General features: G+C 42.6%; 4 protein-coding genes and 4 long non-coding RNA genes across 14 annotated transcripts; 3 read left to right on the top strand and 5 right to left on the bottom strand.

Moving 5' to 3' along the window:
* Positions 1-51,360: 51,360 nt before the first annotated feature.
* PDP1 (pyruvate dehydrogenase phosphatase catalytic subunit 1) lies at positions 51,361-60,004 on the bottom strand. 5 transcript variants are annotated; one of them, XM_082236177.1, is made up of 3 exons: positions 59,813-60,004; positions 56,833-56,867; positions 51,361-55,286 (listed from the first exon to the last, which is right to left on the bottom strand). In XM_082236177.1, exons 2-3 carry the CDS (start codon positions 56,861-56,863, stop codon positions 53,632-53,634), a joined length of 1,686 nt encoding a protein of 561 aa, XP_082092303.1. In that variant the 5' UTR covers positions 56,864-56,867; positions 59,813-60,004; the 3' UTR covers positions 51,361-53,631. The 5 variants fall into 5 exon arrangements, with proteins under 5 accessions (XP_082092303.1, XP_082092302.1, XP_082092304.1 ...); XM_082236176.1 differs by lacking the exon at positions 59,813-60,004 and adding an exon at positions 59,300-59,449; XM_082236178.1 differs by lacking the exon at positions 56,833-56,867 and having other exon boundaries at positions 59,813-60,002.
* A 13,360-nt stretch (positions 60,005-73,364) lies between these two features.
* On the bottom strand, positions 73,365-106,513 carry TMEM67 (transmembrane protein 67; the record flags this gene model as incomplete). Of its 3 annotated transcripts, none has more annotated exons than XM_082233638.1 (28): positions 73,365-73,596; positions 76,033-76,175; positions 77,721-77,823; positions 78,363-78,467; positions 80,015-80,131; positions 80,749-80,865; positions 81,446-81,526; positions 82,612-82,752; positions 83,562-83,701; positions 84,594-84,693; positions 86,336-86,422; positions 86,814-86,912; positions 88,722-88,820; positions 88,930-88,986; positions 90,919-91,024; positions 91,487-91,610; positions 93,032-93,191; positions 94,862-94,927; positions 95,906-95,992; positions 97,441-97,549; positions 98,029-98,183; positions 98,505-98,567; positions 99,685-99,759; positions 100,710-100,779; positions 102,656-102,755; positions 103,889-103,982; positions 104,098-104,186; positions 106,288-106,513. In XM_082233638.1, 28 exons carry the CDS (start codon positions 106,511-106,513, stop codon positions 73,516-73,518), a joined length of 2,994 nt encoding a protein of 997 aa, XP_082089764.1. In that variant the 3' UTR covers positions 73,365-73,515. The 3 variants fall into 3 exon arrangements, with proteins under 3 accessions (XP_082089764.1, XP_082089765.1, XP_082089766.1); XM_082233639.1 differs by lacking the exon at positions 106,288-106,513 and adding an exon at positions 105,240-105,441; XM_082233640.1 differs by lacking the exon at positions 73,365-73,596 and having other exon boundaries at positions 76,055-76,194.
* A 619-nt stretch (positions 106,514-107,132) lies between these two features.
* On the top strand, positions 107,133-112,682 carry RBM12B (RNA binding motif protein 12B). Its single transcript, XM_082233645.1, has 2 exons — positions 107,133-111,001; positions 111,041-112,682. Exons 1-2 carry the CDS (start codon positions 110,076-110,078, stop codon positions 112,365-112,367), a joined length of 2,253 nt encoding a protein of 750 aa, XP_082089771.1. The 5' UTR covers positions 107,133-110,075; the 3' UTR covers positions 112,368-112,682.
* A 523-nt stretch (positions 112,683-113,205) lies between these two features.
* LOC309538326 lies at positions 113,206-113,887 on the bottom strand. The gene is made up of 2 exons (XR_014222167.1): positions 113,776-113,887; positions 113,206-113,731 (listed from the first exon to the last, which is right to left on the bottom strand). It is a non-coding gene; the product is annotated as an uncharacterized lncRNA (long non-coding RNA).
* Positions 113,888-114,493: 606 nt separating this feature from the next.
* On the top strand, positions 114,494-117,663 carry LOC309538325. Its single transcript, XR_014222166.1, has 2 exons — positions 114,494-114,632; positions 117,527-117,663. It is a non-coding gene; the product is annotated as an uncharacterized lncRNA (long non-coding RNA).
* Positions 116,582-129,538, bottom strand: CIBAR1 (CBY1 interacting BAR domain containing 1). The gene is made up of 8 exons (XM_082233699.1): positions 129,397-129,538; positions 127,597-127,831; positions 125,685-125,753; positions 124,746-124,847; positions 121,293-121,397; positions 119,355-119,468; positions 117,513-117,632; positions 116,582-116,801 (listed from the first exon to the last, which is right to left on the bottom strand). The coding sequence occupies exons 1-8, from the start codon at positions 129,426-129,428 to the stop codon at positions 116,727-116,729; spliced, it is 852 nt and encodes a 283-aa protein (XP_082089825.1). The 5' UTR covers positions 129,429-129,538; the 3' UTR covers positions 116,582-116,726.
* Positions 129,539-157,792: 28,254 nt separating this feature from the next.
* On the bottom strand, positions 157,793-182,979 carry LOC309538330. Its single transcript, XR_014222172.1, has 5 exons — positions 182,861-182,979; positions 169,088-169,268; positions 163,130-163,208; positions 162,217-162,321; positions 157,793-158,000 (listed from the first exon to the last, which is right to left on the bottom strand). It is a non-coding gene; the product is annotated as an uncharacterized lncRNA (long non-coding RNA).
* An 83,434-nt stretch (positions 182,980-266,413) lies between these two features.
* On the top strand, positions 266,414-269,203 carry LOC309538329. The gene is made up of 2 exons (XR_014222171.1): positions 266,414-267,362; positions 268,102-269,203. It is a non-coding gene; the product is annotated as an uncharacterized lncRNA (long non-coding RNA).
* The last annotated feature ends 10,033 nt before the right edge of the window (positions 269,204-279,236 follow it).

Genomic DNA, 279,236 nt, shown 5'->3' with positions numbered 1-279,236 from the left:
ACTCCCAGAGACCTTCCACTACAGGGAGCAGGTCTAAGTGCTGTGGACTCACAACTTAGAGCTGTGAGCACCAAACTCAGTTCCAAAAGTCAGCAGAGCACAGCAGAGTATGAACCACACGAAGTATAACTTCTTTTATTCTCTACAGCTACTGCATAAACTAACTAAAGACTAATCGGAGACGCTGGACTGCATGAGTGTTACAGCTGCTTGAGCAGTCACCTTACCTATATACAGATAACACTCAGACTCTCACAGGCTGGAGCGGAAGAAGCGATGAGCAAAATCCGCCCCCTCCTTTCTGAAATATTGTCAGCAGATTCTTGCAATGGGAGGGGTGAAACATCCTCATGGGATGCTTCAAGGCCTAAATATGGTACCAGTCCCTGGCACTTGGAGAAAAGAAATGCCTGTCCACCACATTACAGGAGGGGAGAGTGCTCCTGTGCTCAAATCCTGCTTGCTGGATTCCCACAGGCATCTGATCGTCCACTGTGAGAACAGGATCCTGGGCTAGATGGGGCCATTGGTCTGGTCCAACAGGTTTTTCCTATGTTCTTACATCAGATAGTTGGAGAAGTACTGCTCTAGAGGACTGTACTTCCATTCTTGCAATTTTTTCTACTAATTCATTTGAAAGCTCATTTCTTTTTAGCAACCCACTCACGGTCTATGACAATGCATCTCTCGGCTAGCTTTTAAACCATTCAGAAGGTGTTGGTTGTTTTCACGGTCACAGACGGAGCTTAACAAAATTATCTGCTTTCTGTCCTGTACTCATTGCCAGATCCGTCTTACCGTCTAGCCTGATATCTTTTATTTCCCACAGCTGTCATTATTGTTTCACGTCAGCAATTATGAGCAGCACCAGAAAATCCTCAAACCACCCCCTAAATAAACCCCATAGTTCTTTCCAAGTGCCTGAAAGTCCCTTATTCATATAAATATTATCAAAGAATTGCAGACTCCAAAGGAGACACAAAAGAATGTTGTCTCAGAGAGAATTAAAACAAGGGAGAAAATTAAAGTTAGGAAATTTAAAGCCTAGTTGGAAAGCTACAAGACTGGGGCTATTCACTTTTATTTAAGAGTTGAGATTTACCTATTAAACAGATGGGCTTACTTCTGAGTAAACATGATAGGTTATCCCATTTCAAAATGGGCTGAACCTTGTGAACAAGTTATAGCAATCCTTGTCACCGAGATTACCTGATACTCAAATGATTATTATCAGCTTATGGTAACATGGAGTTGGGCTTCCAGTGTTGTGGAATGCTCTCCCTGCTGAAATATGACAAGTCCCATCAGTACTGGCATTCTGCTGGCTCTTGAAGACATGCCTGTTTAGACCATGGGATAAATCAGCCTCATATAACCAACATGCTTAAGTCTAATTAATGCATGAAAGGGTTAAGACCATAGAGTAAGCTGTCCTGCCAGGCTTAGCTAGGTCACTCCTCACCTTGGGAGGAAGGGTTATCAAACTTATTGTTCTCTCAATTCCACCATATGAACCCTACCAGTAAGGAGGTCTAAGCTGGATACTCTAAGCTTAGACCACGTGGCTTAAGCAAACCATTTTTGTGTTTGTACACAAATAATTTAAAAACATTTACCATTTTGGAACTTAAGTTATACTGCCTGTCTTTTCTTGCTGCTGTATGGAAAAGCACATGAAACCAAACCATTCTTAACCTACCAAATGTGTATTCCCATTCTATGCAAAGAGAAGTGGGGAACTTTGGAAGCAACTCAGAAGGGAATATTTTATAAGTCTAAGAGCTACCACACTTTATTTTACTGCATGTTTTGTGATTTGGGGCTCTCTCACCAAAGAGTACTTGCTCTAAACCTGGATTTAGGCACACACAGCATTCTCCTTTTATTTTACCATATCTATTTTTCTTTTAAGCAAAATTTACCAACATAGACACAAATTACCCTGATCTTCTGACTTGAACTTCCTGTTTTAATTGCTGTTTTAATTCTTAGGACTTTTAATGGGTATTTTTATTGTATGTTTTAATTGTGGATGATTATTTTAATGTTTGATTAAATTGTTTTACTGTGCATTTTAATTATGTATGGCTGTATTTCTATAATTGACTTTATACTTGTAAACTGCTTCGAAGTCAACTTGGCAAGGATGGAATATATAAATTAAACAACAACAATATTGCTGGCTCAAGGAGCATCCCCAGACATTCCCTTAGAATTCTTCCCTGCAGAAAGTGATGTGGATGGACTAGAATAACCCACTTTCTGTTCTTGTGTAGGAACGGTCTGCCAGGGATGGGGCAGATAATAAGTAACCAAACAATTAAACCCTGTGTTGCAAACAATTATCAGTAATATCCAAGGCAACACGATGACCAAGTACAACGATGTGATGCCAATATAAACTCTTTATATAATCTACACAGAACATTGAACAGTATGAAATATATGAAATATGCACTCTCTGCAAAACCAAATAAACAGAAATCTTATAAATTTCTGAAAATCATTGGTTCTTTCAGAGACTTGCATAGTCTACAAAGACTTTCAGAGACTTATAAGACTTATGTTTATTTGGTTCTATGTTTTCAAGAGAATCCATCAAGAGTGCATATTTTGTGATTTCCAAAGATTTATAAGATTTCTGTTTATTTGTTTTTTCAGAGAGAGCATATTTCATATATTTCATACTGTTCAAGCTTCTGTATAGATTATATAAAGAGTTTATATTGACACTGCATTGTTGTACTTGGTCATTATGTTTCCTTGGATATTACTGAGGGATGAGGCAGAGGCAGTTGTCAGAAGTGAGTCAGGAGCCAAGGTGTCAAGAAACGACAGGGAACGAAACCCAGAACTGGAGTCACAGGAAAAAAGCAGAAATACCTTGTTGTTTAAGCCATGGTCCCAACCCTAATAGGAAGCCTTTAAATATAGCCCTTTCTGCCCAGGTGAGGGTCAGGGGGAGGATCAGTGGCTAGCCTTGGTGGCAGGACCAGTCCACAAACCGAGAGAATTTCACTCTTAAGAAGATGCTCCTGATCAATCATCTCTCAAGGCACACAAATATCAAAGTTCCTGGTTTCATCCCTAGCAACTCCTGATGTACTCTGTCTCTCCTTTCCTGTTCAGGCAGCCTCCAGAAAGTCTTCAAAACAGTAATGAAATCTAAGCCCAGCTTCCTTGAAATCTGTGAGGAAGCCATGACTTCAAGAAGAAAGGGCTTCTGTTCTGTGCTCATAAGCCCTAAGAAGGAACGGTCCTCTATATTACGGAGCTACAATTCTAAGTCTTTCCCTGAAGATGCCACATCGTTTAACCTGTTCAATGTTTTAATTTCATAATGTAGGTGAATCCTGAGGCCCATCCACCCACAACCGTTACCATTGTCTCTAACTGGATGTATAAAAGCACCTTGAAGCATTTTTCAAAATGCTGACTGGTTCCTATTAATAGGGAATTGACTAGTATTCTATTGATGACCTGTCAGTGTATTTGGGGTTAATATTTATCGTGTGACACTAAGATGTGCAAACCAAACTGCAAAACGTGAATAAAGGCTTCATGGAGAGAGGTATAAGGAGGAATTAAGGACCTTCATGGCCCCATCTTCTCTGTCATTCCACCCTCAGATAAGAAGGATTGCTTTGTTTATACATCTAGCTCCGTTTTTGAAACTAAAGTTTGGCTAAAGCTGTAAACTCCAAAGGAAACAGGAGACTGTTGCTTTTTCAAAATCTCTTCTAATGTAAACGCTTCTGCTTGCAAAAATCTGATGAAATGTTGCTTTTTAAAACAAACTGTCAAATGCTTGGCAAATGCTGCAAGGACATTTAAATACAGCAAGCATCCTTAGCAATTTGCTGGTGGGGAGGAATCCCTGACGCATTCAGTATTTAGGGCTGGGTTCTCGCATAAGAAAAGTCCCACTAGATCAGGCCAAAGGCATCCTGTTCTCACAGTTGGGAGAAGCCATTGCTTTCCCCCAAAGAATTCTGGGAGCTGTAGGATGCTGAGAGTTCTTAGGCGGTCCTTATTCCCCTCCCAGGGGTCACAATTCTCAGAGTGGCTTAATCATCAAGCCCTCTTGATGATTGATGATATGGTACTCTGAAAATTGTGGCTCTGTGATCATTTTCATCCCTGGAAAAGATCTCAGACCTGAGAGCTTAGACTATCACCAGCAGTCAGAGTAGCAGACTAGAGCAGGGGTCACCAACCTAAGGCCCGGGGGCCGGATCCGGCCCAATCGCCTTCGGATGGTTCGGGAATCAGCGTGTTTTTACATGAGTAGAAGGTGTCCTTTTATTTAAAATGCATCTCTGGGTTATTTGTGGGGCATAGGAATTTGTTCATTCCCCCCCCAAAAAATATAGTCTGGCCCCCCCACAAGGTCTGAGGGATGGTGGACCGGCCCACGGCTGAAAAAGGTTGCTGACCCCTGGACTAGAGGGACCAGGAGTCTGCTGCAGCATAAGGCTGCTGCACATATTAAACAGCCATGTTTCAGATGTGGTCTGTTGCACTATTCTACAAACTGACATCACGGGCAAAGGACCAATCCTGCCCAGCTGGTTAGGGCAATATGAGCTTACAAGTTTTGGCATCAGAAAACATTTTGAACAGCTTCATGCTTCTATCTTTACATCTGTTTTTCTCTTGCTTTTGGATGTCACTCTTGGAACATCAAAGGGAGCCTCACAAGAGCCAATGAGAAATCGTTGGACTGCTAATTTAATATATTCTGTTTCTGGCTGGATTTACTTAAGGAAATGAACGCAGGACTTATAAAACAGGAAGAGTTTTGAATTGGATGATGCACAGCAGTGATTCATTTGTGCTCCCTGAAATGTAAAAGAAACCTTCTGGACTTCATAATCATTATTGCTGGTGAATACCAACGCAAAATGATGAAGGGCATTTTCACCGACCCCCCCTCCCCCTTTCCCGAATGAAACTTTTATTATAACAGCACACATAATCGCAAGGGACATATCCTTGCCAGCTTTCTGTCTTCCTGGCAACTGAAAATTCACTCTCTGGAGTTGCAGCAGCAATGGACACCGAGCAAAATGTGCTGTGCCAGTCAAAAGGGTACATACCACATGGTGTGTGACAGTGAAACATGACCAGACTTAAGAACAAAATTAGATTCCTGCTGGATCAAGCCAGTGGCCCATTTGGTCCATCATCCTGCTCTCACAGTGGCCAAGCAGAGGCCTGTGGGAAACTTCAAAGCTTAACAGCACTCTCCCCAATTGTCAATCACAGCAAGTGGTATTCAGAAGCATACTTCCCCTGACTGTATAGATGGGACATAACTATCATAGCCAGTAAGGTAAAGGTAAAGGGACCCCTGACCATTAGGTCCGGTCGTGGCTGACTCTGGGGTTGTGGCGCTCATCTTGCTTTATTGGCCGAGGGAACCGGCGTACAGCTTCCGGGTCATGTGGCCAGCATGACTGAGCCGCTTCTGGCAAACCAGAGCAGCGCACGGAAACGCCGTTTACCTTCCCGCTGGAGCGGCACCTATTTATCTACTTGCACTTTGACGTGCTTTCAAACTGCTAGGTTGGCAGGAGCAGGGACCGAGCAACGGGAGCTCACCCCGTTGCGGGGATTCGAACTGCCGACCTTCTGATCGGCAAGTCCTAGGCTCTGTGGTTTAACCCACAGCGCCACCCACGTCCCAATCATAGCCAGTAGCCACCAGAAATGGCTCACCAGGTGGGGTGTGCAGCAGCTATGCTAGCTTTCCAACAGGTCGGTCACAGAGCAATTTTTGATTTCTGTCTGAATCCAAGAATGTTGCTATGGGAGAAGCAAGACAATTTTGGGAAATGGATGGAGTATGCATGCACATTCAACTGCCTAATGGTGTCTGTGTCACCCAGGAGATTGCAACTGCAGAGATAAGAAGAGAAGAGTCATTCTGTCATCCAGAGAGGTCACTTCCTGGTTTGCATGGAGAAGCCGTTTTCAACAGAGCCCAGCAACAGAAGCGCACAGGTGTATTAAGGTAGCATCAGGGGTTGAAATGTTGCACCCCTAACCGTTTTGCGCAGGAGGCAACCACCCCTGAGGCCTCCCAATGCTACACCACTGGGTTTTTTGTGGGGAAAGCATTGTGGCCAAAAAAAGTGGCTCACAACAGCACCCACCAAAGAGGGTGAGCGAACCTCTGCAGTTGTACCTGCAGTGATAGTTGGCAACATGACTAACAGACAAAATGATTCCTCCCTTTAGGAGTTCCTGAGGAACCCTTAGTCAGTTCAGAGCACAGCTTGAAAACTACTGCTCTCTCATACCACCTTTAACACTCCCTAAATAATATACTGCCTTTCTCTGCCCTACAGAAGAACAATGAATCGAGGAAATGTCTTTAAGCTACTTGACTCCTTTATTTAAACATTTCTCTACAGGAATCCCATAACCAGCAAAGGTTCTACCTGTACTCCTCATGGCTTCTGTCCTTAAGCAAAACCCCCATATTTTGGAGTTTTCCTACTGGTACAATTCCCAGTAACTGGTCTGAAGGAGGGTCATCAGGAATAAAACTAAGAGATCATTTTTGTTGGAAGTTTAGCTAGTTCGGAAACAACTACTGAAAAAGCAGACTGGGAAGTTGGAGGACATTTTTCCACATATCATCTAAGAGGTTAGAACATGTCAATCTTTTTTGCTTTATAGAAAATTGTGGTTTTGCAACTACCCATATTTTTGCATAGAGCTGACTAAAAATTTAATAAAGGGATCCTTAGATTATCAGTCATACAAATGCCTGCAGAATGTATATTCACGTCATAGCACATTTATTTTATTAATCCCCTTCCATTTATCATGGTGGGGGAGGGGAAGAAACATCACTAGCAAAATGTTAACAAAAATATGACAAAGTGCTAGTTATATAAGAGGCAAAAATAATTTTCAAAACCCTACACAGAATGCTTTTCTTTCCAAATTATAATTTACAGTCTGAATGGATTATATATCACAAAGAGATAGTATAATCCAGAGCAGGTCTGTTTTCCCCCTGCCAAATAAAAAGCTTTCAGTTGTGGCTGAAAAGGTCATTGGTCTAGAATTGTTGTTCATACTCTACAGAAATGTGCTGTTTCTCGTCTCTTACATAATCTCTGGAATGCTTGAAAACATATTAAAATGATAGCTATTGTCTGCTTTTAAGAACAGCAGAAAGAAATAAGACTGGACCATTTCTGTTCTTAAAAGAAATCTTACTGGCAAAAAAAATAAAAAAAATGTTGACTTGGAAAGTAACAACAACCCTCGTTTGTCCAAAATATAGTCTCCTATTGAACTGAGGTCCCATAGAAATCAATGGGGCAAGTTAGTCATGACACTCATGTCCCTTTGGTTTCAATGGGAACTAGGTTCAGCTAACTTCCTGTCTGGATCCAAGCCATATTCAATATATGAAATTGTTTGCATATTTTTGTCATTACCAGATACAAGTTGTGTTAGACCAAACGATGACATTTCAAATTAGCTTGAAGACAGTTGCTGGTATCTGTGGATGAAGACGTATTTTTACGTGTGTTAAAATGTCAATGTTAGACAGGTGCCATCTCTGTTGTCTTTTTGGTGCCTCCTGAAGACAAGCCCAAGTTGAGATCTTTCCCAGTCTACATCAACACTGGAAATGTATTTAAGATGTTTTTATTGCTTCATTTGTTGTTTGCCACCCTGTGCTCTCTTGAGAGAAAGGGCAGGATATAAATGCTAGCCTTATTATTAAGAATAAACTCAGACCATGGAACGTCTTCTGGGCATTCTGGCAGAAGAAGCCCTCAGAGATTGGGGTGGGATGTAGAGAGGAACTGATGTTTGAGGTACCACCTCATTCGTCCTCCCTCAAGTTTCCCCACATACTCTGGGACCACTCATGTAGGCCGACAAACAACACCTCAAACTGTATCTAGAAGGCAGCAGGAAGCCAGTGCAGATACGGAGGCATTTGCATAATACTGTCCCCCTGATGTTCTGCCCTTTCAAAATGTTATATTGCACTGTTTGAACAGATGATATCCTCAGACTTTATATTCCAGCAAGAGGAAGTTTGCTTACCTCGTGGGTTTATTCATATTCTTCCCCCCTTGGGTCATACAAGATCATTCTCATTAGCATTGTTCTGATCTCAGATAATTCTGGGAATGATCCCAAGTTTTAGCTTGCTGACAAAATTTACCAGCTCCATTTAATATCCAAAAATGTGGGCATGCTGAGCACAAGTTCTGCTCACCAAAGATTTATATGTCAGACAAGGTAAGAGTCTTGCCAGGATGCTGTCAGGCAAAGTCCTTGAGAAAGATTTCCAAGTACCATGGGGGTGGGGTGCAAATCTGGGAAATACTTAACCACTGTCTTTATTGTGAACATGTCAATATTGCCTTAAAGCAGAAGTGGGAAACCTCAGGTTGGGAGACCAAACAGGGTCCTTCAGACTGCTCTTTCCAGACCTTGGGACCATCGTGGGTGTGCTCCTTTTTCTCCAGGCCACAGCCCTCACTGGCCATGCTCCACACCCTCCTCAAGCACTTTTGCCTGGCTGGCATGTGTCCTTGAACTGTGAACATGCCTTTTGCTTGTCTCGATGGAGGATGGAGAGATCTGCAAGTGTAAGGCATTTAACATACTTAGGGCTGCTTCTGAAGACTGTTCTTCAGCTGGTGCAAAATTTGGCAGCCCAGTTGCTCACTGGGGCAAGACAGTTTGAGCATATTACACCGATCCTGGTCAGATTGCATTGGCTGCCAATTAGTTTCCAATTAAAAGTACTGGCTTTGATCTATAAAGTTTTAAATACAGTGGTACCTCGGGTTACATACGCTTCAGGTTACATATGCTTCAGGTTACACACTCCGCTAACCCAGAAATAGTGCTTCAGGATAAGAACAGAAATTGGGTTCTGGCGGCGCGGCAGCAGCAGGAGGCCCCATTAGATAAAGTGGTGCTTCAGATTAAGAACAGTTTCAGGTTAAGAACAGACCTCCGGAATGAATTAAGTACTTAACCCGAGGTACCACTGTACCTCTGGACTGCAATACTTCAAAGTCTGCCTCTCTCCATATGAACCTACCTGGACCCTGAGAACATCCTCTGAGGCCCTTCTTCAGGTGCCTCCTCCACGAGAGATCTGGAGGGTGGCAACACGAGAACGGCCTTTTCTGCAGTGGCTCCCCATTTGTGGAATGCTCTCCTCAGGGAGGTTTGGCAGCTGCCTTCATTATACACCTTTAGGTGCCAGGCAAGAACATTCGTCTTGAAGCAGGCCTTTGGCTGATTCACATCCAACACCCTTTTAAAATTTGTTTTGGGGGGGAATTATTGGTTTGTTGTTCTTATTTTTACTATGCGTTTTGTGGTTTTTATATTGTAATTTTATGTTGTGAACCATCATGAGGTCTGCGGATGAAGGGGACACACAATTTTAATAAATAATAATAACGAATAACATGGAAAGAGGCCACAAAAACATAACCTTGCCTCACTTTGGCAGACCAGGCAACTGCTCAGATAAGCAGAGACATATCCCAGGTGATCTGTTGGTGGAAGGAAGCAGAGTGGATTTCAGTGGAGAGGAAGAATGGCTGTGGCGCTAAAGAGGGCAGGGATGCTCCTCAAATGGTCCATGGTGGCTTCCATATGCTGTTGGACTCCAACTTCCATCTGCCCCGGCATGGCCAGTGGTCAAGGACAAAGGGAGTTGTAGTCCAGCAACATCTGGAAGGAACCACTTCACTTATCCTTCATTGACACCTGTCTATCCGGTCCCAACAGAAGGCACCTTAATGTGGTTTTAGATTTTTAAGTAGGGATGTGTGTTGACCCTACCAAGGGGCACAGTGTGGCATCTGCCACAGGCAATGAGGGGTTGGTGTGTGAACCATATGACTAGTCCTCTGGTCCCTAAGCTAGCCTGTTGTCTTCAGGTGGGGTGGAGGACACTTATACACTGCCCCCCAGTGTATAAGTAAGGTTCAGCTTCCGGTCTGGTAGGCTTTTAAAGATGCACTGGAGAGAGGAGTCATTTTGCCCTTCAACACAGGCCATATAATGTCTTGGGCTGGCTCCGAGTGTCTGTCACAGCTCATCGCCAGAGATTTCTGGATCTTACACAGAGGTGTGTGAATTGCTGCACTGACCTCATGTGAACAAATTCTATTCATTTATTCCATTTTTAGATCTATCTTTTAGCTCACAGGGGGGTTCACGTGCTGTTCACAAAGCCATAATAAAAAAAACAGCTTAATGACCAACATAATAAAGCATTCATCCCAAACCAACCAATGAAAAAAACAAACCAGACCAAAATAATTAAGAGTCAGCAGTAAAGTTTTCAGCCTGAATCTAGCAGCGGGCAATAAAAATGCAGGACATCATCTGTCCTCCTCCCATGCAATTAATAATGTTTTGTGGGATACATAAAAGGGGATTCCAGGGTAGATGCAGCAACATCCTGTCTCCATCTGTCACATGTGTTCTTGATATCATGCTGTCACCTTTAAGGACTATCTCAACAAAGTGGCTGGGGATGCTTTGAGCTGCTTGCCTCAATGCACCCCAAGTACGGGTGTAATGTGAATCACATGAAAGGAGCCACTCATCTTTCACTAATAGTGACTTCTTCCCCTGCCACTCTGGCAGCAGTGGCTCATGGGACACTCTTGTGGAGGCTGCTAGCATCTGCTGTTGAGCACCATTATACATAAGGGTTGTGTGCTGATGCCCCAATGGAAGGGGGTCATTAGGTGCAGGAGCGGAGGAAGGGGTGGGGGAGTGGTGCGCCCCGGGTGTCACCACTGAGGGGGGGGGTGACAAAATGTCATGCGGCACTTACAGCTGGGCCTGCAGCACGCCCAAGCCACGTGTCTCTTTTCAAAATATAGTCCGGCCCCCCACAAGGTCTGAAGGACAGTGGACCGGCCCCCTGATGAAAAAGTTTGCTGACCCCTGACCAGCATCCTGTTCTCACAGTGGCCAGCCAGAGAAGTGCAGAAGCACTGGGCAAGAGATGTAGGACATAATATAATGTTGGAGGATTGGGAGAGGTTATGGAAGAAAGGGGTTAAGTTTACTGCATGTACGATGTTAAAGGAAAACATTGTGAAAATGATGTATAGGTGGTATTTAACCCCAATAAAGCTAGCAAATATTTACCACAACAGTGATAATCTTTGCTGGAAATGTAAAGAAAAAGAAGGCACGTTCTTTCATATGTGGTGGACCTGCCCCAAGGTGAAGGACTTCTGGGAGAAGATTTAGAATGAATTGAAAAACATGTTGAGATATATATTTATTAAGAAACCAGAGGCCTTTCTTCTTGGGATAAAAGGTCTGGAATTGCCCAAGAAAGATGTTAAATTATTTTTGTATGCCACGACGGCTGCTCGAATTTTATTAGCTAAGAATTGGAAAATACAAGAATTACCAACTGTGGAAGATTGGTAGTTGAAGATGATGGACTTCTCGGAGCTAGCTGACCTGACTGGAAGAATCCACGACCAGAAAGAAGAGGAACATCAAGAAGACTATTTGAATAAATATTGTAATATAAAAAATTAGAAATCACTTGAAAGTACCAAATAGGCCTAGGATTAAAATAGGATTTATTAAATAAATGAGGTTTAGAAAGTAAGAAAAGTGAATAAACTACATAATAACTGGAAATATTTTGGTTTAAGAATGATATTGGAAAGCTGTTACATACAGATACAAGGAAATTCAGAAGGGAGGGAATAGAGGAAGTCAACTAACATGTAAATAAGTATGGGCTTTTAAAGGATTAAGTTCGCTTTTACTGTTTATTTCTTTTATGGTGGTGGATTGTACTGTTTTCCTTTTTGATGCACTTTTTTCTCTTTCTTTCTTTCTTTCTTTCTTTCTTTCTTTCTTTCTTTCTTTCTTTCTTTCTTTTTGTGTTTATGTTCTGGTATGTGCTATAATTGTGGAAAACTCAATAATTTATTTATTTTTAAAAGAGAAGTGCAGAAGCAGGACTCAAGCACGGGAGCACGCTGCCTTCCTGTGGTTTCCACCAACTGGTATTCAAAATGGGATACAAACTGGGGGCCTCTTGGAGGAAAGCAGGTGCTCTGCCACTGAGCCAGGGGCTCTTTCCAGAATTAGAAAGATTGCAAGGCGGAGAATAATGCAGCACTTTGCCCCCTAAATGTTGTCCTTTACCCTGACTGGGTGACCCTCAGGTGATAAGCAACTGCACCATTGGCTCTGCTCATTCAATCCTCGGCTACAAGCAATGTCAGAATGGTATTCAGGTGGGGACACAGGGAAATGCTTCAATACTGCCACCATTAACAGATGACTTTCCCACCAAGTCCTTTTAAGATTTCACTGTGAAATGGTGAGAAGTGTAAACGAGATACTCATCTGACTTCAGTGAAGACTTTCTACCACTTTTCGTGCTTGGCAATTCTTAATTTAGGATTAACCTCTATACCAATGAAGTAATGCCATGCACTGAGGTGGCTGAGTGCTGGATTGCACCACTCCAGACCGTATGTGGGGGAGGTGTCATATATTTGAATTCTCCTCCTCTTAATTAATTTAAAAAAACCCATTGCCTGCATCTAGTAAACTAGCACTTCAGACTGTAAGCTGAAAAGGTGTCATGTATTTGAACGCGCCTCACAATCGGAGCAGTCGCAGGCAAGTGTTTCCCAATTGGTGTTTATACTACATTTTTAAAAAAATTGCCTTGAGACAGTCTTTAAACCTCTTTTGTTGACCACCAGCATTACGCTTTCTATTTTTAAGTTCGGAATAGAGTAGTTGCTTTGGAAGACAATAATCAGACATCTGCACAACATGACCAGTCCAACGAAGTTAATGTTGAAGAATCATTGCTTCAACACTGGTGATCTTTGCTTCTTGTCCCCAATGTAGAAGGACGTGTGGATCCAGAATTGGCCTCCAAAGTCACTTACAGACTCATTGTTAAAACTGTGTTCATGGAAGACAATCTTACTCAGCTATGAGTGATTCCCAAAGAGAAGAAGAAGAGAGCATAAATAGAAATAATACTTTCCTGCGGCTCAGACTGTGGGAGCGGTGCTATGCACCTGAATGCTCCTCATGTTAATATAATGATAGTCATTATTGATAGTTCCCTGCAGTTAGTACATTAGCACTTTGGGGAAAAGATTTGGCAAAGCCATCTCCCTGATAAACTAGCATAGTCCATAAAGGGAGCTTTTTACATGGCAAACATCTTCAAAAACAGGACACCCCAGTTTCAGCCTGGGGTGAAATGTTGTGTGATCCAACATTTTGCTACCTCCGTCAATTATTAGCCAATAGCTTTTATGAGAGGAAGTAGGGATGAGGGAGAAAGAGAAGCATCCTGCGTCAACGAAAACAGTTATCAGAAGGCAAATTCAGTCCTGTGGGTTGTTAATGAAGTGCGAATGACAGAGCTGCTTGTTTTGGAAACCCGACTTCTGGCGTAGAAGTCACAGCTGGGAACGATAACCAGGCCGTAAACTAGAATAAATGCCAGAATTTCTAAAGGACGTTCATATCAAATTTCCCATTTGCTCTCGGTTGTCTGCAGCTAGAAGAGTCTGGGCAACGGTTTTGTCAGTGAACCTGGGGACGCTCCCATGCAAACTCTTCCTCTTGCTTGCCTACCAAAATAAGGTTGGTCAGTGGAGGAAACAGACGTAGGATGAAGAAAAGGGAGCCAAGTGGCTCGTGGCAGCTGGGCCCTATAAAAGGGAATTAAGGAGCACAATTGAGAGTTCAGGAGAGCAAGGCGTGCTGGATTTGGAGCACTTTTGGCACTGTCGTGGAGGACTGGTGCCTTCTGAGCGAACAGTTGTCTGAGTTCCCCAGCCAGGCTCAAAGACAACTCTCTCTCCAGAACACAAACAAAAGTCCTGGCACTCAAACCTTTGGAGCCAGTTTTCTATTACACTGTTAAATATCATTACTGCTCTTCTGTAATGTGTTTCTGTACCTGGTTTTTGCAAGCTGTGTAGGCAAAATCTGAATCCATTCTCCAGCAGGAAAGACTTGCTGTGTTTATATACCTTTAAAGCACACTCAAAGCACATTTGTTCCCTCAAAGAATTCTGGGCATGGTAGTTTACCCCTCACTGAGTTACAATTCCCAGCAACACTTAATAAACTGCAGTGCCCAGAATTCTTTGAGGGAAAGAACGTGCTGTGAATGTGTATCAAATCACAGTGTGTATATAGTCTTAGGACAGGGATAGGAAGCGTGAGGCCCTCCAGGTATTGTTGGATATCTATGGATTGTGGCTAATGTCATGTGTTCTAGGCCTCAAACACCAGTGGTGGGAATGCTCTGGAGTAAGCACCACAATGTGTAAAACGGCCCAAGGTGGCCAGGTCTCGTCATTTCAATGGGTCTACTCTGAGTAGGCCTAGCACTGGATACAACCGTCTGCCTGAGATCCTGGGGGGGGGGGGCATTGCTTAGTTCAGCTATGGAATTTGTTCCCACAGGAAGTGGCGATGGCCATCAACTTGGATGGTTTTAAGAACTAGACAAATTCAAGGAGGTTAGCGGTATCAGGCACTGCTGCCCATGAAGGCTATGCTCTGCCTCCATATTTGTATGGCAGTAATAATTCTGAAGGGACGCGGGTGGTGCTGTGGGTTAAACCACAGAGCCTAGGACTTGCCGATCAGAAGGTCGGCGGTTCAAAGCTCCCGTTGCTCGGTCCCTGCTCCTGCCAACCTAGCAGTTCAAAAACACCTCAAAGTGCAAGTAGATAAATAGGTACCGCTCCGGCGGGAAGGTAAACGGAGTTTCCGTGCGTTGCTCTGGTTCGCCAGAAGCAGCTTAGTCATACTGGCCACATGACCCGGAAGCTGTACGCCGGCTCCCTCGGCCAATAAAGTGAGATGAGCGCTGCAACCACAGAGAGGCCACGACTGGACCTAATGGTCAAGGGTCCCTTTACCTTTACCTTTTAATAATTCTGAATACCACTTGCTGGAAGGCGCAAGGGAAGAGTGCTTATGTGCTGTTTGCAGGCATCCCACAAGCCAATGGGAGAACAAGATGCTGGACTAAGTGGGTCATTGGCCCGATCCACCAGGCTCTTCTTATATCCTGCTCCCATTCAGAGATGGTGATATTGGGCTAGATGGGGAAACAATCTGACTTGGGAGAAGGGTCACTCTCCCTACAACAGGTGATATCAACGACCCCCTTATTTCTTTGTCTGTGTTCACTGTTGGCTTTTCTGTCAGCAGATGCTTCTGCACAGCTTCCAGGTTTCCCTCAATTTTCCGGGACATAGCCAGCCATCTCGGCTGTTGGAAACAGTGGAAACCACTGAAACTAAGAAAAGCTCAACCAGTGGCATAGCGTGGGTTGTCAGCACCCGGGGCAAGGCAAGTAATTTGCGCCCCCTAACCCGTGGATTTGCGCCCCCTAACCCGTGGATTTGCGCCCCCTAACCCGTGGATTTGCGCACCCTAACCCTAACCCTCAGATGTTGCGCCCGGTGCGGCCGGCCCCCCCTGCACCCCCCACGCTACGCCACTGAGCTCAACCACTTTGTCAAAAGAAAAGCTTTTCTGTCCAGATTTTCACTTTTTGAAATATGCCAACCTGAATCTGCAGCAGAACAGGCTGTTCACCCATAGGTGCCAACTCGGAAGAACTCGGAACAACATATTGCCCCCCTCCCCCCCTTGGTAGGGAAGTGGCTGCCCAAGAGGGGGAGGGAGGACCCAATTTACAGAAAATATTGGGGGGCCTGTCCCCCCTAAATATTTTTTTGGGAGCTGAAGGGACCCATAGAGTTGGCACCTATGTGCTCACCTGTGAACTATTTTGGATGAAAGCTGTTGGGCCCTTTGGAAACAACATGTGCTGGGTAGGGAGAGGAGTAGAAGACAACAAGGTCTTGGCTTCCGATTCTGGCCTTGATGTATGCTAAGTCAGGCCCCTCAAGTGCTGCCTGGTTGTGCATAAATCAGCAGACAGAAAGCACAGAGTGGTACGATGAGCTGCAGTTCAAAAGATGAGCAGACAAGTTTCTCAAGGTGCACAGGAACGCATGACCTTGCTGAGGCAGGTCTGGGAAGATAAAAGCATGTCTTTGGTTGCATCTTGCCTTCTGCTGCACACAATTTCACACACTGAAATCTCTTGTTAACCATTGTTTTGGAACTGTTGCCTGGAAACCGCAAGGGTCTGGCTTCAACCAGGCCAGTTAATTTGACATTAAACCTTAAAAACACCAGATGCACGCCAGTGTTGAGACAGGATTCCTAGATGGAAACCATAGCATTGGTAGACAGCGGCATTAAATTGAGGCTGAAGGCACAAACACTTTGGCATGTTGTCCTCCCTAACCACTTTTTTATTGCACACTGGCAAAGACCCAAGCATCATTAAAAGCAAGTGTTGATGCTTTATATGTACAAATACATTTGCAAGTCGCCATGTGTAGTCAGAACTAGAAATCTCCCCACAGCTGGAGGGATCTAGGGACATGACAAAGGCAATGAACAATATGATGGGTGGATAATTTGCCCTCTCGGATAGACCTATTCCCATCATATAAAGCATAATTGGGTGTGCTGCAGATTCTGTTACGTGCAAAGCAGAGCAGCTGGTGATCAGGCTACAAAGTATTTTTTTCAGTTTAAGCCGAAACAAAGCCCTACAACAGAAGTAAATTCTGAAATTGAAATGGACTTTGAATGGGCTTTGAAATGTGTGTGCTCATTTCTGCATTACTATTGATCTACTAAATCAGCAGCTGCTGCCAAAATAATGTCGCACGCCACCCCAATTTCCGACCGGTGCAAGATTCCAGGGGTTCCAGGCGCTCATCCAGGGTTCGTGCTTCCTTTTGGAATGAGACACAGTGGCAACTGTGGTGTCTTTATGATATGTGGCTTATTTACACAATCATAGACAACCTGAGCCAGCAATGGAGGGGGTAACAGCATTAACAAGACAGTCTTGCTTCTCCCATAGCCACAACCCTTGATGCCAACATAAATTAGGCATGGTGCTCTCTCTCTCTCTGCCTGTCTTTCCAGCATGTAGCTTTTGCTTCTAGCATCTAGCTCACATAATATTTATTCTGGCCTTTTGTCTTTCTAACTACCTGCGAGTTGAGGGAGAGACACCCATATGCCCTCTCGCACAGATCCACTTCCTTTGTTCCCCTTAATGCCCCATCACCTCATGGAGAAGCTAGCTGGGCTATTTCAAGAATTAGAATGGGGCTGAGGCATTCAGCCTATCCCCAGCCCCACAACTCATGACACTTAGCATGTGAATTTCAGCATAAGACTCATATGCTTTGGAACCCAAGTGCAGAATGAGAACCCATTAAATCCTGAGATTCTAGGCAATGACTTCTATAGGAGTTGCAAGCATCCTGTCATGCTACCCATTAAACTCCTCAGATGCTAAAACCATTGTCCACACTCCATGTTTCAAGACTAATTATATTTATTATTCTAAATACAACTGCAGTCATATTTTGAATATGTGTTATTTTGCAGCTTCTTGCTTCACTCTGTAAACACTGTATTTCATATTCACATGAGCAAAAACAGTGAATATATGTTGGCTTATTTTTCTGCTAGAACTGACTACGATTCATTACTCGAGACATTTTGAAAAGCAGTTTTGAGCCAGTGTTTGTTCCCCTCATTCTTTTTTCTTTTTAGCATTAGACCTTTCTTTCTTTTTTAAATGATATTTATTGAAATTTTAAAATTACAAAGAAAAAAAGAAGGAAAAAACAAGGAAAAGAGAAAAAGAAAGACAACAATAGATAAAAGTAACAATTAAACAATACAAATCAATAGAAACCAAAATCAAAAACAAAAAACAAAACACACAATACAACACAGTCAAAAAACAAAGATATACAGCAAATTTAAAAACAAATCCAACATTCCCAAATCCTTAACTTTCATTAACTTATTTCATCGACCTCCTCACACCTCTCTTTTTTGTATTCTAGTTGTTAATTATCTCAGCAAATCCTTTCCATCTTTCACAATATTCTGTCATTAAATTACCTTAATCTATTTTAACCTTATCTTACCATAAAAAACCCTAAAACCTAAAACTTAAATCTTACTTATACCAAATTCTTTTAACCATATCATATTCTTACATAATTCTTTTTAACATTTCTGCTAAAGCCAAATAATTTCATTCCAACATTTTTCTAATACTCGTTAATTTTACGATACTTTTCTAAATAAAATTTTAAAACTTTATTCCAATCTTCATCCATCGTCTCTTCTCCTGGTCTCGGGTTTTGTCAGTCCTTTCTGTCCCATCCATCTAGTCCAGGGGTCTGCAACCTTTAAGACAAAAAGAGCCACTTGGACCCGTTTCCGAAGGGGGGAAAAACTGGGAGCCGCAAAACCCGTCATTATAAAAATAACTTTTTTCTCGCTTTTTTATTATTTCTTTGTTTGACCCCTCAGAATTACTCCTCCTCATAGAAATAAACGTTAAATTAACAAGTTACCTTTTTTGTGTGTGTATTCTTCACTCCCCCCTTCAAAACAGTGACCAGCGTACATGCCCCCTTTCAATGCAGTGACCAGCGTACATCCCACTTACAATGTAGCGGGCGGGCGGGTGGGAAGGTGACGTCGGGACGGTGCGTGACTAATGTACGCACCGCCCCCATGCGACGTCACAGCCAGTACAGTGCCCGCCACAGTGGGGAGTGTCGGGGCGCACAATGCGCCTCCTCCCCCCGCTAGTATCCACCCCGGAGCCGCGGCAAAGGTGTAAAAGAGCCACATGCGGCTCCGGAGCCGCGGGTTGCAGACCCCTGATCTAGTCCATCAACCTGGTGACCTTATATCCGAGGCTCTTAGGTCTTTTCCATGTCCCTTCCGCAGGTCTTCTTCATGTTTATACCTGTACTTTACTTTGTCTTCTGCTCCTTTCACTCTGGGAGACTCCAACTTGACAATATTTTTGTCCCTTCTCGACAAGTCAGCCCCTTTTCCATAGTCAACACTGAAATCCATGTGATACTTAAAGGCATGTTTCAAGGCCCCTCCAAAATTAGGGGCCCCCACAGCTCCGAGCTCCCCCCAGCCTAAAGCCAGACTTGAAAAGTCAAAACATCTCTGCATAGGGGGGTCCATCCAGCTCCCCATCTCCAAGCCAAGCAGAACTCCATCTCTCCAAGTCTGACTCTTTCCAGGTTCATTCATCAAGTCCAACGACTCATGTTCCTGCTGGGCCACAGCTCCCTCCATCTCTGCCACCCGAGGTCCAGCAACAGCCTCTTCCCTCATCTCATCTGTCAAAGGGCATTCCTGGATTAATTCCTGAGTGGGTTCTATATAGGTACCCACTGCCTGTCCAAAATTTCCTATCGCAGCTGTCATCAAATCCATTTTCTCATGTAACTGTTCCAATAAAGCACTTGTCTTGCAAAAGGCAAGCACCAAAGCCTCTGAGCACATTCTTATTCAAGGTCGAAGTCTGGTCCCACGATCTTTAATCTTTTACAGCTGCAAAACTCCCCAGTTCAACTTTCAAAACAGTTTCACAAGCTCCCTCTAGGGGAAGCAATTTCTATTTGTATCCGTCTTTTTTTCTCCTCTTTTTTAAAAAAAGGCAGATTTAGCAACAAAGTTTTCCTTTTTCAGATATTTTGTCAATATTTTGTTCCTTTTAAAAGCGAAAGCAAACAATGGAATCAATATGATTCTATTCTTTTAACTATCTGTCAAAACGTTTGTCCATAGTCAATGAACTTCTCCAAAACGTCTGTCTTGACACCCCGCTTCCAGGTTCAAGACGGTGGAAAATTACCTTTCTTTACTCTCTCTTCTGCAGGTTTAAACAGTCTAAAAAAGGTTCCCCCCTCTTCTCCTGCTTCCAAGGGGGGTTCAGTAATTTTAAATGATGAAAATTTAGTTGTTTACAAACGACTTTCTGAACTCTAGCTTGCCGTGTCTTTGCTTCAATCTATCTACAAAAAGCGGAAGGCGGACTTCCTGTTTAGACCTTCCCGCTTTCGGTGCCTAATTAAAAAATTTTCACAGTCCAATTTTCCGTTCTACTCACGGGCAGTTGTTTGAAATCCAATTGTCCACAGGAAAAAGTCAGCGCTCTCCGGCAACAGCAATGCGGCTTCACTCCGTGAAAGAAGCACCGCGCCACTCACCCCACGTCGCTCCGGATCCCCAAAACAGGGTTTCCCCGTGAGTGGAGGGGGCGCAAAGGTGCCAGCCGAATCCCACATCCACAGGCTTCTCCCGCCTGTGGTTTTTGATGGGTCTCCACCTCGCCGTGGCGGTTCAGACCCTGTTTTCCACGGAACGGGTTCCTCCCGATCGGAGGAAATCCGCCATTGCCAGAGGCGCCAACCCAGAAGTCTCAGCATTAGACCTTTCAGCTTATACTACTACTTTTTAATATACTTTTATCTTCTTTCTGTTGGGTTTCTTTAGTTCTCCAACCACCCAACTCCTTCCAAAGCAGAAATAATCTCTTGAGGATTTGTTGGTTTGTTTTGGCTCGGCACTAAATTAACATTTATTCTCTGTTTCCATGCTGCCTCTGCAGGCAGCTAGTGCACAGGAGACATGACAGCTACCAATTACCACTCACCAGTCAAAGCAGTGGGCAGGTTTTGCAACCTGGTGTGGGCTTCCTAAGCCTGGATGACACCCCGTTTGGCTTGGTGGCCGTCACCCCGCCCCCTCCCCAGCTAACCAATCGGCTGCTGGCTGGGGGGCGGAGCGAGGGCCAGGTAGGGCAGGCTCCAGCTGACTTCTCTCCAGTCAGTCTTTGGAGTGTCACCAACCATCCCTCCCTCTAATGTGGTTTTCCTGCAGGCTAACCTTTCCTTCCTAAGTCTGTGGGCGTTGCTACGGTCACACAATGGTTGATGTTTCCCAGAGCCGGGAAGGAGTTTCCCCTGCTCTGCAGGTTTTGCCTTCTCCATAGCAATTGTCACAACTTTGGCGGTTTTAGGCCTTGGATGGTATCCTATAGTTTCTCTTCAGAATGGGGGGTAGCATTATTATGCACCCCTATGTGGCGGCGTTTGCAGGGCCTGTTAAAGGGTTGATTGCCGGAGTCACGGGCCCTGAGCGGCAGCGTAAGGTCAAACTCCCAACATTGGTGAAGTGGGGGCCCCGCTGTGTAAATTCACATTTTGTAGTCTGCCCTGCGTATCCTCAGACAAAAATGGGGCTGAGATGGATGCCGTCCAATGGCTAAGCCAAGGTTTCCTACATCTGAAATCAAAAAAGTTGTGGTCTATTTTAATCCCATACATTGTTATCGTGTTATTTATGGGCTGGCTCCCAGGCCGAGGGGTTAGCGCATGGGCTCGCCAAATATGTGGCCTGGCCCACTGCAATTTTCCAATGGCATATTTAATTAGGTAGCATCTCTTCATCTCAGTCATATGTAATAAGCTAACAGTTTGTGGAGACAAGAACCTGCTCCATTATGCAATGTAATAAATAATCGCAAAAATAAAACACATAAATAAAAGCAGTTTGTGTTAAGAGAAAAGGTATGGGGAGGAGATCAAAATACCCTTTTACTATGCCCCCAAGGCCTTGATCACAGCTAGTTATTTGAATCCAACTCAAGCATATAAATTAAGGCTCCCTTTATGCTAAAATGGTTAGAATTTGCCGCTCTCAAAAATGGAATTATAAAGGTAAATTTAATCAATGCTGTACAAACAAAATAAGATAGCTAAAATAAAAATAAAAATGCAAAACCCAAACCCAACTACCTCTTGATACATAAAAGCAAGATGACATGATTTCTGTAATCTTGCACTGGCTTTCAATTTCGCCTCAGAAGGCAATAACTTGCCATGGAAAATATGAACCATTGGAATGCAGTTGTAATTCCAACATTGACCTCAGAGCAATATGTTTCAGATAAGGATGCAATGAACAGAACACTTTGGGGATTACTTTAAGAAGATTAGAATAGTTAAAATCACAAGTTGCTAGGCTTTTACCTGTAATGGTAAAAAAAATAAAATTCTCCCCATGATATTTTTGACAACAGATTTATGGTCAATTTTAGACTGAGGAAGATAACTGCTCCCCACTCCATCCCTAACACTTCCCCATTCTATTACAACAGGAAAACTTGTCGGAATATTATTAACTTTTGTGACAGCAATATATCAACTTTATGGATAATGGGCTAAATTTAGTGTTTAAATCACATTATCTTTTTGAAGATAAATATGTTATTGCTTGGAGAAGCCAGTATCTGAGGGGATTCTCTTTCTTTTAATGATAGTAAAATTCCTAGAATCTGTCTGGCACATAGAAGTCTTGTTAGGAAAGCAGTGATTCTTCTGAAGAGATTACAAGGGAAGCATTTCTTACTAGTAACAGAGAGTTTTCTGATGACCTTTCATAGACTGTGGTTACTTGTGAGATGTAAGGCTTTCCCTTCTGACAGCAGTGTGTACAACAGCCCCAGTCATCCCCAATATGGTGACATGTGTTTTATTTCTATTTAAATTATAGAAATATTTTCTAAATTTGCACACACACATCCTCACGCCCTAGTACAGCTTTAAGCGCATAGACTTCTCTCCCTGCTTGAACCCAAAGCAAAACAACTTCAATTGGCTCACAGTCTTCCTGTTTATTCACAAAGGCTCACCAAGTATATTTCTTCCATGTTCTGGAAACACAACATCAACCTTGGTAACAGTTTTGTTGACACAGTGGGGGCAGGGGAATTAGACCATGGGTAGGCAAACTAAGGCCCAGGGGCCAGATCCGGCCCTACTGCCTTATAAATCCTGCCTATAGACGGTCCAGGAACCAGCGTGTTTTTACATGAGTAGAATATGTCCTTTTATTTAAAATGCATCCCTGGGTAATTTGTGGGGCCTGCCTGGTGTTTTTACATGAGTAGAATGTGTGCTTTTATTTAAAATGCATCTCTGGGTTATTTGTGGGGCATAGGAATTCATTCATGCCCCCCCCAAATATAGTCCAGCCCCCCACAAGGTCTGAGGACAGTGAACTGGCCCCTCTGCTGAAAAAGTTTGCTGACCCCTGAATTAGACTTTTTCTTTTGGTTGTTCCAAGAAACCTGAATTCTAAAATCCTCTTAGTTGGTGGGGAAGTAGAACAAGCTGTACATCGCTATCTGCAAGTTGAAAATATTTGCTAACACCCACCGCGAAAACAAATGATAGGTTAGAGTTAACATCAGCCAGTAATAGGCAACCTGTTATAAAAATTTATCAGCCTAGGCACAAAATTCTGCTTTAGCTGCTGAGAGGAAGCAGGCAAGGAGCAATTTGAGTTTGCTCACCAGGCTGCTAAGCAGTTTTGCCAATCAGTTGATCAAAACCCACACCACCTTTTGGTGTGCCAATGACACATTTCAAAGACGACTCATGTCAATTCCAGCCTTATAACCCATCCAGCCAAGTGGAGCTCCCCCACCAAGATGGTGGCTTGTCAAGCGATAAATAAATCTTTGGGATTTTCTGATTGCCTGCAATGGCCAAAAAAACAACAACCAGGAGGGCTTCACAGGCTATAAACTGTGGTTGCTGGAAGGCAATTGGCTCAGCAGATCACAAGTTGTGGAATTTGTTTTAGAAAGAAAAATGTTTGTTGATGGTGATGGGCTTTATTGCTTTAGAATACAGGTGTGGTTTTTATATAAGGGTGTAATAAAAATTAATGAAGTTTTCACACATGACTCTTAGAAGCATCTTATGCTGTTTCCGTGAATGCTGATCAGGTGGGACTACATAAGAAGAGAGACAATTTATCTGATTAATTATTACATTTGCACCCCAACTTTCTTCCAAGGAGTTGAAGGTGGCATGCATGCTTCTCCCCCATTTTCATCTTCACAGCAGCCATGCAAGGTAAGCTATTTGTCTGTCTGTTTGTCTGTCTGTCTGTCTATATGTTTGTCTATCAATCATCTATCTCTATCTCTACTTTTAAATGTTTGATGTTTTCATATGTTCTGATGTATGCTGTGAGCCACCCATAGTGGCTGGGGAAGCCCAGCCAGATGGGCAGGATATAAATAATAAAATTATTATTATTATTATTATTATTATTATTATTATTATTATTATTATCATCATCATTATCTATCTATAATCTATTTATCTATCTTTCAAACATGTTACAGAAGGGAGGATTATTGGTTTGTTTTCTTATTTTTATTTTGTGTTTTTTTATATTTTATAATTTTATGTTGTGAACTGCCCTGAGATCTATGGGTGTAGGCTGGTAGCCAAATTTAACAAACAAACAAACAAACAAACAAACATCTCCTGCCTCCCCCCCCCCCGGGGATTGGGAATCTACTGTTCTTACTATAGCAGGCTTTCCCCATCCCTGCTCTAAACACTGAGCCACACTGCCTCTACCAGCTCATAAATGCAACTTTCAGGCTTCGAAAAAGAAAGGCTGGGTTTTCAGACTAGATTTTACTATAAGGTAACGAATAACCCAGCTCCGCAGAGTTTATGCATTTGATCATTTCTCATAATAACACCCAATGGCAGAAGGTCCATCATGCAACAAGCTCCAAGGCACTGACTTAAAAGGGCATTGGCAAGTAAGTCGCTTTTGATTTAGTGGCTTGTCCACTTTAAAACTGTTATGAGCTAGTTAAAAAAAACAACCCGCAGCATCCTGCGGAGTCTAAACAATGCCTCCGTTGCCAAAAAAAACTCCTGCTTCTATTAGATATGGGTACTTTTACGCCACACTCTTAAGCATGTTTACTTGGAACAGAAGTAAGCCCATTGAATCCTGTGGAGCTTATCCCTAGATACATGGGCTTGGAATTGCAGCCTTAAGGGCTCTGACATCTGAGGCTGCATGCTTCTTACCAGAGCTAAAACATTTATTTATTTATAACAATTAATTGTTTCTGTGTCTGCAAAGACAGTCCACTTGGAAGTTGTTTAAAACAGTTTTAAACAGTTTTCATGTTGTAACCTGTCCTGGTACCTTATAGGGAAGGATGGGTAATTAATAAGAATAAGAATAAGAATAAGAATAAGAATAATACATAAGCAAGAAAGATAACTTTCTTTGATAACCTCCCCCCCGCCCCAATTTTTTTTATTCATTTTATAACACAAATAAAGAACACAAACAGAAAAACAAACAATACAAATTCTTGTCATATCCTTATTTTTCTAAACATTGTTAAGTGGGCTTCTCCAAATCCCACCCACCCCTGGTTTAAGCAATGGACCTCCATCTATGCTCAACCTATATATCTGCAAATAAATGCAAACAGAAATGCACTCTCAGACCACATTGCCCTGCCGCCAGCGCCCACAATGGAAACACTTCCTCACCAACCACCTCCTCACCTGATGTGAGAAAGGGATCTACAGGCATAAAAGAGCTCTGCATGTGTACGTCAGTATTTTGCATGTACCCCAATCTCTGAGTGGCAAGAGGTGTGTGTGTGTGTGTGTTCCAGCACATATCTAGGGTTCGGTTTCCTTGGAATTAAGGTCAGTGGAGACTGTGGTGTCTTGAGAATATATGGAAGATATACAGTGGTGCCTCGCAAGACGAAATTAATCCGTTCCGCGAATCTCTTCGTCTGGCGGTTTTTTCGTCTTGCGAAGCACGGCTATTAGCGGCTTAGCGGCTATTAACGGCTTAGCGGCTTTAAGAAAAAGGAAACAAACTCGCAAGAACTCGCAAGACGTTTCGTCTTGCGAAGCAAGCCCATAGGGAAATTCGTCTTGCGGAACGACTCAAAAAATGGAAAACTCTTTCGTCTAGCGAGTTTTTCGTCTTGCGAGGCATCCGTCTTGCGGGGCACCACTGTACACCCTGAGCATAAGATGGAGAGCCTCACACCATCAACACTCCAATAGACCTTGCTTCCCCATTAGGTGTCCATGGAAGACATCTGAAGACAGCCCTGTTTAGAGAAGCTTTTAATGTTTAACAGACCATTGTATTTTAATATTTTGTTGGAAGCCGCCCAGAGTGGCTGGGGAAACCCAGCCAGATGGGCGGGGTATAAATAAATAAATCTATTATTATTATTATTATTATTATTATTATTATTATTATTATTGCCAGTGATTTGGGTTCAGTACAGAACAAGATAAGCCTCTGTGTCTCCAGCATCAGCCAAACCTGCACACACAGCTCTGGCTATTGTTCTTCTACCTCACAAAATATTATCTTAACAAAGCAACAGGTTTGATTTCCTCTTACAGAGTCTACCCTCATTTACACAGGATCACAGGTCTGGAAGGGATCTACGTGTATCATCCAGACTGACCCCCCAAAAAAATTTACAACAGGGCAAATGCACAGATAGTAAATAAACATTTCTGTTGTGGGCACTGGTGGTAGAGTGAAGTGCTCTTGGCCTATGTGAGTAATGAGGGAGGGGGGCAGGGATAGTCCGTGTGCCCCCAAATGTTCTTTCAACACTTGGGGTTGGGTTTCTGCAGGGCTCCATTCTTAAACTTCACCCCAGGACAGTGGCGTTCCTGTCATGTGTTTCTTTAGTACACAAAAGCCAGCCATTATTCATTATTCTGAAGTTTACGTTTCAAGTATTAGGAGGCAGTGATCTCACTGCAATAAAAAACCGAAACCTATATATTACAGACCAGCAAGGACCACCACAGCCCTCAAGTATGCATTCAGCCAAGCTGCATTGCTAAGAGATGACATGTTCCCCAGTTAGCAATCCTTAGCCAGTCGCTTTTCTCCTGGTTTTTAAAATGTTATCTTTATTTATTATTATTTTAACCCAGGGTAGTTTCCCTGCTATAAACATAGAGCATACACCAATCAAAGCTAGACCCCAAGGAGAAAAGCAGTGGGAAAAACTCCAAACACATGTTGTGACAGGACTTCGCAAACACTCTGGGTGCGATGGTGGATGCCAACAAATTCTTTGAAGAAGAGGGTTTACTTTCAAAGCAGTCCTTTCCCCTGTCTTAGGGCTGAGTCTCATCGCTACTCAGCACACAGCTGGTTTTCGTTTTGTTCTTGCTCAGCCTAGATTGCAGGGTTCACATGGCCAGAGGAATCTGATCTTTCTTTCTTTTAATATACAGTGGTACCTTTGGTTATGAACTTAATTCATTCCAGAGATCTGTTCTTAACCTGAAACCGTTCTTAACCACTTTAGCTAATGGGGCCTCCCTCCGCCGCGTGATTTCTGTTCTCATCCTGAGGTAAAGTTCTTAACACGAGGTACTACTTCTGGGTTAGTGGGGTCTGCCCGAAGTGTTTGTAACCCGAGATGTTTGTAAGCCGAGGTACCACTGTAATATTTTTATTGATTTTGCAATAATATACATTAAGTGAACACAAAATGAAAACATACAATGAGGAAATGTAAACACCCCCTCCCTTGTCCACTCAGCAGAAGCCAAGTATGGTAGATATTCTTGTTCATATTCTATTGTACAATCATTAATTGTGCTTGTTGACTGTCCATTTTTGCCATTCCTTCAATGGGTGTCTTGTGTATCATATCCTCACAGTCTCCATCTCAGTACAGGCCAACCAAAAAGTGACAAATTGCAATGATGGGACAATATCTTCTGCATATGCCTTGAAAAGTGAGCAAAATAGACTTCCGGGTTGGCGCGATCTGGAAATGGCGGATTCCCTCCGAGCTCCGGAGGGAATCGGCTCAGCGGTGGATGGGTCTTTGCCGTGCCGGCGACACGGGGACCCTTAAAAACCGCAGGCGCGGAAGCCTGCGGACTGAAGACTCGGCGGGTGCCTTAAGCGCCCCCCCTGATTCGCGAAGAGCCTTTTTAAAGGCTACGGAGGGGATACGGGGGACGGCGCGGCACTGAGAGTCGATCGCTACCGCCGCTGAGCGAAGCCGCGAGCCATAACTGGAGAGCGCTGACGTCCTTCCTTGAAATTTGGACTGAAAAAAAGAACCCGTGAGTAATCTGGAACTGAACTTTAAAAATTTTACCTTCTGAATTTGAGACGACCGGGGGGTGTGCTAAAAGGAAGTCCCCACCCCCCCCTTGTAGACGATCCAGAGCAACGATATAAGAGCTAAGCTGGAGTGCCTACCCTGTAAAGGGTGAGTTTTAAAAAGACAGTAACTTCCAAGATTTGGAAAGGCAAATTTGAGCAGGAGAGTGGAGTGTTGGAAGAGACTTTGTTTTGTTGTAAACAACCCTCCCTCCCGGGCCCGGGAGCGACCTGCTTTGGAGCCTGTTTAGAGGAGCAGAATTTGACAGCTGTCAAAGCTGTCAAATGGACTGTTAACAGTGGAAAAATTGCTATTTAAGATCTCTCCGGATTAAAAGGAGTTACAATTGAATCAAAATTGTTGGAAACAAAGAAACAATAACAGGACAGAGGATTGTTGGAGAAAAGAACATTAAGTAACCAGATTCCCTCTAGGGGGAATTCTGTGGAATTACAATGGCTGTGGGTGGAAAGATACTGAGAGAAATCGAAAGGATGTTTTCACTGGTGGGAACCTTACAGGAGCAGACTACAGCTATGAGTAAACAACTGATGACCTTGAATTCTGAAACAAGTAGTTCTGCTGAATGTAATGAGGACTTGAGTGAGAAAGAACCCACAGCTGAATTCGAAATAATAAACAAAGAAGAGGAGAAGACAAAACAAGAAAGAGAACAAGTTAAGTGGGAAAATACTAACCAGAAGCCGACATTTGGAGAACACAAGCAAGGAGACTATTGGATTAAATCCATTTTAAGCCTACGAAAGATATAGAAGACGAAAGTGGAGGCCCCGGGAGTTTATGGAATTCAGGAACTTGAAATAAAGAAGTATAATTGGGGCCTCCACATAGACTTTGATTTTGATTATCATCAAGACTCAGGCCTTGTGGAAATTCTTCAGCAGTTGTTTCTAAATATGGGAAGAGACTATGGACTGATTGGATTGATTGTGAAGGAACTCTTTCGAGACTCGATGACCGACAAAAAGGACTACCAACAAAACCGGCGGAGAGGGACTGAAAGAGATTTGAGAGCCTCGGATGTGCGGAATCCAGGCTAAAAAATGTTATTTTGGACATGTCTTGGGAAAGGACGCAAACCGGGGATGGGAGGGAGGGAAGCATTTAAATTCAAACAACACTCAAGACCAGGGGGTTTAGTTAATAAGAAAATTATTCAAGAAAAAATGAGAAATCGAAGGAAGAGAATTGGGGTCCAACTTAGGGAAAATTTATTTTTGTTTTTCTTTATAAAAGGATTAATATTAAGATGGAAAAGGAAATGCCAACTTGCTGACATAAATTTGGGAATAGGGAGGCAAGGGTGGGGGTGGGGGGAAGTCAAGGACTAGGGTTAGAAAATAAGATGTTAGGAAATTGTACATGTTCGTCGTCTTTTATGTTTGTTTTGGTGTTCTGTGTTTTGTTTTTGTCTATATAAAATGTGAAAACCCAATAAAAATTTAAAAAAAAAAAAAATGAAAAGTGAGCAAAATATATCCATTCCAGAGAAAAGGGCTGCCATGGAAGCAACCCTGGTGACTTTCCAAAGCAATCTAATGAGCTTCATGGCCAAGTTTGGATTTGAACCAAGCATTTCCCCAGTCCATATATCCAACTCTCTGTTCATAACTTTTTGCTATGGACTTAATCAATGAACAAAGAGAGAAGACCCCCTAACCCCCGCCCCCATCATTATTTTTCAATTTGGAAAGATTCAGGAAGAAGGCTTGGCAAACGTAAGCAGGGTAACAGCTCCAGACAGATGGCAGGCCAGGATAAAATGGAACAAATTAATCTCTGGGGCAGTGGCAGTTCTTTGATTTTTCTTACACTGCAGAAAAATGCTTAGATTGGCTACATTCCAGGCCAGCAACTAAGCAACACTTTGAACAAGCCATCCAGAAAGAGTTGATATGAATATGTGTATCTCCTGCAGGCAAACAACCATTCTACTGGGAGTCTCACTGAAGTTAGACTCAGGGACTTAATTCTGATTAGATTCAGGGTTAGGGTCCATATAAAAGAAGGGTAGCAAATTTCTAGAGGCAGGGACAGTAAAACCAGGAAGAAAGAAAAATTGTGATTGAGACAAAGCAGGAAATATGACATGGTATGTTTGAAAGCAATCAAACCAGATCAGCACTCAAATTATTTGGTAAGGTGAACCGCCCTGGGCCTAAAATCTCTAGATGGAGGAGAAGATGCCTTTTAAAATACTGCTGGTGTGTGTTGCTGGGGTTGTCATTCTTTAACTGTGAGCGCTTCTAGGTGTTTTGAAACAAGGGACTTGTGAAGTAAAATCTGGATGGAGGAAGTGGGTACATCTTGCCTCTAGTACACACATACGTCAGCGCATGCATATAAACATTTACGGTACATGCCATTTAGTAGCCAGGCAGTCCTGTCATATACTGCAGTGAGTTTTAATATGGAGGAGCTATAGCTAAGCAGCAGATTTCATGCTATGCACAAAGAAGGTCTCCAGTAAGGGCTGGGAAAGACCCGTCTCTTCACAGGGGAGAGCTACTGCCAGTCAGTGTCTGGTCCAACCTAGTTTAAGGCAGCTTCCAATGTTCCTATTCTGAGCTGGTTAACGGTTTATAGGACGATGCTGCTTTTCTGGTGTGTCTCTAACCCAGGCACTTTCTTTGCATTTAAATAAGGGTAGGTAACACAAGCGTGGACTAAATAGAGTGAAGAGCGGGCAGAGAAAAGTGTTAATTAATGCATAATAGTGGGACAGTTGTGTGTTCGTGTGAGCTGGCAGTGAGCTGTGGCGTGAAAACGGAGGGCCTTGTTTTTGTCTGTGAAACCCCGATGACCGTGGGATGAGTGTGTATACACTGTGGAGGAAGCCTGTTTTATACCTCCATCTGCTCTCTGAAACAACTGTCTCCGGGCCTTACAACATGATTGATTACAGAGCATCTGAAGTTGTAACCACCGCTGTGGAACTAGTCATACTGCTTATGCGTTTGTTTGGCTTTTGCCCTCTGCCGGCTTATGTGATATTTTATTTTCCTTTGTGGCAGGCCTACGCCTCTTGTGATCCCCAAGATAAACGTAGCCCAGCAGCCAGGGAGGGGGGCCTGCCAGTAGCTTGATGAGCCCCCCTCATCTTTACAGTTCCAGGAAGCAAAAACTGGTTGACTGGTCTTCTAGGAGGCCACCGGACATGCTTGGTGGGCTGCATGCAGCTCGGTAGGTCATTAATTGCTCGACATAGCAAGCTGAAAGGAACTAATCATGTTTACAGAGCTCAATGGGCCATCCTATCTGGTATAAATAAACGTCCTGCCACAGACAAACTCATTATTAATTGTTCTGCACTTCAAATGAAATTGTTTGCTGATCAGATTATGCCTCTCGCCTGGATCTTCTCAACAGCAAAGCTGCTGAGTTTCTTCTCTCTGGCTGGTCACATGCTGCCCTCTACCTGTTTCCCCCCTCCTGATTCAAGGTGCTTTTGTTGTTGCTGTTTGTAGGATAATTTCACAACAGATGTAGTGTACACATAGGGGAAAACTCTCCTCATGGTATCCCAGCCTGTGTAAATGCATAATATATGCATTTAAACACAGACACACACACGTTTGATTATTTCATGCCTCCTGCCATAGCTGTCAACCTTCCCTTTTTTTGTGGGAAATTCCCTTATTTCAGCGCCGTTTCCCGCTGCTTCCTGCTGCTATCCCGGATTGTTAGATATCCTGTAGACTGTCTCCGCGACAGGTGAGGCTGATTTTCGAGGCTGCTGATCCCTTATTTTCAAATCTGAAAGTTGACAGCTATGCCTCCTGTTAAAATGGAACAGATAAAGTGTGACCCTTATTTTAGATCAAAAAGCAAAAAAGCCGGTGGTTTGATGAAAATGTTGCCTCTTCTACCAGTCTGTGAATAATTCAGCCATTTCTCCCAAAGACAGAAATCTGGAAATGAACCAGCAACTTACAATGTCTGTCGGTTTAACACCACTGAGTTCCCTGGAAAGGCATTCTGCGGCAATATGCAACTAATTACACCAGGCATAGGCAAACTCGGCCCTCCAGATGTTTTGGAACAACTCCCATCATCCCTAGCTGACAGGACGAGTTGTCAGGGATGATGGGAGTTGTAGTCCCAAAACATGGAGGGGAGAGTTTTCCTTTGTCTGAATTACACAGAAGAATGCAGTTAACTGATCTGTTTTTAATAGAAAAAAAGCAGCAAGTAGCTTTATTATGATCAGTGCAAAGTCACAAGTAGTGAGCAAGCTTTTGTGTTCACCCAAACTCTTCTTCAGGCTAAATGTTAAAAAGAGTTTTGGGGGACTCAAACACTTGCTAATTTGTGGCTGTTTAGTTGTTTTTAAAATAGGTTTTGTCCTCTCAGTTATGACTCCCACCCCAGCACGTAAAACCCTGAGACATTAAAAAGTCACTCTATCCCACAGTTACCCTTTGTGCTGTCACCCAATGCCCTTACATCAGCGTTCACTGTTCTTTGCCGATGACGTTGGCATCCCTGCGCATTTCTTCAGTTTGTGCAAGAGCAAAGCAAGCAATGGCTTGGTCTGTTGAGCTTAGCTACCTGGCAGTTCAGCTCCACCTGCTGGTTTATTGAATAAATGACAAGCGGTTGTTTATACAGTAATCTGCTATTCCAATGATAACAGTCCTAGAAATCAATCGATCCAGAGAGTCACAAGCTATGAACATCCAGAAGGGTGGAAAGGGAAAACTGGATGAGTGAGAGAGAAGAGGCTTTGGAAAGAAAATGAACTTTAAGGTCTACAAACATTTTGGAGTTGCAAATAATCTACCTTTACATTAATATGCCTAACAAGGGAATAATAAATCGAATCATAGAATTGTAGCATTGGAAGGGACCCCACGGGTAATCTAGTCCAACCCCCTGTGATCCATCCAAGGAAGGCGAGTCCACCACATTCAGAGGGAGTCCCGTTCCACTGTTGAAGAGCACTTACTGTCAGAAAGTTCTTCCTGAAGTTTGACTGGAATTCCCTTTCACGTAACTTGAAGCCATTGGTTTAGGGAAGCTTTTAATGTTTGATGCATTACTGTATTTTAATATTGTGTTGGGAGCCGCCCAGAGTGGCTGGGGTATAAATAAATTATTATTATTATTATTCAGGTCCTAGCCTCCGGAGCAGGAGAAAACAAGCTTGCTGCATCTTCCGTGTGGCAGCCCTTCAGATATTTGCAGATGGCTATCATATCGCTTCTCAGTCTCCTCTTTTCCAGGCTAAACCGACCCAACTAGATGGAGAGGCATCTGATACCAACCTTGTTGACTTCTTGTCACTTGCATCTCTTTGCCCAAGGCCGTGTGTGTGTGTGTGTGTGTGTGTGTGTGTGTTTGAGAACTGTCATAATTACCTCAGTTCAAATCTGTCTCCTGTTGCTGGTTGACCTTAGGTATTTTAAGAATGCTTTGTGATCTATTAGATGTAGTTTTCAGTCAGCTTCTTTTGGATTACCACCCTGGGACCAGTTGATGAACTGGAACGTTAGAAAGAACACTAACAAACAAGATGTGGCTAAGCTGGTACTTCTGCATTTGCTCATTTTGATAAGTAGGTTTAAGGACCTCTGCCCCAAAGTCCTGCCCTGAAGAGCCTTCCAGTGGATCAGGCCAAAGGCCCATCTAGTCCAGCTTCCTGATCTCACAATGGTCAATCAGATGCCAATGGGAAGCCGGCGAGTGAGACCTGAGCTCAACAGGCCTCTGCCTACTTGTGATTCCTAGCTTTCTGCCTTCTACAGTAAATCAGGAGTGATGGGAGTTACAATTCAGCAGAATCTGGAAGGCCACAAGTTCACCATCCTAATACAGTGGTACCTCGGGTTAAGTACTTAATTCATTCTGGAGGTCTGTTCTTAACCTGAAACTGTTCTTAACCCGAAGCACCACTTTAGCTAATGGGGCCAGGCCTCCTCCTGCTGCCACGCCGCCGGAGCACGATTTTTGTTCTCATCCTGAAGCAAAGTTCTTAATCTGAAGCACTATTTCTGGGTTAGTGGAGTCTGTAACCTGAAGCGTATGTAACCTGAAGCGTATGTAACCCGAGGTACCACTGTATAAAATAATGTTATAAATAAATACAGTATTTCCCCCTTTTTTATTCATTCTTTTATTTATATCTTATACATTTATTTACAGTTTATACATTCTTTTTTTAAAAAATCCCACAAAGTAATTTTCATAAATAAGAATAAAAATGTGCACCCCAACACCGAGACCATTCCATTGTAACTATCCAACCTCCCAAAATTTCAACACTTCTTGCGATGGTTTGACCCTTTTCCGTTTTAACAGTACAAATTCTACAAACACTCTCCATATCTCCTCAAAATCATTTCTCCTGCATATTCAATCTTACCTTAATGTTAATTTATCATTAATTGCTATACCTCACACCTCTTTATACCATTCTTCCATTTTATATTCTGCTTGCCCCTTCCACTTCCTAGCTATAATAAATCGTGCAGCTGTCAATAAATTTGTGAGCAAGTCCTTCATAGCCTGTGAAGCTTCCACCCCATCGTAAATAATGCTTCCTCTGGACTTTTGGTCAGCCTTTACCCAGTGATTTCTGTTATCTCCTAAATACAATAAATTTAAGGGCTGGGTTGTTTCCACGGAGTCTCCAAATGTTCAAGCGAATTCTAGAGCTGTGCGAGGAACCGCCAAGAGCACCTCTTTCTCCTCCGCTCTTTAAACATTGTCAATACATAATCTGACACAAAGGGTGTTTGTTTGATGCAGCGGCGTAGCGTGGGTTGTCAGCACCTGGGGCAAGGCAAGTAATTTGCGCCCCCTAACCCGGGGCAAGGCAAGTAATTTGCGCCCCCTAACCCGTGGATTTGCGCCCCCTAACCCTACAAATCTATGCCTATGAATGATGGTCCCTCTATCTCTCTCTTTCTCATATTCCAATTGATTCCCATTTCCGCCGATCGATCCCCGAAGCTCTCACCCAGCGAAATTCGTGCGTAATTACGCTTCGCCATCCCTAATCCTGCCGCTTCCACCAGGAAATCATGACGGTGCGTTTCTCCTCTCCAAACTTTCCCTGGCCCTTTGCCGGCCGGTGCAGCCCTTTTGGCTACGAGCTCCCCTCCTTCTCTGCCCGCTTTCGACCCCACCTCCCCGTCCAGCCTCCCTACCTCCTGAAAAAAGGCGCCGGCGCCAAGCAGGACACCCCCGCGGCCATCGGAGAGAGGCGGGGCCGAGGGAGGCAAGCCAATGGGCGAGGCGGGGGTAGGTGGCCACGGGGGCAGGCGCTGCCGCAGTCCTCGGGTGGGCAAGGTAGGAGCAGGCAGAGGCTGGCCGGCCGCTCTGACAATAGGGGCGGGCTGAGGGCACAACGGGGCTGGGCCCTCTGGACTTGCGCCCCCCCAGATGTTGCGCCCAGTGCGGCCGGCACCCCTGGCACCCCCCCACGCTACGCCACTGGTTTGATGCATTAACACATTCCTCCACAGACTGACAATATTTGGAATGACTATTTTAGGCACTTGTATCATTCATGTCTTATATCATTCATGCCAATGCAAGGAGAGCAATAATCCAAAAAGCCGGCAGGTTTATTTGCTCATGTCTGTTTCTATGGTGATGTTGCTAGGCAGCATTGCGACACCTCACTCATGATCCTGGCTTGCTGGGGAAGAAGGTGGTTCATACATGCAGTTAGGGGGCTTGTTTTCACGCTTTGCTTCAGTAAGAACCCACAAGTGCGCTTTTCAGTGACATGGTATCCAGACACCCGTTCGCAAGAGCAAGGTGTGCTTCATTCCATATCTCCAGTACAGGGGAAAGCACAACATCAACAAAACAAAGCAACAGATCAAACGCACAAGTGTGACGATGTCCCCAGATTGCCTCTCTTTGAAATTTGCTGCCCTCGCCTCCTCTTTTCAACTGCTGTCAAATGACAGGTGCCACCTACGCCGATGGTACCAATTTATCTGGAAGAATATAAAACGTTGCAGTCTTATCACCAGATTCCATTTTATTTTGCATTGAGCGTCTGCAGCAGAAATCCCTCTGCTTTAGCAAATGCAGCTTCTTCTAGCATTGGGTCTCTTCCAGGACCGGATTTAGGTTTGATGAGGCCCTAAGCTACTGAAGGCAATGGGGCCCTTTATATGTCCAGCTGTCCTTTGTCAACAACAAATTGTCACTGTTTTTTGTGTTGAATATATGCTATGTGGTAATTTATGGGCCCAATAGGTATCTAAAGCCATTTGCACATGTTGCCACGCAGCCAGTCCACGCAGAATGTAGGCATCCTAGATATAGAAAGGAGCAAACCAGTGATATTTTAGCGAGCAGGTTAGCAGGCGCCATTACTTACATCATAGGAGCCTACACAACACAAAATACTGTTGCTATATGTAGGTTTTATTTTGTTTTTTATCTTATATTTTGGAAATGTACATCAGGTTTTATTTCCTTTAAATGGGGGGGGGGGGGGAGAGTGGGGCCCTAAGCTATAGTTTGTTGAGCTTATACGTAAATCCGGCACTGGTCTCTTCCAACATTAGTGTGCACTCAGTTGTGATGATTTGTATAACGCCAGGTTTAGGATTTCAGTGCTCAGGGATGTAAGCTGAGAGGGGGAGTTCCCGATGGGCAGTGGGTGATCACATGGTCTGAAGGAAAAATTGTGGCATTTTAAAAACACAGTTTGGAAAGGGTGGGCATAACACCATTTTGGCACTGGCTAGTGGAGGCTGCCCTGAGAGATCGGGAGCCATGACTGCTGCTTTGGCCCCAAGTTTGCTGAAGCTATGGGAGGGGCAATGAAAGACACTATTGGGGTATAATGTTCTGCACCCCCTCCATTACAGACTTCCAAGTGTAAATATGCGTTAATAAACCATATTTCTTAAAGACACTAGCCCCTGCTGTGACTCGATCTTCCCAATGGAAATACAACCCTGAAAAATGCTTGGAACCCAACCCGCTGGAAGTTTGTGCATCGCTTGGTAGAGATTGGCGTGCAGCCTTCATAACATTATTGCCAGCTCTGCTGTCCAGGATTTCAAACAAGCGTCTCTCCCAGTTGTACCCGGAGACGTTGCAGGATAGAACATGGGGCCTTTTGCCTGCAAAGCAGGTGCTTTAACACCGAGTCATGAAAGCGAAATAAGAAGTCATACCAAAAGAAATATGAAACTTCATGGCACAAAGGGGATAAATGGCGGCTCTGCTACAGGCTAGGGGATGAGCTCTGTGTGCCTCATGAACAGGGAAGCAGCAGGAATGTTATGCTGGAGTGGAAACCTCTTGCAGGAAATACAGAGTTAAGCCACTTGCATGGTTGCAGCAAACATGGCGAACAAACTGAGTCTCTCAGTGGAGGAAGCACTGGAGGAATAGTGGAGACGAGAGACCACAAAGCGGTTGTCAGTATCCATGTTTAAACTGGCCCTAAACATTATGCTCTCATTACCCCCTTAATACTCTTTCTCTAACCATTTCTTTCCACCAGAGGGAGCCATATATGCAAAATGAATAAAGAAATCAGTATTGTTTTCAGTGGTACCATCCTCTTTAGGATGTTTCCAGATGATCTGTGCACTGAGTATGCATCCTGATTTGTTTACAAGGAGATTAGATGAGGTGGACTATTTAATGGGCATCCAGTCTGATTTATTTTCGGGGAGGTTAGATGATGTTGCATCAAAGCAAGCACCATCCCACCTTTTCCATTGCATCTACCCATCACTTTCCTTAGCACAAGAAGTCCAGCCTTTCAGGGAAGCAGGTTTGTTGTGCAAGGCCTCCCAATCACACTTAATCATGCAGCCTGAATTTGCCCATACCTGCCTGAATTCCACCTGAAAATAGTGACACTCTGGAAGTGCTCTTTGTTGTTGTTGTTGTTGTTTAGTCGTTTATTCGGGTCCGACTCTTCATGACCCCATGGACCAGAGCACGCCAGGCACTCCTGTTTTCCACTGCCTCCCACAGTTTGGTCAAACTCATGCTGGTAGCTTCGAGAACACTGTCCAACCATCTTGTCCTCTGTCGTCCCCTTCTCCTTGTGCCCTCCATCTTTCCCAACACCAGGGTCTTTTCCAGGGAGTCTTCTCTTCTCATGAGGTGGCCAAAGTATTGGAGCCTCAGCTTCAGGATCTGTCCTTCCAGTGAGCACTCAGGGCTGATTTCCTTCAGAATGGAGAGGTTTGATCTTCTTGCAGTCCATGGGACTCTCAAGAGTCTCCTCCAGCACCATAATTCAAAAGCATCAATTCTTCGGCGATCAGCCTTCTTTATGGTCCAGCTCTCACTTCCATACATCACTACTGGGAAAACCATAGGACCTATACGGAAAAACTATACGGACCTTTGTTGGCAAGGTGATGTCTCTGCTTTTTAAGATGCTGTCTAGGGAAGTGCTCTTACTTACAGCAAACACACATTCTCTAAGCGTGGATCCTTACATAGCCAGAATGCTGCTATCCATTCAAAGGAGGGAGGGGCCCCATCCCCCCCAAAACTCCCAACAATTCAGTGAGAACTGAGTATGCTCAGCCGTCCTGGAATGTGGACTTTTTGAGGCAAGGAAGCATGGAAATGCAGGCAGGGGGAGTGTAATGTAATGTAATGGCATATCCTGGAAAAAGGTTTGGCTGGCTGGCCGGCTCAAACTACGAACACTGTAACAGTCTGTTGCAGATCCCTCTTGTATTTATCAGAATGCACATGAATAAATTGCCATTGTGCTGCCTGAGTTGTTATTTTTTAAACCAGCTAAATCCTTTGTTTTCTAAAGATGTGTTTCTTCCTTACATTATCTCAATTTTCTAATTATGTAGAGAACAGATGTTTTATGGGCAGAAATAAGCATACTGGAGAAGGGGACATCAAAGCCAAACCAGCTTTGATCAAGAATCAAAATGAAATGAAGAAGCAAGGCAATTATTATAATATTGCCTGCCTGGTCTTCCTCTTCAACTCAATTAACTGTTTTGCCTATCACATTTGCTGACATTGGCCAGAAATCAAGATGAAATTAGCTGTGTTTGACTCTTCTTGTTACTGCAGCATAAACACTGAAGGAGACCAGCAGAGATCAGTTAGAAAACCTTAAAGTCTAACCGCCCTTTCCTCTGTGCAGTAGGCCCTCGTATAAATACATCATAACCCCTCTCCATCTAAATTTCAAGACTTGTTTTGCAGCCCTTCACATGCACATACCTGGAATTAAGTCCTGTTAAGCAAAGTGGGATTTACTTCCCAATAAACATACATAGCATTGCACTGCACAACTGCACTCTTAGGCATGTTCACTCAGGAGTAAACTCCATTGAATTTAGCAGGATTTGCTTCTGAGTGAATGTGCGCTATGCATTCAAAGCAGCATGAAACCACTTTAAATAGTTGTGGCTTCCCCCAGAGAATCCTGGTAACTGTAGTTCCTTCAGGGCACTGAGAGTTGTTATGAGACGCCTTCTTCCCTCACAGAGCTACAATTTCCAGAGTAGTTTAAAAAGCAGTCCTTCTTCTCAGGGAACTCTGGAGACTGTAGCTCCGTGAGGGAAAAAGGATTCTCTTTAACAACTCTCAGACCCTTAACAAACGCCCTGCAAGCAAATTGGGATGAATGCTCATCATCATCATCATCATCATCATCAAAGCAGAGTGAAAATTCTACAGGACGTGCACAGATTGAAAACAAAGCATTACAGTACATCCTCCCTAAAACATTTGCAGGTGCAAAACGTACTGCAAGCGGTATCGTCAGGAGGGACCCATAGTTTTGTAGGCTTTGTAGAAGGAAAAGCAGGATGAATGCTGAATAAACTGTTGACATTATTTATTTGGAAGAGTTTGCCAGGCCAAACCTGTGTGAAAGTGCTGATAGTTCCTTACAGAACAGGACTCTGTCAAGCTAGGTTACTTCCTCAGAGCAAAACTTTGGCAAGTCAGCAGCCACGACCATCCTCTCTGCCAGAGGGATTTGCTTCAGGGTAACCTGGATAGATATATCAGCAGTAGATGACTACATTCGCCAGTCTAGATTGATTTGCATTGTAAAAATGAAGGAAATATTTCCCCAGGAAGTAATTACCACTGGTGTTTCCCCAATAACACTGTGTAGCAAAGATTGTTTTTTCCACCAACACAGTGGACATTTCATAATGAGCCCTGCAAACGCGCCAGCCAGCTAAGGGAAGTTTTGCCTCTTTTTGTTTTGCTCCCTATACTGTTGTCACCTTGAGGGCTCACATTTGCTCCACTCTGGTCACAAAACGGGTTTTGCTTCCTCTGAGGGGTTTGTTTTCTGCCACTGAACTCTCTTGCCCTCTCTGGTGTGTACTGCAATGTACAGTTATTTTCCCCAAAGTTAGCTGATCCTTATCAGTTTGGCAAGTCAGAGGGGGAGAAGCACTTTCTCCCAATCCCTGCTATTTTCAGAGCTTGTTAAATTTTAGCTACTATTTGTTTATTGCAGTTCTAGAATACGTTTTTCTATGAAGAGCTGGAAGTGGGGACACATGGTTGCCCCCCACCTCATTCACCACCACCACCACCCCACAACATTCCTGTGAGTTAGGTTAGGTTGAGAGACAGTGACTGGCCCAAGGTCAACCGGTGAGCTTCATGGCTGAGTGGGGATTTGAACCCATGGCCTCCCAGGTCTTAGTCCACCACTCTAACCCAGTGGTTCTCAAAGGGTGTGGCATGTCACACTGGTGTGGAAGGAGAGGATCACAAATAAGGTGAGAATATTCAAGGACAATCAAAGAAACATTTAAACCTTTCAGCATAGCATAGTATAGTCTGAAAATAAATTATTTTGGAAATACAACCAGAAACAGTACCCACACCTCCCTTCAAGAGCATTGGCTATTACAGTATTCTACAGCTCTCTACAACATATTGTTGTGAACAGGGATTTTCACCTCTGACAAATATGAAAGGTCAGAAAAGAGAAAGGCTTCTTTGTGTTGATGAGGAGATGAGTGTTTGACTCAGACCTAAAATAAATGAGATTACTTGACAAAAGTAAGTGAGGCTCTCTCATTGAGTTTGTATACAGTTGTACCTCGGGTTACATACACTTCAGGTTACACACTCCACTAAGCCAGAAATAGTGCTTCAGGTTAAGAACTTTGCTTCAGGATAAGAACAGAAATCGGGCAGCAGGAGGCCTCATTAGCTAAAGTGGTGCTTAAGGTTAAGAAGAGTTTCAGGTTAAGAACAGACCTTCAGAACGAATTAAGTACTTAACCCGAGTTATCACTGTACATACTTTAAGCTATACAGTTGTACGCTGGAAGTCAAACGGAATCCGTTCCAAAAGTCCATTCAACTTCTGAAAACATTTGAAAACCAAGGCATGGCTTCCAATTTGCCGCAGAAAGTTCCTGCAGCTAATCAGAAGCTGCGTCGGACATTCGGGTTTCAAAGAATATTTGCAAACTGGAACATTCACTTCCGGGTTTGCGGCATTCGGGAGCCAAAATGTTTGACTCGCAAGGTGTTTGACTTCCAAGGTATGACTGTATATGGAAGAGGCTTGTTTATCATTATATTATGATTCATGTTCTTATGTAGCTGCATTGTTTTATACTTTCTGGGTGTCCCATGATTATATTATAAAGCAGTTGTGTTCTGTGTTCTAAATCAAGCACTGCTAGGAGCTGTTTATTTTTTCTTTCCAATGTATTTCTTATCAATAAAACATTTCATGTGGGGTGAGCAAATTTTTATTCTGAAAGTGTGACCCAGAGGAAACAAGTTTCAGAACCATTGCTCTAACAACTACACCACACTGGTTCTCCATGAAAGGTGAAGGAGCCTTGCAGTCCTTTGCATCAGAACACCACACCCAGTAAAGTGCTGTATTCGAATTACAAACATCAAGGAGAGGTTCTGTCCTCTGAGCTTGCCAGCAGGCCCAGTATCAGTGTCCTGCCAACAGGGCTGTGCAGATGCCAAGGCCAAGAGGACCCATTGGTCCTGACACCATTGGTTGGCAATCCCCCTTTCCTTTTATGCATCTCGATCAGGACTGTGAAGAGCCAGTCAAGGCTACAACAGCTCACCACCTTCATTTCCTGTGCCATGGAAGCCAACCCCAACTGATTTATGCATGTATTATTTTTATACCCTGAATTCCTCCAAGGAGTTATGGGCAGTGTGCTGTTACAACAACCGTGTGAGAAAAGGTAGGCCTGAGAGATAGTAATTAGCCCAAATTGCTCAGTGAGCATCATGGCTTAGTAGGGCTTTAAATTTGAATTTCTCTGGTTCCAGCCTTAATGAATACACCACATCTAATCCTAGATTTGGCTATGGTTTTCCCAGTAGTGATGTATGGAAGTGAGAGCTGGACCATAAAGAAGGCTGATCGCTGAAGAATTGATGCTTTTGAATTATGGTGCTGGAGGAGACTCTTGAGAGTCCCATGGACTGCCAAAAGATCAAACCTCTCCATTCTGAAGGAAATCAGCCCTGAGTGCTCCCTGGAAGGACAGATCCTGAAGCTGAGGCTCCAATACTTTGGCCACCTCATGAGAAGAGAAGACTCCCTGGAAAAGACCCTGATGTTGGGAAAGATGGAGGGCACAAGGAGAAGGGGACGACAGAGGACAAGATGGTTGGATAGTGTTCTTGAAGCTACCAGCGTGAGTTTGACCAAACTGTGGGAGGCAGTGGAAGACAGGAGTGCCTGGCGTGCTCTGGTCCACGGGGTCATGAAGAGTCGGATACGACCCAACAACAACAATCCTAGATTGCGAAATGGTCGAGTTCACTGATGGAAGAGCACATTGCACATGCTCAGGAGAGCCCTTCTTTAGAATTACATCAAATATTTTTTGGACTGAGCACAGCCTGTGCAATGCCAGGGGGTGCGGGGACAAGCTCCTCTTCCAGACAAGAACTCCGGCAGCAGTTCCGCCATTGCTAGACCCCTGTGGCGAGTTGACTGACAGGCGGTTTCCACATCCTTGGAGTGCCTTTTTTTATTATCATCAGTCAAAATACATGAGCTTCCCAGGGGCTCACTTCTGTTTGTTGGTAACAGAGCTTTTGGGGGGGATAACTTTGGAGCTGGAAGGAAGCAGATGGGCTCCCTTCCAAGCAACTGACAATGTCACACAACCGCCAAAGACAACAGGAAATGAGAAGCAACAAGCCTGTTTACATGCCTGCTACTGCAGGGCAAATGAAATAAGTTTTTTTATTTGTTAATCAGAAGGGGAATTTTTCCAGCAGCAAGAAATTAAAACGGAAACAAAACTGGAAACAAAAATATGGCTGTCTAGCTCAAGACTGCCTACACTGACTGGCAGCAGCTCTCCAGGGTTTCAGGCAGGGGGCATTTCCAGCCCCACTTGGATGGCTGAATGGGAGAGAATCTGTTTTGCAGGCAAAATTAGCTTCCGGGTTCAATTCACAGCATCACACTTCCTGAAATCCTGGCTAGCCAATCAGTGCAGACATGACTAAGTTAGACAGACCAATGGTCAGGCTCAGTATATAAGGCAGTTTGCTGTGTTTCCCAGCACGCTTAGCTAATGACATCAAAGCCAACATTTTATCTCTGTTTGTTATACTGTAGTGTGTTTTTTATGTTTTATACTGTTGTACACCACTTAGTATTGCTTAAAATACTGAGCAGTTTAGAAATACTTTTAAATAAATATGGATAAAATATTTAGGGATGGGGATGTGAAATGTGACATATTTTGTTATTTCACTTTTAGAGCACTAACACGCAGGGCAAAATTTACCTCCTCCTCATGCAAAAGAAATGAATCATGCCCCTTCTTGGCTCCCAACTCCCACCCCAAATATTTATTCTGGTGCTACCGCTGGATCACAGGCAGGATTTGGGCTGAATCTTGGCAAAATGGTAAAATGACAGTTGTTTTGTGGTTTATGTCTCCTCAGCCATTTTAAAGGCCTACAAAACTTATAGAAAAATTTATATGCACTAGATACGCCACCAGTTTTTGCATAGATTCCTTATTTATGCTATTTCAAGGGCAGCTGCTTTCCCCCCCCCTAGATACTTACACAATGGCCTTGCCTAACTGGGAGCAACAAGACCTGTTAACCTGTTAACCAGGACCATCTGGTTCACTTGCACTGTTAATCTACGCCATGTTCATCACAAACCTTTGTCTCCAATGACATAATCAGCGCAAGCAGAGGCTCCGTGCTCTGTGTCTCTGATGAACAAACATATATATTAATATGCCACACAGATCCAAAAGGAGACTCTCTCACATAATGAAAACTTGCCTGTGTCAGATAAGTGCCAGGATTAAATATTTGTTTGTGCCTCTGTGCCGGGAAAGAGAGGTCACCTTTTAATCTGATGACTAAAACTTAAATCAAAATTGATTTAGAGGGGAAACCTTAATTACACCAAATTGCTACTGACTGCAGAACGCTAGCTCTAACCCTTTTGTCCTGGTCCTATGCATAAATCTCAGATGCCTAAAATTGAAGTTACTGCAGGAGGAATAGGAAGAACAACTTTCAAGCAAAAAAAAAAGCTTTTATGTGTAAGGGGGAAATGACTGGAAGGCATTCTTGATGCAGCTGAGCTATAGACACAGAAAATATACACACTCCATCCCCCAAATGCTGAAACACTCTATAGAAGTTACCTGCATTTTTAAAAACTTACTTTTAGTAAAGCTGAGATACCCTAAATTCTACACCTGTTGTCCATTCTGCCAGATTCTGGAAACTTACTGCCCAGGAAAATTACTAGGACATGGTGCTTGTTTGCTATTCTGATTTTGTTGTTTGCTGAAAGATAGCCATCTTGAATATCAAGTGTCTACCAGGTGAAAAGGTTATGCTTTTAAAGCTGAAATATGGAGCCTCCAGATGGTGGCTCAACACTGTCAGATGGGTCTTTGGTAAAACAAAAAAACTTCTCAGATTTCCCCCAGAAAAGGTAAATCAAGATCAAATGGTGTTGGTGCCGACAATATTGTGTGGATACTGTGGGGGAAAACCTGCATGCATGTAGAGCATCCATCCCACAATTAACACCCACAGACTTTGTATGTGTATGAAATCAATCTGTAAAATATCTATCACCTTTTCTGTACCTGGCCTTTGAGGTTATACAGGAATGCTAGGACCTACCTTGCACTGAGATGGAGCATATCAACATTTCCCAACCTGGTGCCCTTCACATGTTTTGGACTATCATCCTTGACCACTGGCCATGTTGGCTGAGGCTGATGAAAACTGCTGTCCAACATATCTGGAGGACACCAGATCGGGGAAAGCTGGTCCAGTTCTCCTCCAGGATTTCAGGCAGGAGTCTTTCTTCACTCTGCCTGGAGAGATGTCAGGGATTGAATTTAGGAGCTTTTGCATCTGGTCTATCACTGATCTACATACAGTCTTCCCTTTTAAGAACATAGAAATCTGCCTTATACTGACTGAGATAGACCATTCGTCTACCTTGTGCATTAATTCCTCCAGAACGTAAGGCAAGAGACTCTAGCAACCCTACTTGGACATGCCAGGAACTGAACCAGGGACATGTGCATACAAAGCAGATGTTCTACCCCTGAGCTATGGCTCTTACCCTTCATGTCCCCCTTTCACCTATCTACAGAGCATCTGTAGAAGGTATGCCATAGAAGTGCCATGCTTAGAGCTGCAGATTTGTGGGCTGTTTACATCCTGAAAGATGCCACTTCTGGGAAGCCACCATCCAGATTAACAAGCAGACTGTTTCTTCAGCAGCAGGAACTTTGCTAAGTGTTTTTGTCCCAAATGTGCATAGCCTTTCTTTGAACCTGGGCAGGGCTGGCCCAATACATTCTGGCACCTGAGGTGAACCATGAAATGGCTCTGCTACCTCTGGGCTAGGAAAGAAGGGGTGAGAGAAGGTCTGCATCACAAAGAAGGGTGGGAGGAGACCAGCAGCACCTTGTTTTTTGCCAATAGGCTGCTTTAGAGGCGACACAGGGGAGGGGCTTGCTGAGAAGATGGCAGATCCAGCCTCTAAGGAGCACAACACAGATGTTTCTGCCACCATGACAGCAGCAGCAGGTGATGCATTCCTTGGAAGCTGGATTTGCAGATCCTGTGGTCACCTCAGCTTGCCTCATGGATGGGCCGGCCCTGAATCTAGGTTTATGTCAATATCTTTTTTTAAAAAAACCATCTTAAGACTAACACATTTTTTATGGTATGTCTAAGATTTCATGGGAAAGGGACGCGGGTGGCGCTGTGGGTTAAACCACAGAGCCTAGTACTTGCCAATCAGAAGGTCGGCAGTTCGAATCCCCGCAACGGGGTGAGCTCCCATTGCTCAGTCCCTACTCCTGCCAACCTAGCAGTTCGAAAGCACGTCAAAGTGCAAGTAGATATATAGGTACTGCTCCGGCAGGAAGGTAAACGGCGTTTCCGTGCGCTGCTCTGGTTCGCCAGAAGCAGCTTAGTCATGCTGGCCACATGACCTGGAAGCTGTACGCCAGCTCCCTCGGCCAATAAAGCGAGATGAGCGCCGCAACCGCAGAGTTGGCCATGACTGGACCTAATGGTCAGGGGTCCCTTTACCCTTACCTTAAGGTTTCATGGACTATATCCTACTTCATCAGGCACACAAAGCATTATCCTGAGTTGCAGAAAGATATACACGTTTGGATGGGGGGGGGGGAATTGTAAAAAGAAAAAGAGGTCATAGGGAAACAAAATACAGAAAAACACATTGATAATTATGTACTTAACAATGATAACTCACAAAACCCTTCAGCATTTCCTTTCACTCACTTTTTACAATCTCCCAAGCCGTATGCCTATGTGCAACTGAAGATAACACTTAGTGCATCAGCTGAAGTGGACTGCAGCCCATAAACGTTTATGCCACCATAAATTTGCTGGTTTTTACGGTGTCACAAGACTCTGCTGTATTTGCTATAAAAGCTCTTCTTCTGGAAATACAAAGTGTCAGCTTTAATCTCTGGGTTTCATCTGCTCATTAAGAACTCCGCTCTTCACTGGAAAACTGTAGGCAGATTGCTTGTTACTGGTGATCTGTTCCACCAGGATCATCATATCATTGTAGATCAAAGGAGCCTTTATACTTCAGGTTAAGAACTTTGCTTCAGAATAAGAACAGAAATCAGGCTCTGGCGGTGCAGCGGCAGGAGGAGGCCCCATTAGCTAAAGTGGTGCTTCATGTTAAGAACAGTTTCAGGTTAAAATGGACCTCCAGAACGAATTAAGTACTTAAACTGAGGTACCACTGTGCTAGGTTTTTTGTAAACAGTTGTAAACTGCAGTTATGCGCAATAGCTGATGCAGGGGAGATTCCCAAGGGATCATTAACATGCTTGGAAATGTGAAAGTTCAGCTGAATGCAGACAAAAGAACTGGCAGCAACTAATCCATCACTTGAGTGGATCTCAAAACATACAGAAGTAACATAGGGATGCCAATACCAGATCCCCATCCAAGGCATAAATAGAGCTATTGAGGGAGTTTGGCACCGACACCAAACTTAGAAGTACTTCGTTGGCGAGTTACCAGTGTGCCCATCATCCTCTCATTCTTGCCATTCAGTGAGCCAGCATGTCACATGACAATAAACAGAGCAAAACCAAATTAAGTGTGTTACTTAAATTGCAAAAGGCCAAATACATTGTCAGTGCTAGGAAGTGTAGCTCTGCTTCTTTTACCTGCAACTGAAAAATGCAGTGGAAAGGACAAGAACTCCAGCCATCTAAAGCTGAGAAGTGTGGGCAAATCCATTTTTGTGTAGACTGCCTGAATAGCCTTTGAGAAGCAAAGGTTGTTTATTGAGAAAGTAGGAAGGAAGATGGAGTATCTCTGAGATTCTGGAATCAACAGTTTTGCTTCTGCCAGATAGGGAATTTGCCAGGGAGCTGGCCACTCAGAAAGAAAAAGCACAACAATGTGGGTGAGTGTTATGTACTTTATATATAGACACACACATGGGCAGAAGAGTATTGCTTGCCTTCTTAATGTATTCCTGCACTGCAGGGGGTTGGACTAGATGACCCCCCTTCCAACTCTACAATTCTATAATTCTTCACAACCTCTAGTTAAGCTGCTGTTTGGGAGCTGAAGCAATTCTCCTAAGGGGAAGATCTGGGGTTCTTTTAAGTTTAGGAAAGCAGCAAGTAAGGGGAACATGGTAAGAGAAATATAAAATGATCGCATAGTGTGGAGAAAGTTGATAGTTGTTCTTTATCTAGCTTTATGAGGTCATTCAGTAAATCTGCATGGGATATCCTGGGTAGACATAAGTACTTTTTCACCCAGCACATAGCTGAGCAATTTATCTCCAGGTGTGGTGACAGTCACCAACTTAGATTGCTCTAAAAGGGGATTAAATGAATTTGTGATGGAAGGTAAGGCTTTCAATGCCTACTAGTCAGGATGGCTAAATATGCCTTCTTGAGAATCATCATGTCCTGAATGCCATTTGCTGGAGAATAGCAGTGGGAGAGGGCTATTGCTCTCCTGCTTTTTGACTTCTCGTAGATATCTAGTTAAGACCTTCAGAAACAGAATGCTGGACTAAATAGGCCCTTGATCTGATCCAACATTCCAATTGCTGTGTGAGCCACGTCTGTTTGGAGTGGAACATGGAAATTAAGACTGTGGTAAGCAGCTGAAACATTTCTGAGGGGCTAGAACAATCTTGAAACACAGGCCTCCTCCCATACAGATATTAGAATGCCATTCTATAAATATGATCACAAGTGGTTAGAAATTTAATTCAGAATCCCCCCCATTTCTGAAATTATACTAGATAAAAGGATGGTGGGTATCTCTAGGGATCTACTGTGGGTAAATAAAAAACAACCCCCCCATGTTTGAATGTGTAAAAGAGTAAAAAAAAATTATGTAAGCTAGTTCTTCTTAATACATAGAGCTGTGCACAGAAAAGTGTTTTCTGGCCAATAGTTATTTTGTTCTGAACATAATGTTCTTCCCATTAATATGGTACATTCAGACAGAAATACACCCAAAGGTGTTAAACCATTTTCTCCATAACTTTATTTTTTTTAGCATTGCTTAGAAAGAACTAGCCTCAAGTAAAGTTTAGCTTATGTAAAACAGTAATTAAATTACTGGATGTCATAACAGATTGCAGATAGTCAATAATGTTACACTAAGCCTTCGTGCCATCAGATGCACTTGCTGAAGGTTAGGAGAAAAGGGGATAAACCTCTCCATAAGTTATATTTAGTTGAGATATATAACTGAAGTGGATTATCCAAGGAATCATGACAGACCAGGCTATAGCAGCCGTGCAAACGTCATGTGGAGTATTCCTGGGTGGAGGAAGGAAAAATTCCTGAATACAACAGGCCTAATGTAAAAGCCAGTTTTCAGAAGGCAAGCAACCTTTAAAAGTATCTCTTGAAGAATAATGGGAAGCCAGGAAGCAAGGCAAAACGTCTTTAGCATTCACTATTTTGCTTCAGGCATAAACACAATGTATGGTCTTAAATTCCTGTTAGAAATCCTAAGAACATAATTGAAAAATATACCCAAAGTATTTTACCAATTAAGGATCCTAAGAACATTTACTAAGTAACCATGCTTATTATCAATGCACCTTACAGCATATGTGTACTTTTTTATTGGAAATATCTAGGGAACAATTTGGAAATTTGTTCGATGAAGTAGGGCAAGTTTAAAGGTAAAGGGAAAGGTACCCCTGCCCGTACGGGCCAGTCGTGTCCGACTCTGGGGTTGCGTGCTCATCTCGCTTAAGAGGCCGGGAGCCAGGGCTGTCCGAAGACACTTCCAGGTCACGTGGCGAAGCTGCTCTGGCGAGCCAGCACCAGTGCAGCGCACGGAAACGCCGTTACCTTCCCGCTATAAAGTGGTACCTATTTATCTACTTGCACTTGGGGGTGCTTTTGAACTGCTAGGTGGGCAGGAGCTGGGACCGAACAACGGGAGCTCACCCCGCCACGGGGATTCGAACCGCCAACCATGCGATCGGCAAGTCCTAGGCACTGAGGTTTTACCCACAGCGCCACCCGCGTCCCAAGTTTAGCAGACATATAAAAAGCCATGAAATGGAGACTTCAGTAAAATAATGACTTCTGGAATTTATATGGGTACCCAGCAGCTTTCCAGAAAATTCACCAATGAATGGCTAATTTCACTATTCCCATTTCCCCTTTGGAAAGTCAATAATGTAGTTAAACGGGTTTTAAACAGGGTTACTTAACATGTACCCTACATTAGAATCATTTAGCTCAAGGGAAGGCACCATTTACACATAGAATGTCCCCCCCTCCCCAACGTAAGATATGCCAGGCTTCCTCAACCTCGGCCCTCCAGATGTTTTGAGACTACAATTTCCATCATCCCTGACCTCTGGTCCTGCTAACTAGGGATAATGGGAGTTGTACGCCAAAAACATCTGGAGGGCTGAGGTTGAGGAAGCCTGAGATATGCTGTCAGAGCATAACTGAAATGAGACTTGTTTTCCTACTGAAGGGAATGACCAGAAAAAATCACATGGGAAGGAATAGCAGGGCTCTTAGTTTGTTTCACAAAGCTACACCTTGCTTGAGTTTTATTGTGAAACTACTGAAGTCCAATTTCCTTATTCACTACTACAGTGGTGCCTCGCAAGACGAAATTAATTCGTTCCACGAGTTTTTCCGTCTAGCGAATTTTTCGTCTTGCGAAGCACGGTGTTGGAAAAGTTTTGGAAAAGCTTCAAAAATTGCCAAAAACCTCAAAAAAGGCTACCACACCGCGTTCTTTGAGTTGCTCCTTGAAGTCAAGTCACAACTATATTAACGGTGTTAAGAAAAAGGAAACAAACTTGCAAAAAACGCAAGACGTTTTCGTCTTGCGAAGCAAGCCCATAGGGAAATTCGTCTTGCGAAGCAGCTCAAAAACCGCAAAACCCTTTCGTCTAGCGAGTTTTTCGTCTTGCGAGGCATTCGTCTTGCGGGGCACCACTGTATATATTTTTAAGTTTGCTTTTCCTTAAAACCAGTATCTGAACAACATTTGCCCCCATTGCCTCAGCTGTTTCCCAACATGCAGCCCAAAGCCACATATTCCACCCACTGTGAATTTGGGGCAACAAAATAAAATGGAGGAAACTAAATCAGTGGACAAGGCAAACGAAAAAAGCAAAACTAGTTCTGTTCTAACTCATACAACCAGCTATTTATTCCAATTGCAGGTTGTCTTGAGACAGGACAGCTTTACTGTGTGCATCTTCATAATACCACACATTAATTCTGCTATTTTAGATATAAATCCACTGATCAAATCTGACACTTTACACCATCTCAGAAAGGCATACCAATAGTTCAATGAATCCTAATAACAACTCTAATGCATTGATATTCATATAATAATTTTATTGAAGTCTACTAAAAGATATTTGTTCTTAAGGTCTTATCACGTGATGTTCAGAAAGCCACAATGCTGTTTCAGTTCATTGCATACATATTTTGGGAGTCTTCAGTTAAATCTTGTTCACCTTGCATTTTACAAAGTTGCCCCCACACCAAGTGCTAAACATACAGGATGAGGGTTCAATTTGTTAAGACTAGTACCAAACCAAAATAAGACATTTACACGTACTGTACATTTCACAAGTAACATAAGGAAGTCTGGATAATGTAACAGTTTAGAATTATTTTGTAGCCAACACATAAAATAAAAGAAATTGACCTAGCCAATGATATTTAGTCATATTGCATGTACAAAGGCAATGAAGATTATAAGCTGCTTGGTTTTGTCATTAGCACAATAAAAACATTCAGGTTAGGGTCTGGAAAAATAGGATAACTTAATTACTTTTCTTGCACACAAAGGGAGAACAACAATTTGTCAAAGCTATGGACAGGACTTCGAATGTGTAGGTTACTTCATAAGCATATGAAGTAAGAATATCTTCTGACACTTGCATTTTCAAACCTGTTACTTTATAAGCAAGTATGTCCTTCAGTGCACAGAAAAAAGGGAACATTACTGCTAAGGAACTTAAGTGCTGTAATAAAGTATTTTGTAGCAGGAATACTCTGGAAGCACTATTCCTTGACTCTCTTTTTAAGCATCCACATGGTCAAGAACACCAACATTCTTCAGAATGTGTCAGCTCAATAGCTATGTGAAGAGGAAGATTTAAAGTAGAATGCTTATTAGCTATTTAGAGAAGCACAAAAATGTTAATTTTATCTACAAGTGCTTCATATTTAGACAATAGCTAGTCAAAGTAATGTTTGCATGATGCTTTCTATCATAGCTATACTACAGTTTAATAATAACAAAAACAGCAATTTATTTTGTTTTTATATTGGGAGAAGTCTTAAATATTACACTGTGCTTCAGAACATAAAACTTGTGGTTGCCAAAAATGCTTTTTATCTGACAATTCATAAGCATTCTATGCAACAGTGGCACAAAGCTTTGTGATGAAACATGCACTTTTAGGCGTTTTTTGGATGCAATCAAATGTGCACAACTAACAATGATATTTTGAAAGGTGTTACAATTAATGTGGGAATGCCAGTAGGAGGAGCATGCAGCTGTTTCCCCATTACTTGACCTATTTACAAATCTTATCACAATGCTTTCTTCAAAAGCCAACGTGAGAACCATGTTATATGGATATGCTTTTGCGTCGTGATACTTAAAATATCCAAAACACCAACCAAACTGTCACTCAAACTACAACATATGTGACTACACTAGTTTACAAAGTCACTACTGATTGCCTAGGTTCAAACATAAGACCAGGGACTTATGACTGGAAATAGGTTTGGTACAAGTCAAGACTGTTGCTTGCCATGTTTTGCAAGACAGCCCTATTGAAAATTAGCTCAAGTTTCAGAAAACGTAGAATCATAGTTTCATAATGCAAGTCAAAGTTGTTTTGCATGTCCCCCATAGTTAACCCATTTTCTCATCATCATTTATTGCCCATTGAACTGTGCAAAATATAATCTTCTCAAAGTAAGTCATCTGGTGCAAAATTTTATTCCACTACTATGTTTGGACAGGCTTAAGGTATTTATGGCTTAGACTTACTCTTTTTAACAGTGGTATTCTAGGCATGTGTTTCAAATGATATATCATTACTCAAGACCAAGAGGATAGCTTCTATCAAGACATTTGCCAACCAGTTAAAAAGTTCTCTTCCTTTCCTAAAGGGAAGACACCATAGCTACTTTGTAAATAAAAAAGTCATCAGCCCTATTTAAATTCAAATTTACAACCAAGTTACCCTCCAATGTACTGTATAGTTACTGGAGATACCTACCTATACAGATATTTACATGTGACAAAACACACAATATTTTTTTTTGCCTTGCAAGACATTGCACTGATGCATACAAAGCCTTTACTTCTCCACCAAGAAATCCCAAATTACAAACCACTGTTCAAGCAGATAGGTTGAATAGTGCAAAGTTGTTCCAAGTTGTTCTGCTCTCCTGGTAGCTTAATTTGAAAACCCTTTGACCATTGCTCGATTTGTGCAAATTATACTTGCTTCAACTGTAATTCTGATGGCCAGAGATTAATCAAATAAGTTTCACTATCATGTCATGCAGTCAGTACTGGCCATTTTGTTCTGTGAAAACTTTGGTTCACACGTTTCAGTTTAAAATTTAAAACTCTTCATTTTGACATGCACCTATAACATGGGAATTAAATTGCACCACTATAATTGTGATATCATCCCGGTACATCCGAGCCAACTCTTCTGGAAGACTGAGCATCTTTGACAGCCGTTCATGATCAACGGTACCAAACTCATTATTTCCAACCGCATGGCGTATCAAGTGAGTTGCTGCATTCTGGTCTTCGAAGGCTGAAGAGACCCGCGCTCTCCTTTCTGTTAGAAGACCATGCATCTGTCCCAGAGTTACCTTGTAACCTCCAACAGCTATTGGTTCTTCATGATGAACACCTGTAAGATACTCACCTACAATTCTAACCACATCCTGCCTGTGCATGGTTTCCCACAAGCCATCTGTTGCCAATATCAGGAATTTGTCCTGAGGTCTTAATTTGTGATGTATTATCTCTGGCTCAGCTGTGAGGTATGGAGGAGTATGGTAGTTTGGTGGGATGAACTTTGTATATTCGTTATCATTGAGCTGATCTGGGCCCGTCTCTATCACTCTCTTCTGAAGGTCAATGCTCCATTTAAATTTGACATCTCCAAAAGCTCTGAAAGGCATCAGTAGGCCCAACAGTCTATCTTGTTTCACGACACTCTTTTCTTCAGACTTTGGGTGCTCCATTTTGAGTCGTGCAATCTCACTTTCGTTCTGTGCATTATGATCATAAGACAGAGCAACAGCAGACCAAGATCCATCCTCTTCTTGGACACCAAGCATGGCCCTGCTGTCACCAGTATTAGCAACATGTAAATCAACTCCATCAACATGCGCCACACAAGCAGTTGCACCAGAGAAGGCTACACGTAGTACCAAATAATTGAGAAAAGAATTTGGATCGCCTACTTGAGCTTCTAAAGAAATGTCATTGTCAAGCCTTTTAAAGGCATTAATTAAAGCCTCTTTTACATCAGTTGTCTCCCCAGTGTTAAGGTCTATGAGTTCCTGCCAGTAAGTTCGTAAGCTGTTAAAATACAATTTGGAGGCTTCTTTACTGAAATAATCATTGGGGTGCTTGTGCCACTGTAAGATGGGCAACAGGGCCCTACCACTCTCAACAGCATTTTCTATTTCAAGTAAAGTCTCATGGGGTAACAGAGAAACAGCTATGTAATAAAACAGTCTTTCGCTGACAGCTTGCGCACAGGCACATCCTGCATGCCCATCAAACACACCAAGCAGCATTCCTCTTGTTTGCAAGCAAGTGGCTGCACTTCTTCTGTCTTCTATTGGTGCATTGGCAGGAAGCTGGTTGCTATCAAAGCCAAGGACAGAACTTAAGTTTTTGCCATCAAACTCTGGCACTTTGAAACTGTATTCATTTGCCTTCAGGATGCTGTTGACTTGCGGAGGTGTGAGGTAAAACCTCTGTGGTGTGGATACATAGTTTCTTGCATGAATAAACTGACTGAAATTCTCCTTCGGCCTACTGAGTGTTGCAAACTTCTTCGGAGGAACATACCTCAAATGATTGTGAGTTAAGTGAGGTGACAAGCAACACAGATGTTTATGATGACAGTAGCATGCGGTGTTGTATATCTTGCCAATCTCACAACTGCGAATTAATGGGAGCAATAGCTGAGTTGGTGCTGGCATGGCATCAGAGAACAATGGCAACCTGGGGCTTCTGACTGGAATTGCTGCGGGGGGGGGGGAACACAAGCAATAAGTAAGCTTAGAAATAATTTTAAAGGAAACAATACACATCAAGTACTTTATTCTAAATGACAATTTAATATACACAATTAACAGCAATTAACTGACAAAAACAGCAACACATTTAATGAAAGTTTAATAGACTAATCTAAGGCTACATTTCCTCAAGGAGAACATATCTCAGTTCACACTGTTATACTTGTGTAGAACTATAAACAGAGTGGCCTATTTTTACAGCTGTACTAACTTAACCAGTACTTTATATTGGGAGTGTGAAAAGTCAACTAAAGGTTAAAGTATGAAGAACAGAGTAGACGGAGATTCAAGACTTCTTCTTGAAGACAGTCTCCATTTCTGAACTGGCAGTGAGGAGAAGTAAAGTTTATCCAGCCCAAGATTTTATTTATTTATATTGTTACTTATGTTAATTTTTCCAACACCTCCCTCAGTTTTTACAAATTTAAGGTCAAGTGTGTACAACCAATATGTATATGTGCATTTGTTTAATCAAAAGGTAAGTCATACTCGGTTTAATGGGACTTAGTTCCAAACAAGCATAGGATTACAGTCTTAATATCCTATAATAAATTTGCTGCAACCCATCACCTATCTTTTTGAAGTTTTATAACTACTAGATATTTAGGAGCTACAAAACTTCATTCAAGGCTTCTAAACCCTTGTTTGTTTATTGCTTTAACAAATTTGATAAATAATAAATCTTTACTCTGACCTCAGTCAATGATTGCTGTGGATTGCATGCAATACCATCTTTTCTTCTAAGCTATGCATTCATATAGAACACATATTCAAATGACACCCTATCTATCACTACCAATCTAAGGCCAGCCCAAATTTATGAACCACAACTGAAGGCATTCAATGAGGAGGTGGTGAAGCTACCAACAGCCGCCTCTGAAAGAAACCATATATATTATATACTAAGTATAGTCAGGCTTAATAGTTTCCCTTTTTAATCCAGAAGATATTTGCTCAATTGTGCATAGTTTACTATAGGACCTACTGTTTTTTTTTAAAAAAAAACTTTGTTTAAAGACTCATTAATTCAAGTGATATTATTTGTTTTGTATAAAGTTTAGATCCAGTCTTCCAATAGAAGCTTCTGAAATCTGGTTTAAGAAAACTATGGTGCAAATTATTACTAATTATTATAATATTTATTCATATACCTTCTTTCCCTCAGTCAGGGACTCATTAAAGGTTATTATGCATAACATCCTGCTATTTTTTCACATTTGAACAAATCAACATTCTGCACAAATGTGATACTTTTGTGAAGATGACACTATTTTTTCTCTCTGTACTGCTTCACATTCACAACCCTTATTTGTAAGATTCAAATCCTAGGAGCATGAACTACTCAGCTTAGGAGGCAACACAAATTTAAAATAACCTTCAGAGTACTATAACCTGCAATAGCATATATTAATTATAATAGTATTCTAACCCCACTACCATCCCTCCAAATTCCTATTACAGTACTCAGAAAATAGGAGCACAAAAAATACATACCAATCCGCCTGGGCCCAGGACACACACACATTCTCCTGTCACAACAAGAAGCCGCCAACATCCACAAAGCAGTAGCCCAGGAAAAGCAAGGCAGAGAGTTTATTAAAGAAGGAGGAAGAGGTCTCCAACATTGAAGGGGGACAGAAAGACAAACAGTTTGTTTGTAGTGACAAGCATTAAGAAGCAGCAACTGCAGCACAGCCATCTCTCAGCAGCATTGTCTAATCCTACTGCAGCCCCAACTCACTGCTCGTCATCCCTCTTGCTGAACAACATAGCACTCAGTTCACGCATGATTCATCTGTCAGCCCAACCTAAAGAGCAACAAGCACACTCATCCTTTTAAAGCAGGGCTGGAGAACTTTAAAAAAAAAAAGCTAAGCACTAACTTTAGTTGATTAGAGCCACAATCAAAATTATAGGTACCAGCTCTGCATGGGACAATGTAAAATTCCACCTTAGTTGCTACAAACTAAGGTGCTTAATATTATTCCAGCTCTGTTGGCCTAACAAACATTAGTAAACATATTAGATTCCTGCTCTGTGGGATTTAAATCCACACATATATGCCACATTAAATATGCTCATGGATAATCTGAAAAAGGTGCACATCATTAACAGAGAGAGGGATGGAGCCTCCCTCTACAAAGCGAAGTATCCAATAGTGCCTTCCTTTTTTCTCCTATACCCCTAACTTGTTGAGGGTTTTATATACATGTACATATTTATTAGGGAAAGCTTATCCAGGATATTGGCGGTGCTAAAACTATGCACAGATGATTTCTGCAACCCATACATACAGAGGGGTTCATTATAATGAACATTCAACTCAGCTACAAGGAATCAAACTGGTCCATAGCCAATTCAAGTGGAAGACAGGCACAACTGCAAGACCACTAGTATCTCATCAGCTATTCTATCTGCAAGGATAACTTCTTACTTTCACTATGGTGGTATCTTGACAACAAATTAAAAGAGCTTCTCATTTCTAGGAAGCCTGTACATCCAATCATACACCACAAGGCCTGGGAACAATTGTTGTGCTGATGAGGTCTTATTCACTGCTTAGGTTTCAAGGCAGGAGGAAATATGATTATCAAAACTGTGATGATCAATTGGTTGGACTGATTTTTTAAAATCAGTTAATGTAATAGAAATGTCCCTGGACAGCTTCTTTTAAAATATAAATACATGCATATTTTAAATAGTACTTAAGCAGTACTGTACTCTCTCTTCAAAATGTGGGAATGCCTCTTCTAAGATAATGGGAAGTATGCAATGCCCTTGTTCCACTGGCCCAAGGATTTATACTTGTGCAGTGGAACTTTCCTCTAGCAATCCCAAAGTCTGCTCTGGAGGGTTGTGGGAACCCTCTGAACTGATTTAGAGGGCACACAAGGGGAAGGAAAGGTGCAATGGCAAATATTTGTCCTAACAGAACAAGAGACTTAAGCACTACTTTGGATACAAGCCAATGCCTGCTCTGATACCAATTCTAAAGATAAACAATGTCTGCTTCTTACTTCCGAACTATAATTCTTTACATCTCAATTAAATTTGCATATGGGCCATCAGCCAGGATTTAGCAATGGCTTTAGTTGTGACATCTAGAAGCACTTCAAGTGAGACCCTTTGCCTATCTTCCTCAATACAGCGAAAGAACGGCAGCAGTCCTCCAAGGTTTCAGAAAAAAAGAAGCCTTCCCAACCCTACCTGCAGTCTAAGCCTTCCACATGTAAAGAATGTGATCCATTGCTAAACCTCCCTCCCTCGTGTCTTGTGCGCAGGTCACAATTTAAGAGACCACAGATGCTTCCATCAACAAGACGACCCCAGTCGTCTTTAGCAACTTGAAAGGGACACACTGGTTGGGGAACATGCAGCTCTCTGGATGTTGCCAGAAATTCCCACTCCCAGCCAACCAAGGCCATGGGAAGAAGGCAGGCAGGGATTTCAGCCTTGCAAGTATCCTGAGGGCCGCAGTTCCCCTGCCTTAGCTGAAAAAGGGTGTACCTCGCCTCGTCTGCCCATTGCGCCTTTCTGGCCAGCTGGGTTATACACGTGGGAAGGGAGATAACGGTTAACTTCGGGTTGTTGTTTTTTTAAATTACATATTGGTGGAAATTGGGCTGCCTCTCCCTGCCCCCCCCCCAAATCAAAATAAACCTCAGCACCACTAAGGAATCTCGGCCTCCCTCCCTCCTGGGCATCCTTTTCAGTAGCTGGGCGGCACCTGCCACAAGAGAGCAGCCTCACAGCCACCTCCTCCTCACCTCCACCTACTCGGAGGTCCCAGGCATCGCCTCAGGCAAGAGCTGACACCTAACCCTCCCCGGGTCTTTCCTTCATTCTCTCACACACCCACCGGCAGACAAACGCTCCGCTCCGCCCCAGGGCCTGTGTCAAGACCACAGTCAAGACAGACACAGACACACACACGCAACACACCCTCCTCAGAGAGACTGACCTGGTCAGCTTTAGGGTCGGGGCCCCGCTCGGGCAGCGGGGAATGGAGAGCGCGGGGGAGTTTGACACCCACCCCGCCTCTTGTCTGTCAGGCCCCCTCAGCAACGGCCGCGCGCCAGGTGGAACTCGCCGCCGCCCCCGCCCTTCCTCACCCACCCCCTTTCCCCCCTTTATCCCGCCGCCGGCAAGCGAGAGCGCGCCCCCGTGCGCGCGCCCCCACCGCGTTCCCTCAGCAGCAGCAACGGCAGCAGCGCCGAACGCCCAGCCCGCCGCGTGACAGCTTCCCTTGTGTCGTGGGCGGGTTTTTTTCCCCTTTCTCCTTTTTTGTGACGAGCCGCGGCTTATAAAAGCCTCCGTTCGGCCGGGCTCCGAAGCTCCTATTGGCTGACGGGCGACTCTCACGTGAGCCTCTATCGTTTCAGCTTCCCCCGCCCCGCCCCTCCTCTTTCTTACACCCCCCCCCCGCTCTTTTTCTCTCTCTCTCCTTTTTTTCTTATATCAACGGTTTCCTTACCGGCGGAAGGATTTCACATTCTCGTCTTCTTCGGTTCCATTGGTGGGTCAAGATCTTGCTGAAGCCGCCTCCGCGGATGAGTTCCTCCTCGTTCTTCTTAGCGCATTTCTCCTGGCTCTGTTAGACGCAAAGAGGCTGAGAGAAAAAGGGCGGGCTCGCAAGAAGAGGCTGCGCTTTGCCGGAGGAGGAGGGGGGGGAGTTTCTCCGAGCCGGGCCCGCCTTTCCTTCCTCCTGGCCTATCGGGGCTCTTGGCGGAGGAAGGGCGTGGCCCGCATTCCTCCTGAGGAAGGGCGGGCGCGCGCGCAGGGGGGGGGGTGCGCTGTTAAAAAACCTCGCATGGGCGAAATAAACGGTCGCATTTCCTTCTTCCGCCGCCTGGTTCTTAGCGCCCAGCAAGGTCACTTTCAAAGCTTTTGTTCCCCGTTCTGTATACACATACATTGAAAAAGCTTGTCATAAAGATGAGTGCCAACAGTGCACGTATCCTAAAGTGCCTTTCCTTGGAAGAAACCATCACCGATTTCGGGTACAAATCCTCTTTTTTTTAGTGTTAGGGGTGTCAACTTGGAATAAAATATTCGGGGGGGGGGCAGGTAAACCCCGTCCCGCATAATCGATCACAAGACATAGCACATGCGCACCATTGGAATGACAGTGCCCATCAACTTTTTTGGGGGGGAGGGTCCTGACCCCCTCAAATATTTTATTGGGGGGAGCGAAGGGACCTCGGCCCCTAGATATTGACTCCTGTGTTTTGGTTTGTATGCTCATCTCCAGGGAAAGGAGGCGGCTGTGTGAGGGAACACGACCCCTCTCCCCACCTTTATCTTTACAACCACCCTGTGAGGTAGATTAGGCTGAGAGAGAGCGTAAAATGGGCTATGGCCGGCCGCCACTGATGGGTGGGGTTGGGGTTGGGCGATGTGGCCTGCTAGGCAATGATTTGAATCAGCCAGGGAAGAGTTTTGCATTGGGAATTGCAATCTTCCCCCTTTATCTTTCCAGGTCATAAAAGGCTTATAAAAAAGGGAGGACCCTCACCTCCAATTCTTGGGTAGGTGGGGATGGAAACAGTTCTGCCCCCTGGTCCTAGCCCAGCACTAGGCAAACAGAGACAGGTCTCTGCCCACGAAGAGCTTACATTCAAGAATAATTGAAGAGGGCAAGAAATAAGAGGTGAATGCAACTATCCTCTCTACCATTAGCAAACTCAACCCCATGAACATAAAAAAGGCACTGTCCAGCAGAAAGGTGTCAACAGACAGGTTTGCAGGAGTCCGTAAAAGCTGGAGGGACCCCCTAGGGATGGACCCCAGAACAGAATAAGGAGGGCTGAATGTGCTCCTTGGTCACAAAATGCTTTGAGGAAATGAAATGGGAGTCTCCTGAAAGCAGGCTTGGCTAGTGCTAGCAGGCTGGATCTCTTGATAGGAGCACTCTTCACAAGTTTTGTTTGTTGCAGGTCTCCACTTGTGTGTACTGTCTTCCATTTAAAATGAATGTAGCTCATGTGTAAAAAGGACTTTATAATCTGAACATGGAGACGATGTATGTACTTCTGTAACCCAAGAAAACCTTTAATAAAAACAATTAAGTAATAATCACACACACAATGAATAGACAAGTGCACTTGGTGATGCTGTTCCAGAATTCAAAGTAATGTGATCCTGCCTTGACCTCATTTTCCCTTGAGGATTACCTCATTTTCCCTCGACCTACCTATCCACTTATCAGGCAAGAGGCTTTGCACCTTTTAATAACTGCATCATAAAATCAAGACATGAGGATCGATAGCTCAGACTTCTCCCATTGCTGCATATCTATGCTGCAAAAAGTTCCCCTTGTTTGATTTCTGCCTATTACATGGTTGTTAGAGTAGCATTACATTTTTGTAAACATCAGTCTGGTCTCCATGCAGAATCAAAGTGACACCAAATTAGAGAAACGGAGGGTGAGGTGAAGATGCAATATGATTGATCTATTTATTATCCACTCTTTCAAGCAGCTCAGTCAGGGTAACTTTGGTCGCCTGTCCAGACACTGCTGCTCAGAAGCAGACTCCCTTCAATTAGATTTACTCCAACAAATTAAATTTGCATGCCTTGGGAGCGATTCCTGATGACCAGTGTTTGCACCATCTGTGCACCTGTGGCGTTTTGCAAGGAACATGTTCCTACCCCACTGGACTTAATCAAAATAGATGCAGAAACAACAGAGAAAGGGGGGGATGGCAACATGTGGAGCAAAGAAACAAATGTGTGGTTATGAAAGTATAATTAAGATAAGGCTGTAACACTTGGATTCTAAAATCACATTGATATCAGTGAAGATAACTTTTCAAGTTACACCATACAACAGCCTTTATGAAAGTTTTAAAATGTGTTTTGCAACTGCAATGCGCATGTTTTAGTTAGCAGTCATTTAGAAGTCCAATCAGGACTCCTGCTGAGCCTAATTAGGATTGGAAGTTCTCGACCCCTGCTCTAGACCATTGATCTTCAACTGGGGGGGGGGGGTCAAGACTCATACTGGGTTGGCATGACAGTCTGAGGTCAGTAACCACAGTGGCATTCCCACCAATTTATTATGTTTATGTTTGTTTATTATGTTTGTTTAAGAGGGGCGGTGTGTGTGTGACGAGATGTAAAGGATGATAGATCACTTGTATCTTTGATAGTTGTAATAAAAAAATTCCTTCCAGTAGCACCTTAAAGACCAACTAAGTTCTTGGTATGAGCTTTCGTGTGCATGCACACTTCTTCAGATATGTGTATCTGAAGAAGTGTGCATGCACACGAAAGCTCATACCAAGAACTAACTTAGTTGGTCTTTAAGGTGCTACTGGAAGGAATTTTTTTATTTTGACTATGGCAGACCAACACGGCTACCTATCTGTATTTGATAGTTGTGTATAAATGGGAAATTTCAGCGATTGCAGCTTCTCACCATTTCACTGCATCTAGCAACATTCCGCCTACAATGCAACTCTGAAAGGTTCAGAAGCCCTGCTCTTGCCTGTAGAAAAAGAAGGAAGGTAGATGTATATGGTTAAGAAAAAACAAAATGGGTCTCATGTTGCAGGTTGTAGTTAAAAGTGGACCCTATATCTCAAACTGTTGAATGCTGCTGCTTTAGAACCGTGGCTGGTGCTGTTTTTAATCTCCAATTTGTTCAGAGGACAGAACTATTAATAGCATTAGCTACTGACTTGTGCCGCTGGTCTGCAAATAACTTGGTAAAATGAGGTGAGGGGGAGACTTTTTAAAAACAAAGTATTGTTTACCTGAGATAGCAGCCCTCTGCTTAATGTTGCCTCATTGATTCACCATTTTTCTGTCATCCCTGAAAGTTTACAAGTGTCTTGACTGAGTGTAGTTTACCTTGATGTGACCTGATGGTCAGTTGGTTTGCGTTTAGTCTGCTCGTACTATGTTTAGAATGGCAGAATGCCTGTAAAAAAAAAAAAGCTGTGTAGGCCTTCAGTTTAGTCCACTGGGGAGTCAGCAAAATATTTTTGGTGGTTGTGGCATATTTAAGCTGCTGCTTTCAGCAATATAAAGTAGTACTGCTGCTCCTGAATTTATTTTGCAAAATTTACTTCCCCCATGGTTGTAACTGGTCCCTGTTTGTGCTGCAGTGAAGCATTGCTATAGAATCCTTACTACACTGATATAATGGGAGCAGAAGCCCCCCCCCAACCCCTCTTGTATGACATCTAAAGGCTTTCTTGGAGGCAGGTTGAAACATGCACAAACAAGAAACAATCATTATTTCCTGGCAAAGATGGCAAACTTTGCCTTTTCCTGCATGCCCAGCGTTGGGTGAATTCATTCATTCATTCATTTCTCTTTCACACCTTCAAGGACAGATCCCTGTTTAATACCACTGTTACATAAATAACAAGTGCTGCAATTTGTGGCTTTGATCTTCAAACTGCTAACCTCATCTGGAATAATTAACCCATCTAATGTGACTACTTTGGAGTAAGTCACTTAACATTGGCACAATGCTCTATATAGACCACCCTTTTTCAAAAGACCCTAGGATAGTTTACAAAAAGCAAGGCAATAAAAATACAACAATATCATTACAGTGGTACCTCGGGTTAAGTACTTAATTCGTTCCGGAGGTCCGTTCTTAACCTGAAACTGTTCTTAACCTGAAGCACCACTTTAGCTAATGAGGCCTCCTGCTGCTGCTGCCACGCCACCGGAGCACGATTTCTGTTCTCATCCTGAAGCAAAGTTCTTAACCCGAGGTACTATTGCTGGGTTAGCGGAGTCTGTAACCTGAAGGGTATGTAACCCGAGGTCCCACTGTACATCCAATAAAACAGCAAAACATTAAACCCAACATTTCCCACTTCATAGCAACAACACAGTACTGTACCTGGTAAATCAATATAGATGGCATGGCACAAACATTAAGATATCCTAAAGACCTGGGTGAAGAAATGTGTCTTTAATTAATAACAGAAAACTCACGGGGCTTAAGTTAATGTACGGGATTCTCCCTCTCACCATTTTATTCTTACAACAACTCTGTGAGGTAGGTTAGGCCGAGAGTGAGTGAGTGAGTGGCACAAGGTCACTCAGCAAGCTTGTCCCCTCCAGATGCTGGACTGTGACTCCTAATATCCCTGGGACCTGGGACAGCTCAGTCTGTAGAGCATGGGATTTTTAATCTCAGGTTCATGGTTCCGAACCCCACACTGGGCAAAAGATTCCCGCATGATTCTATAATCATTTATGCTTGCTGGGGCTAGTGGGAGGTAGAGTCCCACAATGTTTGGAAAACAACCGGTTCCTCACTCCTGCCTCATAAACTTACTGTCATAGTTATTAATATATCCTAAATTCAATTTTAGTAATAAAGGTAAAGGCAAAGGGACCCCTGACCATTAGGTCCAGTTGTGGCCGACTCTGGGGTTGTGGCACGCATCTCGCTTTATTGGCCAAGGGAGCCGACGTACAGCTTCCGGGTCATGTGGCCAGCATGACTAAGCCACTTCTGGCGAACCAGAGCAGTGCACAGAAACGCTGTTTACCTTCCCGCCGGAGCGGTACCTATTTATCTACTTGCACTTTGATGTGCTTTCAAACTGCTAGGTGGGCAGGAGCAGGGACCGAGCAATGGGAGCTCACCCTGTCACAGGGATCCGAACTGCCGACATTCTGATCGGCAAGTCCTAGGCTCTGTGGTTTAACCCACAGCGCCACCCGCATCCCTTAATTTTAGTAATAGCAGCCAGTAATTAGATAATAAACCCCCTACCTACAGATTCATTATCTTAAACAAAAAACCACTCAACAACAGCAACACAAAGCAACCTGTGGTTTTAGTAAGTAGGAAAAGCCCGTGTGCAGGAATGGGGCACCCATGGCTCTCCCAGGAGTTGTACTTCAACTGCCAGCATCCCTGAATCCTGACCATCGGCTGTCAGGCTGGGTCTTCTGCAAGGTGGGCTCCAAAAACAGGTTCTTCACCCCTGTCCTAGATTATGTAGAACTGAATTTGCCTTTGAGGGATTTAAACTGGCAAGGCAGCTTGGTGTCCCTAGAACTCAATGCACTCTCCATAGTTGCCTCGCTGAGTCTTTGGGGCTTCTTAAGAATTGTTTGTGCGGTATAAACAGCCACCAGCTATACCATAGATAGATCAGTGGAGCTGGCAGGGGCTGATGGGAGTTGGAGTCCAACAACGTCCAGAGAACCACACAGGCTCCTCTCTCCTGAGTTAAAGCCTGGCAGCTGAAATTAAATAAAGGGAAACAACCCATAGGTCCTAATAGACAATTATTATTTTCTTTATTGTGAATTACTAGTTCGGGCAGCCATAGGGTGGTTTGTGGGAGTTTTGCTGGGACATACTAATTTGACTTGGCCTCATTTTCTTTGGTTTGAGTTGATATTATATAATCAGAGTTATTTTAAAGCTTGTTCCCCCGAGATGCCCGGAGCTCATTGAGGCCACCTGTTCTAACTGTGTGCTCTGAGAACCGACTGAGCAACACGTCGATCACAGCTGCCGTTTGTCATTCTCCAGGCGCCAGAGCCATCCAGGTTACTCAGTTTCAATCACACATGGGTTGGAAGCCATATAAGCAGCACTTTTTCCTGCCTTTGCATTCATCCCTTTTCTCTTTTTCTTTTTGCATAGCCTGCCTCACCTTTCAGTGCCCACAAGAGCCCACCTGAAACTCTTATAAGAAAAGCCACCCAAGCCTGTGTGCTGCAGAGGTCATGGAAATGTCTTATTTTCAAAACGTGGCCTGTTCTGGGTGCCGGCCAGGTTAGGATATATGAGACTAGCAGCAAAATATATTTGTGTTTAAGTTTCAGATGGGTTGGCACAGACCAAGGAATTCCTACAGCACCCAGCAGCAAGTACAGTGGTACCTCTGGTTACGTACTTAATTCGTTCCGGAGGTCCGTTCTTAACCTGAAACTGTTCTAAACCTGAAGCGCCACTTTAGCCAATGGGGCCTCCTGCTGCTGCCGCGCTGCCGGAGCGCGATTTCTGTTCTCATCCTGAAGCAAAGTTCTTAACCCGAGGTAATATTTCTGGGTTAGCGGAGTCTGTAACCTGAAGCGTATGTAACCTGAAGCGTATGTAACCCAAGGTACCACTGTACCTCATTAAAGGAAAAAACAAAATATCAAGTGATTTACATAGAACCGGAAAGCCAAAATATTTCAGTGTAGATATAGTATACTGTAGTCTGTGGAAAGCTCTCCACTGGTAAGTTCGCCTGGCGCCTTCATTATACACCTTTAGGCACCAGGCAAAAATGTTCCTTTTTAACCAGGCCTTTGGTTGACCTAATCAACATCCCATACCCTTTTAAAATGTGGCTCTTTTTTGGGGGGAGGTATTATTGGGTTATTGCTTTTATTTTAATTTTATATATTGTGATCTTTTTATGTGAACTGCCCTGAGACCTCTGGATATAGGGTGGTATATTAATAATAATAATAATAGTAATAATAATAATAATAATAATATAGCAACTTGAACAATCACATGTCAGTTTACCCAGAACAAAGTAGGGATTGGAGAATCTGTCAGTTTTGGTTTCTCCTAGTCCCCCCCCCCCTTTTAAGTTCAGTTCTACCCATTTCCACATCAGTTTGAAGCAGGGTTTTTAAAATTTTTATTTAAATTTGACTGTGTTTCAGTTCACATATTGTTTTGGAAAATATAAATGTGGCATTTTCTCTTTTAAACATGAACTGAGTTAAATTTCTTCCCCATCCTTCCTCCTTGTGACTTGGGAAACTACGGTTGTATTAACGCAGCCTACAACCACGCCAGCCTTTTCTGCAGCTGCAACACACTGCTGACGAATATTTAGCTTGAGATCAACCACAGTCCTATTTTACCAATATAAGATGTAATAACAAAAACATAACCAAACAATGGTTAGAGAAGGAAGTTTCTGCAGATCAGCAGTGGGGACCCTGTGGCTCTCCACACAGAGGCGGCATGCTGTGCACCCGGGGGGGGGCAGGGCGAGCCCCCCACGGTGTGCCTTTTTGTCACCCCCCTCAGGGATGACACCTGGGGCGGACCGCCCTCACCGCCCCCCCTTCCTACACCCGTCTCCATATATTGTTGGACTCTAATCCCTTTACAAAACGTTGTACTATTTTACAGTGGTGCCTCACAAGATGAAATTAATCTGTTCCGCGAGTCTCTTCATCTTGCGGTTTTTTCGTCTTGCGAAGCATGGCTATTAACGGCTTAGCGGCTTTAAGAAAAAGGAAACAAACTCGCAAGAACTCGCAAGACGTTTCGTCTTGCGAAGCAAGCCCATAGGGAAATTCGTCTTGCGGAACGACTCAAAAAACGGAAAACTCTTTCGTCTTGCGAGGCATTCGTCTTGCGAGGTACCACTGTATTGTTGTTAGCCGCCCTGAGCCCAGCTTCGGCTGGGGAGGGCGGGATATAATTAAAATTTATTATTATTATTAGCCACAACCAGCATGGGAAGGGTCAAACAGACTCTCTCATTTTGTTGAACTGTATCAAGTTTTTTTCTTAAAAATGAAACCAGTCAGCCCCCTATCTTTTTACATATTTGATGATAACCAACCACAGGGAAGACAATATACTTAAAATTCTGAATGCCTGGCATCTGTAAACAATATCCTAAGCCTATTTCATGTTATCTTATTTACATTCCTGTGTCCAGACAACCCATGTTTGGGTTAGCAGGATATTGCACGCAGGATTTGAGATAGAGCTACGAGCAAAGGTTGCTTAATGTTCCTAACTATATTCTTGGCTCCAGGGCAGAAATCTTAGAAGGAAGGAACTGGGAGAAGATAAGAAGAAACTGGGTCATTGTGACTCTGTCTTGAATACAAAAAAGATAGCAAGCAGTGCAGCTACTCATTTATGTCATTAGACAAGATATGAGGCCTTTATTTTAGTACCGTTGAAATGTTAGTGTTCTTCCTCTGAACAGCAGAATGAATGCTCTGGACCTTTTCCTTCTTAAGCATATTTTGTTATATTTTCCATCAAATAATATAGAAAATATACAAAAAGTATTTTCAAGACAGGAAAACCTCTATATAAATAGAGGATATTGGGTTGCTGTTGTTTTATTTTGATTATGTACTTTGTGGTTTCATATTCTGATTTTATTCTGTGAACCACCTGAGACCTGCAGATATAGGGCTGTATATAAATTCAGTTAATAATAATAAAAAAATTATACATTGTCTTCTAAAATCCCACAAAATGGGGACATTTAGTCCAAGTCTCGAAGCATTGCCTGCCTTGTAAACATTGTAATCGACACATTCTCAGCTCAGATCTTTCTAATTTCCCTTCTTTAATCAACCACCTTTTAAAGGAAAGAGTAGTAGGATGGCATAATTCTTTTAATGGTCAACATTCTTGCTGTCATTGTTTGGTTTCAAAGTAACTCACAATGCTCTTGATATTATTGACCGGACAGTATTAAAAGAGGATCTGAAGCTACCATTAGGCTTATTGTGTGCACAGTTTTTCTCCTCCTTGGTAGGTGGTTCTCCAACACATGGGAAAATAAACACATTTTGAGCTTTAGATAAATTTCCTTTGGCGAAGAGGGCACTGATGGGCTCTTCCTTTATAAATATCTGCTTACTTACAGATGTAGTCTGAGCCAGAACATAGATGCAAGTAGTCCCCTAAAGGCACAGCAGATGCAAGTAGTCCCCTAAAGTCAAGAAGTATTCCCCTAAAGGCACAGCAACAAGAAGCAGGTTCAAAACTGCCTCCCAGATTTGCTGCTTGATGCAGCTTTCTCACATTGCCTGATGCTTAGAAAGCATCACTGCCCAAGCCCCAGAAAGTCTTAATCCATTACATGTCCTTGAAGACAGTTCAGCACTTGCTGTATTTATTTACTCAGCAAACAGCCTCTCCACTGATTTCAAAGCCAATGGGATGTTTGTTCTTTCTGTTAAAGTTATATATTAGGGAAACAATTGTTTTGCAATACAGCGCTGTTTGAAAATGTATCTCAGCAGGTGAAGATTGTTAATGGCGGTTTCTACACTGTGTGGTGCCATTAAGTGTTCATGCCCATGTGCTCTTCTGTTTGTGTACTAGAGACAATTTATTTGCATCCAGAGATTTAACTTCTAGAAAGAGAGCTGAATGCTGAAGAAGGAGAATGCCAGCACCTCACGCTAACAAAATACTGACATCTCCAAAAGACTAGTGGTTAAACCAGGAGTTAGGGACTGTTGGGCTTAATGCCTTTTGTCTAAATAGGGCAGGGATTGGGGAGCCAGTGGCCCTACATGTGTTGTTGGACTCCAACTCCCATCAGCCTCAATGGCCAGTGGTTAGGGATGATGGGAGTTGTAGTCCAGGAACATCTGGAGGGGCATAGATTTCCCCATACCTGGAACAGGGTGACCTGGTTGAAATCAAGGACAAGGCATAAAACCAAGGGTTGCAAACCCTTTGAGGCCCATGGGATAATTTCCAAACCAGAGAAAATGTTGAGGGCACCTTGCAGACATACGCACACACCTACTGCAACAAGGGAAGGTCACTCATTCCCCCCCTGGGCAATGGCACTGGAAAGGGGGAGTGAGGTATGAACATGCAAGGAGAACAGCAGCAAGGAGAACAGCAACTAGCAGTGTTACACAGTAGATGGCTGGGTAGGGCTTGGAGGAAATTCGTGCTTGAAATCCTGGAGAGCAGCTGCCAGTGAGTGTGTACAATATTGAGTTAGGTGCACCAATGGTCTGAATCAGTACAGAGTTTCCTATGTTCCCATCATCTATCACCCTTTTTGATTATATTGTTTTAAAACCATGGAGACCATCTGACATTTGCATTGGTTTCAGTCACTTCGAGTCCAGTTGGTTCATCCTAAACCAGTCGCCATAGAAGAGAACTAAAAGGCTTGCAAACCATTTTTGTTGGTTCAGCCTCAAAATTAGACATAAAGAGGTGATGATGGTATCTCAGAATCGCCCTTATCCATTGCACTTGTTCCCCCCACCAGAACAAGGATTTAACTGCTGTGCCCTGTGCTCTTGTAAACCAGACTATTGCAACGTACTCTGATTGGGGTTGACCTTGAGGAGTGCTTGAAAGTACCAGCTGCTGCAGGATTTGGCAGCTCACTGCTAGATGGGCATGGGCTGCCAGACTTATTTAAGATTTATTTTTAAACTGCATTATTTCACTTCTGGACACTCTTCAAGGGGCTGGCTTTGACCTGTAATGTTCTGGGACATGTAAATTGTAGGGAATTTCTCTTCCTGTGCAAACTGTCCTGAAACCAATTTAAATTCACTGAGGAAGCTTTGCTTTGGGTTCATGTTTGCACCATCTCACATCTCTGAAACTTGCCAGTCTTGAGATTTTAACGAGTGAACATTTCAAGACAGGCATTTAGCAACCTGATTTGATAGTTTCCCCTTATTATTATTTCATGGTATTGAAGCCTTCCTCACTTTGTTGCATTTTTAATTTTATGTAATTATAAGCTCAACTGATTTTATTTTAAGAAGGGCAAGCGGGGTGTGGGGGAGAAAGGAGCAGTGTTTTTTTGTTTACTTTTCAGAGGATCTTGCTATAGTGGATTGGCTCAGACAAGATCACTTACAGGTCATTTTCGACACACTGATCCCAAGGCATAAATATGCCACCCATTTCTTCTTTTTAAATAATGGTGAAAAAGTATTCAATATTTTCGAAACAATTTATAACTAAGTATTCTTTACATGAACTTTTAAGCATATGTTGTAGTGGCATTTGCCAGAGATGTCGTTTTCCAAGGGCCCCAAGTCTAGTATGCATGGCATTCTGAATTTAATCTGCTTGATGACTCATTGACAGTACAAGGCACAGGCAGGAACTCTGCTGCAGTGGAAATGCTCATTTCCTCAATTACTCATAAGTAAAATATGTTGGGAGCACAGCCTAGGAAACGTATTAGGAATGTGAAGTTTACTCTGCCAGAATTATTTTAAAGAGGCACTGAACATTTTATACTGAATGGGAAAAAGGAAAGAGCCAGTTGTTATAGTAAGGATGCACACAGAAGCAGTGTGAGGAATTGATTGACATGCAGTCTGATGGAGGCTGCTTGCGTGAGGTGCCTCTTGGTGTGCTTTCTAAAATTCTCACCTTGCTCTTGCAACAGCTTCAAGGCAGGGGGAGAAATTCAAGGGGACATCTTCACAGCTGCTAGCAAATAAAAAGCAACCTACATAATTTTTTAAAAAATATACAGTGGTGCCTCGCAAGACGAAATTAATTCGTTCCGCAAGTTTTTTCTTCTTGCGAGTTTTTCGTCTTGCGAAGCACGGTTTCCCATAGGAATGCACTGAAAATCAATCAATGCGTTCCTATGGAGACCGTCCAGGGACAGAGGGGAAGCGCCGCTCTGTCCCCTCTTTTGAAGCAAGGGGCTGCGGGGAGAAGATAGCTTCTCCCCGCCGCCCCTTGCTTCAAAAGAGGTCTGGGGACAGCGGGGAAGACGTGCTGCGCTTCCTGCTGTCCCCGGACCTGGGGCTGCGGGGAGAAGGTCGCTTCTCCCCGCCGCCCCTTGCTTCAAAAGAGGTCCGGGGACAGCGGGGAAGACACGCTGTCCCCGGAGCTTGCGGGGCAAGCTTCGTTTTGCGAAGCAAGCCCATAGGGAAATTCGTCTTGCGAGGCAACTTGAAAACGAAAAAACCTTTCGTTTTGCGAGTTTTTCGTCTCGCGAGGCGTTCGTCTTGCGGGGGACCACTGTATAGCTTGTATAGACCGATGCATGCTGTCCCACACAACAAAAATTAAAATGGGCCGAACTCTTTGGAAACCCAATTCTGTAATCTGAACACACTTTAACAGTGCATGTGTAAATATTGCCACTATAAATTCAGTTCACCAGATTTCAATGAGTTTGCATTTTAGTGTGCATTGCTGCAGAAAGTCTGCAGAAAGTTCTGAGAGTCACCGGTTGTCATATTCTCTTTCTGTTAGGTCAGGCATGCCCTGTTTCTAGCCCTTGACTCCTGCAGTGGAGGCTTGTTTTGTTGCCCAAACCACATCTAGTGTTTAATTAGATCAGCACATTTTTATACTTGTCAGCATTTTTTCTTCTGTGGAAGGTGAAACCCTGTACTCCTTCACCTAATGGATCAGCAAAACTGTCAGCTAAAAAGCCAAAATTCCAGAATCCTTTTGTTGACAGTACATGAAGCAGATTGGGAAAATACACACAACATTCTTGTTTATACGAAATACAGGAACAGTAGCTAGTCAGTCATGTATATATGAATTGTGTTTTTCCACTTCAAAGCTGTTTTTAAGAGACCTCCTGATTTATTCCATCTGTGGTTCAAGCCCATACAGCAATAACAATAAGAGAGAGTGAGTGATGAGGGCTGTCCCACACAGGATTAATTTCTTCTCTCATTAAAACCTGAAATCAGGAAGTGCTTCAAATGCTCCTCTTACAAACTGGGCAAGAGCAAGGCTTCTCTTGAACTTTATGAAATCACACCTACCTCTGAAACTCTGAAAGCACAGGAACTGAGTATCTACATGCAGTTTGCTTCAGTGCCCCCTGTACTCAATCCAGAAAATTCATTGTACACAAGAACCTGAATCCTCTACCTTTTGATCATTTTCTCCATACACACCCAGCTCCTACCCACAAATCTTAAAACACTGCACAAGAGATGTACACATACAGTGGTACCTCGGGTTACATATGCTTCAGGTTACATACGCTTCAGGTTACAGACTCCGCTAACCTAGAAATATTACCTCGGGTTAAGAACTTTGCTTCAGGATGAGAACAGAAATTGTGCCGTGGCGGTGCAGCGGCAGCAGGAGGCCCCATTAGCTAAAGTGGTCTTCAGGTTAAGAACAGTTTCAGATTCAGAACGGACCTCCAGAACGAATTAAGTTCTTAACCCGAGGTACCACTGTACACATAAAATATATGCAAAACTAATGCATGGGTTCAGCTTTAATACTGACAGTGACATCTTTCTGTATCTTGGCATCCCTTTTAAGGCATGTGAATAATCACTATCCATTACAAGTACAAATTTATTTAATCCAAAACAGTTTTCAAGTACACAATATGAAAGAAAGATTCTACACATGAATATTTACAAAGTACTGCAAGCAAATCCTTTGTGTATGTGTGTCATTTTAAAGCCGTAATTAGTTCCCAGAAAGTCTTTTCATATAAGAAATCTTTCATCCACCAAAGTTTTAGATGCCAAATTCTTCTGTCCAACTGTATTACGAATAAACCTAAAAATCTGAAAAGATAAAGCCAACTTCAGATGTTATGGCATAAATTGTACAAAATACTCCATGTGTAGCAGCAAATCCTTATTTGACAGGATGTTAAGCTAATGCTAGATGCTCTTTAATCTCATCTAAGGTTACTGTCTTAGATTTGCCAAGTATGATCAATCCAAGTTAAGCACCTCACATAATAAACAGTAACTGGAAAAGGCTGAAAATAAGACTTGTTGTTTGGTCACCCCAACAGTAGCCTGAAAGCAAGCTGCTTTTCATAGTGAGGGGACTGTTTACAATTTATTTCCAGACCACTCTTCTAAAAAAACACACCACAAATTTAGTATAACAGAGCTTGTTATCAAGTTCAAAACTGTGCTGTCAACTTCAAACATCTTTATTATGGGAAGATCTTCATAATGATCATCCAGTTAATGTTACAATAGAGATGTGAGACAAAAACGAACCAACAAACAAGTGTTTCTATGGTTTTATTGTTACTTTGGTGTTCGTTGTCAAGGGAGCCTAGAAGAGATGCATCAAAGTGGGGCTACTCTTTGGCCTGGTCTGAGGCTCCAGCTGGTGCAAAACATTGTGACTAGACTGTTGATGGGGACAGAATATGGTCAGTGCATAATTCCAGTGCTCAAAAGCTTGCACTTGTTGCCCCATAAGGTTGAGTTCAAAGTTTGTGCATTAATTCACAAGGCCCTGAACAACTTGGGTCCAGAATACCTAATCCCTTATACAGTGGAACCTCTACTCACGACCACAATCCATTCCAGAGGCCCGTCCTTATGGCAAAACGGGTCGCTGGGAGAGGCGCCAATGTGCGCATGCACGGGCAGCGATTGCCCACTCCTGCTCATGTGCGAATGGCGGCAAACCTGCCGGTTACTCCTGGGTTTGCCCTGGTCGCAACTTGGAACGTCTGCGAGTGGAGGCGGTTGTAAGGAGAGGTTCTACTATATCCATATTTAATCACAGAGGTCTTCAGGGGAGTCACTGTTAACGGTTCCCCCACAGCTCAGATGCATGGTTCATATTCACAAAGCATGGTGTGTTCAGTATTGGTGGCCCTGTTTTGTGGAACTCCCTTCTGGTTGAGGTCAGACAGCCCCCCCCCACCTTGAACTTCTTAAGGTTTTTGTTTTTAAATTCCAGTAGGCATTTTAATTGAAACCTGATTTTATAGTTTTATTGATTTTTACATTTTTTTGTATTCTATTGCTTATACACACCATTTAGAGGTTGTCATAGCTAAACAGTATAAATGAAGGGAAAACCCCCAGCTTTATGACTGACCATTGTGCAGTATGTACTGTATGCCCCAATGGTAGATGATGGGGCCTCAGCATGATCTCCTCACCAGAAATGAAGAGAAACAGCCACCAATCGTAGCAAATGCTCCCTTTCATTTGAGTCTGCCTGTAGGCAGTATGCAAGAGGCCTGCCAAGGCTAGGACTGGTTGCAGTGCCAGCACTGAATTGTGTTCTCGTACTGAGATTGGGGCTCAGTTTTATAAACTGTTTTGTCTAGGTCAGGCTAATGGGTCTGATATCCTTTCGAAATTTGGAAACCAACAAGTTTAGGAATCCTAGTTTTGAAAATCCTAGAGGCCATGTGGTAAAGCATTTTAAGAGTTGGTAGGAAATACAGCAGTCATGCACCTTTGTTGTTTGAACAATGCAGATTTTATTGGAAAGTGGGGCAGTACTAGACAGTTCTGCACTAATTGCCAGTTTGCACTAATTGACGAGCAGAGGGTGATGTTTGCAAAAGCCCAACTGAACTTACAATATCTGCTAGCACAGTACTTGAAACAAGAAGTGGAATGACGAGAGTCTAAAAATATCCTTCCTTGGGAGGGATAAATTAGCCGGGATGATAGGCCTGATACACACATACATTCTATCTGGCATATGTTAGTCTTCAATGGGAAAAGTCATTCAATTTTACCATAGACTCTTTCCCTTTTCCCCCAATGTATTTTGGGTTGGATGCTGGTTTGCAGTGAGTAGAGTTCTGCTTACATGAGATTCCACTGGAGGAAGGGAGGGGGAGAGATGATTTTTGCTCATTTCTCCTTTCCCCTATATGCCCTGAAAAGCAGCTCTGGAGGGTTGGGAGATATTTGGGAGCAGCTTGGGAGGTGGTGCTGGTGTGTGTGTGGGGGGGGGGCAGTAAAAAACATCTCTCCTACACTGCCTCCAGTAGAAACTTCCACAGCATTGGAGTCCTGTTTTGTTCCAACATGCAGTGTTTACTCTTAGGACTGCAAGTCTGCAGCACCTGTTTTTTTTTAACAGTGCCTAGCAATCTTACAAATAAACAAACAATTATCTGTGATGTATAATAATACATTTTGTAGATAACTGAGAATACAAACTACTATATGCTATCATTTAAAAAACAACAACATTCTCTACTCCATTCCAATAAAGAGGCTTACCTCTTGTTGCAAATACGTCAGGACAGCTGCTAAAACAAAACTTTGCGTGGCCATATCCACGATGGTGAAAAACAGCATGTCGAAGATGAGAAGTGTGGCTTCATTGCCATAATATAGCACATCACTGAAAGAATGTCCTTCATCTGCAAATAAGGAAACAAGCTGTTGAAAAACATGTATAATATCTGCATCAAAAAAGCGGTACAATGGGAGAAAAGCTTCTAGAGAATGGATAAAAACAACAAAAGTAAAACAAGTAAACTGAAACCAAAAGTTAGAAACATAATAATCTGCAATAGCTACAGTTATTTCATTCCTTTACTGTGAAAGCTGTAAAAACTTAATTTTATAAAATGGCTTTGTATTGCATGACATCCCATTGTGCACAGATGTCCATTAAGTGCTTACTGTTTAAAAATCAGAAGCCGATTACCAAGACTCATTCTGAACATTCTTACTGATCTCTCTGAGTATATTTTATTATATAACTTAGAACAACAACAACAAAAACACTCCACCTTAAAATTATATGTTTTAAAGATACCAAATCCAGCATGACTAAAACATGAGCTATGCACATAAATTTCAAAATTATAGGACTAAGAATTTAGCAACCAATAAATGCCATCTAAACTTTATGGTGTCATTATCAACTACATTATCTGGTAACCCTTAGTTATCTGGCCAGTGTAACTGTCTCAGGAACTTCTACCAGAACATTGCAGAGATTCAAAACCTTTCTGAAAATCAGTATTTATAAAAATACAGTTTGGAGCATCTGGTTTCCATTTTGACAGAAGAAAGTATAGTAGTCCAACTACTCTGGACATCAGCTTTAGCTGCAGCAGAACAAGTCCTAAACTAATGGCTAACACTATGACAGGTGAAACTTCTTTTGTTATGCCTGTCAAGTGCAGTGCTGGAAGGACTACAAAGTTCAAGATGAAACAGGTTCTGTCTAAACAAACACTGTGGGATAAGACACCTTTGGCATCTAAGAGGAAGTTTCAAGTCCTGACATCAAGTTGAGAGAGAAGGCTGGGAATGCTGTGGACATAGTGTATTTTGATCTCAGCCTTCTTGATCTTGATCTCAGCTAAGGTTCTGACAAAGTCCTCCATTATATTCTTGCAGAAAAGCTGGCAGAATGTGGGCTAAGAGGTTACCGTTAGGTGGATTTGTAGTTGGCTGACTGACTGAACCCAAAGAGTGCTTATTAATAGTTCCTCAAAAGTGACAAGTGGGCTGCTGCAGGATTCTGTCCTGGGCCCATTGTTGTTCAATGTCTTTATAAATGACTTGGATGAAGGAATTGAGGGGATGTGCATCAAATTTGCAGAGGACACCAATTGGGACTAGATGAGCCACTGACCTTATCCAGCAGACTCATATATTGCTAGTGAAGCTTTTCTTACATGGATGAATAACAATGTTTTTTCCTATTTCAGATATACCTTCACTTCTTCTACTATTATGTGATTCATTTATTTGTAGGCAAATTTCATTTCTCCTAGGTACTGGAGAATTTAAACTCCATACTGCTTGATGCATTTCTGGCATGCTCCAGTAGCATTCAAGTGCTTGGTCAAAAAATAAACCAAAGAAATTGCTGGGACTCATGTAGACACAAGCCATTAGGATTCATCTGCTCACCTAACATAAAAAATTAACATCTAGATTGATAATACCATTGTAAAAGATGCTCTTTTCCATTGGTTCCATGAACTCCATTCCAAGGATTTTCTCCAGCAGTAATTTGTCCTTTACAATGTAATCCATCTCCTTATGAACCTATAAGTGGAAAAACAAAACAAACTTTTCATTATAAAAGCACTTCTAAGAAACAAACAAAGAAAAGCACTATTTTATTTATTTAGGGATTTATAACCTACTTTTGCACTTCAGAATAAAGAACTAAAGACAGCTAATGTAACAAATTAAAAGCAAACAACAAGAATATAGCAACTTTAGAAATACAACACACATCGAAAGCAGCAGAATAGAAAACTACAAAAAGAAAAACATTTCAGCGAGGGAGTAAAAAAGAAAAAGAAAAGAAAAAGGATCAGGCCAAAGACTTTCCAAATGCAAAGAAACAAAATTTATTAAAAGGCACTGGAAAATCAACAGAGAGTAAGTAAGGGGATCTTGTATCAACTTGTTATACAAGTGATCAACTTCTGTGGTGTTGACTGCAGGGCAGTGTACCAGCATCTGCACAGCACAATCTCTACTCTACAGGATCAGATGACAACGGAGGCTAAATCACAACCCCTTAATATCAAAAACATTATTCAATCTTTTTATTAAATGTTAATTGTGATACTTACATGATCAATAAATGAGCCTAGAAATTTATTCATGGTATGATATGCTTTAGTACTCTGCTCAAATGTAGTTGCAGATGAATTCAAAAGTCTAACAGGACCCTGTTTCTGGGGAGAAAAAGAAATAGAAATAATTTTAAAATGCACACAGGGTCTCATTTGACACAATGGATGCGTAAATTAGCTGGAAATATCCGACTGCATTCACGCTCAGAGACACATATGGCTTGCAGCAAAATACTTGATTGAAAGATGCCCTTAAGGTTATAGCTCTCTTCAGGTGCTTGATATTTGTGTTAATTTAAAATGCAAGACATACTAGTTCCAGCTGCCATTATGATTAGCCTGCACAAGTTTAAGGACAATCTTTGGAAGCAGCAAGCTTCCTGTTCTTCTAGAGGTTTCTCACGTGTTTTGGAGGCCTCTGTGAATACAGGAGGCTCCCTGCTTCAGAAGATTATCTTTAACATCATATAAGAGTGCACAAAATTCTAAACCACTCACTGTACCCAATAATCCACTGCACCAGAAGATGGTCCTAGTACAGTGGTACCTCCAGATGCAAATGCGATCCGTTCCGGAGCCCCGTTCACATCTAGAAACAAACGTAACTAGCGACGGCACATCTGCACACGCGCACATTGCTTTTCGTCGCTTCTGTGCACGACGGCTTCCAAAGTAATAATAATAATAATACTCTAATACATCATTTTGAACGTCTGCCCATGTGCAAGCGGCGAAACCTGGAAGTAACGTGCTCCGTTACTTCCGGGTTGCCGCGGAGCGCAACTTGAACGCGCTCATCCCGAAGCACATTCAACCCGAGGTATGACTGTAGAAGAAATTCAGACACAGCTGAAAATACAGGAAGTTCTATCAAAGTCCAGTCGTGATCTCATTTTTTAATGACTGGTGGTATGAATACTTACTGACTGATTTGAAACATTTCTGTACAACGTCTCATCAAAACTGATTCCAGGATGGAAAATAGATAATAATTTGTATAAAACCTAATACAATATAGTAAAACATTCACACTAGAAATAATTATAATAAGACAGCAGATACAATTATAACACAGGCTAAGGGGTTGTACAAATTAAAATGCATGGGTAAATAAACTGTACTTCTGAGGAGGACAACACTTAAGACCAGGAACTCAGCAGAAAATGTTAAGACATAGGCAGGCTGGTATGTGAAGAGATGGTCCCTAAGGTAGTTGGGGCACAAATCAAGTAAGGCTTTAAAGGTATGTACCAGCACGAGAACAGCATTCTACACCCTGTGTCATATCTTCAATTTCAGTTTTTGGACATCAAGGTTCTGCCACACGGATACTTAAAGGACCCAGACACAAAACGATACTCATAGACAAAAGGCTCTGCTGTCCTGGGAGGCCACAGTTCACATGCAAGCATTCCACACAGATGCACAATGTAAACTTCACTCATATCATCTATTTTTGTCTGTGTGTGAATGATCCATATGCACAATGCATGGTCAGAATAATGAAGATGCACTGGCTGTAAAGGATATATAAGATTAAGAAAAATAGATGTGGAAGATTCTATGTCTTTCTTGAACTAGACTCCGTCTGGACATCGACATTTTAAACACAGAGGACAGCACAGCAAGTCTGCCAATAGTATACATACCCTTGTTAATGTTTCGTGGATCCTGTCATACTGCTGCCTCATCTTGCTTGAAATGGAAATCTGAAAAGTCTGACCATCTGTGTTTGGTAACAAGCCTCTTTGACTACACAGATTTTCCTAAGGAGATGACATTAAGCAGAATTGCTGGAACAAACTTGAACAAGGAATGAACTCAAGAATTTATTATCCATTCCGCTGAAACTGAGCAACATCTGCTTTTACCCTTTTGTACTGATAGTTAAGTTATAATAATAATTATTACTGCTGTTCTGCACTAGAAATGCTAATTACAAGCCAGAGAAAAAAAGAGAAGAAAAAAGTGAAAAAAGACAAACTTAATAAAATTAGGGCAAGGATACAAAGGACAAATAAGTCGGGTGTGTAAAAGAGTGGTTTCTATTTGTTTCTCTGAAACATCACTATCCCATTCTGGTGTGATAGATTGTTTATGAAAGGATGTGGAGTTTCAGATGCAGTTGTTGATAAAACATGGGAGTCAGTTCAAAATTATAACCAAGAAAAAATATGAGGGTGTAAAAAGGATTCTAGAAAATGCAACCAACTTTATTGCTTGACTTACTCTTAAATATCTCTCACCCCCCCCCCCAAGAGTGGCAACAGTTAAGCACATATTGAAGTACTGTACAATGAAATACAAAATAACTAAAGTTCTTGTGCATGGATTCTTGATATATGTGAGTTTTGGGATTCCCCTTCCTAGCTGTTTTACATACCGCTTCCCTCTTTAGGTTCATATTCATCTCTTCCATATTGGTATCTGAATGCCCATGCACAGACCGACCATGAATATAATACCCAAAGCATCTGTGTGACAACAGAAAGACTGAAATCTACAACGTAAGAAAAATAAAGTTCAACATCTTAAAAAGTACAGATTCAAATAGTAATATAACTTTACAGTGTTTCTTTTCAATGGATATGAAGATTACTTGAACAAGAAAGCAAAATTCTGGACAACAAATCTATTTTGCAGTTATTATTTATGAGTTACGTTCCACCATGATGCAGTTAGTGAGATACAATATATTTTGAAACTTGGCATATCTTTATTCTAGGCATCTATAAATCTGTGAGAAAGAGGATGTGCTTATAGATAGTTCACTCCCCCCTTCCCCACTTGACTGGTGGAGTGAGAATGAGAGGTCTGGGTTGATTCTCAAATTACTGTTGAGGGCCCTGAGTCTACTAAACTATATATAGTATTGTCTTCTCCTTGTTACACAAGTGAGATCCCTGTTGAGATTTTGACAAGGAACTGGTGGAATAAAGAGCAGCAACTCTGGTTTATTAATTGCTATACTATGCTATCTGTTAGAGCAAAACTAACTACATATTTATAGCATTCTAAAGCATTAACATACTTCACAGAGAAAGGCACTAACTGGAAGCATAAAATGATCGAATACTTACATTGCTCATACAGCACAAGTCAACAAACTGCCTTATCTTATCTTCTATAAATCTTTCATAGAAGACAGAAAAGTAAATCACCTGTAACAAATCAGATTTACTAATGAGTTAAGGATGTGCACTTTCAATTTCTCTGCTTTAGGAGCCAGTTTTAAACAGAAACAGTCATAAGAGTATAAGGCATGAGCTGCCTGTTATGCCATTGTTTTATAACGTCCAAGGCATTCTGCCTCCTCCAAAGAAGATGGGGGTAATTTAGAAAATAAGCAAAAGCTGGGATGTAGTATGTTGCTCTCAAATTACTTCAGTCTGGGATGCTGGGCAATTGTATATGTTTTGTCTGCCCCTATGTTGTTGACCAGGCATAGGAAAACTCGGCCCTCCAGATGTTTTGGGACTACAACTCCCATCATCCCTAGCTAACAGGGTCAGTGATGATGGGAATTGTAGTCTCAAAACATTTGGAGGGCAGAGTTTGCCTATGCCTGTTGTTGACTAATGACCTAGAGGTGATTGAGCAATTCTGTTTTTGTGTGTGTTTTTTCCTTTCTTGAGAAATCTGGAAACTGCACTCTCAGTTGAGCATTCCTGCTGCTGCTGCTCCTCCCCTCCTTTGTTTTTATTCTCTTTCAACTATGTGTGAAAACTGCAAGGAGGCCCATTCTTTGTTTTGTCTTCAATAATCTTCTCTTATCTGCAGATTCTGTATGAACTATTTCCAATAGCACATGTATTTCAAATTGCAATTAGACATTTTAAACCACTTTTTTCAAGTATCTTTTGAACTTTCCAAAGTTCAAACCCACCAATAGAATTCCAGAGGAAAGTTGATTTTCCACTGTATGTTCATAGGTATGTCACAAAGCATGTCTGCTCTTTGTACACACACGTGTACAAAAAAGTTTTGTTAGAGCAGATCACTAACACCAACTGAGACCTTTTATGCTAATAACTGATGGATGTCAACTTCGACATTCTTCCCAATGGAAATAGATCTCCAAATAAAGAAAAATGTAGAAACAAACAAATACTTAGTTTGTGCCTTTCCAAGGACATCCAATACAACCAGAATTATAATCTTTTAACAACAACAAAATCAGCAAAGGCAAATCTGTATAACTTGAAGTGAAGACAGTTAAATATATAGTGGCAATGGAAAGGTCTACCTGTATTATGGCAATCACTAGCCAAAGGACAGCAGACACGCCAAATCTCAGAATACGACTCCAGGGAGCTATGTAACTTTCTGGGCTCCTTTTAAGACTGTAAGAAGAATCCATTAAGGCCAGATTTGAAAACCCCACAACCTGAAAGCGTAATTTTGAAAATAACAAAAGATATTTCATTAGTAATCTGCATTAAAAAAGAACTTCTAAATTGCTGGACTTCTACAGTAAAATAACAGAACACAATATTTTTGACCATGAGGTAATATTTTATTGATCTCTACTTTTATTCAAATAAAAATAATAATTCTACACTTATGGAAAGACTTGCAATTATGATGCAGATGTAGTGGATTATGCTGGATAAAACCGGAAGAGAATTCTATAAAATAAAAATATAACAATTTCATCTCCCTTCCAAAGCCAGCTGAGCCATTTTTAGTTAAGACTTAGCAAAAATTAACACTAGAACAGGATAATTTTAGCTACGGAACTTAAAGATTTGACCATTCCGATGAATGCACATTGATTGTAATTCTGCTTTATGATATCAAGTATTTAGCTGAGCAGCTTGCTTCACTTCCTGCATCATAAATACTACTTGGCAGCCAAGAACCGAATCTGCAAAGTTTTGTTATGGAAAAGCAAGTCTAAAATGAAGGCAATACTAGTAATAGCTCTGCAGGTTGCACAGAAACAGCATTAACAGAGCTCTTGTCCTGTTCACTAATAATATATGCCCAAGACAATTAGTCCTCACCTGCCTTCTCATTATGTGTGCAGGAGAAAGCATTTGCTAACCATTTAATTCAGCTAGAGCAAGTATTTCAGCTGATGCTGCATGATGAATAGATTAAAACTGATGTCTAGTTGTGTCATGCTATTTGTTTTTAAGATACAACTTAGAAAGATCAAAAATCAAAAGAATGATAATGAAATCTGAAAGTCACCTCTAAGAAGAAGAGAATAGCAAGCACTTGGAAGAGAGGATTTATTTTCCTGATGGTTTGAATTTCATTCCACTCATTTGCTATGAAATACGTTCTCCATATGCTCACAGGTGCAGAAATACTTCTTACGCCATTTTCTCCTGTGGAGAAGCATAGTTCAAACTGTAAAGATCTTAAATGTTATTTTTTTATATCCTGCTTTTCCAGCTTAAATAGCTTCCACAAAGCAGTTTGCATCTATTAAAATACATTTTAACACAATATAATAAGCAGTAATCTCAAAAACAAGCTATAATATAAAAAATATAAAATACATTGACAGGAAAACTGAAAACAGAAGAATTAAAAATATCCCAATCCAAATAATGTAAAAGACCAAGAAATAACCCATAAAAAACTTCAAACCATTATCAGTAATTAAAAGCAGATAGGACTAAAAAGGTATTTAATGCCTGCTTGAAAGCAATTAAAAATAGAAGGCCAAACATATATCCCATGGGAGGGGGACACAATAGTGTGTCTGTGAGCAGGGCTTCTGGAGCCAATCTTAGGGCCCCAGTCAGTTTATATAGGTCGCAAATCATTTAGTGCTTTAAAAGGAAGTCATAAGCACAGGAACATGGCCAGTTATTAGCAGCAGCACAAGGGGTGGTATCCAATGCAAAAGTTCTTTTAGCACAAGGACTTCAGACTCTGCAAGGAAACTCTGCACTTTCTCCATACACCCCCTAAATGTCTTCTGCAGAGGATGCCAGGGGCACACGGGGAGAGGAGGTGGGGGGGGGGAGTTCTGCTGCACAGGTGGAAATCCTTGCGTCAACAGCGCTACTTCGTTAGGTGTTGCCCACATTCAAATAAAACAGTATCTTAACTGACTACAGCTGGGACATATTCCTAATTTCTTGGGGCTGTTCCACACATTCACATAGAAAAGGGATGGTAAACCTGTGGCTATCTGGATATTGCAACTCCCACCATCTCTGGCCACTAACAATGCTGGCCAGGGCTGAGAGAAGTTGTATGAACACATACCTTCAACTGCTTTAAGAACTTTTCCTTTAGGGCGCTCCCAGTCGATGAAAAAGATATCTACCGTAAGTTGGGAAACAAGCAGATGCAAAAACTGCAGTGCCTAAGGAAACCATTTAATGAAACAAAAATAAACCTAAATTAGCATTTAGGACAGGAAGACAACTAATTAAAAACAGGAAGTCATCATTCAGAATTGTACAATTTCTGTTGCAATCCAGAAAACCTGGCTGCAGAAGTAGGATAAAAACTCATTCCTGATTAATATTTCCACTTCTTATATCCATCAACAGGAGCTGGCTGCATTAGGGTTGGTGGTGGCAACTCAAGATCATGGGGAGTATATTAAAGTGTAGTTTCACTTGAGAAACCTGCTGCTAGTTTGGCAATTTAACTCATCCCTGCTCTGAAACTATTACAAATTTGTAAACAGGGTCAGTTAAAAATTAGGAACGTTTAACTTCCAAAGATTGCTGTGAAAGAACATGTGCTTACACCTGCCCCCCTGAAATCTATGGGACTGTCACTGTGCAAATCCTACTCACATGGAGATGCAAGTTCCATTGAGTTCAATGGGACATAAGAACATTAGAAGACCACTGCTGGATCAGACCAAAGCCCTCCCTAGTTCAACTTACTGATCTCCAAGGGGCTAACCTGATGCCCATGGTTTGTAGCATAGCTGTGGTTGGACAGTGGCAGTTCTCCCTCTGCAAAATCAGACTGGATATTGGGTTGCATCTGATGCTCTTCCTCTACTCTTCCTGTGCCCTTAAAACATCTGGAGCAGATTTTGAAAGAGCATGGGGTGCTGAAGGGAAGAGGAGAGAAGAGGAGCCTTCTGTCGCCCAGGTGGAAATCTGCTGCATTAGTGGGACAGCAATGTTGGATACGAAACATTGTATTCCAAATCAAGTTTTATTTCATTTGAAAAAAATATTTTTGTTTAGCTTTAAAACACTGAAAGACAAATGTGTCCTGCCAGTGTCAATAACCCATTATTTCTGTATTGCAAGGCAGCAGCTGGGGTGGGGGTATGAATGGGAGAGTGTGGCTTGCAACAGTCCTCCAATGTAGTCCATTGTAAATACTACAGTTTAGAGGCAGGGCTGAGTCTGGCTTGGATTTCTAGTCAAAATTCTGCATACAAGTCCCCTCTCAGGTTCTAGCAAAGGCCAGTCTACTTAATTTGCCTGTATTTGCTGTTAGGTCTCTCTTTTTAAAAATTTTCGCTATTGGAAGACAAATAAAGAAGTGATACCTTACCACTGAAACTATTTTTCTTTCTCCAGAAAACAGCAGACCTGGAACTTTTGCTAAAAATGCTAACCCTGATACGATTTCTCATTTATAAGACAAAATTAACCACAGTATCAGATGGGCAACTTAATTATTAGTGCTCTGCACAAGGCTCCCCCTACCCTTGAGATTTGGGTGACCCTCCCAGGGCTAACCTGGGAAACACTCACCCCACCATGGATCCAGTTCCAACATAGTTTGGGGGGCAAGGCTTATGTTTAATTAGTTAAAAAAACCTAATAAAACATTCCTCTCCCAACTGACGAGGGGAGGGGTCTGCAGAGAATTTGCTTGCAAAAGAGTTCCCTGTGTCAGGACGTATTGGTACCTCTGCTTAACAGCAAGAGGCTTCTCTGTATCCGACTCACCTGATGCCCGAGTCCCTCTGAACAAGCTGGTTTCTGCTCAGGGCTCAGACAAATCCAGAGCATGGCCCTACTGCTTACCTTAAGAGCAAAAGCACATCCAATGTAAGAAACAAAATTGTCTTCTTGACTTGGTAATGGTAAGAGAACAGAGACATACTGCTGTGCCTGTGGAGTGAAGGGTCTTCATTAAATCAAAGAAGCTGCAACTACATGTATGTTGAATCATATCATACAATTTCTACAACTGAATTTAAAATAATGGTTGCTTTTGCTGAAGTTACCAGAGCTTGATGAAAATTAGGATTTGGAGCATTTTATATATATAGAAAAACTAGCTCTATTTACTACTGCATGCACTTTTAAAGTTAGAGGAAGAGGTAAAGTATAAAGGACAAATACAGAGAATATTTTACAGGTACAACTTGCCTCAATGGTCTGGTGAGAAAAGCAAAAAGGGAAAACAAAACACACAAACATTTAGATGTCGTATCTAACATTTATATGTGAACAATTGTTTATTCATCTTTAAAGAAAAACACAATATGATGAAACTTACTTTGAAAAATATAAGCCAATATATCCCTGTTCCCACTGAGATGATGAAGAAAACATTTGCAAGGTCGCCAGAGTAGAATAGCAAGAACTTCAGAACTGTCTACAACATCAGAGTACAAATGTGTTAGGTGCAATGACAGAAAGGTGTCCCAACAGAGACAGACAGAAATGCTATTCTTATATAGGGTCTCTACACCTGTATCTAGTAACTTTATGCAGTGATTCAGAAAATGGGGAGGCACCTGACTTTGGAACTGTGTTTAGACAACAGTTACCCACACTTTTTACTGGAGCTTTTGTGCAATGTGATGCACAGTTATATACTGCTACACTAGCCATGTGGATTTCATCACCTCCAGTAATCCTTCAGTGAACTGAGTCACACTGGCAACTTGCAGGGATAGGCAGAGGTGCTGCTTCAAAAAAAGTTGTCCAGACGTGTTCTTAGGTAACAGAAGAGCTAACCTAAAGTTGCTGTGCTCTATCAGCTGATAATTAATCTTTAATTGGAAAACGTTGTTAGCTATAGCCTTAAAAATAGAATAAAAAATCACCCCCTGAAATGAAAAGACTCTGCGTAGTCTCTTTTTATAAAAGCAACCATTATCAAATAAAAAGAGGAGCGGCTAAAGAATAATACAATTATTCTTCATTTGTTTTGAATTCCAAGGATTATCTGCTACCATCACTTCATAGTTATAACAGTAAGACAAAGAAAGTCAGGGTTTTCCCTGTCATCCTGATATGTGAAAGCATCATGAACAAGTACTATGGATCCAGTGCCCAACTATTTATTTCCATAAGCCACCAATACAGCAGATCTTCATTAGCAGATGACTCAAGCTTCCCTGACCCACCAGACCTACTTGGTTATTCCTGACTGAACCCTTCTGCTATTATTTTAGTTTATTGCCTGCACTTTACTCTACAGATCCAGGACAGATTACATCAATTTAAAATACAACATTTAAAACAGTTTAGAACAGCTTACAATCACAAAAAGACTAGAAGGTAAAAGCTTGAAGGTCGGGTTCAGTGTTTTTGGCTCAGGCTCCCATTTTGTGCTTCTTAGCTTTTCTTTCCTCCTAGCCTACATCTAGCCTGGGGAAGGGCTGGAAGTCAGAGGCAGAGAACAAACTGCATGCAGAAAGCCCCAGAAGTGATTCCCAGCACCTCCGGGTAAGACTGAGAAAGACTCTGGTCTCAAACCCTGGGAAGCTGCTGCCATTTAGAGTAACAATATTGACCAAGAGGGACTGATTTGGCAAAAGGCAGATTTCTGTGGTCCATTACTCCCCACTTATCAGTCTCTGCTTCCTTAAATTATCTGCATCTTTGGCTTCATTGATCTCTGGCTCTCCTTCATACAACTTACTATGATGTGACCATCTTTCTGGTTCACAATCCTGACCTTTTCTGGCAATAAACTGTTTCCTAGTGGGTCTCCTTTCACATTTCACCAAAATCCTCCATGATCTGTAAAGATTCTCAGGGGTTCAAACCAGATACTCGGGCCGTATAACAGCCATATTCTCCCAACATCTCCCTAGATCTATTTACCCAAGTTAACCCCCAGTATCTACTCTGATGCGTTCCTCAACATGAGACATGAAAGGCACAGAAGAAGACCTACGATTGGAAACATATATCCTGCAACAGTTGGTATGGTGTAGTATAGTGGTCAAGTGTGTGTACTACTTAAGTCCTCAGTCATTAACACGCTAGGATTTAATTAACCTTTGCCCTCCCCATCCACTATATAGGAATAATAACAATGACCAATTTACAAAAATTGTAAAGATTACTGGGATTATGTACATGAAGAACTTTGGATACCTCCAAACTAATATAAAACTGTAAATATTATGTGTAAAAAGTATTATCTGCTAGGATTCCCAATCATTCATACCTGTAGGTCAATCATGGGGCTCCCTATACGCCTCTTCCAGCCAGCTGTCTTGAGAAGGGACCATAGAACTGCCAGGCCACCCAAAACACCTAGAGCTATCTGCAGGAAAAGATAAATAAATCAAGAGTTATGCTTCTGCTGCATTTTGTACAGAAATCAGCAAGCATACAGTAAAGGAATTAACATTTGATGAGGAGAGAAAACTTACATCAGTCTGAATGCGAGCCTCCGACTGGTTCATTTCATAGTTGACTGAGAAGGAAACCTGAACAGTGAAACAATTCCATTAACACTCCAATAAATCATTCTATCCTGAATGCCACATTTCATGCTGCATTAAATTACAATACATAAAAAATAAATAAGTAAAACAGAATGTTAAGTTAAGGGTTGCTAATTCAATATGTTGAGCACTTTTAAAAGTTTTGGCACAAGAATTTGATGGCATGAAAGCATGAAAAGAGGGAGAATTACAGTAAGAAAAGCTGTGGTTGCATAGCTTTTCCAGTAGAAACCATGCTGAAAGGAATGAATAACACTGTCATCGACAACAGAAATACTAGCTTTGCATGAAAATTGCCTGCAATTGTACAAAATTCTTTTTAACCAAGGAATGAATATAGCATTGGAAATGCCTGCCAATATATATGGTCTACATACAGAATTTTATCTGGGATCTGGAAGATACTACAACAGATCAGTTATGCCAATACTCAGTGAGTGAACTCTGCAAAACTTGTAGATAGTTTGGTTTGGGAATTATGGAGTTAATTTGCTTCCTAATGCCAACATTGACTGGCAGGTATTCACTTCAGGAGGCATTAAAAGTATGGATTTCAGGCAGTCTGACTTGCAGAGGGAATTAAGACTGAAGTGTACTTTCTTGATGTTTGGTTTGTTTGTGGATTGGGATATAAGAAACAGGGTAGGCTGGAGAGATAGAGAGGTGGCTCCCAGGAAGATCTGAAGAATTTCAAGCTCCCTACCAGAATTTTAGCCAGCAGGAAACCATTTAGATAAAATTAGCTAGATGTGTTCATCCTGTTTTAATTATCCTTTTGCTCTTTTGGGATTGATTTGTGTGCTTGCAACCATTCAGAAGATAAATCTTTTACCTAAGAATAACCTCCTTGTTAAGTAAGCTTTTAAATTTGGTTCATAAAGCCTTGTGGTCTCTGTGTGTCTATGACACTACACTACCTAAAGATGATGTCATCAAGACCCAGGAAAGCTTTGGGCTGTTTGGTAGAGGCAGCCACTGGTACCAGTGGACCACGGTGTAGCTGGGGACATGTGACACCACTGCTCAAGCCCATCTAGCAATCACTGCTCCTGCAATGAGTAACTGCTGGTTGCAATTATAAGGCTGAGCTTTTATTTTTATTTTTTTGCAAAGTTAAGTTTATAAGCTATTATGGGGGAAATAAAAACAAAAACAAAAATATACAACACTTCCGATATGGGCTGCCATACAACTGGGTTTCCCTGGACATTTCAAGCGATTTTTGAAAATTCCACCCCGACGCCATTTTTGAAAGATGAATCCCAGCTATGTCCAGGAAATTCTGGATGCATGGCAGCCCTATTTAGGAACCAAGAAGTAAGAGGAGTAGAGGACCAGGACCATACACATGAGAATAGAAGAAAAGCCTCCTCAATCAGGCCAAATGTAGTCATGCAACCGGTCCTCACAGGCCAATCAGATGCCCATGGGAAGCCCAAATGCAGGACATGGGCATAACAGCACTCTCTTCACCTGTGGTTCCCAGCAAGTGGTATTCAGAGAAATGTTGCCTCCAACACAGCTACACACATGGGGAAAGCAGAAACTACTACTTGTTCATCAGAACCATTTCTTCCCCATTAAGTTTGAACAAAGCTGAAGAATCTTCATAGATGAATTTGCTGCTTTTTGGGCAGTCATTAGGCAGGCAGGGTACAAGAAGGAAGGGCTTATTTTTATTCAGTATATTCTGACCCTTTTAAAAACATGCCTGATTTTGCTGTTAATTTAAAATGTGAAATCTGTACTGTTGTGGCCATATTATTTTTGCTAGTTCATAAATACTGTAGTGTTCATTATTCAATTCTTTGGCATTATGTACCTCACCTATACCATTTTTGATTGATTGACTGAGTTACTGTTGAATGATGCCAGGGAAATTCAAGTAATTGCTGGAGCTACAAAGGAACTCACCACCACATTCTCAGCACTGGGATTCTGAACCAGAACATCACTGTACGCAATTGTAATTAGAGGGGGATAAATGGCTCCTCTCTGAGTGTTAGGCACAAGACGAATACTGCAGAAATATACACAACACAATGTTAACAAGGAAATAAAAGGAGATGAGAAATTAGACAATAAAGTAATAAATAAAACTTTATTTTAACAATGGTTATAATAATCAACTGTGATGTGCATACACAAAGTCAAAAAAATTAATAAATTTTAGTCTGCCTTACAGTAAAAGAACTGTTGATTTTCTGAAGTGAACCATATATACAGAATGGATTTTCCTTTTATATTGTCTTCCATTCCCAAAGGGGCAAGATGCCATTAAATTTTAAAAGCACATTAGTTCTGAGCCAACACATGCAGGATTGCATTGTTAGTATGCTAAGTGCCTTGCAAAATTTATTAAATCTTTTCTCAAAACAAATAAGGTAAATAATGATAACAAGTAAATTATAAGTTAATCATGGTAATGTCAAATTTATAATTGGGACGCTATAGCTGGTAGTATCTTGTCATGTGATCTCACCTTATTGTTATTTCACTAGCAATTCTGATTATTCTTGGCTGGTTTCCTAAGTCATTTTCTTGTCCGCTTAAAGTATCCACCAAAAACATTCGACGTGTCAAAAGCCAATTGTTCATATTGCTACCTTTAAAAAAAAAATTGTAAAATTAATTTTTCAAAGCAAAAAACTTAAATATATAACAGTAGCAGTGTAATGAAGAAATAATGAACTACACTTTTAAAAATATTAACATGTGAAAATGATAAGTAGTAAAGAAACTAGGGCAAGTAAATTTTCAGAGAGAAATGAACATTTCCTTGTTTTCAGATGCAGTTTTACTATGTCATGCTTCTAATTCAACAGGGAAAGCTATAATAAGAACGATCTATCAAAATTCTAACTCTCATTTCAAAATCAACAACCTCTTCATATAAACTACATTTCAAATTCTCCTTGAATTCAATGAACTTGTTTGGACATAACACTAAACTATGGTGTAACATTATGTGAATGAACCTCAGGATTGTGTGCCCCCATCCTTCCTCTGCTGAGGCCATGAGAAAATTGGACAAACTGTGGTTAGTTTTAATTATGCTTTACTGAAACTATCAATTTAAAGCAGTGGTTCATGAAGCTGGCTTCTTTAAAAAAATAGTTTAGAGTTCACATGCAACAGTAAATTGCAGTTACCGTATTTTTCGCTCCATAAGACGCACTTTTTCCCTCCTAAAAAGTAAGGGGAAATGTGTGTGCGTCTTATGGAGCGAATGCAGGGGGGAGGCAGGTAGGAAAAGCCCCCAAGAGCCGCACACAAGTTCTGCGCGGTTCTTGCGGGCTTTTCCCCAGGAGGGAGAAGGGACTGATGTGGCTAGTCAGTCCCTTCTCCCTCCACGCAGCCAGTCAGTCCCTTCTCCCTCCTCCTGCACAAGGCTTCTTTAGCCTTGCGCAGCCTCTCCGTCTGGAGGGGTTGCACGCGGCTAAAGAGGAAGCCAAGACAGCGAGCGGGGTGGATCCGGGCTTCCCCCGGCAGCCCCGAGAAGCTCTGGGAGAATATTTTTTTTTCTTGATTTTCCCCTCTAAAAACTAGGTGCGCCTTATGGTCCGGTGCACCTTATGGAGCGAAAAATACTGTAACTGAAATCAGAAGTGAAAGCTTATTTTGAGTGCTGCACTGGAAGAGAGGGGAACCTGAGGCTTCTTCATGTAATACTAAAGTTAAGATTATTGCCACCCAGCACTCACTCTCTTTTTCGTTAGATCACCACCACCACACTTCCTTTTGTAAGATTATGGGGAGCAACAAAGAATGTTGCTTGGCTCTGGTACCACCAATTGTCAACATGCATTACAATGAACAGCAGTCCTCAGGAGAAAAAAGGTTTGTGACTTTGCCACATTATGTTCAAACAAGGTGACGGTTTACAAAAGAAGAATTGTGTGATATCACATCACAAATATAATTACAGACACAGTGAAACAATACGTTGCCAAAAAACTAGAATTATTGCATGTAACAGAATGTATATAATCTAAACTCACTGAAACTAGAGACTGAATGTTCTTACCTCGGTTCACAAACATTTCATTATACTGAAGATTTAAGTTTAACACTGGCACTGCCCAAAGGTACTGTTGGCCATCTTCTTCATCATAATATTCAAGGAACACATCATAAAATATAGGACTAGAATAATCCTTTAAAATTTTGGAAACCAATATTGTACACTGTAGAAAAAGAGCATAAAGGTAAAATGAAATAGAATAAAATATGTAGCTTCACTGTTCCAATAAAATCCCTGAAAAACTCAGAAGCTGCAAATTGATCCCCTGGAATTCTTAATAAATTCTACCCTTTCACAGAATGAAAAGTATAGACGTGCAATTGCTTTCTAGCGACTGTACAGAGAAATGATTCAATCTGCATCAAAATTTATGTTGCAGAGCAGAGTATCAGACTTGAAAAGTAGCTGCATTTCTCCTCTTGAGAAAGCCACTTTTGGCTTGCCCAGGAGGTGGGATTGCGGGCTTCACGCCCACCCCACGTGAGCGGGGGCTGGTTTCAGCCCTCACGAGAGCAGGGGAATCCCAGCCACGTTGTCCACCCAGCCAGCCAATCAGGTGGCTTTGGGGGGGGGCTGGCCTGCCCTATTTAGGGCCGGTGCGGCCGGGGGCTCGCCCTCTCTTGCCGGCTAGCCCCCACGTTTTTCCCACCCTCCCTCCCTTTAGGCAGGTTTCTGACTTTGCTATGGACTTCGGTCTGTCGCCGCAAGGGGCATGGTAGGAATTTTTCCCAATTGGCAATTTACAGCCTTTTGGTTTTTCGCCTACCTCGTAGCAACTCGCCACAACTTCTCGGCACTGGCGGTTAGGCATTGGTAAGAAGGGGTTTAGAGGATGTGTGTTGGGGAGGAACGCCATCACCTCCCCCCAGAGAATGAAGGGTGGTCCGCTAAAGGACTCTGGGGGGCGTGGCCCTGTCCGAAGCCTATGGAGGTGTGGGCCTAAGGTATGCCCCCGAGCGGTGACCCGGGGGAGCTCCTAGTTGACGTGCCTCAGCAGGAGACTCCCCCACTATGGTGTTAACCCTTCCCGTGTCTCCAGCAAATGGGCTGGAGCCGGATAGTCAATAGGACCAATGCATAAGCCAATGCCTCTCATTCCTGAATTCAATAAAGTTGTGGCCTAATTCGCCCATTTAACTTTAAATTCTGGTGTCTAGTGTCTTTATTTATCCTTGGTGGGGGGCGGGAACTCGCCACGCAATGCAAGAAGAACACTGCTGGGTTAAACCGATGATTTAACTAGGGCAGTGTATTGTTTCCCACAGTGGCCAAGTAGATTTCCATGAGGTGCCCACAAGTTGGGCTTGAGGGTAAATAGCCCTCTGTTGCTTTTATTCCCCAGCAACCCGTATTCATAGAAAAACTGCCTCTGAGCCTGGAGGTATGATATAGCCATCCTAACTAGTAATCACTAAAAGCCTTCTTCTCAATGAATTTGCCTAATCCCCTTTTAAAGTCTTCCAGGTTGGGAGCCATCACTATATCTCGCAGTAATGCATTTAACAGTTTCACTATGGGCTCTGCAAAGTACTTTCTTTTTACCTGCCTGGAATTTCCCAACATTCAACTTCATTAGGTGACCCATGATTCTAGTATATGAGAGAAAGAGGAAAAACTTCTATCTACTTTCTCGACACAGTGCATTCTTTCATGGGACTTGATCATGTTCCTCATACCCCTACCTGCACTGTTTTTCATTTAAAGCTCTAGTGCTGTAACTTTTCCTTGCAAGGGAATGGCACCCGCCCCCAGTCTTTTTGGTTGTCCTTTTCTGCACCTTCTCCAGCTTGCATGAACATACCGGTATTTAATATTGTTTTAAATTACTCTTACTTTTTGTTGGTAAGTTGTCCCAAAAATGTAAGCAGCATTCAGTTTAGTTAGCGTATCTGGGCAAAGCTGCAGTTTAAAAAAAGATAATAATCAAACATTTTGCATATTTTAGTGCAGTCTTCACATACCTACTACCCCCTTGAAAAAAACTCAAAACACAAACTGCTGCATTTATCACTTTTTAATAAAAGGTAAACATAAGCTTTAAAAGTAACAGAATAAATATTGTGACAGTAGCTGGTCCTTGAAAAGCCAACTTTGCTTCTTTCACATTCCACCAAAGCAAATTAAGCTTTCAAACATTCCAGATAAAAAATTCCTTCCAGTAGCACCTAAAAGACCAACTAAGTTAGTTCTTGGTATAAGCTTTCGTGTGCATGCACACTTCTTCAGATACACTTCAGATACAGTGTGTATCTGAAGAAGTGTGCATGCACACGAAAGCTCATACCAAGAACTAACTTAGTTGGTCTTTTAGGTGCTACTGGAAGGAATTTTTTATTTTGACTATGGCAGACCAACACGGCTACCTATCTGCAACTGAAACATTCCAGAAATAATCTTCTCAGGATGGGTAGGTCAAGCTATGCCATATGTGGATGGGGAAAAAAGAAATAACCTTAGTCACCTCAGCTCCCTCTGCTAACTTAATATGTAAATGATGAATAAAGCAAACATGTAGTGTAAAACGTGAACAGAACACTTGCAGAGAATGAAAAAAAGGATAATAAATAAATAATCAAAGTGCCCTGTATTCAGTGGCTCTGGGAAGCACATGAGGCTCCAATGCATATTCAAAACTCTGTATGAGCATGAACTGTCAAATTCAGTTCACTTAATGTTCATTAGAACCATGCACAGCATTGGACTGAGCCATTTCCCCCCTCTTTGCTGACCAACATATTTACAAACTGTGAGGCCACAGAAAAAAGAGATATACTAAATACTAGATGCTCTGAAATGATGTGCTCATTCTTTCCCTCATTTGGTTCACGGCTCTAAATTTAATCCACGATATATCATAAATAACAAACACAGGCTTACCTGCAAAACACCACCTTCTAAATACTGCCATTTAAGAAAATTTCCCCCTGCATCATATGAAGCAGCAATAAACTGCAATTTTATATTCTGTCAATGAAGATAAAAGTGCCTTTAAAAACTGAGGTTTTATATTTTAGACATTTCTTACAGCACACATGAAACAAAACTAAAATATAATTAGCATTTCACTTCCTCTTCTACAATTTTGCCAAAGAAATTTAGATACCAAATGTAAATCTCCTGCTTTACCAGGTAGCTGCATAGGTGCATTATATAATACACACAATACCATGCAAGTGTGAAAAGTTAGTTTGTTGTTCTCAAACTATTGTGGGGAACGAAGTCAATATTTTAACAAAAACTTATCAATGAAATGAAAGCTGAATTTTGTATAAAAAAACCAGACCCCAACATGTTCCTAAAGTGTATAATAAAACTGCTTCTTGTTTGGTCTAGAAATTAACAATCATTTCAGAGTTACATTATAGTTATATACAACATATAACCATCATTTGGTTATCAACCCGTCTCCAAGCCCTGCTTCCTGTTAACTACTAGCTGAGCAGCTGTGCATAAACTCAGTAATAAAGTGCTTGAAGAGAATTCAACTTCTTTGGGTAAAGTAAAAGTTTGGTTTGGCTGGGGAAACAGTCAAGGAAATCAAACCTAGGAGGTATGCCAGTGTAACGTAGAATCAAACTCTCCAAAACATTAGAGCTGAAATTACAAACATTTTGGTCACTTCATGTATATTGCCCCCCCCCAATGTTTCTGATTTTATGACTGATACTTAAAGTAGTTTATATTGCAAAAGTGCAATCATTTACATGTCTGCTCAGAATTAAGCCTCTCTGAACTAAATTGTACTTACTGCCAGATGAGTGTAGCACGGATGGGGAATGTCTCACCCATGAGCCAAATTGGGCCCACCAGGCCAGTCGTTTGGGGCCATCCATGACCACCTATTGCTCACCTGAGCAATAGGTGGCAGTTGTGGCTGCCAAGGAACAATCAGAAGCATACACATGTGCTTTTTACTGTTGCTTAGCAACTGGACTTGCATTTGCCACTGTTTAAATTTAGTGCTGAATGCTAGCCTCAGTGGAGCAGAACCAATCTCTGTGGGGCTTGCATTTGGCACCAAATGTATATCGTGCCAAACGCAAGTCCTTTTGCTAAGGAATGATCCAGTCATCTAGACCAACGTAGTTAATCACCCCTGGAGTAGAGCAGAGGTGGGAAATATTTTCTGGCCAGAGGCCCAGATCTTTCTTTCTCTGTTTGGTCTGTTTGGTCTACCCACCCCTGGAGTAGAGCAGAGGTGGGGAATATTTTCTGGCCAGAGGCCCAGATCTTTCTTTCTCTGTTTGGTCTGTTTGGTCTACCCACCCCTGGAGTAGAGCACTGCAGCCTCAATTACAAGGAACGAATTAAAATTCTGAGGAAAACTGGCAGCCTGTGCAATCCCATCATAACTGAATCGCACGAAGAATAAACCTGACTCAAAGTATTTTTATAAAAAAATTGCAACTTACTTTGTTTGTTCCTTTAAAAGTGAAACTAGCAGGAAACTGGGTTGTGTCAAGAACCTGTGATGCTAATCCTGGCTGGTCACCATAGTATAGCCATGGAAGGTTCTGTCTCCTGCAAACAGTTATATGATGTTTGTTAGAACTATTAATTTCTAGAACACGGGTGTCAAACACAAGGCCCGCGGGCCGAATCTGGCCCGCCAGACCTCGTCATGTGGCCCGTGTAGCCACCACCGGCCGCCAGCCTTCACCTTTTAGTCTTGCTTTTTTTTTTTGACACAAGAAAGCCGCCTCTTCAGCGCATGCGCGGCAGCCTACAAGCCAGAGAACGTCTGCCCTCTAGCGGCGCCGGCCGTTCTACACAGGAAACCTCCACTTTACATGCATTCAGGAAACCTCCACTTGTTTTTATATTGAGCGCATATTGAGTCCTATAGATACAACCGGCCCTTTGAGGGTGACCAAACTGCTGATGTGGCCCCCGATGAATTTGAGTTTGACACCCCTGTTCTAGAATATCTATCTATCTATCTATCTATCTATCTATCTATCTATCTATCTATCTATAAATGAATAGCAAATGCCACATACCAAAATGATATGGAATGAACAGTACCAAGTCCAGCAGTATTTGCAAAAACATACTGAAAAAGACCACATGCATCTGTGCTGGCAGAGCTCAAACTATTCATGTTCATCACACACATATTTCCAAGTGTTTGGCAAGATGTAAGGTTGGAGTACAGCTGCAAGGAGATAAGCCAATGACAATTATTACAAGATTGTAAAGATATTTTAAAACAGAAAATATCATCTTAGAATACCATTTCTGGCTCTAAGGTGTTGGTTTTTTTTAAATGCTTTGAGAAGTTTTAAGTAATACTGGGAAGAGGCATTCTGCAGCACATTTTACACTTTTACGCTGTTTCAATACCTCAAAGCACCAGGGAAAACTGCAACCAGGTTTCAATACACAGATTATCCATGAAATCCCAAAATAATAAACTATGTGTATTAGTTATACTTATCAATAATCCTGTTGAAAGAGAAAAACTTTCAAAGCTTACCCAGCAAGCAGCTGCTGACGCTTGTAGGTTTTTTGAAAACCATGCTGATATCAAGGTGATGCCCTATAAATAAGACCAGAAAGTCAAACTGGTTACAGCAAATTGTTTTGGTTCAAGGTAGAAGAGCAGACCCTCACCTCATAGAGGCTTGTGCTCTCTTTTTAATGCTACTGTTGTGGTGGGAGGATTGAACTGTCGTGGATACCAGAAACTTTATTCTGCTTTTGGAGTAATATGCTGCTAGTGGGTAGTAGGTGCTTCTGTAAATATTTATAGGAATTGTATTATTTATTTTATTGTATTTATATCCCATTGTTTTCTCCAAGGAACTCAGTGCTGTACATGTTTCTCCCCAGTGCTTTTTTCCCTAGAAAAATAAGTGCCGGTACTCACCATGAAGTTGTTACAGTAAGTGCCACACTTTTTAACACCCCCCCAGGTGTTGGTACAACGTACCCTTGAGTACCCCCTGAAAAAAAAGCACTGGTTCTCCCCCTCCTCACTTAATCCCACAGTAACCCTGTGTGGTATGTTAGGCTGAGAGGCAGTGACTGGCCCAATGTCACCCAGTGAGCTTTAGAGAAAATGTGTGCATTGGAACCCTGGTCTTGCAGGTCCTACTCTGACATTCTAACCACTATACCACACTGGCTCTCATATATGTTTTGCAACACAAAACAGGTATCTGTTAGATAAAGAGCACAATAAAAGGGGGATGAATAATGAATAAAAAACAATTGTTTGCTTAATGCAATGAATTATAGTTAGATTAACCAATTTTTGGAATGATATGTAAACACGATTATTTATTTATTGCATTGCATATTGCTGCTTTGATATAAATTGTTTTATTGTTCTTCATACTAACATAGTGTGGATACATTTGGCATGCAGTAATGCTTCTGAATATCAGCTGCTGGAAACCACAGGAGGGACAACGCTCTTGTGCACGACTCCTCCATGAGGGTTTAGTTTTATGCTCTTATATCCATGATGTGCTTATATTTTTGCATTGATTGATGTATTTCTATTGTTGCTGGATGTGTGTGTGTGTGTGTGTGTGTGTGTGTGTGCATGCATGTGTGTGTGTGTGCTCATTTTAAGTGTAAATGTATCACCTTGAATGTCTGCAAACACTCTGTGGCAGCATGCAAGCAAAATGATTATTTTTATGACTTACTAGCTTTCCAAAGCGTACTGTTGCAATTCCCTTTGGGGGGTAATTCCCAGTACTCCTGAAGCATAAACCTCCTGTCTGAAAAGATAGTTTAAAAAAATATCCAGTTATGTAAATATCTACAGTGGTGCCTCGCAAGACGAAAAGAATTCGTTCCGCGAGTCTTTTCGTCTTGCAATGTTTTTCGTCTTGCGAAGCACGGTCCGTCGCAACTGCACCTCTTCAAGCGGCTTTAAAAAAAAGCGCAAGACGTTTTTGTCTTGCGAAGCAAGCCCATAGGGAAATTCTTCTAGCGAAGCCACGCGAAACCGAAAAACCCTTTTGTCTAGCGAGTTTTTCGCCTAGCGAGTTTTTCGTCTTGCGGGGCACCACTGTACTTTTAAAGACTTAGGCTTAGAATTAGAATAGCTTGTCACAAATGAAAAGAGGCATGAATCCAGTTAGGCGAGCAGAATCCCACTTGCACAATGGGCCTTTTCTGTGTCCTTCCCTTACGGCAGTACCGTGACACTGCACCTTTTGAGGGTCAGGGGACCTGGGATGTGATGACAGGGAAGGTAGTTTACATGAGCAAACCTCCCACTGTGGGATATACCTCATACTCCTTCTCCTACATACTGTCCTATTATTTTGTTGGCATCCGTCTCAAGGAACAAGGCAGCACACCTCTGAGAGCAAAGTCAAATCACTGCAGAATCAAACTGCCCACTGTAGCTGCAGAGACTGTAACTCTTAACTGCTGCCTCTTGCATTTTTTTTGCTGTGTTAGCAGCACCAGTGACCTCACCTGGGGTGCACACCTGAGCAGTGAGGTCCTTGGCTGCCCAGATAACAAGACCCCCGCTTGACCTCGTTTATGAGGTCCAAAGGAAAGAAGAGCAATGCATGTGGCACCAACCTGGCTGCAGGAGTTGCAAGAAGGAGGCATACAAGACACCATCCAACTGTCTTAGGGACTCCACTCCAGATTTGTGTAGGGGTTATTTCCTTAGCCTTTCCTTCTCCCAAAGATGTCCTATTATACTTACTAAAATATTGGGCTCAGAACAGCTACATGACTTGTTTACACTGATGAATGTTGGTTCACATCTTATACACCTAAAAAGATAAAAATAGAATGTGAAGGCATTTCTTGAAGGCATTTCATACCTTATAGTTTAGTAATCATTTATAATGAAATAACACCACACAGGCAACACCAGAGAACAGACTTGCCGCATTTGTGAAAAGCAGACTGTACCATTTGTTCTATCAGGTGCACATATCTAACAGTTCAGAGTATCCAACTCAGATATGCTTGCGAGAGATAAGTAGAGTTATGGAAGACAAAAATGCTGCAAAAAATGATATCACTGTGTCTTGTTCCTCCCATAATATCTTATGAAACTCACTATGTGATGCAATATGATCACACTATGGATTTTCTCATGCTAGCTTCATGAGCATTGGAGGCTGCTGCTGGGTAAACTAGCAGAATGATGTATTGATTTCCCCCAGTGAGTTTCACCTGATATTATAGATGAGATGTGGCATAGATGTGGGAATGCTATTTTTGACTGATATCTAGCATATAGGTATAATGTCTTGCTCTCCTCATAGAAATATCTTCAAGTGGCAGCTATAGGTTTACGCATATTTTTCAGCACTGAAAAAGTAGCAAAAACATACTGAGGTTTTTTCAATGATGCACATGTTTAGGAGGATGTTGAGTTGAACTTTCTCTTCCACCTATACAGAAAAACTACTGCCCTTATATTCCAGAATCAGCTTCCTTTTGCATGCTATCAGTAATTTCTTGAAAATGGATCTTTTTGGACATATCACTGCCAGCTTCCTAAACTATAATATAGAAAGCTAGGAACAAGTGTTGGGTTTGAGCCTCCTTGCTTCAGTTTTCCGTTGGTTTCCTCAAGTGCTCCAGTTCTGGTATCTTCAAGCCAGTTCCCCATTATGGGACTTTCCCCCCTCTCCTCCCACTGTGCCCTCTGAAATTGGCTAGTTGGGGGTCCCTCAAGAGAACCCCTGAAATAGTGTACAGGTAAAATGATTGTGCAGCTAGAACATTTGTCATAGCACAACACTGAATTCTATCAGTTCACTAACCAAGTTTAAATCCTTTTTAGAAACCTGACATAAAACTGAGGTTCCCCATTTCAGCTGTAATGGGGAACTGTGCTTTAAAGCATTGGTCTTCAACCAATGAGCAAGAACCCACTACTGGCTTGCAACCCAGCCTAAAGTGGATAACACCAGCAGGGAAATATATGGTTAAAAAACTAAGAAGCTGCTTGTGTTAAAGGCGGGTCCTAAATCTAAAAATATTGCAGGAAATTGCTATAAGAAGACAAAGATTGGAGTACCAAAGCCAACATTTGTTGGAAGGAGGCAAAAAGGGCAAACCACACAGACCTGACATTTAGTTAAACTGTGACTTATGAAGCTGAAAATGTATCTCATTTGATTCCATTTTTCTTTTAAACATGGGAGCGCTTCATAAAGTTTGAAAGTATAGGTTGTATGCAATGCTGTTCAGCTCACAGAGCAGCGTTCTACTTGCACAACGGAACATCCTCCTCCTCTCCCCTGCAGCCCCCCTTCAAAGTCTGCTCCAAGGGCTCTGTGAAATGGATTTTGGGGTGCATGGGGAGATGAGGGTAAGGCTGCATGCATGGAATGTTACTTGGGTAATACTGAAAACAATCAGTGTTTTTTTCGGGGGGGGGATGCATACCCCTAAACATTTTGTGAATTTAAGTTTGGCCTCATTGAGGGGCAGTATTTCAATATGCGTAGGAAAATGAGAGTACCCTTAAACATTTTTTTTAGAAAAAAGCACTGCATACGACCGTATTCCTGCAACATTTTGCAAATTTGTATCAATTGCACTTCCAGTTTTGTATATTTGTGCATGAATAAAATAATAAATCAACAACCCCTTCTCCCAAAGCAAGTCTTCAACAAAAAGAATACTTACATGTTATTTAATGCATTTGAAGTAGCAAATGACTTCCCTTTCCCATCACATTGAACACATAATGCATCTGCCAACAATGCACCATTGGTGTCTCTTTCCACTAAGTAAGAAGAGAATATGAACACATATAGTAACATGGCATATAGGCTTACACAGTGAATAACTGTGTACAAATGCAATGCTTCAGAAAAAAAGCTAGAAAATTCAGTTGCCTAATGCACTCCACAAATTTAAAACTTTACTGTGATCCAAAGGGCGTTTCAGTGTTCTGCATATATGCTGGGGCCTTCTAGAACTGCTCTTCCTTCCATAGGCTCTGGTGGATACTGAAAAATCATTCCAAAATCTTTCGGAACTCTTTTGAGTGAAACTCCATGTGACATAAGGGATTGATGCAATTAGGAAACCAGCTACTTGGAAGTGCTTTTTACACATGGATGGGTCTCTTCATGCTATAGAAACCTGTCAAATTGACCCACAGGCGTGGGAGAGGTCAGGATCAAGCCTACTGACTGGACCCTGTTCCTCACTCCTGAATTAAAGCATCTAAGGTAGCAGGGAAACCTCAACCTGAAGTCTTGTAAAGCTAGTCAGAGGAGATAATGCCAAGTTAGACAGACAAATCATCTGACAATATAAAGCAAGTTAATAAGTTTATATGTTCATTTTTTGTCTCTGTTATTATCATTCTGTTACTGTCTTATTGACCTCTTGATTTTAGTTAAGAAGCCCATAGTAGAATAGCTGCAAAAACTACCTTCCTCAAATGCAGCATAGTATTTGATATTGGGTAGGTGAAAAGACTAATATATTTTTATTACTTTCTTAAGACAGAAATCAAACATATAGTATTGTATCCAATCTTTTCATCCCATGAATAGAAGGACCCTTTCTGAGGCTGTGTATGCATCATACATTTTAAGCATATGACTTTCCGCATCCTGAATCTTGAGAACTATAGTTTGTTAAGAGTGCTGAGAACTGTAACTTGGTGATGGGTAAACTACAGTTCCCATGATTCTTTTGGGGACATAATGTACTTTAAATGTATGGTGTGTGCATAGCCTTGGTGTGCAACTCTCTTAAGTGTGCAACTCTCTTTCCATGTATTGAAGCTCTTTCCATTCATGGACTTAAAATATTAGGTACAACCCACAAAAATATTCAGTACTGCTTCCTCTCTTGGAGAAATCAAATATTTTAACACAATGAACAGCTTCATAGAATTCTTACCCAATATCTCATTAACAGGGCATTTACATTTTCCTTCACTAGTTAAGCCTTTAGGACAAGTAATGCAGTCCCATCCATCTTGAGTAACTCCACTCTAAAAAAAATAAATATTAAAATATTTTAAATCTCACTGCATTATAACTATATAGTACATCTATACATTGTTTGCAGTAATAACTGTTTAGATTTTATTGCAAGTATAACATTACCGTGCTTTCGGGACATTTTTCACAAGTTATAGAAGATCCACCATTATCAGAAACTAACTTGAAACCTGGTAGACAAGTGCATGATGTACCTGAAGCAAACACAATAACTTGTTAGTTTAGTTGCTACAAACTGAAATCCAATATGCTCTATCAAGGTTACCTCTCTGAAATATATCCTAAAAGCCCGCATCTCCATTGGCACTTTTGTGTGGTTTGATGGCTAGTAAAGGACTATGCTTGAGGAAACTTGCATTCAAAGCCTATTGCCAGCTGTGAAACTTACTGACTGACCCTGCACCTGTCATTCTTTCAACCTAAATATGCACACTGACAATGCTATATAAATAACAATACACCAGGGAGTGACAGAAGCAGTCACACCTTACAGCATGGTGTCATATCAGGGTCTATTAGTAAATCACTTGGGGTTTTTTGTACTCCCAATAGTTTTACAATAGCAACAACAAACTTTTTCTCCCCCCATCCTAATGGCACTGATGAAATGAATAAAGATTGGGGTCATGATGCGTGGATTTTTCTGTCAAAGGATAGCAAAATCAGCCGTGATTCTCAAAACAAATTCTTGAGCTCAGAGTTCTTTAGCTCTTGCGAAGGTGGCAGGAAAGGCCCTCCTTACATGTCCAAAACCAAGACCAAATAGGCATTCATGAAAAAGCCTTCTCTGTAGAGAGGCATCACTTCTCTAAAATGCTTTATCAACTGCCCTGGAATAAATCCCGTCACTTCACCCGTTGAGGAAAACCGCCATAGACCCACTTCATACACAGTTGCGTTATGCTGTAACTACACAAAATGTTTGGGGTTGGACCCTTGCAGTTTATTTCGCTTGGCCTTTAACGATTTCTTCGTTGTAGCTGCATTTGAACTGAAACATTAGAGGGAAGGAGACATAGGGCAACACGCAACGTTAGCCGTACTCGAAGCAGCAGGCCCATTCAAATCAATGGGAACGCCATGGATTTCAATGGGTCGGCTGATGTACTCGGGAGTATGACTGAAGTGGGAAGAAATGAGGCTTTGATACAAGCGGGGGAAGGAGCCCTCCCGAGGCGCTGGCTCCTCGCCAGGCGGCCCTTCCTAGGGATTTCGCCTGTAACCCGCGCTCGCCCAGCTCGCCTCACCCCGAGAGCTTTTCCCCTGCGAGGCCCCGCACTGCCCGCAACTCAGGCTGGCGATGTCAAAGTACTGCGTCCCACCGCAGCCCTGGGGCCGGTGCAGCGGGAGGAAGAAGCCCTGGCCTCCCGACAGTCCCGCGCCGAACGGGAGCAAGAAGAAGGCCGCGCAAACCCAGCGCCTCGCCGTCGCCATGGCTACCGAGGCCGCGGCTGCCTGCCTCAGCGGCGCAGCCAATAGGCTCTCGCATCTCGGAGCGGCCGCTACGGGACGCCAGGCAGACCAAAAATATCAGAGTGCGCAAATCATAACCATTTCCCAGTAGGTGCCCTATTGAATTCAACGGGATTTGCTCCCAAGGTACAGTAATTGGGGTTAGGATTACAGCCTTAGTTGACCGAATACTCGGATCTGTCTAAAATTTTCTCGACAAATATAAAGGGGGGAAATTGGCCTTTCGCAAGTCAGTTTTTTCCTGTTTTGCGGTCACCCTTACATCAAGTCAATAAACGGTTTTTCTACAGGGAAAGACTAAGCATGTCTACGCAGAAGAAATCCGCCCCAAATTCGGTAGGGTTTTTTTCCTCAGTTAAAGCGCAGGGTTGCAAATTTCAGATCAAGGAAGATGGGTGTTTCGTTCATACCGGGGAATAAGTGCATTTATTTGGTAGTGAAGTTGCTTTGAGATTACTGTGTAGGTGCCACATAAAGCACAGATTAATTATAAGACTGCTGTTAGGAGCTACTGCCAATGGTGATGACCGAACCACAAAAATTTAGACAAGCACCAATTTTTTTTGGACAAACACTATGAAACCGGAATAGCCAACGCCAACTCTTATTTTCCATTCGATTTCAGACAGGAAAAAACTGCGCGAAGTTTTTATCTTAGCTGCAGTTAAACGAAAATTGGCAGGAGACAAAAAGGGCACAGATTGATTTCTGAACTAGAGGTGGAAATGAAGACACGTAAAAAATCAGCTGCTGTATTTCCACACTCGAATTCCTTTTCATCGAAACAACACTGTGCGCAAGAACTTGGATTTCCCCACTTACTTCTTCTGCGCATGTGCCATACTAACAGGAAGAGATACGACAAGGCAAAATGATTGGTGAAGCCTCGAGTTTCCTGCACAGCAACAGACGCATGCGTACTGGTTGCCGGGCGGCTTCCGGGGGACTCTTTGTGCGCGTGCGCGTGCGCAGCAGAACCATTTCCGTCCCCTCCCTGCGCACGTCCTAGCCGTTCTCTGAGGGAGACGGAGAGGAAGGCGGCTGCCATTTTGTCCCTTGCAGTTGGGCCTCACCCTCTGTGAGGCAGAGCGAGGGGAGAGTAGCGTTGTTGCTGTTGGAGGCGAGAGAGTACCGCGCGTGTTTCAGCTGGTGTAGCCGGGCGGGCCGCGACGAGGCGCGCTTGCGGACGTGGCGAGGCCGTACGGAAGAGGCCGCGCCGTTGGGTCTGGCGAGTTTTCCGGCAGCAGCAAAAGCAAAGCGGTTGCGCTGTTTCCTTCCCTCCGTTGAGGGAAGTCGCGGAGCCTGGGCGCTCTCCGGGTCCATTCGCCCCACACGGGCCTGGTTAGTAGCGCTAAAGGGTGGTCGTGTGTGTGTGTATGTGTGTACACACGTATGTGCGCGCACGTGTGTATGTGTATACGCGTGTTTGTGTGTTGGCACGCGGGTAAGCTGCCTGGCTGTTCTCGGTAGTGAGTCTCTTAAGCTGCAGAAAACCCCTCCTGCCCCTTACTGTGTTTTTCTCCCTTGTGGTAAAAGGGGTCGAGCGATACCCTGGTGGGTGATAACGTAAAGGTATTCAGTGGTGCGCGGGCAGCCGGTGACGGGGCGAGCCTGGTGGCTGCTTGTAGGGGGAGGGCCGCGCCTATGTCTTCCCCACTCAGGCTTTAGTAGGTGCGGCGACAGAATAATGCTGCCTTCAAACGAACACAGTTCTTTTGTGTGGACGGAAATCATTCCGGCGTGGAGACCAATTACAGCTCTGACTTAGGAGTGGCTGATCCGGTTGCTGATTCCAGTTCATGCCCGGTAACGGTCATCATGGCTTTTGGTTTTTCTTTTTCTTTTTCGCCCTCCTAGCCACAGAATTTATTGTTCTCCCACGCGTACTCGGATGGTTGGTTAATAGCAATCCCTTGGAACCCGCTGGACCTTTCTGCCTCTGGCATCCCTGGGAGTGCATTGGAATGTACATGAACTGGTATGGGAGAACCACGGAGGACTAAGGAGATGCGCCAGCCGCATTCACAGCTTCTTTTAACAAATGGTTCTTGATGGCTGCCCAAGAAATGTTCTGTGGTTATGTGATTTCTTCTAGCCAGCATTTACGTGGAGAAAAAGGAAGAATGCTAGTTGCTCAGGATGACATGCCTTCTCTGCACTTCACATACTCTGTACAAAGTATATTTTTGCTCTGTCAGGATATCCCTGAGTTCTATCGTGCACCAATCCCTAGGAAGGAATAGCCTAGACACTACAGTACTCCAGTAATGTCATTATCATGAACAGTTAAGGATAGGAGTTAGAAGTGCCTGATTTAGTAGGAATCTATATTCTTGTTTTGTGTTAGCTTCTTTCTCAGCAAGGACTGCATAGGAGTAAAGTACACTTACGGGTTTTTTTTAATTGGGAATAACTATTTTGTGGATATACAAAACACTTTGCAACTTCTCCATTTTCCCTAGTTGTTTTTTGATCTAAATTCTATTTACTCATCTAAATCTTTATATGCCTTGTCCACACCTGATAGCCAAGCGTTGCTACAGTAAATTGTTAATATTTGTTGCATTTTTTGTTATTGTTTGGGGATGGGGCTCTAGAAGTAAAAGCTTGCCTTGTGGTGAAGACTTGTCTACTTGCTTTGGAGGTCTCTGCTGGGACTGAAAAAGAATTCATAGTTGTCTTTTTAAAAAAAAACTGCAAAAACATGGCGGATTTTATGCATGGTGTTGGTGTAAGATCTTGAGTTACCTAGGAGTATTTAGAACAGTTTTAGCTGGTTTTCTAGCATTGTTAGAGTGCTATTACACTGATGCCCTGCTAGCAAGGACATCTGGTTGGCCACTGTGAGAACAGGATGCTGGACTAGATGGGCTACGGGCCTGATTCAGTAGGCTATTCTTATGTTCTTGTTGTTGCTTCCCAACAATAGCAACATATAAGAAGAATGTTTGATATTAGCCTTTTGAGTAATGAGGTGTTATTAATCCCTATTGGTTAGAATACTGCCATTGATTTCAGTATGATATTGATAGTGCTTTTAGAGAACTATTCAGACTTCTCAAAAAGCCCTTGTTAGAAACTTCCAGATTGGTGGTCTATGATCTTTGCAGAGGGGGTGAAAGAAAGTAGGCCTTTTCTATGTACTTTACTGAAATCAAGTTTAAAGTAAATAAGATTTCATAGTTTGCTTTCTTGGTCGTGTGGATCAGTTATAGATGAATTGGGTTCTTGCACCGTTCCTATATATGCTAGATAATTCGGACATTTATTTTTGAGTAGGTTTCATTGAACTCAGTTGAACCTCCGGTTTTGGGCTACCCAGTTTCTGTTGCTTCATATTTATGTATTTTATGGAATTTGTGAAAAGATTGGCTTGGAAAGCGCCATGAAACTGTTTTATGAATGTAGTCAGTATATTTGAGTGCCTTAACTTTCGTGATGTTTTAGTGCTCTAAAGAGATATCATAGAATATATTGTATTCTGGATTTGTGGTTGAATGACAAGCATTCGTGGTGAAATTGGAATGGGCATAAGCAGTATATTTTCCTGAATTTATTTACTTTTTGGATTTTTCTTCCAATATGGTCATCTTTACAACAACGAATTAAACTACAGGCGAACATCTTGTCACCCTCTTCTGAAAAGAATTTAAGAACAACTGCCGACTCCTATTTTTGTGTGGGACTTCAGTTTTCTATAACTACAGGCAGTGAAATGTTTGGGTTCTTCCACCCAACTGTCTGTGGATCTTTTGAAGACTGATTTCAAACTGTTTTCTTCACTTGTTGCAATCTGTTTTAAATGGATACTCTGGCCAAAACGCTGTTCAGTTGAGATTGGTTATTTTTGATTTTTGTGCCTCTCTGGACTGGGAAATAATTTTAACACAAGAATACCAATCTTGATTTCTTACTAATGTTGACCATGATTATGAATATACCACAGTAACACAGCATAGTATGTAAACCTGCTTCTTGACCATTAATAATGTTTCATTTTCTTTCCACAGTTAATTTGATTTCACAGACTTTATCAGGTCTTCTAAAGGGAAAAAAAGGTAAGCTTCAAAGCTTAATGCTTCTTTTGTCTGAGATGATGGTTTTTTCTCCCAGGCTTGTGACTGGAAAAGATGTGCAATTCAATATCCTGATCATGGGGTAAGGATGACTGAAATTTGACTCATTATGAGGTGGGCTGTTCTACTGATAGAACATAAATGTCTGAAAAATCTAAGATTTCTGTGTAAGTTGCTAGAGAGTTGTGAGACATTTTTGATCACAGATCTTTCTTGGCTTTTGCTGTTGGATGGCAAGAACATGGGACCACAGTTGTCTAGAATATATTCTGTGAAAGGTTTGCTACGTCTTATTATAGATTGTAAGAAGAGTGATGTTTGATATTGTTGCTTTTAAAATGGGGAATGCTGGTGGAACAGTGCGGAATTTCAGATTGAATAGTGTATAAACTTTCAAATTAAAATAGGTTTGTTATTCCAGATGAAGGAATTATTTTTTATTTTGTAGCACTTAACTTTCCCAGTGTACTAAAGGCTTGCTATCACATATACCTTTTTGTCCACAGGTGATTATTGCTGTGGGCTGAGCTCAGAATGGCGGTAGTCATCCGTTTACAGGGGCTTCCTGTTGTTGCGGGTTCTGCAGATATTCGCCGCTTCTTCTCAGGATTGAATATTCCTGATGGAGGTGTGCATATCATTGGAGGAGAAAAGGGGGAAGCTTTCATTATATTTGCAACAGATGAAGATGCACGACAAGCAATGAGCTATTCTGGAGGATTTATCAAGGATTCACGTATAGAGTTCTTTCTTAGCAGCAAGACAGAAATGCAGACTATAATAGAAATTAGTAGGAGAAGACGGGCAGGTTCCATTAACTCAGGCGCATCTGGAATTGGCAATCTTTCAAATTTTGTTGCAGCCATTAATAAAGGAATGCATCAATCTAGCTGTAGTTCCATGGATCCGTTGGGGAATGAGTTCCGTTCAAATGGATCTCGAAACAGTGATACAGATATGTTGGAACCAAACTATAATCAGCCTAAGAAAGAGCCATTTCCAAGTGTGTACCTATTTATACGTGGTATGCCTTATTCTGCAACAGAAGATGATGTACGCAATTTCTTCTCTGGATTGCAAGTGGAGGGAATAGCCATGAGAAAAGTTAATGGTAAAAATAATGGAGACGCTGTGGTAAAATTTGCAACATTAAGTGATGCCACGGAAGGGCTTCAGCGTGATCGAGAGTATATGGGTTCAAGATTTATTATCGTACGAACCTCTGGTAAAGGAACATGGATTAAGTTTGGTGGAAAGATTGGCAGTCCTGTCAATACCAAACATTTCAGTTATTCGAATAAGGAAACATTTTCTTCAAGCGGAGAGCACTCACGAAGAGAGCCAGAGCCAGACTATTTGTCCTCAAGAAAACGCACCTGTTCAAGGTCTCCAGAGAGGGTTATGGCACGCACTCGTTCAAGGTCTCCTGCAGGGAGGATTACATCACATACTCATTCAAGGTCTCCTGTGGGGAGGGGGTTGTCACGTGCCCATTCAAGGTCTCCAGGGAGGGTTAAGGCACACCATCGGTCAAGGTCACCACGGAGGGTAAGGACACGCACCCGGTCAAGGTCACCACGGAGGGTAAGGGCACACACCCAGTCAAGATCACCACCACGGAGGGTTATGGCACGCACCCAGTCAAGGTCACCACCACGGAGGGTTACGGCACGCACACGGTCAAGGTCTCCACAACAGAGGTTTACGACACAGTCTCGTTCTCAACACAGAGAATATTATATACTCATTAAAAATCTCCAACCTACTGTTGAGAAGAAAGATTTGATAAAGTTCTTTGGGCATCCAGGTGTGACTGCCAGTCCTATTTTATTTTTAAAGCCAGAAGGCGATGCAACGACGAAAGATGCAATTCTGCTGTGTGACTCATTGAAGGTGTATGAGTTTGTATTGACCTTTCACAAGGATAAACTGCTTGGCCAGCCGATTTTCATCTTTCCCATTTCAAAAGAAAAGCTGTTGTTCTTAACTGGATCTTCTGAAGCAAAAGTACCACCAGAAAGACAGCACCATGCAAATGAAAGAAGTGATAGAGATGAATATTCTGGCTTAAAGACCTGCGTATATGTCAGAAACTTTCCATTTGATGTGACAAATGTTGAAGTACAGAAGTTCTTTGCAGGATTTAATATTGATAACAGTGACATTTATTTGCTTTATGATGACAAAGGAATCGGACTTGGGGAAGCATTGGTCAACTTCAGAACTGAAGAACAAGCCCGCAAAGCTGAAAGCTTAAATCGCCGGCGGTTTTTGGGAACAGAGGTACTCCTAAGATGTATTTCTGAGGAACAAATGCAAGAGTTTGGTATTAATATTTCATCAACATCAAATGAAAAGATACAGGATAATCTCCATACATATGAAAGAAGTGAACATTTTTACCCCAGTGGTTCACAAGGATCCTCTTTGCATGGGAACTTAAAGCACCTGTCTAATTATAGACACCCGTCTGATGATTTTATGTGCTCATCTGATCTTTTTAGAGGGCCTCCTGGTGACAGCATTCCTCGTAGTTTTCAAGAAGGGCATTTTAGGCCTGACTATAATTCTAGTGGTGCCTCAAATCGTGTCACATTGATTAAATTAAAGAATTTACCGTTTCAAGCTTCTCCTAATGAAATTCTGGATTTCTTCCACGGTTATAAAATCATACCAGAATCTCTTTCTATTCTGCGCAATGAATATGGAATGTCTTCTGGTGAAGCTATTCTTGCCATGTTGAATTATAATGAGGCAGCGGCTGCTATTAATGAATTAAATGACAGGCCAATTGGCAACCGCAAAATTAGTTTAACTTTTGGGTAGATGTGAAAATGCCTAGGAGGCAAAGTGAAGATGTTTGCAGTATTAATAGAATAAAACTAGATTTGTGTTTTTGTTATTTGGAAAGTGATGACAAAACATCCATCTATTTGTAAATAGTTAATTGCTTTAAAATGAAAGCTGTTTGATGCAGTGCAGTTGCATCTGTTAGAAAGCATAGGTTGTTAGTTACTCTTGAATATAAATAAGTTGAATGCAAGTTTTGGATTCTTGTCTGTAACATTCAATGGCATTTTGAATGTTTTTTTATTAATTTCAGCTTAGCATTTCTTTTAAAATAAATGTACCTAAATGAAATATGTGGATGGTTAATTTGTATATTGGTTTTTTACACCCATTAGCCTATGACAGCCCTAATAAGAATCAGTCTTGTAGTTTGGCAGTGTCTTCCTCTATAAATTGTTCAAATCACAGGCTATACAGGAAATATATTGGTACTACTAGAAGATAGTTGAATCTCTTGAAGTTCTAGGGCTGTTGGTTAAACAACCCAAGATGCATATTTTCATGTCCACTTGGCTTCCCAAATTTTTGAATAATGGTACAGTGGTATCTCGGGTTACATACGCTTCAGGTTACAGATGCTTCAGGTTGCAGACTCCGCTAACCCAGAAATATTACCTCGGGTTAAGAACTTTGCTTCAGGATGAGAACAGAAATCGCGCAGCAGTGGCGAGGCGGCAGCAGGAAGCCCCATTAGCTAAAGTGGTGCTTCAGGTTAAGAACAGTTTCAGGTTAAGAACGGACCTCCGGAATGAATTAAGTTCTTAAACCGAGGTACCACTGTAATTGGGTGTCCTCATACTACTGATTTACAGAGTTTAAAAAAAAATATCCAGGGAAGAACAAACGGTCCCTTGAATGAAAATGCTGCTTGAATGAATATGTAAAAGCAAGAGTTTTAAGGGAAGCTGTATTATCCCCAAACTTCAACTCCCATGATGTTGGTATCAGTGAGCTTCCTGATTCATCTTTTTGAAAAAAGGAAATGTAGCCATTTTCTATTCCACATCTCTGCACAACACTTTTGTTTGGGTCTTCTTCAAACTGCAGTCTTTTGTGATATTTAGTGGAGACTACTTTCAACTGCACACCTACAATGAAAATTGAGGAAGAACTACTAGATGGAGTTACTTTTCAAGGTTATAATGCATTTTCAATACTAAAATGCAGGGGTCATCAATCTTGACATTTGCAAAGGATTTTGTATGTGTCTCCAGGCAAGTGTCCCAGAGCCTTAGCTTTCATTTTCAGAAAAAAGCAGGTCTCTAGCCCTCCCAGAAAGAAAGTTATGCGGCAAAATGTACAGTACCTTCTAAATTACCTTGAGGTAATTTTAGAATTACCTTGAGGTAATTTTAGAATTACCTTGAGGTAATTTTAGAATTACCTCAAGGTAATTTACCTCTGTTTTAATATTTAAACTTTTTATGTTTTAAAGTACGGTTGTGAATTTTCCTTGATTTCCTCATTTTCTATTTTTGTAAACCACTTTGAGATTTGTTTTTTAATCAAGCAGTGTATAAATTTTATGAAATAAATAGTGATTTCTGTGAGATGAGAATGAGCGTGGTGTGGCCACCTTGTATAGTTTTCTTGGTATTGAGCTGTGCTCCCTGTTACTAGACAGCAACAGCATCAGTGTATTGTGGTGTTCTTCACAATCAGGACCAGCAGGGCATAGCTGACTTCTTGTGGTAAGCCTAAGGTTGATGGGGTTTCTAGTCTAATTTTGTGTTATGCCATGTCCCCAATGGCAGCCATTTTGTGACTGGTTCCCACAGCACACTCTCAAAACTCAAAATGTGCTCACTGGTACGAAAAGCTTGACAAACCTCTGGCAAATTGCTATTGCGATGGTTTATTCCTCTCCTTGGATATTTGCCAGTTTCAGCACCATTTGTGATGTTGTATTGACTAGCCAGTAGCAAATCCCCATTTACTTTGTAAAACCGGTTGGACTCTTAACTCCTATCAGCCTTAGCCTGTATGGCTAAAGTTCAGGGTTGGTTGTAGTTCAACATCATCTAGAAGGCCAGATTTCTCTTCTTTGCTTTTTTATATTGCATGCCATTGTTTTGGTTTGTTTTTCTTTAGACAACCATTTTCTTCAAACAACCCATCTTATTTCACATTGAAGCCACCATGGGGATGGATGCTTGAAAAGCTGGCGAATTACCCATCACATACAAATTTTGACAGTATTCAACATTTGGGGGCCAGAGGACACCTTTAAATTTTTACCTAGTAAGAGATTTTTTAAAAACTGTAGTCTAACACACAAACTATCCAAGTATATTGGTTCTGGCTATGTTAATCTAAATTCCCCTTGGGCTATCAGGAACAGTACCCCCAGAATGCCTAGGCTGGGCTGCTACTAATGGAACAGGTATAATCTATAATCGCATAGTTCTAACATGCAGATTCCGATTTCATGCATGTATTAGGATTGATTACATTACATCTAAGAAAGCAGTGTTTGGAAGTTTAAACTATGAGAGTGTTAGCCTTTCCATCAGGCTGAGGACAATTTGGAGCAGAAGCCTTACTCTTGGGATCCAACTGACCCCTGCAGTGCTTTGTAGGTGTGTGTGTGTGTGTGTATAAGTAAAACTTGGAAAAGAATGGAACCTAATTATTTTTACTTACCCATTCAGTAAGTGCAAAATAGACTTGATAACTTACTTAGTGTGGGGTTTTTGTTTTAAATTTAAAGGGGTAGGGGGAAGATAGATCACTTCAAGACAACTGAACACATTAACTGGAGTATAAATTGCTCCGTTTGTTCAAAAAACATTTCTAATGGTGGTTAAGGGTGTACAGCAACCCCAGTGGTTTTGGAGGGTTAACAGTCGTCCCTACACTCCACTGTAGTACACTACATAACCATAGTATGCTACGAATGAGTGAGAGGTGAGTATTGCTGCTTGGTTCTCCTGCGTATGACTGAGATGGTTGTAATGTTCACTATGGTTCCTTTACAGGCGAGTTTTACATTTGGCACCTTCAGAAAAGTCTCCCAGCTTTACCCTCTTAATTGTATCATTCCAAGTCCATCTCTGTTCTGCAGGCCACAGTTAAGAATTACTGACAGAAGAAAAATGCTATTTTGTAAAAAATACAAGTATTTATTTATTGTAATTATTCCCAGTGGCTTAGATAATGCCATAATATAGTTGTATTTAAAGTCAATGACAGAACTGAAATTCATGCAGAAAGACTAGACTTTATAATACTGATAATAAAAAATTAATGCAGAAATGCTGGTATGAAGAAAGATTGGCAGGTGTGGGGAAATTTTGGCCTTTGAGACATTGCTGAACTGCAGTTCCCACTAGCCCTAGCAAGCATAGCCAGTAGAAGCAACATTTGGAAGGCCAAGGTTCCTCACATCTGAAATAAAAAGAAAATAAATCACCCCAAATATCAGCTGCCTTGCATTTTGTATCCCTATAGGAATTACAAGGAAAATAAAATTAAATGTAAATTAGAAGTTCTGTAATACTGAAGGCACTTTCACAAAGAATACTGAAGCAGCTTAACTGCTGCATTGATGCAGATTTTATGCCATCATCTGCATTGATGCAGCTATAAGAAAGTTAAAGATTGAGGGGCAGGATGTTAGGAAAGACCTCAAGTAAGAATAGACACATAAGCCTGTATGCTAGCCACCCAATTTAACACTCCATGAATATGATAAGTCAGAGAATGAAAATTTTGGAATGTTTTGTGACACCTTTATGAGAACACTAGATTATAAAGTGAACTGAACAAAGCAGTGCTGTCTATTTTCACCAGCTGCTTAATTTGCTTCCATGCTTCGGCATACATTGGGAAACGGAAGATTAACTTGGTTGCTAGGGATTGGGGCCATTTTTTCTATAAAGGTAGTTTATGAAAAGTCAAAATGTATTCTGAAATAGAATCTCAGAATTGAAAGGAACCCTGAGGATCATCTAGTCCAACCCCCGGCAGTACAGGAATATGTAGCTTTCCCATATGGGGATAGAACCTGCAACTTCGGCGTTATGAGTACCATGCTCTAACCAATTGAGCTATCCAGGTCTTCCATAATTATGGAACTCTGAATCCCTTGAAACACAACTAAACTCACTGACATAACTTTAATATTGCTGAATCTACTTTTAGTGGACCATTAAATTTTATACCATTAAAAAATCATAATTGTCAGGTAACAGTGATCAGTTCTTTCTTTACTGTAGTTTAAATGAATAGTCTTAATTGTGTCCATCACCGAGCAGCAACACAATGAAAAATAACAATTTGCAGGGGAAACGCCTTCTAGTCTCAAAGGTGCTCTCTTCCTTGGTGGTTTGAATGCTAATCTTCATATTCATCCTCATTGTCATACTCTTCATCTTCCTCCTCCTTTTTCAATGGATTTCTGGAAATCTGCTACATAGAATATGACATCAGAATTTTTAAAAAAAGCATTAGCCTTGAATGAAGTCAATCTGCATTTAAAAATATATTCAGTATCTTGTTTTTTAAAAAAATATTTTTGTATACAGCATGGGTGTATGCTTGCCAGGTGATCATATAACGCTCAAACAGGATCCAGTAGGTGTGGAGTAATATGCAGGTGAGCTTTCTTGTAAAAGTCTAACCGAAGGCAGGCCAACTTTCATACCAAATGGACAGCAAGAGTAATTTGATATAGACCCTGCAGGCCGCACACTGCCTTTGCACACGTGTGGGATGGGAGCGAGCTTCATATTTGACTCCCCCGTCAGCTTCCATGCTGTTTTCCCAAAGCCGGGTAAGCGAGACACTGGCCTTTGGGAAGGTGGAGTGAGAGGTGGGTGGATGGTGTCAAAAGTTGCTGGTCTAAACAGCTCCTCCTCCCTTGGCTGCCCTGCTTTGTTGCAGTACCATAGACCTTTGGTTGAACAAATGTCAGCACCAGGAATTGCTTGCATAGTGAATAAAAGTAGCAGTGACAAAAGTTCAGGAGGGAGGAGGGAAGGAAGGAAGGTCTTCCTACTCTGAGGAGAAAGGGCCAGAGAAGATGTTGATGGAAATCAGAAAGTGAGGAAATTTAATTCATCAATGTAATAATATTTCATGGAATGTAGCTAAGGAAAGCATTCAAGCTTTCGAACCAACCTGAACTATTCCAGGACAAGATTTGGATGAAGCAGTCCTCTGGAGGGGAGACTCTGAATTTGCACGGACAATATCCAAACGAGACTGATGTTCTGTTTGATAAAGTGAACTCCGAAACATCTGTTAAATAAATGTTGGTGTTCAGAATACACAGGAGACCAGGGGTTTTCAAATCTACCTGCTGTGAACCTTTCCTATATCAGTTTGTTACCCAAGGAAACACACTGTGCATGTCTGGCCCACAGCCTCAGCACCTTGCAAATGATTCTGAAGTGTGTTGTTTAAGAGTGTACATAGTGTACATGGGACACTGGCCAGTTCTGTTAAGCTTCACAGTTTGTCCAATTATAAAGCTCCTCAAGAACTAGGTAAGGTGCAGCGCGGGTGCCTAGAACAGAGGCCTGATCCGGCAGACAAGAAATTTTTTCTGCCCTCGGCAAAATACTGATTGTGGCGGCAGCAATTTTTATTTATTTTTTAAAAAGATTCAGCATGTGGGAGGCAGTGGATGGTGCCTAGTGCTCTAATGGGGATGCAGATTACTCCTCGGTCATCCAATCATTTGATGAGCAAAGGGGGTAATAAGCCCCTCTCCTCACCTCATCTGCATGAACTGGTGGCTGTGTGTATGTGCAAGAGTGTGACGGGGCCAAACTCACATGCAGCTTCCAGAGGGTTTGCCAAGGATGACTGCAGGTTGGAGCCAAAAAATGGTTAGCTTGCCCTGCTATATAGAGCTCACAGGATTTTTCTAGCATACATTCCAACTAGAAAACAGGTGTGCTACTGCCTTGTGGCCAACAGATACTGGCATAAATTCTAGTAGTACTACTTAACTTGCTGGAGTGGATGTCTGAGGCAAGGTTGCGGGGATAAAATACAGCTAAATGTTGTTTGCCTCTACGGCTCCAAACTTGTCTTCTTTTCTTTTTCGAACTATTCCTTACCATGAAGTGAAATGGTAGCCTAAGGGAGAACAGACCAAGCCTTGCAGCTGATCACTACAGGGGCTGGCATGTGAGATTTCCCTTAAGAAATCTTTAGAAATATTCCACCTTAATAAGTGAAGATCTAAAATTGCTCTTAAATCTTGCCACTAGCCCAGGCTTCATTTTGTTCATTATGGCTGAACACATTGTTAAGGATTTTCAGTTATCTGAAGTTCACTGAAGCGTTGCCAATGGCACAAGGACTAGATATTTTATTTTTTTAATGAAAATTATACACTGCTTGATTGTAAAAAAACCTCAAAGCGATTTACAAAAGATAAAATTGTGAAATCAAGAAAAAATTATCCTACTTTAAAACTTAATTACCCTGTGGAACACCCTCCCTTCAGATGTGAAGGAAATAAGTAGTTATCCTATTTTTAAAAGACATCTGAAGGCAGCCCTGTTCAGGGAAGTTTTTAATATTTAACGCTGTATTGTTTTTAATACTTGATTGGGAGCCGCCCAGAGTGGCTGGGGAAACTCAGCCAGATGGGCGGGATATAAATAATAAATAATTATTTTTATTATTATTATAAAAAGTTAAAATACTAAAACACATTAAAAAAAATTAAGCCTCTGGTCAAGCTTGTCTAAACAGGAATGTTTTTATCAGGCGCCGAAAAGAGTACAGTGAAGGCGCTTGGGAGTTCCAAAGTGTGGGTGCTGCCACACTATGTGCCAATTCCACTGATCTAAGGGGTCAAATGGGTGCATATTGGGTAAGGTGCTCATAGTTAAACTGGTCCAAATATATGCCTCAATAACATTAAATATTGTGTAAATTGTGTAGGGAAAACAAAAACCAACAACTCTGCACAGCAGTACATTAGAAGTTCCTCATGTTTCTTACCTCTAGGTCTTCATTCTCATCAATATTTTGTATCGTTTGGTAGGCAGCAGTGTAAATTTCTAAGGCTTTCCCATGGAATAGCATTTCAATTGTTACAAATTCTGAAAAGATATTCTAAAAACAGATGAAGGGAGAAAGTGTTACAGTAACTGCTCTATATTTATAATAAAGGCAGACTAACTGGGCTGTCACTGTATGAAGACTGGTAGCTTGATAAACGCTGTATAAAAAGAATATGGATCATTACATAGCAGCCCTTTGCAGTTGTAATGGCCGCCTCTCATAGGCCGAGCCTTTTCTTGTATTGGCCTATATGAGGTCAATGAAGCCCCAGCTCATTTCTGCATACAGCCAAGTACTTTGTATTTCTCTAGATACTTTAATCTCACCCCACCCCTTGCCATTCTGGCTAGACGCCTTCTACTGTTTTAGCATTTCCTATCTGAACCTAACTGCACTTTCCCTTCTGTTGTTCAGGGAGCTATTGCATGGTAAGAATTACTTTCCTGTTTAATCACCCACAAAGTTACTTGTTCCTTACAATTAATAAACAGCATGTTAGTGCTAGGAACATGACCAAATTCTTAACTAAACGAGAAGTCCACTGCTCTGGCCCCTCAATTTTTAAAGTTCTGCACAAGACTGGAACAGCTTTACCTATTTTTATAACAAGTAGAAACTAGCTGTGAGTGGGCAGTGATACTACACTCCAACATGTATTATCTAAAAATCCATTTATTGCAGTTTTTACACTTTCCTTTAGCATTCTAGTACAAGCTGACACCTCATTTTACCCACAAACTGGGGCAAACTGGTACCCCACTGGGGTTCCTGTGAATTCCAGCAGCTGCTTGAAATATTTCTTAAGTTAAAAATTAGCGAATGTGAGCTACTTCATAGTTCTCCACAGTTACGGGGTCAGTTGTCCTGTGATGTTTCATCATCATTTCCATTTCTGAAACTAAGCAATCAGAAGTCTCAATTTATCCCTATTGAAATGAATGGGAAAGTAAATCTGCCAAAGGTCTAAGCTAAACGAGTCCATTCTATCCTCAGCAATGTCTCAAAATTGGGTAGTTAAAAAAAGTCTGCATTTTGCTTGTACTGGAATTCCATTTTTTGTAAGTATACCACTTCAAGAGCAGTGGAGTGGGTTTTCTGTTTAGTTTATTTTGTCTGTACATTCCTCCGTGTGCAAGCCCACACAAAACCCTTAAAAAGCACCACAGCAGTCTATTGAACCCTGGAGTAAATTTTACCCTAGGGAGTTAATTCTGCTTCAGATTGGCATTATATTGACACAGGAGTAAACACAATTCTAGTGCAAACTTGCAACACTAATTTCTTATATGTAATGGTTGTCTTCAACATTGTGCAAGCAGACTTGTGGAACGGGACTTATCCTTCTCCTCTTCCCCCGTGCAGCCCCCAAACCTGCTCCTGAGGATGTGCTATATTCCTTCTGTTATATACTATGCCCAAACATTTCATCTAGGCGTTTTTGGGCTTCTTTTTTGTACTGCTTTCTTCTCTACTGCTATCTTTCTGATAGCACAAGGAGGATTGTCTACTTGGTGGTTTATAGCTTTGCTCCAGTTGCGTCACAAAAGAAATAATGCTCTCTGTACATTTTTTTTAAGGGAACAACATGGGGTCCAATGTACCCCAATAGTTTTTGTGCTTTATTGATATACCAACAAAAACTTTAAAAGGAGATATAAAGTAAATTTTATTGTGAGAAACTGAAGTCATTTAGAAATTATAATTGTATTTATTTCTAGCTAGAACAAGGGGACCTGTTGGTCCCCAATAGCAGATTAATGTTTGTTAAAATAAATGGTGAAGGAATATTAAATAGACAATCTAAATGGCTCTTTCCCTGAGCCATTTTTTAGAGGTTGTTGATTTATATTACTGTATACACACTCACTCACACACCTTTATATCTCTTATTTTTTGTTTTTCAAAGTTGTCAATGGTTTCTTCCAAGTACCGACTTGTCCGTGTGGCATCCAATGAAGCTCTTTGTAATTCACTTTCAGCCTTTAAATATAAATGATAAATAGATGTTAATCCTATAATTTTGAACAGACACTATTCATTAGCATGCCCTGGAAATATGAACCACTATCGTGGTAGCTCTCAGAACAAAGCTATTAATCTGTGCACCACTGTATTTCATAAGAAGAGCTCCCCTGGATCAGACCAAAGCCCATCTAGTCCAGTCTCCTGTTCTCTCAGTGACCAACCAAATGCCCATTGAAAGCCTGCAAAGTGGATATGAGCACGACACCACTCTTTGTACTTGGGCTCCCTAGCAACTGGTATTCAGAGAAACATTACCTCCGATACTGGACATCACAGCTAGCCTTATTCTCCATGAATTTGTGTAAACCCCTTGTAAAGCTGGCTGGGTCGGTGGCTGTTGCAACAGCTTGTGATAGCAAATTCCATGGTTTAATTATGTGCTGTATGAAGAAATACCTCCCCTTGTTTGTCTTTAATCTTCCTCCATTCAGCTTTATTGGATGACCCTGGGTTCTAGTACTGAGAGGAGAAAACCATCTCCATCTACTTTTTCATCATCATCATCATCTCTATTTATATACCTCATGCATGACTGTACAGTGGTGCTTCGCAAGACGAAAAGAATCCGTTCTGTGATTCTCTTCGTCTAGCGGTTTTTTCGTCTTGCAAAGCAAGCCCATTGACGGATTAGCGCTATTAGCGGCTTATCTGCTGATCGGATCAGCTGATAAGCGGCTTAGAAAAAGGGGGGGAAAGGGAAAAAACCCAGCAGGAACTCGCAAGACATTGTCGTCTTGCGAAGCAAGCCCATAGGAAATTCGTTTTGCGAAGCACCTCCAAAATGGAAAACCCTTTCGTCTAGCGAGTTTTCCGTCTTGCGAGGCATTCGTCTTGCGGGGCACCACTGTATAGACATTGGTCATGCCAATTCACTGCCTTAATTTTCTTCATTCTAAAGACGCACATTTGCAACCTTTCCTCAGGGAGTTATTTCAGCCCAATGACTATTTGGCTTAGCTTTTCTGAACTTTTAAGGCTCTAAAATACCCTAATTGAGAGGAGGTGATCAGAACTGTATACATGATCCCCAAGTGCAGTTGCACCATATATTTGTTTAATGTCATTCTGATATTAGCAGTTTTATTTTCAAACCCTTTCCTAATGATCCCTAACAGGAAACTCACCCTTTTCACAGTTCTGAGTTATCGAAGATCTCTTTATTGGTCAGTAACTGCCAGTTCATACCTCCAAAGCAGATAATGCATTACACTGCATCACAGCTACCATTTCCATGGTTTGGAAAATAACTGGTCTTATGGCTCACATGCAAAAATGCTGCTAATACCAATAAAGGATTATTATTATTTTTTAAAATTGCTTTAAGATGATCATAAACTCTGGATGGAGTACAATTTGGGGTTACTGTGCTGATGGAAGACATCCAACAATTGGAACAGTTAAGCAGTTTGAAATAATTTCTCTTTACAGCCCCTGCAAATCTCCAGAGGCTTGGAGTCTGAAGGAGATTTTGTGGGACAAAAGAGAGAGGAATCTCCAGAAATCGATTTCCTCCTCTTCTGATGGATGCCTTTCATGAGTGAAATAACACCAACTGAAGTCTGCCCTCTATGTAAGGCAATAGTGTGGAAAATGCTGTAGTGATCAAAGTAATGGTAAAGGTTTCTGTTGAGTGAATGAACAATTTTAAAAAGCACCTAACCAAGTCAGAGCTGAATTTCAGGGCACTTTACCCTGGTACTATCTCAAAGACCTTTGCTACACTACTGTCTCCTGCACCAGAAAGGAAGTTAAAGTCTCTTATAATTGAATTTCTAGCATTTTTGCCTTTCTCTAAGAATTTTTTTGAAGCCAAAACAAGCTGACCACCACATGCATGTATTTTTTTAAGCAATAGAATAATGTAATAAACATTACATTATACTACTTCATCTACTTTTTCAAGCTGCTGTTTTACCAGAAAAGAACATGATTTGTCAAACTCAGAGCCTTGGAGCAGCTGATGACATCTGGTGTTTATTGGCTTCACCATAATGATTGTAAAAAAGATACAGTAGCTTCTACAGCTGGGATGCTGATATACAAATAACTGATGAAACATAATTAACAATAGTAGAATTTAATCTGATATTTCATCCAAAAAAGAAGACCTACCTGTGACTGAAGTTTGCAGTAAATGAAATATTTTAAGTTATGGAAAGTGCTAACACACTGGTATTCTACAGACATAAAAGCGTATCTATATACAAATAACTCAGTTGGCTCCCAGTGTCTCTTAGGCATTGAAATGAATTTATGATGGATTTTAAAAAAGAAAATCTAGAACCTATAACAAAACAGGGAGCTAAGAAAGAAGATTATTTTCCTCTCAGGAACTTCATTGGTAGACAACTCCTTTTTAATAATGTTATCTGCTGATGTTGCTATTAATCAGCCAGAATACTTTAGGGCAGAGGTTTGCAACCTTTTGGAGTCCACAGCTCCAACTTGACCAACTACATTCTTTCTGCAGCTCCCCTGTGGAGCCCAGGAGTCCAGTTATGTCACCCCTTGCCTGCAGAGCTGGCAGCCTCTCACCCCTTTTCAAACACCCTCCCTTGCGGGGTGTTCCCTCGGCCTCCTCTCCCCTCTTACTGGAAGCCCTCCGGGCAGTCAGTGTTGCCACCCCTGGTCTGTAAACTGCACTCCCCTGCCCCAAAGACAGCTGCCTCCTCACACTGCCTCACAGGGGCTGGGAAAAGGATGTCCCCAGTCTTAGTGGCCCAATGGAGACTGGTCAGAGGTGAACATGAGGCCAGCACCTTACCTTAGGACGCAGCAGTGGGACGCTGCTGGGCCTGCATGGCAGAAGGGCTCCCCTTCAGCACCAGTCACTCAGCTCCCAGGCAGGCCATGCACACAGCAAGCACAAGAAAGGCCAGTGCCAGCCTGCCCAGTCTTCCACTTGTCTGCCCATTCCCAACAGCAAGGACTGACGGACTGGCTGGCTCAGCTCCCTTGCTTACTCCAAGGCTGCCTTAGCTCCTGGCAACCAGCATCCCTGGCCAGCCCCAGAGACACTATTCGCTTGGGGAGCTTGTAGTCAGGGCCACTGCAACAAACAGCTGTGCAAGCCTTTAGGAAGCAGAGATGTGAGAGGGCATCAGGAGGAGGAGGGAAGGAAAGAGGGACAGAGGCCAGCGTTGCCTGCCGCACCCCTGACCATCATTCAAGGCACACTGGTTGAAAACCACTGCTTTTGGGACATACTAGGTGGAAGAGGCATATCTCTCACATAAATTTTGCAACAGTCATCTAGTAAAGCGCATATTTGAAAGCTGCTGAACACTTGTTTGCAAAGGATACAATAATGTGCCGGTCTGATGGATTTCGTTGACGCGTCTTTTCAAGCTGAGAGAGCTGTTTTGCTTCTCGATTCTTTGCTGATAAAGTTGCTTTGAGATCCTCCTGAAATCATATATAGGGACACACTCAAAGTCTAAAGATTTTACAGAAAAGATTTCTGTTTGAGTTCCTTATAACTAGCCTTCAAGTCAAAGCAGTTTTACCACACTAGCTATTCATTTTGTGCAATAACAGGTCTTGGAAGTTAAGACTACTAATCGAGACGGGATTATGAACTGGAAACTGCTTTTAATGACAGGACTGGTGCTGTGCTTTTATTGAAATTATCTGTATGCTACTAGATTACATATATAGTTTTGATTCTATTAATGTTGGTTTTTTAAATGATTTTTTTCTGTCCTTAGAAATTCCTATTTTATCTATAAGCCGTCTTGTGCTCCTGTTGGGTAGTAAAGCAGGATACAAATGAATATATAATAAAAATAATCAGAGATGGGATTGTCTAAAGAAAAGGTTCTCTAATCTTCAAGAAATGCTGTGGGTATCCATATAATACTAGGATTACTAACTGATTCACATCATTCTTGTGCTGTCCTAAAAGCATGACACGATGTCAACAGAACAGCCTTTTCCTGCTGTGGTTTCTAATCAATAATAAGAGGCATACTTTGTCTGATCATTCGGGTAGCATAGCCACTGACAACCATATCCTCCATGAAGCTGTCTAACTCTACTTCATTGGATGACCTTAGGTTTTAGTGTTATGTTCAGGTATGTAAAGTTTAATTATTGATATGACATTTTGTTGCTGAATTTACCAACAATTGATTACTGAAATACTAATTTATGAGATCAGAAGCATCAGTTGAACTTGCTTAGTTATTTACCTTCCTCGAAAAGAAAATAAACATGCAATGGAAAACAAAATCCATCACCTACTCTCTTAAGTTTTATGATGGTCCCATAACATTTCAGAGGTTCAACAACTTTTGCTTCAAGTCTTTCTACCTGTAAAGAGGAGCAATGAAGTATTATTTTAACTTTAAATTTTGGCAATCAGTCTTAAAACTGGTTTTGAGAAAATTCAAACACACAACTAAGGAAGAGGGAAAAGATACTACAGTTCGGCAGTAAGAAAATTCAGTTTTGGTTTTAGTATCTCACAAATTACACCTGCATTTTTACTTTAAAATACAGTTGATTAATTATGTGCCTTTTAGCTGAAAGAATAAATTGAAATACAAATGACATCTCTCAAAACACTTACAGTTGTCTTTTCGAAATATTGAAGAAAATAAGCATAGTAGGAAAGAAAACATTTAATACTGTCCCCCTCATTCCCATTTACAGTAATAAAGCAGGACCAAAGTAAACACAGGTAAATAAATGTGTCATTAACTTTCAGTACCATCTGGTAAAATTTGCCCTCATCATCTGAAGAAGAAGAAGAAGAAGAGTTTGGATTTGATATCCCGCCTTTCACTCCCCTTCAGGAGTCTCAAAGCGGCTAACATTCTCCTTTCCCTTCCTCCCCCACAACAAACACTCTGTGAGGTGAGTGGGGCTGAGAGACTTCAAAGAAGTGTGACTGGCCCAAGGTCACCCAGCAGCTGCAGGTGGAGGAGCGGAGACACGAACCCGGTTTCTCAGATTACGTGACTACCGCTCTTAACCACTACACCACACTGACTGAAGATTTAGTTATTCAATTTGATTAAAGTTTCCAAATGAGTTTTTTTTCAAACGGGGTATTTCTGCAAGGAAAAATTTGCTGGATGATACGAGGGGGGAAAGCAGAAAATGGCACGGCAATTTGTGTAACTATAAAACATGACCATTTTGAGAAATGCAAGACAGCAAGGATGTCTCCATGCACCTTCATAGACTAGCTGCAATTTGGATCTTGTACCACAGTGGCTATTAAGTGAAATCATGATGTGACACATGCTTGTCTCTTCTTTTTGTGTTTATTAGATTTGAAGCCAATAAGGCGGGTGCTTTTTTTGCTCTTTTGCTTAGGAGTATTTTAAGCACCTTATAAATTACGATGATCAAAAAATAAAACAGGAAGAAACGGCTGTCATGAGAGTAGCATTAGATCTATACAAGATACTAACATTTATTATTTTGATTACTGGAAACATTTCCAAGTCATATCAGCTTTGCAACCTGTCTTTGCCTTTCCAAGCCTAAGAACCCAACTAGCAACTGTATCACTCTTTAAGGGGAAAATGTGCAGGGTGTGCACTCATTTCAACAGTGTTGAACACAGGTCACAGTTCAGAAAAGAGCACATAAGAACAGAATAATCATTTTAAAATGGCAAGATGGAAGAGCAGTGTTGTAACTGGGGGAGGAAGTGGCAACAGGAAAAAGAGGAGCAGGATCAGCTTAGTATGCAGAACCTGTTTTTGAGCCTACACCTGACGGCCCTTTTTTCAAAAGCTTTTTACCATCATGGCAGGAGTTTATTTTATTTAAAATACTTATATACCACAATTCATGAAAACAGATTCAAGGTGGTCATGAGTACATTGCAGCTACAGTTTCAAAAATGGCCAGTCATTTGCAAGGGGTAGTAGTGCTGCTAATTCCCCAGTATTTATATTGTTAGCTGATCAGTGGATTCAGTGGTTTCCTTGGGCTGCATCAGAGCAAGAAAAGATGCACTTGAATCCCCCTGAAATCAATGTGAAAAAGTTCAGACTAACTTGTCTCATAGGACCTTAGCACAACTAACATACTATGGATCCAACCTCTTATTCTTAAGTGCATAAAGTCATAAGTGCAAATAAAAGTAATAGCTTATAAATTAAAATACAAACTTTCCACCATGAAGTGCATTGTATACCTCTGCGTGGCGATAATCTTGAAGTTTGGAAAACTCATTTGCAAAGTTTTTCAATCCATTCCTTAAACTTGGTGTTTCTGTAGCTGCATAAGCATGAATCTCATTTACTAGAAGATCTGCTTTGTCTCGCAGTCTGGCAGTTTTTCGTACATATGCTGCAAATATTTGGCACAATTCACCAAAGTGTTTTTCCACTTTTGACACAGATTCTCGTACTTGACGAGTCTGGTTGTCCCTAGACAAAGAAGTTAAAGCATTATGGTCAGGCAACATTGACAACAGCCTAAACAACTCTGGTAATACTACAACAATTATTTTGATCTGAGTTCATTTGAAGAGAAGAAAAAACAATCCTCTCTATTGGTAAGTGTTTAGGGTGAATATCATTGATTCATAGAATTCTAGAGTTGGAAGTGACCATAAGGGTCATCTAGTTCAACCCCCTGCAATGAAGGTATCTTTTTCCCCAACGTGGGGCTCATAACTGAGCTATTGCTGCTGTTAATCTTCTATAGTTTTCTCAAGTATATTGCCCCCTCCATCAAGTTTGAACAGCATATAGGACTATAGGTGTTCCAAGGTTCCCCAGCTCCTGGGATTCCCCAAATGCCACATCTGATTATCTGCTGGAAGTAATAAAAACGTTCCTGGGAGTTCAGTGATGAACAATATATTCAGAGCAAGTCTTCGGTTACCTGTATGAACATGCCCAAGTATTACAGGGTTCAAAAACCTGAATGCCAGCAAGAGCTGTTACGCTGGTGAATACTAGGGGCAGTTTTCACAGGGGTGGCCCCACACCTTTGGAACAGCCTCCCCGCATTCCACCAAGTGGTGTATGCCCTTTTCAATGCTGGCTATTAATATATGAAAACAAATTTATTCAAGTCTGCATTTGCTAAACCATGCTGCTGCTGGTTGTGCATGTGTACTTTGCAAATGTATTTTCAGGAGGTACCACATGAAGGCTGTGTGCCCTGAAAGATGGGTCAAAAACCTTTCCATGGGCATAGCCAGGATTTGGGGAGGGGGGCAGAACCAAATTAGCAAAGTATCTATTGTTCTACTTGATGGGGAGGGGGAGCTGCCTCCCTGCGCCACCTTGGCTATGGGCACAAACCTTTCAAATACATATTCGAGCTGCACTGCAAAAATAGTTTAGCTCATTTTCTAAAACCCAGAAGGATCACATATTCCATAGTATCTAGAACGTGTGTGGGGAATGGAGAAAAGAATGAGTCATTCATTACATCGCCCGAGGGCGATTTCGAAGCAGGCGCAACGACAGCGAAGTTGGGGTGGGTGCTTTTAGCGACAGGGCGCCTGAGTCTGGGGCCGGGCTTCGTTTCCCTTCCAAGCTTTCCATTGCGCTCGGATTTGCGCAAGGAGAACTTGCTGCGGAGCTTTGAATCTAGCTCCTCGGCCCCTTAGGTTCAGCGGGACCTCCCAAATACGCGCCCCGAAGGATTTCAGCAAATACGCGTAGGGTTCCTGAGCGCGTGCAGAGTGCCTCCCCCCCCCCCCCGCGGCCGAGCCACACCAGGCGATGAAGAGAAGGGGCCCGGGGACCCATTGTATGGGTGTGGTGGGGGGATCCCAGAGTCAGTCTCACCTTTCCCTCCCCGAAACCCCCAATTAGGGGGAGGGCGCGGCCATCGCGCGTCTCCCTGTCCACCCCAAGGCGAGCATCCTTGTTCGCCGCGCCTCCCCCCGACCCCGGTCGGCGAAGATCCCTCGCTTTGCGGCCAACAGCCAAGGCGGACGGGAGCTTGTCCCTCTGCCTCTCCGCAGAGCCGTTACCTGGCGTCCAGCCCGCGGCCCAGCATCAACATGGCGGCGGCAGCGGCAGAAGCCGCAGCGACGACAACAGCGGCAGTTAGCGGAAGGAGCCCCGGGCGCGCGCGCTCGCTCGCGGCTTCCAGCCGGTTCCCTTGGAAACCGAGGACCGCCCACCTACCCAGCCGGCTGCGCGGCCTAGCCTCGCCCACCCGAAAAAGCCGGCCTGAGGGGAGAGAGGCGGCGTAAGGAGCTCGCCTCCCTTTCGCTCCTCGGGAGGGCAGGGCTCGCGTCTCTTCCCTTCAGAGTCAGTTCGGGGGGGAAATGACCGCCGTTATTTTAAAAGGGAGCCCTTTCCGGGCAGTACTTTTAGAGCAGGGGGTGTGGGGAGAGCGTTTCAAGATGCTGCTGGACTCCAACTCCCATCAGCCCCGGATAAGGTGGCGAGATGTGAGGAATGATGGGAGCTGTAGTCCCAACAGCGCCTGGCGTACCACAGACCTCAGTGAGCTCTCATTCCTTAGTCACAGAATCATAGAACTGTAGAGTTAAAAGGGACCCTGCGGATCATCTAGTCCAACCCCCTGCAATGTAGGAATATGCAGCTGCCCCTGCAGGGAACAAACCTGCAACCTTGGCATTGTCAGCACCACGCGACTGAGCTGTCCAACTGAGCTGTCCTGAACGCAGTTGTTTCTTTGTCACTGTCTTTATGTCGCCCATGGCAGTCCAAAGCGACCTGCAAACCCTCCAGCCAGCTACATGAGCCCCTCACCTCGCACAGGACAGACAAGAGGACGATGAAGGAGGGAAGGGGGCTCTGCAATCTCTGCAGCATCTACTGTGTCTTTGGATAGTGCAGAGCCATCCTCAATTATTTTGCGACCTGGAGCGAGAAGGCAGGTGACCCAGGGAGTGGAGGTTGCTGTGGCTGTAGGGCTGTTCTTCGTCTCATTTTTTCATCTGGGCTGGTGTAGTGCAGGCATAGGCAAACTTGGCCCTCCAGATGTTTTGAGACTACAATTCCCATCATCCCTAATCACTGGTCCTGTTAGCTAGGGATGATGGGAGTTGTAGTCCCAAAACATCTGGAGGGCCAAGTTTGGAGGTGCCTGGTGTAGTTTTTCAGGCACCCCAAAACTTGGCCCTCCAGATGTTTTGGGACTACAGTTCCCATTATCCATGATCACTGGTCCTGTTAGCTAGGGATGATGGGAGTTGTAGTCCCAAAACATCTGGCGGGCCAAGTCTGGGGATGCCTCGAACTTTACATGGTCTTTGGGTGGCTAGAGAGAGTGATAGCAGCACAACTAGTGGTGGTGTGAATGCTTTCTTACTGCTATAGCCACCAATTCCTCTCACTTGCTCACCCTGCCCTCCTCCCCATCCTAATGGCGTGACAGACAGACAGAAGGGGCGGGGGTAAACAGAGCAGAAACCACCGTATTTTCCAGTGTGATCTTATTTCTGTTACCTATTATTATTTTAACAAAATTCATATACACTGCTTGATTGTGAGAAATCTCTAAGCGGCTTAGCTATGCAGTAGAACCTCAAAGTTAATCAGCACAAAGCTGATCTGAACTTCAAGAAAAGAGCATGGTGCAGTCTTCATTGGACTCTGAAACTTCAGAATTCAGGTGTGTCTTCACATAAGCAGAAAGCCCCTTCATGCGAAATACTTCCAGCCCATGCATCCTCACTCTTTTGATAGTTTTTCATGTGCAGTGACTTTCAGGGGGACCCTAGAAAGGCTTTAAAAGGAGATAAGACAATGCAGGAGATGGTTATTTTCCCATAATAGCTGAGTGGGACCTCCCTATTCAGAGGTGATGTGTTGCTGAATACTATTTGTTGGAGAGCAACAGCAGGAGAAGGCTATTGCCTTCATTCCTTACTGTGGACTTCCTGAGAGCATCTGGTTGGGCACTGTGAGGAAACAGGATGCAGAAGTAGATGGACCTTTGGTCTGTGGCAACAAGCTTCTTACGCTGTTAGGGAGGCAGTAAGAGAATTGACCCCCTTCATGGATCACTGCCTTGTCGTGGCGAAGGGGCTTGAAGAACTCAGAGAAGCTATGAACTGTGCTGTGCAGGGCCACCCAAGATGGACACGTCATAGCCGAAAGTTTAGACTAAATGTGATCCACCTGGAGAAGGAACTGGCAAACCACTCCAGTATTTTGCCAAGAAAACTCCATGGACATAAAAAAGGAGAAGCTTCGAGAAGAAAGTGAGTGTTTCCAAGGCATGCTCTGGTTCATGGGGTCATGGAGAATCGAACACAACTAAGATGACTAAACAACAAAAAGAAGAAGAGAATTGACAGATTCAAGGATATCAAAGCAAACTAATGTTTGATTTGTTAGTGAAGTTCAGTCTATGGAGGCTGCCATTTTTTTGGGAGCAGTAGTGGAAGAGGGAATATTTAACCTTTCCCCTCACATTCCTTTCCCGATCAAAAGTGCCTTCTCCCTATGCTCTGCGTCTCCCTTCCCGTGGGACAAACAGAGGTCTTGACTGGGAGAATAACCCTTCTGCACCACTGCTCCAAAGAAACAGTCTGCTCCCCAAAGCTGCTTTTCAGAAAACAATGGGAGATGCAGTCATCACAGATCTCCCAGAGAATATGTACTTTGTTTCTTAGTGTCCTTGAACTGAAATTTGGACAGTGCACACCTGTTACCAGACACAGGACGCAGTTTGCAACAAAGCACTACAAATGTTGCATTTTGAGCATTTGTGGCAGCATTCAAACCTTGAATGGTGACAAACATGCATGTCCAACTCACATAGGTTGGGAGCCACCATACACAGGGTTTGTAATCTCTTTTCCTGCTGTTCCAGATTCCCAGTGCTTGTATGAATAGGGCTACTGCGGGCCCTACAGTAATAGAACTCTCTTCCTCTAAAAACCTGCCAAAAGTTGAACGTGAACATTTTCTTGAAGTCTTGGGAGGCAGTTTTGTTTGGATTAGTTGCTTTTTGCTGTGGATAAGCAAACAGTAGGTGGTTTTTAATTTGGTAGAATTTGCATTTTTACAGTATGGCTTTCTTTACAATAACTTTAATTTGTTTTATGATGTTTTTAATAATCTTGATTGCTTGGGGCTGAGTGAGCTTAAAATCTACACGGGGGAATAAATGAGCAGAAATCATGGTAAGAGAAATTACATCACTTTCTGCCCGCTCTAAACTCAAATGGGAATCAGACCCAAGAGTTTTCAGTGCCTAGTCCCAAGCCCAGATGGCAAGTGCTTTGCTCACAAATTCTTGAGATATTGCTTTTAATATACTGACCCGAGCATTTTCTTTTTCGAAAATGCACATTAGCTTAAAAAATATAGTCTTAATTTTATTCTTAATTATCAGAATATATCATTTCAGTATCTAAAATTGTAGAGATGAAAATGTTAGCTTTTAGCAAGTGACTCAATTTTAAATTGGAACCATTAAATGAGAACTCACATTTTAGGTGTGTGTGTGTGTGTGTATGTATTCCAGGTATTCTGTACAGGAATTCCATTTTGCTATACATCCATGTGGTTCTGGCAGTGCTGATGTCTTGATTCATAGTTACTGTTATTTCATCTGCCTTCTGAAAAGGCAAGGCTTCACAGCAAGATTTTCATCAGTGAGTCCTTGCTTAAGATCACAGGCTGCATGTAAAGGTGGTGTTTCCCCTTCGCATTAACACTCCAGCACAGTCAGCATGGTATCTGCAATCTTTATTCCTAAAATATGACTTGCCACAGTTGGAGGAAGAATGCTGGAAGACAGTGGTAATGTTGCATGGTAGCATTGCACATTTTCATATATGAGACTTAAATTTCGCTGAAACTTCCCTTGTGTTAGATGGGATGGGGAACCTGTTACCCTCTAGATGTTCTTAGACTGTAAGTCCCATCAGCCTCAACCAGCCTGATCAGTGGTAAGGGATAATGGGAGGTGTAGTCCAAGAGCAATTGGAACAATTGGAAAAAAATTGAGGGTGGGCATTGTAATTCAAATGAACGTTCTGGGCAGTGTAGGTTTTCCTTTCACTTACCCACTCTGAAATGTACAAATTCACAAGGATGGCCACTAATCTCAGTCTTACCCCTGTATGTGCAAAATGAGAATGATAACTCTGGTCTACCTTGACTATAAGATGCCCTAAGGATTGCTGACATAATATATGAGCAGCAGTTTTGAACACCTGAAATGTGCTACACAAAAGTTAGCTTTTAATTTCATATCACTTTTTAAATCACAGGAACAGTACCAAAGTCAAAGAGCAACAGGAGAAGCTTTTATTTCCACAAAATGTAGACAGTTGCCAGGCTAGGGTATATTACGTTACAATATTTGACACAGCACCAGATTAGCAATTAGATAACAATTTCAATCTTGTTTAACTGTGTTCTATCCGATAGGTCTTCATGACAGGAAAATATTATTGATTGGACCATTTTGGTCATAGTAAACAGAGTTGTCTTGAAGGTGATGGATTTACCCTAGTCAGTCTATAAATAATATATCCTTTCACAGTCTGGTATTACTCTAGTCTTTTACATCAATGTTGGGCAGATATGATGTTTAGAGAATTGGCTTTTTTATATTAGAACCTCAAACTTTATCACTAAGGTTCAATTTCAAATCTAGGTGAATAGATTATTGTCAGGCCATGAAGCAACATTATTTAACTTTTCTAGATGTAGTGAGTTTTGTGAGTTTTGTTTGAACCCTCAGATAAAATCTGAGGCTGTGTACACATTTTACCTTTCCAGCACATTCAAAGCACATTCTTTCTCCCAAATAGTTCTGTGTGTCATAGTTTGTTAAGGGTTGCCACGTATTGTGAGGGGTAAATACAGTGCCCAGAATTATTTGAGGGAAAGAGTGGGCTTTAAAGGCATGGTATGTACACAGCCTGCTTTTCAAGTATGTACAAAACCTTTAGAAACAGCAGGAAATGTGTAGCTATGCATGTATGTAGAAACTTGTCCCACAATCTATCCTCTTGTTCACTTGTAAGGAAAACTGCAGTTTTATCAAGTTTTAGAAGCTCAAGAAGGCTCATCTGTCTGTATTTTTTGGTTTGTGCATGTGAATATACTTTGTGTGTCAGTGTATAGAAATGGTTATCCTGCATTCCCATCAAATTTTCTGGGTGATTCAGCCAGGCATTTCTTACATTCTTCCTGCATCAGAGGTTAGGGATCTGTGGCTCTCCAGACACTAGTCTCCAACAACAACATCTGCCCCAGTTAGCACGGCCAATGCTGAAAAATGATGACCTGCTGCTTCCATTTCATATCCAAGATGCATCAATAGAAGTATGTTAGCTTACATGGAAACTTTTGAAAATACAGTTCCTATTCTTAGCATGCTCTCACGATTTAGACTCCTTAAAAATGAGTGTTAATTTAAGTGGTGAAATTGTTCGACATCAACTTTCTGTTGAATTAACTGATAGCAGGTGTCACTAGATGGTGCTGTTGGATAAGGTCTTCCAATGGCTCCTTATTAGCTGAGCAAATAGCCAGCATTGTTTGTCCAAAGTTGAAGAGAGTGCTGGGTGGGAGGTCTTGGGAAAAGTCTGAGAGCTTGCCTTGGCTCCTGATCAGAGTAAACTTTGAGCAGCATTTGCACACAAGTATTGCTGCCGAGTTGAGTTTCCTGAAAGAAGATTGCCTGAATGCTCTTTGTTATACTCTTCTGAGTTGTGACTCTTGTCTTTTTATTTCATTTATTTGTGATTGCATTTATATCCCAACTTTCCACCAAGGAGTTCAAGCTGGCAAATTTAGCTCTTCTTCTCCCCATGGTGGAGCGGGTCTTTGAACCCTGGTTTTCTGGGTCCTAGTCCAACACTCTAACCAGGTGTATCTGTTACACCTTCAATATGTATGCCACTCTCAACACCACAATGGTATCTTCTGTTAAGTAGAAGAGATGCAAGACCTAGAAAGTACCATCTTTCCCCATATAAACCTGCCCAGACCGCAATATTATTGTCTGAAGCCTTCCTCTTTGTGCCATCTCCAAGAAGGTCTGAAGGGTGGTGATGAAAGAACAAGCCTTTCCTGCAGTAGTCTCCATCTATGGAGTGTTCTCATCAGGTCTCACCAGGTCCGCCTGGTCTCAACTCTGTCACTTATTTGGTACTAGGCAAAGATGTCCTCGTCCCCATCGCTGAGTATTTGAGCTTCACCAATGACTGGATGATTTTATTCTATGTTTTTAATATATCTATGTATTTTTATTCTTGCACTTACTCTCATTGTAAATCACTGCAAGGTTTTTGTAGTGTGAAGTGACATATACATTTAATAAACCAAGTATAAACCTAACCTAGAACACCCACTACTAGTGCAGAACATAAAATAAAAGTCCCATGGTCTTGGATGTGATATCTGTAATGTTGGGTGTCCCCCTCTATCTGACCTTTGCCTTATTTTCTGTTAGTATAAAATGTCAATGTGAGAAATGATCCTGAGTCAATAAGACCATTAGTGGAAACACCGTTCTGTGAATATATAGAACACAGGGCCTTGCATATTGATTAGCAGTGTAGCTGGAACAAATTGTATGGAACATCTGCAAAGGTGAGTCAATGCAGACAAAACCCATCCAACTCTTCAATTCTTTGATTCTAGCCCACATGCTTGTCCCCCCCCCCATTTCTTTCATTCTTTTACTGAAAGCAACAGTGCAAAATGAATGCAAGGTTAGCATAAACGGCAGCATTATGATCTGCCAACGAGGCCAGTCGGACTCGCAGTTCATATTTACAAAGGGTGAATATATTGCTATGCTCGTTCACTTTCAAAACCCTTGCTATTGTGCTATTGGCATTACAAGCAGATATGCCAGGACAAATATTCAGAACACAGAAACCGGGCTGCAGCCCTAGAAACAGTTACATACACACACATCCCTTTGAAATCAGTGGATATTGTCTATCAATATACAGAACTGCATCCTTTAGGACAGGTATCTTAAAAATTTTCAGGACCCACTTAACCCAAACATTTGGGGACCCATATACTGTATTTTGCTGTGTATAAGACACCCCCATGTATAAGATGACCCCTATTTTTTGAGCCCCAAATTAAGAAATAAATCATTGCAACATTCCGTGTATAAGACAACCCCCAATTTTAAACTTTAAAAATCTGGGGGAAAATATAGTCTTATACATGGAAAAATACAGTAATAATCTTTTACCATCTTAGGGACTCCTTAGAGTTTGCTCCTTAGCCTTGTCTTCTCCTAAAGATGCCCCATAAGGTAGTGAAGGTTTAGGATCAGAGTTTACCATCTAATATTCCTGTGGAATACTCAGTCAACAGATTCAACAGCAACCTTCTGTTTCAACTATTCAAACACCTACTGAAAACTTTTCTATAAACCCAGGCCTATGCAGGCAATTAAGAATACATCTTTCTACAACAGTTAGTTGATGTTTGCTTTAATTTTTTTAAAAAAATGGTTGAATGTATTATTGTTGTAAGCTACTTTGATTTTTCTAATGAAATAGTGGCATATAAATATTTTTTTATAAATGTTGCATGTTGAGATAACACTGGAGCGTGCCTCTGGGCATGAAGTCAAATCGCTGCTTTAGCAGCATTGAAATGACCTTTCCAGGACACAAGCCTGAACAGTGTGTATGGAGGTCCTGGGCTGTCCAGATGTCCAGATCCTCATCTTGGACTGATGTCGTCCAAAGGAAAACAGAGCAATATGTTTGACACCAGCTTGGCTGCAGGAATTGCTGGAAGGAGGCGTACAAGGCACCATCCAACCATCTTAGGGACTCCTTAGAGTTTACTCCTTAGCATTGTCTTCTCCTGAAGATGTCCTGCAATGTAGTGGAGGTTTAGGATCAGAGTTTACTATCTTCTAGATGGGCTACCTTCCCAGATTGACGAGCCCCATCTGCCCCTCACTTCCCTCTACAGCATGTGTAGAGATCACCTTCTTCACCATTGGACCCACTATTGGTCTCATCCCCTCAATCCACTGGAGCCTGTCATTGCATGCAGGAGAAGTCCGTAATTCACCAAGGGTTTGAGACCCATCAGTGACCCTCACCTGGTTTAGCTGGCCAGTCAAAGCTGTTCCCAGGATGTGGCTGCTGTCACATGCTGACAGCTTCTAGGAGCCACAGGTGAGAGCTGAGTGCAGGGTGGGGACCAAAGGTAGACAAACTATCCCAGAAGGAGTAAGACGTGCCCCCCACCAGAGGTACCGCCCCCTCCCCTAACACTCCATGCACCCCTATACGTATATATATATTTGCATGGTAGTAGTGGCTTTGTTGCGACCCACTGCAGCCAGTTAGTGGGACCTAACCCACCATTTGAAGACCAGTGCTTTAGCTCACTTAACCTCAGCACTGCAAATTTCACCTAAACCCAATAATCACAATTCAACACAATGTTGAAATGCACTGAAGCCTAATTCAATTTTTTTTTTTTTGCCTAAGCATGCCTTTTTCCTCCGTGACCAACTTGTTAAAGATGTCCTGTTGATGTAGGATGTGTTCATCAATCAACTTCTAGAGGGCAGCAGAAGACTGCATTTCAGCAGTATAAACACTGCCTATGCATAACGGTAAGTGTGGAGGTTCCTATCCTATCCACCCAAGTACAGTAAATCAATGCATGATGTAAGGAACTCTACCATTTCCTTCTATAGGAAAAGGGCTAGTTTCTCCCCCCTCCCCCAATTAATTCACTCTTCCCTCTCTTTAAAAAATGACCAAGTGCTCAATTGGACTTCTTTTATCAATCTTATTGTTTTTTAAATTGAGTGAAATGGACTATGCATATAAATCTTATACTTCCGTTTACTGTATGAGTAATGAGGGCTCAGTTGAGTTGCTAGTGGGGGGAACCCATAGAATTCATTTAGAATACATGCAAAAATAGCTTCCCCTCTCTCTTTCGTTACACGCAGTAGAATGCAAATAGTTTCTGTCTACACATTAAAGACCATCAGGGGCAAAGGGCAGGGGGAGTGTCCATCAGATTTTTAAAAACTGCTTGTCCTGAGTCAGTATCATCCTGGAAATCAAATGCTATTTGATTGAAAATGAGAAGCCCACTTTGATTTTATAAAAAAGATGGTTGTGTGGAGAGAAAGGGCTTTGAAGCCTAGAGACTGTCTGCTTTTCTTCCCCTTTCCCCCCAAACACGAGATTTTCTTTTACCAGGTCTGACCCAGCAATACTATCAAATGCCAATCTAAATTCATAGGTAACTGTCTATATGATGACAACTCTAATAAATAGCTGAAGAGCTCTTGAGTTTTGTGCTTGCTATGCGGAGGGTGGGAGTGGGGGCAAGTTCCCTATCACAGCCATACCTGCAGACATGCAGTCCCACAGAAACTCTTCCTGTTAAGGGTCAAACTAAATGTGACATTAATTGCATGACTGCAATCAGCATACACTTTTTTTCTTCTTAGGTAAATAGCATCCTGGGAAGCCTTGTAACCATTAATGACATTTATTTTTCTTTGACCCTTGTTTTAAATGCTAAAGCTTTGTACTTTTTCTGGCTGAGGGACAGTGGGATTTTTAAAAAAGAATCACAGATGAATGTAGAAGTGGAACAGAATGGTATTGTGGACAGGAGGAGAGGTTGCATTTGGTGCAGATTTTAACATGAACCTATCCAATTTGCTCTTCCTGAAACAATATGCAAGCTGAAACACAACTGTACTTTGAAATTTGGCCTTCTCTGAATCTGTTGATGCAATTCTCCATCCCAAAAATGTGAGCACGGATGCATTTATTAGGGGAAAGTGTGCACAAGAATGCATATACTCGTGAAAACACACAAATGCATTGTATCTGAGGAAACTGCTTGCAGAAATGTGTAGAAATGTGCAGAAATCACCCATCCCTAATTGAGAATGAACACGTGTGAAAGCAACATCGAAAGAGACTGCTCCGACCACCCCTCCTTGCTCTTAGTCCAGAGAAGAAGCCCAATTAACCTTCCCAGTGCTGTAGGGAGAACACGGCCTCATTTATTTAAGCAAAGTTCATGTGCGTGGCCACCATTCACCCCTGTGATCCTACAAACAACATTTGCAAACATCTCAAAGAGCACACAGCAGGCTTTGATGCTAATTGGAATAAAAGATGAAATTCTACAAGCTCTGGTGGTTCTTGGACTCGTGTGACTTTGGGGGATGATCCGCATCAAAGGACTTGCCGAAATGAAGTTTAGCTTGGGTTGACAAAGAAAAGGAAAGATATGTATGTAAAGCCAGGAAAACAAAGTGGCTTGGAATGGCAAGCACAACATAACACACAGATGTGACGCTGATACACAGTAAATTGCAGAAGCATGAAAGTAAATTAAATTGTGCGTTCCTGTCCCTTTCTTAGTCCTGGTTTGATTGGTGTAGCTTGCCATAGAAAGCTTCCTTGTTCATCCAGATTTGTAATTTCTCTGCGAAAAAGTACATCTTTGGGGCCCGTAAGAAGCCAGAATGAAGGAACAGCTCTGCTGCATCTAAATATTGTGATGAGCATTGCTGCCTTGCTTAGTGGCTTCTTGGCCGCTAACAATGAATGCTAATTAATAGGCAATCAAGGTTAACTTGCAATTCAGGTCACGCTTGCTTGCCAGGGAGTTGAGTCTGGTCTTTGTACCTGGGAGGGTGTGTGCCAAGAAAGGGCACACCAGAAAGCTCTCCTTTTATATTACTGGAACTACAAGCTGCAGAAGAGAAAGAATATATGCAGTATATGTGCAGTATATGGCACATTTCCCCCCTTGTGGCTGATAGCAACTCAGGTGGGGACAATCTGCAAGTGTTAACTGTTTCCTGCCACGGATCTGGTCCACACTCCCCCCAGTTGATTTTAGGGAAGTTCATGACACTAGGGGAGCCAATCACAACTCTCCAGCATCACATGAAGTTTTGCCTTAACTGTAATTGGTGTAGCCAAAGCAAGACTGATCTGGGAAGGTAGCCCATCTAAGAGAAAGAAAACTCTGAGGTTTACTCCGTTGCCTTGCATCCAGGCCAGTACAGAGCCAGGGGGCAGCAGGGAACCCTTGGAGGGTTAAGCCAGCCAACGGGCTCTGCCAGGAACTAGCTGTTTTTTTGTTTGAGTTTATAACTTTATTCTAACAAGACTCCCACCCTGGGCCTCAGACCAAGCTCTGCATGGGCCTGCTTGTGACTATACACATTTGTGAGAAAGGTTTTGGGAGTAAATCCTGAGGAAAAACCTATACTCGCTGCCTTGAGGGACATCTTCAGGAGAAGAAAAGGCCAAGGAGGAAACCCTACAAAAATCTGGAGACAGATGGTGTTTTCTATGCCTCCTTCCGGCAACTCCTGCAGCCCACCAAATGTATTGCTCTGCTTTCCTTTGGACCACATCAGGGCAGCCCAGGACCTCCATACACATTGCCCAAGCCTGGGGAGGTCAGTTCAGTGCCGCTAATGCATCAACACAGCGCAGGAGGCAGCAGTTATGAGTCTCTGCAGCCAAAGCAGGCGCTGTCATTCTCTCTAGTGGTTTGTTCCGGCAGCCTCCGCAAATACAGTAGGTGTTATGTACTGAAGTTCTCACCCTGGGCCAGCAGGGGGATACTGTAGATAGTTATGCAAATGAAGGATCGAAAGTGACGTTCAGTGATTGGATAGTTTTAGAAAGTTGCTACAGTTCCGTTGTTCTGGAGCTCTATAGTTCAGTTCTATTCTGGTCTCTGAATAAAGAAGAGCTGTTTGAAGAATCGCTGTGTCGTCTGATATGTTCGCCCACAACTTAACAGTAGGCCACAGGTGTTTAGCCCTGTGGCGCATGGAAGGTGGTGCTGGAAAGGTACTGAAGAGGCTTGAGCTGCTCAGCATGCCTCTCATCTCAGAACAAGTGATCCTAATCACATTAGATGATTAGAATCTGCACAGGGCTATAACTTTTGCAAACATGGTAAATATTTGCAGCAGGTCTGCTGATTGTTTGCTAGGGAGGATCTCTTTTTTATTTTCTTTTTGTATGAGCATAATCTCTCTTGAGTTTGTGACTGATTTCATCATTGACCCTCATTTAAAGGCATGTAAATTTGCCACCCAACAGAAATTATTATTATTTCAATCTTATTTAACTTTTTTTTTAATAATCCAATTTATTATGGACTGTGATAATGATCATTTACATTTTAGACAACTGGGAAAAAGTTCAATTTAAGTGCTTAGCAAGTATGTTAATATTATTTGTCCTACCACCAACATTTTTGTATCGGAGCTGACATGAGAAATTATGCTCTCACATTTAAAATGCATCGCTACAATTTGCCATAAATTATCAAAAATAATTTATGTCAACACCTTTGTGTTATTTAATAACTTGAAGATTTAGATGGTCCTAAAATGGCCGCTCAACCAGTCCAGTGGTGGGAGACGTTTGCGGCCCGGTGTGCTGTTTCCCTGTCTTTCTGAAGCCACGCTGTCCTGCAAACCTTTGCTCCGCTCCTCTGGCCGTTGTGGAGGCTGCTGGGTTCCCACCAAACCTGGTGGGGGGGGGACAGGACGGGACTGCCTGGGCACAAAAAATCAGTTTTGCCTTAATCCTATTTCCACTGAGTTCAGTTCCTTTTTGCCAAGGCTTTGCTTTATTCAACTGTTGCAGTTTTCAGCCTCCATGAGACTGACATGAAAGCTGTCATTTTGGGTTTGAAATAATTATGCGAACAAACATTCAGTTCCATATCATTTGGCATAAGAAATAATGAAATGGGAAGGGGTGGGGGGAAATTGACAGAAAGTTCCATAACACTCATTTTGGACCGTCTTTGGCTGTGCTGTTGCATGGAGTGTATGATGTGTTGCCTAAGGCAAACTATCTCCTTGTTAAGAAATCCACAAGCTACGTTAAGCTATCAGCCGATCTTCTTAAAGAACCAAACCTAATTTCGAAGGCGGTGACATTTCTGCTGGTGTTTAGAATGAGCAGACTGATTTAACAAAGAAAATGTGCTTAAAACCCAAAAACTAAGGAGTTCATAGCGGGAAGGATTTCATAGCAGGGATACAAAATGCATTCAAGCCTTTAAAATTAGGTTTTTTTTTGGGGGGGTGAGTACACAATTGATTGCAACTTGCAAATGAATTGATGGCATGAGGAGAGGCAGCAGAGGAAGGTGATAATGATCACTTGACTAACTTTTCTAATAATCCTACTGGGGAAGATATTGCATTAATGCTGTCCAGCTGTGAGCAGGGAAGCAAAGGTTACGGAGCGTCTTCTCTTTTCAAAATCTCAGAAAAATAGAAGAGAAGAGAGATGGGGTGTAAAGTTTATGAAAATTCTAGTTCTAAGAATTAACAAACAAGGGTGAATGAGGTGTGATCCCACTTCTCAGTTAACCATGGGGGGGCTTTGTTTTCCAGAGCACCCCAACTGCAGAATTTTACAAGAGTTCCAAACTCACCAATGTTGGCCCTCAAAACTCAGGACCTAAAGCCTCTCCTCCTTACAAAGGGGAGGAGTTGTGAGTGGGAGCCATTTCCTGCATTGGCAGGGGGCGTTTCGGCCCCTACCCAGCTATCCCCGCTGCTGCATCACGCCCCCAGGCAGCCAACCAATCAGGTTGAGGCTTGGGGGCGGGGTTTAGCCACTCAAACGCGACTGTGGCAGTGCTTCCTGTTCATTCTGCTGCTGGTTTTTGCCGGATCATGGCATGACCCCCGGTGACATCAGGGGGAGCTTTCAGTTGTATTTGCATCAACAGGCTCCTCCCACTGGTGGTTAAGCCATGTTAGACTCACCCCTCCCCGAGGGGGTGGAGTCACGCTCTGTTGTTTTATCCAATGCCTAAGCCAATACCTCTCACATGCTGTAATCAATAAAGTTGTGGCTTTTTTTAGCCCATTAACCTAATATACTGTGTCCATGTGTCTTTCTTATCCCCAAGCGGGTGGCGGGTCCTTGAATCACAACTGCAAATGTGGTGGACACACACGCCAACATATTCAGGAACATTTGCTATCTGGATAGCCATCACCACCAGTCGCTGCTGCACACTGGGATGGAGAGGCCCAGGGGCAAGGCATCCGTGTGGTGCAACTTCCGGCTATAGAACTGGAATGTATGTAGCCAAGACTCAGCCAGAGGGAGGTCAGGTAAGTGATGCAGCCCTGCCCTGCTGTCCATCACTGAATGCAAGGCCAAATTTTATGTGAATAATGTAATCTCTAGTTTGGCCCCTAATAGGAGGTGCAAAGGGACGTGGGTGGCACTGTGGTCTAAACCACAGAGCCTAGGGCTTGCCGGTCAGAAGGTCAGCAGTTCGAATCCCCGCGATGGGCTGAGCTTCCGTTGCTCGGTCCCTGCTCCTGCCAACCTAGCAGTTTGAAAGCACGACGTGCAAGTAGATAAATAGGTACCACTCCGGTGGGAAGGTAAACGGCATTTCCGTGCACTGTTCTGGTTTTCCAGAAGCAGCTCAGTCATGCTGGCTACATGACCCGGAAGCTGTCTGTGGACAAACGCCGGCTCCCTCGGCCAATAAAGCGAGATGAGCAACATCAGAGTCATCTGCGACTTGACCTAACGGTCAGGGGTCCCTTTACCTTTAGGAGGTGCAAAACAGCATTTTAGTGGGAATTTTGCAAGAGGGAGGCTGAAAGGCCCCACAGGCTGGGGATTTATCCTTGCCCTGGGGCCAAGCACTGCTATTGGTCAGTTGGTCCTATGCCCAGGGGGTTGCCCTCTGGTTTCTGCCGCCATCGGCCAATTTGGCGGCAGGAACACAATCCGACCTGCAATAGACCAGTTCACAGAGGAGGCCCGGGACCTGCTACACTCTTCGCTTGTGATTCTCAGGAACTGGTATTCAGAAGTATAGTGCCTCAGACAATGGAAGCAGCCAAACAAACATTTATTGAACTGGTATATATTTTACAAGCTATTTGGTAAGTCCAACTATCCTTAAACAAAACAAAGGTGTTGCATATTCACCTGAATTCTTATTTCCTTTGCATATTTGAATCTCCCTGTCTCAAAGCTGAAAGAAGTCACTGGAGCAACAGCAGAAAAAACCCACACAAATTGATTCCTTGTATTATCTTGTGCAAATCAACATAGAGGAGATGTATCTCCCCCTCATTTAATTCTGTTTTCTTTCTAAAGGTCAGCTTTTGAAATGAATGTGAATTCTTTCTCATCTGACTATAATTATTTAAGGCTTAACAACAAATCTATTCTTACAGTCTCTTTTGTCTTGGGTTTGAATTGCTTGCTGTTAAATGAATTGCTTATCAGGTTTCTTTTTTCTTATTCTGCAAATCATATGTGCGCTGCTGTCAGGCTCCTGTCTATTAATTGGTGGAACTGAGATCTGAATGCAGATGGTAAACCTATTAATAAATGATGGTTGGGGAAATACTTATTGATTCATACAGGAAAAATTATATATACATACTCCTGCGTTGTTTTGGATAATGTGGGATTTTAATCCTTCATTGATTTTTCTTTATTTGCAAATTAAGCTTAAAATACGTATGCTGTAATAGAAAAGAAAATTGCCCTGGGTTGCAGTTGCTCAGTTTTGAGGAATGAAACATACCAACAATGTTCTCATTAAGGCGGCAAATTAAACAATAGTGAGATTGAGCATGTTTTGACTTTTGCACAGATATAGATCCAATTTGTTTATTACATTTAGGCTGCAAACTCACCACACACTTAAAGTTTCCCTTGAAACCAAGGATTGCAGTTTGTTAAAGGTGTTGAGAATTGTAGCTCTATGAAAGGTAAACTGCAGTTCCCAGGATTCTCTCTCTCCCTCCGTCTGTGTGTATGAGAGAGAGCATCCTTTAAATGTGTTTTCAATATATGCTGTGTACACAGCCTTATACCCCTTATGTTCCGTCCAATGACCTCAAGAAGGCATACAGGCTACTTTCCCCACTCTCAGTTTTAACCACCACAGGTATTCTATGAGGTATGTTCAGCTGAGAGATGATGACTGCTCCAGGATTGCCAGATCAGTTTTATATTTGAGTGGAAATTTGAACCCTGACCTCCTCAGTCCTTATCTGACTCTCTGACCACTCTGCCACCATGAAACATAAACATATTGGGTTGTATCCAACTAAGTTGTCCCACTAATGCAAGGACTTTGGTCTGTGCAGTGGGACTCCCTCTCTCTGTATAACCCCCACCCTAAGTCTGATAGGGAGGGTTGAGGGGAAACCCCAAAAAAGCTGTTTCTGGAGAGGGGTGCGCTTGTGAGTTGAAGGTGCTCTGTATGTGTGCTATTTTAATAGTAAAATAATTACACAGTAGACATATGGGAAACCTTTCAGGCAGTCTAGCAGTTTTCCTCTGGTTTCTGACTCTGATACTTTGAGTTAGAAACAAAATGGTAGCTTTAGCAACTGAATGTGCGTAAGGGTTTAAGACTCCTCTTGGTCAGTCTTTTGTACGGTTGGAATATTCCCCCTATCATCTTGCTCTAGCCGCTCCTCAGTGTGGGTTTCTGTGACATGATACAAACTCAAGAAATAATTGGTCACAATGCAAAACTATAGTTACTTAGGGTATTAGAATCAATACCATTCGGCACGTCATGGTTTGTGAGTAACCAGCAAGCAGGAACTGATATTATGGTTTGAAGTTGCTTGATATTACAAACCAAACCGTTGTTTTGGGGACCTTAAAGGCCACTTTTGGGGATAGCATCAAGGGGGAGTGGGAAACCATGGTTTGTCTGTATGCCTAATACACAAATCATGGTTTGGTATCCACAGTTGGTTCAAAGCACAATTTTGTGTTGCATCTAAACCACCAGTTTTTAGTAGGTTACATTTCAGTGGGATCTGCCCAGCTATAGGTGCAATCCTACACTGTGGAGACATAAAACATAAGATTTGTTCTGGTGAGGTACAGTTCTCTTTCAAAGAAGATTAGCTTTTCAAATGAGATTAGCGGTTTTAAGCCTGATCTCTGCCTGCAAAGTAAAGATATCATTTCTGAAGCTACATGCCTTCTGCATGAGGAATTTACACAGAATTCTCATGTTAGAAATGAAGAAGCCCTGGAAGCCGCACATGCTGAAAATAGAAATCACTGTGACCCCCCTCAGTAAACCTGCCCCCCCAGAATGCTTTTTTGTTTTGTTTAGATTGAGCCTTATCACTCTTGAAAGTGAGCTCTGTCACTGCTAGAGACCTGCACCGATAAGGCTGCAGAGACTCTTGTGCTAAAAAAGAAATAAAGAAATCAGCGCAAGAAATCTGCAGAAGGGAGATAGGCCAGGCCAGAAAGCAGATACCATCAGCTCCTGACAGAACCATCAACAGCCTGAGAGAACTGTTGGGTCAGCCCCTCTCTCTTTCCCTCTGGGCCTACTTACACCTGCTTACTCTGTTTCCAGTGCAAGCCAAGCATACCCTCCAACATTTCTCTGATGAAAATGGGAACGTCCTATTCCATAATCATATTATTAATAATAATTTTACTATTTATAACCTGCCCGTCTGACTGGGTTGCCCCAGCCACTCTGGGCGGCTTCCAACATATATGAAAGCCTAATAAAACATTAAGCATTAAAAAAACTTCCCTATACATGGCTGCCTTCAGATGGCTTGGGGACTGGATAACTCCATACCCTCCAACATTTCTCTGATGAAAATAGGGAAGTCCTAAGGAAAAGTGGGACATTCTGGAACCAAAACAGAAACCGGGACAGCTTCTATAAAACCGGGACTATCCCTGGAAATTAGGAACACTTGCAGGGTCTGCAACTGCTGATTTGGGAAGCAGTATATACACAAGGTTCTTATGAAATGCTGCATTTTGCTGCATTTCCCCCCATCTTTGATCTGAACTGAGAAAAAGAACAACCTGTGTTTTAAGCCCGTAATGTGTACAAAGTCTGCAATGCGTACAAAGTCAAAATGTCTTGAGGGAAGGCAGAAGGAAGGAAGACCAGGCCAGGGGAACATGTGCCATCAACTGGCAAATGGGAAGCAATGCTTGGCTCCTCCTTCCCTTGTTCCCAATGTACAGTAGATGTTTATTCCCACCCCCCTTGTTCCTGATGTAGATCTTCAATCACCCCTTCTTCTCTGAAAGAAAAACAAATTTATGCACTTAGAATCATAGAGTTGGAAGAGACCACAAGGGCCATCGAGTCCAACCCCCTGCCAAGCAGGAAACACCATCAGAGCACTCCTGACATATGGTTGTCAAGCCTCTGCTTAAAGACCTCCAAAGAAGGAGACTCCACCACACTCCTTGGCAGCAAATTCCACTGGCGAACAGCTCTTACTGTCAGGAAGTTCTTCCTAATGTTTAGGTGGAATCTTCTTTCTTGTAGTTTGGATCCATTGCTCCGTCTATCCATTGCACTTCTATCATGTTGCCTCTTACTTGCCTTTTCTCCAAATTACGAATCCCCAAATGTTGTCACCTTTCCTCACAGGGGAGTCGTTCCATCTCCTTCAGCCATTTCAAGTTCTCGGTGAAATCAGATGAACAGTAGTTACAAACCAGTAGCCATACATTGTGGGAGGGATTCAAGTTTAGGTTTGCAAAGTTAAGTGAGTTCAAGTGCTCTGCTGTCCTAGCACAACAAATCCATTTTTTAAAAAAAAGAATTGGTCTTTTTGCAGCTAGGGAAGTGATAGAGAAATGCACTGAAAAATGTGTAATAAACAAATCACTAATGGGAAGATGTATAAGGATCTTGCAATTAAGACCAAGTATAATCTAACCTTTGCATAATCTTTGTGTGAGGAAACCATGCTCAATAAACAGGTCTTTTTGAATAGCGCTTTGTTGCAAACTCTCCATGGACCCCTCCTTTGATACTGTGTCTTATTTAGGTGTCATAATTCTGTTGTGATTTATCAGAGTTTCGAGTCCAAAAGAAAGGGAAATTTTTTTGGAAGACCATTACATAACAGAGTGTGGTTGGGGTATGCGAATGGGTAAAGCAGCTGGGATCTGTGACGGAACCTTTGTGATCCTGCTGTGATCATCCTTTCCTATATGGAATTTTATAATTGGAATTGTAAGAAAAACATAAATTAAAATGATGACAAATGATTTACCTCGCCTTTTATGTTGTTGCTTCCTGGAGTTTTATATCATGGCTGTGCAAAAGCTCTATTTACCAAACAGTGGGTAGCCTGTGCCCATTAAAGTAATAATCCTATGTACTTTATTTTTTTTTTGTTTAAAAATTAATTTTCCCTCATGAAATTGGAGACCTTGCATAGTAACAACATGACCTTTTAAAATTAACTCACTTTTTCTTACGTCTTTGTTTATTTGTTTGTTCTTTGAGTTTGCACTTTAGGATTTCTAAGGAATAAGTAATCCTAATCTTGAATCCTGTTGATGAAAACTATATTATGGAAATGTCTGAATCACTTACTGTGATACGTAGATCAAAGATTGGGCAAAGTGCTATGAATAGCGAATGCTGGAAATTACTTTAAACTTGTCACAGGCCAGCTGCCCGAATCTGTGACTGTGAGGAATAACTGAAATTTTGAAAAGTTGTACTAGAGAAACCCGTTTTGGCTGAGAACAACGGTCCTCCCTCATCCCCAGGGAAAATGTACTTTACCACTGTGGGACTGGAGCAGAAATATTTAATAGGAGATAGATAAATAGATGAAATGATAAAACATTATCTAAGATTAATCAAAGGATCATTGGGCAAGTATCTCAACACTGAAGAAGTACTTTTACATTAAATTTTATTGCTTTAATTTATTAAAAAAGATTATACCATTCAGGTACAAAGGTGATTGGCTGTTTTCTCTCCATAATTACTAAATAGGTCCATTGGACATTACGTTTGCAGACTCTTGAATTTCAGCCAAAACTGGGTTTTATAATTCTTTAATGTCTACAGTGCAGCTGGATAATGTTAAGTTTACACATGCCCAGAGTCTAATGCATTTATCTGTTCCAAAATTGATTCTCATTTTTGCCATTACTCTTATTGGACTGTGTTAAATAATAAACAGCCAGGTGTCAGCAATCTGAACAATGATGCCTCTGCTAAATCTTCTGTGGATGAAGGTGCACCTGCCAGACATATTTCCAAGAAGACACAATAATTTATTCTGGTTAAATTGCTTCTGCACAAGACTAATTAGATGCATAAAGAAAAGGAAGCTGGAATCCTTGGTGCCTGATGCAGTTCTTGGAACTGGCCTTCCAGGTAGGGATGTGTAACTGCACAAAAGCTCTTGTTGCTTTCAGCAGAGTTGTTTAAGCTCCAGGCACCACAATGGTGCCAGTTTCAGTATTACTGGTAAACTTGACTTTAAATGAGGGGTGGGAAATCTGTGGCCCCCCAGCTCCTATTGGCCACAGCCAGTGTGGTCAATGGTTAGGGATGATGGGAGCTGGAGTCCAACAACATTTGGAGGGCCGCAGGTTCCTGGTTTAAATAGTGTTTTTTATTTGGAATTAAGTGCCCAGTCCTCACACACAAGGGTCTCTTCTTCTTCTTTGGCGATGACTCGTAGCTGAGTAAGATTGTCTTCCATGAACACGGTTTTAACAGTGAGTCTGTAAGTGACTGTGGAGGCCAAGTCTGGATTCACACGTCCTTCCACAGTGGGGACATAGGTTTCCGGGCGGGAGTTGATCACGGTGAGAATTTGCCAAATGTGCCTTCCTTTTAGCACATGTCTCCCTTTTGTACCGAGTTTGAGTGTCTTCAAAGCCCATGACACCTTTGGTAAAGGCTGTTCTCCAATTGGAGTGCTCATATGCCCCTGTTTCCCGGTTGTCGGTGTTTATACTACATTTTTTTAGATTTGCCTTGAGACAGTCTTTAAACCTCTTTTGTCGACTACCAGTATTATGCTTTCCATTTTTAAGTTTGGAATAGAGTAGTTGCTTTGGAAGACAATAATCAGGCATCCGCACAACATGACTAATCCAAAGAAGTTGATGTTGAAGAATCATTGCTTCAACACTGGTGATCTTTGCTTCTTTCAGTACACTGGCATTAGTTTGCCTGTCTTCCCAAGTGATGTGTATAATTCTTCAGAGACACCGTTGATGGAATCTTTCAAGGAGTTGGAGATGGTGTTTGTAAGTGGTCCATGTTTCACAAGCATATAGTATGTTTGGTAGTACAATAGCTTTGTACACAAGCATTTTGGTTTCCCTGCAAATGTCCCAGTCCTCATGTCCCGCTCTACATGAGCTGAGGCACTGCTTTGAGAGTGCTTAGGTGCTATGCGGCACCACACTCAATGTGACTCTGTGGTCAAATTCAAATTTGCCCCTTTCTCATCTTCTCTTACAGCATATACACTATATGGTAGAAAACTGGTCTCAGACTCTACTACCATGGCAAGTGCCCATGACTTACATTTCCAGTATATGAAATACTGATGATCCACTTAATGAGCCATTGATGAACATTGTGAACAACTGAGCCATGGCAATGCTACAGAGAGAGCTCCTTTGCCTGTAATTTCATATCAGTTTCTTAGGAATGTTCCTCTGGAATGGAAGGCTGAATCTAAGATGCACTGAAAGTAAAAAGGTCATTGCCTTGAGTCCTGTGTGTATATCCCTATAAATGTATGAAATCTTGAGAGTTTCAAGTTAAGTGGGCTTAAGAGACTTCTCCATTACAAGTTAATGCTTTCTGTCATAATTGTAGCCTAGAGACTGGACTTTTCCAGAAAGACCCTAGCTTGGAATGGCAGAAACATTAATAGTGACTGCAACTGGATGGAGGGAAGTGCCCTGGCTTGAGATGTTTTGGGCTAGAAGAAAGGATCAAGATGGTTGAAGTTGAGGAACAGCATAGCCCAAGGTCTTACATGCTTTAGAAGCAGGAAGGGGGTCTTCAGACCCACTGCCTAAGGCAATCTGGGATCGCTTCCCTATGCATCTCAGAAACGTCCTTTGCCCCTTCCAAGCAGGGAAGTGAAATCATGGCCCAGCAGTCAGAAGGAATAAGAGTGGAACTACACGGGATAGGGAGTCTGCCAGAGGCATATGTTTGAATCCTTTCTTATGGGCACAATTGATTGGAAAATAATAATGCTTCCTTCCTTGGCCTCCTCTGCTTGCCTCTGTGCTGAAAAGGACATGGATGAAAGGTGACAGAGGAAGGCACAAACAATATGAGAAGCCTCAGACTAGTCCTTAAACAATATGGAAATGAATGGAAGATAACGGCATTGAAATCCCGAGGCAGTCACAAACTGTGGACTTAGCAAAGTACAGAGGTTGCCTATGCATTTTAACATACCAGAAATCCTTGGCTGGTTTCCAGAGCATGGTAGTAGTCACCAAGGACATTTTTATGATCGACATAGTGTTATCCTACACTGTTAAAGCCATCAAATTGTAGAAGGAGTTTCCATAGTTTTAACTCTGGGAAGTGGCATAAAGCAAAATAAGCAACTATCGCCCATGTTGTTGTTTTACTTCCTGGTTGGTTGTCATGGAAACATTAGCAATGGCCTACTTGCCAAGGGATGAAAGGGGAGGTCTGTAATCACATTTCTGAGTTTCAGAGCAGCAGGCGGGTCTGTTGAACCTCCCTCGTGTCCTCTGAAGAATTCTGTTGGGAATGCAATCCTATGCACGCTTACCTAGAAAACGGGCCCCATTGAATGTCATAGGACTTACTCCGGAGTAGACCAGCATAGGACTGCAGTGTTGGATGCTTAGCTGGCCAAGGTTGTTGTGTTTTGACAGCAGCAGGCCAGGACTTGTCTCCAGAGATCAATAAAGCTAATTTGACAAATCTGCCTTTAATAAACAATCCAGGATATGGCGAACGGGCAACGTTTCAGAAGAATGGGCTGGAAGAGCACTGTCAGTTTGGCTTTCAGCCATTGTGAGAAAGGAAGGTGTGTGTGTGTGTGTGTGAGAGAGAGAGAGAGAGAGAGAGAGAAAACATGTCCTTCCAGCTTTCTTCCCCCGCCATATGTATCAGCACTTGACCTACCTGTGACCTCAGGTCCACGTGCTTCAGCCCCCTCACCCCACCCCAAAGCCAAATGAAGCGATAACTGTAGCTGGTCAATAATCCCGGATTTAACTGGCCCATGAGACACCAGCATTTGTGTCCTGTGGGTGATATCTAAATTAGATGGCAGTCAGGTATGTGTACACTGGCGCGGTCATTAGAGTGGGCAGATGTGCACAGCTAATGGCTTACCGAGAGGATTGCTACAGGGGGAATTCCTTGAGAAGCTGCAGCAAAAGTCACACTTACAGTCAGAAAAGGTCCTTTTTCTCTCTCCAAAGCATCATTTCACTGCAACGAAACACATGGTTGAATAAACAAAAACAAAACAGAAACCTTGCACCACAGGGTTCGTTTTAGGTGTGGTTTTTAATCTTTATATGTGCCTCTTGGGTTGTAAGGTCATCCGAAAACTAGTGGGGCGTTTTTCCTCTCCCTTTCTTCTACACCAGCAAATACCAAGGACTTAAACCACGAGATTTGGAGAATACTGCGGGGTCCAATTCACGGCTGCACTCACACTTTACACATGTAAGCAGAAATGCCCACAATCTCATTAGACCACTGAAAACTCGCCACAGTTACAAAGGAAACTAAATGCGCTGCTGACCTGCGTGCCAGTATCTATGCAAATCTGAAACAGAAGCTGAGATTTATATATGCTTTACATACCCCCGAGGAAATACCTATTTTATAGCACTGATGGAGCAGATGTAGTTTTCTCTGTGAAATGTGAGTGGAATCTAATCAGGGTTGATGGTGGTAGGGGAGAGAGAAGCGCTCTATGTATTCAAAACAAGCAAATGCCTACGCCACCCCTTAAACCTGCTGGCACATCGGAATGGATAGAAATGCCATCTCTGAACTAATTAGGCGCTTTATTGTATACCACGGCTATACATTTGCATGCCTGCCTTAGCAGAATCTTATTCCCTTCCAGCTGCACTGAAGAGACAAAAATAAATCTTACATTTTGATAGTATAATTGACAGCATGACAAAGTTTCCAGCACGAGACGGCACAGTCCCTTTGGAAAGATTTGAAAATGGAGGTCCGGTAATTTCTTCCCCCCTCCCCAAAAAACAATTCCATTTTACAGCTATGCAAGTTTTTTAAAAAGGGGTGGGGAAAAACAAGCGCGCAAGATGGCTTTGGGGGGAAAACCCCCATCCCTAATAGAGCCAGTTACAGCAATCAACAGTCTGCTAATGCTGAGATACATCTGTGCGTTTTGCAATTGGAAAGTGATTATTATGCTTCAGACACTGAACTCATGGACTTCTGTTTAACTGTTTTATTGTCGTGCCATCAAAAATCCTCCATACATGTTGGTTAACATCTGAGCAATCCTAAACATTCTAAAATTAGATGTATATTCAGAAGGTGTTTGAATAGCTCCTGGAGCACAGGCAGGGGCAATTATGTACAGATCCATGAATAAAACATCTTTTTGAGGGCATAAACAGAGCAGAGGCATCGGTGGAAAAGAATAGAACATATGCAACGATGAATCAAGAAGGAAATTTGTCCTTAATTTACACCCCACACAGGATCACTGTACTTGGAAAGAAGCAGAATTATTCACAGCAACATCCAGCGAAATGCATACAAAGTTACGGTGCAGACATTTTAATGCATAGATTTCTATGCCACCTGCAAGTCGGAGCGGGAAAGAATGGCAAACTACCACTGATCCTTCAGTGAATGGATCCAAGGAGACAGATGGCTGAGGGGTTATGCTGACAATCAGTTCAAAGAGCACCACAGTGGTCAGGGCCAGCTTAGGACTGGAAGGTCTTGGGCAAAGTGCCTTCTAATAAGCCACCACTTAAATTAATGGGTCCCAGTTGGAACAGTACTCCAAGACTGGCTGGGAGCCACCATTTTAACTCCCCACAACACACAAAATTGCTCAGTCTATCTCTCTCTCTCTCTCTCTCTCTCTCTCTCTCTCTCTCTCTCTATGCAGTAGTGTCACTCCAGAGCATTGTGGGAAATTGAAAGGCTGGCATACCCAGCTGCCCAGTGTGGCGGGCCTGGTGAAGGTGTTAGGATGCCAGGTTCTGATGCTGAGACTGACTTTGGCATTTTAGTTCCCCCTCATCCTGCTTCGTCTATCAGCGGTTCTCAACCTGTGGGTCTCCAGATGTTGTTGAACTCCCATCATCCCTGAGCTCTGGCCTTGCTAGCTAGGGGTGATGGGAGTTGTAGTTCAACAACATCTGGGACCCACAGGTTGAGAAATGCTCATCAGTTTCCTAAGAGTATCTTTCTCTTTGCCCGCTGAGAACTAGTGTCACAACATGGCACAGGACTTGAGAGGGAATGTCACACTTTATTATTGGGGAAGAGCCATAGCTTAGTGCTAGTGGATTTTCTTTTCATGCAATGAGTTTGTGGTTCGATCCCCAGCATCCCCGCACAGGAGACCCTTGTACAGTGGCGGAGCTTCATGCTCCGGCACTGGGGGTGGGGTGGAGAGCAGGTGGGGGCAGGGCTGATGCGTGTCCCGGGGGTGGGGCGCGTCGCCTGCAGGGACGTGGCATCCAGCGCGGGCGGGGGGGGGGGGCAGCTGCAATGACACCCCACTGGGATCGTGCTGCCGGGGGGGGGGGTGCGCTCCCCCCCACTCCTCTTCCTCTGCCAGTGCCCTTGTATGAAACCTTGGAATATCACTGCCAGTCAGCGCAGACAAAACCCTGGGCTGACGATCTTACTTAGAATAAGGCATATTCCTATTGGAGAGTACAGAATAAACACTACAACTCTTTAACTGAGATATTAGACTTCAGTCTCAGAGTATTAATTAGAAGAATACACAGAAAAATGCATTTTAAACAAAACCACTGAAATTAGAATCATAGAATCATAGAATCATAGAGTTGGAAGAGACCACAAGGGCCATCGAGTCCAACCCTCTTACTGTAACAAATACTAATACTAATAATTCCAATGCATAACCAACGAGACAATTCTATAAACAATAACTTCATAATTATGAAACATATTGAGCCCCATTCTTAGTTATTCGGCCCATGACAAAAAGTGTACTATAGCAAAATTGCCTTGCTGCGCAATTGAAGTGTGGACTTCTCTTGCGACTGACTTCCAGATCTGTGCCTCATTTCTTGCAGAACATCGGTGGGAGTAGCACCCTGGATAGCTCCATGAATAGCTGAAACACCAGCTCAACTGATGATGCTTCCTCCTGGAGCAAACTCAGGCTGAGCCTTAGATAGAGCTGCAATGCTTTCCTGGTAGCCAGCTCCACTCGCATTACACAAAGCGTCTTCAGTTAAAGGGACCTAGACTGATTTAACAGTCGTTCATCCTGACAGCACAGGTGTGATGGCCTGGGATTCCGATTCTGAGAGTGAACCGGAGGAATCCCAGCCGGCACAGGAGTCCCCGCCTCCAGGGCCGGCTGAACTGGGGCAAGGCCTAGATTCTGAGGAGCCTGCACCTGTGCCAGATCCTCAGGAGCAGGCACCAGGTGAAACCATTCTGGCCCCAGAGGTGCTTGAGGACTCAGTGTCTACAGGTGAGCCTTCCCCGGGGCCCAGTAACCCTTCAGCCTCTCCTGAACTGCAGAGGCTCAGGGCAGAGAGGCGAAGGGAACTGGTTTCTCCCAGGAGGAGTGCTCGCCTTAAGGCCAGGAGAGGCGGGGCTCCTGGGGGCCGGGACCGCCCCTGGCCTTAGAGAAGATAAAGGGCAGTCAGCCCGGTCCCAGGTTGCGGGAGCAACGTTGTTGAAGAGCTGTTTCAGCCAGCATCCAGTCCTGTTCCTCCAGTGTTCCTGTTCCCCGCCCGGCTTCCTGCTTCTGATCTTCGAGTGTTCCTGTCTCCGCCCAGCTCCCTGTTTCGGACCTCACCTCGCACTATGTGGACTATCTCCAGGCTAGTGACTTAGGACTGAACTTGGACTACGGTAACAGTAACCTTCCCCCTGGGACCAGCACAACAGGGGAGAGTATGTTCTACTGGGACTTCTGGGCTTGAGGCCTTGGAATCAGAAGACAGCAACATAATATCCTCAGGCCAGAGAGGTGCATGCCAAAGGGCACCTCTCGTGCTGGAATTTCTAGAGCTGGGGGATGTGAATGTCTGGGACTGGTTCTGGGGGTGTTTCTCTCTCACCTTCTGATGTTCTTCCATGGTCCATGGCCTTATCCTTTAAATATGGGTGATGGTGGGACATGCAATTCTGTAAAGGTCATGGTAAAAATGAAGTTTGTCTGGCTACCATCATTTGTTTGTCCCTAGTTGTATTGGTATTATTAAGGTAAATGTAAAGGACCCCTGGACGGTTAAGTCCAGTCAAAGGCGACTATGGGGTGTGGCAGTCATCTCACTTTCAGGCTGAGGAAGCCAGCATTTGTCCACAGACAGCTTTCTGCGTCATGTGGCCAGCATGACTAAACCGATTCTGGTGCAATGGGACACCGTGACGGAAGCCAGAGCACATGGAAATGCCATTTACCTTTCCGCCACAGTGGTACCTATTTATCTACTTGCACTGGCATGCTTTCGAACTGCTAGGTTGGTAGGAACTAGGACAGAGCAACGGGAGCTCACCCCGTCATGGGGATTCGAACTGCTGACCTTCCAATTGGCAAGCCCAAGAGGCTCAGTGGATTAGACCACAGCACCACCGCGTCCTACACTGAACACACAAATGTGGGACTGGCTGCCACAGTTCCAACCCCACTTTCCATATGTTCCACATGCCCCATAGGTGGTCACCTGAACAGGCTTACAGTTTGGTAAACATTGCAGCTGTGTGCACAAATAAAGAGCCTGGTAAGAATAAAAGAAAGCTAAAGTTAACAAAGCCATTCTGAGCACAAGCTCACATATGCCCATTACGGAGTCATGAGGTCAAGAGAACAAAGGAGTCCTAACACAAGGGCGAAGAAAGAAAGACTGGCTGGAGAAGAAGGAGGAAGGAAGGAACACAATCTACATGATAACAGGTAGTTATTAAAGAAGGAACCAACAGGAGGAAGAAAAGGTTGCTTTTTTTTGTCTGTTGCTCACCACTGATTCAAGAAACTGACTACAAGTCACTACAAGGATGAACAGCTATCTTTAAATCAGGGGTGCCCAAACGTTTTCCGAAGAGGGCCAGATTTGATGAAGTGAACGTGCATGAGGGCCGGCCAAAGTTGCTGAGCTTTTTTAGGATTTTACCCAGGGTGTACTGCCACGGGGGCCAGATTAAATCAACCAGCGGATCGGATTAGGCCCCCGAAATGAACTTTGGACATGCCTGCTTTAAATGGATAAAAGTATTTTAAATTATTATTTATTAGATAAAAGAAATTATTTGTTATTTCTTGAGCAATCTCTCTCTGTCTGTCTTTTTTAACCCCCCCGTAACTTTCTAAATAACAAATGTATTTCTCTTTGTTTACAAGCACTGAAAAATCCCTCAAAATTTGAACTTTCAATACTGAGTCATAGCAGTAGCATGGACCCTTCTCTTTCACATAACTTTCCCAAGAATTTGGGAACTTTTCAAAGGAATGAAGCACATTCTTCAACATTTTGCTAGAGGCTGTATAGAATATCAGTGCAGGCATCTGAGATGAAGGATGCACATTCATGGCTTAGACTCCTCTGTTCTTCTTCCTGTACTCCTACTGAAAAAAACACAACAGAACTGAGGCACCAACCTCCTCTTTATTTTCCATATAATTAATCTCACTGCGAGGTACACTAGCTTTGTGCACTAAAAAATAATAATACTGAGTGCAGATAATCTCTCTGCGTATAGTGTTGCAAATGTTGCTCTGGAACAGAGCAGCAGAGGAAGAAACCAAGCTTTTGCACATAGCATCCATAGAAATGTGTTCTTGAGTATAATTTATACTTGATTGGACAGAACATTTATTTAAAAACTTGGAATCGATAAAGTCAGATCTGTATCTCTTGTTTGGAGAAACTTCTTAAAGTCTACTTGGAAAATGTTGGCTCTTTAAAAAAGGAACTAGAGACATGAAAATCTTCTAATCTTTGCATTCACAAGGCTGGCTGACTTAGCCTTGTGTGTGTGTGTATGTGTGTGTGTGTGTGTGAAGGAACCTTCCATCAAACAATATTCTGTCAAAAGTTCTTGTTTGGTAACATAGCTGCTAGGCAAGGAAATAAAAACCCTCATCAGTGTTCAGACTGCAATGCTTATTTCAGGGTGGGTTCCAAGCCATAAAATTACAAACAACACATCAGTAATCAAATCAACACTCCTCTTAAAAGCTAAAATTTGGGTTACATAAGCACATTAATACAATTGCAGTTTACATCCCACAAACAATTAAGTGAATGTTGTTGTTGTTTAGTCGTTTAGTCGTGTCCGACTCTTCGTGACCCCATAGACCAGAGCACACCAGGCACTTCTGTCTTCCACTGCCTCCCACAGTTTGGTCAAACTCATGCTGGTAGCTTCGAGAACACTGTCCAACCATCTTGTCCTCTGTCGTCCCCTTCTCCTTGTGCCTTCCATCTTTCCCAACATCAGGATCTTTTCCAGGGAGTCTTCTCTTCTCATGAGGTGGCCAAAGTATTGGAGTCTCAGCTTCACGATTTGTCCTTCCAGTGAGCACTCAGGCCTGATTTCCTTAAGAATTGATAGGTTTGATCTTCTTGCAGTCCATGGGACTCTCAAGAGTCTCCTCCAGCACCATAATTCAAAAGCATCAATTCTTCGGCGATCAGCCTTCTTTATGGTCCAGTTCTCACTTCCATACATCACTACTGGGAAAACCATAGCTTTTACTATACGGACCTTTGTTGGCAAGGTGATGTCTCTACTTTTTAAGATGCTGTCTAGGTTTGTCATTGCTTTTCTTCCAAGAAGCAGGAGTCTTTTAATTTTGCGGCTGCTGTCACCATCTGCAGTGATCATGGAGGCCAATAAAGTAAAATCTCTCACTGCCTCCATTTCTTCCCCTTCTATTTGCCAGGAGGTAATGGGACCAGTGGCCATGATCTTCGTTTTTTTTTTTGTTGAGCTTCAGACCATATTAAGTGAATTAAGATTAAGTGAATAGCCAGGTTTTAAGTTGTCAGAAGAATGAGACCAGTGATGGAGCCAATGAGCAGAGGGCATTCCACAGTCAGGATGAGATAGCACAGAAGGCCTCCCCCCATGTCTCCACATAATATACAGCTCCTACAGATGGAACATAGAAGAAGCAGCCCTCCAAATGATTTGAATAGGCAGGCCAGAGACTACTGTAAAGTGTGAAGTGCCTACTGAAGTATTGGGGGCCCAAGCCATTGTAGCTTTAAACATAATCACAAGCGCCTAGAAATTGGACCAGAAATGTTTAACAGCCCATGGCCAGCTCTTCAGATAGAGGATGCATTCAATTACCGTAAATTTCGCTCCATAACACGCAGATTTTTCCTCCTAGAAAGTAAGGGGAAATGTCTGTGCGTGTTATGGAGCGAATGCCTACAGATGACGGGGGAATCTGCTGCAGTCGTGAGCAGTCCGTGGCTCACTTTGAAACAGCAAAGCGGGTGTAAGCGGCTCCTGTCAGCTAGCGGAGCCGGGGAGGAGGGAGAGAAGCAGAGCGGGAGTTGGCTGCTTTAAAACAACCCCTGCTCTCTGTCCCTGCCTGCAGTTTTTTGCTGTCCGATTTTGGATTAGGCACTGTAGGGGCTGTGTGTGTGTGTGTGCTTGAGCTATCGTTCTCCTCCTCCTGCTTCCCCTTCACTCTCCCTGCGCCCCTGCGACTTTAGAATCCACACTCTCTGTGTCTGTGTGTGTGTGAGGGCTCCTTCTCCCCTTGCTTCCCGTTCACTCTCCCTGCGACTTTAGAATCCACACTCTGTGTGTCTGTGTGTGTGTGAGGGCTCCTTCTCCCCTTGCTTCCCGTTCACTCTCCCTGCGACTTTAGAATCCTCTCTCTCTCTCTCTCTCTCTCTCTCTGTGTGTGTGTGTGAGGGCTGCTTCTCCCCTTGCTTCCCGTTCACTCTCCCTGTGACTTTAGAATCCACACTCTGTGTGTCTCTGTGTGTGTGAGGGCTCCTTCTCCTCTTGCTTCCCGTTCACTCTCTCTGCGCCCCTGCACTCTTCCTGCGCCCCTGTGACTTTAGAATTGACACTCTGTGTGTCTCTCTGTGTGTGAGGGCTCCTTCTCCTTCTCTTGCTTCCTGTTCACTCTCCCAGCGACCCTGCGACTTCCAGCGCCCTGCGACTTTAGGGCCAGTTCTCTCTCTCTCTGTGTGTGTGTGTTGACCTCACTGCGCTTGTTGGGGGAAAGGCTTGGTCGCAATTTTTCTTGATTTGTCTCAGAGTGGTTATTATCGTGGTTTCCTTGCTGGGGAGGAGGGAGAGACGCAGAGCCTGCTTGTTCTAAAGGAGCAAAGCCGGAGAGGAGCCTCTTCTGCATTATTAGCAGCATCCTTCTCCACACCCCCCACATGTGCTCCTTGTCCCTTGAGTGCTTTTCCTTCCCTCCCGACTTAAAACGTGGTTTCAAAGCACAGATCCACATGGATCCTCAGGATTTTTGCACTGGGTCACCCCAAATTCACCATCAGATCACATAGTATGTCCATGGCTACAGCCTGCACCAAAAAATACACGCACCCACTGTTTCATGGGGCCGCAATGGCGCAAAAACGTGGTTACAAAGCATGGATCCACATGGATCCTCAGGATTTTTGCATTGGGCTACCCCAAACCCACCGTCAGATCACATGTCTGTGGCCACAGCATGAACCACAAAAATCATACATCCATTGTTTCGCTTAGAATATTTTTTTCTTGTTTTCCTCTTCTAAAAACTACGTGCGTGTTATGGTCAGGTGCGTGTTATAGAGCGAAAAATACGGTAGGTGCTTGTCCTCTGTAAAGTAGGGCACTGGACCACCCATAAAGGACAGCTAGTGTTTTGTAAGGGATAGTGTGTCAGACTTGGCATGGGGGATCTGCATTCAATTTCCCACTTGGCTCTGACCTCGGTCCAGTCATTATATATCAGTCTAGCGAAGATAAAAATGGGAGCAGCCCCATATACTGTCCTGATCTCCTAGGAGGAAAAGCAAGATAAATACGTCATAAATAAGCACATTATTACTGAGAACATCTCAACGCTAGCCATGTCAGTCTGCTGCAGCAAAAACAACAAAAGAGGTTGTTTTGGCACCTTAAAACTGATTTATTGTAGCCTAAGCTTTTGTGGTCCAGAGGCCACTTCATCATATTTTCTGACAGTCCGCTGGGCCAGGATCCAAAAGCTCCAGCACTGAGTATGTTAAAAAAAAAAAAAGATACCCATTGCCAACTGAGTTCCTCTTAAAGGGTGATAATAACTTATGCTTCACTCATTAGCCCTTACATTGTAACATTTTTCAATTTCTACAAAGCTCGGATAGCAATCTACTGATGAAAGGCATTATGTTCTTTAACAATCTCTCAAACCACTCTGTCCTCCATTTGCAAAAGATTTTCAGTAAAACATTATTTGCCTAAATAATATAAAAAAAGGAATGAAGTAGAATTACACTGTCATTTGAAGTTTCATTACAATGCTATTTTCTTGAGCAGCATTGATTGACCCAATGACGGCTTTGTCTAATTTCTGCAGAGTTGTTATTAGAGCAATTTATTAAAATTGCATGCATTGATTGGAGCCACAAATGATTTCTTGCTAATTATGCAGATGATGTACGAAGCTCATTTCAAATTCCTTTTTGAACTTCAGTGAACAAAAAATGTCAAAACTAACATATGGTTGTACTGTCAAAGGCAGAAGTAGGCTACATGCTAGTGACATGCCTTTGGCCTGCCAAAAGGAAATTTAAACACACACACACACACACACACACACACACACACACCACCTTCCACTTCATGGGTTCCTTGAATCATTTTATCATAATGTCTTGGGTATGTTTATGCAAGTTGGTTGCCTTCATAAATTCTGTCCTGTTGGAATGGAGATTTGCCTTAGGAAAACAGAGAGAATCAGGGAAAGAATCAGAAAACTTCAGGTTTTACCAACCGTAATTTCATATTATTATATGTAAAGAAAGTAGATTCAAATATTTTTGAAGAGCAAAGAATGAGAGTGGAACCATATGTTATGACATAGAGATGTCTCCTCCGAACAGCAACCCCTAATAGCTTAAATTTATTGATTAAAACAACTTGATCTACTAAAAAGGTACAGATTAACGAAAGACAAAATTTAATTTTTAAAAATGTCATAGCTAAGATACAGTTATAAATACTGCAGATGAGAAACAATATCTTAAAACAGGAGCACTAAAACTATTTTTTCAGTACTGCTACAGAACTGATCTTTGTCTCCAGTAGATGTGAGATGGTGAAAGTTTACATCATTCAGTTGCTGGACAACTGTTGGTTCAACTCATTAGTTCTGGGACCTGTAACCATATAAATTTTGTATGAAATGAAAGATGTGTCTAGTGTCTTGGTTGGTGATGCCACAAAAGACACCAATGACTTAATATTTAGCCAATCTCTGTATATTCTTCTTACCTCTAGTTTGTTGGGACGGTAACTGAGGGCAGGGAATAATAGGTCACAGAGGGGGGAAATCCAGCATAGTATTTCCCCTCATCATTACAAATATCTCACTCAGACTGGCAAAATGGTTCATGTGTAGAAGGCGGATGGAGGCACATGCTTGTTTGCTCATTCACAGATGTGTGGAGCATTATATGGATGCTGATTCTAATTCTCTACACTGAATAACACAAAGTCTTAGGTGGCAACCTTATATACGCTTACCTGGGAATATGTCTCATTGAACTCCACCAGCTTGGATTAAAATTCCAGTTCAGCCACACACTCAAACATTATAGGCAAGCTAAATGTGTCAAATTTCATAAGAAGATCTCAGTCACGGTTGGAAATCACATTATATTTATTTATTTGTACCCTGAACCTTCAACCTGGTAGTGTTCTCAGGACAGCTTGTACTAAAATATGAATATAGAAACTACAGTATAACAGAAACTAAATATCCGTAACTTAAAACAAAGACAAAACACAGTAGTTCAAATTCAAGATGTGTAACTAGAATAACACTCCTTCCAAGTAAGAAGAAAAGTAAGAAGGTATTCACCTGGCACCAAAATGAGATCAGAATAGGTATCAGTTGGCCTTCCTGTGAAAAGGCTATTATGCTCGTGTTTTGCTTATGCCCATAGACATCTGGTTATCCAATTTGAAAACAGAATGCTGGCCTAGATGGGGTTTTTGCAGACCCCTTTTTGTTATGAGAGATTCCAAAGGCAGAGTGCCACCATCAAGAAAGCTCTCTTTCTTCAACCACCATTGCATGCTCTTTCATGGCACCATCAGCCAAAGCACCAGACACATCTTTCAATTCATACTTCCCACTCACAGCTCTAATGTGTTGAACCAACCACTGCACCAGAGGCACTCATACAAGAGCTTCAGATGATGACCTCAGTGAATGAACATACATATGGGAGAAGCTGGTCCAACAGACATCTGGGTCTCAAGCCATGCAGAGGTTTTGAACACAAACACCAACAGCTCAGAAATGGACCAAGAGCTCAACCTCCACTATGGAAGCCCAGATTTGTATGCCGGCTGGTTCTAGGGCAGGAATGTCAGAAGGTTTTCCATTCTACCCTGCATATGTGGCATGCATTTGTTTGTATGCCGTTGCAGTTCAACTTCCACCAAAAGCTACATTATTCATCTAGTTGTCCTGTGTGGCAAAAATTATGTGACACACAAAATTAATTATGTAAATTATGTTGTCATTACTTTATTCCACCTCATTCATTTCAATGCAAAGGAAACACCATGCAAACACCCCCACAATCAATTGTTTGCAGACTGAAAGCAACAGCAAATACCAATATATTAGTTGGATAGATTTCCGTTCCAGACAAAGGACAAATAAGTGAACATTGACCATTTCTGCTCCCATTTCCAGTGGAATTCGCTACTCTTCCTACTCTAGGGCCTAGAATTTGTTCTAATGACTGTTGTAGTTCATCTCTGATGCAATAAAAGGAGAATGTGCCCCTGGAATCCAGGCAGAGAGAATTCCTTTTGCTCATCACATAAAGTTATGAAAATGGTTCCATGTTCGAGAGTTGAATTCTGTCACTGAAAACAGGCTTTGAGGTAAAAGCCCAGTTAATTTTTACTCTAAGGAACCCTTGACCACAGTTCCTCACATGTAAGTGCAGCAGGAATAATAAGAATGAGACTAAGAATACCAGTAAGAATATTGATAACAATAATCCCCCACCTCTGAGGATTTTACCAGACATAAGACAAAAAGACATAAAAGAAACACATGATGGAAATGATCAAGATTTTTACAATGAAAGTTGGCACTCCCAGAATAGCATATATTCTCCTTGGTGTCTGAGGTACCAGAGTGAAGCTCTAAATTACCAAGTCCAATGAATTCCTAAAATAAGAAGATGCAATTCAGAAAAACACACACACACACAAGGAGATGATGTACCTAAAGTGGCAGGAGCTCTTGCAGAGTCACACATTCCTGGCTCTCATTAAGCCTCTTCCTATGTCCTTTTGTAAATCTGGCAGAACTACAGAAAGGTGCGAAGGGGTTAATCGCTTGGTTTTGCTTAAAAATTCCAAACCACGATGAAAACATTTTAGCACCTAAGAGCAGAGATTGTGGGTGAAGAAGGAAGAAGAAAAAAAAGCCGAAGATACATGATTTATCACTCCCCTCACAAATAAAATTTATTCATTGCATCCACCAGCCATCACACAGATGGTCAGAAAATTGGCTTTGTGTAGAGATGTGGATTCAGGCATGAATATTAATATGAGACAGATGTAAACGCATATTAATATGCACTTGCTTTGCATGGACTGACATTACAATATTTTCATTAAAGAAACCGCATTTGAAATGGAAAGTGAGGGTCACCTTTTTATAAAACATAAAATGGTATGGCACAATGTATTTACCATCCCCTGAAATGGCAACAGAAAACAAACAAAAGAAAAAGTAGCTGCCACAATTTAGTGAAGGCTGCACAAAAACGGATAGAACAGAAAGCTCTTGATTTGTACTTAAATTCTATTTCATGCTTTTATAATAATTACTGCTCAAGGAATGTGTTCTGTATAGAATCTATGCAGTCTGTTTCTTAAGCAGTAAGGAACACAATAGAGCTCATACACAGGAATGTCACTTGAATACACATCACCTATGCCTGAACTTGTTCAACCCTCTAAGATGGTAGAGGGTCATCAGATTTCACACTTTGTGTATATTTGTGTGTGTGCACACACACATGCACAGAAATTAAAAATCGAGGAGGAGCAAGATTCAGGAATGTCCAAGGCCCACTCTTGAATGCTTTCATGGTTGAATTAGAAAACAAACCATTACATTTGAAAAGTATTATTGTGGCTCTTATCCCTTACATATCATTACAGCAGTGTGAGCGGCACAGCAGTGGTGTGACTTTGTTATACTAAGGAGGGCAATCCCAGGGCCCTTTTTCAGCCGGAATTCACCAGGACTCAGTTCGAGCACCTCTCAGGTGGGCGCCGTTGCCATTATAAGAGAACAAGTGAGGTGATTGTGCTAAGTTCTGGCACCCTTTTCTCCTAGAAAAATAGCACTGGGCCATCCGAAGCCAAAATCTGCCAGGGTGAGTAAGTTAGGATGTGGCAAGTCTCTAGCTCTGGCTCAAGTCTCTAACTCAGTGTGATGTAGTGGTTAAGAGTGGTGGACTCGTAATCTGGTGAACTAGGTTCGCATCTCTGCTCCTCCACATGCAGCTGCTGGGTGACCTTGGGCTAGTCACACTTCTCTGAAGGTCTCTCAGCCTCACTCACCTCACAGAGTGTTTGTTGTGGGGGAGGAAGGGAAAGGAGAATGTTAGCCGCTTTGACACTCCTTAGGGTAGGGATAAAGTGGGATATCAAATCCAAACTCCTCTTCTTCTTCCGGCTCAGCTGAAGATACACTGGCACAACTTGTGCATCTTGGCTCAGCTTGGGACTCAGTCAGTGAGCAGAAGTTTCAGCAGAAGTCCCACAACAGAGGTGTTTCAGGGATAGTAACTGAATGCTCCATGACTTATCCATCAGCACTCACTAGCAGAGTGCTATTGAATCACTAATACAGGGGACGATTTCTTCACTCCTTAAAGTTCTGTTGAGTGGTGGACCAAAGCACTTGTTTACATTAAATTGCATTTGCCATTTTCTGCCCATTCGCTTAGTTTGTAGAGGTCCTTTTGGAGCTCTTCGCAATCCTATTTGTGTTCTAACAACCCTGAACAATTTAGTGTCATCAGCAAATTTCCTCTGTTCTCCCTTGTGTCATCTTCTAGAGTGAGGGCTTGACGTCATGTGTTAATTGTGCCACTTGCAATCCTGGTGTTGGTTTTTCTTATTTACTACAGGCATGAAGGTTTTTTTTTTTTTGGGGGGGATTTGCAGTATGCAGAGAGAGAAGATTTAATCCTTTCCTTCCTCACCGCAACCATGATGGACTATTACAATTCAGTTTAGGTAGGGAAAGCATCTGTTAGCAGGGAGAGAGTAATATACCTGAAGTTTAGCAGTGACCTGGATACAGACTCAAAGGCTGAATGGTGCCTATGGAGGAAAATCATGGCCCAAGCACCACCACTGAAAAAAAGACCCCTGATCTCAAGATGCCAGAAATCTCTGGAGATGACAGAGACTCCTGAGCTGAAGATTCCATAGCATGGGTTAGAAACTGTAGCTCCCAAGCCCAGCAAGGAACCGACATAGTTGCCTCCAAAGGACTCACACGCCACAGAGCAGAGCCTCAGTGCAGGCAGCATAGCTAGAGAGACAATGGAGCGCTGTGCTGTAAACCAGAGGCCTGCCCCTTTAAGGCCTTCCACTTTTCAAGGAGTGGATGGGGTCTGAAAGAGGTCCTGGATGTGCAGCAATAAAAGGCACAGTGAGTTGTTCACTAGAAGCTCTTCTTTGTGCTGATGTTCCACCTTGCCCCATGGGACCCAAACGGAATGGAGTGGTTGGGTATTTTTGTGGAAATCGCAGTGGAGAAACGAAGGGTCAAAATGTCCCTTCTCAAGCGCTGCCATTCTGATAAACATCCTCCCTGCAAATGTTGTGGACATTTGTCCAAGTCATAAGGACATAAGAAGAGTTACAGTTTGGATTTGGATTTTATATCCCGCTTTATCACTACCCGAAGGAGTCTCAAAGTGGCTAACATTCTCCTTTCCCTTCCTCCCCCACAACAAACACTCTGTGAGGTGAGTGGGGCTGAGAGACTTCAAAGAAGTGTGACTGGCCCAAGGTCACCCAGCAGCTGCATGTGGAGGAGCGGGGACACGAACCCGGTTCACCAGATTACGAGTCCACCGCTCTTAACCACTACACCACACTGGCTCCAGTTAGGATGGATCAGACCAACAAAGGCTCATTGAGTCTAGCATTCTGTTCTCACAACGGCCAACCAGATTCTTACGGGAACCCCACAAGGAAGGCATAGGTTAATAGTATTCTCCTAATTGTGATTCCCAGCATTCCCCAGTATTCAGAGACATGGTGTCAAAAACTCCCTGCCTACAGAAAGGAAAGGAAAGCATATCATCAGGGTCTATTGATATGTAAATGCTAAACGAGCCTCTTGCAATCATGTTTCAGTGGCAGACAATCCCACTCTCAGTCCCCAGGATCTTCAGTTAAAAGGCTCAGGTAAGCAGGTGATGTGACAGACTGCCTAAGACTGTAGAGAGCCTCTGCCAAAATGGACAATATTAGCTGGGCTAGATCAACCCCGTCTGTGGTTTCCCCACATGCCTTAAATGCATGTTCTGGTTGAAGCCAGACTGTGTTCCACCGGAGGGAAGGCGTTAAATGAGAAAAATTAGGATAGTAAAAAGGGGAGCAGTGATACCTAGAGTTTCTTTCTTGATTTAAATCCTGCCTTTCTCGACAAAACCAAGGCAACTCACAGCAACATATTTAAAAATGCAGTTAATACAATATTTCTTTAAAAATCAGTCATATCCATTAAAACAAGCGTCAACAGTTTTAATTATATTACAGAATCCCATTGTGGTACTGTTATGCATTCAGTGGTCTGTGTTTGCCTGATCTTGAGTCTGGACTAAGGAGTCTGAGCCCGTGTTCTGATTTGATACATGATATCCAATCACAAAACATTTCAGGATTTGGACCCCTTCCATTGGCCCTTAAACTCTGAGTCAGGATTCGCAGCTTGTGAGTTTAGACAGCCAATCACGTTGGGAGTGGGAGTGGCCCAGGCCTTCAGAAATGTATATAAGCAGTTATTTTGCCCCTGCTGTCCAGTTCCGTTAGTTCAATAAAGGTTCTTGCTGTTATCACTGTGTCTTGCCTCGTGGGAACCTACCTATAGTTTCTGAATGTATAATACATTCCTTAATCACTCACTGAGGCAAAGGCCATGGCTTTGATAGTGAACATGTGCATTCTTACATGCAAAGACGAGCCATTCCCTTTCATGAGAGGGGAGCTTCCAGTGTCCACAGCAGAAACAATGCATATGAAGAGAATTCCCTTCTCATACGGGACCATGTGAATGATTCATTTGTTAATTTATTAGCCATCTTATATATGTGTCTCAAGGTGATTGGCAAACACAGCCCAACAACCAGCTGAACCAGTTAAAAACAGAACCTTTAATCTGATAGGATTAAAAACAATGCAAAATGGATTCTTTACTACCCAGCTGGGAAAGCTTGTTGAAACGAAAATGTCTTCAATAGTTTCTAGATGGGTGCCTGGCACGTAGTGAGCAACACCCCTCTGAGGAAAAGGGTGCAGAATTTGGGACTTGTTAGTGTGTCCATTTGGTGTCATGGTGATGGTGGTGGCACTCGCCCTTCCTCTGACAGGAAATGCTCTGTGGGGGGATGACAAAAAATGGGGTGCCCAGAAGGGTCAGTTGGCAGGAGAGTGAGAAATATCCCCATCTGAGGACTGTTGGAGGGTATGTTTTAGTAGAAGGACAAATGGTCTAATTTGGTAATAAGGCAGCTTCTTGTGGCTGTCCTGCCACTTAGCTTCACATGTTCAAAAGCAAGCAGGTTGGTAGTGATAGGTTCATGACTGTGTATCTGAAATGGACAGGGCATTGAAATCCATTCTTTATTGTGTGTGATACACACCCACACACCCACACCCCTTTACCAAGACTGACTTCAGCCCTGATTTTGGCAGGTGAACATGACTTGCATCTATTTCCTTGAGAACAGCTAACTTCCCTTGACCAAGTCTCATCGAATCTAAGGAACACTGACTAGCCGTACAGCTTGACTTAAAACAGCAGATTAAATATTTTTAAAAAATACTTTTTTCCCTACTCCATTGATTATTAGAACCGATAAATATTTCAATGTTTACCACCCTCTCTGTTAGTTAGTTATTAAATAAATAAATTAGTTGCTTTATTTTGCAAAAGTAATTCAAAGTGACTTGCAACAATGAACAAACCCATATACATTTCGTTGTTGGCATCTGTCTGTCTTGGGCCAGCCATTAAAAAAACCAAATAAAAATCTAAAAGTCAAACATATATTTAAATGGCAGGATTAAAACATCCCACTGTGATAGGAATTTTATGGTCTTAGATATATGGTAATATTCATAACCGCACATACATAGTTCAACACAGGAAGACCAACCTGGAACCATTTTGATTCCTAAACTAACCAAATGTTTTCTCTGCAAGGTCAAAATGGAAAAGCCTCCCCATTGTCTCTTTCCTCACAAATCCTGTCTCAAGGATATGTCTGTTTGAATAAGGTGTGAGCCTGTGACCTGGCCCAGGAAATAAGTATTTTACCACTACAAAAGAATGGCCAGGCTCCCAAGGCAATCCAATCAAGTAACCTGCCAGACAGGAGATAAACAAGGACAAGAGAAAAACAACATTTAAATTTCTGTGATGTAGGTGGGATGTATCTGTGGGGTGGTCTTAGGTTACACCCCTTCTGTGATGTATGCATAATGTTTCTGGGGGTGGTCTTGATCTAGAGAATGGGAATTTCAAAAGTCTTTATAAGCTTTTGCACGGCATTTTGGGGGGTCCTCCGCCTTTCCTGCGAGTGAGGGGAGCACCCTGTTGCAACAGATCAATAAAGATCAGGCTTGCTAACTGCTTTGCTTCTCAATATTCTCTGGTTGGCCTCTGTTATTCTCTCCTACCAATAGGGAACCTATGTAAGGACTCTATATGGGCTCTTGGATACCCCATAAGGGAAAAGGGCATATTTTTATTTACAACACCACCCACCCAAGAGATCACAGATAATAAAAAGTCCATGGCCAGACGGAAAAGAAATGTGCCTAAATATGTATATATTTCTGGATCTTTCGGTTTCATCAAAAGAGTTTATAATGAATTTTTTTTTAGAGAGAGAGAGATTTACTCATATACACACATCAGTGAAGAATTTATGATCTGGGTATTCTATTTTGTATAACTTCCCCTTTGATCAAATAAAGAAAAGCTGTTTGCCATTAATTCCTCACAGTAAAATGCTTACCTGCACACAAGAGCAGCTTCTGCAATATTTATGGCTATGGAAAATATGTCAGCTTCAGTCATGTAAGAATTCAGGGGAATAGGATGTTGACACAAATTCCAGTGCCTACCAGCTAATAAAAAACAACAACTGCTCTAAAATTGCTTCCTGAATAACTCCAGGCTTACCCAAAGCGCTCCCAATACACTAACAATATTTAAATATGGAACAAGGCTCTTTTGCAAATCATCATTGGCGGGGAAAGAGTGAGGAACAGAATTGCTCCACATAGTCACGGGCAGTAAGCATCTGTCTGTCTTAATTATACTTTACATTTGACGTTCACCATTCAGCCAGGATTCACACCCTTGTAGTCTCTCCATGAGTGAGTAGATGCAAAAGAAAAGGACTACACGGAAATAATACATCTCAAAACAGCACGAATTACAAACAGCATCCTAAGAAATACTTGCTCTAACCCAACCTAGCATTCAGAACTCCCTGGGGAATATCTGCTCGAAACTGTATCTGAATTTGAGTCAGAGAGTTGAATTCAATCTTGCATTGAAATGCTGATTATTATTACTGTCATTTTGTTCAGCCATTCAGTGTGCGCCCTTAAGGCACCAAACCACATAGCAATGTTGCTATTTCTTTCATATATATATATATATATATACACACACACACACAATTACAGAAATAAACAACACAGGATAGATCAATATTACAGAAATTTATAAGCACAGATATTAAACAGGAGGAAAATATATTTTCAGATGAGTTCACAGATTTGTTGATGAGGTAAAATGGCGATCATGTGGTGTTTTGTTTTTCATTCAGACTGCAGAGCTGAGGTGGTTACAGTATCAGTTTTATGCGGATGAACTGACAGGAAACTAGCGCAGAAGAACTTATATAACTGCCTTATAGTGAGCTTTCAATGTATCGGTCGCATCCACAGCATGCATTGAAAGCACATGGCTTCCTCCAAAGCACCATGGGAATTGTAGTTTCTGCAGGGTGCTGGGAATTGTAGCTCTGGGAGGGGTAAACTACAATCTTAAACTAAGTTCACATTTCTGCGGCAAATTTGTGAATCTTAGTTAAAACAATTCATCAGCATTTTAGGGCAAATATCCCCTAATAAACGTTTTGTATGTATACAGTTTTGACTAACATACACATTTTTGGAAACAGTCCCCCCACCTTGACATGTTTTTATATGTTATTTTCACTATTATTTGCATTTATGTGCAGACTTTACACTACCATAGGCATTTTTGGACACACTACTTGGTTGGAGAACTGCATTACAAAGTTCTGAGATTTGTGAATTTCGAAGGATGGCTGTGTTTTGGTTCAAATATAGTTTCAGAAAGTGTGAATTAGGTGAGATCAGAGTTTTTCTCTCCATCCCTAATGACAAAATGTTATAAATGTGCTTTTAGTTTGTAATGTGGTTGGGGTTGAAGAGAGAAAGGGACAGATAAAATTATTTTAAAAATAAATAAAATAAATTAAAACACTCCAACTATAAAATGCCCCCCCATGCAGTATGTTTTATCCAGTATGTTTTACATGCTGAACCTAGGCAGCTAGAATTATGACTGCATTCAATAAAGTTCAATGGAGGTGCATCCCAGGAAATTATGTATCGGATTCCGATCATGTTGTTTCTAATACATTGGGCATTTATGTATGTACTGCTGCTCTGTGGATTGTGTCTACATATAATAATAGATCGACACAACCGCTTGCATTTTTTGGACTGTCCTTGCAGGTGTGGCTATGAGAATTGCCACAATGAACTCCTTCCCTTCAAAATTTAATTTACCATTACAACTCTAGTCTGTACCCTTGTTTTGTGATTACTTCCTTGTGGGATCCTGGTTGTTTAGTGAAGTTTGGTCATTGTATAAGATAAAATATAGTTGTTATCATCTTCTGCAATGCTAATGAAAGAGCAAAATTAGTCCTAGCAGAAGGAAAATACAAACCGGCCACAATAAAATGGGCATGAGCAGAACAGAATCAAGCCTGAGGTTGCCTAAGATCTAGAGATACTGGGTTTAGAAATGAAATTAAAAAACAAGTTACTGCAAAATGTGGGGTATATAAAGAGTTTGTATTATGGTGAACGGCAGGTGAATCTTAAACATATCTTTGGCTGTTGGAGAATTTCAGGGAAGGGGGGCACTGGTGATAGGTGAAAGGAGCTTTCCCATGGCATTTAACACACAATATTCTGGATTCCCTCGTTTTTCCATGCTCTTTGCACAGACTCATTTTCAAGATTAATACATGCTCTTGATGGCAAGGGCCTGTGCTCTTCCATAATTAAGTTACCCTCATAAAACAGCTACGATTGGTAACTTGAAGGAACCCAAGTGAATGAACCACTTCTCTGAATCTGCATGACAATATTGAAAATTAAACCCAGTTAATAGAAAAAAATGCTAAATCAATTGCCATAAAATTTAATGGGTTTATAGCAGCCTTAACTCAGTAGGACTGAATTATCATGTTAATTTAATTTCCATTTCTAAATGAACCAGAAGGCACAATAAAGGTCAATTAACCAACTACCTTCTCTGTCTTTTTTTTCTTTTACTGCCAGTTTTAAATCACAGGAAGCCCCAAAGCTCTTCTAAGAAACTCATTAGTTTTCTCTTAGAGAGTCAACAAAAACTAGCTCTGAACCATGTGCTGAGAATCATTCCAGCCATTGCATCACAATGCTGCAGCTATGTAGGATTTAGTGCATATCTGCACATCTGCACAATGCTTCCTTCGGGGCTCTGATACGCTGCCTCCTCAAAGTCCACATGCATCAGTTGGCTACACTTTGCTGAAGGGAGCAATTGCAAGAACTAGACCAGGCTGCCCAGCCTTCAGTACTGGCTTTCCACTTTTAATATATCTGTGAGGAGGGTAGGTTGGTGTATTGACCCTGGGGAAAAGGGAAATACCTTTTATTAGGGGCACTATTTCTGGTTGTTCCTGCAGCATCCAACATAAGGACATTAGAAGCGACCTGCTGAATCAGACCAAAGGCCCACCTCATCCTGTTTTCCACAGTGGTAAACCAGATGCCTATGGCAAGCCCACAAGCAGGACGTGAGTCTCCCAGTGTTAGGGCTGCTAACAGTTTCCCCGGACATATCCGTGATTCGCCCATTGGAAATAGCGTCCGGGCAGAATTTGGGGCGGGGGAGGGGGTACCTCAACAACTTTACATGAAAAAGCTCAAATTTTGCGTCCGGATTTTCACTTTTTGAAATATGGCAAACCCTACCCAGTGTTGTCTTCAGTGGCGTAGCGTGGGTTGTCAGCACCCGGGGCAAGACAAGTAATTTGCGCCCCCTAACCCATGGATTTGCGCCCCCTAACCCGTGGATTTGCGCCCCCTAACCCGTGGATTTGCGCCCCCTAACCCTAACCCCCAGATGTTGTGCCCGGTGCGGCCAGCCCCCCCTGCACCCCCACGCTACGCCACTGGTTGTCTTCAGTAACTAATTCAGCGGTAAAGGTAAAGGATCCCTGGACGGTTAAGTCCAGTCAAAGGCTGGGGTTGTGGCGCTCATCTCGCTTTCAGGTCAAGGAAGCCTGCATTTGTCCAGTATACCTGAAGGAACGTTTCCACCCCCATCATTCAACCCGGACTCTGAGGTCCAGTGCCGAGGGCCTTCTGGCGGTTCCCTCGCTGCGAGAAGCCAAGTTACAGGAAACCAGGCAGAGGGCCTTCTTGGTAGTGGCACCCGCCCTGTGGAACGCCCTCCCACCAGATGTCAAAGAGAAAAACAGCTACCAGACTTTTAGAAGACATCTGAAGGCAGCCCTGTTTAGGGAAACTTTTAATGTTTAATAGGTTATTGTATTTTAGTGTTTTGTTGGAAGCCACCCAGAGTGGCTGGGGAAACCCAGTCAGATGGGCGGGGTAGAAATAATAAATTATTATTATTATTATTATTATTATTATTATTATTATTATTATTATTATTATTATTCACAGCTTTCTGGGTCATGTGGCCAGCATGACTAAACTGCTTCTGGGATGACGGGACACCATGACGGAAACCAGAGCCCACAGAAACACTGTTTACCTTCCCGCCACAGCGATACCTATTTATCTACTTGCACTGGTGGGCTTTCGAACTGCTAGGTTGGCAGGAGCTGGGACAGAGCAACAGGAGCTCAGTGGTTTAGACCACAGCGCCACCCGCGTCCAGCCCTAATCCAGTAGTATGGCAGTTACAGTGTTGTACTAGGACTGGGACTTTCCACTTGGCCATGAATCTCTCTGGGTGACCTTGGGCTGGTAACCAACTCTAAACCTCTCAGAGTTTTTGTGAGGATAACGTGGTGGGGATGAGAGACCACACACACCAGCTTGAGTTAACTGGAGCAAAGGTGGAATATAAATCTAACAAATAAACAAACCAAGAAATGAGCACTGCCTCTGAACATGGCTGGGATGCTGGAGTGGACATGCTATTAAAGTAATGCCTGTGTATGTTTATTGTGGATTATTCACTGCCTTATTCATGTTGTTTCCTGTAGTGGCCAACCAGGTACTTCTGGTAGCCCCCCCCCAAAGAGCAGCAGGCAATAGCTCTGCTCCATTTTTGCTCCCCAGAAGAAAGTATTCACTGGCATTCTGTGCTAGGAGGAAGCCAGCATATGAGTATTTGCCACCTCACATCTTCCTTAATCAGGTGGAAAAGTCTTATAGGGCCCCAGTAGTCATTGGCAAGGGACACAGGTGGTGCTGTGGTTTAAACCACTGTGTCACTTGGACTTGCCAATCAAACGGTTGGCGGTTCAAGGCCCCACAACAGGGTGAACTCTCATTGTTCGGTCCCAGCTCCTGCCCACCTAGCAGTTCGAAAGCACACAGTGCAAGTAGATAATTGGTACCACTCCAGCGGGAAGGTAAACGGCGTTTTTGTGCCCTACTCTGGCTTTGCCAGAAGTGGCTTAGTCATCCTGGCCACATGACCCAGAAAAACTGTCTGCGGAAGTGGACAAACACCAGCTCCTTGGCCTGTAAAGCGAGATAAGCGTCGCACCCCCAGAGTCGTTCGTGACCGGACTTCATTGTCAGTGGTCCCTTTACCTTTATTCATTGGCATGTTTTAGCAGCATGGAATCTTGCCATTGCAAAGGCATGGTTCTTATACTTTTGTGGCAAATGTGAATAATTCCTTAATGCTTACAAGCTGTGCCTTTTCTCTCATTTTCCTACTCATATTGAAACACTGCCCCTCAATGAGGCCAAACTTAGATTCAAAAAATGTTCAGGGGAATGCGTACCCCTGTGTCCCTCCATAAAAAAGCACTGCTTACAAGAAAGCAATAAGAGTTAGGCTGCAATCCTATACAGTTACCTAGGAATGAGTACCATTAAGTAGGCGAATACAGAACTGTAGTGCAAGTTTATATGTATCCTCAACCCAAGCACTGCATCAAAATGTTCCCAATTCTTAAAGCAAGATGTGCAAATCACAATGTGCAACTCTCCCCAATTTGTACAATTGATTCCAGATACTATTTGGTGTTATAGAATGAAGGGTGACATTTCAGCGTATCTTTCTAGAACATTCAAAACACATCTGATGCTCACCTGCCTTTGCTTGTTTACTTCTCGGAAGGAGCTCCAGGTTTTATTATGTTTCTGAGACAAGTGCAATGTAATGTATGTGTGGCTGTGTGTTCATTTTCATTTACGTCTGTCAGGAAAACTGGAGAAAGATGTTTCTCATTACCCAGCAGGGAACATCTGCCCATTTTTCAGACTACAGCTTTCTTCAAGTACGGTATTTAATATTATATTTATGCATCCAAAAACACACACCAAAAAAAGGTTTACAAGGAGGGAACTAAAATGTTACAACTGTTGCCGAAAACTGTAAACAAAAATGTGTACCTAATGAAGGAATATGCCAAAGTGATGCTTCTTGGCTTGCAGTCAGGACATGTGCCAGGTAAACAGATTATTCCCTCTTTGGCAACGCTGCTGAGATATTGCACCAGAGGCAGGAGCAGTTACTTCACTGTATGGGCTGGGAACTGAAGATCCCAGGGCCAAATCTGGGTTCCTGACAGTGGTGCAGTTAGACCCTGGGCAGAATGGTTTTACCTACTCCCTTTTAAGTGACATTGACATTATGTTTTACTTCACTAGTATTCCAAGGCAGAGTAATGTGCATTACTCCAACTATAAGGGGCTTAGACAAATTCATAGAGGACAAGGCTGTGAATGGCTACCAGCTACCATGCACTACCTCCAGCATCAGAGGTGATAAACCTTGGAATACCAATTGCCAAGGAACACAAGTAGCCAGAGTGCTGTTACTCTCATGTCCGACTGACAAGCTTCCTGTGAGTTGGACACTATGAGATCTGAATTCTGGGCTAGATGGAATTTTGGCTCCCTGAGGAAGGCACGTTGCAATCCACATGTTTGCCAACTCAAAGGCAAGAGAGGTATGCAAACCAAAAGGAAAAGCTAATGACATGTCAAGGGTCTTTGGGGAATGGGGTGTGGTCTGTCTTTTTCTGTGTGAGAATGATTGTGCCATGATTCACAAAGGATGGCCTTCACTGCAATAGCTATTGTTTCTTTTCCATTCCCAACTATCTGAATACCCAACAAACAAAACCCAATCTATCTTCCTTCCTTCCTTCCTTCCTTCCTTCCTTCCTTCCTTCCTTCCTTCCTTCCTTCCTTCCTTCCTTCCTAATGTATTAACCACATTTCTATAGAAGCCCTGTAACACTAGTGATTTCGTTGGTTCACAAAGCAATAAATGCATAAATAAATAAATGATCTGGATGAATAGAATTGTCTTCACCTGTCATAAAAAGACCACAAAGATGGTGCCAGGTGAACATCTCTGGGAAGGTTATTCCATAACTGGGGTGCCACTACTGAAAAGGCACTCACTCCAGTGCCTACACACCTCATATGGTGGGACCAGTAAAGAGGATTTCATAGTTTGGGTACATACATATGGGAGAAACCTTTATGGGTAGGCTGATGGGAAACGGAATCCAGTAACATCCAGTTGTTCATAGCTTCCCCACCCCTGCTTTAAAAATTAAAACCAGCACTTGGGTGTGGGAGCTATAAGTATGCAGTTGACAAATCGCAGACATAATGATGAAAGCAGTAAGTAGGGAAAACGCAGGTCTGTTTCACATATTTGAGAAAGGTGAATCCACTCAAAGTTTGTTTTTGGGAGATTCTGGCATGATGAGGATTACATGTCACAATGATTGCTTTCTGTTCACAGCACTCCTGTGCCATTTTTGGGCCTCGTTTCCATTCCTGCCTGGAATCCATCTGAACAGGGGCAATGGCACTTACTTTCTGTACAACACAGGGTATGCCGCTGGAACTAAACAGCTGTGAAATTAGTGGTAGCTGTGGTAGGAGCCTCCTTAGTAAATCTTCCCAAAGTAGCATGGACTTCAGACTCACACATATGTTGGAATGCTTATAACATAAACTCACTGAACTATAAAACATACTTGAGGGTGATTCTACCGTGTAAATAATGAGTCTTGTATATGTTCTTTGTTCAAGAGGAATATATCGTTTTCACATTCTTACTTCCCTGAGTGGCAAGGCAGACATTTACTGACTACAGATCCATCTGGAGGAAAGATCACTGGAGATTTAAACTACCATAATAATTGTTCATTTACAGAAGAACAACTTAACATTCATTACACGAGTGTAGATATAAGCACACAGCAGAACGTGCCAGTTCCAGTGCTGCATCAGCACCCAAAAATCCCCAAAGATGATTATCTGAGGACACCTCTATGCAGGTACTTCAAAATGTACATCAGTGTGAAGACGCCTGAATACCAGTACCCAATTTGATAAGAGCTGAGGCTATAACAAAACTCTGCTCCCTGTACTCTCATTTTGTTAATATGCCTCTTTAGACTGTTTTCAGCCCCAGCAATTCAAATGAAATGCTGATGGCAGTCAACACTGACCGAGTATCCGTGTTATCACCATGCTTTTTAAAAGCCAGTGTCAGAAGGCATTGAGGGATAAGAAACCTCTGTGCTGGTGAAAAACAGATGGGTTGTAATGTCATAATATACTTTTGTTCAGGGAGGCAAAGCAGTTCACCCATCCCCTACATAGACATCTAGAAGAGGAACACAAATAGATGCCTTTTTTTTTTTTTGACCTAATGGCCCCTTTTTAAAATTTCTCAGCTGGGGGTTGCCTGCTTACATTTTTATAGTCACTTGTCCTTTTCAACTCAGAGCAGCACAGCTTTTGTTGGAAAAACAAAAGAAAGTGAGCTGTAGCTTTTGGTTGAAAAGATTATTAATAATTGCCCGGGTGAAGTGACTCTCACAGTCTGCATGCACTGCCTCTTGTAGCTTTTGTCAAGAAGCTTTCTGAATCACTCCAGTTTGGGATTGGGGTACAATCAGATTTATACAGTTGTTTCTTCTTTGTGTCCTGTATAAGCCTCAAGAGTCTGATTCAGCTGGTTTATGCGCTTTGGAAGGCTGTGTGTTGACAAGAGCACAGAGAACTGCTTGGTTCTATGTACGCTTTCAGAGTCAGAATTCTTTACTGAGTATCAAGAAGAATGATAGACACAGAGGTGAAAGGTTTATGGCACTGGGGCGCCATACCTGCTCTGCTGCCCACATGAAGCTCTTGCACAACGGGGTTTCCAACAATCACATTATGCAACTGTTTTTAAAATGGTAAACACCAGAAGCCGAGGGCCAGATTAGGATTAGGAGGGCAGCATGTTGTACCCCACCTGTTATTTACCATCTAAATTCAAAACAAACATGGATAAAACTGAAAGTTTAGCAATGATGTAATTTGTGTCTTTTTTACACAGTGCATCCCGTTACATACTTACACTTACCCCACTGAGTGAACATTAAATAAAGAGATGAGAAAAACTTCATCTGTTGCACTCTACTTGCAATGCAGCTGTTAAAGACATAGGAGCCCTTGCTGTGCAACTGTTAAAGACAAAGTTTGCCACCTACCAGTCATTAATATATATACACAATATACAACATAGAATAATGCTAATTGGATAAGCCCTACATTGATAGAATGTTGTAACACTAATTGGATAACCTCCAACTTGGCCACTGGAGCTCTTTGAGAGAAAGGTGAGATATGTGCTAAATAAAGAATTCACTAGAAAGTATTTAAAGGTAGATTGTACAGATAATTATAATTTGCCCAACTCATTCTAATTCTGTTCTTTGAATCTTCTAAACTCCAGATTTAGAATTGTCACTCCAGAGTCGAGGCTCCATGACTGTAGAGGCAACATGGCTGTGCTTTGTTCACTTATTTCCAAGACTGCCTTCTGACTGTGGCCTCATAAGCAACCCCTCTCTAAATTCTACCATCTTGCCATATGCAGCCAGTGCAAAATACTCTATCACAACCAGCTTTGATGTAGTGCTTGAATATCCTGTTCATGAATATTTGGCTACCCAGAAGGGAGGCCAAACTTCTCAGATCTATTTGTGATTAAGAATTATTTGGTCAGCCATATCCCATAGCTGCTGAAAGTCTCTGTAGGCGCTTCAGAGCATTATACTCAGCACTTAATGCCAGTCTCATGGCATCATGATGAAAGCAGGAGTAATAAAAATGTGCTTATTCCTGTCAAAATTAATCTGTTAATTGGGAAGTTTGTGGTGAGCTGTTCTGTAGTTAGTATCTGTGGAGGAAACAGGCTCTCTGTTTGGAGGGAAATGGAGCTGTTTTCCTTAAGCAGCGAGTTGCCTATTGTGTAGGTAATTACAAGGCCTACGCTTACCTGGCAATGAGGTAGTATATATCTAAATACCTGAAGTGAAGGAGAAAAAACAGAAATGAAAGCCGGGGCCCCATCTGCCAAGCAGTAATGACTGTGCTATTTGAAGACAGAAAGGTTTGTCTGAAGCAGCTGGTTTCTCTCCAAGTGACCTTTTAGCATTTCTGCTTTTGCCGTCTGACAGATGTGTCAACTCAATAATTTCAAAAGCCCCTGAGTAAATAACCAATTGTGAGCAAGGATGACCCAAAGCGATGACAAAATGGGTGTGCGCAGCACATTACGGAGCATAATACCTACTGAAAGAACCGGGAACATTATCGAAAGGAGAAAAAACATTTTACTCTTATTTTTGAGTAAATGGGTTTTTCTGCCTGCAGATCAGTTCTCTTCGGGGAGGGGGAAGGGCGGAAAGAAAAGGAGAATTGCGGAGTGAATGGAATGGCATTGTGATGCGTTTGCCCTTGGAAGACTTCTATTAGCTGGTTGCGGGACTCAGGTGGTGTGTCAGAGCACAAAATGGAGTCCTGCTCCCTCACTCAGCTCACAGCTGGGGGAGATCTACCGAGGCCTACACTAATTGGCTTGGTGAATGACTGGGGAGTCTCGGAGAGGTGATTGCAATCAAGCCAGGTCTGATAGAGTTTATAGTCTTCCAGGGAGTTTTCTCCTACTGAGTTTTCACCACAGATCTGAAGCCTAACAAAGGGAAAAGCTGCTGCCTGGAGGATTATTTTAAAACCCTGGGCACTTGGAGAATGTAACGACCAAACCTGCTATGTATTAAATAACTGTCATTCATATCAAAGCATCTTCTTTCAGAGAACCCTCCAGTAAAAGTAACGTCCACTCGGTTTAGTCCCATTTAGCTTTAACTATGCACTTTTAACTGGTTTTGCACAAGTGTGTGAAAGGTGCTCCACACCCAGGTATCAATTGTCATACGAGTTTGGTGGCCCTTACTGACACAGAGAGGCATCATTTCCTCAGTCATTGAAAGAGACAGTCAGGGCTCGCCCATTTGTCCCGTGCCTAGAAAGCATGGGTCTGGGTGGTTTCCAACTTGCCTTGTGCTTTCTAGGCATGGATTTAAGCGGTTTTGCATTTGCCCCACAGCTTTCCCCTGGAAAACCCACTCTTTACCATGGAAAACCTGATTGCCGTTTGGTCCAGATCCGCAGTAAGCCAAAGGTTTTCCTGGGGAAAAGCAGTGGGGCAAACACTGCTGTGGACGAGCCCTCAGAGCTGAACAAACAAACTGGCTCTCATTCCCCCCCCCCCCCGCATTTAAACTGATAAAAGGGTGATAGATTTTAAGAACCTTTAAAAAAAATTTCGAGAGCAATGGGAAGTCTGGACCAGAAGCTGGAATATAGATTATTTCACCTAGGGCTGACATTTTTTTTCATTGCCCCTGCTCCTGTACCTTGAAGAGGAGTTCTGGCACACAGAAGTTTATCATGTGTTTTCCAAGGAACAGGTCTGTTAAAAAAGACAAAACAGCATTGCTACCTTCACAGGGACGCGGGTGGCGCTGTGGTCTAAACCACAGAGCCTAGGACTTGCTGATCAGAAGGTCGGCAGTTCGAATCCCCGCAGTGGGGTGAGCTCCCGTTGCTCGGTCCCTGCTCCTGCCAACCTAACAGTTTGAAAGCACATCAAAGCAAGTAGATAAATAGGTACCGCTCCGGCGGGAAGGTAAATGGCATTTCCATGTGCTGCTCTGGTTTGCCAGAAGTGGCTCAGTCATGCTGGCCACATGACTCGGAAGCTGTATGCCGGCTCCCTCGGCCAATAAAGCGAGATGAGCGCCACAACTCCAGAGTTGTCCACGACTGGACCTAATGATCAGGGGTCTCTTTACCTTTTACCTTCACTTATTCTGTGCCAGTGTATTGTTTTGCCCTTCGGATCTTATCTTAACACAGTGGAACAGAACCACATGTGTGGAAAAAGTGGTAGAGTAGAGATGACGTTCATTGCTGTGTCACACCATGCCCACTGGTGTGAGTGGAATTTAGCATGGCGTGCTGGTATATTGGTAAAAAAGTCACTGTTCCATAATGCAACAGGTGCTGCCGTGCAAAAGGAAGATTAGAAAATGGGACAGAAGCACTAGCATTCTAATTACTTACACAATATTTTGCTGGCTGGATGCACTCATAGAAGCCATTCATGGTTTTAAAAGCTCCTGCTTTTAAACAAAGGTAAGAAACACACTTTCCAACTGCTCTACCTGCTGCTTCCCACCCAGTCTCTGATGTTGCATTGGCTAAGATTCTCTTAGCTTCTTTCTCTCAGAACGGAACTGCAGCAAAAGCAACAATGGGATTGGGCCAGGAATCCCAATCAGAGTTAAATGGCAGGGATATTTTGAAGTGCCTGTAGTGGATCGGTTATGGGTGCTGCTGTTGACCAAACAATTTTTTGCAAATTACTGCAGATAGCTGTGTCCTGATTGGCTAGGTGCTACCAATCTCAAGGAAAGAAATCTATTGGCAGTTGTCCCCGCCCCACCCCACCAAGGCTATTTTTCAGTAGGAATTGCAGTTCACAGATGCAAGGGAATCCCAGAAGCAGTGCTCCCCCCCCAAAAAAAGTTTAGGGGTACTCTCATTTTGACTCAAGAAAATCACCATTTTATAGTTCAAATTGGGAAAAATAAATACAGAAAATGGACATCGGGGGTAGCAATGGAACGGGTAGTTTAGGGAAGTTTTTAATGTTTAATGTTTTATCGTGTTTTTAATATTCTGTTGGAAGCCACCCAGAATGGCTGGGGAAACCCAGCCAGATGTTGTAGGGTATAAATAAATTATTATTATTATTATTATTATTATTATTATTATTATTATTATTACAGACGATTGACCATGCTAGAGAAGAAACAAATTTTTAATTTTTTTTTTTTAGTTTCTTCCCCCATTAGATTCACAAAATAGGAAAAAAGCACTGCCCAGAAGCATCACTAGGGTGCACTGGTCAATGTGGATAGGTTCCCAGAAGACTGTTATTTTAACTCAATATCCTGCAGTTGCAAGGAAGATGCTGTATAGGCCACTGGAAGAGTGGACTTCGTGTTCATCATTGTACATCTTGGGTTGGTTCAAAAGGTGCCCTTTCCATGAACAGAAGGGATTCCATGAACAGAAGGGATTCAGCAGAACTTCCACAAATCGAAGGTAGGGGAAGAATTTTCACTTATTTCTTCAATCTCTTGTGATCCCCTTAACCATTATCTATACTGTTCCAGGGCAGGTTGTCCAAACCTCTGGAACAGATTTTTGTGGGGCGAGGGATCTGTTGGAAGCTAAGATTTGAGACCACCCTATTCCATGAGAGAAACTGTGCCCAAGGAATTCCCCCCCAACCCTTGATGTTTCTTTAAATTATTATTTAAAAGATTTACAACCTGTCTTTCACTAGTATTTATACTAGGGTGGTGTACAATCATTTTAATAAAAACACCCAGTAGAACAAAAACTGAGTTCTTGTGAGCATCAGTAAACAAAAGGATGAAAAACAGCTAAACAGAGGTGAAGGCTAAAACAATTAAAAGTCTTATTAGCCTGAGTAAGCAGGTATGTCTTTTCTAAACACCAGAATGACAGCAATGTCAGCATTTGATGTACCTGTTAAGCTGCTTTGAGGCCCTAATTGGGTTGAAAGGTGGTATAAATGTTTCACACAAACAAACAAATAAACAAACCAACCGAGGGATAACTGGCATTAAGAGAGTGATGGCTACAAAACCAGTAGCAGCTAAACTAGGTTCACCAGGTTTTCTCTAAAATGGCTAATATAAATCAGGAATGTACACAGCCTATCTTGAATCCTAGATGTTTTGCAATGTGAAGAGGTAACATTATCATCCATCATTAAATCCACTAAGTGTCAAAACTTATCACCTTGACACTTTAATGATCCTTAAGCTGCCCTTGTGAAAGCCTGGTGCCATGACAACCACTCAAAACACAAGGCCCTGGTACTGCTGAACTTCTCTTAATAAATCAGGCATAATTGGCATCTATGCATTATAATAAATTAAAAGTTATTCAACTGGAATGATTTTATATTGTACAATATTAAGTCATTAAATTGGCTGTCCTAATCTCTCCTTTGTGGTAGAATTCCTTGCGTGGTGGGGTGGTGGTTATTTTTAACATGGAGGATTTTATCTAACCTTGCACTTAAAAATGAAGATCATTAATGGTGGTGCGGAGGGAAAGGGCAGGAAATGTACTGAATTAATGTAGAATCTGTCACCTGCTGACACCTGGGCTCAATTCCTGGCTTAGTTTGGTCCCTCTCCTCTCCCTCCAGAGCCATGAGGTACTAATAAGAAGTCGACTAATTAAATTAAGATGCTAAAATTAATTTTTCATCTCGAAATCAGGAGGGAACAATCAAGCTGGCTTGTTAACCCTTTCTTTCCCCTGCACCTATACTTGGTGTTCACACTGCAGGGGGAGGTTGTGTGCAAAAGGTGTAGATCCACATAGGTCACGAAGAAGCGACTAGAACATCATTGATTACGCTCTTTCTTTTTCTCTGCTATTTATTAACAAATGAAATTTGCTAAGACACCCACATCAAATAGAATAATAAAATCCTAGAACTGTACAGTTGGAAGGGACCATGAGGGCCATCTAGCAGTGGCATAGCGTGGGGGGTGCGGGGGGCCCGGCCGCACCAGGCGCAACATCTGGGGGGGCGCGCTCACACTCGCAGCTCTCTGCCCCTACCTGGCTCACTCACTCTCTCCACGGATTAGGGGGCGCAAATTACTTGCCTTGCCCCGGGTGCTGACAACCCACGCTACGCCACTGCCATCTAGTCCAACCTCCTGCGGCGCAGGAATCTTTTGGTCCACCGTGGGGCTCAAACCCATGACCCTGAGATCAAGAGCCTCGTGCTTTACCAACTGAGCTATTGTAAATGTTAAAAAGCCTTCCCCCAAAAGGCAGAAAAGAAGTCACATAGTCCAACAATAAATAGGAGCTGAAACCACAAGAAGCAGCAAAGATGCCCTTAACCTGGGAATAATAATAATAATAATAATAATAATAATAATAATAATAATAGTAATAATAATAATAATTTATACCCACCCATCTGGTTGAGTCTCCCCAGCCACTCTGGGCGGCTCCCAATCAAATGATAAAAACAGTCCAGCATTAAATATTAAAAACATCCTTCAGATGTCTTGTAAAGATAGGATAGCTGCTTATTTCCTTCACATCTGAAGGGAGGGTGTTCCAGAGGGTGGGCGCCACTACCGAGAAGGCCCTCTGTCTGGTTCCCTGTGAAGGAATACACAGTCAAAAAGCTATTAGAGAAGTCACCACGTCCTTACTGAAGGCATTTCAGTGATAAGGGGTCATGGCTGAGAAGGCCTTTTCTCTTGTAGCCCCTTATCATATCTCAGCTGGATATGCAGAGAAGGACCTCTCTCAGGGATTTCAATGCATGGGCACACACATACATACAAGCAGGCAGCTAACACAGCTACAGTCATACCTCATGTTACGTCCGCTTCATGTTATGTTCTTTCAGGTTACGTCCCGTAGTGACCCGGAAGTACTGGAAAGGGTTACTTCCGGGTTTCGCCACTCGCGCATGTGCAGAGGTGCAAAATGACGTCACGCGCATGTGCAGAAGTGGCGAATCGCAACCCGCACGTGCACAGACGCGCCACTGCAGGTTGTGTTCCTTTCATGATGCGAACGGGCCTCCGGAACAGATCCTGTTTGGAACCAGAGGTACCACTGTATTCTACAACAACAGCTTTATGGATCAGTCCAAAGGTTTATTGAACCTTGCCTTATGTTTCCAACAATGGTCGGCCAACCCTGACTGGTTGGTAGTGTTATGGACAAAGATTCAATGTTGGGGTGACCTTGGGCCAATAATCAATTGTCCTTTTACACATCTCCATCACATGCCCTCACAGACACCTTTATTTAAATAGAAGGATTGCTGAGCTCTTGTACCTGCTAAAAATGACTAGGATGAAGTAAACGCAGGATGGAGCCTTCCTGTTTATTTACAGATTTTAGAAGCAACCCACTGTTCAAAAACATGGTGGCAGTGTACCAAAAAACAAAACAAAACAAAAAACAACCCCCCCCCCAAAATACAAAGTTATAACAATAAAATACATTAAACCCACCTCTAAGACCACCATGAACAATACCACTCAACAGCCTGGTTGAATAAAGAAATCTTCTGGTGGGGGGCTGGGTGTATTCCAGAGGGTGGGTCCTGCCACACTAAAAGCTCTTATTCTCGATTTGCCGGTGTGGAGGGGGTGGGGGAATAGGAAGATCAAGGCATAATTGCAGCATCTAACTCTTACTTCACTACACGCTGCAAAACAAGTAGCTACAGTTGGTTTTCAGCATGACAGACTTTATTCATCAGAAGCTAACAAGATTGTTTGAGTTCAATTGGATCTAACGGTGTGTTGAGCTTTGGTGACAGAAATGCATAACTCCTAGCTGTGACTGTAGAGCCAGTGGCAGATCTGTGGAATAACCTGTCTCCCATTGTGCTGAATTGCCACTATCACTTTTTAGCCCATGAAAGGATTGTGCTACTCTGTGTATGAAAAATGCATTCTTGAACCACTCTGAATTAGTTTTTAATGTACTGTGACCTCAGATTGCCCCAGGATATTAATGCTAAATGATTACTTCTGAATGCTTTTTGAATAGCTGCAAAGAGCAATTAAACGTGCCATACATCACACATGACACAGTTAAATGCCTCTTCTGGTCAAGGAACCTAAACAATTCTTTCAAATGATGGTAATTCCATAGTACTGGAGAGAGAAAAAAGAGCACTTGTTACCATAAAAAAGACATAAATGGGAGTAGGTGATAACCTTTGCCTGAGGTTGATCAAAGAGAAATGAATTTTTTATGGATATCTAAAAGGAAGATGATTTCTGATCACTGCAAAACCAGTGTCCCATTACACTACACTCTCTTCATTGTCTGAGGCAAGGAGAATAATGGAGATAAATCTCATCACAGAGTGGCATATTTCCAATTTTATTTTGGTGCGGGAAATAAAAGGTTGAGTATGAGCTATGAAATAAGTACAGAGTGTAGCTAATATTAATAACTGGGTTACGTCAAATTGCAATATGGCAGGATATCTGATAAATCTTGCATAAATAGTCAGGGGCTGTATCCAGACTTAGTTGGAGTAGAGCCACTGAAATCCATGGGACCTAGCTAACTTAAGTCCCATTGATTTTAATTGGACAGACTCTAAGCATTACTGAGTCCAGACACAGTCCTGCTTATTTAATCACACAAAATTAGAAGAGTACGAAAATTCGAGCTCTTATAGCTTGCCCAGAGCTGGCACATGGTTTAAAATATAGCCGGCTGGGAGAAATGCTAAAAAAATAAAATAAAAATACAGTGGTACCTCTGGTTACGTACTTAATTCATTCTGGAGGTCCCTTCTTAACCTGAAACTGTTCTTAACCTGAAGCACCACTTTAGCTAATGGGGCTTTCTGCTGCTGCCACGCTGCCACCGCACGATTTCTGTTCTCAACCTGAAGCAAAGTTCTTAACCTGAGGTACTATTTCTGGGTTAGCGGAGTCTGTAACCTGAAGCGTATGTAACCTGAAGTGTATGTAACCCGAGGTACCACTGTACAACTCACAACTCTTGACTTGCAGCTGAATCACTGGAACACAGGAAGCTGCCTTTTACTAAGTCAGCCCATTGGCCCATCTAGCTCCCTATTGTCTACACTGACTGGCAGCAACACTCCAGGGTTTCAGACTGGAGTCTCTTCCAGCCCTACCTAGAGATGCTGGGGATTGAACCTGGGACCTTTTGCATGCAAAGCATGTGCTCTACCACTGAGCTATGGCCCTTCCCCATCATGTAGTGCAACATTACCTGGAGGGCCAGAGAGTCCCAATGCCTGCTAGACAAAAGGAAAAAGGTAAAGGTAAAGGACCCCTGACAGTTAAGTTCAGTCGCAAATGACTCTGGAGTTACAGCGCTTATCTCGCTTTAGTGGCTGAGGGAGCTGGCGTTTGTCCGCAGACAGTTTTTCCGGGTCATGTGGCCAGCATGACTAAGCCGCTTCTGGCGAACCAGAGCAGCGCACGGAAACGCCGTTTACCTTCCCACCTATTTATCTACTTGCACTTTGACATGCTTTTGAACTGCTAGGTTGGCAGGAGCAGGGACCGAGCAACGGAAGCTCACCCCGTCGCGGGGATTCAAACCGCCGACCTTCTGATCAGCAAACCGAAGAGGCTCAGTGTTTTAGACCACAGCGCCACCTGCTGGGACTAATGTCTTGATCTGAACTTGGCTATCTACTAGGTTATATGCTCCTTCTGACTGTTGCATGCAAAGCAGCACTCTAGCTCTGAATCTCTGATGTAGTTCACTGCTGCAGATAAGTGCCATTGAATGAGGGAAATGGTTTCATTAGTAGATGGGAAAAGCAGCCATTTGACGTTCAAGTCATTAAGCCTGGTCTGTACTTTTGAACAGGGAAGGGTAAGCAACAATGGTCCCATTCACGCCTCAGATCACACCCGTGGAATACATGAAGATGAGAGTGTGGGGTGTGTGAGCGGCATTGACCCTGTTATATCTACCCCAACCTCCAAGCGTTCAGTGGAAGGTGTGAATGGGGCAGCGCACACATCCAGTTGTATGTAGATGGGCTCTGTCCGCACAGTTCAGAACACAGGGTTCCAGATTGTGGGGAAGAGCCTATGGGCACACAGGCATTTTTCAGGTGTCGCTTGGTTGAAGGGGGGAAACTGTGGTGAAAGGCACTGTTGGGTTATGCATTTAGCTCCATTCCCAAAACCATGCAGTTCCATTCACCTGTGATCAGGGTTCTAAACTGCACAGGAAGTCTCAATGCACAAGGAAGTTATGCCCCAAACAAAGCAATAGTAATGGTGAGGGTGGGAGGAACAATGGAATTTTCACCATGCCAGACCCTTCCACAGAAGCAATGCCAGAAGAATGCTATAGAGAGCCATGTACCCACCTACCATTGAATGTTAAGAGGTTGGGTATCTGTGGCCATACCTAGTTATTATAATGGTTTATGCACTGGGTGAGGCTTGCTACTTAAAACATGTGCCTGCAGAAGGGAACCTATACTCTCCCAAAGGGGAGAATATTCAGAGGGAATTCTTGAAAGCGCTCTACTTTTCTTAGGAAAATGGCTGTTCCGAGTCTTCACTTTTGTTCCACCCTTTTAACTGCTTTCTTGAGCCCAAGTAGCAGGGGCAGACTTTGGTCTTTCAGATTTCAGCCTTACGTGAGCCCTAAATTTGCGCTCCCCCCACCTCTCACCTTCCGTTCTGTGCATGCACTAGGTCATCGTTGTGATGCCCTGTGGCGCTCCTCTTGGATTGGTGCCCTGTGCAGGGGAACCAGTTGTGCTACCCTAAATCCACATCTGCCAGTAGTTACATCTTCAAACAGTGTGTGGACTCAACACATGGAGAGTGGAACAGGATCATGCCCATTGTCCACACTCCGTCTCCCTACATTGAACAGAAGGTTGGAATAGAGGTTAGGCATGTACAATTTCTACTCACCTTGGCAGCTTCTGCATGATCAGGAAGCCAGCATGTTCCTCATCTTCCTTTCACAGCAACGCATTTAGCCTCCAGCTTTTCTTTTTGAAGGTGTGAACAGGGTCACAGTCACAAAGCATTAGCTTTTTAAACACTATTCTCAACCTCCAACTCATAATTTTTAAGGCTGATATCGGTCTCATAGTCTCTCACACTATCACTTTTCTCTTTCAAATGACTAACTTTTGAAAAAAAATATCTTTCAAGCCACTATAACTTTATTATTTTTTTATTATGATGATTATAAGACGGTGGTCGAACCGAACCCATAATTCTCAAGTCCCTGATGGAGACTTACATAATGGAAGGTACAATGAATGAATGTTGTTAATTTGAAATGTGAAATTATAAATCAATTACAGCGATGGCAAAAGCCCTCTGTGACATGCCACAATTTACTTTCAGTGGCATTTAAACCTATTGCGCATGCTGAACAATCTGTAATAAATTATGATTTTTTCCCTTGCTCCTGAAATGAAGCTATAATGATGGTAGTTGAATTCTTGTACTGGGAAATAAGGTGGCATTTAATTCCTTGAGAACAAATGACAGTCACAAAAGAACAGTTAATTATTCTCAGCTGCAAGAGAGAGAGCAGGAGAGAGCACTCAGCGGAGATTTGTGTGTGGTGTCTATTCTTAACTAATCTTTAACTAAGGCTGAGCTGCAAGGGAAATTTTCTCGGAGTCCATATGATCAAGTGCTACAAGTTTTACACTTTTCCTGCAAACTCCAGAATACCTTCCTAGTAGCAGCACAAATGAAGAAACGTGACTGAGGGAAGATCTGCACTATGCATTTGAAGCACACTCAGGACACATTTAAATCACATGTCTTCCCCCACAGAATACAGTGGATGCTCGGGTTGCGAACGTGATCCATGCGGGAGGCACGTTCGCAACCCACAGCGTTTGCAACCCACAGCGCCACGTCTGCGCACGCGTGGGTTGTGATTTGGCACTTCTGCGCATGCACAACCGCCAAAACCTGGAAGTAACCTGTTCTGGTACTTCCGGGTTTTGGCGCATCTGTAACCCGAAAAAACACAACCTGAAGCATCTGTAACCCAAGGTATGACTGTAATGGGAAGTGTAAAGCTGTAATTCCCAGCAACCTCAACAAACTACAGTTCCTGGGATTATTTTGGGGAAGCCATGTGTTTCAAATGTGCATTGAATGTGCTTTAAATGGATCTACCCTCAGTGTTCAGGGTTCCAGCTTATGGGGAAAGTCTAGGTACATCTGGCAGGCTGCCTCAATGCAGACATGCCCCCCCAACATGCATGAAGAACATTGGGGGAGAGGCTGGCATGAAGCGTGACAACGAAACCAGACTGAGCATATGCAACCACACTTCCGCCTATGAATATTGTCACATGATCATAAGGGGATGGTGGGGCATGGCAGAGGTGCTCTGCTGACCTCCAGTCTCTAGCGCTTCTGCTGCATACTAGGAGGGAGAGGAGGAGGCAGCAGAGAGGTCAGTGCAGTGCAAACACACTGAGAGAGCTAATTCAGTACACCCGCCAGGGTGTTTGCTCCACCCCAACCTTACTGCCACCTTGCCTTTCCCCCTTTAAATTCTAGTATGCAGCAGTGCCATGGGCAACTTGAGGTCAGGAAAAAAGTGTGCTCACTACTAGAGAGCCAGTGTGGTGTAGTGGTTAAGAGTGGTGGACTCGTAATCTGGTGAACCGGGTTCGCATCTCTGCTCCTCCACATGCAGCTGCTGGGTGACCTTGGGCCAGTCACACTTCTCTGAAGTCTCTCTGCCTTACCTCACAGAGTGTTTGTTGTGGGGGAGGAAGGGAAAGGAGAATGTTAGCCGCTTTGAGACTCCTTAGGGTAGTAATAAGGCGGGATATCAAATCCACTCTCCTCCTCCTCCTCCTCCTCCTCCTCCTCCTCCTCCTCCTCCTCTTCTTCTTCTTTGCTTCACCCCCAGTAAACCAGTTGATAATCCCTCCCTCCCTGGAGAATTTTGGTGAAATGGTTCCCCCTCCCCCCATCTTTCTCTCCACAAATAGGGCAGAGAATTTCAAGAAGTCATTGGTGTTGATTTCTAATGAAGACAAATTTAAACTTTCCAAATAGTATCAACAAAAGATGCCCTTTTAGCCCATGGCACTGAGGGGGAAGCTTCTGGACATGCTCCATTGTAGTGAATGGGATTTGCTCTTGTGCATCTTCCGTACCTCACCGTGGAGCTTGCGCTCTTTGAGCTTCCTTTCTTTGCCTACTGGTAAGATACCCACATTATTTATCATGCTGTCATTTTGTCACTGCATTGAGCTGAATCTCTGGACTTAGTGACATAATGAAGCCATGCTAGATCTGTGCAGGAACTAGGAAAGTAATTCATTTTATTTCAGTTTGGATAGCAAACCTGAGATTTATTAATGTAATGTAAAATGTTAACTGGCAGGTAAAAGTAATCCTCTTAATGAACATGATTAAAAGAACAGTTGGAATACAGAAATTGCAGTGTGTGCAACATTGAGGGAATTAATAGACCTTAAAATATTCAAAGAATCAATTAAAAAAAGCCTCTTCAGGGTTTAAAGTGAGCATAAATATATTCAACTTGAAATAAGTGACAGAAAATTAAAACACACACCTTTGTTAGGGGGACATTTAAAATACCTTTTGGGGACACTATACATTCAGAAATGTTAACACATGTTAGAGATGAAAGAAGGTTTTGAGGAAAACATGACAATACAATTTCAAAGTAAAGGGTAGGATTCAACTGTGTTTTACTTAGTGTAAACTCATTGAAATTAATGGACCTAACCTAGTCATGCTCATTAATTCAATGGGTCTAGTCTGAGTGAACTTAGTTGAATACCATGGAAGGTTTTTGAATTTAATGTTTACCTCAAAAACAGAATTGGACAATATTGTCTTATGGCCCCTAGCATGGACCAGGAGGTAAAAGGGTACCTAAGGGAACCTCTGAGACAAAATCCCATGCAAACTATCCAGTTCAGGAAACCTCCAGAATTGGGGAACCTAATGTGCCCTACCTTGATGGCAAAAAGCACAATGTTTACATGGCAGTATGAGATGTCACATGTCCATGTCCTATTTGGATGAAGGAAAGAAAACTATAGGTGAAGTTTAGATTTTGTCCCATTAGGACTCCAGGAAGGATGGGACAGCTGACTTGGGTATTTAAACCCTCAGCTGCTGCCTGGGAGTTGTTGATAGATCAGGCTCTATAGACCGGCTCCTAGTTTAGCAATCTTCTGAACAGCTTTTCTGCTTCACATTCATTCTTCTGATGGTTGGCACTGTTGAGCAGCTCCTTTATCTGGCTCAGAAGGCTAGAACAGGACAGTATCCCATAAATATAAAAGATAAATTATTAAAGATAAATTAATGTTTAATTGAAGCTTCTGAAAGGGGCTCCATAATTCGTAAACCATTGACTTGCATTGCTTCCTATTGCAATATGTTTCTAATGTTAAAATCCTTGTACTTTGCTGATACAATTCAACAGTCACTTTTCTCACTCAATTGTTTCAAAGAGAAACAGAATCAGAATTGTACTGCACTATGTGCACTGAAAATTGCTGTAGAAATAAACAAATTCATTAAAAAATCTCAAATTGAAACACTTGATAGATCATGTCAGCATGGCCCTTGAGCCAGTGCCACTAACTGGACTCATCCACTTCAGCCCCGACTGGGCTAGGCGAGCTGGGTAGCACTTCCAGAGACCACCTTCTGCACAGGAACAGGTCAAAGTGCTGTGGACTCACAGCTTAGAGTTGTGAGCACCGGATTCACTCCAACAAGAAGACAGTCATCGCACAGCAGAATATAGCAGAGTATTGCAGAGCATAAACGACTCGGAGAGCACCTCTGTAGAATAGCTTCTTTTATTCTATCTACAACTATAATACACAACAATGTACAGAGCTAAATGAGGTCTAAACGAAAATGCTGAACTGCACTGAGTGTCTGCAGCTGCTCTTAGCAGCAACCTTATCTATACACACGATCTCTCTGTAACACTCAGTCTCTCTCTCTCCCCGACACTTTGATGTGAGGCTGGAGCAGAATAAGTAGAAAGCAGAAACCGCCCCTCCTCTCTGAAGAATCAGCAGAGAACATCAGCAGATTCTTGGATATGGGAGGGGTGAAATCTCCTCAGATCAGTGTTCCTCAGCCTTGGGTCTATGGATGTTGCTGGACTACAACTCCCATCATCCATTGGCTAAGCTGGCAGGGGATCTTGGGAGTTGTAGTCCAACAACATCTGGGGACCCAAAGGTGAAGAACACTGTTGTAGAACCATTCTAGTCTTTCTTTTGTCCATGGCAGCTGTTTCTCTAGAGGTCAACTCAACAGAGTAATACCTCCAGGGGAAGAAATGGTCCTATATTTTTTCTGTACAGTGGTACCTCAGGTTACATATGCTTCAGGTTACAGTCTCTGCTAACCGAGAAATAGTACGTTGGGTTAAGAACTTTGCTTCAGGATGAGAACAGAAATCGTGTGGTGGTGGCGTGGCAGCAGCAGGAGGCCCCATTAGCTAAAGTGGTGCTTCAGGTTAAGAACAGTTTCAGGTTAAGAACAGACCTTCGGAACGAATTAAGTACGTAACCAGAGGTACCACTGTATTAGATAAACAATACTTTGCATTATAAGCAATAAAGAATAAGTACATGCTGCCCTCTTACTCATTAAACCACCTTTGTTTCTATTTTTGAAGATCTTCGTACTTTCTTTTGGGTTTCTCCCTGACTTATTGGCAGTGGGTGGGGAGTAGTGTGTTTGTAAATGTAAAAATATAAAACCATCTACACCAGGGGTGTCAAACTCAAATTAATCGGGGGGCCGCATCAGCAGTTTGGTCACCCTCAAAGGGCCAGTTGTATCTGTAGGTCCTACCCCTCCCCCCCACATACCCCTCCCCCCATACATCATATGTACTTACAGTACAGGAGAGAAGGGTTCAGGCAGCCGTTGGATCTGTCACATCACAGGATGGCATGCGCTCAATATAAAAAAAGTGGAGGTTTCCTGAATGCATGTAAAGTGGAGGTTTCCTGTGTAGAACGGCCGGCGCCGCTAGAGGGCAGACGTCCTCTGGCTTGTAGGCTGCCGCGCATGCGCTGAAGAGGCGGCTTTCTTGTGTAAAAAAAAAAAGGAAGTGAGAATAAAAGGTGAAGGATGGCGGCCGGCGGCAGCTACACGGGCCACATGACAAGGTCTGGCGGGCCGGATTCGGCCCGCGGGCCTTGTGTTTGACACCCGTGATCATGGAACCCGAGAAAGTAAAATCTCTCACTGCCTCCATCACTTCTCCTGGCAAATAGAGGGGGAAGAAATGAAGGAAGTGAGAGATTTTACTTTCTTGGGCTCCATGATCACTGCAGATGGTGACAGCAGCCATGAAATAAAAATTCGACTGCTTCTTGGGAGAAAAGCAATGACAAATCTAGACAGCATCTTAAAAAACAGAGACATCACCTTGCCAACAAAGGTCCGTATAGTTAAAGCCATGGTTTTCCCAGCAGTTATGTATGGAAATGAGAGCTGGACCATAAAGCAGGCTGATTGCTGAAGAATTGATGCTTTTGAAATCTGGTGCTGGAGGAGACTCTTGAGAGTCCCATGGACTGCAAGAAGATGAAACCTATCCATTCTTAAGGAAATCAGCCCTGAGTGCTCACTGGAAGGACAGATCCTGAAGCTGAGGCTCCAATACTTTGGCCACCTCATGAGAAGAGAAGACTCCCTGGAAAATACCCTGATGTTGGGAAAGATGGAGGGCACAAGGAGAAGGGGACGACAGAGGATGAAATAGTTGGACAGTGTTCTCGAAGCTACAAACATTAGTCTGACCAAACTGCGGGAGGCAGTGGAAGACAGGAGTGCCTGGCGTGCTCCAGTCATGGGGTCACGAAGAGTCGGACACGACTGAACGACAAAACAACAACAAAAATGTAAAAATGTGTTTGATTGATGCAGACCAAATTCTGCATAGAAAATTAGAATTGTGGAATTGTAGATCAGGAGTGGCTCAATAACGATGAATTCTCATAGCACCCTTGCTGCAGTGCCAGGAGGGTGGTTTTTTTTTAAAATGATGTTTTAGAACACTTGGAAATCAGGAAGTATTGGGTGTGCAGCTGTGTGTCTGTCCAGGGTGCTGAAATGGCAAGTTCCTCATTTGCTGAGTTTGAACTCAAGCAGCAATGCTATGCATGCTTTCTTGGAAGTAAACCCCATTAAACATAGTGGTAGGTGATGCCAAGTAAACATGTATAGATAGGATTGTGCTATAAGATCTAGGTCAGATAGTATAACACAAGTTAAAATCCCCCAGATATGTATACAAGGCTGCTGTTATTATTGTTAAAATATATACATTTATTTAATAAATTTGTATACTGTTTTCCAAGAAAAAAAAAATCTCCCCAAGGCAATTTACATACATACTGAAAATCATATGAAACACCACAAAATTCTCAAAATAATATTTCAAAACATTACTAAGTACAAAGTAGACCAACCCTAATCTAGCATAACACATCAAAAATACTAGTTCTGTAAATCAGATTTGTTGATAAAGGCTACATAAAAGGGCAGGTATTTAAGGACCATTTAAAAACCCATGAAAGCACATTGCAGAATTGTTGGGACTTTCTTTATGGCCAAGAATCTCAGTTGAGCTTCAGAAGCAGATCTTAACAAATAGGCATTTCAGCATGAGTGCTGAGGCTGTCTGCAAAACACCAATCCCAAGCAGTTGGGTTGAATCCAGAATTCTGTATATATAATGGGGCTGTTGGAGGCTGACATCCTTACTGCTGAATGGGATGGGTTTTGGCACAGGAAGATGAGGGGGAAGATGGTAGGGTCCCTGATGACTAGATGGGTCAATTTCCATGAGCAAAGCCAGAGGTGGTTTTAGCGTAATGCGACCGGTGTAGCCTCATTGGGTGACGAGCTGTAGGGAGAGCCATGACCATGCTGTAGAATGGAGTGCAAGAGGTGCTGGATTTTAGCGTCACACAGGGCCCAGGGAAATTTGAGAGCCACTGGCAGATCATTCGCCAGCCCTTTATGGATGCTTAACTGTGGATCAAACCCAGCATCCAATGATTTGGAATGTAGTGTTATAGTGATGACACCTGTCTTTTTCTTGTCCCGGAGGAGCAATCATGGTGACTGCCTGCATTGATCAGAATGCAGAAGCCAGAATGAAAGTGATCCCAAATATGTTGGGAGATGGTATGTGTGATGTTGTTGGGGCCAGGCACTACGTTACAGCCGCATCTGTTCCAATTCTACAGAGACTTTCACCTAAGAGATCTACAGCAAACCTTTTCAGAACTAAAATACCCAGCACATGAAGTTAGACAACAGATCAACAGAGCCAGACTCATACCCAGAGAGAACTTGCTGCAAGACAGACTCAAAAAAGAAAATAACAGAACACCTCTAGTCATCACATACAGCTCCCAAGTTAAAACAGTACAACGCATCATCAGAGATCTACAACCTCTCCTGGACAATGACAGTTCTCTTTCTCAAGCTCTGGGAGGAAGACCTTTCATTGCCTACAGACAGCCACCCAATCTTAAACAACTCCTAACCCACAATAATACTACAACCAGACTTAACACGGACACTGGCACCAGAGCCTGCAATAAACCCAGATGCCAACTTTGCTGCCACATACACCCGGACAACACCATTACTGGCCCCAACAACATCACACATACCATCTCGGGACTATTTAATTGCTCATCGTCTAACATTGTGTATGCCATCAAATGCCAACAGTGTCCTTCAGCTCTCTATATTGGACAAACAGGCCAAACCTTATGCCAAAGAATAAACGGACATAAATCTGACATCAAGAACCACAAAACAGAGAAACCAGTAGGAGAACACTTCAATCTCCCAGGACATTCTATACAAGATCTCAAAGTAGCTGTTTTACTACAAAGGAATTTCAGAAACAGACTGGAAAGAGAAGCTGCTGAATTGCAACTCATTACCAAACTTAAAACCATGGAGAGACCTGGTCTGAACAAAGACATTGGATTCTTATCTCATTATACATGACTAAGCCATTTTTCACCTTCTCACCCCTTGCCTTTTCCTGTAAGACCTATTGCAGTCGTTAAGAGTCGTCAACAGGCTCATCTCAGCTATCTGACAATCTCCCATTCCCACCACCCTTCTGAGTAATACCCCTCCCCACCCTCTCACTATATAGAAGGATCTGGCAACTTCTGTTTCAGTGTATCTGAAGAAGTGTGCATGCACACGAAAGCTCATACCAAGAACTAACTTAGTTGGTCTTTAAGGTGCTACTGAAAGGAATTTTTTTATTTTGACTATGGCAGACCAACACGGCTACCTATCTGTAACATGTTCCCCAAGTGTTAGCAGAGACAGCGATGGTGGTGGTGGGGGTATCCCATCATTGATTTGGTTAGTGCTTCCTTATCTGAACATATTCTCAAATGCGAAGTACTGCTGGGGCCTCACATAGACATAGTGGTGGTGTCTGGTGACTTCAGAAGTTATTGTAATATGCTTCACATGTGTCCATCCTCAAAGAGCATCCTGAAGTTTCAGCGGTAGAAACAAATCTAACCTGTATTCAGTAACTGCACTGGTACTCTGTTATCTTACAGGTGTTGTTTGATCTGCAAGGCCTAAGGCACTTCAGCATATTTTATTGAGTGCCTCTTCCTTGCCTACCAAAATAAGCAGAGAATGTGCCACTTATCAATCCATAGTGTTCAATTTGTTAGTGCACCTATTTGGGATTATTTATGGCAGCCACAATATTTTAGGACTCTCTGTCAAAGGAGGCCCACCAGACTTTTCCAAAAAGGTTTTTAATAACTTTTGTTGTCTGGTGCAAATTTTAGAACCATTAAGTAACTTAATCATTGGTGTGTAAAAAAATCCCCACTCTTTTTGTAAAATTATGCACAGATCATTTAAAAGAATAAGGTGGAGTACTTTGACTGCTACATTTAGGGAGTGGGGAATGAGTCTGTCAGCTTTGTTACAGGGAAGGAAATTTTCAAAATTCTCAAAGCCAGAGAGGGTTTTATACAGATTCACATACGCATACCCTTTGTATCCCTTTGTTCATAACATTGAGCTGCATAAAGTATAGCCAAAGAGCACTTAAGTGATTATTCTGATTGATGGTGTGATTGTGAGGACACTCCCGGCCCATTAAATGGGAGTAAAGAACCTAAATTGATATGGGCTTCTGAAACACACCCATAAATATTAATAGAAAGAACGTTAAAAGAAGAAGTCTGTACTGAGCCTTGCTTACCTTTTATAATGTGATTAAAACAATCCAAGAGTTAACTAATCTGCATTGAGAGATCATGGACACCTTTTCCTAAACCATGATGTAAAAAAATCTGTTAGCTGCTGTGAGAAAATACATAGCAAAGTTTTTTTTTTAATACCAGAATAAAAGTGTGTGATCTCTAAAATGCATTCACCCCCCACAACCAATTTATTTGTTCTTGTTCCTTATCTTTTCACATGTGCTACACTTTCCTCAGTATGGCAATTTAAGAAGTGAAATACATCGGCTTTGATTATATTTCCATTAGAAAACTGGTTAAAGTGCAGCTATAATTGCACTGAAGAAATTAAAGAGACCTATACTACCTTAGCTAACTAGATTTTTCATTACCTTTTGAAATAAGAAGGGGACACTTTAACCGCTATGCAGCCCTTGATTGCCACAAGGGGAGTTTACTAAGGGTAAAGCCAGCCGCAGGAGGATTCCGCGGCTTTTCCCTCTGAATGCAGATGAAACATATTGAGCACTACAAGGAAAAAAATTAATAATAAAAATTGAATATAAAAGCTATAAAGTTCAGATTACATTTGTTCCCCAGTGCACAGCAGTTCCGCATGCTTTCAATGTTTAATGTCAGCTAGACTTATTACTGTATATTTTGTTTTGAGCGTTCTGCACGCCACCTCCTCTTTTTGAAAAAGAAAAAAGAAGGAGAAGGAGAAATTGGAGACGGATCAAGGGAGGCGAAGAGAAATAGAGAATAGAGAGGAGAGATGCGATCCAGGTAGCAAGTGGTACATGTGTGGAGCAGGCTTCCACATAACCATAGCTGGATGGGAAACTCTGCATCCGGAGGGCTGAGGATGTGTATGTGGTGCCCTGTGAGGAAACCGGCACGAGTTCTGAGCAACCCAGTTCTTCTTGTCAGTTTGCATTTCTTAGTGCAGAAAGTATTGGATCCGATGTGTAGAGATCTTTCCTATCCTAATTAATTCAAGAGGGTTCTGGAAGCTTCTCTGTGTGACAGAAACAAGCAGAAGGTTTATGATGGTGTGGGTTATTCCTTCCGAGAAGCTGAGTACAGCCAGCCTAAACTGGGCCTCTTATCTCTTTCTGTCAAGGTCATGCTGACTATAAAAGTAGGGCTAGAAGGAGCCTGGGTTTCACGTTCTCCTTCTGTCTCTTTTCCTTCTGGTGTGGTGTTCTGTACATGGTATGCTTAGTGTTGAGGTTTAGACTTACTATAAGTTACTGTAAGTTTAGTCTGCTGAAACTGGATTTCTTATGGACAGTGCCAATCCTGAATGTATTGGATTTGTGACCATTATGCTCATTTGCCTTCAGTAGCAGTAAAGCTCTGCTGGATGAAATACAATTGCCTCTGGTCTATTTTTTGGGGAACCCTGCAACGTGTTTAAGTTTTTACTCTGCTAACTATACATTGGAATCCACTCTGGATCAATATTGAGTAGAATTTAATGACATTTCTATCCTCATCAAGGGTTGGGAACCACAGGAGCCAAATGCAACCCTCTGGGCAGTAGAGGACTTTGGGCTCTCAAATTTCAGCAGTGCCCTGTTACACCAGCCATGCCACCCTAAAACTGGCCTTTCTATCTGGTTCTTGGGCCTCTCCCCAGGTCATACCCCTGCCCAGGCTCCAACCTCTGTTACAAGGCTACTTCCATCAATGGCTCTTCTCCATGTCTTATTTGACTGTTTTCACCTGGCTCAAAGAATGGGTCTTTGAATGATGAGACTGCCTCTTTCTTGTCTGGCTGGAGAGATGGGTTTATATGCATTGAAACCTCTGACATTTGCAAAGGCTGGAAAGTAGCTTACTGTACAAAGGTAACGGTCACCATCAAGCTGTTAATAAGCAAGCGTAGGGGTGTGCTGTAAGCGTAATTGTAAAAATTCTGCATTTCTGATACACCTCATTCTTTCCAGAAGACAAGGAACAGATGTCAGCAAGAAACGTATATCCTTGTGGGAGGTTCAAATACCAAAGGAAATCAGAGGATAAGTCACTGTAACTGATCAATAAGTTACAAGTTCATTTGCTGGGCATTTGAAAGTATGCCGTCCTCTTTTGAAAAGGTCCATGTAAGATCTTCTTATCTGCACATCAACATGGATGCTGATCTGTGAAATTGTGCAGAATTCCTCAACAGGGCTGCAATGCTCCTCACTCTGGTCAAGAAATGCAAGCCAAGCCTGAAGAAGCATTTGCTGACAGTCATCAATGGTTTGAGTTACAGATAGGTAGCCGTGTTGGTCTGCCATAGTCAAAATAAAAGAATTCCTTCCAGTAGCACCTTAAAGACCAACTAAGTTAGTTCTTGGTATGAGCTTTCGTGTGCATGCACACTTCTTCAGATACACACTGAAGAAGTGTGCATGCACACGAAAGCTCATACCAAGAACTAACTTAGTTGGTCTTTAAGGTGCTACTGGAAGGAATTCTTTTATTAAGTCATCAATGGTGTATTTCATAGCATTGACTTCAGAACCATCACACACTTCATTCCTCTACCATGAGAAATATCTCCCCATGACAGACACCAAGCCAGTTAAGCACAGCTTCTGAATCCTGCCGCATACAGGCTTTCTATCAAGCTGCAAAGGACTTTTCTCCTGAAGCAGTAAAACACAGCACCAAAGCTCAAAGAGCACGAGGCAGAGAGCGAGGGAAACCGTGTCATATTGTGAAGCCACTTTTCTGGTGGGAAACAAAATCCTTTGAAGCATTTCCAGCCAACTCCTTGGAGAGGCAAACATATTTTCTGAGGCATGATTCTAGGTTAAAGAACGATGTCCCACACTTGTTTACAAAGCAGCACAACAGCTGTTGCGAGCCAGTTGGCCCCCCTTTGGACAGACGAGATGCATTTGGATCCATTGCACTGAGCCGTGGAGGAGCCATCGAGCAATTTCTCAGCAGAGATCGGCAAGAGGCGGCGCTGAAAGCATCCCCAGTCTCGGGTAATGACATGAGGCGCGTTTCTGTTCTGCTTCCTTTGTTTCTCCAAATCATCATTATTAATCATTGGGCAGAGGACTTTACAGGGAACGCAAACGGTTTATTATCCTAGGCCCAATGTTTATGTTCTTGGAGTGGTGTGGGAGCCACTTCCACGTGGCCGGGCCTAGTGATTGACTGAAACGTTTTGAGGAAATTGAGAGCTAATTCCACTCGTTAGCTAACTGCAAATGTCCTTTAAAATTACAACGGCTCCCATGGAACTTTGCCAGGTATTTTTAAAATGCTCTTGGTGTCATGCTCCTGTTTCAAAACAGAACGACAGTGGCTCTTACTTGAGAGTAAGGAGAAGTTCCTTATTCAGACTAGTAAGGGTAGAGGCTCAGCAGCAAGCACTGGGTCCAGAAGTTGTGATTGCAAGGTGCATGAGCAAGAGATGTACCAATGGAAGCAACCAAGATGTCCCCAAAGTCCCACAGCAGCAAGAATACTCATCACGAAGTATTGGAAGACACAAGATTTACCCACCAGGGAAGAATGGCAGATGAAGTTGATGGACTACATGGAATTGGCGGAAATGACTGGCAGAATCCGAGACCAGGGAGAAGAGTCGGTGGAAGAAGACTGGAAAAAGTTTAAAGACTATTTACAGAAATACTGTAAAATTAATGAATGTTAGAAAAATGTTGGAATGAAGTTATATGGCTTTAGTAGAAATGTTATAAGGAATTAAGTATAAATAGATTATTAGAGCATTAAAGGGAAAAATAAGGTTAGAATGTGTTAAGACAATTATAGGATAGAAAACAGAGGAAGATGGAAAGGAATTGCTGAAACAATTAATAGAAGTGGAATACAAAAAGGGAGGTGTGAGGAGGTCATGGAAATTAGTGAAAGAAAGATAAGATATTGAAATTGGACTGTGTTTTAAATGGTTTTTGTTTTGTTTTGTTAGTTGTATGTTAGTGTTTTGCAGGTTTTTTTTGTATTGTATTGTATTATTATATGTTTTTTCTTTTTTGGTTTTTTGTAGTGTTGTGTTCAATTTGTTGGAAAACTAATAAATATTATTATAAAAAAACAACAACAAAGTCCCATATGGGCTGACTCAGTCGCATCAGTCTGCAGAATTTGCCCTTCTGCAAGCACCACACACTGTCTGTTCTCTTTGCAAGGAGTCTTTTCTTTAGTATGGCAGTGCCTGTGCTTTCAAATTCCTTGTCTATTGACATTAGGCAAGCACCACCACTGTACTCCTTGAGACGTCTGCTTTGGCAGGCCTATCCAAACACATAATTTGGTGACATCTCTTCTTGATGTGCTTCAGATGTTGTCGTGTGTTTAATTTTCCCCCAGCAGTTTTTAAGGGAGGAATTCAATGTCACGCTGTTTTGAATGTTCCATCAGTGTAAGCGTTTCAGCTTCCCAGGTGGTGCAACCTCCCCCCTCCTCCCGCTGCATAATGTCCTGCAGGTCGATTTCAGGAGCCACAGATACACTTCCTGACAGTAAGAGCTGTCCGACAGTGGAATTTGCTGCCAAGGAGTGTGGTGGAGTCTCCTTCTTTGGAGGTCTTTAAGCAGAGGCTTGACAACCATATGTCAGGAGTGCTCTGATGGTGTTTCCTGCTTGGCAGGGGGTTGGACTCGATGGCCCTTGTGGTCTCTTCCAACTCTATGATTCTATGATTCTATGATTCTCTGCAAAAGACAGAGAGGGCAAAGCCTTGTTGCTCAAGCAGAACTCCTTGCGTTGTGTGGCTTTCCTTGACAGGGCTCATCAGATGAATCCCACACTAAATGTTTTAAATATTATTTTATTTTTAAGTGTATTTCATTACCAGAGTGTAATAAAAATACTTTGGGAGAAAAAAAGGGTGGGTTACAAATAAAACAAACTAGCAAACCAACAAAAATGCTATATTGTTTTTAATATTCAGTTGGAACCCAGCCAGATGGGCAGGGTATAAATAATAAATTATTATTATTATTATTAAAAATAAGTCCAGAAGGTTGGTTCTGGGTTATGAAACAAGGCCTTTACCTCACTCGTTTCAAGGCTGTGGGAATGATCTTGCCCCTCCGAGTTGTATGTTTCCCCCTCCTTAATGGTTTGCAGTAGAGATCCAAAAAGACTTTGCCTTGATTCTTTTTTAAGCTACGAAAAGGCTTTTCTTTTTCTTTTTCTTTTTCTTTTTCTTTTTCTTGGAGATTCTGACTATTAATTTTATCTGTTTTGATATCTCTTGTATGCAATCTCAATTCACAGAAAGGCAGCTACTTAAAAAAACCCCAAAACCCCACATAAAAACAAAGTACCCATCTGAATCCAACTGCTCACTTGAGCTGAGCTTTGCTGAACTGGCACCATCTGGGCCCACCAGTTTTTACATGGCTAATTCCTTACAGCTGGACCGGAGTTTTTGTGATTATATTAAAAAAGTACATCCAAACGACTGTACTTGTAATGTGCCAAAAGGAGGAGATAACCAAAAGATTCCTGTATGGCAGGGGGCCTGGAATAGATGACATACAATTCTATGATTCTATAACCATAAACCTGCAATAATTACACATTTCACCTCATCTGCCAACTTTTGCCACTGGTCCTGTCCACCACTGGCATGCGGTCCAGAAAATATTGTGGCCCTTGGGTTGAAAACGTTTCCTCCAACAAAATTTCTTCTACACTCATGAAGACCATTTTGAGCGAACTTTAGTACTTGTGTTCCTCAAAAGGGTTTATCATTCTTAATAACGTAAGAGGGGTCTTCTGGATCAGGTCCAAAGCTCATCTAATCCAACATCCTCTTTTCACAGGGGGCCAACCTTGGTTGCAGTTCTGTGTCCACTTGGACTCAATGGAACTTATCCTGAATTAGGATTGTGCTGTTGCTTATTTTTCATTTCTCACAACACCCCTTTGAAGAAGGCCATGAGCATCTTAGTTTTTATGGACAGGGAGTTGAGCGAACAGATAGGTAGGTGAATTCAGGTATTCCAGCCACCAGGATTATTACAGTAGCCCCGTTAAAGAGCAAACAATAGCAGAAATATCAGTAACATTAAAATATCCTGTCCTGTTATGCTCTGCACTGTGATCCATTGCAAACAGGGCCTCTTTCATCACTTTCCCCTAACAACATCCCCCTTCGAAACAAAGCAAACTCAGATGAATTGCAGTAATAAATTTCCTTCTGGGAGAGTTGCTTCTGACACCGATCTCTGTCTCTCAGTCAAAGAGACTGACAGCAGGGCCTTTGGAGCCTACAAATCAAGTGTGGCCAATTTTTCTTAGTCCGGTGCAATATCACTTCCCTTGCCTTCCTCCTTATCAGAAAGTGGCCATTGCCCAATTATTCATTACCCATGGCATGTGACATGCCAGCATGATATCTTGACATTACCCTATGGTTGCTATTTCCTACCCCTCCCCATGTGATGTTCTGCCTAATACTACCACAGTCTGGTGCGTCTCAACAGCATCATTCTCACAAACAACGCAGGAGGCGGTAACCCTGTGTAAGATGGGGACATATATAATTGAGTGCTCCTTCATACCAGAAAATGGAAGAATAGCCCTGCACATAGGAAATGAGATGTCAGAAAGAAGATCAGGATTCTTCCTTTGCCCGCCACAGGGGAACAGTGTATCTGAGGAGCCATCACCCTGCTATAGGTTCTGTGGTTCTAAGTAATACTGTCTAGACACTAGGCATGCCAACTCTATGGGGCCACGGTGTCTTTGGCCCCCTACCTCAACATTTGTGTGTGTGGGCTCCCTCAGTCTTGAGGGGGCAGAGGAGGCCAATTGTGGCGTGTCTTCAATGGCTGGCTCCTCCTGAGCACAAGAGAGGAGGAGCTGCTGGGCACTGAAACCACACAGTGCTGGGCTCCATGCTCAGCCTCTTCACGATGATGTGATGCCTCACACGTCCCATGCGCATGACATCACACTCTTCTACGATTTCAGCTATGAGGGAGAATCCTGGGAACTGTAGTTGGTTAAAGGTGCTGGCTTCACAGAGCTACAATTCCCAGCACCCTTCATGAGATTCTCTATGACTGTTAAAGAGTGTTTTAAATGTATGGTGTGGAGTTGCGCCAAACAACTGTTATCTCACACTTTCCAGGGGGTTTTCTCATCACTTAAGGCAAAGGTAAAGGGACCCCTGACCATTAGGTCCAGTCATGACCGACTCTGGGGTTGCGGCGCTCATCTCGCTTTATTGGCCAAGGGAGCCGGTGTACAGCTTCCGGGCCATGTGGCCAGCATGACTAAGCCGCTTCTGGCGAACCAGAGCAGCGCACGGAAACGCCGTTTACCTTCCCGCCAGAACGGTACCTATTTTGACATGCTTTTGAACTGCTAGGTTGGCAGGAGCAGGGACCAAGCAGTGGGGGCTCACCCCGTTGCGGGGATTCGAACCGCAACCTTCTGATCAGCAAGTCCTAGGCTCTGTGGTTTAACCCACAGCACCACCAGCGTCCTTCTCATCACTTATCTTATTGCAAAGATTCCATTTTTTTTAATGAAGTGGGTTTATTGTGCAAGAGTGCCAAATCAACTTCAATTGCATGACCCAATTTTGCTGAGATGTAACTGAATCCTCCCTGAAAATAGCAACACTCCGGAAGAGTGTTGTGCCCAGGTCTTTGAAGAGTGCTAGCATATTCTTGATCGGCCTTCTGATCCCCAGGCTAAACATACCCTGATCTGTTGATGAGGAGCGGGGCAGTCCCCATGTTATGGAAGAGGACCTCTGCTTCTCTCCAAACACTTTATTATACTCCCCGTGTGTAGCGTTTTATCACACGTCCCTTAAACCACCATAGAAATCTTCCCAGCAGGCAGTTCTAGTGTTTGGTAACATTAATCTTCTTTACAATGCCAGGAGTGGGACCATAAATGATTTATTGCAATTACCTGTTCTGGTAAAGCGGAGCTCAGGTGAGGCAGCCGTAGTTGTAGTTAAGGGGATGGATTCTATCTCAGAACAACCAGGGAGAGAGAAAAAAATATATTGGGTTGCCTTTGTGTACCTGCCTTCCTATATCGCCTCTGACATTATTCAATTAAACAGAAGGGGAAGCGTGCATTTTAAGAGACAATGACTTACTGGCACCATCAAGAAGCACTCGGGTATTCTCATTTATCCTCCAAATGCCACAAATTCAAAACCCAAGCCTGAAATGTACAATCTCTGTGGTTTTATCTTAATGACTCACCATATATATATGGTGTTATATATAAAGAACAACTTGCACTGGCTGCAAACCTGAAACAGACTGTATATTTCCCCCATTCAACTGTCATATTTCCCCCATTCAACTGGTCTATTTTTTGGGAATCCTGCAATGTAGTCTAAGTTTTTCCTCCGCATGACAGACAAACACCAACTTGCGTAGCTTTAAAAGAGGGTTAGACAAGGCTACCAATGGCTGTGTCAGAATGGCTATGTTCTGTTTTCAGTGTTGGAGGCAGTACAGGTAAGGTAAAGGATCCCTGGACAGTTCAGTCAAAGGTGACTATGGGGTGCGGTGCTCATTTTGCTTGTCAGAAGCTGGGACAGAGCAATGGGAGCTCACCCCAGCATGTGGACTTGAACTGTTGACCTTCCTGTCGCCAAGCTCAAGAGGCTCAGTGGTTTAGACCACAGTGCCATTCTCATCCCGTTGGAGACAGTATGCTGCTGGGAATTGCTAGTGGGGAGAGTCCCACACTCCGGTCCTGCTTACTCTCAGTGCAGATCACTGCACTTAGTCATGCATTTTCTAGGCCGACTGGAATGATGTTAAGTACGCACCATTGGGCTAGGTAGGTAATGGCATTAACACCTGCAGATATTTTAAAATGTCAATGGCTTTTAAAAAAACAACTCCTCAAGAGCAAGGCAAGCAAATCTAGGCATGTGAAAGAAAGAAGCTGTGTGAAAAGGCATTGTGTAGAAGATGAAACCAGACTCACATTTTATTGGTCACATGGAATCGAATGCTAGGCTAACTTGTTAGCTATAAGTTTTGACTTTAAACATGACATGAGGAGAAACCAATTCTATTTAGTGATCACAGCATGGTGAAATGGAATCTGCAGCGGGGAAAGAACAGCTCAAGTGCCCTTCCATTTGCTCGGTTTTAGAGATTGTGGTCAGTATTTTTGTGCGCATTCATAATTTTTCTCCCAGTCTGGGCAATGATAATAAATGTAATTACAGATTGGGCAGAATTGACTGTAGCTGTCCAAGCCCGGTGAAATTAACATAACAGCTAATGTAATGAATATGTCAATTAATTCTTCATTGTAACAGCCTGTGTCTGTTGGTAACATTAAAGCTTGATAAATGAATACGGTTGTTGAAATTAATTGTTGCACATGTAATTTAGTGATGATAGCAATGTAGGCCAAAAATGCTCTCTTTTTTTGCCCTGGGGTCAATCCACTTACTTCATTCGATTAAGTTTGAGTATACTCTGGCATAGGCCAGAAGCCTTTGTCTCTACTTAGAATCATGCCACACAGTGCAATTCTATGCATGTTTACTCAGAGTAGGGATGTTTGAAGAATTTGATCTTTGGGAATTCCTTTATAGCAGGGATAAGGAATCTATGGCCCTCCAGATGTTGCTGGAAACCAGTCCCAACAACCTGCACCATTGGACTAATGTGTGTTCTGTATCCACTGGATTTCACTATTCTTTGAATGTTGTGGCATAGTTCCAAACAGTTTAAGTATCAAGATATGCATTTAAATACATATTTTGAGTGGATATTTTTTAAGTTGCAGACTAATGTGGAGTGGAAGGAATTATGAGTAAAAGCGCACAAAAGTGATGAAGATTTGAAATGGATTCATCCACCCCTAATCCAGAAGCAAGTCACTGACTTCAGTGGGATTTACATCCTTGTAAGCGTCCATAGGACTGGACCTCAGACTCAGATGAAACTGAAACCCAGAAGTGTTTATAAATTCTCCTCTGTGAAATGTGCCAGTGAGTCAAAAGTGGGTTCTGTTCTTCTGTATTATTAATTTGTATGTTTGTCCCCATCTGGAAGTACTAAGCTCTGTATCTGATTTCAAGAGTCTCAAAGACAGGATGTGTTTGACAAATTAGAAGCCAATAATTTGCGTGTAAATTAAGATGAATGAAGGCAAACTTTAACAAATTAAAAAACGTACAATAATATCATTATACTCTGTAATGAAATCATTGTGCTGCATAAAGTAAACCAGAGATGATTATATACAGAATGAACCCCCCCACCCCACCCCCACCAAACTAGATGCAACAACAATTAAAAGTCTCTAATTGGGTTAACTGTATACTCATCAATGCTTTGTTCTAACGGGGTGGTGCCAGTAACACAAGAAGAGCAGAAGAAAGAACCTTCTCTTCCAACATTCCCTCTCCAACAGTGGCTAGTTAGATGCCTCAGGAAAGCTTACAAGTAGGACATGAGGTGGGTGACCCAACCAGCCCTGTATCCTGTCTCCAATCAGGTGCCAGTGAGAAGCCTGCAATAGCCCTCTCCCAGTTTACCCCCAGTTTCTTGTATTCTGAGGTATTCTGCCTCTGAGGCTGAATATGGAGATTCTATTTAGTAACCCTAACTGCTTAAGACCACGTTCACACCATGCTTTTAAAGGCATTACGATATGACCATGAACAGTCATGGCTTCTCCTCAAGAATTCTGGGAAGTGTAGTTTGTTAAGGGTGCTGAGAATGGTTAGGAGACCCTATTATTCTCAGAGCAGTACAACAACAACAACTTATTATTACTTATACCCGGCCCATCTGAAGTACATTAGAAGATTCCATGGAACAAATACACGTATAAAACCACAACCGAAACAAAAAGTATGAAGAACAACAACTTGTCCACTAAGTAAAATAATTTGTCAACAAGCGTAGAAAGTGTTCTGTTGTTGTCATTCTCATTACTGGAGCTAGGCCCACCACTTTGCTGTTTGGGATGCTGCCGCCCTAGGGAGACTATGAGATTTATTAATATTCATTGTGTCAATGAACATCAACAGCTTGGCATCAACAGCTTTCTCTTGGTGTCAACTATTATATTTCTATCTGGATTTTTCTTACTTCATGGCATATTTTACCAAGGTCGCTCTCTTTCTTAGGCAGACACTACCACCATTATTATTATTATTTTAAAAAATTCTCTAATTCACTCCCAGTGGACTTTCCATTGCCCATATAACAGGGTTGAAAAAGCATAGAAATCTGTATAAAACTGTATAAATCTGTGCAAAACTGATTTGTATTTACATGCTTTGCAGTGTTAGCAGTACAATCCTATGCATTTTTTACTCCCAAATTAGTCTCACTGTGCTCAACAGAGCTCACTCCCAGGGGAGGGAGCACAGGAATGCAGGCTAGCTCGAGACAGTGTTGGATGGTGATGCACTTAAGAGAACACAACATCATGTGGGGTGGTGATGATCTGAAATTAAGATCCTCACTGCCCCACAATCTTTCTCTTTTCCACACATATCCAGCCATTCCACTTGAGATGCTGCCCAGACCTTGGATAGAAAGTCCACTTTTTGTTTTTCTCCTGTGCCCCCCGCGGTGGTCAGTTTCGCCAACCCCTGGGTATGCCTCTGACAACATACTAACTGTCTTTTGGAATTGTGTTAAGTCGTGGCAGTTAATCATAAGAACATCTTGCTATATGGCAATAAATTCAATCTGTATTGTCCACGCTCTCCTATTCCGTAATCAACTCTACGTAAAGAAGATGAGATGAGGCATAAATCCAAAAAGGTCACATTGGGGTCTATCATCACGTGGGCAAAAGACGCAAAGAAACTTTGATTCAACATGGGCAAGCTAGTGCAAGTCAATGCTTCTATTCTAGATTCAGAAATCCCTCCAGTGAAAGTCCTGCGTCTTGGACAGTATTACTAAGAGATGGGGCGGAGCCAAAGCTTGCCATATGGTGAATGCCATAACCAGGGCAGACCTGTCAGGGCCAGGCATGCGGGGAAGGCAGGCGAAAGGAAATTGTCCTGAAAGGACAACATGCATCCCGCCATGAAAAAATGAGGACAGAGGGCTGTGGGCAATGCATTGTCCAGTGACTGACACTTGTGCTGATCGGAGACAACAGTGAGAACTGAGCCATGTCTCTGCAAACTTGATTATGGCGGATGGGACCCCTTCAATGGGGTCTTAGGGAAACCTTGCCACAATGCAAAACGTTCACATCTAATATGCTTGATCAAAATGTGGCCTTATTGTTGTGAGCAGATGACTAATATCTCTACAAGGGGGAAATGGCTGTATAAGCATCCACACAAGAATCAGTATCTCTCAATATAAAGGAAGAACTCTCCATCGCCCCCCAACACACACCAGTAAGGCAGTAACGTAGCTCAAATGTAAGAGATCTCAGGTGCAAAGCATGTGTTCCTTCCCACCCTGTCTCCGACAAAGTCCATCCTTTGCAAGAAGCTCAGAAATAAATTTATCAATGTGGAGATGTTTGACAACGATGAACGCAATTGCTCTCTGCAGCCAGTGCTTGCAGTTGATGCTGTCTTTCACTGTAACATGTAGAGAAGCCAAATGGATGGTTCAAATTACACTTCACTGCAGAAAATAGGAATATGAAACATGTAGAAGCAAGTTATTGGGCCATCTAGCTCAACCTCCTCAGTCTGGTTCTTTCGAGAGGTTTTGGACTATGTCACATCCATCTGGACCAGCACAGCTGTAGCTCAGTGGCAGAACACAGGCTTGGTGTGCAGGAATTCTCAGGTTAAATTTCTAGGTAGGTCAGGGAAATAGTTTGCAACTCTGGAGAGCTGTTGCTGGTCATTGTAGACCAGGGACAGCCAATATGGTGGCCTCCAGTGGTTGATGGACTCCAGTTCCCATCAGCCCCAGACAACATGGCCAATGGTCACCGATGACCAATGAGCTATCATTTCTGTTGGGTTCAGTTCTGGAACCCCCTCCAGCACCTTAACTGTATGGCTTTCATCATATACTGAGACAGCCAGCCAGGTCGTGTAGCTATAGTTGTAACCACTGGGAGGAATGTGGAGACAGTTAAGGTATATTGTTCTGCAGGACCCACCTCTTTTGCTGAATGTATGTTCTTCTGTTCCATTTGGAATGGTTTTACTTGTTGTGATGGCCTGGGATTCGGACTCGGATGCTGAACCCGAGGGATCCCAGCCTGCACAGGATTCCCTGCCTCCAGAACCAGCTGGGCCGGGGCTGGGGCCTGAGCCTGAAGGGTCCTCACCTGTGCTGGATCCTCAGGTGAAGACATCAGCTGGGTCTGCTCTGCCCCTGAGGTGATGGAGGACCCATTGCCTGCAGGTGCTCCACTCTCAGCCCCGTCAGAGGAAGCTGAGGTTGCCTCTGGGTCCGGTAACCCTCCAGCCTCTCCTGAGCTGCAGAGGCTCAGGGCAGAAAGGCGGAGGGAACTAAGTTCCTGCAGGAGGAGTGCTCGCCTCTAGGCCAGGAGAGGCGAGGCACCTGTGGACTGGGGCCGCCCTATGCCTCGGGGCAGATAAAAGCCAGCCAGCCCCAGTCCCAGGTTGCGGGAGCAACATTGTTGGTTGCTAGTTCCTACCTGAACCCTGTCCTGCTTTCCTGCCTGAGCTCCTGACCTGCCCTGGCTCCCTGCTTGCATGCCTGTTCCTGACTTCACCCGGCTCCCTGCCCTACACCTAGCTTCAGCTACTACAGACTGCCTCCATGTTGCGCCTTTGACCACAGTCCGGACTTGGACCTTGCCTCTCGAGTAACCCACGGGACCAGCACACTTGTATTATAATTTGATCTCTTTTATAATGGGATATTCTATGAGAGCCAGTGTGGCATTGTGGTTAGAGTTTCAGCCTAAGATATGGGAGACCAGGGTTCAATACCCCACACACTGACTTACTCGGTGACTCTGGGACAGTCACTGGCTCTCGGCCTAACCTACTTCACAGGGTTGTTGTGTGGATTAAATGAGGAAGTCAAGAACCATGTACACCACCTTGAGCTCCTTAAAGATAAAGGTGGGAAAGCCTTCACAAGGAAGGCACAAACTACAAGAAAGAAGAATCCACCTAAACATTAGGAAGAACTTCCTGACAGTAAGAGCTGTTTGACAGTGGAATTTGCTGCCAAGGAGTGTGGTGGAGTCTCCTTCTTTGGAAGTCTTTAAGCAGAGGCTTGACAACCATATGTCAGGAGTGCTCTGATGGTGTTTCCTGCTTGGCAGGGGGTTGGACTCGATGGCCCTTGTGGTCTCTTCCAACTCTATGATTCTATGATTCTATGATTCTATGAAATGCAATAAAAACATAAATAATTGTTGCAATCTGCTGTGAGACCTTATGCTGAAGGGCAAGTCAGAAATATCACAATAAAATAAAATAATTCCTCAAGGTGTAATTTACCAATTGTGGAATGAAAGGAGAGAAATTAAGTAGCATCTCCCAACATTTAACAATGCATGTCCATCCATGTCCAAATGTTAGAACACTGTGGGTTTGACTTGGAATATTTAGGAAAGAAAGCAGAGCTGTGGATCTGAGCTGGCCAGCCAAGGAATGGTATTAGATGACAGGCCTCCTTTCCTTTTCTTTGAGCCAGCCTAAGTGGTGAGAATGATTGTGTGTTGTTGAGAGCAGATTTATATAAAGGCACACACATCTCTTAGCTGCCTCGACGTCTGTTCATTCCATATTGCTAAGTGAAAGACATTACGAGAGAAATTCACTCAGATGAAAATAGCATTTCGTGAATGGCGGAGTGGGGAGACGGCGGAAAGCTATTCTGCAGACTTCAAAGCAGATAAAAGTATTTGAAAAAGTTTTATCTTTATTTTATAAGCGTATCCAGAAGATTGGATAAAATGGAAACAGTGGTCAGAGGACATTCTGGTTTAATGTTTTTTTTCCTGCTTAGTGTACATACATAAAAAGAAAACACAAAGCAAAAGTGAAAGACTTCCACACTTTGCTAGAGTTTATGGTTAAAAACTTGATTCCCATGGAGTCATTTCTGGCATCCATATAAATCTCATTTGATTTCTTTACGGTGGTCCATTACTATGGCTTTTAAAAATAATTATAATCTCTGGCCCTCCTTTTATTTTTAGATTGTTGACATCAGTACCTAGAATGAATTGTGAACTTTCCTGGGGGTTTGGAGTTGTATGGCATTCAGAACCTGACCTAAAGACCACAGTCCTAGATAGTAACTTGGGAGTAAGCTCCACTGTAGATAGTGGGACTTGGGACACAATCCTATGCATGTTTACTCAGACATAAGACCCACTGCTTACTCTCTAGTACAGTGGTACCTCGGGTTACAAACACTTCGGGTTACAGACTCCGCTAACCCAGAAAAGTAGTACCTCGGGTTAAGAAGTTTACCTCAGGATGAGAACAGAAATCACGCGGTGGCAGTGGGAGGCCCCATTAGCTAAAGTGGTACCTCAGGTTAAGAACAGTTTCAGGTTAAGAATGGACCTCTGGAACGAATTAAGTTCGTAACCAAAGGTACCACTGTAAATGTATTTAGAATTCCAGCCTTACTGCTCAATCAACATCTAAAAGATGGTCTTGTAAGTCTCTCCCAAAGAGGTTTGAGGGGGGTAACAATTAAGTTTGTTAGTTTGGACTCTGGAGGAGCATGTGACACTGGACCCCAGCATTCTGAACTGGTAGCAAAGAGACCACCTTGATTCCTGTGTTCTGGTAATGACTGAGTACTGTATATTGTATGATTTGATTTAATTGCCCTTATGCTCCCCATATCTTGCAGTATGGTCAGAAGCTCATTACTGTTTTATTGTACCAGGAGCTCAGACTCATTTTGGATTCATCTTTGTCATTGGAAGCCCAAGTGGCATCATGGCTCAGAGCCCAAATTGCCTCCTATGACTGTTCCAGGACGGGGATAGCTTGACTCCAGTGGGCAAAGCGCCAAATAAAATTGCTGCAATGCATTAGACATGGAGCTGCCCTTGAAAACAGTATGGGGGCTGTAGCTGCAGCAGAATGCTGTCTCGAGAGTAATAGCCTGGCTTTTCTTGTTGAGCACATATAAAGTCAGTATGGAATAGCCACACTGTATGCCAAGGAGCCTGCTTCAAGATGGTAGCTCTAAATAACTTAGGACTCAGTTACCTGAAGGAGTACTTCAAAGGCAGCCCCATGTAGAACACATTGCGGTAATCCAGTCTGGAAATGATTAGAGCATAGCTGGCAAACCAACCAGAGCTGGGCATAGCCACTCCTAGCCATTGAGGCTCCCTGAATCTCCAATGACAACATTTCACCCAGGAGTACCCTCAAGCCATGAACCATTTTACTAGGTCTGTGTTTCCCGTATTGCAGGCCTTCAAGTACAAGCTAGAAAGCTGTCTATTGGTCTGGATGACTTACAACTGTTGGGATACTGCCAGGGAGATAAAGTCCATCATGGCCCCAAGCCGTCTGCCGGACGATCCATCGATCTCCCGTAGGCACGCAGTATCAGCAATTAGCGACATGAGTTTCCAGAAATAGCTTGCCACATTCTAGAGCTCATGCACACTCTATCAGCAGATAATTGACAGCAGAAGTTGCACGCAGGAGAGCATTATTTACAAGTTTTATTCAGCGTTGATCAGAACAAAGAAAGACATGACTGCCTTTGTCAGTGTCTCCGAAACAGAGAGTGAAACAAAAGCAAAGACACAGCAGAAACATCCTGTGAAAACAGGAAATACGCAGACTCTGTGACTCACAGCCTGCTCCCTTTTAAGGTGGAACGGAAATATCCTAACAACAACACCCCCAAACTCTGTGGTTATTATATCAGAATATAATGATATCAGAAGCAGAAACCTTGGGAGTTAGGTTAGGCTGAGAGAAAGTGGCTGGTCAAAAGGTTACCTACTGAGCTTCATGACTTAGTGGAGATTTGAACCCAATCTTGGTCAAACACTCATATCTACTGAACCGGGGATGAGGAACCTGTGGTTGTTCAGAGGTTCTTGGACTCCCAACTCTCATCAGGCCAAGCCATCATGGCCAACGGTCAGGGATGATGGGATTAGTAGTTTAACAATTTCTGCAGGGCCCAAACTTCTCCATCCTTGTACTACATTGTATTGGAGGTAAGCAGGGCAAGAGAAAGACTCTGGCCTATTTAGGTATCTACAATGCGGATCACACGTGATTGTCTCTGTCGTCACTTGTGTCAGGGTATAGACAGAAGTCCAGGACCCAGGAATATGGTTGCAGACAGGATTCTCATATATTTTCGTGGAGCAACAGATAGCTGCATTTAGGAGACTCTTCATGCTTGTATGTAATATTATAATTTATGTGTAGGATTTCCTCTGAAAGAGAAAAAGGGTGTAAGTATTTTTGGTATGTGAGTCTGAATATATCTGAAATTCCTTGAGGCACTATGAAAGGAAGCAGTTGAGGACTAGCCTTTCCATTCAGCTGATTTATGAATCTTATTCTTTTACTCATCTGGAGGTCTCTTGTCACGAGAGGCATGCTGATCAAACAGAAGAGTCCCTCTCACCAGATCAACCTTGATTTCGTAAGACTGCCAGACATTTAGCTTTCTTCAAGCTATCTGGCTTTCTTCATCTTGAAATAAACACACACAGAGAGATGAATAAGTATTGTGCATATATACTAATAATAAGCAACTCGCCATTAACCGTGAGTTTATTTCTTAGAAATATTCGGAGTCTCTAAGGAAGAAATATGTGCTGTTTCCTTCCCATTGTCTCGGGCTTAATGCATAGGGTGTAATAAAAGTGTTATGAAAATTAGCTAGCGTGCTCTCGGCAACCATGCTCCTTGTCATAAATAACTCAGCTCTTTAGATTACACATACATGTGCGTAACCCCACCAGCTCCCTCCAAAAAAGATCTAATGCTCAGTAAGCTGTGTTTTAATTAGAAAAGTGCTAACTAATGAGCATCTAAATCCATCCAGTAGTGTGTTTTGGTATTAACTCAGAAATTGTAGGGTTTTATGAATTCATGTCAGACCCTTAGGGGTACATTTTCAAAGTGCTGCACAGACTTTTAGCCATGCAAATCCCATTAAAGTCAGTGGGAGATGTGTGGCTAAAACCCATGCAATGCTTTAGAAAAGATGTACCCTGTAATGTTATCTGAACAGGGGTTTGGCCTATAAATTTCTCTGCTTTCTTTTTTCTTTTTGCAAAAAGAAAGGGAGGGACTGGGGTGCAAAGAGGGGGATAGAGATCACCTTCTAACAGGGGAGGGCTGCAGTTGGGGGAAGGAATATGATTTAGAAGTAAGAAAGCCTCCCCAAGATTGAGACTGTTGTCACTTATTATATCGTGGTAAACAACTGTTCTCATGTATTGATGTTCCCACTGTGGGGGTGGTGATGTTTGGGTGAGAGAGAGAAAGAAAGCAAGCAAGAAAGAGATTAAAATATCTAAAGAATGCAGATGGTTTGGGCAAAAAAAGACTGAAGCAATACAAGCATGCAGGCTAACAAGAAAATACACAGTGCCTTTTAAGTCAATTTGTCAAAAGCACAGCATTTTTCAGATCAAGCATAAGGAGTTCAAACCCAAATAATTAAAAAAAATCTAGCAACATGTCTATTAAAAATAATAATATTGAGACATTCTTTTATTTTTATTTACTCGTTTCCATGTTTTGCCTGGTTAACCTCACCCCAAACTTCCTTAAAATAAAATGAAAGATGATAGATTTGATGGCTACCATCAACTTAGATGTCTTTAGAAGGGGATCATATGAATTTGTGGAGGGTAAGGTCACCAATGACTACTAGTCATGATGGCTGTATGCTTCCTCCAGTAGGAGAGGCAGTCTTCTTCTCTGAGTACAGTGGTACCTTGGGTCACAGAAGCTTCAGGTTACAGACGCTTCAGGTTACAGGCTCCACTAACCCAGAAATAGTACCTCAGGTTAAGAACTTTACTTCAGGATGAGAACAGAAATCGTGCGGCGGCAGCAGGAGGCCCCATTAGCTAAAGTGGCACCTCAGATTGAGAACAGTTTCAGGTTAAGAATGGACCTCCAGAATGAATTAAGTTCTTAACCCGAGGTACTACTGTACTAGTTGCTGGAGAGTGAGTGAGAGAGGACTATTACACTTGTGTCCTACTTGTGGGCTTCCTGGAGGCATCTGGTGGGCCACTGAAGGACACAGGATGCCAGAGTAAATAGTCCTTTGGTTTGATTCACATACGCCCCAATTTTTCCTAACTGCTCCATGCTGCTCCTCCACCTGCTCTCGCCGCCCTACCCACTCTTATTGCTCGCTTGTGCCACTCACCCACTATTGCCTGCTGGAGCTCTGCTGGAGATCAGCAAAGTCGCGCAGCAGCACTGGGCAGGAAGGTGCTTTGATGCGACGCTGCTGACAATCACCCATGCGAGCTTCTTTGGGTCCGGCACTCGTGCCAGAGCACCAGACTGAAAAAGGGACATTTGGGGATCAAAACAAAAGCCAGGATTGGCACCTGTGATCTGGGATCTCCCAGTAAAAATAGGACGGTTGGTGGGTCTGGATCCAGCATGGTTCTTCTTATCTTATCTTATCTCATATATATTTTGGAAACTGCTTTGTCTGTCTTCTCCCTATGCATTCAGAAACCAGTTTGGTGTGATGGCTTCTGAGTTGGAGGAGCCATTCATTGTCTATGTTTGGCTGCTGGATGTCATTTTGAGTTAAGATGGTGCACTGAAAAGTAACTTAGGTATGGCTTTGCCCAGTTTAGTGTGACAGCTCCAAATTGCAGCAATTACCATTCACCAGTCAAGCGGTGGGCGGGGTTTGTGACCTGATGCAGATTTCCTAAGCCTGGGTGATACCCCCATCTCTGGCTGGCTGACGCTCCACCCCCCCCTACTTGGCTGGCCAATCGGCAGCTGGCTGGGGGGGGGCAGAGCAAGGGCCAGGTAGGGCAGGCTCCAGCTGTCCATCTCCTGTCGGTCTTTGGAACATCACCCACCCACCTGCCCCTCTCGTTTAACGTGGTTTTCTGGCAGGCTAACCTTTCCTTCCTAGGTCTGCGGGTGTTGCTATGGTCACACAATGGTTGATGTTTCCCAGAGCCGGGAAAGAATTTCCCCTGCTCTGCAGGTCTTGCCTTCCACATAGCAGCTGTCACAACTTTGGCGGTTTTAGGCCTTGGACGGTATCCTATAGTTTCTCTTCAGAATGGGGGGTAGCATTATTATGCACCCCTATTCGGTGGCATTTGCAGGGCCCGTTAAAGGGTTGACTGCAGGAGTCACTGGCCCTGAGTGGTGGTGTAAGGTCAAACTGCCTACATTGGTGAAGTGGGGGGCCCGCTATGTAAATTCACGTTTTGCAGTCTCCCTCACAACACCTGTCAGCCCCGCGTATCCTCAGACCAAAATGGGGCTGAGATGGATGCCGTCCAGTGGCTAAGCCAATGTTTCCTACATCTGAAATCAATAAAGTTGGGACCTAATTTATCCCATACATCGTTGTGTCGTGTCTCTTTTTTTCGGGCTGGAGGTTAGTGCATGGGCTTGCAATTTGGATGCCTCTGAAGATATCATGATTTGGCATGGGGGAGCCATGGAGTGGGAGGAGGTGGTGGCAGAGAGGGGAGGGCAAGCAGACCTGACTTGGCAGCCAAGCATGTGCAGCAGCAGTGCAAGAGCTACCCATCAAGGGTGCAATCCTGCTCGCTATAAGGGTCTGCTTCACCACCATGTTCCCCACAGGGAACAGCTGGTAAAGCAGCCCCCAGCAGAACTGAACCCCACTGCTCTCTGTAGTGTGGTCAGGAAGGTGGGGAGAAGGGGAGACCTTCTTCCCACATCACCCTTAGTCCCACCCCAAATTGATTTGGGGACAGATTCTGGTCAGGTTCTCCCTGACCACAAATTAAAGTCTGAATTTCAGGGGTTTTGTGGTTTCTTATAATTCCCAAGCAATGCCAGGTGCTGTCAGCTAGTAAGTCATAGTTTGAATTATCCATGTACTGCAGTCCGTTCTGTTTGTTTTCTTCTGCCTCAAAGGCTAGGAGTAGATCAAGGCATCTCCAAATTGTGGCTCGCTCCGTTGTTAAATATTTTACCATGGAAATGGGCTATGGGGAAAGACACACTCACAAAGAGGCACACACCCTAAGACACAAATAGTAAAACAAAAAGCCAGGTCATAGTTGAGGCTTTCAACTGAATGCTTAGTAGAGGTTTTGAGCAGAATAGGCTGTAATGAACTCTTTCTGGTGCCGATGACATTTCACGGAACCTACTGCTGCTTTGCACAGCATGTTGCTGTCGCCAGGCGCTGTGAAAGGTTGAGGCAGCAGCGGCAGCAGCAGCAGCAGCAGCAGCAGCAGCAGCAGCAGCAGCAGCAGCATCTATAAAACTGATGTTGGCAGCCAGGAAAGGAGCACCCCTGAACTTCTTCCTGCATTTTAACAACGGCTCCTCCTTCGAAGCCAGTATTTCCACAGGGCAAAGTAGGCTGTTTCATGGAGTTTAAAAACATCATTTTCAATATACATTTATTTTGCTTTACAAAGTAAGTTTTTTTTAAAAAAGACAGTTCCCTTCCAAATCAAATTTTGACAGTGGGAGAGATGCTAAAGAAGAGGAGGAGGTGGAGGGGGGGGGGCAAGAATAACAAGAGATGAATGTGAGTCGATTCTTTTTCACACACTTGGGCTCCATGCCTTACCCAATATATGCCCTCTCAACCACTTCAATCTGCAGAACTGGCACTGCATGTACCACATAATACTCAACCCTTTAGTGTGATGCCACATATCTTTTGTCTATTGACCTCAGGTAGATGCTGTTCAGCACTGCCAAAAACATTTTTGTTTAGGCAAGTCTACCCAGATACAGAGAATGTTGACATGTGTTTTCATCTGGTTTTTAGCTTTTCATTGATTTCAATTAAGTTTTTTGAACGTTTTAAGCAGTTGTTTTTAACTGGTTTTTTAAAACTGATAATTACATGATTGTCTTCTTTTTGTAAACCGCTTTGAGGATTTTTCTTTTTACAACCAAGTGGTACATACATTTTAATAAATAGAAAAAAACTAAATCAATTCCTGTTAGGAATGGAAACTAGTCCATTGAGCCAATGGCATCATGAAAAAGGTAGGTTTTAAGGAAGGATCTGAAGGAAGGAAGAGAGAGGAAATTTTTAGGGAGGGAATTGCAGGTATGGGAGACAACAGTGGAGAATGGAGAAAGCTTTTAGAGGGTCACAGTAGATGAGTGCTGCTTCCTGCAACCTGCTTCTTCAGCATTCATGTTGGTTTGCTTGCCAAAATTTGCGTGGTTCTTGTGGAAATGTTTGGTTGAGCATTGAGTTTTGACTCACTCATGCGATGGTGCACATTCATCCATGTTTGCTTGCAGGGTGCTTACATATTTTTTTTCCTGTTGATCATTCGTGCCACACTTCTCAGTGCATTTTCCTGTCACTTTCTGAACTGCAAAATGGTTGGGATGTTATTACAACAGTGCTTGCAATAAGGTACCTGAACCAGTACAGGTTGATAGACAGAAACACAGCTTGCTCCTCCTCCTCACAGATCCTTTCTCTTTTAGTAACTACAGTGGTACCTCAGGTTAAGACCTTAATTCGTTCTGGTGGTCCGTTCTTAACCTGAAACTGTTCTTAACCTGAGGTACCACTTTAGCTAATGGGGCCTCCTGCTGCCACCGTGTCACTGGTGCATGATTTCTGAGGTAAAGTTCTTAACCCGAGGTACTATTTCTGGGTTAGCATAGTCTGTAACTTGAAATGTCTGTAACCTGAAGCTTTTGTAACCCGAGGTACCACTGTACCGCATTTTTCCATGTATAAGACTAGTTCCCCCCTAAAAAATAATGTCCAAAATTTGGGGGTGTCTTATACATGGAGAGATTCCCCCCATTTTCTTAAATTGGAGTCCCCCAAAATAGGGGGTGTCTTATAGATGGAAAAATACAGTACACGCTGGTCCAGTAGATTACTTCCATTCAGACTTTACTTCCTTCCTGCTTCTCTATGGTCTTTGGCTGAGGTCGTTTACACTCATTGCATCTGGAGATGCTGAGGAACAAACCCATAGTCCTGGGACCTTCTGCATGAAAAAATAGGGTCCCTCCCTATGAGAAGCAATGCCTCTCATAAGTGGCTTTCATCTCTCTTAAAAATGATTGCCTGTGGCCAGCACAGATTTGAGGCGCCGTCTCTCATCTATTAGATTTGTTTCAAAGCCGTAAGCCAAGAGGAAAAGAGCCACAGAATACAGCTTTTGCCACAAATATTTCTTAGTCATTGCCAGCAATTATTTAGAAAAAGAGATTAGACATACCCAACAGGAGCTGGTTGGTCTATCAGGGGGATAGACTGTGTAATGCCTGACACACATGGTAGTAAGAAAGGATGAAATGCAATAAAGAACAATGTTCTGTTCTAGCCATCCTGGGCTTTTATTTAAATTCATTGTGCAGTCAGTGAAACGTAAACTTGGTTCCAAAAGTGACTGAAAGAAATAGGAAAAATGGAAATCTGCCAGCTGAGTTTTCAGCCTCAAATAGTTTTCAGCTTTGTGAGCAAATAGTATTCTTTTATGTATCATGTATAAATCAATGGAAGCAGGGATGGACTTGGGTCTTTCACATTTCAACAGCGCCCTGTGTGAGCCCAAAATTTGGTGCCCCCACCTACTGCCTTCTGTTCTGCTCAATTCACTATGTCATAGTTGTGGCACCCTGCAGTGCCCCCTCAGCTCAGCACCCAGTGCAGCAGAGATGGCTGTACTGTCCTAAATCCATCTCTGATAAAAGTGATCAGGTCTTTTCCTCTTCTTTTGGGATGTCTGGTGCCTTTGCATCAGTGGCCCTGCAGATGATGTTGTTGGACTACTATAACTCCCATCACCTCTGACCATTGGCCTTGCTGGCTGGGGTTGATGTGGATTGGAGTCCAACAGCTGGAGTCCAGGATGGCAACAGGTGAAGTTCAGGAGGACAACAGTTTCCTCCTGCCTGTCTTTGGTTTCCTGACTTTCAGGTCTAATGGTCAAAATGACTGTCTGCTCCTAAAAGGTAAAGGTAAAGGTACCCCTGCCCGAGCGGGCCAGTCTTGACAGACTCTGGGGTTTGTGCGCCCATCTCACATCTATAGGCCGGGGGCCAGCGCTGTCCAGAGACACTTCCGGGTCACGTGGCCAGCGTGACAAAGCTGCATCTGGCGAGCCAGCGCAGCACACGGAACGCCGTTTACCTTCCCGCTGGTAAGCGGTACCTATTTATCTACTTGCACCCGGGGGTGCTTTCGAACTGCTAGGTTGGCAGGCGCTGGGACCGAGCAGCGGGAGCGCACCCCGCCGCGGGGATTCGAACCGCCGACCTTTCGATCGGCAAGCCCTAGGCGCTGAGGCTTTTACCCACAGCGCCACCCGCGTCTGCTCCTAATGGCATCTAAATAACCTTACATGAGCTAGGAAATCAAGTTCACTGAAGATTTGTTTTTGCATCGGAGAGCTTCAGTGCCCACTTTATCAACAAGATGGATCACTCCAACGTACTTCCTGATGAGCTGAGTGGATCATCTGCATCCGCCCTCAGTTTCATACTGAATAACTCCAGTCCATCTAACATTAAATGGATTATCTGGTTGACTGGGTTAGGAGAGCCAGCACTTGTTGGATGTGGTGATAATACTGCCTGTTTCTCTCACACATTGAACACCTTGCTGGCATGACTTAAGCTCATCAGTGCTGATGAGATGCTTGACCTGTTTGGGAAATAAATGGAGTTTGGCTAAAGATCTGGCTTGGAACAATCTAATCATGGTTTATGAATTCAATACAGGGATTTTTTGGGGAAGTTTTAGGTCAGTGTAAACATATCGCCTTGGGTTTTGGGGTGGGTAATATTTTTGGGGTGGTGGCAGGTGTTACCTTCAAATGTGATGAGGAGGCTGGGTTCCCTCCTTACCCTGAAAACAAAGAAAGCCTTTTCAAGCATCTTTGTACGCATTACTCAGCTGGAGCCTTGTAGAATTCACAGATGCACAGGTTTTGAAGGAGGGCTGCATTTCGGTTCGTGCATTGTTTCAAAAAAGGGCAAACTATGCAGGTTCACCTTTAAATGCAAACTGAATAGAATTTCTCCCCTATAATCTGTGCGCTAAAATGGATCCTGGATCACCTACGTTTTACCATGGGCGTGATCTCTGTCTCACTGCTTTCAACATTAGGCAGATATAGCAGTAAATCAAGCAGGGACATTAGGAGGTTCCATGTTTTCTAAGCCAGAAGAAGGTGGACTCCAGGAAAACAACAGCAAACACAAGACACTCCAACATGTTGTTTATCAGACTCGGCCTCCTCATTCTGTCAAGCAACCGCTTCTGCGGACGTATCTGTGTCTTCACTAGGTGGAGCTCTAGGATGGCTGTTTGAAACACCAGAATCAGCTGCTTCCCCCATTGTCTGAGAGACAAATTTCCTTTGTTTGACAATTTACAAATCATCAGTGAAAATGACAATGGGAGAAGTTGAGGGCATTAGCAAAGCATTGGCACATGGAACCTGCTTGCAGATTGCCAATTGTGTGAGCACCCATGTTTTTCCCATTCTCCATCCTGCCAATTACTTTCCTAGATAGCAATAATTTGATCATTTGTGTGTTAAATGATACACTCCCTTCCAGTGCTACAGTTGCCACCAGACTTGGCTGTGTTAAACTGCAAATCATTCTCTTCTTAATCAGGGGTTGGATTAAATATGGATTCCGCCCCCACTCCACTCTGCTAGAAGCAGGGAAAAAAAGTATTTCCCTGGAAAGGGAATACGGGGCTGTATGTGTATGTATATATATATATATATATATATATATATATATATATATATATATATATATATGTATGAATATATCTGTATTCTATATAGATTCATCAGCCAACAATTCTTCACCAGCCTCTAATAATTTCTAATGTTGCATTTTTAATTTTTTTTTTAAGAGACTGTCTTTGCATTGCTGGTTTTTTATATTAAAAAATCCCAATCTCAAACATTTTCAGCTTTATTGCTTTTCATTTCAATTCTCTCTCTCTCTCTCTCTCTCTCTCTCTCTCTCTCTCTCTCTCTCTCTCTTGTCCACAATGGGACAGTTCAGCAACACCACCTACCAAACCCTCACGAGGCTGCACTGTCCCAGGTAGTTTTGGCTATCTAATTTTATAATCTCCGTTTCCAGCTTTGGTAGGGAAAAGAAATAGAGGAGTGTGTGAGCTCCCCCTCCCTCACCCCCCTCTTCTCCTTGCTCAGCCATAGTAGGGGCTTTTACTCCCCCCGCGCACCTCCCCGCCCGCCCTACACTCTAATGACATTTGGCAGGCTCAACTGTGTAATGCTTGGCTGGTTTTATTGTTGTCTGCTCCCAGTGGGGAATAGTTGACACTGCTCTCTGTTTTCAATTGATATCCATTTTCAACAATATTGCTTTCTATTAGATTCCTGCACAGTTTGTGCCAGCCCAGCCGAATATGTTCCACGTTGACCTCCAAGCTTTAAATGCATCAAACAGAATAATAAGCACAGATAGATAGGTAGATAAATAAATAAATGAACGATGCACGATAGCTCAAGACGTCTCTTTCTGATCACAATGAGCATTGGTTGATTCTAAGAGCAAACGGTGGATTAAACCCCAGGGAATGGGATGGAATGGGCTTTCATTTATTTTGCATTTTTTAGTTTTATTTTTTACATGGGGAGGCTAAAATAAATCAACTGATTGCTGATAGCAGGAATTCATCAGTGGCGCAGGAACAAGTTGTTCTTTGCATTACGGTATATCTGCCACATTTGCAGAAAGTTCCTGGGCGTGCTCATTGATGACTTTCCCAATGTTTCTCGCACATTTCAGTTGAGATTACACTACGTGACAAGGGCAACGGTGGCAGAATCACATGCAAGGACACCCAGAAAAGAGCATGAGGTTCACAGCAGATGAAACTGACTGGAACAGGATATATTTTCTTCTTTTTTATGAATAGTACGGTCAAAGTCCTGTTGACTTCCATGGAGCTTATTCCCAGTCATTGTCCCCCGGATTGCAGCCAAAGAAGTAGATCTTTGACTGGGACTCTGTTGAGAGGCTTCCAGCAGATGTTCTTAAGAGCAGCTTTCCCTAGATATTGATGGGTGATTGGTGAACCATTTAGAGAAGGCAAAAGTCAATAGCAATAAGCTCATTTTAACTGAAATAGAAATGAGGTCATTACCATTGTGTCAGGAACTAGCTTCTTCGTAATTAAAACCTCTGTGTCTGAGAGAAAAGGATGGAGGAGGGGGCAGAAAGGGAGGCAGGGAGGGAGAGAGAGAAAGAAAGAAAGAAAAGAAAGAAAGAAAGAAAGAAAGAAGAAAAGAAAAAGATAACCAAGAAAGAGATAAATAAATAAAATGTCACATGCTTGTTTCCCTGTATCTGAGAAGCTTCTAAGGTTAGGAGTACAAGTGTATGCATTGCATTAGAATGATCCAGATATCTGGATTAAAAATATCTTTCTCTCCCAATGAAAGCTACTGTTCCCATTCCTGGGGTTCCCTTCTCTTTTCCCCTATATCCAAGCAACTTTCCATCTCCAAGGTAGTCACTGGTGTTCTCAGTTAACTCAGCATATACATGGCACCTTAAAAAGCCCTAGGGCCTAGAGCAACACAGCCTAAACCTTTGGTGCTTGGGTTGAAATCAAATGCAAATTTCATTTCATAGTCAAAAAGAGACAGAAGATAGATGTTTCTTTATCAATGCCCAGAGCAACAGTCAATGCAACTTCACCACAGATCTGTTCATGTTGCCTTCCAGCCTCCTACCTCCCCAGTGACTCAGGGTTCAGGAAGCTTACTGAACAATGGTGGTGCTTCTTGGGTTTCCCAACATGTGTCTACTCCAACAAAGGCTGTGCAAGGAAATCCTGCTGTATTGTGAGTTCCTTTCCTGGTGGTGTCACTGCCTATTGGCCAAGAAATGAGGGATGCTGCTGAGGGGGCTGCCCTCCTCTAAAGGGCATGGAGAAGTGGATGTATGTGACAGGGTGCCTTAGGCTGCAATCCTATATACCAGGGATGGGCAACCTGAGGCACTCCAGATCTTGTTGCACTATGACTTCCAACATCCACGGCTATGGGCAATGCTGCCTGGGACTGATGGCAGTTATAATCCAAGAATGCAATGGAAACCAAACATATAGAAGCAGATTACTGCCTTTCTGTTACAGACCAAGTAGCCTTTGCAGGAAGGTAGCAAGATGGCAAGATCCCAAGATCCCCCTCTTGGCTTTGTTGGTGTGGTCCATAGCCTTTTATTCTCCTGAAGATATCCCACAAGACAGTGGAGGTTTAGGACCAGAGTTTTCCTTCTCCTAGATGGGCCACCCCCACCAGAGGTACTCTTCCTTGGTGATCACTCATAGCCGAGTAAGATTGTCTTCCATAAACACAGTTTTAACAGTGGGCCCGTAAGTGACTGTGGAGGCCAATTCTGGATCCACACGTCCTTCCACAGTGGGGACATAGGTTCAAGCGTCTTCAAAGCCCATGACACCTTTGGTAAAGGCTGTTCTCCAACTGGAGCAAGCGCAGGCCAGTGTTTCCCGGTTGTTAGTGTTTATACTACATTTTTAAAGATTTGCCTTGAGAGAGTCTTTAAACCTCTTTTGTTGACCACTGGCATAACGCTTTCCATTTTTAAGTTCAGAATAGTTACCAGAGATACTACCTCTTCTCTAACCCCTTCCACCACATATCCCCATATATGTGTGTATCTACACACGTGTGTGTATATACACATCTTCTATCTATCTATCTATCTATCATCTATCTATCTATCTATCTATCATCTATCTATCTATCTATCTATCTATCATCTATCTATCTATCTATCTATCTATCTATCTATCTATCTATCATCTATCTATCTATCATCTATCTATCTATCTATCTATCATCTATCTATCTATCTATCATCTATCTATCTATCATCTATCTATCTATCTATCTATCTATCATCTATCTATCTATCTAATCTATCATCTATCTATCTATCTATCTATCTATCTTCACCCTCAGAACTGTTTTTTCTCTTTTTTTAATGCATAAACTGCAATCATAAAATGCAGTAAAAACAGGCATTAAAATAAGATAGGTTTGGAGCCTGGGAAAATAAATATGCAAAACCTGTACAAGCAGTGTGGGCTATCCATAAGGAGAGAGTTAATTGCTGGAGTGAGCTGGATTATAATAAGTTGGAGAGAAAAACTAATGAAGCTCGAGACATATAGGTGGATCTGGAAAAGATTGCTTTTCAGTTTTCTTAAGCAAACATGAATTGGTTGACAGAAAGGAGAATGGAGTAGATTAGAAGGAGTTATGATTGAAGACACGTAGACAGGGGGCAATTTAGGAAGCATTGATCGCCATCTCATTAGGACTGAGATTGTAGGAAAATGAATGCTAAATGAGAAGACGAAGAAGGCGAAAGAAGGAGACTGAACTCAGGCCAGTGTTCCTCCCAAGGATGGAGTTTCTGCTACTCACAATGAAATGGACAAAAACGGCTGTGAAAGAAGAGGGAAGCCAGGGAGGAAGAGAGGGCTGTGGGGTCCGATCAGCTAGTGCATCATTCAGGGCCACTGCTCAAGATTAGGGATGGGTAAGTATCTCAGTTTGGGTTTCTCTTGGCTTCTCTTTTTTCCAGCCTTAAGCTTGGTTATCCACATTTCTACATCAGTTTGTGAATTGCTCTAAAAAAAGTCCTCATGAAAATGCACCAGCATTTTTGTGTAAATTTCTCCTAATATACACATTTTTGTATGCATTCTTTCCCCAATATAAGGCATTTCTATATGCTATTTTCACTAATATCTACATTTATATGCACACTTTACCCTGGTATATGGATTTTTGTACTCATTACTTGCCTGCAGGACCGCACTGCAAAATTCAGAAAAGCGAGAATTTTGAAGAATGGCAATGCCTCAGTTTGCATACTGTTTCAGAAACTTACAAATTTAACAGGTTGGCCATTAAATTCAAACTGAATCAAATTTCTCCCCCCCCACTCAAGACAAATACTTGTGCCCCTAAGGATCCACAGCCCTCATTACCAGTTGTTCCAGTCTTGCACCGTATGTTTGTCATACTCCTATTAATAATATGCAGGAATAGTGGTCAGATTCAGAATTTTGGACTACAGCTGGTATTGTTTTAATTATATATATATAATGTGTGTGTGTGTATTTATATTATATATATAATGTGTGTGTGTGTATTTATATTATATATATAATGTGTGTGTGTGTGTATGTATATGTGTGTGTGTGTGTGTGTGTGTATTGCACCAGTTTTCTGATTTTGCTAATTCTACACCTTGTGTCTGGCAAGAACCTGTAAATTTTCTGCTGCCATCTCTCTGGGAGCCCCTTGAAATGAATTCTCTACCTCCAGGGTCCTTTTAACCTGGATACATCAATGTAAAGAAAATAAATAGGATGCTGTTAAGAGAAAATAACAACCAAGAAGTTTAAGGGTTATTTATTTTAAAAAACCAAACTCAACTGAGGGTGCATCTGAAATATGGAACAAAGTATACTAAGCAGATGACAAAGAATTAAGAAGCTGATTTTCCTGGGGGCAGGGTGGAGAGAAGAATAAAATACACACAGAGAGATTCATGTGAGTAGTTTAACAGGCTAAGCAATAGATGTGAATTCTTTGTTTATCTTCAGCCTTTGAAAGATGACAGAGACTGATACACTGTGGAGATCTTTGTCTCTTTGCAAGTAATATTTGCACATATTTCTCTCAAAAGAAGTACGTAGTTTGGCCTCTCTGCATATTTCACCTAGAAAACGGCTAGCAATTCACTTTTTCTTTTGGAGGAAAAGACACGCCGAAATGCAATCTTTCTTCAGAAGCAAACTGCAGTGTGTTCTGTTCCAGAATAATTCTTTCAAAAATCAATGCAACTTTTCTGGCATAAATGGGGACTGTTGGCTCCATGGCCTTAGAAAGCAAACCGGATACGCTCTTCCAAGTTCGTTGCCATTTGTCGCTCCATCGCCTACACAACTGAAGAGATGAAACAACCTCATTCCTGCTGGGGTGGGATCATACCGTCTCCATGATGTCTTAATCTCTGGCCTTGCTTAATCGAATACTAACTGTGCGGAATTGTGGCTGTTAGAGGTTGTGAGGTGGCTTACAATGTGCAGGATATTTGGAATCATTTCACTCGGGTCCTCAAATTAGTTTCGAGCCGTGTGTTTGAAATAAAAAGCTTTGGCCTAGAGGTGCTGCCTTATGCTTTTATTACGGTGCGACAGAAGAGTCTGTTGTTTAAAAACTTACCTGTAGGGATGATGACGACTCTCTGATTTAGGTCCTTCAGTTCCTGCTGTGTCTGTCTACACACCACTTTAGTGACGGTTCGATATTCCATTTGGGACTTGGAAGATGGATTATGTTCTCAGGGACGCTGTAAATACCCACAATTCACACGTTCCCAACGTGAACACCGTACGTTTGCTTTTGTGGGGAAGTGTCCGAACCATGCAGGAGGTCTGAGAAAATTCCCGGTGTTGGTGGATGAAAGCAGGGGTGATTGGACACAGTTAAATTTACATGCCTCTGAAAACAGGTATGTAAGCTTGCATTGTTTTTCTCACTGAAGGGTTGTCAGAACAGATAGCTTTGGGGAGGTAGGGGCTGATTCTCAGTGGCACAAACTCCAAATGGTAGTTCTGAATGTGAGATTTTCAATTCCTCCTGCAATTAACTTCAGTAGCTGGGAAAGCCAGGAGACTATACAGAGAGCCAGGGCCTTGCTGCTCTTACCATTTAGAGTGGTATAGTTGCTGGAGATTTTTTTGTAGATTTTTTGGCATGCTGCCATGCCATATCACCATTCAGTTGATATCCTGGAATACAGTGGTGCCCCGCAAGACGAATGCCTCGCAAGACGAAAAACTCACTAGATGAAAGGGTTTTGCGGTTTTTGAGCTGCTTCGCAAGACGAATTTCCCTATGGGCTTACTTCGCAAGACGAAAACGTATTGCGTTTTTTTGCAAGTTTGTTTCCTTTTTCTTAACACCGTTAATACAGTTGCGACTTGACTTCGAGGAGCAACTCATAGAACGCGGTGTGGTAGCCTTTTTTTGAGGTTTTTGGTGATTTTTGAAGCTTTTCCAAAACTTTTCCGACACCGTGCTTCGCAAGATGAAAAATTCGCTAGACGAAAAAACTCGCGGAACGAATTAATTTCGTCTTGCGAGGCACCACTGTAATCTACTTGAGAAACCTCTTTTTCTTCTTTCCCCCAAATTCCAACTTTTGTGAAAGATCAGGAACAGATCCTCAGTATTTTAATTTGTGTGGGGTACGTACAGGCAGCATACCTGGTTCCTCTGTGGCGGGTCGGTGGGTGTGGTTTTAATGGGGCATGTGTTCCATCTCACTTCCGTCTGACTGGTGCAAGCTGTCGGTTTGTCAGCTTGGTACAGAAGAGAGATATGGAAGGTATAGGCCATGGGTAGGCAAACTAAGATCCGGATCCGGCCCAATTGCCTTCTAAATCCGGCCCGTGGACGGTCCGGGAATCAGCGTGTTTTTACATGAGTAGAATGTGTGCTTTTATTTAAAATGCATCTCTGGGTTATTTGTGGGGCATAGGAATTCGTTCTCCCCCCCCAAAAAAAATAGAGTCCGGTCCCCCACAAGGTCTGATGGACAGTGGACCAGCCCCCTGTTGAAAAAGTTTGCTGACCCCTGGACTATAGGCGATGGTACTGAGTCAAAGTACTGCCCACAACAACATTCATTAGCCGCAGACAAAATTTCATCACAATAACCAAGTTCACCACAGCACAGGCAGATGCCTAGTTCCTTTTCTAATCAGCTGTACTCTTACAAGATCAGAATGCCAGAATTTTAGGCATTAAATACAAGGGAGGAAAGCAAAAAAGCGCCATTAAACTGCTGTCTCTGTGCACCTGCTCATAACTCTGACATTTACTGACTGGAGGACCATGAGATTACATACAGAGTGTAGCTACAACCAAAGAACATTTCTCTATTCAGGCACCATTAGTGCTTAATAGCCAGGATGGCTAAGCTCTGTCTCCACGGTTGGAGTCAGCATCCTACTGAACAGGCGCAACAATTCTAGGAGGCTAAGGTGTCTTTGGCCCTCTCAATATTTATTTGAAGGGGGCCCGCCTCCTCAATGTTGAGGAGGCCGGGTGTTATGTACTGAGTTGAATAGGAGCCACAATGCAGCAGTCTGATTGGTCCTAAACAATAGGATCCAGAATGCAGCAGTCTGATTGGTCCACAGGAGCCACCCAATCCAGCTCCAGGTAGAAGTGATTCCGTAACCTGATTGGCCTATAGGTGAATCCCGGAATTAGCCAATCACATGGGGCCTATCGTGTAAATAATGTATATAAAGCAGACATCCTGGGGGAGCTTGCATTCCTCCTCACCACTATGAGCTGAATAAAGAGCATGAAATTCACTCTCGACTCCGAGTATATTTCACCGGGCGTGGCCTACCAGACAGCTACACTGGCCTACACAGCATCAGGAGACTCCGCAGGGACTGGTGTGGCTTACTGAAAAGCTGCACTGGCCAGCGCGATGTCAGGAGACACCATAGGCTGACCACTGTGAGAACAGGATGATGGACTAGATGGGCCATTGGCTTCACCAGCTGAATCTTATTATTTATTTGTTTATTCGGTTTAGGTATTTATATTTGTCTGATGTCTTGCACTAATTTTACAGCTTCCGTAATTTCGACTTCGCCTTTGTCTAGGTCTTGTATTTTGTTTGTTCACCCTCCTTTCAGGTCCCCTTGTGTCCCCTCTGGGTTAAATTGTCTGGCGGTAGGCTTGCTTACTTGCTGCCTGCCTGCCCCTTGTTGAAAGGCCTGTCACTCCATACATTCTCCTTTGTGCCCCCTTTGAACTTTTTGTACATTTTTCGTTTCATCTCACTCTCTCCTTTTTTCTTCCTTCCTTGTTTATCCCAGTGGCAGTAGAAGATTATTAATTATTACTATCAAGTTGGCACTTTTGTCTGCAGCAAAGGCCTGACAGCCAGCTCAAATTCATCTCGCTTCGGCGCATCTTCCCCTCAGATTGTGGTGAGCATCTCATGGAATCAAGTTGAAAAGATAACACTTTAATGTCTATTCTCACTTACATTTTCCCAGACCTGTAGCACTGGAGTAGTCCTTGACACCAGGTCCTTAAGCCTGCCTTTCTCCTTGATTCCAACAGAAAATCCCTTATATAGGTAGGGGCAGTAAGACGTATGGTTGGATCCAGACACACCTAGAGTATACCCACTGAAATTAATGGGACTTAAATTTTCCTAATGGAAGGATGTAGGAAGTGGAATACCCTAAGGATCAGTATTGGGAACTGTGCTTCTTAATCTTTTCCCTTGGTTTGCAGATGCTATTAAATGGTTCAAGGTCATAAAAACAAAAAGGGATTCCAAAAAGCTCCAAACTAAGCTCTCCAAGTGAGTAAATGGGTGGACGCTGGACTGCGGTCTAAACCACTGAGCCTCTTGGGCTTGCTGATCCGAAGGTAGGTGGTTGTGGAGTACAACCAGGATCCTTTTATCATGTATGGTGGCAATGCAATAAAATTAAAATGATCTGGGAGGAGATCCATTTAGAACTTGAAAAGATGTTAAGAATCTCCTTTACCTTCAAACCAGAGGATTACTTACTGAATATTATTGATACGGACTTTCCTAATAAATTTAAGGATATTTTTCTCTATGTAACGGTGGCAGCAAGGGTTCTTATAGCCACAATGTGGAAAAGTGAAAAAGCTCCCTCAAGACAAGAGTGGGTCCAAAAAATGATTGACTATGCTGAATTAGACAGCCTATCTGAAAAATTAAAGAACAAACCAAGGAAAGAATTTATTTCAAAACGGGAAGCATTTAAAATGTATCTGAAAATTAATAATACTGACTTAAAATCCGTTTTTGAATAATACCAGCAATATCGTTCACTAGTTATATGATATAACATATTCTGAAGTGATTTGAGATGATAGCAATAACATGTATTGGCAGCAAAAAATGGTAATTAGATTTATGGAGTAGATGGAAAGTCGGATTTAAAAGGAAGAGACCATTACAGTTTATGGATTATGAAATTTATGTTAATTCTTTATGTTATGCGTGATTGATGATATTCTTATTATGATGTAATTTGTCTTTTTGTTGTTATGTGTTGAGCAAATAAAATTAAAAATTAAAAAAAGAAGGTTGGTGGTTTGAATCCGCACGATGGATGAGCTCCCATTGCTCTGTCCCAGCTTCTGCCAACCTAATAGTTCGAAAGCACACCAGTCCAAGTAGATAAATAGGTACCACTGCAATGGGAAGGTAAATGGCATTTCCGTGTGCTCTGGAACTCGTCATCGTGTCCCATTGTGTCAGAAGCGGTTCAGTCATGCTGGCCACATAACCTGGAAAGCTGTCTGTGGACAGACGCCGACTCCCTCGACCTGAAAAGCAAGATGAGTGCTGTACCCCATAGTGGCCTTTGACTGGACTTAACTGTCCACGGGTCTTTTACCTTTACCTTTTACCAAATGCAACTCATTGTGCATAAATGTAAAGTGATGTATAACGGGGCAAAATAATCACCATCTTAATTTCACATATATGCTCTGAACTGGCAGTGACCGACCGGAAGCAATACTTTGGGGTCATTGTGGAGAGCTCAATGAAAATGTTGGCCCAGTGTGTAGCAGCTGTGAAAAGGGAAGGTTCCATGCTAGGGTTCATTAGGAAAGAAACTGCAAGGGGCAACAGGGTAGAAGTTTATAAAATTATGCATGGCATAGAGAAAGTGGATGGAGAAAGTTTTTCTTCCTCTTTCATAACACTAGAACACATGGACACCCCATGTTAAAATCAAGAGAAAGAAAGCACTTCTTCACATGGTGTAGTTAAATTATTGAATTTACTCCCACAAGAGGCAGTGATGGCTCCCAATTTGGATGGGATTAGACAAGTTCATGAAGGGAAAGGCTATCAGTGGCTACTAGGCTTCCTATGTTTTGCCTCCACAGTTGGGAGCAGTAATGCTTCTGAATACCAGTTGCCGGAAATTACAGGAGAGGAGAGGGCTCTTGTGGTCGAATCCTGCTTCTGGGTTTCCCACAGGCATCTGGTTGGCCACTGCGAGAACAGGATGCTGGACTAAGTGGGCCATTGGCCTGATCCAGCACATTCTTTTTATTTTCTTAAACTAGACATGACTAACTTATTTCCCATTGGATCTCCCTTAAACTAGACTAACAGCACAATCCTAACAATGTCTACTGAGCACATCCTACTGCAGGGGTCAGCAAACTTTTTCAGCAGGGGGCCGGTCCACTGTCCCTCAGACTTTGCGGGGGGGGGGGCGGATTAGATTTTGAAAAAAGAAGAATGAATTCCTATGCCCCACAAATAACCCAGAGATGCATTTTAAATAAAAGGACACCTTCTACTCATATAAAAACATGCTGATTCCCAGACTGTCCATGGGCCGGATTTAGAAGGATCTGGACCACGGGTCTTAGTTTGCCTACCCATGTTCTACTGCATTCAGTGTGGTCTTCTCACAGGTAAGTAGTGTTAGGACTGCAGCACTCATTCAATTTGCGTAAAGATTTATGCTTTTGCAACACATCTCCTCCCAGATCTGCTCTAGAGAATTGGGGAATGTTCTCAGAACAGATTTAGGGGGCACCAAGGGGGAGCAGGGGGTTTGCAGTTCCACTGTGCAAGCACGAATCTTTGCAGTGACAGAACAAGTTCCTTAGTGCAACATTGGATACAACCCAGTCTCTCTCTGACTTTAGTGTATTCTACATATACACATGGGACGCGGGTGGCACAGAGCCTAGGACTTGCCGATCAGAAGGTTGGCGGTTTGAATCCCCGCGACAGGGTGAGCTCCCGTTGCTCGGTCCCTGCTCCTGCCAACCTAGCAGTTCGAAAGCACGTCAAAGTGCAAGTAGATAAATAGGTACCGCTCCGGTGGGAAGATAAACGGCCTTTCCGTGTGCTGCTCTGGTTTGCCAGAAGCCGCTTAGTCATGCCAGCCACATGACCCGGAAGCTGTACGCTGGCTCCCTCGGCCAATAAAGCGAGATGAGCGCCGCAACCCCAGAGTCGGTCACGACTGGACCTAATGGTCAGGGGTCCCTTTACCTTTACATATACACACAAACACAAACACATAGACAATGGAAGGCTACCCATTTATTCTCAGACAGCTGCGGTCCGATGTCTAGATGGTGGGGACCCCATGCATTATTGTTATGCATGAGAAAGAGCCCCAATGAAGGAAACAAATATTGTGAAGTAGCATTCCAACCCTATGGATGTAAATATCCTGCATGCAATCTAAGTCAAATAAGGCTTCTTTATGCATAAGAATATATAACTCCACTCTGGGAGGGGAGGCAGGTTCCTGAGCAACTTGCAAACACCACCACCACGGACAAACTGACAATATTATCTGTTCACTTTCTTTCCTTCCCAAGCTGATTAATCCAGCTCAGTACATAGCCCAGAACAATGAGACTATTCGCTTTCTTATCTTATTATTTGTCTCTCAAACCCAATTCCCCTGTTCCCACATAAAAGAAATTCTTAGACTATGTGTCTGTGTGAATACCCTTGGCCAGAAATATTTCCTCTAGGATCTCTAATGCTTTGTCTGTGGTTGCAAATATATCCATTTCATTTTATGAAATGGAGCTGAAATGCTGTAGAAACTTTCACTTCTGAAAGGTATATCCTGGACATCAGAATGACACTGGTTTTTTTCTAATGTGCTCAGAAGCTCCAATGAATTCTCTGTAGTTTCACAAAGGAACACTGAGGATGGAATTCAGGGCTATTGCAGGTGTCTCCCCACTGACACAGGGCTTACATTCCTGGGTACCGCACATAATATGTGAAATACGCTATATGCTTATACAGTGGTACCTCAGGTTACATACGCTTCAGGTTACAGACTCCACTAACCCAGAAAAAGTGCTTCAGGTTAAGAACATTGCTTCAGTCTGAGAACAGAAATTGGGCTCTGGCAATACGGCAGCAGCAGGAGGCCCCATTAGCTAAAGTGGTGCTTCAGGTTAAGAACAGTTTCAGGTTAAGTACGGACCTCCGGAACGAATTAAGTACTTAACCTGAGGTACCACTGTAGTGAGGAATGCCATCTAAAAGCTCTAGAGTTCTAGAAACCCTTTTAAAAAACCAGCAGCACTTACCAGACTGGCATGAATGGTGGCTCTCAGTCTAGAAAAAGAGGTGCCAGAACTCAACATGAATCCCTCCCTTGTTCTCTTATAATGGCAATGGTGCCTACCTGAGAGGTGCTAAAACTGAGTTCCTGTGAGTTCTGGCTGGAAAGAAACAACTGTTGACCACCAGTATTTGCTAGTTCCCAACCTCCCATATATCTGTGCTTGGGAACAAAACATGCACATGAGATAAAATGGATTCCGAATAAATGTGAGTTACAGTATTTTGTGGGGTGTGGGTACAGGGATTTTTGTTTTTGAGATGAATCGTTAGACTCTTGTTTGTAGAGAATAACCAATCTTCTTTCTATGCAGCAAAACAAAACTGTAGAAAAGACTACGAAGGATTCTCTTGCTGGTCCACGCCTCACCCCCCCGTTGCCTGAGGCAGACCATTGCAGTGTAGCTTTTGCTCTGAACGGGAACAACAAACCTTGGGGGAAAGGCCTTCAGACTGGATCCCCAGTGGCCATAAGTAACAAGTTTGTTGATAGACTGGATATTTTACAGTGCCACTAGAAGAGGAAACTAGGCCATTGCCCAGAGATGTGATCTGGACTTCTTTTTTTTTAATGACAAAGGCATAATTAATTTCAGTGCCTGCTCTGTGTAGTGTCTCAGCCTGGTTGTTTAATTTTTGAGCTCTGAAGTCACTGGTCTGTTGTTTCATGTTCCTGTCTTATTGAAATGTTAAAGAGCTGATCTCTTCGCTGTGTATTTAGTCTGGACATTCCAGTCTTTGAACTACCACAATGCAGGGAGTAATATTATCCGCACACTCGACTGCTATAGTGATCTAGATGGTCATAGAGAGCTAGCAGGAGGCAGGCATTGAAGATATTCATAAAGAAGAAGAAGAAGAAGGGTTTTTTTGGGGAGGGGGAAAATGGAATAAAACAATTATTTTGGCTCTTGGGGGACATAAGAAGGAAGCTTTCATTAGGCTTGCCATCATCTCCACTTTTAATCACCTCTGTTCTTATCAAATTAAAAAAGAAATTTTTGATCAAGGCTTTAGAAGACCCAGAAGTGCCTTCCGGGGTTATCTGAACGAGTCACCTGTTTGAAAGAGACAGCCTTTCACCATTAGGCATGAGATGCATTTTCAATAATTAACTTTTTTTTTTTAAAGTGTGGCTTCAAGTGAAAAATTAATAAGGCACAGCAGCAAGTAAGTCTTAGCAATACGGATCAAGAAAAATAAAGGAGGGGGACTACAAGTGAGAAGCAGATTCTCTTTTGGAAAATAGACTTTCCTTCTCTTAATTCACCTCCTCCAGCCAGTGAAATTTCTATCTGGAACAGATCCAAATTTACACCAGATACATCCATTGCCTTTCAGCAGTCCCTCTTCTAAGTATCTGTCACAATGAGATCTTTTCCCTATTGCCCTCCATTCCTCTCCTCTCCTCTCCCGTCATCTTTCCTTGAAGATCTCTCGGCAAACTCTCAGCACTCCCTCAGGGAATGTGGTGTTACTATGTGGATGTCCTGGGCTTTTTATTTATTCATTCATTTACTTGAGCAGAACTATTAGTAAATGGTGTTTTTTTTAACAAAAAGTGCAGAAATTTAGTGCTAAAGGATGACGCCACAGGAATAATACTTTGTCCTTGCTGGAACATCAATAGGCTGAATGTGAATGAATTAGAATAGAGCAGTGGTATTCAAAGTTTGACCAAGCTGCAGGAGGCAGTGGAGGACAGGAGTGCCTGGCGTGCTCTGGTCCATGGGGTCATGAAGAGTCGGACATGACTAAATGACTAAACAACAACATTCAAAGTGACAGACAAGCTATTCAAAAGAGGCATAGATACTTCCAGAAGAAGACCAAAGATCCTTTCCACTACTACTGCTGGATGTCTTGGTTGAAAATGGAGTTGGGATGAGGGAGGAATTTGATTCAGTTCATATTTGAAGCCAGGTTATTCACATTCACACTTTCTGAAACAATATGAATACCAAAACGTAGCCAGTCTTTGAAATGTGCACTTATCTGAACTTTGCAACACAGTTCTCCAGCCAATGGATGTATGCATACAACAACCAATACATGCATTATAAAAGGCATATGTTAGGTACAAGTGTGCACAAATGAATATGTTAGTGAAAATTACAAAAATGCATTGTATTGGGAGAAATTGCTTGCAAAAATGTGTACGCTGGTCAAAATATAAAATGTGCTTATTATTTCTGTGGTGATTTTTACAAATAAAATTTGCAAATTGCTCCAGAAATTTGGAGAAGCAAATTTAAGACTGCAAAATAAGAAAGAGAGAGGATCAAAATTGGCAGCTCCTTCTGTTCCTACAGAGTTCCAATGAAATACAGTGGTACCTCGGGTTACATACGCTTCAGGTTATATACGCTTCAGGTTACAGACACCGCTAACCCAGAAATAGTACCTCGGGTTAAGAACTTTGCTTCAGGATGAGAACAGAAATCGTGCTCTGGCAGTGCAGCAGCAGCAGGCGGCCCCATTAGCTATAGGGGTGCTTCAGGTTAAGAACAGTTGCAGGTTAAGAACAGACCTCCGGAACGAATTAAGTACTTAACCCGAGGTACCACTGTATGGGGAAGTGTATATATTCTTTCCCCTAGTCCATTACTGATGCTGACATATCCATGAATCAAGCATCTACGTTTTGATCCTGTAGGGAACCCTTCCCTAACCTGATGCCATTCAGATGCTTGGGGCCACAACTCCATTCATCCCTGACCATTGGCTGTACTGGTTGGGGTTGATGACAGTTGTTGTAGACCAAAACGTCAGGAGGTGATCAGCTTGGGGAAGGCTGCCTGCTCTAGGGTTACTTCAAGAACTTATCCATCTCTTTATATCTCTATTGACCAATCTGTCCTCTTCTTCATTATTTATATTGCACCTAGCATTCTAATAATTTCAAGAAGGTAGGCTATACAAATCTTTTGCAGGAAAAAATGGCCAGGAATGTTGTGGGACCTTGAACACTATCAAATTCATTGCAGCATAAGCCTGCCTTTTCCAAGTTTGTGGCCTCCAAACGCTTTGGACTACAAATCCTATTGCCATGCTCACTGGAGCTTATGGGGGTTGTAGTCTAAAACATTTGGAAGACACCAAGTTGGCAAATGGTGGCACAGGGTTTTGTGGACAGACTTGATGCCAGAAAGAGAACAGTATTCAGAAATCACAAAGTGCTTCCAACTCACAGGGCACTCCGGAATTGATCTTAAAATGGTCATAGACCCATAGAATTGTAGAGTTGGAAGGGACCACATGGGTCATCTAGTCCAAACCCCTGCAATGCTGGAATCTTTTTGTCCAACGTTGGGCTCAAACACACAACACTGAGATTAAGCGTCACATGCTCTACCGACCGAACTATCCAATTACAAACAAATGAACTTCAAAGGGAAAAGTCAGCATAAAACTGAGGTGGAACTACAAAAAGGCCCCCCTCTGCTAATCTTAGTACCTCAGAGGGTCTGTAGGGAAGGAGGCAGTATTTCAAAAATTTGAGGCCTAAGACATTCAGGGTTTTAAATGCAAATTCTCTTTTGCATGAACTACTATAAACAGCAGAAGAGAGAGGTTCAAAGGCAATTTAAACATGTGTGAAAACTCCCATTGCCCTGTGTATTGTCTTACAGCTGATCCAAAGGTGCATGGTTCAACTCTGTGATGGGTCAGTGTGACTTCAGATGAACACAGACACACTGTATGTTGGAAAGTGTCCCCTTCAATGCTAATACATTGTGGAGAAGGCTGCTATATTTTTTTATACATGGGGACTTGCAAATATTCCAGTCAGGTTCCATCCCTATCATAGATTCTGAAGAAAAGACATTGATTAATTACATAATGCGACAAGACCTCATGACCTCTAATTAGTCTAGTTTACAAACTGGGAATTTAATGGCCATTGTCTTGCTAGAAAGGCGGAGAATTATCTACTTGTGTGTGACCTGAGAGGCACAATGGTTATTGATTTCATCAAGGTTCTGACTGGTGCAGGGGGAAGTAGCTGACATTTTATGAGTAATTTTAGAAAGAAGCATTAAGAAGGATGAATAATTACCTGCCTGACAGATGTCACTTCTGCTAAGAGTTCAGGATATAGCATCTTCTCCTAACAGTACCAATAATAATTAAAAAAACCCCAAAACATTCCAGAAGTTGGTTTTTGAACTTTTTGATTGTGTCTGTCAGAATGCTTAGAACACCAGAATTAAAACCAATGATTTATGTGAGAGAGAAAGTGTGTGTGTGTGTGTGTGTGTGTGTGAGAGAGAGAGAGAGAGAGAGAGAGGGAGAGAATGAATCTTTGGTCCTATCAAGTCTATATTTTAGTTTGACCTTAACTATACTAATTTTAAACTCATAGTTGGGCAAAAACCTTGCCATACTTTCACCTGTAGGGGAAATATTAAGTGGATGTGTGGGGGAGATTATGTACTTTAATGTTACCTCTCTCATTCTTTTTTCTATGTAATGTGCCTTGAGCTATTCCTACCCAGAGAAGAGATGAGACGCTATGTGTAGACCATATCAATTTTATGGCTTTGCTTTCTCAAGAGTGTTCTAGAAAAGCAAAGGACCACAATCAATAAGCACAGGAGTTCCTCAGCCCTCTCCAATAGATCACCTCGTATCCCTCAAGTGAACAAGACCCACAACAAGACTCCAAATTAACAAGGTTAATTTTTATTAAAGAGCTGCCCTCTGCACCTATGAAGTATACTGTAGTGTGTTGGAGCGCCATTAAAAATGTGCTTCTTTAAAGACTCGCTTTTGTTTTCAAACATTTGATTTTGAACATGTGATAGTAATTTTTGTATTGTTTTGTATTGCCGTCAGAGGAGGGAAATGCCACTAGTTGAGTCCTGTTTAGAATTGTCTTTATGGCTGGACCCTTGAGTATTTGAAAGTTAAAGCACTGATGCAAGGTGCTGACAGCAAGGATCAATTCTGCTTGCTGGATGAACTGACCTTTGTCATACCAAGAAGTGAGAGTCTTGAGGGATGAAAACTTTAGTGCCTGTCTGATAATAACTAGAATTAAATTATCCAAGGAGTAGACACCTCCCTCCCAATTCAAAATACAATATGCTCAGGGGATATGATAGAGCTGTTCTTGACATGTGTAGGACAGAATCACATAGGTTTTTCAAAAAAAATATAATATAAAATTCTTTGTATGAATGCTGAATTGCTAGGTATAAATCACCTGTTTCCCAGCCAGGATGAATTCATTTCTGTGTGGGCAGCTTGGAAAACAGAATCACAATGAATTATAAATCTGCACCAAGGATGTTTCCAGTCTCTCTAGCCATGTTTCTTACTTATATAGAGGTGAAATCCGGGTGTGTGTGTGTGTGTCTGTTCTCAATAACAAATGAATATAAACAAGACAGGGCCCAGGGCAAGCTGTTTTTGAAACTGGAGATATACAATGAGATTTCCGTTTCGTGGTAGTTCCCAACAGAACTCCGAATAAAGGGGTGCCCAAATTTCCCATCAATCATAATGCCAATAAGGCATGTAAGGCTCAAAGATTTCACATGGCTGGAGAAAGGGATGAGCAGTATTGCAATTCCCCATCTGCTGTGGTTCCAGCAAACTGGGGATGGAGGGAGGGATATTAAAAGTGGCACAGGGGTGTTTGTAGGAACCAGGCAGGGAACTGAAGTGTAGACAGTAATGTCAAAATATATACCGTATTGGCCCGAATTAAAGCCACACTCCCTCCCCCCCCCAATTCTGACTGTGAAAAGTTAAAGTTTGGCTTATATTCAAAACCTTATGCCACTGGCAAAGTGGTGTGGCTCTGCCCCCCTTCCCCCTGAGAGCAGCCCGGGTATTGTTTTTTTCTCCCCCCCTTCAATTTTAAAGGTGTGGCTTATTTGTGGGTGCGGCTTATATTCAGGTCAATACAGTAGGTAGAAAAGAAGAAAGACACACCCAAATAATATCAGTTGTATTTGGGTTAGGGGAATTTTTAATTATTATTTATAAGGATGAATCAGATGACTCACACCGTATCTAGTTCTATGTTCTGAATAAAACCTATTTGGGGCCAGAAATAGTTTGTTTTCTCACCCTTAAAAAATCCCCTCAAAAGTCTATCAAGGAAATAGATACAAAACATGGCACTGGTTGCAAATGTTTAGCCTGATAGCTTATGCATGATTGTGTATGTGTTTTAATACATTTCACTGGGTTTCATTATCTAAACACACTTCAGGTAGCTGTCTCACTTCGGGGAAAAGGTGGGATATAATAATAATAATATAATAGCAAGATGAAATTTCTTGGAAGCCTTGATCAAAGCAGAGAAAGCAGCACAGTCACTCTTGCCTTTAGATTCCCCCTACTTTCCCCTCTTACAGCCACCATTTAAAACTTCTAAGCCATGCTGGAGTTGCTAGATACACACTTGTAACCTAAAGCCTTCTTCAAATTTTAACATTCTGAGCAAAGAGCTTTAAAGCTAGAAATTATCTTAATGGTGTTATTTACCCCTCATTTATCAAACTAGCTTGCGCTATTTTTTCCCCACTGGCTTTACTGGATGCTATTCAACTGCTGACATTTATAGTCCACTTTGCAGTGCTGAATTGTGTTAGGGAATGTGGACATGTATTGTAACAGAGGGCTAAAACAGCAGGGCTGTTATTTCATAAAAAGAGAGCTTCCAGAGCCTGCACTCCCTGTAATCTAGGAGTAAATGATTTGCAGTTTGAAGCTGTAGGCTAACATACAAGTGCACAGGTTAATGCTTATCCGTAACTTGGGCAATGGTTTGTGAATAGTCATTAGATGGATTCTGCTCTCAGTTAAATCAGGAATGGGGTGGAGCAGCCGCAAAGCAATAGCTAGGAGGCAGTAAATGTCAGGCAGCATAAGCGTAAGAGTTTGAGTTCAACTGTGATATATTTGTTGCCTTTGGGTGGGGAGCAGCAAAAGCCTTTTTTTAAAAAATGTAGGGACACTTGCAAAGTTTGAGAGCTGGCCCAAAATGTCAAAATTCTGTAAAAGGGTGTGGGGAGACATGGCAGAGCTAAGTGGTATTGCACAGGCGTTGCATATAGGGTTGGCATTAGAGGTCAGTTTTATCAGGCAGCTGCTGGAGAGCAACCACTGACTTGTAGGAGCGAGGGAGAAATTGGATTCTGTTTGCATTTCTGTGAAACACAGAAATTCACACTTATCTGGATTTTTGAATGCGGTTCTTCAGCCAAATAAGGTGTACACAATTGCATATACAAATTTGTGTATAAATATTGATATGTTAGTGAAAATGACACTAAAAAGCATTAAGTTTGGGGAATTGCTTTAATTTATTATTATTATTATTATTATTATTATTATTATTATTATTTAATTAAATTTCTGTATTGCCCTTCATCTGAGGATCACAGAGCAGTTTGCAATCTAAAAACACAAAAATACGTACCATAATAACAAGTGACACCAGTAACACCCCACAGTTTAAAAGATCATAGATTGTTTAATTAGCCAAAGACCTGGGAGATGAGGAATGTTATTACCTGGTGTCTAAATATATGCAATGAAGGTGACAGGAGAGCCTTCCTGGGGAGAGCATTCCATAAGGCGGAGGCACTGCAGAAAATGTATATATTAGGCAAAATTGCATATAAAAATGCATATGATATGAGAAAAGGTAGGAGGATTTTCATGATAATGTTTTTTAAATAAAAAATGGACAAACCGATGTGGAAATGTGGAGAAACCAAAATGGACACATTTACCTATCCCTTTTTGAGATACTCAAAACACTTCCAAACCCTGCCATTTTTGCTAGTGGCAAGGGGAGCAGGGATCTCCTAAGCACTCTCAGTACCCCCAACAAACTACAATTCCCATAATTCTTTGGGGGAAGCCATGACTGTTTAAAGTGGTATGATATGCCTTTAAAAGTATAGTGAAAAGTGGAGCCTTATATAAGTTTAACCCTGGTCTAAGTGAATATGGCTTCCGAAATTTCACCATGCTATTTGCACATGGTAACATTGGGAAGGGGAGGTTTGCTGAATATTCTTGAGTGGAGTGGAGAGCAGGGCAGAAAGAAGTGAAATGCTCTGACAGTTTTTCTTGGAAAATTCTCTTCTGGGACGTTTTGGCTCACTGGACATTGAATATAATTCTGCCATTAGTTCAAGAGAGGAGGATTGTTTGTAGAAGGAGGAGGAAAACCTATTACCGGTATTCCCTTCAAAAATATTAAAACAGCATTCAGCAGGATTAAAACTGGGGCTATAGTGGAACCCAAAATTTATGTATGATGAATTTCCAGGCAGACAGAGGAGGAAGAGGTATTTTGCTGAACGTTTTCCAGGAAGGACCTTCTTCAACAGTTCAGAAAGTGCTTGGAAAAAGAACATTTCCCAAAATTTGTCAGAAAATTATTTTCCGAGACCTTTTGGCCCAGCCCAGAAATAAATTTCTTTATTTCTGAGAAGTCCCCTTGAAGTCTTAAATTCAAAAGTCTTCATGGCTCCCCCTTGTTTCTTCATTTCCAGCATTTCCAGCACCTTTTCATTCAGCACATCTCACACAAAATTCAGTTCATCTTTTGTCTAACAGCCTCCACTCTTCCTGTCTAGCCCTATTCCTCCCATTAAGTTAGTGCTAAATGCCTCCTCTGGAAACAATTTCCACTTCTATCACTATGGATTATATATCACCCTACTCTGTAAGTCTCTTCAGAGGCTCACTGTCATTTTCCATATCAAAGTCATATTCCCAGTCCCCAGGTTTAAGAGCTGATTCATTATACAGTCACTTCTCCCAGAACATTAGTCCTGAACTACACAGTTCAGATGTGGAGATGTGAGTGTGAACTGTGTTGTACACAGATACATATGCTGAAATCCCTGCTATCATAGAAGCTGGTGGGGGGAGGAAACAAACCTATGCTGCGATCATGGATATTACCATTTCCTATATCAGTGTTCAGCAGAGACAGGGAACTTGAGGTTCTCTAGTGTTGCTGGATTCAGACAATACAATGCCTTGAATCACAAGCCGGGCTGTGGCTAAACACAGCAGCCCCACCCACCAGCTCCCCGCTGCCTCCCCCCCTCTGCCTGCCCCAGCCAGAAGCTGCTCAGAGGTTGCTGTGCCAACGCCTGGGTTGTCAACATTGGGGGGGGGGACGACAAATATTGGGGAAGGGGCAATGGTCTTGGGTCCCTAGGAGTTGATTCCTGTGCTTTTGCCCCTCTGCCCTCCCTGGGAAAACCCTCTGTTTACTGCTGAAACATCAATTTGCAGGAACCTTGATTGACTTTCCATCTCCCTCTGTTTTCTATCCTATAATTATCTTAACACATTCTAACCTTATTTTTCCTTTAATATTATATTAATCTATTTATACTTAATTCCTTATAACATTTCTACTAAAACCATATAACTTCATTCCAACATTCTTCTAACATTCATTAATTTTACAGTATTTCTGTAAATAGTCTTTAAACTTTTTCCAGTCTTCTTCCACCGACTCTTCTCCCTGGTCTCGGATTCTGCCAGTCATTTCCGCCAGTTCCATATAGTCCATCAACTTCATCTGCCATTCTTCCCGGGTGGGTAAATCTTGTGTCTTCCAATATTTCGCGATGAGTATTCTTGCTGCTGTAGTTGCATACATAAAAAACGTTCTATCCTTCTTTAGCACCAATTGGCCGACCATGCCCAGGAGAAAGGCCTCTGGTTTCTTCAGGAAGGTATATTTGAATACCTTTTTCATTTCGTTATAAATCATCTCCCAGAATGTCTTAATCCTTGGGCATGTCCACCAAAGGTGAAAGAATGTACCTTCAGTCTCATTACATTTCCAACATTTATTGTCGGGCAAATGGTAAATTTTTTCAAGCTTGACTGGTGTCATGTACCACCTATAAATCATTTTCATTAAATTTTCTCTTAGGGCATTACATGCCATGAATTTCATACCTGTGGTCCATAACTGTTCCCAGTCAGCCATCATTATGTTATGTCCAACATCTTGCGCCCATTTAATCATAGCTGATTTGACCATTTCATCCTGAGTGTTCCATTTCAACAGCAAGTTATACATTCTTGACAAATTCTTGATTTTTGGATCTAACAATTCTGTTTCCAATTTTGATTTTTCCACCTGGAAACCAATTTTTTTGTCGAAATTGTATGCCTCCATTATTTGGTAATAATGGAGCCAATCTCACACTTTGTTTTTCAATTTTTCAAAGCTCTGCAATTTTATTCTGTCTCCATCTTGTTCCAGAATTTCCCAATATTTCGGCCATTTGGCCTCCATATTGAGTTTTTTCTGTGCCTTCGCTTCCATTGGTGACAACCATCTTGGGGTTTTCTTTTCTAACAAATCCTTATCTTATCCAAACATTAAACAATGCTTTTCTAACAATATGATTTTTAAACGCTTTATGTGCTTTTACCTTATCGTACCACAGATATGCATGCCAGCCAAATGCATTATTAAAACCTTCTAAATCCAACACTTCAGTGTTTTCAAGAAGGGCTGCCATATGTCTGGAACTTCCCAGACATAGGCAGAATTGTGAAAATATCCGGGAAAATCTGTATGTATAGCAACCTATGTCGGCAGTGTCATTTTTGGCGAATCTAAAGAAAGCTCAACAACTCCGCAAAAAAGATAAAACTTTATTGTCCTGATTTTCACTTCTTGAAAGATGGGTGGCATATGAATTATTATTATTATTGTTGTTGTTGTTGATGCCAAATTTTGGAGGCATTTGAATTTTGAAGGCTAACTCTGTTTCAATTTGAGGCGTGCAAATTAGGTAGTTTCTTATAAGAATGCAAATGGAACCGTGTTTCTCCCACACCCCTTGTGGGCAAGGAGCAATAGCTGGATGTAGAAAGGAAATAGTTTCAGATCTGTTTCCATCTTAATAGCCTGGTATTCAACCTGCTCTAAGAAATGGGAAGGCAGAGAAGGAATGAGGGAGAAAGAGGTGTAAATGTGTCTCTGTGTGATGGTTTGAAGGAGGGGAGGGAGGAATGAAGGTTTGTTTACTACAGTTTTACTTCATTAATATTTTAGTCTCAGGTGCAGCACTCGGAGAGTCTCACCAAAATCGCAGAAGCACTGATTGTGGTGTTTGTGACAGTGCCATGGGGCATTTGCATTATTTATCCCAGGCTGCGCTACCCATACAGCTTCCAGGGAATATTTTCAGACAGAATCGCTAATTAGCACATATGTGGAATCTTCTCAAAAAAGCAGTTGGGAACTCTCCTCATTACTTTTTAATTTTTTTCTATTTGCCAAGCGCTCTGTCAAAAGATGGAAATGCAAAATGATGGTTGGGAGGAATTTTGCATACTAAGTGCAGGGGATAACGAGGAAGGCGCCTCGTGGCAGCTCGACGACGAGCGCCTCCGCATGGCCTCGCCTCGCTGCCTCGAGTCCCCGCAGATACGCCAGGGCCCACGTCCGCCTGAAGGGAAGGTGACCAGATGCAGGGAAACAAGGAGCCCCGTGTACCTTCAATAGCTGCACACAAGAGAGACCGGGGGCAGATGCAGCTTTGTTCAGCCTTGTTACACCATGATGTGGCAAGGAGCCAACATTCCCGATTCTGTGCAAGTGTGAAGAGAACAGGAACCCCACCCTTGTGATTTCATCTTTGCTCCAGACTCATAAAACAATGGAGTTGATTTTGCCCACCCTCACTGGTGCGACTAAAATAAAAGCTGTCGTGTCTTTATTTTACAAATGGCATATCATGTTCATTCGGTGTTCTTTTAGTGGGGACACCTTTTCTAGTCGTATTAGGCAGGTGTCCTTTTCTTTACCATTTTCAATGCCTGCTAAAAAAAACCTTTTTGTGTAGGCAATCCTACCCAAATACGTAATTCCATTAGGATTAATTTTTATTTAAAAAACTGTAGATTTAATGATTTTATATTTGATATTTAACAATATTTCCCCCAAAATGTTTTGTATTATTTTATGTAGGCCACTTAGAGATTTTTTTAAAATTATTAGGCGATAATTTTACTTTTACTCTGGGTTTACTAAAGCTCATGCAACTTAGCTTGCTCTTCCTCTTGTGATCCTGGGCTTAGTGGATACAGTCGAAGTTAGGTCCATGTATACATTCCTCTGGCTTCTCGTCAGAAGAAGGGTGGGAAGCAGTGGCAGGAGAAGACATTGGTGGCTCCTGGTGGTGACCCTTTATTTCCACTAGCTGCCTTTTATCATCTTCCAAACTGCTCTGGAGTGACTCATATAGGTCACACCCACACCATACTTTTAAGCATAATCATACCACTTCAAAAGTAATGGCTTCCCCCAAAGAATCATGGGAAAGGTAACTTCACCCTCACAAAGCTACAGTTTCTAGCACTCTTAACAAACTACAGTTCCCAGGAGTCTTTGGGGAAAGCAACAGCATACTGCCTCTGACAGTGAAGGTAGTTAGAATCATAGAATTGTAGAGCTGAAAGAGTCTCCAAGGTTCATCTAGTTCAACCCCCTGCAATGCAAGAATCTCAACTAAAGCATCCATGACAGATGGCCATCCATGGCAGATAGGACGTGGGAGGTGCTGTGGTCTAAACCACTGAGCCTCTTGGGCTTGCTGATCAGAAGCTCAGTGGTTCGAATCCCTGCAGAGCTCCCATTGCTCTGTCCCAGCTCCTGCCAATCTAGCAGATCGAAAGCACACTGATGCACGTAGATAAATAGGTACCGCTGTGGCGGGAAGGTAAATGGCATTTCCGTGTGCTCTGGCTTCCATCACGGTGTCACGTTGCGCCAGAAGTGGTTTAGTCATCCTGGCCACATAACCTGGAAAGCTGTCTGTGGACAAATGCCAGCTCCTTCAGCCTGAAAGCGAGATGAGCGCTGCAATCCCATAGTCGCCTTTGACTGGTTTTAACTGTCCAGGGGTCCTTTACCTTTACCTTTACCATGGCAGATGCTGGTCCTGCAACAACAAGAGGCTCACAGGTTCCTCATACCTGACCGAGATGAACTGAAGGTGGTGGAAAAGTCAGCAGGAATCAAAATGATTTCAACACATATTTTTGTGTTTTTGTCCTCTTAATGTCCCCAGCACCAAGGGGGACAGGGCTCCACACACATATTTTCTGCTGTATAGGAAGCCATGCATAAAAGATTGAAACAGACTAGGCTTCAGGAGATGAATTTCCACATCTCACATTTAGGACTGGATAGCTGTTCCTAACATTGGGTTGGGAATCATAAGAGCAGGTAGTGTGAAAACACGAATATATGTGTATTTGGTTCAGGACAATGGAGTGCATTTATCTGAGACTCGAGTAACAAATAGCTACGAGGGGATATGTTTTTGTATATAGTTTATAAAGACCAATGAGTGCTAACTTTAATATAAATAAATCAGTTCTGGAACATTTGGTTCAGCTACCTTTCCTGGAAAACCATCCCATTTTGCTGAAAACACTAGTTTCAAATGTAGTTTTGGCAAAAAATGCCTGGAATGAGAAACATACAACAGTCTTCAATTTGATTGGCACATGGAACAAGTGATTTGGGGTGTGAAACAGCAGGTAGGCAAGATCTCCTTTGCCCTTCTCTAATGATTCTGTAAAAGCTGTAATTTTAACACTTCTGCAAAGCAATTCTCAAGTAACCTAGGTGAATCTGATACACAGACACACACCACATAATTAAACATGCCCCAGAGCAGATGCGATACACGTAAAAGCGACTGGATGATTTGGTCCTACTAGGCCTAAAAGAAAATGACAACAGACTGAAAGCACAATGTTAACGTGCTCAAAATGGCTGATTTCATTTTATGGAAGGATCTAAGGAACTGCCTTTTATAGAGAGCTTGCGCAGAGACCATTACACTGCGATGCCAGACTAAAACTTGATTGGCATATGCACTGGAGATGTAGTTGTGAAGGGAAAGAGAAATAAAAAATTCTAGCCATCAAGAAAACCAGTTGTGCTATGGGCATAGAATCATAGAGTTGGAAGGTTCCCTGAGGATCACTGCAACACAGGAATATGCAGCTGTCTCATACAGGGATCAAACCTGCAACCTTAGCATTATCAGCACCATGCTCTGTCCAACTGAGCTATCCAGTAAGAGAGTAACTAACCCATTAACCAGAGGCTTTGGAAAGGGGAATGTATGCTGATACAGGGTGAGATGTTCCTGACCTAACAACCAGAGGCCTTAGAAAAAGTGAGATCATCGTGCAACCTCAGTTATGGACGCGATACTAGGGACTGGGTGTGTGCGCGCTTATACGAGTGGGTTGATGCTTTCTTGTGATGTGACAGATTAATAAATATCTGGATCTAGAAAGGAAATCCATGGCATCTAGAACTATATCAGTTAATGTCTGATTGTAAGATTGTGGAAGGTACTATTGACTGGATGGTCATGTGTAATGCATGCTTCTAAATCAAATCAGTAGGCTAAAGTAAGAGATAATAATCATGTGGTACAGATGCGCACACTGAAAAGGTGGGTCTATTCTGAGTCTGTCAAATAGGACTTGAATTGGTCCAGGCTTCTCTAGAACCTAAATAGGATGCAAATCCTATTTCAGTGCCCATTCCTCATGTGACTACAATTTCTGGGTCCTCCTACTCTGTCACCGTCTTGTTGGTTCAGTTTCATTGGAGAGGATGTACGCAGCAGGCAGCCGTCTCTGCACGTTGCAGGACTACTGAGATACACTTCTGCATATTTATCTGCTAGAAACATTACTACCGCATCTGAGCAAGTCGGAAAAGAAATTGGTATCTTAGAGAAAAAAGAGACAGAGAATGCGTTCAGAAGTAGGGATTATTGTGTTAGTTTTCCTGGTTATAATGCTGGCACCTCTGTCCCGGTTTCTAATGTTCCTATTACAATGCATTGCCCACTGTGTTATGGAACTGTGGCTTTTTCATCAGCACCACTGCCACGTCATGCTAAATTTCGTTCATATCAGTGGGCGTGGTGTGATAGCGGATGTCATTGGACATGTTGCCACCCTTTGTACACATGTACACCTCTGCCAGGAAATCCATAGCCACTCAATCCTAGAATCTTAGACTCACAGAATTGTGAGTTGGAAGGGTCCCTGAGGATCATGTAGTCCAGCCCCTTGCAATGCATGAATCTGCAGCTGTCCCTTACAGGAATCGAACCTGCAACCTTAGCGTTATCAGCACCATACCGTTAACCGACTAAGCTATCCAGGTAAGCTAATGCACTGATCTATCACCATGTGAAGAGAGAGCATCAGTGAATACAATTCATGCTTCAGTCTAGCAAAGGCAATTGTGTTAAGCTCTGAAATCACACACCTGAATTTTCGTGCGCATATTTTCTCAGAACTGAAATTCGCCTAAAGAGTGTGGGAAACCTTACAGTGGGCTAATCTGCCAATTATAAGAGGACTTGTCTCACTCAGAAGGCTGGAAGTGATGACCTTCAAAACACTTTGGCATCTACAACGCTATCATTGTATAATGCAGCCGTAGCAAATGGATGTACTTGATCCAAACACTCATATATTCTCAAGCTGCTTTCCATAGTTGTGTTAGGCAGAAGGCTGTTCTCGTGTGAGTAAAATTACACATCCATAGGCAGCTTAAAACACAGTGTGGTTGTTTCCAGTTGCCTTTTTACATTGCTGTACACACCACAGAAGAGGTAGGGCATTTTCACCCGATACCTGTTACAATGGTACCTCAGGTTAAGTACTTAATTTGTTCCAGAGGTCCGTACTTAACCTGAAACTGTTCTTAACCTGAAGCACCACTTTAGCTAATGGGGCCTCCTGCTGCCGCCGCGCCGCTGGAGCCCGATTTCTGTTCTTATCCTGAAGCAAAGTTCTTAACCTGAAGCACTATTTATGGGTTAGCGGAGTCTGTAACCTGAAGTGTATGTAACCCGAAGCGTATGTAACCCGAGGTACCACTATACTTGATATGTTTCCCTGAACAGGATGGGGACCAAAGGTGGACAAACTATCCAGAAGGAACATAATGTGTCTCCTGCCAGAGGTACTACCCCTTCCCCTAACACTCCATTTAATTAATGCGATTTAAATGTAATATATTTTCAAACAAATTAACAAATAATTTAAATTGGAAATTACTTCTATTGGCATACATTTACATTTTTGAGAACCCAATAGCTTGCATTTCCCTTGCACTATTTAGGACAAGCTTTGCCAGCTGGTGACTTCCAGATGCTCTGGATCAGTGTTGACTGGGGCTGGTGGAAGTTGTAGTCCAAAACATCTGGAGGAAGGCCGATCTAGGTGGATATCTAATTCTGGTGTCCCACATGCACAACAAACTTACACTGGCTCAAATGGGACTCCTTCTCTTCTTCCCTGCATCCTTTCCAGATACCCCAAAATCTGCTATGGAGGTTGGCGGATCCTCTTAGCCAGGTTGGGGAGGGGAAGGTTTTCAAGATGGAGGAGAGGAATGGAAGGGCTTGTCACTTCTGATGGTGTCACGGATGTCATCCACAGATTTTAAGGGGAGAAATGTCATTGAAAATGACTAATGTACTCATTTTAACATGGCTGAAGGGCTGTGTACATAAAATGTACAGTATTTGATTTCTAGGGATAACCTCCTGAAAAAAGTTAATTACAATGTTGATTTTAGATTCGATTAGTATTGTATCTACCCCAGTTGACCAGATTGACTTGTATTGTGTTCATTCCTTATGTTAATTAATATTTTTTTTGTGACGCAATGCATTTCTATAAGTGGGCATTTTTTTCCTGCAGAAAAATATAGCTATGGCAAATATTTAATGGAAAATCTTTCACCCCACATCAGAGCGTGTGCCCACTCTGCCTGCATTTCAACATGTATTGCATGAATAAGTAATTTGATGAAGCTACTGCTACAAACTGACTAGTGTTTTTGGCACAATTACAAGTTTTTGAACTTGTAAGTCATAGTTGATAATGAACTGGTGGCACACTCCTATAGAAGTATACTAATCATATATCCAGTTACCTGGCAATAAGCCCTATTAAACTCAACAAGACTTAATTCTGAGTATTGATGTACAGGACTGCGCTATAAGTTCTTAAGTAAACGATGGTGCATTAGGAAGCCAGATTCAGAAGATTAACTGTGAGATTTCCAATAGCCCAGTTGCTACATTTCAATTAGCTGCTCTTTAATTATGGAGACTCATTAATCTCCTAGAGTTCGTCTGGTAGGCACCAACTGATATGAGACCTCTGTAACTCAAGTCTCCTTTCCCTTAGGGTGAACATGACGAGTTTAATTTGCCTGAAGGCTTTTGACTGTAAAATCCCAACCAGATTTAAACAAGGAAAGCAAAGGAACAGTGGCGAGATCCCAGATCGAGGCAGATGTTTCTTCTTGGTGATGTACAGGTCTTAATATTCCCAGGAAAACAGTTTTGAATTTTAATATTTTACATCAAGTTTCTTCAGGTGTGCAACTGAAATCTATCACACATGGCCAATACAGTAGGCGGTGAGGAACTGAAGAAAACCATGGCCTGGAAAGAAAGAAAGAAAGAAAGAAAGAAAGAGAGAGAGAGAGAGAGAGAGAAAGAAAGAAAGAGAGAGAGAGAGAGAGAGAAAGAAAGAAAAGAGAGGGAGAGAGAATCATCCCTTCTACAGTATTTATTTTGGGGTTTTGGTTGTTTTGTTCACAATATTTGTATGTTCCTTTTCGACCATTGTTGTTGTTTAGTCATTTAGTCGTGTCTGACTCTTTGTGACCCCATGGACCAGAACACGCCAGGCACTTCTGTCTTCCACTGCCTCCCACAGTTTGGTCAAACTCATGCTGGTAGCTTCGAGAACACTGTCCAACCATCTCGTCCTCTGTCGTCCCCTTCTCCTTGTGCCCTCAATCTTTCCCAACATCAGGGTCTTTTCCAGGGAGCCTTCTCTTCTCATGAGGTGGCCAAAGTATTGGAGCCTCAGCTTCACGATCTGTCCTTCCAGTGAGCACTCAGGGCTGATTTCCTTCAGAATGGATAGGTTTGATCTTGCAGTCTATGGGACTCTCAAGAGTCTCCTCCAGCACCATAATTCAAAAGCATCAATTCTTTGGCGATCAACCTTCTCGACCATAGTAGTTTCCAAAGAGGCTAGCCTATGCATTCACCCTGCTCTCACACAGAAATCATAGACAGACAGACAGACAGACACACTTGCAAATACAAACAAAGAGGCAACATGAAGAAGCTGCATGAGTCATGAATCAGACCATTGGGCCATATAGCTCCACACTGAGCGGCTCCAGGTTTTCAAGCAGGGTTCTCTTGTAGCCCCTTCTGAAGATGCCAGGGACCTGACTGGGGCCTTCTGCATGCTGTACCACTGAGCTGCATCCCTTCCCTGGTGTTCTCTGGTACCTGTCCCTAGTGATATCACTCATGTTATTTGTCGCTGCCTTCATCTTTTCAGGATGCCTTAAATAGATTTCAATCTAATTGCTGGGCTGACCCAAGACGTTCTGCTGCCTGAAACTGATTATGTATTGACATTTATTAGTCCAACTCATAGATGTCATAATATAGATTCTCCAGGCACTCGTTACTTCAGAGAAAAGGCAAGTAAGAGGGGACACGATAGAAGTTCATAAAATGATGCATGGCGTTGAGAAAGCGGATAGTGAAAAGTTTTCCTTCCTCTCTCGTAAGACTAGAACACATGAACATCCATTGAAGCTTAATGCTGGAGTCAAGAGAGAGAAAAGAAAGCTCTTCTTCATACAATAGTTAAACTATTGAATTATCTTAAGATCCTTGGAGAAGATTAGATAGATAGATAGATAGATAGATAGATAGATAGATGATAGATGATAGATGATAGATGATAGATGATAGATAGATAGATAGATAATAGATAGAATTTGCCTAGTGCTGGCAAGATGTTAAATGTACACAGGCTGGGAAGATGCAGCAATGTGTTACATGAATTGCCCCCTCCTCCCCATCCTGAGCCGCTCCGCTAGCAGCTGCTGACGGCCCTGCCTGCTACATGCCCTCTGGGCTCCAGGGTCCCAGGCAGCTGGCAGCGACGGTGATTTTCATTGCACGCACATCTCCCTGCAGATAGCAGTACAAGGTCCATTTGCCTGCTGTTGACATTGTTTCCCTGAAGCTCAGAGGCTTCTGGGTTCTCGGTGAGCCAGTGGCAGCGCTCTCAATCAGCTGCAGCGGTGGCTTTCGGCACCTAGTTTATTCTTATTTAAGGGATTACTCCAGCAATGATGATTTCCTTCCCTTGTCCAGCTGGTTAGGGACCCTACTTGGGGGGACGGGAGAAGGAACAAGTTAATCACCCGCATAGCGATGTGTTTGAATTCCTCGTAAGTTAGTTTACAGACTTTCCTATTGACTTTTTTAAAAGGGTGAGTAGTTCCTGTTGTAATAACAATGGGACATGACAAGGCATGCATTTCTGGGCCATTAAGGCTCCTCTTTTTGGCCTTATGCTCACAGTTCTCCAGAGGCTTGCATTAATGGCTTAGTAATACGACACACCCTATAGTGTCTTATCGCTTAATTGGACTCCAGACAAATTCAGTTAAAACCACATATTCTCTTTATTGCGACTACGATGCAGCTTTCCCCCCTTTTATTTCCCACATTCTCTGGTGCTTTTGAAGGTATCGGAGTTACACTAGATGCATCTCTTGAGAATGCAGATTGTGAAGGCAGAGGTTTAACTGTGCCTCACAGGCATTCCCCCATAAAACTAGGAATATGTTCTTCTGGAAAGTTCAAGATGGGATCAAAACTACCCACCTCGAGAATCTCAATGAAACTGCACAAAGGGTATCTGGAGAAGTGTTAAATAGGATGATCACGAGGCAATTTTCGCAGACATCTAGAAGACTGCCTCAGTTTCCCCATTTTGAATCTCCCACCTCACCTTTCACCAGCAATACTGTCCCAGAGCACATACCCCCCAACATTTCTCCAATGAAAATAGGGACATCCTATTTAATGATGATGATGATGATGATAATAATGATGATGATGATAATAATAATAATAATAATAATAATAATAATAATAATAATAACAATAATAATAATAATAACAATAATAATAATAATAATAATAATAATGTCCCACCCGTCTGACTGGGTTGCCCCAGCCATTCTGGGCAGCTTCCAACATATATAAAAACATAATAAAATATTAAACATTAAAAAAAACCTTCCCTATACAGGGCTACCTTCAGATGTCTTCTAAAGGTTGTATAGCTACTTAACTCCTTGGCTCAAGGGTTGCACAACTCCATACCCTCCAACATTTCTCTGATGAAATTTCTCTGATGAAATTGGTACGTCCTAATGAAAAGTGGGATGTTCTGGGATCAAATCAGAAACAGAGACACTTGGAGGGTCTGAGAGCATTTCCTTACACTTTCTTGTGAAGCTGCTGGAAATCTCCGTTTGCAGTCTGCTTCATTGGTTGGCCCCGAGAGTCACTGCTTGATTTAGTTCTACAACAAGGATGGGGTTATGTACAAGGCTGTTATGGAAGGAGGCCTGGGGATGTTGCACAGCTGCTCCTTTCTGTTTTAAAAAGATGGATTTTTTGAGGGAGTGGGGAGAAAGCTGAATGGGGAAAATATAGAAGTTTTATTCACGGTTGCCCTGTAAAAAATAAGTGAACGGAATGTGGCTATTCCACACTAAATGCCCAGTGTGGAAGTAGCTATAGATTAGATTCTCTTCCTAATTCCCCTCCCTCAGCAACTATCTCCATCTTTACAAATGTATTGTTCTAATTTCTGGGTACACTGTATATCTAAAGCACCGTCCCCACCTCCAAGAATCCTGGGAATTGTCATTTACTCCTCACAGTTACAATACCCAGCACCCTTAACAAACTACAGTTCCCATGATTTTTGGGGTGAAATGTGTTTTAGATATAGAGAGTGTACGCAGACACTGTTTCCTTCTGAGCTTGGTGGGTCAATAAGTGAGGGCTATGAAATACACCATTCTTGCTGAAAACATTCATTGAGGTGCAAGTCTCAGCCATCAGCTTATGAGCTGATCCAAGAAAATTAAAGAATTTATGCTGATAGCAGCAGGTTTTGTATCAGGCTCTTCATGGGAATTTTACCAGCAGTTAACAGAATAGAAAAAAATCAATAAGAAATAAAAACATCTGTCAGTCAGTGATCTCCTTAGAGATTTCAAATATACAGCATCACAAGCAACTGAACACACTTTGCTCTTGGACACAGTAAGAGAGGGAGAGAGACCCTGTGGCCAAAATTATGTCCTCTATTTTGAGAACAAAGTTTGCTTCAGTAAGGCAGTCCTAGTTAATATTTATAAGCCCAGCTGTTTTCCTTGGCTTGAAATGCAGCAAAACTGCATCTTGACTGGTGGAAAACTTAATAGAATTATCTGGAAGCCAAGCGAGATGTCTAGTGATGAAAAATCAAGGAAGAACTGAGGCTGTAATCCTATTTACATCTACCTGAGAAATTAAATAGGACTTGCTTCTGAGTAGACATGGTTAGGATTGCACCAGATGTGACTCTAGTAAACAAATACGAACCTATCCCCTTGCTGCATAGTGACTATAAACTACTTATATTGATATTGGCGGAAAGATTATAGGAGACTTAGTTTAGACAGATTCGAGTATATACTTCCATACATTACTTCTGGTAAATGAGTCAATATGTCCACTAAATTTTTTTGGAATTGTCTACCCATGTACTCCCCTTCATGGATCACTGCCTTGTCATGGCGTAGGGGCTTGGATAACTCCAAGAATCTATGAGCTATGCCGTGCAGGGCCACCCAAGACGGACAAGTCATACCCAAGAGTTTAGACTAAATGTGATCAACCTGGAGAAGGAACTGGCAAACCACTCCAGTATTTTGCCAAGAAAACTCCATGGACATAAAAAAAGGAGAAACTTTGAGAAGAAAGTGAGAGTTTCCAAGGCATGCTCTGGTTCCTGGGGTCACGGAGAGTCAAACATGACTCAGACGACTAAACAACAACAACCTATGTACTATCTGAAACCACAGGGGCTCATTGCTTGCCAGATATGAAATATATTGGCATTATTTTCAGCTCTCTGAAATGTAGATATTAGAACCCTCCCTGAAGCCAAAAGGAGAGCCGTTTGTGGAGATGGGAAGGAGCATTGTGGGAAAAGAGGCAGAGGGATGGGGCAGCCAGGGTGCCTCGGGGCCTGAACAAAGCTCTTTCCTTCACCTCTTTGCTTTTGTCAAAGCTGCCCTTAACAAAGGCTGAAAGTGCCATTCAATAAGGTTTATGAACTGAGAATAAGGAACGGCTGCCCCACTTTAACTAGCCTTCTGAAAAGTCGCTCGTATTATTCATCAGTAGCTGCTGTTTTATTTATAGGTTTATCATCGAATACCAGGATAGAGATCTAAGCAGTTTGCAAAGCATAAGGAAGAAGTTTCTGATGATAAGAGCTATTCAATGGTGGAATGGACTCCCTTGGGAGATTGTGGAGGTTTTTCAGCAGAGATTGGATGGCCACCTGTCATGGGTGCTTTAGCTGAGATTCCTGAATCGCAGGGAGTTGGACTAGATGACCCTCTGGGTCCTTTTCAACTCTACCATAATATGATTCTATGCCAGCAAGTTTAAACTGAAAAGGAGATTCCTTTTGAAGATGAGAAAAAGAAAAATGCTATGTTGTCTTCTACATGTGCTTTGAAGTGACTTCTTAACAGTGCAATCCTGTACCTGTCTACTCAGAAGTAAGTCCCTGTGACATACAAATGTGTAGAACAGAAGTCTAAAGCTTTTATTTTTTATTTTGATTTTTAGCACTTCCCACAAATGAAGCACAAAACTGACTTTTTGAGCTGAGACATAAATAAAGCAATGTTGCTTATATGTTTATCCCAACAGGCTTGCAGATGTATTTTATCGCATCTGCTGAATGCTCTCTGTGCACTGGGCAAGGATATTTTATTTCATGTAATATACAGCATGACACATTACTTTCTAAAAGCCACCTTTCCTATTTTATAAGGTAGAGGAGAAATTTATTGCCTTGGGCATAATGGCCAGAAAGCCAAAATGCTATGAAGGTTCTTCTGACGATTTTCCTCTGTGCCTTTAAGGCAAGACTACAGAATTATCTCTTTGGTTACTTTTACATCTCTGAAGAGAGTCCTAAGCCAGCACTATCCAGGAGGAATTTCATGCAATGTGCATTCTGTACAAAGTGTCAAGAAAGCAATCATGTTGTGGATAGATGTGTCTGGCTGCAGTGGTGGAGACTGACTAACCATAGAGCTACAAGGGTGGAAGGCCAGACAGTCCCAACAATATTATCAGCCCTAATCCTTTGATTTAAAGCTCTATCACCCCCATAGCCAGACGAATACAAAAATCTGTAGACCATCATCTTTTCATCTCTGCTTCAATAAAATGACTACGGTACCTGTAGATCCCCTCTTTCGTCAGTCTTGCAGGGTCTCTTTTAGCTTGCTAAGAGGATAAAGATGAATAATGAACAATAACAGCCTTCCCACAACCTGGTGCCCTTCACAGGTTTTGGCCCACAAATTCCATCAACTCTAGCAGCCATATCTAATATTCAGGGATGGTGAAATTTGTAGTCCAAAAGATCTGGAGGGCACCAGCAAGTGGGAGGCTGGCTTAGGGTAGATCTACACACAGGCGGAAAAATGCTATAAATAAGTCAAAAATTAAATCGTTATTGCGAAAGGAGGGGGAAAAATGCTATGGAAAATTGCATAGAATTTTTTCCCCTCCAGCGCCGTCTGGTTTTGCATGTTTATAACGCATTCAAAACACTGTTTTTTGACTAATGTAGCTGAGTCCTTGGAGTATGAGAAAGGGGTAAAAAGTACTGATTCCCCTCACAGAGCTACCATTCCTAGAGTTCCTTGCAAAGAAGGAGTGGTTAAACCACACAGGGAATTGTAGCTCTCTGAGAGGAATGGGGTCTCCTAACAACGCTCAGCACCATTAACAAACTCTGTTTCCCCGGATTCTTTGAAGGAAGCCATGACCATTAAAGTAGTGTAAACATGTTTTAAAATGTATGGTGCATATTTGGACATCCTGCAACTACAGGTGCCTCCCCAGTTAAGTGCATTTGACTCGTGTGTGACCGAGTATATTTGCGGCAGAGGAAAAGGATTAAATAAATCGATTTAATCTGCAAAAAGGAGTAAAAAGGGCAAACAATGCCCCCCAAAAGAGCAGGAAAACAGCAAAAATGGCATGAAAAGAGTGGGGAAATGGCTAGCAATCCCAGAAGCCTTTGCAACTGCAATTCTAGGAGCCTTTGCACCGACCCTTGAGGCCTGTGGAGAGTTGGAGTTTGAGAAAGGAGGTTTGGAGGGAGTGGTTGTAGTGGAGTCTTGTAAGTGCTGCTGGTTTTTAAAAGGGTTTTCCAAGGGTTTCCAAAAGTTTAGAGGGTGCTTACAGGTTTCTTAGATGGCGCTCCCCACTGTATGCAATTTCACATATACACACAGTACCCGGGAATGTGACCCCCGTATATGCGGGGAGATATCTGTACTTATGAAGACTCCTACAGGGATAGAATGAAGAGCAAACAGACAGGTGAGGCCACTGAATAAATTGCATTCCAAATGCTCCAATTCCCACCTGTCAAGGATGTAAAAATGAATGAAAAAGGGCAGCATTGTCCATTCTCTTGCCGCACCAAACTTCACAATTTCTCGGTGTACATGTTGTTTCTCAAAATGGATCCAAACATACGTTGGAAGCTCTTATTTCTGGTAACGTATTTAAAGCACAACTCAAATCAGCTCCTCTATGAAATGCATATGAGAAAGCGCCCTGAATGCAAAACAATCCCTGCTAGCAGATACTGAGCAATTTCACTTCATCTTGGCTCACATCTCTCTTACTTTTAATGAACAGTGAAGATTATTGGTTTATTGGAACTAATAACCAAAATTATGTTCATGGTTATTGTCTCTTTACTCAAACATGGCAGTAAAACTGAGACCCCTAGTGCATTATATTCCGCAAGCATGATTAACGGGCCCGAGGAAATGCCTCTATATTTAAAATGAGAATATTCCAAATGAGAAATATTGCTGGAGAGATTAATTTCTCTAGAACTGGGTTGGGAATACTGCAGAGGGATTTATCCCCACGGGGCATATGGAAGAACCCGAACCATGTCATAAGCAGATTGTATTGTTAGTAATGGAAATGTGATCTAAGTTTGAAAAGCTACATAGCATCTTTTTCAGCTACAAAAAGCAGATTGGAGAAACCAATGGACCAAGGACTGACGGGCCAAAGAAGAAGAAGAAGAGTTTGGATTTGATATCCCGCCTTTCACTCCCCTTCAGGAGTCTCAAAGCGGCCAACATTCTCCTTTCCCTTCCTCCCCCACAACAAACACTCTGTGAGGTGAGTGGGGCTGAGAGACTTCACAGAAGTGTGACTGGCCCAAGGTCACCCAGCAGCTGCATGTGGAGGAGCAGAGACACGAACCCGGTTTCCCAGATTACGTGACTACCGCTCTTAACCACTACACAACACTGGCCAAATTAGATAACATACCACTTGAAATTAGACAAATGACCTTTAAAAAGTAATGAGTAAATGTGGGGATCTTTATCTCAACCAGGCCACTGGTGTGTGTGTGTGTGTGTGTGTGTGTGCGCGCACACACGCACACACCTGCTCCAGTCGTGATCTGGATTGGATGTCCGGTGCCTGTTTTCAGTATTTGAAGGAAGTTATTTTATCATTTATTTATTTACTTATTAGATTTATATACCACTGCATCATCAAAAGATCTCAGGGTGCTTCACAAGATAAAAATACAACAAAAAGCTCAAATAAATAGTTAAAACAGAAACAACAAAACAAACACCTGCCCTCCCACAAACACATCTAAAAGGCTGTAGAATGTTAATCAGCCCAAGGCCTGGTTGAAGAGGAACCGTTTTCGCTTGGCACCTAAAAATATATACAGTAATGAAGGTGCCAGACAAACCTCCCTGAAAAGCTCACAGTTTTGCCAATGGAAGCTTTTCTTCTGCTGCATAAAGCGGGGGAGGGTGTGTGGTTCCCTACTCCTTGCTAGGGTGTTGACCCAGATTGTGGACTCTCATGCCTGTCATTTGTATTAGAAGAAAAACTCCCAATTGCACCAATGGAAGCTTTTCTCTCTCAGTGGAATAGCTGGTACACATTGGCTCCAATCCAAGGCTCCCTATTCCTCACCAAGGTCCAGTGGCGTAGCGTGGGTTGTCAGCACCCGGGGCAAGGCAAGTAATTTGCGCCCCCTAACCCGTGGATTTTAGCAGGGGGCAGAGAGCTGTGAGTGCGAGTGCGCCCCCCCCAGATGTTGCGCCCGGTGCGGCCGGCCCCCCCTGCACCCCCCACGCTATGCCACTGCCAAGGTCCTGATCCACCAGGCTCTTACACCTATTATTCACTTGTGAAAAGCCATTTATCCAATTCAGTGGAGGCTGGTGTAGTAGAGTAAATGGGGGCTCTGCTCCACCAAACTCAGTTTTTGCTTAGCCAGTCCCTCAACTTTTTGCCTTCTTTCAACTGGTCCAGGGGGTTGGCCAGGCCTGTTAGCTATCTCCCCCTCTGTCTCAGTCCATGGCTCTACTCTGAGTATGACTAATGCTGGAAACACTCTTTTTAATCATTCATTTTATGACCGGGGTGGGGAATCTCTAGCCTGTGGGCCAAAAGCAGCTCCCCAAGCCACTCTGTCTGGCTTTGAGGACTTTCCCCAGGCTAAGCCCATTTCCAGCCATGTTCTCCGCCATCCTCAAGCACTTTTGCCTGGTTGGGATGTTACCTTCAACTGGGATTTTTTTTTTTACTGGACGGAGAGACCGGGTGGTGGTGTAGAGACCTCTGGAATGGGCCTCCAGTACAAAGACATGAGTCATATTTACTGCTCTGTTCCTGTTTTACCTCTGCCATCCTCTGACCACTGACACATGGTCTTCAGAGTATTGCCTGTAAGGGAATGCAACCATTAGGCTGAAAAATGTCCTCCCACCCCCTGGATTAATGATGGGCCATTGCCTGGTACCAGTGTTTACAGTGGTACCTCGCAAGACGGAAAACTCGCAAAACGAAAGGGTTTTTTGTTTTTTGAGCTGCTTCGCAAGACGATTTTCCCTATAGGCTTGCTTCGCAAGACGGAAACGTCTTGCAAGTTTGTTTCCTTTTTCTTAACACCGTTAATACAGTTGCGATTTGACTTCGAGGAGCAACTCATAGCACGCGGTGTGGTAGCCTTTTTTGAGGTTTATGAAGACTTTGGTGATTTTTGAAGCTTTTCCAAAACTTTTCCGACACCGTGCTTCGCAAGACGAAAAAAATCACAAAACGACAAAACTCGCGGAATGAATTAATTTCGTCTTGCGAGGCACCACTGTATTAGGGTTGGGCTATACATCTTTTTAATAAGAAACAAGCAAAGGAACAAATCACTTCTGAGCTGAACTCACCATTGTGAGGTCTAAGGAGATTATGATGATACACACCCTCCCTCAAGCTGCTGCCATTGGCTATAGACTGTCTGTGATGTCACAAAAGTACTTGATATAAAGTAGTAAGAGTGGATATAAAGGTGGGCAAAGGGGGAAGTCAGGGCAAAAAACTTTTTCCTTCCCAGAGGTCAACCCAGTACTGGGTGGTCTTCTTCCACATGGAGGGTGAGTTGGCACATGGAATGAGGTGATCATTTGGCAGCAGAATGCTGTGGAATAATGAGAAGGCAAGTTTGCTTGCTGACTAGGATCACAGATTGAAGGCAGATGTTATCCACAGTTGGAAGCTGGCTGATGCTAGGTGGTGGACCTGGTGGAAGCTGGCTGATGCTGGTGAGCGGAAGCCAGTGGAGTTTGCATTTGGATGCTGAAAGGCTGAAAGCATTCCAAGTCGGTACAGCATGGGACTCTTTTAATCTCAGGGTCGTGATGGAGGTAAGCTGGTTGAAATTCACCTTTATATACAGGTAAGCCCACTCTAGGGATGTGGGTGGCACTGTGGGTTAAACCACTGAGCCTAGGACTTGCCGATCAGAAGGTCGGTGGTTCAAATCCCCGTGACGGGGTGAGCTCCCGTTGCTCGGTCCCAGCTCCTGCCAACCTAGCAGTTTGAAAGCACGTCAAAGTGCAAGTAGATAAATAGGTACCACTCCGGCGGGAAGGTAAACGGCGTTTCCGTGCGCTGCTCTGGTTCGCCAGAAGCGGCTCAGTCATGCTGGCCACATGACCCGGAAGCTGTACGCCGGCTCCATCGGCCAATAAAGCGAGATGAGCGCTGCAGTCCCAGAGTCGGTCACGACTGGACCTAATGGTCAGGGGTCCCTTTACCTTTAAGCCCACTCTACAGAAGCTGCATGCATATTTGTGGATTGAAGCTGGTGTGCTGCATGTGCGTGAGTGGAGATTGGCTGATAAGTGGGTGTGTCTGAATGGGAGGTGTGACGTTTGCTCTCCTAGGTGTGTGACATCATACTGGGTTCATAAGGAAAGGGTTAACTAATTGTAAAATGCCTAACCAATGGGAACCCAAGGGGCAGAGTTAACTGTGTATAAGGTTTAAGCACAGAAGGTTTTTTGGAGGAGTTGGAGTTAGAGTTAGAGTGGTTGAGAAGACAGTCTGGAGTTAGAAGAGACAGAGAAGATAGGTCTGTGGGTTGGGCTAGTCTGGTGTGAGAGAGTGAATTTGTTAAGAGGAGTCAGTCAAACAGTTGAGATAATCAGTCAAAAGGTATTAGGAAGGTATAGGCCGGTAAAGAAGTTAAGATACTGACAGGAATATTATCTGAGAAACCATAAACTTGTTAATGTTTGTAAAATAAACTCTTTTTTTTTGGGGGGGTTTTCACTTTTAATAACTGTCTGGACTCAGCGTTTTACCAGAGAGTAACAGGATGGTGGCAGCGGGGAAGTGAGCACAGTGGTGGCACAGGGATCAATAGACCGTTAAATGTCTGGGAACCCTGTGTGATCGCCACAGGAGGTTTCAAATGTGGTTGACGCAAATGTTGTGTCTGGATGCACAGGTCACCCTCCAGACATAGCGTGCCTGGGAATTATGCTTTCAGGTTGTGGTGGAAGTCGCCCTCCAGTCACAGGGGGAATGGATGAACTCGTGAATGGATATTCATGGGTGGAAGCTGATGTCAGGGATCAAGTTGCCAGACAGAAGCCAGTGGAAGTGCCTGTGTGATGATGTTGGATGGTAGCCATCTCCTTTAGCATTCCTGGGCTTGCCTTTCAGGGATGTCTGAAGCCAGCGAGATCTTTCCCAAGACCACTTGTGAAGGCAATGAAGATAATTGCAGGGCTTAAGCAAGCTTTTTTTTATTTCTAAATAAATGCCTTTCTAAATAAATCTAAGCAGTGTTTGGCTGCATCTTCCACCCATCCCAGGATAGATAATGGAAGCTGCGAAGATGATTCCCCAGCTGTTGCCACTGGCTATGGACTCCTTGTGATGTTATAAACAGACATGGTGGCTGAGGGGAATGAGGCAGTTACTGGTGGGGGGGGGAGGGAGCAGCTGAAGGAGGGACTTCAGGGGAAGCACCAACTGGAGACACAGAAGCTAGTTCACTCTATCTTCTCGAGTTGCCTTCTTGAACTGTGGTGCCCAGAACTGGACACAGTACTCCAGGTGAGGTCTGACCAGAGCAGAATACAGTGGCACTATACTTCCCTTGATCTAGATGCTATACTCCTATTGATGCAGCCCATTTCTATTTTCAAATTCTTTGCAGATAGTCTCCCCCCCCAAAAAAAGAAGGAGGTACAGAGGCTTGACAACCATATGTCAGGAGTGCTCTGATGGTGTTTCCTGCTTGGCAGGAGGTTGGACTCGATGGCCCTTGTGGTCTCTTCCAACTCTATGATTCTATGATTCTATGATTCTATGATTCTATGAGTGGGTGGAAACCTTAACTGGGAGCACCTTTACTCTGAGAATGGACTCTTTGTTCTTTCTCTGTGATCATTAAAATCTCTTTAAATGGTAAGAGACTATTTTTTTGCTTTGTTCTGCTTAGCCACAGCCAAAGGGATGGATGGGCGAAGAATCTGAAGAAACAAGATTTACCAACTATCGAAGAATGGCAGATGAAGATGATGGAGTATATGGAACTTGCCGAACTGACTGGGAGACTCCTAGACCAGAGAGAAAAGTTGGTGGAAGAAGACTGGAAGAAGTTTAAGGAATATTTGAAAAAATATGTTAATATTTAAATCTTAGAATAGCTTTGGAAGTGGATATAGGCTGTAGGGTTAGAAGTAGAAGATAGGGTATTTTAAAATAGTTATTTGTAAGTGATAAAATGTGAAGTTATTTTAAGTGCGATAAAAAAAGATGGTTAGGAATTATGATATATGTAAACTGCTAAAGATGAAGTAAAATGAAAATCAGATGGGGGGACTTGGGGAAGCCCACTTAACAATGTTTAGAAAAATAAATAATTCCTTTTAGAATTCATCTTTAGATGAACTGGTTGCTTGCTGCATGAGTTTAGCTGCTTAAAGAAAAAAAAGGAACCACGTTTGCTGTGTAATAATGTTGCAAGCAAACAACACCTGCAGAGGATCAATTTTTTAAAAAATAAAAAACCCCAAAAGCTTGAAATAAGTGGGAAGCATCAGAATCCCACTAATGCTTGGTGACTGATCTTGTTAGCACACATCGTCTGTCATCATAGCATGGTGACCTAAAACAAGAATCGCACACTGAAGAACCACCAGCAAGGAAAAAAATGTGTTATTATAACGTGCCTCAGTCAGAGCTGCTACACTCCCCCTCCCCATCTCTTTGAACGGAACTTGATTGTCAGCATTATACACAAGTCCAGACAAAGCTTTCAATAGAAGCCTTTTTGGAAGACAATTAAAGAAAGCATGATAACGGGATTTGTCACCATGATGTGGCTGCTATTTGAGCAGGCATTATAATAATGAAAGAAAGTTTTACTAATTGAAAATGTGAATCAAATTCAGCTGTCTCCCTTTCTCTCTCTTCTTTTTTAATTTCTCTTGGATGAAAGCCAATTAAGATCATCTGTCTAATGCATCTATTCACCCCTCGCTGCAACAATGTGTCAATTGTAATGGATGTCTAATAAACTCAGAGTTTCTAGGACAGAATGCTGAGTGCAGAAAACAACCAGTGAGAAACATGGGTGCACATACCTGAGAAATGTTCAGGCAAGAGAAAGATTTGCCCTTAGAAAGGGACTCAGACTGGGTCTCTGCATCACCCCCTCCCCTGTGTGATGTGCATGAATTAGCAGAATGTGATTTTCTACCAGACCATGGCTCTGTTTCATCACCTTGGTTGCACAGAGCTCAGTGGGCTTTCCCATTAACTACAGTGGGGGGGGGGAGCAGCTGTTTGTGGGCATTAAGAGCCAGCATAGTTGTACAGGTCAAAGTCCTGGACTAGGAGCAGAGTTCATGCAGTGCACTAGAGAATAACTCTCATGAATACCTCCCCATGCTGAAAACATGTAGAGCGGAAGGATTGCAGAGCCATTTAGTCTAGTCCCGCCTACCACCACTGCATGGGTAGCCCGCACCAGGACCCTGATTGGGTAGATTCTCTATCCACACACACAGGATTGGGTATAGTCTCTACCTGCATACATCTGCATAAGCAGATAACTAATTCCACCATTCATTGAACATGCCAATGTCAGGAGAGACTGGGGTTGTTGGCAATGTGTGGGGCTAGGCTGCATGGCGCTACCTTTCCACATGTATCTTTCTTTTTAAAAAAAGTATGTGCAGAAGAGTCAGTGAAAGAGGCTCCCATTTTTAGGGCACCCTATCATTTCTTTGGGAGCCTAGGACACAGAGCCTAGGACTTGCCGATCAGAAGGTTGGTGGTTCGAATCCCCATGACAGGGTGAGCTCCCGTTGCTCGGTCCCTGCTCCTGCCAACCTAGCAGTTCAAAAGCATGTCAAAGTGCAAGTAGATAAATAGGTACCGCTACGGCGGAAAGGTAAACAGCGTTGCTGTGCGCTGCTCTAGTTTCACCAGAAGTGGCTTAGTCATGCTGGCCACATGACCCGGAAGCTGTACGCTGGCTCCCTCGGCCAATAAAGGGAGATGAGCGCTGCAACCCCAGAGTTGGCCACGACTGGACCTAAAGGTCAGGGGTCCCTTCACCTTTACCTATCATTTCTTTAGAATTTTGTTTGGCTGCAGGGTTCTGAGCTTACTTTATTGTCGCTAAGTATCCAAGAGTGTTGCTTGTGTTTCTTTCCAGTAACCATGTCTCCATCTCTCTGCAGCCTCCCTGGCTGCCCACACTTCTTGGTCTGAAAAAAAGAGAGAGTTATTTCACAATGCCTTCGTGATGGGCACCTGGGAAGGCTGTGGAGTGTAGAGCTGATTTGCAAATGTGTGGTAATCATGAAAAAAACACAACCCTGCACCCAACTCAGCTGAACGTTCTCCCCTTTTTTCACATGGCATTTCTTTTCTTGTTGATTGATGAGAAATGGTCGAGGGGAAATTGGACAAGCCCTGAACTACCCAAGTTTCACTGGAGTGCTTACAACCCTCAGGAACTGCCTCCACTCTGTCACATATTTACAGCCAAGGTGATCCTAAAGACGCCTGTTTAACAACCGAAATAGCAATACCTGAAGCGTCTGCGAAGTCTATGCACCCCTTTCTTATCCGCTGGAGGGGCTTTGAGTACCTCACTGTTCTACTCCTCAGGAATGTTACAGCCACGTAGCTGGTACCCAGTCATAAAAAAAGGAGAAAAGCTCACACTGTCAGGTTGGAGCTTTTGAATAATTCATGCCGTGCTTCCAGAACAATATACGAATCACCCCTCAGAGAGCTTTAGTTTTCAATCGGCCTTCCAGTGACATGTGGTAAATTATATAGGGTGGCCAGCTGCAAAAGAGAAAACGGGGCTCCTGCATGTTTTAATTGTCGGGCAAAAGAGGGAATCTGCATGGCAAGTTACACCTGATTGGATTCTTCCTTCTACACAGCCATTAAAATGGGCAGGAGGCCTGTCTTCTTATGAAGCTGGTCAGGGGCGAGAAGCCACAAGCCCAGGGGCTAAATGTAGCCCTCCAGGCATATTTATCTAGCCCTCAAAGCTCTCCTCAGGCCACCACTGGGTTTAGGATTCAGGGCTGCACAGGGCGCTGAGCCGAGGGAGATCAAAATTGAGAAAATCCATAACTGAGATTCATTTGGGGGAACCAAATTTTGGCCTTGCGCAGGAAGCTATATAACAAAATATTACCAAAGTCTGCTCTGGCCCTGGCCCTGCTCAAGTGCTCAGGATGTCTGCTTCAACTTTAATAATTGCTCTTGCTGTCCTGGATGGAGGTGTGTGTTTGTGTATGTAGGAACGGAGATTTTGCACTGTTGAAATGTAGTCAGCTCTCAAATGCACTGCCACAGCAGCTTTTGTATCTGGCCCCACCCACCACTATCAAGTGGCCCCCGAATGCTTGCTCCTGAGACAATGTGGCCCTTCAGCTGAGGAAGGTTCCCTATCCCTATCCAAAGAAAGTAGCATGAGGTTTAACCAAATGGTAGTACAGTGGTACCTCGGGTTAAGAACTTAATTCCTTCTGGAGGTCTGTTCTTAACCTGAGGTACCACTTTAGCTAATGGGGCCTCCCACTGCCACTGCCGCACCACCACCGTATGATTTCTGTTCTCATCCTGAAGCAAAGTTCTTAATCCGAGGTACTATTTCTGGGTTAGCGGAGTCTGTAACCTGAAGCGTCTGTAACCCGAGGTACCACTGTACAGTATTCATAATAAAAGAATCACTACATGAAAATGACAGAAGCAAGTAGCCCTGTGATCCTTTCAAGGTCTCTGTCTCTCTGTCTCTGTCTCTCTCACTCTCACCCACCCACCCACCCAAATACCCAAACCAAAGACAATAGAATTGGTCCTGTGGCATCTACAGCAATATGTTAGCTGATTCACTCCTTTGCTCATTTTCATCTATCCAGTTTTCAAAATAGTTCTCGAAATTACGAGCAATAAACAAGCTCATGAATACAGAACAGATGGTTTGATCATACCTTTGCAGGGATGTCCAGACTGGTCATCAGCTCCTTCATAATTTCATGGCATACCCATCTGCTTGCACGCTCCACATGCTGGGAGGGCCTTTCAGTACCCCGTAGGGCTCTCAGGCTCATATATAGCTTTCTACAGCTCGGTGTACTCCCAAAGCAAATGGCGCATTCTGCAGGTTGTTGCAGTTTTTCAAAACATTTGTTTCCAGGCCAAACCCTGAATGGTTTAGGTTTTGCCTATGAAGGAAAAAGCGATGCACATACAGTGGTGCCCCGCAAGACGAATGCCTCGCAAGACGAAAAACTCGCTAGATGAAAGGGTTTTTCGGTTTTGCGTTGCTTTGCTAGACGAATTTCCCTATGGGCTTGCTTCGCAAGAGAAAACGTCTTGCGCTTTTTTCTTAAAGCCGCTTGAAGAGGCGCAGTTGTGACGGACCGTGCTTCACAAGACGAAAAACATCGCAAGATGAAAAGACTCGCGGAACGAATTATTTTCGTCTTGCGAGGCACCACTGTACCTGAACAGGCAACTGGCCTGCCTTCCCACATAAGAAGAGCCTGCAACTCTCCTATGAGCAAAGGTTACAACATAGGGGCCTTCTTACTTCAGAGAAAAGGTGAGTAAGGGAGACATGATGGAGCTGAATAGCATTATGCATGGTGCACAGAAAGTGTATGAAGGTTTTCTCCCTCTCTCCTAATACAGTACTAGGGTCCAGGGCCCTCCGATGATGCCACATGCTGGATGATTCAGAACAGACAAAAGGAAGTACAGAAGTATTCCCACAGTGCAGTGAAACTGCAATTCACTCCTACAATAGGTGGGCAATAAGACTGTCCTCCTGTGGCAGGTGCATGTGTGAGAAAGGAGAGAAGGGGACAGAAAAGGGTGAGTACTCTGAGATGCTTTTCAAATGATTAGTGATTCCAGAGACTTGTGCACAGGGTTCTGTAACTCATAGGAAGGGTGTGGATCACTACTGAAGTTAGGGATGTGGGGGGTGCTGTGGTATAACCACTTAGCCTCCCCCCCCCCAATTTTTTAAAATTCATTTTATAGCACAAATAAAAAACACAGAGAGAAGAGACGGTGGAAGAAGACTGGAAGAAGTTTAAGGAATATTTGAAAAAAATAAACCTTAGAATAGCTTTGGAAGTGGATATAGGCTGTAGGATTAGAAGGAGAAGATAGGGTATTTTAAAATAGTATTATTTGTAAGTGATAAAATGTGAAGTCATTTTAAGTATGATTTAAAAAAAGATGGTTAGAAATTGTGATAAATGTAAACTGATAAAGATGAAGTAAAATGAAAATCAGATAGGTGGGACTTGGGGAAGCCAACTTAACAATGTTTAGAAAAATAAAGCTATGACAAGAATTTGTTCGTATTGTTTGTCTTAACCACTGAGCCTCTTGGGCTTTCTGATCAGCAGGCAGGTTGGTGGTTCAAATCTGCGCAACGGGGTGAGCTCCCATTGCTCTGCCCCATCTTCTGCCAACCTTGCAGTTCAAAATCACACCAGTGCAAGTAGATAAATAGATACCACTGTGGCGGGAAGGTAAATGGCATTTCCATGTGTTCTGGGTGTCCCATTGTGCCAGAAGCAGTTTAGTCATGCTGGCCACATGACCTAGAAAGCTGTCTGTGGACAAACACCAGCTCCCTTGGCCTGAAAAGCAAGATGAGTGCACACCCCACAGTCGCCTTTGATGGGACTTAACTATCCGGGGTCCTTTACCTCCCCCCCCCCACTGTGAGATTAACCTGTGCCACTAACTTCAGAATCTGATGGCTTGGAGGGAGCGTGAATCAGGACTTACAAAAACTTACAAAAAAATAGGCTGGATGCTGAAGCCTTGAGATCAGTATTTAGACTCAGTCTAAATGCTGACTAGAGTAGTCTCTACTAGATACTCGTAAGTATCATGTTTTTGCCCCAGGATTCTGGGATGAAGATGCAGTGTCTGACTGCTATTTCTGAAAACATAAAGCTTGACTGTTACTGACATAGATCTGTCTCATGCCTTAAGTAAAACACACAAGTTCCGGTTAGGGAGAAAGCATATGTAACAAGAAACGTGGCAGGCTGGAGATTAATTTTGGGTGCTATGCCATGTAATAAATATAAAGCATTGCTAATAGCTGCAGCTACAGAAGTAGTGTGATTTTTCTTTTCCTCATGAGAAATCCTGACTTCTAAAGGCTAAACTGAATATCTTAAACAAGACACACATGCGTGAACACACAAGCACCACCCTCTCTCTCTCTCTCTCTCTCTCTCTCTCTCTCTCTCTCTCTCTTTCTCTCTCTCTCTCACACGTGTGTGCATGCATTGCAAAGGTTTTCCACAATAATTAAACCTAATGCCTCTAATTGCTTCTCACTCTATTCTTTAAAAACATAGCCATTTCCTAGCGATTCTGAGCATATGTTGCAGGATATAAACAAAGGCCTCCATTAGCATGGTAATAAATTGTATGCTCCATAAATTTTTGCATCATTCATAATCTTGGGCAAGGAATGTTTTTTTTTTAATGATGACTTTGGATTGACCTTAAGCGTTAAGGTTTAATGTGTGCATGGTGGGATGGTGGGATGGTTGGGGGGGGTAGAACTGTGGTTTTTGGAACTATTCGTTTTTACCAGATCCATTGGGGGAGGGGAATGTGATCCTCTAAAATATTTTTTTTTTAAATCTTTTAATGGAGTACAGTTGGCCCATCAAGTTTCAGTTTCATTTTGTAGCATATCCCGGGAGAATAGGCTGTAAAGGTCAATATATTCAGCAACATGAATTCAAAACTGTTGTGGCTTGTAATGGTGTTTCATTTGTACTGTTATTGTTGCCACTTTAAAGAGAGAGAGAGAGAGAGAGAGAGAGAGGAAATAGTATCAATTTTTTTTGTTAAATTCTTTTTTTAATCCCGTCTTTCTGCTGAGAGCTCAATGCAAAATTGTTATCTCCTACTCTAATCTTCCAGACTTTCCCCACCAAGAGATACTCAGCTAGAGATTCTGTTGGTGTATTTAATATTGATCTGGAGCTACAGCAACATGATTTCTTTTGCTGACTAGATAAAAATGCAAAGCTGCAAAGGATACTTGTTATGACTGACAAGCGAGAGGTGCATCTGTCGGCAAAACCTAGCCAGATCCTTGATGATATCCCTTGAACAAACAGTGTGACGGTTATCTCTCTATAAACACAATTCATTATTGAGTGCACATTTAGCCTGATAAGCAGTTATGTGTAAAAGAAAAAGTGGAGGGAAGCATTGTACGTGACAACTAAACGCTCTGCGAGACAATTTACTTCACCAGCGCAAGTCAGCATCAATAGGGATATGTTGATTGATATGCATCAAAGGGGAACCAGATAATCTTTCACTATATGTGGCAATCAGTTAAAAGCTCCGCAATTTATAAAACAACAACAGTGGATTTGTTTGACTAACGCAGGTAAAGTCAACCTGATAAATTGATTTGGCCATGCAACCTCCAGAGAAATGGGGCGACGCCCAATGACGTCCACCAGCTTGTGCAATGGAAATCTACTTGCGCAACAGCAATTCTGGTTTCTCTTCTTTCATCCCTTTTATGAACCCTCAGAATCTGCTCCAGAGGGTTCCTAACCCCCTGGATCTGATTTTGGGGGTGCATGCTAAATCGGATCTCATATGTATATATTTCCACGTTCACCAATGGACCTTTGGTTGGACTCCTCTTTATGTCCCATTGAGAGGAACATGTGTTGTGCAGCTAGAATTCCATAGTGCTCATGTATTTATGTTCAACAGTTATATAGCACTTTTCATCATGAAGAGGCCGCAAAGGGGTTTCCAATGCAGTCAGTAAAATCAAATGGTTTAAATATTATAATGTTTAAACTAGAGGCAGGCAGCCTTGGTCCCAGGGACCAGATGTGCCACCCTCCCCAGCATCTCTCTATGGCCCGTTTGACCCAGACCCAGGCCTCACTTCCTCTCCCCAGGGCACCTCCTTCCCACTGGCCCTCCACGCTCTCCCCCAAGTGCCTTTGTCTGGCTGGAATGTGTCATTGAATGGCGACAATGCCTCTTATTTGTCTGACTGAGCGGTGGAGAGATGGCTGTGTGTGTTGGGGATTGTGTGTGCTTGGAGTGTAGTCTACTGTACCAAAGTTACCTCAATATGCGCTGTGTGAGGGAGCACTTTTTTTGTCTGCCCTGAAATTTTGGGGATGAACTTAAGCTGAATACAGTGAAGCTCCTGTTAGTGGCCACCAGCTGGGATTTCTAACCTAAGAAAAATAATGGAGTGCTAATCTTTTTCTGCTTGAGCTCCATCCCTCTGAAGGCCACGGGTCAGCAGTTGCTGTGGTATAGACCACATATAAACCACATGTACGTATATACACATATGTGCCCTATTTGGTCCTCCTTTCCTCCTGACCCTGACACTGAGTGCTCCTCCCTTAAGCGATTTCCCTGGAATCTGCAATCCTGAATGATTAGGCTGCATTGCTTCTAGGAAAAAAGAAATATCACCTCTACTGCCCGCCACTTACTAGTAATCCCCCAACTTTTCAACCTATTTTGGCTCAGTAATAATATATTTATACCCATGTTGGACATATAGATGAGGGGCAGATGGAGCTCATCAACCTGGGAAGGTATCACATCTAATAATAATAATAATAATAATAATAATAATAATAATAATAATAATATATTTATATCCCGCCCTCCCCAGCTGAAGCCGGGCTCAGAGCGGCTAACAACAATAAAGTAACACAGCTTTCTAAAATCAATTCATTCTAAAATCAATTCAAAATCAAATTAATGGCAACCATTGGGCTAGAGTTCTATGAGGAATAACAAAGGAGGGGGTCAGACTGTGCCTTGGCCAAAGGCCTGGCGGAACAGCTCTGTCTTGCAGGCCCTGGGGAAAGATGTCAAGTCCTGCAGGGCCCTAGTCTCTTGTGACAGAGCATTCCACCAGATCAAGGCCACAGCCGAAAATGTCCTGGCTCTGGTTGAGACCAGCTTAACCTAACCTCCCTGTGGCCCGGGACCTCCAAGAAGTTTTGTTTGAAGACCATAAGGTCCTCCATGGAACATACCAGGAGAGGAGAAATGCTGATATCTTTGGGTACAGACAAGGCTAAGGAGTAAACTCTACACAAATCTGGAGTGGAATCCCTAAGACGGTTGGATGGTGCTTTGTACGCCTCCTTCCAGCAACTCCTGTAGCCAAGCTGTTGCCAAACATACTGCTCTGCTTTCCTTTGGACCACATCAGTGAGGCCAAGAGGGTCTTGTCATCTGGGCAGCCCAGAACCTCCATACACACCACCCAGGATTGTGTCCCAAGGAAGTCACTTTGGTGCTGCCAACACAGTGGTTTAACTTCACCCCTGGTGGGACACTCCATTGTCTCTCAAGACAGATGGATGCCAACAACATATAGACGCATCAGACGAAGTGGACAGCAGGTCATGAAAGCTTATATGACATCCAAAATTCGTTAGTGTTTAAGCTACCATAAGACTCTATGTGGTTTTTTGCATGAACAAACTAACACAGTTCCCCTCTGGAAACATATACATATGTTTATGTTTGTTGTTTATTTTATTTCTGTCAATGCATGGCTGTTCTAAATTATTTTAAAGGAATTTCATTTGCATATCCAGCCTGACACTTTTTGTTTGTTAATTCTGAAATGCCTGATATCATCCAAATGGCATGCTAATCTCCTTACTCCGCAAGCTTATTACCACAACTTGCCCAGTGTCACAGAAAAAAATCTATAATGCGCATGCAATGCTTAATCTATTATTAACTGCTCAGAAGGTGCTTGACTGCCTGCAGTTTTTGCAAGAAAATATGGGATCTCAAATTGTTTTGGGGAAAAGAAATAAAATTCTTTCCAAACTAGCTGCAAGGTTTGCTTGCTGACATTTAAAAACAACTGAGTTGTTTACCCAAGATTTTTTTATTTTTTTTACCTTTGACATGCAATCCATGCAAATAACTAAAAAACTCCATTTGTGATTTAGTTGCAGGGCCGTGTTCTGGGATGCTGTTTTCCCACTCTTGTTTAATGTTAAAGGTAAAGGTAAAGGTACCCCTGCCCGAACGGGCCAGTCTTGACAGACTCTGGGGTTTGTGCGCCCATCTCACATCTAGAGGCCGGGGGCCAGCGCTGTCCGGAGACACTTCCGGGTCACGTGGCCAGCGTGACAACGCTGCTCTGGCGAGCCAGAGCCGCACACGGAACGCCGTTTACCTTCCCGCTGGTAAGCGGTACCTATTTATCTACTTGCCCCCGGGGGTGCTTTCGAACTGCTAGGTTGGCAGGCGCTGGGACCGAGCAGCGGGAGCGCACCCCGCCGCGGGGATTCGAACCGCCGACCTTTCGATCGGCAAGCCCTAGGCGCTGAGGCTTTAGCCCACAGCGCCACCCGTTTAATGTTACATTATTATTAACTGTTTTGTTGCTGGGAAAGGAGTTTTGTAGCTTGATGGAATGAAAAAGATCCTTTCCTGCACCACCACCTACTCTTCCAGTGATGGAGCCCCTTGGTGCAGGAGACCCTCTACAGATGCCCTGAATCAATGAGTAGGCCTAGATGGGAGAAGACAACCCATGATCTTTCCCATTTTTGGCTGCCACATATGTTCCCACTTTAGAGCCTAGCTGCTATCTCAGCATGCTCCGAGTGACAAATCAGACCCATATAAAATGCTCGTGGCCGAGCTCTTCCCTGGCTTCTGCTAACCGCGACGATGATTCCTAGCTGACTCCAAGCTGACTCGCGACGAGAAGGCAGAAAATGAGCTGGAATGGCTGGCGCAGCAGTAAGTTAAACTGCAAACCACGCCTCCTCCAAGCCGCCCGGTTGGGCGCTTACCTGTGGGCGTGGTGCGCCAGCCAGGTGAGTGGGGCAGGGGGCGTAACGCCCTCTGCGTGACGCAGAAATCACGTCTTGGAGGAGGAGAGGCTTTGCCAATATTTCAAAGCATACAGGTTGCAGATCTGAGTGAAATGAAAAGAGAGAAGACTGGCTGCAGAAGCAACAGTTACAGCCTCCAGAACTGATTTTATGACAAAATAACCGTCCTGTGGGT

The sequence above is a fragment of the Podarcis vaucheri genome (genome assembly GCF_965113315.1).
Source record: "Podarcis vaucheri genome assembly, chromosome: 8".
In the NCBI taxonomy this organism is placed as follows: Eukaryota; Metazoa; Chordata; class Lepidosauria; order Squamata; family Lacertidae; genus Podarcis; species Podarcis vaucheri.
Note: the sequence above shows the minus strand (reverse complement) of the source record. Positions and strands in the feature narration are given on the sequence as shown.

Coding starts and splice junctions, on each gene's coding strand:
- RBM12B (XM_082233645.1), top strand. CDS start 110,076: ATGGCGGTAGTCATCCGTTTACAGGGGCTTCCTGTTGTTGCGGGTTCT. Junction 111,002..111,040: donor ACATCACATACTCATTCAAG/GTCTCCTGTGGG, acceptor TGCCCATTCAAG/GTCTCCAGGGAGGGTTAAGG.
- PDP1 (XM_082236175.1), bottom strand. CDS start 57,037: ATGGCTGTGCTGCAGTTGCTGCTTCTTAATGCTTGTCACTACAAACAA. Junction 55,287..56,832: donor TCCTGGGCCCAGGCGGATTG/GTATGTATTTTT, acceptor CCCCCCCCGCAG/CAATTCCAGTCAGAAGCCCC.
- CIBAR1 (XM_082233699.1), bottom strand. CDS start 129,428: ATGTTGATGCTGGGCCGCGGGCTGGACGCCAG. Junction 121,398..124,745: donor CATCAGACCGGCACATTATT/GTATCCTTTGCA, acceptor TTATATTTAAAG/GCTGAAAGTGAATTACAAAG. Junction 116,802..117,512: donor CTTGTCCTGGAATAGTTCAG/GTTGGTTCGAAA, acceptor TATTCTATGTAG/CAGATTTCCAGAAATCCATT.